The following is a 224,344-nucleotide window of genomic DNA, read 5'->3' as shown; positions in this document are numbered from 1 at the left end:
TGTTTTGTTTGTTTGTTTGTTTTTTACATTTCTTTTTGTTTTTGTGTTTGTTTTTTGTTTTTGTTCGTTTTTTACATTTCGTTTTGTCGTTTTTTTTTTATTTCCTTTTTAATTACTTTTTTTATTTTATTTTTTCATATGCTACCCTTCAGATACGGCGAAACTCGTAGAAGATCTGACAAGAAAGCCTAACATTGAATATTCATACCACACGCTACACACGGGTCTTTGAAAAATTTCCATAACAAATCACGTACACAGCAGACTAATGAGTAACTACACAAAGCGTTCTTATTGCAGTATGTGACGTATTTTGGTTTGGTTGGCTGAAATCTCGATTGCATATTCATAGTGTAAGGAACAGATCAAAGAAAATAAACGTCAGTCATTAAACTTCGTCGCTACCTCCGGAACTGCGCCGCTCCCTTTTTCTCGAGGAGTAGTTTCTTCCTGAGAATACTAGATGGCCTTCGTTTTAAAAAAGCTCCGTTCGAACTTGTAGTTCATGGTAAGTATCAAGTTACTTTTCAGTTTACTTTAAGTTAGCTAAGAAGCAATACGGTATTGCGGGTAAATTGTACGGCAACTCTGCACGTGTGATTTAATTTTAGGCTCCGAGTTGTCATTCAAACCCTGTTCACGGCTTCAACAAATTTTTTAAAAAAACGTGGAGCACAAGGCTACGAATGACTCACAAAACCGTGTTACAACGTGGAGTTTAAAAATCCTTTCTCTCACCGAGTTAGCCAATATTCCAGACAAACTAACGTTAAGTCTTGTTGCATCAAATACTGCAGATTATATTTTGAGATAACTTGCGGTTAGCCCGCAAATTTTAGTACAAAACAATAAAGCCATGGTATATGGAGAATTTGCAAAGGACGCAGCCACTTGCGTTGCTTTTGTAAACGCGCAGAGGAATTTGGCAAATGCCGTTGAAAATAAACTTAGCGTTTCACTGAGAACGTGATTTTCGCACGTATAACTCCATTACACTGCAAGCTCGCGACAGTTCGCCCTCCCCTCCCCTAGTCAGTTTTTATATTAATCCTTTGAAAAATTTAAAGTCAGCTGAATCAACTGGACAATTGTTTTCCTTATTTCCGTTAAAGGAAGACCATGGAGAAAAATGGAGAAGAGAGAAAGTCAAAGAGAAGGAAGAGAATACAAAAGGACAAAGTGGAATCAATAAATAAAGAAACTCCACGAAGATAAGATCTCTAAATCTCAATTTTATATTATGCTAGTGTAGATGGTGGCTGCCAAAATTTCTAAGTTTGCTAGTAACTATGCCTACATGTATTTTACACTGGATAAATGGATTGTCAAGAGAGACCCTTGTCAAAGACGATTTGGAGTCGAGGATAAAAGGATGAAGTTGGTGAGTAGAAATTCTGCGGGGAGATTTAGCGACTATGGCAGCCACTAGCAGATGTGGAATTTTCTAAGTGGCACTGTTTGTTTGATAATGTTTTGAGGTAAAATATCTGAAGACTGGAACAAGGATAGGTCGTCCTGTTACAGCACTAAAAGAGAAAGGAAAACAATCCAAATCTTTCTAAATCGAAAAAAAAATGTATCTCGTCTGTTATCCAAGCACCATTAAGCCACGAAACGTAGTATTTTTTGGGCAAAATATGCAGAGATTTTTAAACAGGCGATCAATTAAAAACGTTGTCGATGCAACTGTCGGTGCCACTTTAAAAGATCCTCATATTTGCATCAGTAATTTTTCTTGTAATGGACAAGAGAACCCTGGCAACCAAAACATATTTCTCCATTTATTTTTCTCGACGTAAAAGAATGGCAATTTATTCACTACTCGCTAAGAGAAAAGACCGCTACATTACCCACCGTACACTAAGGCAAATTGACATACAGAGCGCTGCTGACATGTAATTAACCAAAGAAAATATTTTTTTTTTAGGCTGTTGACAAAGACAAACGTATATCAATAGATTACTAAAGTTACCCCTTACGACCACTAGAGCACAACAAATTTACAACCCGCTAGGAGAAAAAAAAATACTCAAAACTGACGTGATTTTAACAAAAGGAAAACACGTCGACGTTATTGGACGAAACACGCGCCCGCTCAACAGCCATGACTACAAAGAGTAGAATTAACGAACAGAATCATTGCACCAAACCTACAAGTTCTACATAACCTGATCAACATTTAAGACAAGTTAAAATTCAAGATGAATTGCTCCACCTGCCAAGCTTCTTTAACAGGAGAAGCTATAGCAGAAGACTGAAAAAAGACTGACCACAAACGTGATGACGTCATCAATGACATCACTGAACAACTTAAAAATGAAGCTGGGAGTCTACCAAACGTAAATCCTAGAGCTTTGACTCTTTTCAGCGACTGACGCAAAACAACATGTTAACTAACTTAAAAGAGACCACTCCCAACGAATGTTGACAAAGACTTGCTTGAACCGTCACCACAAATGAACCTGGGAGTCTACCAAACGTAAATCCTAGAGCTTTGACTCTTTTCAGCGACTGACGCAAAACATGTTAACTAACTTAAAACAGACCACTCCCAGCGAATGTTGACAAAGACTAGCTTGAACCGACACCCTACAAATGAAGTTGAACAAGACATTTACGATAACGAACGCAACTTGTAGAACCTACACTAACCAATCATAGCTAACAAACGCTCCTCCACCAACAAATATTTGCAAAACCAGTTGCCAAAGTTCTCTTGTCGTTTGAAAGTTAATAAAGTAAAATTTAATGTCTGGTTCTGATGACTGCAAGAAAGTCTTGTGTAAATGGTTCCGATTTACAGTTATACAGACCATAACACCTCCTGCAATTTTAGATATTTTAAGCATCAAAGAATTGTCAATTTCATGAACAAAGTTAACGAATTGAAAAACGAATAGAAACTTTTTTATAGCTCGGAAACACTGTCACACTATACACATTTTTTTATGTAACTGACGGAAAATTTGAAAGCAGTTTGAATCGATCTTTTAGATCACAGTGCAGTCAGTTATCATGGTAATTATACGAAAACAAAATTGTCTGTTAAACTCAAGTTAAAGAGAAAAAATGAAGCCGCGTTCAATTTAATTTGTCTTGGACAAGTTTCAGGTAAATAAAAGATAATTCACAAATTCAGCTTTGACCGGTCTGTGATTTACAGCGAACTCGAGAGTTACGAGGACCCTAACTGTCTTTGTTTTAAAGAGCACAGTTTCCAAAGTATCCATAAATTGTTCTCCTGCTTGGAAAAAACTCTCTAAGAGGACAAATTAAACGAAAGTTTCCAAAATAAGATTTGAAATTGACTCTTAAGCAAGACAGTGTCGTTTTGAGGATTGGACACTTCCTTTTTCCATGGTATAGGTCTGTATAGCTGATAGCATTTTATAGTCCAAAAAAAGTTTACTTTAAATGTACCCTTTGAACCAGCCATTTGGTTATGTTGTATTATGTTTAATATACAAAGACCTTTTTCCGCCAAAGATTGTTGCACAGGACTTAAGGATAGTTTGGAAAATGAAATCTATATAAAATAAAACAAAAATAAAAAAAAAAAAATCTCGTCGCAATAACATAGCAGGAATCATGAAAATATTATGACATTCTGATGCAGTGTGACTGAAATAAAATCAAGGCGAACTTGAAAAAAGAGAAAAAATAACAGTTGAAGATTATTTTGGTTCTGCTATAAGTCGAACTGTTTACAAATGTTTATTTGTTTCAAAATTGTCCTGTGCAAGAAAAAAAATAGACGGCTGAAAGAGGTCTTGTTAGTAGCAACATGACAAGCTTTAAAAAATTTAGAAAAATGGAAATAGGAACTAATTGGCAAGGAACAAGCAGATTAAATTTAGTTTGCCATGTTGCTAAAGATATTTTTACATCACCTTGTGCATAAAAAGCTTAAGAGACCACAAAAGCATCTTTGCTTGAAAAATTTGTCTATTTGAAGAGTAGAATTCGAAAAGAAATTTGAACGAAGGACTGTTCATAGATTTTGTTATTAAAATTTTTGCACAAGGTGATGTTCACATATTTTTTGGCGGAAAACTAAGGGAAGCCATTTTTAATCTTTTGTTGAACATCTTGTCAGGGGAAACTCTGTGCAAATTGATCCAAATTTTCCCGCCAAAAGTCTTAGTATATATTTGAACGAATTTTTTTTGTCACCTTTTCGATTATTTGATGGCAAATCACTCAACTAATTAAATTTATTGGAAGAGAATACTTGTAACATTTATTAACTGAAATATTTTACAACGTAAATAAAGCAGTGAACAATACAAAGAGTTTGTTGACTTTTATCAATAACAATTATGAACAAAAAAAAAAAAACGGCGCATGCGTATTTTGGGCGCCCGTATTTTTCTAAGTTTTTTGGCGGGAAAACTGTCTCGTTTTAAACAGCTGTTACTTACAGAGCTTCGAAGTTTTTTGGCGGAAAAATTTTAATTTGACAGAAAAATTTACAAGTTTGCGATCTATCTAGTAGAGTATTTATTACGAAAATCGCTGAAAGTAATTCTGTCCACTACTGAAGTAGATGAAAATTTGACTTAGTGACGCAATTAAATGATCAAAAAAATAAGCGAAGGTGCAAAATAAACGCTAGCACTGCTCGTTTTTGAACAAATAAATGAAAAAGTTTTTTTAACAAGGTAAGATTTACTTTATTGAATCTGCTGTTCCATGCTAATTCCAAACAATTTTGATTGTACAATTTCCTTCAATTGGCCCACTGAAATGATGTGTTGTGGCAGATAATTGTAATCCTCACCTTAACTTTTTTCTTAAAAAATGTGAACATTCGTAGAAATCATCTCATTCTTACTGATCTTGTGTTTAACGTTTATCAAAGCAATTTTCAATGAAAAAATTTCTTGATTTTCTCTGAATACTTTCCTACATTGATCAAGCCAAAGGCGCACAGTTCACACAACTAATCGTGAGCTTGTGTCTAAAAATCGAGTCTGCATGGTCAAACTTCGTCTGCAAATGTTTCTTCAAAATCTCTTTGCCTCGATACTTACGAAAAATAATAGGCAAGTCTCATTTACCATCTTGAAATTAAAATTTGATAGAAAATTTATATTATTGATCGTCAGATTGGTTCCCAAAATTCGGTGATTGATATCGTTGCAAATTTTCAACTGCAAATTTTTTAAACAAATCGTCCAAATCGTTCTGAAATCTTTCAAAATTGGTTGTAACTGAGCGGAATAATTGCGTTTAAAATGCACCCTCGCGGCTTAATTTTTTATGTTTGAGCTGATCTAGTTTACGATTCTACCTTTGAAACATGAACGCTTGATTTTATTCTATATACTTGTCCATATCCACTTTAACTCCACTCCAGTCACATGTCCATTTTCCAATTTGTTTTCAGTTCATCTGCCAGTTCGATTTCAATCCATTCGCTTGCCCATTGATTCAATCCAACCACTTTTTAACTTGAAGTGACAATCGAAGGAACTTTATGTATAGAATCCTAGCAATAAAGGATATAGAAAAGCTTGTTGGATTCACGTTGCAAGGCGAGAAATAATGTCACAACTAGTTTTTATCATAATGGTACGATAGAGACCTTGATTAGTCCCTGAAATTTCAACGAATAAACCATGCATTTCCCAAAGTTTACAACTTTTGATATTTAAACGCCCAACACTTTTGAAAATGAATACGCTGGAGCAATCCTACCATTCAGAACATCTGTGTTTGCTGGATGTGTTTGCTGGAAGTCTTTTACTTCGACATAACTTGTACGCGTGGGTACAGTAGGAAACTATTGAAGGAAATTAAAGCAGACAATGTCTTGGTTTAGGAAACCCGAAGCAAAAATTTATTTTAGCCGAGTTATTCTAAAGTCGGAATATTTATCTCAATAATCAACCTTGAAAAAAACTCGGTACTTATGTAGTTTATGTCAGAGATAATTCCAACGGAGTGAACTCCTAATCACGGTAAGAACATATTCCTTGGGTAAAGTACGAAAACAGGAGTATAAATCTAACCCATGAGGTCATTCACGAACTCTCTATGGAAAGGAGAAATATCTGTTTACTTAACAAAATTTGGCATATTCCACCATATAGTCGTAACAATTCTTATTATGTTCTATACAATATAAAACACAATTCGACGACATACCAAAACGAAGAAGCCATGCCACTTTCGTCCTCACTTTAAGTCGTTAAAGCGTTTGCAGCCTTTCCCAAATTCACGTGTTGACGACTTTTCTTCCGAACGAAGAGACTCAAAGCTGCATGGAAACGGTTCTCTGTCTGCTTCATGTTCAGCCACAACCAAGCGGTCGGCGTATTTTCAACGAACAACGCCATATTTTTTAACTCTTCGCAAACGTAATGGTGCAACTGCATACTAAATGAGCTCAACGAGAAAACCATTTGCAATGCAGATAAAATAGCTAATTATGCACAGGGTCGATTCAATAGGTGAGACATACAGGGGAAGGGGGGAGAGGGGAGGGTGGGGCTTTCATTTGAAACCCGACAAACAGAAAAAAAGAAACAAAAATACACCAGAAGAAATTGAAGCAAAGACGAAATAAATGAGACCAATCAACGAAAAGTGATGGTTATGAAACACGGGGCATCGTACACAAAGCGAAGCGCATACTTAAATTGTAATTACTGTCGACTTTCACTCTAAAGAAAGAGACTCTGTGAGAGAGAGATTATTTAATATTTCACATAAAAAGAATATCAAAATTATAATGACTTGTACTCTTCAATTGTAAAGCTTTTTCGGTTCACTCCTCATGAACAACTTCTACAAAGCACTTTATCTTAAGCATCACGTCAGGGTATGTTATGCTTGCAATACTGTTGTATTGAAAATCGGTTTCAATTTTTTCAAAAACATGTGAAGGCCTTCTTTAGAGGCGAAATAATAAAACAAGTTAGGAGTACATACCGCGCACAAGTAGATTTCCTGTAACGTGGCTTCTCTTTCAGATGAAGACGAAAACCTTTGACAGTCGACTGTTTTCGTCTGGGTCAAGTGAAATGATGATTTTCCAAATATATAATAAGACTGACTTAGTATTAAGCCAAAGAGTACGAATTTTTTACTCCTAACTCAAAGGGACGGAAAATTAGAAGGGCAATAAAGGGCGTGACCCATCTGAGGTAGCTGAATGAACTAGGTGTTCATACTCACAATTTTGCTGCTGCCTTTTGTAATCAAAAAGCGGAAAATGTCAGGACATCACACTTTCAAGGTTGAATTGTATAATTTTTTGCTTACGAGAAATTGTAAAAAATTGAATTTTTAGACATTTTTATCATCTGGACAGAATTCAAATACTTTGAACCAGTGACGTAGAACTTGCACCTCTCTTAAATTGTCTGATCATGAAAATTAAGCAAATAAGTAAACTTTTTTGTCGTTAGGAATTACATTATGGTAAGAACCAATATTCCCATCACTTTCTCCTCTATGTTCTCAGCTTTCCTTTCTTTCCACTCTGATGTTCACATACTATAATTACATACTTGAAACACTTCTCAAATACTAAGTCAAGGTTGGCAAAATATCAGAAAGCCCTACAGTTCCACATATGCATGGCTTTTTCTTCCTCAAGTATATAACCTATGCTCATCTCACATGAGAGTTTACACAGTCCAAGCAAGAAGAAACGTTTTTTACACAAATTAATGATATTGCCATTTTAAATTTAATTTACATTGTTGCCTGGCAACATGTCTACTCCTTGAGACACAGCTGATATCCCTTGGCGTCATTTAACCGGATAATGTACCTGTTCATTTAATCCTGGACTTCAATTAGATTCACAGAGGCACTTGAGCTGTTTGATTCCCAGTTCCAATCCATTGCAAAGTTAACACCTGAATAACCTCTTGTTTTCCACCCACAATCTATTCCTTAGATCACTTTAACCAAGGTGACAAACGATCTGCAAACCCTGCTTCACATTTCAGTGATGTCACCTAAAACGCTTTTAATCATTTTTACAGTGACTAATAAGGGTCATCATTTTTGTCCAGGTTCTCCATTTCATGCTCAAGTTCTTGAAGCAAAAGCTCAGCATGTTGGTTGCTTTTTGCTGCCTCCCTGTAAAGCTGTCTTGATTTCTCCCAGTTTTTCTCCACACCATATCCAAAGTAATACATGTTTCCAAGATTGATCTACAACAGAAAACAAAGAGGGAACAAATCGGTGCACTGTCAATCTAGAAATCCATGGATATTGTAAGGAAGAATTGAATTATGATCTCAACAGCAAGTTGCAACTTAACAATAAAGTTTTTAACTTCTTTAATTTTAACTTCCTTATGTCAGACCCTTCACTCAGTACTTCTCCCAAATCAAGAGAAAAGTTTATCTGGGTTTACACTGGGTGATTATTGGTGCATCAATATACCTGAGCAAACACGTGTCCTTGTTGAGCAGCAAGGTTAAAGTAATAAGCTGCTTTCTTCATGTCATTCTCAACTCCTTTTCCAGCAAAATAGTTGACTCCAACATTGTACTGGGCTGTTAGGTGGCCTGGTGAGCAGACATCATCAGCATTATTATAGTTACTATCATTGTTCCTTCTTCTTCTTGTGGAGAATAAAGCCTCATCAGACAAAGAAGAGTACATAGAAGCCCCATTCAAGAGGTGAAAAAACTTGGTAAATACCTTAATTAATCAATCGTTAATTGACAGACCAGCTAATAGATGGATGGATGGTGGAATTGTAAAATAATCATGCAGACTTCTGAACTGCTAGTCAACTGACTCACAGACTGGTTGATAGATGATGACTGACTGACTAACTGACTGACTGACTGACTCCCTGATCTAGACTGACTTACTGTTGCACTGACAGACTGATTGACTATCATAATTGTAAATAACTGATTGACAGACTGACAAACAGACAGACTACGAGTTAACACACAAACCAAAAATAACACGGTTATGTTACACTAAGTATGTTTTTGCCCTTACCACATTGCAGAATTTAAGCTTATGACATATGTACCTTGGTCAGCTGCTGCTTTGTAGCACTTGAATGACTTTTGAAAATTCTTTTCTACACCAGTGCCTTGACTGTAAAATGCACCAAGTGACATGAGAGCTGGCACATCACCTTAATGAAAGTGGACCACTTTATAGTTTCAAAATCAGGGAAGCTTTTCACCTCATGATAACTCCAATACCAAAACACTGAAGATACAATCCAGCCCACACTCTCTCCCAGGCCACACTCTCTCTCTCTCTCTTTCTCAAACAGACTTACACATTTCTTAGTAATAAAATTACCGGAAAGGGTTTCACAAGGTCTTTCCTGCCTTGCAAGGCTAACTTGCATCTTCCCCTATTTTGGCCTTATTCAATACTCCTCCTTGAATGACAAACAAGTAAATCCTTAACCCTTTACACCCTAATATCTGTATGCATAATCTCCACACAATTCTCTATACATTTCCTAAGATGCTGAAAACTCAAGGGGAGTTTGTTTAACAATCAAGAATTTCTCTAGTTGGTGATTGTTCCCATTGTTATAGTGACCTTAATACTTGATTCAGGGCTATTACTATACCACTAAATCAATGATTCCACATGACATGTGTGCACACCAGTCATGTGCCTTTCATATGATACACCATCCTTTTATATCATAAATTGTCCAATAAGAAAATTCATTAGTCAGTTTTTCATCTCTCTGCAAAAAGTTTAACATGTAATTCATAATTCATATAAAAACAAACCTTTTTCAGCAGCTTTTGTAAAATACTTGGCTGCCTTTGTTAGATCTACCTTTCCTATCTCTCCAGTAGTATACATGTTTCCTTAAAAAAAAACAAAAGAAATGATGTACATTAAATGTAGATCATGTTTTTTAATAAATTTAATGAATGAATATCAAATGCACATCATGTTTTTTATTAAATTTAATAAATGTTATTCTTGTGTAGAATTAGAGTGAACTACTTATGTCATCAAAATCAGAGACCTCATGAGCTTATTTCCCAGGTTCTTGGGGTTGGGGGTTTCAATAACCTTTAACATAAGCAGCTGCTGATGGTTTAATAGGTGGCAGCAAAACCTGAACAGGAGAGCCTGCTAACAGGCTAATCAGTGGGTGGTGCTAAGTCTTACAGACAGCGATACACCCCCAGTAACTAGCAGTATATTGCTGCCTGGGGTGCACACTGGTGGGGTGAAGGAGGGAAAGAGGAGAAAAGATCAGTGGCTGAAAAGGAGGAAAGGAAAAGACCCAGGGAACAACACTGAAATCTGGCCTATAATCATGAGTACAAAGGACTTAACCCTTTAACTTCCAAGATCTGATTGCTAATTCTCCTCTCTAGCTACTACACATTTCCTTGCAAAAAAGTCAGAGAATTTGACATTAGATCAATATAACAACTCCTACTTGATAATTTTGAGTATTCTCATTATCTGTTTGCTGGATAATGTATAGACACCATAGGGAGAAAATACTTGCTAATCACTTCTGGAAGATGAAGGGTTAAATGCAAAATCCAGCTTGATACACAATAAGCCCAGAGCCCTATCGAGTTCAGCAAATAATTTAAGTTTTGCTCTAACATGTAACAGTGGTCATTTATGTACATACCTATCATAGTGTTAGCTTCTCTCACACCCTTCTTTGCACTGGCCTGAAATTAAGAAGAGGATTAACACATCACATGTGTCAACTTAACTTGTTCTCAATAAAAACAAAATTAAAAAAAAAAACCAACATATTCCTATACAGAGAATTTCAATACTGTCTTATATATATATCCTAAAAACAGGCCACATCATGTTAATTTTAGACAAAACAAGGGTGCCATTAAAAGGAACAACCTGTTAACTGAAGATCTGAGGGTTAAAAATACTTATTAATTTAAAATCGAAAATGTTTCCATTTCAAATTTTTCTTTGTAAAACTTTTTCAATTTCTAAATTTGAGATCTGACCAGAATATTTAAAATGATGAGCACAAACTATCACTTTACACAATGACATTATATCAATGCAACATTGAAATGGTAGAACAAGCACAGTAGAATGGTACCTCATAAAGCTCAAGGGCCATCTGTAAATCTTTTTTCATTCCAATTCCATTGTGATAAAAATGTGCTAAAGTAAACTGAAAAGAAAAGAAAAGTAATTTCATGTTTTGTCAGAACTGGGCACCTGTGATCATGACTTTAAAAAAATGTGTGTGGGATGAATACATCTCCAAATGTGTGAGAAAGGGAAGGAAAAAAAGCAAGGAAAGCAGCAAAGCTGAAAAAGCATGAGCACTTGCTAATGTACTCTAGAAACCTCCCTAATTCCTCATACACTCCATTAATGTTTTAAACTTAAACTGGATTAAATTATGCCATAATCTATATAAAGCCTTTAACCTGAGCAAATGGATGACCTTGGTCTGCAAGCTCTGAGAAAAGCTTTCCAGCCTCAATGGGGTCTCTTTCTACTCCACCCTCTCCTGAGAAAATGCAGATAAAAGAAATATAAAGCACAAATAAAACAAACTGAAATGAGAAAAGATACGGTGAAAGGAAATGAGATGAGGTCAGATGAGATAAGATGGGACAAGATGGGATAGAATGAAATAAAAAGAAAGAGAAAATGAATGATATAAAATCAAAGAAAGAAAAAAGGGACAACCACTCTATGCTAGGAAGACCTCTCTTAACATCATACTTAATTATGTCACAAGCATAGTGAATACAAATATTATTATCCAGATAAGAGTAATCAACCTGTTTCCAGGAGTTTTGCATAGCTATACATTCCATCTGGATTTCCAGCCATTGCAGAAAATCTGAACAGTGGAGCAGCCAATTCAACTGCATCCTTTCCAACTATAAACAGGGTAATATCAGACATTTAGTATTTGTATGGCTTGTTAGTACAACTTGCTAACATTGCTTTAAGCCTCTGGGGAATAGGTAGATAGTGGCACTAAGACCCCCAACTTGTTACACTGATGAAGTACATTGGATTTTCTAGAGTTTCCTATGGGACGATGCAATTGTGATAGCAAATATTTAAAGTTCACAAATTTCTCTATCACACCTGATTCTTGGGTTTCAAAGATAAGTGATGCCAGTCTATAAACATCCTCTGAAGATACTGAAATAATAAAAATTTCAAGGTAATTCAATATTATAAAATTCATACAAAGTCCACGTCACACAATTCCATTTTCAACATTTCAACATTTTCAACCCTCCCTCATAGCAAGTTGTGGAATATGATATAAGTGTCTTGCAAATTGACTTCTGGTATGATGTGTCGACTTTTAAGGGCATTAATCATCCAATTTGAGTCAAATCTAGTTGATTCGAGAACATTTTCAACCCTTCCTTGCAGCTACTTGCAGAATATAGCATCCATGGATTGCTAGTTCATGGTACATAAAACCACTTGCTGTTATTTGTTATTATGATCATAGCTTAACGCTTCAACTCTCTAGAGTGACCAGGACAGAATTTCTCCTTACAATATCAGTACCATGTCAACCAGCAAAGTGATGAGAACTAAGAAAAATATCAATTTGGAGATAATTCTAGTTGATCCAATACTAATAAAATTCTCTGGATTAACATTATAAGAATTGTATGGTTGACAGTAAGGAGAATTACAAATTTGATCTGGGAGTTAAAGGGTTTATTAACAAATAGATTCCATGTTGCCAAGCAGTGTTCAGTAATAGATAACAGAAGATGTCAAAATGTGGTAAGAACAAAAACTTCACTCAAGGCACACTCAAATACATCACTGATGTCCTTCCCACACTTTCACATCTTCTGTGATCTATTACTGTACAGACTCACAGCAACATGGAAACTCTTTGTTTTACATGATAAAAAAGCAAAATTTTGTTAAAAGTGAAGTCATCTATGCATCTGCCCGTCAATATCTTATCAGCAAGAACCAATCAAGATTTGTGCATAATTTATCATATAATACTATCATGATAGAAAGTCATGGTTCATATCGAATATAATATTATAATATGATTTTTTTTCAATAAACAAGGTCTTACAATCTAACAATGATGAAGACTTACATTCTGCTGCTGTTCTTGTGACAGACACAGATAGCACTTCCCCTTTCCAATGCTTGATCAAAGCTTCAAGAACTTTCAAGTGTGTTGCCAAGGAATCATGATTAAGGGATTCTTGTAGTTTGTCTTTTATCAGATCGGAAAGGCTTTCAAATGCTGCAAGAGACCAAAGAAGTAATTAGGTAACCTAAAACCTTCTAAATACAAAATTAATTAAAAATAGTCATCACAAGCTCCTGAAAGTTTTTACATTTTTTTATTACAGTAATTCTCCTTCCTGTCATACAATTCTTATGATATTAGTTTGGAGAATTTGGTAATGAATCAGCTAGTAATCCCCTAATTGACATTTTCCTTTATCATCGTCACTGATATCATTGATTTTGTATTGATATTGTAAGGAGAAATTCTGTCTTGGTCACTCATGGGAGTTGAGGGGTTAGGGGTTTTTCTAGAGGCTCATAGGGCTCATCTGATAGGTTAATTTTTTTCATACACATCCAGGGATGCAGACAAGAATAAATTTAAAAGCCTTCTAATTATCAGGTACTCTAAACAACTGATGCCAGTTGTAGGAAATACAAGTGAAAATCAGGTTGGCCAAGACTGCAGATATGAAAAAAATAGGACAATCATTCTCACGCATGCAGAACCATTTTAAGCCAAGTATACAGCACTTAAAATATACTGGTCTATGTACACTTAGCTTCAAAGCTACTGGGCACAAAAATTAATTCTCTGATTCTGGAATTCAGAATAAGTAAATAAAACAGTAAAGTCTTCACTCAGTTTATTCCTGGTTTTAATACTTAAAGGGACCAAGACTATTTCTCTCCACTGCATGGGATGCTGGTACACCACAAGGCTTCCCTTAGCACTTTATCAGGCCTCCCTTACACTCCACCAATATCCATTTATACTCCTGGGTGGGGAGAGGTAGAATGAGAGTGAAGTGTTTTGCCCAAGAACACAACACAATTACCCAGCCAGGTCTTGAGACCTCTCAACCCAGAGTCCAGCACACTAATCATTAGGCAAACACGTCTCTCACATTCCTACCGAGTGCTTTGGGGAAAGATTGTACCTGCACTCCCCCCACCCTCTGCAAACTGGGGTTTGGGTGCTTATTTTAGATTTTGTTTTACTTAGAAGCAAGCAAGTGAAAGCAGTATTAAGGCTAAATCAAAGCATCATTAAATTAATTTTTCATGAACCCAATTGTTGTCCACTGCACTAGACCCTAACCCACTTGAACACGCCTCCCCAACACCCACTAGGGTCGTGTGGAATGAGAAGCGATTAAGCATGGCTTTTGGGAGGAAATGGTAACTTACCTTCTCTTAATATTAATATTAATATTAAAAACAGCCACGTTTATGACTTACTTATTTGTGGGTTATCATTAGGGGTGACGGAGGAAGATGTAAAAAATCTCTTCTCCTGCAATCCCACAAGTGAGGTCTGTTGGTATCCAAATGTATTTTTCGATATGGGTGAAATGCCATTTTCTGTCGCTAAGCAACTTAAATCACATCTGCGTGAGAATGATACACATTGTCTCCGCATTAAAAAATTAATTTCGTCCGTAACTACAGGCCGACAAGCCAAAGAAACTCTATAACAACGAAATAAGGCCGCCATCTTTGCGGCCATGTTGGATGTCTCACGAGCCCGCAGTTACACAGAGGAAATCTTTTGACTTCTTCGTGTAGGGGATCCCTATAGGGAGAATTAAGACAAGTGGAATTTCTGAAGTAAAACTCCGAGTATGAATTATAGTGCATAAATCAAATTGTTTTTTTCTATTTGATAAACAAGTTGAAATTATATTTTTTCATCCTCTATGAGAGATAATTTACGTTTAGTGGAGATCAAAAGTGCTCCTTTCACCCTCCCCTCCCTAACAAAATCGATTTATTTTGCGTGCGACTATTTGAAATTTCTTACACGACCTGGATATGAAGCACAATGGAGGATTTACCTTTCCAAATTAATAAGTAGATTTAGCTTCGGTGATGAGTCAAGCAAGTTTGGAGGACAACATCTCTTTCCCTGGATATTAATTAGGCCAGCTTTTTAATGAACAAGGGGTTTTTAAACGACTGGCTTTCATCCTCCTCTTGACAATCATCGGACATGGATAACAACAACAATATACCCTACGGATCGATATCTTGGGACAACGAAGATTCCTTTGGCCCGACGAATCAGCGAAGGGAGACTATAAGAAACCCTTCATTAAGACCTCAGAATGCAACGGCCAACAATGGCCTGAGATTTTCTCTACGAGGTCCGCATTTTCCTCCACCACAACAAAGAGTTCATGGCGTTGGAATTTCCAGAAATTCAGAATTAGCTAATCGGTTACCTAGAGGCGATACGACACAATCAAACTTCCAGCAATCAAGCAACTCAAATTCACCGCCGTTTGAAAGATACTTCTCATTGCGACCTTCACAGAACACATCGCATATACAAATGCACACTCCATTACAAGAATCACAGACTTCAAACAATCAAAACATAAGTACAAGCTTTCAAGGCCAAGCTTTTCCTTCATTATACTCGAATCCTACACCAGGGTCAAGTTCTGGTAACCCTGCAATAACATCAATGTTACTGCAGGGTCATCATTCTCGCAATAATAATGTAGAGATGTCCCGAGGACTTAATGGTAGGGGGTAAGTGTATAATATGTTGTTGTTGTCACACTTAGAATGTCAAAAAGTTAGTATAAATGACCTCTAAGAAATAAAAGTAAATACCACTTTAACCCTTTTACCTGTAAGAGTGACAAGGACATAATTTATCCTTACAATATCACCATCAAACCTGAATTAAAGGTTATGAGAATGGAAGAAATGATCACAAACTAAAGAAGTTCTAGATTGTTCAATCAATTCTCCTTTTCAGAACCTTAGGAAATTTTAGGGAACAGTATGGGGAATATGCATACTGATGTTAGGGCATATGGTACAATTGGCACAATTTAATCCTTACAGTTTTCTTTACTGTGGCAGGAGAAATGAAAGCTTGCATGCACACAAAGCAAAACGGAAAAGTAGTTTATCAGAAGGTGATGATGGGTAAGCAGTGGTTTGTTTTAATTTTCTTTAATAATGTTTAAGTAGGTATAGTCAACTCAATTAAGTTCTACTTATCTCTTTTATTGAAGACAAGAGGGACCATCAAGTAAACGGTATCTGTCAGAAAGAATGGCAGCAAGAATGCACAATCTAAGGATAAGTAACAATCATAATAATCCTGTAAATATCATGCAAAGTTTAATGGCAAATCAGGCAGTTGGCACCTCTGACAGTCAAATATCTGAAGGCAATGATAATAACAGTGATGATGATGAAGTGAAAAATACAGATGCAATGCAAAAGTGAGTTAAAGTTATTTTTATCTCTCTGTTTTAATCCTTTGTTACCCTAAGGGAGACTAGTATCTAAATTGAACCCGTAATCAAACACTAGGGTCATGAGAAAAAAATGAAATTATTGCTAACTAGAGAAGTTCTTGATTGTTAAACAAATTCTCCCTATCAGCTTCTTAGGTAATGTATAGAGAACAGTGTGGAGAATATGCATACTGATGTTAGGGTGTAGAGGGTTAAAGACCTTTGGCAAAGTAAGCAATTACCTTGACTGCGTGACATGTCCAAGTTTTTCCTTTATCATTTTTCTGCAGAAAAATTATTTGTCTAAGGACACCCATCACATTTAACATCTGTGGTACATGGCCTCTAATACCAAGCCCTTAAATAAATACCATTGCTACTCTTTGAAAGTTGTGGATATTTTGCAGAACTTTACAATATTATTACTTAGTGGTTTGTTTTATTTTTCAGCCGGCAAGACAATTTGCCAAGGTTTGTTTTGTCGACACATGTGAAGGAAGCTATCACCAAACAAGAGTCAATCATTCCAGAAGCTATCTACAATCAGATGTAAGTTCAATATCTCTATTTCAGTTTCAATGCAACTAATTTGGTTTTAGGCATATTTTTTAAGGAAAAACTATAACAATCGCTTGTTAATACCTTTTAAGTTACTCCACATGTTTATACTAGGCTTAGTGTATGTCTGACATCATGAAATCAAAAGTTTATTTCTTTTTTATTTATTTTGCAGAAGTAAGCCTTGTTTGGCAGTTGTTCCTTGGAAGAGTCCTGATGATGGGTTTTCTTTATCAACAGATAGCAAGGAGGTTTGCCAGGTAATCAGAGATCTGATGCATACTTCCCCCTTCTCAGCTGCTATACATTTTGTTGTAAATTAGTTTAGAGAACTTATCATATATTTAAGTAACTCACTTCACTGTTACCAAGCTTTCTCAATCAGTTTGCTGGATAATACTGTGAGAAGTTTCATGTAAATCACTTCCTTGAGTGAAAATTAAGCACACAGTTGAAATTTGTAGTTCAACAGTGAAAAACTTGTTTTTGATTGTTTCTCGTGTGGTGTGACAAAGATGTCATATCAAATGTGAATGCAGAAAGGTGTGGTGGACTGGGGTGGATGAGTTACATAATTTTTATGAAATACCTGTTATCAGTTGTTGCAAATAAGTATGTTTCCTAAGCATGTGTGTTCTCATATTCTTCATGTTAGGAAAACAATGTAGACCTGCCAAATAGTAATAGTAGCAGCACATGCAGCAGTCTGATCATGGAAAGTCTACCTGAGACGGACCAGCTTCAAGACAAAGGGTGAGTTTACAGAGACAGTGTGAGTATGCTACCCATCTTTCTCTTCCTGACTTTCTGTGCAGTTGTTTCATGATTTTGAAATAGAACAAATTAACTACTACCTGATTACAAAATTTGAGAGTTTGAAAACCAGAGATACACAGTTGAGGTAAAGAATTTTACCAGTGTTGCCATTACTTGTTTTACTGAGAGGTAAGTATTGAATGTGAACTCTGTTATTTAATATGTAATATTTCTGATTATTCCTCACAGGGTTCATCATGTTGAGATTGTTGGTGAATGTAGCACTTTCAGTTTTGAAGATGATGATGATATGGACCCATAAATAAAGACTATATTTATTTATATTATCAATAATTTGTAAGCTTACTTTAGACAATGTTTGTTGAGAGTAACAGATTGTGAATTTCAGTTGATTAGTTGTTATATGATAGGAAAATATTTTCTTGGACTGTTATATACTTATTTACACTTTGAAACAGCTTCAAATTACAATAAAACAGGTGTTATATAAAAAAGCCTGAATGGTTTCTCTTTTGAGCAAATTGTTGTATGCAATTTGGAAATCAAATACATGCAATTAACATTGATTACTAGAAATATATACAGATATCTCACATTTCACTCTAACCCGTTTTTAGGTATATTGGAGAACTTAAAATGGCTGTAGAGGGTATGTTAGGTGTAACCCATTCACATATATTCATATTTGCTATTATATTTGCATTCGCAAAATTCAATTAGAATCCCATCTTCTGCAAAATCATGCCAAGCTGAAGTTACAACCTCCAGCTGAAAAATTGATCTATTTTCATTACAGCCCCCACCCCCATTCCCCTCAGTAATGCAAAGAGAAATTATAGCTTAATTCCCTCTCGGAGTGAGGAGCTACTACAGTGAATGGGTTCACTTTACTAAAGCCTAACATCGTAATTCTCCAGACTGTTCTCTATACATTTCTTATAGTACCCACAAGGTAGATTTGGTTAACAGTCAAGGGCTCCTTCAGCTGGTGGTCATTTCCTTAATTCTTCTGACCCTAGTGTCTGTTTGATTCAGGGGTAATATTACAGGGAATTCTTAGCTGTTAGTCACTGTTAGGGGTTCAAGATGAAGCAAAGTTGATCGAGCATGTTGCAGGAAACAATGATTCCAAGTAAAATCTAGTTTATGTCAGTCATTGCATAGGACCAATGCAAGCTAATATAACAGAGGTTGTAAAAGAATTGTCGCTTTTTCTTTGAAGTCATACAATTTTCTGTGAGTGACTACACTGACAGTAAGCATGTTTGTACCCACTTGCTTGAGGACTGCTACTATCGAAGGTAGTGGAACAAAGATATCTTGAAAACATCAGGGTCTGACTGTAGTCACACTTTGTGAGATTAACATACACTCAGGATAATTAAACCAAACCTTGCATGCAGTGACACATTTACAATTAATTTTGCATTTAAAAAGTTTTAAAATCTGAAAAAAAAATAAGCAAGGATTACAAAATCTTTGTTTAGTGTCTGCAATGAAAAGTACGCCAGGCATTGGTTTGTCTCTATACGAAGATAAAGTCAGACTATTGCGGCATAGCGTTGGCTTTCATTTCCCTCAGACGGCTAGAAATTGGAATTCTCTCAAGTCTCGGGCTTTGAGTCGATCCCAAACTACTTCCAGAAGCAATGGTACTTTGTGAAGATTGTAAAGACTCATAACTTGAAGCGCTTCCTGCCGAACTAGTGGAACCGGTACTCGACTTTGCTGACAAAGCGGGATGACCTTCGTTTCGATAGCCCTTAGTAGAAGCGACTTGCTTAAGAACTGTGACTAACGAAGGCGGTGGAACATTAAGCTTTATCAAATCCAGCAATATCTTGAAGACATCAGGATCTAAAGTGACTCCGCTCAAATTACACAGTTCGAGAAGTTCTTCGTCCAAGCTCTTGGAGCTCGTCCGAGTTACAGACACCTTGTAAATATCCGGTGAGGACTGCGATCTCGACATGTCTTTAAAAACAGTGAAGAGCTGGTTATATATTTATTAATGTACTTTTTCCCGTTTGATGGTCCAATATTGGCTCGAGCTCAAAGGAAAAAAACACCAACCACCTCAGCCCAACACAACTTCACTTGGGAGCCATTTTGGATATAGTTACTCGTTTCCAGTCTACGCTCATCATTTAAGAGTGGGATTGAGGTGCAATGAAATGTCCCGATACGACAATTCCAGTTTTTAAAGGAAACTTTTAATGGAAATGACCGATCATCAACACCTCCAATAAAAAGAAGCTAAAACTTTGAGCAAATTAGTGGCTCAAAACGGCACAAGGATTTTAACATTCAATGGTTTTAAAGTGCGCTTTAAATTAACTCTCTTGACTTTTAGAAAAATTCTTAATAAAATTTGATGCATAGTAATGTTTTATTTTTGTATCTGTTACTTGAATATCCAAAAACATTTAAAAATTAAACCTAGTGACCCCGTAACTATGTTACGTCATCAGGAGGGCTCCAAATGGGTGTGAAATATAATATCTGAGTTGGGCTAAAAAAAGCTACAACAACTTACAGCAACAGGAAGAAGGAAATAGGAAATTAATAAGAGATATTTTCGCTTCGATTCAATTACCTTGGATATCGCAAACGAATCCCATATAAAATCAGGTAGGTGCCGCTACACAAAACTTAACAAATTGGTTCTTATAAGACATTAGTAATGGATATCCCAGAAAAAATATTCTCATTTGAAGTAATATCCCCGAGTTTCAGTTGCGATTAACTCTATCGCTAAACCGTGGGAGACCTCAGACAATCAGACAAGGAACTATTAAGATTTTATGATCACAACACTTTCAGTCCGCTGCTTTATAACTCTTAAATAAGTCTGCAACAAAGCATATAAAGTTGTCTTCCAAAATTTCGTACGTCGTAGGAGACTATAATACTTTTTCTTTTTTTTTTTTTTTAATTAATAATTTTTTTGTTCTCTTCTTATCTAAGGATGCTCCAAGGGTAACCATGAATGGAGCAGATGACTTGATAACGTTTTTGTGACAGTGAAAAGTATTATAACAAACGTAAATGCTGCTCTTATATTTTGTTTCAGGACTGCCCCCTATATTTCATCTCATGAATGACGCAGTTGCTCAGCCATGGAGAGAAAAAACAACAAAACGTCACACAACATAGACAGCGATATTGTAAGACGTTTGAGACCAAAATTTAAAAAAAATGATAATTTCGACGAAAGTAACCATATTCTTAGTTACCATTCGAACGTATGGGACCTTAATTGAGAGTTTTATAGATCAACACAATTTTCGCACAGAGGATAATGAGATTCATTGCTCAAAATTTTGAGAGTGCTCGCTTATTGTCAGATACAGGCTGTCTGTTATTTTTAACAATTTAATGATATGCTAACCTGCAAATAGGCTTAGAGATAAACAAATTCCTTTGATGGTCCGCGGGTCAGACAATATATTATGATATTATTTGATAGCTTTTACGCAACTCGGCGCCCAGGGAGTCACATGGACCGTTAATGAATCGGTTTTTAAACTGAGAGTTCTACTCGTAAGGGAGGAGTTTTTCCGTTGTTTCCCGACAAAAAGTTAGGGTGCTAACACCACCGTTGATCTTGCATCAGTTTTCCTCTGTTATACTTGTTTCTGCCAACAGTTCCGCCTTGTAGACGAAAATCAACCCGGTAAAATGGCGAAGAGCACTATTTTGTATCTTCGCATTGGCGAGGGAAAGAATTTACCTCGGAAGGACATGTGAGTTGGAGCGGACGATTTCATTCTTAAATAATATATTTGTTTTTCGCACGTTATTAACGCTTTTGAAAGAAAGGAATTTTGTCCCGGTCAATGTTCAGTTAGTTCACTCGGGAATTATTTGATTTTGTTTTATTTTATTTTGTAAATAGCTCTGGAAAGAGTGATCCATACTGCATCGTGAAAGTGGACAACGAGCCTGTAGCGAGGTAAGTAAATACCTTTGGGCTTTTTCTGTTGCTAATTGACTTATACTGTACTAACAACGAGTGTCAAGTCTTTTGATGAAAGTAAATCATTGCTAAAAGGTGTTACAATCTATGAAAATCGCAAGTAACTTTGTATGATTTTAAGTTAAAATTGCTTAGTTGCCACATACTTTACGGGGTTTTCCGCTTCCAATGTTTAAATATCTGACGGGAATAAACAAGAAAGTGTAGAGTCCAAAATTTAACAAAGTAAACAGTAAGTGAACAACGCCATGACAGCTGATTTAATCTCGCGACAAATCTTTGAATAAAACTTACTTCCTTGTAAAAATGCACAGACGAAATCAGGCACCTAGCGGACGTGGTTACATTACAAATTGCTTTTCGGCCCCTTAGTTACGATTCTTTCGCTTACGATCCGAAAGCAGGCGACATCTATGATCTGTTCAAGCAGTGTATATCGAATAAACCCGATCACATTCGTAAAAGTGATTTGACCAAAATCTACATACTGACTCAAATATAAACAAAGCTTGGTATATAAAAAAAAAAAAAAAAACGGGAAAAAAGGTCATCGATCCACTTTTTTTTTCATTCTTCCAAGTCGAAGATCATAGTAGAAAAATTATACCCTAATTAGATGTTTATTGCTCAGAGACCATCTGGTGTAATTGACTCTTGCGAGGTGTAAAAAAGCAGTTAATTAAAGGTGATAATTAACTGAACCATTTTAACTTTGAGTTGAGGTCAATTTAAGACAACGTTTAGTTTGATCGAGCAAAGCGGAAAATAATTTTAATTTCTAAAATATCAATCTGGTGAAAGAACAAAGGGCTCTTTGTCGTTCACGAGGCTATTATACCTAGTTCAAAACGGATATGAGAAGGGAAAGGGTCTTGAAGATCGCATCAACAGATATAAATCAATTTCCGTCCGTTTTGCCCGCTCGAATCGGTTCAATGAATTCAGTTTTGCGTGGGAGATAAATGCAAATCTTGTGACAAATCCTTCGGCCCAGAATGAATAATTCTTCACGCCAGGTAGTACCAACCGTAATGACTCTATTCAAAACATTTCGGTAAACTTTTGAGTCTCCTTGGGTAATTGAATAACTAAATTGATTATGGTAGCGGCCTGATCTGGAGGAACATGTCAAGGCCTTTTTTAGGCAATAACTTAATGTTGTAATAAAAACAGTTTTGTCGCGAAGATCATAAAGTAAGCACGACACACTGTTGATTCTTTTTTTCTTCTGAACTCCTAGACCACTATTAAAATCAAACTAGAGGGGTTGAAAATCGCTTGTTTTGATTTGCTCGCTCTGTTCACCTTGTCTCAATAAAGGATTTTTGTCAACGCTCTCGATACCCTTTAGGCCAGGTTAAAATTCAATTTCCCTTTTAACATTTTCAAGCACACCTAGACATTTCCTCGGAACCTAAGGAACATTGATATTAACAACATTTGGCTTGTGCATTAATTTTTTTTCTCGTGAAATAACTTATCACCTAAGTTGTGACACTTTTTCCTCTTTTGTAGAACTGCCACAGTTTGGAGAGATTTGGAGCCATTTTGGGGAGAAGAGTATACTATGTTTCTTCCAGTTGGTTTTACGAATTTGTCTGTTTTTGTTTATGATGAGGACACCATTGGGTAATAATAGCTGCACTTTTCTCGTTCGAATGCTTTTCGACCGACAAAACTGACATTATGTAATGAACCATGTTTCAAAAGACCGTTCCGCGCAAACGGCAATTTTCATTTGACTGTCGATAGAAATATAAAATTGTATTGGTGTTTCTTTTTTTGTGATTGGTCTAGAAAGCTCGTGCCGCCCTCTGAACCAATCAAAAGCAAACAGTTACCCTCTGCGTCTTGACACTTGCGTTTTCCCGCGCTTCAAACGGTCAAAATGTATTGAGTTCTCATTGGCAGTTAGGTTAACTAAGGTTCATCTGCTGCCACACACAATTTTGAATCATCACAAATGTTACCCAGTTTTAGTTGGTAACTTCGAAAGTGCTTTTCTTTTTTTCGCTAGGGTCGATGATCTTATTGGTCGAGTGACATTTGACCGCGAGACATTGGCGCAAAGTTCCAAGGGACTGGACAAATGGTTTCCCGTGTCTTTAGCCGATATGCACAACTACTCAGACATTCAAGGTGATATCAGAATTGAAACAACACTTTTCGAAAAGGTAAGGGAAAAGTCGCACAACACGACTAAATTTCACGAGTACCTAAAGCCACAAAGTTAAGTTTTTACCAAATGTCCCGAAGAAATCACGACCACTAACTATTTTACGACGAAGACTAACGAGGAACAACACAATAGCAGTAACTAATTTTTAATTAAAAATGTTACGAGAGCACTGAAGCAAGTGAAGGTGGAGATCTTACTCCTCTTCACCTCCGGGACGGAATAGTATACTTGTTACCGTCTTCCCATTTCAGGGTCTAACGTAGCGTTTTTACTGTGCTCCTGGATGGGTGGAATTCAAAGAGAATAATTTGTAACAGGATGCTTTTTTCCCCTTCTTTACAACCAGGGAGATGTTAAGAAAATCAGAGCAAAAGTTGTAGAAGTCAGGTAATTGGACCTCAGATCATGTACCTAATTTTAATCAATAAAGTGTCCTAGATCTGACTAGAAATTCTCACTTCTGACCTTCACATATTTCTTTGTAAACTAGTCAAGAGAATTTGGTGTTTTCTCAACAGAATATCCTCAAACTAAGATCGTTGTCTATTCTCGTCACCTGTTTGCTGGATAATGTATTAAAATTGCTGAGGAGAAGTTACATGTTCATCTATCTCCTCTAGGGACCTTCCCGAGACAGGCCGTAGCATTTTAGAGCCATCTGTAAAGCTCACCCTCAGGGAATCAAGTACAGGCGGTGGTCAGATGCGATTATCATTACGAGAAACAGTCGTCAAACTCGCAGAGGTAAAAATTTACAGCAGAGTGTAGGAAATGGTTAGTCAATCCAGGGGTGGCGGCAATTAATGGAATAAAATCCACGGCCTTTAAGGTGAAGAGTAAAGTGTCCCATCCAAAAACAGCGTTCGTGTTCCACTGGTATCTTACATGAAGGCTTCACCTGAGTTCCGCTGACAAAGAAGTATTTTATTTGTGGTTGAGAGGGGAAATAAGGGGGGGGGGGCACCTCTTTCCTTGCTCCCGGTTCTTTCCCCCCCCCCCCCACCCATCATTCCAACATTCTCATGGTCATAAAAACTTCCATAACTACCATAACTTGTAAAACTTACGGATAATCCACCAGTATTAATATATTAAAAGCTTCAAATTTCGAGCAAACTTGGACAGGAACATGACTTATGGGAACCTTAATTACGGTGGCCTCATAAATTTGTCTGAGGGAGATGAAATGATCCCTTAAAATCTTTTTTTTATCTCTCCAGGGGCACAAAAAGATGTGGATTCCTGCAAAACAGAAGTGCTTAGAGGTGGACGTGAAAGAACCGCTACAGGAACTAAAGATGACTGCTGAAGTGAAGATTGAATCTGATGCACTCTGCTGTTTTGGGCAGGTAATCAATGAAACTGTGGGGTTTATATAATGATGGTGATTTTCATTCGTAATATGTCCACCATTCCTTTCAGAAGTAACAAAAATATTTGGTTTAATTTTCAAACAGTTACAGGGGTTACAGGCATTTATAATTTTGTGATAACGTGAAAGATTTTTCTAAATGGCTCCAAGCGACAGATTTGAAAAAATTCAGCATTTACATGTTCTCAGCCGATAAAACGCGAAACAAAAACGTTCATCGAAGCAGTATTCTGCGCTTGATGGAGTTGATGGAGTTCTCTATGAGCCCTATGATTACGTGTTTCAATTCTCTTGGTTTTGACTAAGTGCTACAACTGAAAACAAGTAAAAAAGTCAAAATCATTGAATCTACAATGACTAATACAACGATGAAAACTTAAAATAAACAAGACGAGTTCCTGTTGCTATGAGCAACGTTGATCATTTCATGCAAAATGCCATAGTGCACTCGTAAATAGCCATCCGTTCCTTCTGCCACAGCCCAAGGATACAGAACTTTAACTTCCTGAGCAATCACTCCGCAGTCCTCCCCAGTCAGTCCGTAGGTCTTCTGAGCGTTTTCATTCCATTTCCAGCAGACCCCCCTCAAGCCGATATCGTTGAAATCGGAGCAGGAAAGCGTTGTTACATTGTCTTTCAGATCTTCGTCGCTGAAAAAGTATGCACCCGCGAGGAATGGGGCAAAATACTTAGCAGCGCTCTTAGCATATTCCCACCAGCTTTCTTCCTCTTGTTTTCTCTTCACTTCTTCTCGTCTTTTGTTTTCTTCCTCCTCTCTTCTTTTTTCTTCCTTCTGTCTTCTTTTTTCTTCCTCCTGTCTTCTTTTTTCTTCCTCCTGTCTTCTTTTTTCGTTTTCCTCGCGCTTTCTTTTCTCTTCCAGCGTACCCATAAGTTCTTCTTCCGCCTTTGTTATCTCGCTTTGTAGATTGCATTCCTGTTCAAACTTACGTAAAGCTTTAAACATATTTTCTTCCATTTCTCTCGAGGTCTGCTGCAGTAAGACGGGCTTGATATACTTTTCGTATTTTCTTGTACAAATATATGTTTCCATGGCGGCATATACATCTCCGAAATCTTTCCAAGAATCATTAGGACTATTCATTGCTTCAACAAGCTTTGTGGTGAGGACAAGAAGTGCTTCACCGTCAATTGGAGGGCCTCCTGATGAATGTTTCACAGGGCTGTCCTTCATCTTCTGCACCAACTTTTCGAACGATTTCCAAGCAGAACTTTCTTGCAAGCGCTTTATGTCTCTGAATAATTCAGAGGAATTATCCACCGAAGGGATACGACTCACTGAAATACGATCTTCTGGAAAGTATTTCTTGATAATTTCCTCCTTTCCCATACTCTGCCCGTCAGGATGAAAGATTGTTTGACGGATATAATCTTCAAGGCTGTCATCATCGGGGACGTTCAGATTTGTTCGTAACACGATTCGAAGTTTGGGGAAATTATTTGGAATTTCTTTACCTTCGAAGACAAGCTCGCTCAAGCGTACTATGCGATAAAGGAAGTTGATGTCTCCATTTTTCACGACATGTAGTGCAAAAATATTCAGTCCGGAAGACAACATGGCTGTAAACATACTAAGGCGATCAGTTACACTATCATTTCCTAAATCTGTACCTTCCACATCAAGCAAAAGTATGCTTCCATTTTTATCGGGATGTCGTATTATGTGCGCCCACACTCCACGAGTGACAGGATTCAACGAGGCACCAGATTTAAAAACCTCTTCAATTGCGTTAGACTTTCTCTCTAGACTGAAAATAGAACTGAATACGTTTAGGAAGGTTGATTTTCCAACTCGAGCATTTCCAACAGCGGCGATAACTCGGATCGGTCGCTCCATCTGTGATATCTCTTCCAAAACATCAGGGTTCAGCTCAAATGCATTCGGCGAACTTTTGTTATTCACTGAGTGCAGAAGGATCTTGGCTTGTTGTACTTCGGCTACTATAACGAAGCTCGAGTCAGAGAGAAGCGCTCCAAAGGCGATAAGCAGTGAACAAATCATGGTCCACTCACTGCTGTTCAAAGAAAGGGTTTGATACACTATTTCGATAACCTAAATTATTTATTCGGTGAGACTACGAGGGAAAAACACCTCTTTAAAATTCATGAAATACACATCCGGTCTAGGAGGAAGCCATAAGGTAATTTGCATTTTACCAATGAAGTATGACACTGCATTTTCCTAATCTCTATGGTCTCCTTTTAAAGACTCAGAAATTAACTGTTCTGAAGTATGGAAAAGTCTGCTTCATTTTACCTTCGATAGTTTTTCTTTCTTTCCGGGGCGTTTCAAGCCTTGCAAACGTTGCAAAACACATTCCTTGTCAAAGATGCAGTTTAAGCAGTTTCACTTTCCTTATGAATCCGAAGGGACGAACTATGAAGGAACTTGAATCACCAGTGGGCCATGGATGGTTGGGGAACCAGGGGGGTTCTCGTGTCACCGCTCATCACAAAAGTTTCATTGTAGAGATGTTATTTTACGAATTCTCGCACCTCACTTTATCGCATTAAGATACATATTAAGACTAAAAGACGCAATATCATCACTAATTTTGACCTGTTGAGCATGAAAGTAACTTATCTCGTACGTTACTCGACAAAAAGCGAACATTTTAAACATGGACGTCTTAAAAGCCAACTATTGTAAAGTTTCTCTTCAATACTCTATCCTCATTACTTTCTTCTGAGTCACTGACACAGGTCAGAGCGTGGGGGTTCTTAAATGTTTCATCGTCTGTCATGCAGAACCACCCTTTTGTGCAAGCAAGTCCTGTGTTGTTACAGGAGCAGTTTCGCTGACAGGCGGACGTTTTCCACTAGCTCGTCTTCGGCTCGACAAGGCATGCTGCTGCCGGTGCTTATCGTGAAAAGCTTCATTTCAAAAGAATTTTAGAGCGGATAAGTGATTAAGTAACTTAATGAAGAAAAATATCAATAATAATAATAATAAGGCATTTTTCAGTCCTAGTATACATCTCACTGAGTTAGAATGTTGTTAAAAAAAAAAATTTCGAAGGATAACACAGGTACACGTATAACGCAAAAGCGATCGAGGCCTCCTCAGAGGTCACGTGCCTGTTCACGTGGCCATATTTTGCATTGGCTGAGCATGGCTGGCCTTATGTCATTAAGAGCTTACGATATGTTAGAAACATAAGAAATGGCCGTAAACATTGTTAACCTGACTGAGCCTTGTTTCATGTCCAACCGTAAATGGGACGAAAATAGTGCAGTCGAACCTGTGTTAAGCAGTCACCCGCGAGGAATGGCGGTATGACTGTTTAATACAGGTTCCACAGAGGTATGTAAAAAAAAGGACAAAAACGCTATTTTATGCGATAATTATCCATGATGGAAGAAAAAGTTACAGCAGTTGAAGGGAAAAAATTGATAACCGACCGTTTATTCCAGGGTGACCGTTTAATACGGTGCCGCGTAATACAGGTCTAAATAACCTAAAATTTGGTCAGAACTGTAGATTGTACGACCCTTTCATATAAAATAGCAGAACACAAATACACATTTATGCCACAGAGGCCGTATAAATGTGCTCATGACAGCACTAAAAGGCTATTTTAGTCGGTGCTCGGTCACGTGACCTCGATTTACACAACCTGGGCACGTTTGAAATTCATGTTGTAAATATGTAACTATAATTGAAGATTTTTATAATAAGCGATAAGTGTAAGCAATATCAATGGTTTAATGACTGTGTCTCGTTTCCATGAATTAAAGGAGTGGCGTATAGATACAGTCCCTTTACAGAGAGCCTATACAACAATACAACTCCAAACTACTTAACATTAATCAGCCTGCATTTTTCTATCAAAATCCACCATCAAATCTTTCCTCACTCGGTCATTTTACGAAACCCTTTTTTGGGGGGTCCTGGCCTCCGATCTACATCCGTCATGATTAGGTGTTTCAATTCTCTTGGTTTTGAATAAGTGCTACAACTGAAAACAAGTTAAAAAGTCAAGATAATGGATTCTAGATTGACTAATACAACAATGAAAACTCAATATGAACGCTACAAGTTCATGTTGCTGTGGGCAACGTTAATCATTTCATACAAAATGCCATAGTGCACTCGTAGATAGCCATCCGTTCCTGCTGTCACAGCCCAAGGATACAGAACTTTAACTTCCTGAGCAATCACTCCGCAGTCCTCCCCAGTCAGTCCGAAGGTCTTCTGAGCGTTTTCATTCCATTCCCAGCAGACCCCCCTCAGGCCGATATTGTTGAACTCGGAGCTGGAAAGGGTTGTTAAGTTGTCTTTCAGATCTTTATCACTGAAAATGTATGCACCTGCGATAAATGTACCTAAATAACTACTAGCGGTCTTTCCATATTCCCACCAACTTTCTTCATCTCTTTTTCTCTTCTCTTCTTGTATTCTTCTTTCTTCTTTCCTTTGGTGTTCCTGTTCTTCAAACTCTCTTTTATCCCTTGCTGTACGCTTGAGCTCTTCCTTCGCATGGTCTATTTCTCCTTGTAGGTTACACACAAGTTTAAATTTGTCTAAGGCCTCTATCATCTCGTCTTGTATTTTGATTGAGGTTCTCCGCTTTAAAACCGGCTCAATGTGCTCTTTGTAACTCTTTCTACAAATATCTCTTTCCCAGGTTTCGTACACGTTTCCAAAATATTCCCATGAATTATTGTTCATTATTTGAACCAGCCGCTCGGCGAGGTCGCTAAGCGCTTCACCGTCGATAGAACTTCCTTCAAAAGTTTTTTTTTTTGGACTTTCCTTAATTTTCTCGATCGCGGTTTTGAACGCTTTCCAAGCAGAGCTGTTTTCTAACACATTTTGATCTCTGAATAGTTGAGCGGCATTGTGAACATACGGAATCCGGGTGACTGCGATGGAATCCTTCGGAAAAAATTTATAGATCGTTTCCATTTTATCTTCCTTCCCTTTATAAGTTTCACCTCTGATAATTTCTTCGAAGTTATAATCGCCATCACTACCGAGATTAGTCCGCAACACGATTTGCAGTTTTGGGAAATGATCTAAAATGTTTTTATCTTTGAACACAAGGTTGCTCAAGCGTGCCATTCGATAAAGGAAATCAGTGTCAGCGTTTCCCACAAAGTCTACTGCAAAAACATTCAATCTGGAAGACATCATGGCTGTAAACATGCTTAGGCGATCAGTGACAGTGTCGTCTCCTAAATCCGTACCTTCCACGTCAAGCAACAGCATGCTTCCCTCTTTTTGGCGAATAACGTATGCCCATACATCGCGAGTGACTGCCTTCATTGAAGCGCCGGTTTTAAAAACTTCTTCAATTACAGAAGATGTTCTCTTTTCATCCAAAATATGGCCAACTAAGTTTAAGAAAGTTGATTTCCCAACTCGAGCATTTCCAACGGCGGCGATAACTCGGATCGGTGGCTCCATCTCTGATATCTCTTTCAAAACATCAGGGTTCAGCAGAAATGCATTCGGCGAACTTTTGTCATTCACTGAGCGCAGTAGGATCTTAGCTTGCTGTGCTTCGGTTACTATAACGAAGCCCGAATCAGAGAGAAGCGTTCCAAAAGCGATAAGGAGAAGGCAAATCATGATTCACTCCCTGCTATTCAAAGAAAGGAGTTTAATTAACAAATTCGTTACCCCAAATCATTTATTCGGTGAGACCACGTGGGTGAAACACCTGTTTAAAATTCATGAAATCACTTTCGGTCAAGCAGGAAGCCATAGAGTAATTTGCATTTTACTAATGCTAAATGATACTAGATTTTCCTTATCTCTATGGTCTCTATGGTCTCCATTTAAAGACCTACACGTTAACTGTTGTTAAGTATGGAAAAGTCTGCTTCATTTTACCTTCGTTGGTTTTCATTCTTTCCGGGGCGTTTCAAGCCTTGCAAACGTTGCAAAACACATTAATTCCTGATCAAAGATGCAGTATAAGCGGTTTCACTTTCGTTATGAAACCGAAGGGGCGAAGTATGTAGGGAGGGTCATGGATAGCTGGGGGACAGGGGGCTTCCCGTGCCACTGCTCATCACAAAAGCACCGGCAGCAGCATGCCAGCATGCCAACACAGGACTTGCTTGCACAGAAGGGTACTTCTGCATGGCAGACGATGAAGCCTTCAAGAACCCCGCGCTCTGACCTGTGTCAGTGACTCAGAAGGAAGTGATGAGGATAGAGAGTTACAGAAGTACTTTAAAATAGTTGGCGTTTAAGGCGTCCATGTTTGAAAGGTTCGCTTTCTGTCGAGTAACGTCAAGATAAGCCACTTTCATGCTCAACAGGTCAAAATCAGTGATGATTTCGCGTCTTCTAGTCTTAAAATGTACCTTACTGAACTATAGTGAGGTGCGAGAATTCGTAAAATATCATCCCTACAATAAATCGGATAAATGATTAAGAACAAGAACAAAATAACAATAACATCGTGTTTTTCGTCCCAGTACGCAACTCACTGAGTTAGAATGTGGTAAAAACTAGATATTTCGAAGGATAACACAGATACACGTACAATTTCACTCGTTTGTTACGCAAAAGCGATTGAGGCCTCTTCGGAGTTCACATGCCTAATCACGTGGCCATATTTTGCATTGGTTTAGCATGGCTGGCCCTGTCATAAACAGCTTACGATATATCAGTAGCTGTTCTGCATGAATGCATAAAGAATGGATGTAAACAGTGATTACCTTAGTGAGCCTCGTTTAATATCCAACCGTAAATGGGACGAAAATGGTGCAGTCGAACCTGTGTTCAGCAGTCATTAACGAAGAATGGCGGTATGATCGCTTAATACAGGTGCCACAGAGGTAAGTCATAAAAAAAAAGGTCAAAAACGCTATTTCATCTGATCATTATCCATGATAGAGGCAAAAGTTACAGCATTTGAGGGAAAAAAATTCTGGACCTGTCGAAATCGACCGTTTGTTACAGGGTACCCGCTTAATACGGTGTCGCGTAATACAGAGCTAAATAACCTGAAATTTGGTTAGAACTGTAGATTGTATGGCCCTTTCATATAAAATAACAGAATAAACACCTTTCACCCATTTATGCTACAAAGGCCGAATAAATGGCGCTCAGTTACGTGACCTCAATTTGCACAACCATGTTTGAGATTCATGTTGTAAAGATGTAACTTTAATTGAAGATTTCCGTGTAGGCAATAATAAGTGTAGGCAATATCAGTGGTTTAATGGCTGCGCCTCGTTTCCACGATTTAAAGGAGTGGCGTATAGATACAGTCCCTTGATATAAAACCTATACAACAAAACAACTTCAAACTACTTGACATTAATCAGCCAGCATTTTTCTATCAAAATCCACTATCATATTTTTTCTCACTCGATCAGTCTACGGAACTCTTTTTGGGGGTCCTGGCTTCCGTCCTACATCCATTATGATAAGATGTTTCCATTCTCTTGGTTTTGACTATGCGCTACAACTGAAACAAGTAAACAAGTCTAGGTTAGGGATTCCAGATTGACTGATACAACTATAAAAACTTAAAAGAAACGAGATGACTGCCTTTTGCTGTGGGCAACGTTGATCATTTCATGCAGAATGCCATAGTGCACTCGTAGATAGCCATCCGTTCTTTCTGTCACAGCCCAAGGATATAGAACTTTAACTTCCTGAGCAATCACTCCGCAGTCCTCCCAAGTCAGTCCGAAGGTCTTCTGAGCGTTTTCATTCCATTTCCAGCAGACCCCCCTCAGGCCGATATCGTTGAACTCGGAGCAGGAAAGAGTTGTTACATTGTCTTTCAGATCTTCGTCGCTGAAAAAGTAGGCACCTGCGAGGAGTGGGGTTAAATACTTAGCAGCGCTCTTAGCATATTCCCACCAATTTTCTTTTTCTTCTCGTCTTTTTTTTCCTTCCTCTAGTCTCCTTTTTATTCCATTATTGTCCTTATTACTTCTTCATATCTTGTTCTCTGTTTTTCCAATCTTCTCCATTCTTCTTGTCTTCTTTTTTTCTTCCTCCTCGCGCTTTCTTTTCTCTTTCAGCGTACTCGTAAGTGCTTCCTCCGCCTTTTCTATCTCGCTTAGTAGACTGCATTCCTGTTCAAATTTACGTAAAGCTTTCAACATATTGTCTTCCATTTCTCTCGAGGTCTGCTGCAGTAAGACAGACTTGATATACTTTTCGTATCTTCTTGTACAAATATACCTTTCTATGACGGCATATACATCTCCGAAATCTTTCCAAGAAACATTAGCACTATTCATTGCTTCAACGAGCTTTTTAGTGAGGACACGAAGTGCTTCACCGTCAATCGGAAGGCCTTTAGAAGTATTTTTTACAGGGCTGTCCTTCATCTTCTGCACCAACTTTTCGAACAAATTCCAAGCAGAACTCTTTTTGCAATTGCTTTAGGTCTCTGAATAATTCGGAGGGATTATCCACCGAAGGGATGTGACTCACTGAAATACGATCTTTTGTAAAGTATTTCTTGATCGTTTTCTCCTTTCCCATGCTCTGCCCGTCAGGATGAAAGATTTTCTGAAGGATATAATCTTCAAGGGGACGTCTAGATTTTTCCGTAAAACGATTCGAAGTTTGGGGAAATTATTTGGAATATCTCTTCCTTCGAAGACAAGCTCGCTCAAGCGTACTATGCGGTAAACGAAGTCGATATCTCCGTTTTTCACGACTTGTAGCGCAAATCTATTCAGTCCGGAAGACAACATGGCTGTAAACATACTAAGGCGATCAGTTACACTATCATTTCCTAGATCTGTACCTTCCACATCAAGCAAAAGTATGCTTCCATTTTTATCGGGATGTCGTATTATGTGCGCCCACACACCACGAGTGACAGGATCCAACGAGGCACCAGATTTAAAAACCTCTTTAATTGCGTTAGATTTTCCCTCTCGACTGATAATAGAACTGAATACGTTTAGGAAGGTTGATTTTCCAACTCGAGCATTTTCAACGGCGGCGATAACTCGGATCGGTCGCTCCATCTGTGATATCTCTTTCAAAACATCAAGGTTCAGCTCAAATGCATTCGGCGAACTTTTGTTATTCACTGAGTGCAGTAGGATCTTGGCTTGTTGTGCTTCGGTTACTATAACGAAGCCCGAATCAGAGAGAAGCGTCCCAAAGGCGATAAGCAGTAAACAAATCATGGTCCACTCCCTGCTGAGTTTGATACACAACTTCGATACCCTGAATTACTTATTCAGGAACACGAAAATCCTTGCGAGCATTCCGAGGAAGGTGAAAATGTTGATCCACCACGTTTTCATTTATACATCAATTTTTTTGATTGAAGTTTGCCATCCTTGTTAAACAGGACCAAGGATCAGTTGAAGTTTCCTGCCCGCGGAGAGGAGCTTGCGCGCGAAAGAGTGAATGAGGTTGTTGTCCATGCAAAGCAGCAAATAAGAATTGTAACGCAAGCTGTCAGTGTCGCCGACGTTTCTGAAATGAAGTGACTAAACGTCCGGCAGCCGGACACGGTCTTAAAATAACTAAACGTCCGGAAGTCCGATATTTTTCCATATTTCTCTTCGAAATCCAAAAAATATTTATACGAAAATGTTCTGCCTTTATTTACAATTCTCAAGCACTTCCAGGCAGCCAAAAATTTCGAACTTAATGTTTTCTCTGTATACAGAGTACAAAACCGTCCAAGCGCTTTACACTCAGAAACTTTTCAATGACACCAATCATCAGTTGATATTCTTTCGTCAAGTTGTAATTAGTTTATTCAGGAGCCCATTATATGGGCTCCTGATTTATTTCCACATCTTTTCTGATTGGTGTATATGATGTCATGAGTTTTTTGGACCAATCACAGGGCGATGTAAGGCAAACTAAATGTAATCCCAGATAACTTTCGGCAACCATTAAAAAAGAATTGCTCCAATTTGCTGTAGCAGTTTTTACAAACGAGAGTCGAAGACCGCACAATCTTACAATGTTTGGCTTTATTTACCTTTGTTTTTTATCAGGTCACGACTTTCCTGTCGAAGCTTAAGCCAGGACAAACCCGAGACTGTTGGTACAAGCTGCTCCCGATGCCTCAGTTGAAAGAAATTAAGACGTAAGTCATGCATCATACCAATTAGGGTCTATTTATGTTTTTTTGGACGCGGACCTGGGTCTAAGTGCATGAAATCGAGGTTCTCTGGTAACTTACTATCGGAGGGAGCTTGTGAGAAGTAAGGAAAACGAAAAAACGAAATAATCAAAACTACGACAGAGAACTTTGTATCCATAAATTTTCAGTAATAAGCATTATCTCTCAGGATTTATTAGTAAATCTCGCCTTTATATTCCGAAACCAGCTTTCCAGTCTTCCCTCCATGCATATAGAAATTGTGCCAATCGCTTGAGAAGATTTATTTGAGTCAACTGTTCGGTCAAGAAATACACACAAATCATGTTCATCACTTTCTAACTCAGTGTTAAGGATTCACTTTTGCGTCTTTCGACAGAGAGAATCTCGGTAGTATCCGAATGAAGGTCCGTCTGACTCAAGAACGCGTCTTACCGCAGAAATGTTACCAGTCTTTAATAGAGATTCTTGTCAACTCCGCTAAGGACCCGGAGAGCCTGGATCCCACAGCGTTGAGCTTAATAGAACAGCTGACTGCCGCTGACCAAGCAATTCTGGCTCACCAGCTTGTTCGTCTGTTTATTGGCCAAGATCTCGTTATACCGTTTCTCGACTATCTGACTCTTCGCGAAATAAGGAATACAAGTATAAGTAATGGCTTTGTACTTTAATTTCTTTATGTGATAAAGACTTTGATAAGAGCGTAGGTTATCAAATAGCTGAGAAGGAGTTACTACGAACCCATCGCAACTTCGGCTTTGCCTTCATGCTAAGCATTCAATAGAAATATCCAAAAGCCAGTCCATCGTATAATCCTGCTTCAGGACCAGAGGGGGAAGCTAAGGAAAAAGGGGGGAGGGGTCATTGCCTCTATTTGCCTTACTCTTTTCATGAATCAACTTTTCACGCCCTCAAGTGCTAATAGACAGTAGAGCTCGACTCTCCACCCCCCCCCCCCACCCCTTTGAGGATATAAACAAAAATGAAAAATCTGGAATGTGAATTTCGCGCAAATAGAAGATCTTGAAGAAGTGGGATTCTCTCTCAAGAAACTTTCCTCAGAAGAGTTCACTTGTTTACCAACCACACAACGTTTTTGTTGTTGCTGTTTTCTTGTTTATAGGTTGTCCTAGGACTCTGTTTAGAGGCAACAGTCTGGCAGCCAAGTGTATGGAACAATTCATGAAGGTAATGTAAACAGTGCTCAACTAAACATGAGATGATCAACGAGGAAATATCATCTTAATTTAACAAGCAATCCAGGTGACTAACATCGAAAAACGTATGGTGCTCGGACACGAAATAAATGCATGTTTTAGATGCGAGGTCTCCACAGAGGTTCAGCCACAACTTTACCGTCTATGGCTTTATGGCCTGGATACCTTGCTATCGTTCCTCTTTTCAGTAAAATTTTCTGACTACTGAGGTCGTTTTTCCACTGTAAGATTGTAGGTATGCCATACCTTTCGGAAACATTGAAACCAGTTCTCGACAAGATATTTGAAGAACGCAAATACTGCGAACTCGATCCATGCAAAGCTGCGGAACGGAAACAAAGCGCTCTCAGGTGAGGTATACTAGTCGGTCATTTGAACCAATCATCACTGACAAATAAAAGCCTTTGAAAACTTAGGCCCCACAAACAAACCATATCGGAAGGAATAGTAGAGACACGAGATTAGCAGAACATGTGATTAAAAGGACGCATTTACCTTCCCAGATCAAGATATCAATTATTTGCATTGTCTGCGATACAAGTATTACTATTAGAATAACAGAGATGGCAAGTTTTGAGCTCGGTAAAGACATAGAGAAAAATGTTTTTCGTCTTGTCACGAGCGCGGGATAAAGAAAAAGTTCTGAGTCCTCGTTAAGAATCGTACATCAGACCATCGGATACCGCAGATTTTTTTTTTTCGATTTTTTTTTCTCCAAGTATTACTATAATGGCTCAGAGAAGTTGGTGTTTGATTGAGCAGTATTTCTTAACTGACTTGACTTCTCGGTTTACCTACAATTTTATTTGGGAACGTTTGTTTAAGGGGCGAGATTGAAGGAACAGTGGGTGGGGAAGGAGAAGGGGAAGGGGGAGATGGATTATTACAAATTTGAAGCTCTAGTGGGGAGGTTCAGAGTTCATTTAAGAAGGAACAGGGGTTAATGGAACGCTCATATTCGTTTATGGTAGCCTAAAAAGGATCGAGGATGGTACCAGATGCAGACGATAAACTAGGTACCGTTTCTGAGAAACACTCACGGAGACGTTGCTTTTCGTAAAACCCCCTATGAAAATTATAACACCTATGAATTCAGTTTCCTGACCTGTTTGCAGACGCCTAAGCTTGAGGCCAGTTGACGAGCAAGACAAGAGCCTGTCAGTGTTGACCACTTACTTAGAAACAGTCATGATGTCAATCCTGAACTCAGTCAAAGAATGTCCAAGCTACATGCGCGCGGCCTTCAGGAATCTCGCTCGGAGAGTCTCGGATCGCTTTGGTGATATACCTGATTACGAGGTGAATCACCAGAAATGCTTATTTGTAGCTTGATTTCCAGTTTTCACCATTAACCCTTTAAACTTGAACATCAGCATACATATTTTCCATACTATTCACAATACATTTCCATTTCCTTAATTTCCATGACCTCAGTGTTTGCTTCAGCGGTGAAACTTTAAGAAATTGGATGCCAGTCCCTCTAAGAAGCTTGTGGTTTTAAAACAATCTCCTAGTAAAGAGATTGGATGGTATGCATTGGTCGTAAAACCAAAATAACCAAAGTAATCATAGCGGCCAATAAGATCATAGAAAATATCACAAGGAGTCAATCAGAGCTCAAAGTTAAGTTCAAGCAACCTGCCGGATGCGCGGGAAAATACAAGTGGACAAGTCACTGTTGGTTGTAGTTTTGCTTTTTATTGGTTAGGAGGGTGAATTGGAAATTCCTCTATGTGATATAACCAATTCCTAAAATCGCCATCTTTCATCCTGTTAGCCGAAGCCCAAATCTTTCGGGAGAACTAATGAAAATAAAGCGCAAAGTGAAGATGTCAAAGTCCGCAAAACTGAAGATATTTCAGATAGCGTATATTGACACAGTGTAGCCTGGAAACTAAAGAGGCACGCAAAGACTGCTCCTCAGTCCACCACAGCCTTGATTTAATCGTAGCTAATACAATCTCAAATGTTAGAAATGACTAAATCATTCCTTTCTCAGGACTCTAAGTACACAGCCGTGAGTGGTTTCCTGTTTCTACGATTCTATGTGCCAGCAATACTTGGACCCAAGCTCTTCGGTCTGCGTGAAAACCACGCCGACAAAAATGTATCACGCACCCTAACCATCCTAGCAAAGGTCTGTATTTAAGAAGAGAAGGACGATGACGACAAATAAGAATGTGTGCCTGTCAAACTTAAGAAGGAGAAGGGGAAAGGGTTGGTTTCATTGATTTGCGAATTTAAGACTTTCCCAATCAGAATTAATTCACGACGATGCAATTTTCTTTAAACGTTCCCGGACAACGTGAAATCTCTTTTGTCGTCAAACCGCAAGAAATATTTCTGATTGTTCTTTTTTGTTTGTTGCCTTTGTTGTTAGACTGTCCAGAAGATTGGCAACATAGAACTCCCTCTTCAAAACGGAAAGGAGGAATGGATGGGACCACTGTACAAATGGATCGCATTGTACACTGATGAAGTAAAGGACTTCCTGGATCAGCTTGCAGACGTGGAAGATACAGAAGGTAACTATCTTTTGATAGCAGGGCATTCGCCATATCCTAACTTTAGTCAGAAAAACAGTCTTGACTCGAAGAATGAAACAGTGAAAAAATAACGAATTTTCGATTGGAGGTGGTATGTGAATGACGGCTTAGGCACACTTTGGGCGTATTCCATTGGTCAAAAAATGTAGTCTCCTCTTCACCACCACTCGAAAGGGGAGCAAATCTTCGCGGATGATTCTCTACCTTTAAGGCTCTCCTGGTGTTTCTTTGATTGCTAAATTAAAAATACTTTTGTTTCCTTCTTTTATTCTCTGTCTCCTATAATTTTCAGTTCCAGGTTGTGACCACAGGAGGACCGTATTCAGTCACTCACTGATCATCAAGGAAGGCTCTCTCAAGAAAAGTCGCTACAGGGACACCAGGCTGCCAAAGCCGTTCAAGTTCAAAAAGCGCCATTGTTGGCTCAGCACTGAGAATTTCCTTTACGCCAAAACAAACGATTCACAGGTAACACATTATCAAAGCAAGGCGTTGCATAAGATTACAATAGACCTGTGGTGAGATTTATTTCCAAATATCGGTAAATGGCATCGGAGACACCGCACTCTTATGGCTGACCCAAAAGATGCAGGTGCAATCCCTATCCTCGGTCATGATGTTGTGTTATTATAAAAGACATGTAACCATCGCATTGCCCCCCTCCCCCTCCTACCCCCAAGACTTACACGGGTACCGTCTAATAGTCGAAAAAAACCACGACAAGCCTGGAAAGGAGCGAATTGGGGGAGGGGGGAGGCAACTTGACATATAAACCGAGATGCGCTTCAGCAGCTGGTCCGGAATTAGTTTTGTATTAAGACGAAATGTATACGGAAACCAATCAGATGGTATAACTTAGTTCGACGTGATCTCTGCGTTCAACCATTAGCTTCTATCGTAATGGTAATAAATGTATGATGTAACAAAATAAGGGGGTGTGCCACTCCCATATTCTGTCTAATTGACCTTTCCACTTTACAGACAAGGCAGTTTCTTCCAACCAGAAAAATTCTTGCCGTGGAACGAGTTGACGAGTCAGCTTTTCAAAAACCCAACGTGTTTCAAGTGGTCAGTAAGGGTTATGATGAAGCTCTGCAAATTCTCTACCTCGCCGCTCAGGTAAATTATACTATCGTCACGTCAGAAACTCATGCAATAATGCAAACTGTGCGCATTCTTCGTGGAAAAATAAACCACGCCTGCCCCGACAGCTTGTATGCTACACAAAGGTTGTTGCTGAGCCCGCAAGCAAGAGCCTCGCTGCAGGCAACAAAAAAATTGATAACTTTTTACTTTGTCTTCAGGATGTGAACGAAATGAATCAGTGGCTTTCAGCGATAAGGAAGACCACCATTTCTAATACTAATCTGCTCAATTACTTCCATCCGGGAGTCTTTCACAAAAACAAATGGACATGCTGCAAGCGAGTTATTCAATCAGGTCAGTGGATTCAATCACGTGTTTTGTAAAAGGGTTATAAAAACCAATCCAACCTTAGGAAGAGCTCTAGCGGTGAAGCAGGTCGATTATAACCCACCCACATGCCTCACTCGTGCCTTGCAATAAGAAAGTGGGAAAGGCTCGGTTGATTGCGCCTTAATACTTTAAACCCCAGCTTGTGAAGACTAACAAAAAATTTCTACGCCCTGTTTCAGCTGGAGGTTGTCAGCGGACACATACACACGTGACCTTGAGCGACTGGCGAGATCCATTGGACCCAGACTCCGAAGCGCAGATGATTTTTACACAGCTTCTTCAAAGTCGAGACGAGATTCGAAAGAAATTTCTTGGAATTAATGAGCAGCGGAAACATTCTCAAGAATCCTACGACACAGCGAAAGATGAAGAGATATCAGTAAAGGACTCACATACGTCTTCAACAGCCGAAAGAGCTATGGCTACGAAGCTGTTGGAGGTAATAGATGAACTCGAAAAGACTCACCAAACATTCGAGGAGAAAGCTATTAGAAAATAAGAGGATTAGATCAAGAGAAAAAGGACTGATTGATAACACTTCGATACATGAAGGAAATTTTCATATGTAAACATACAAGTTATATTTTTTTCAACAAGACTGGTCCAATTCAAAGATTGTTCTTAAGTTGACATGGGTGGTTCTCTATCAGGAAAAGGGAAAAAGAGTCATAGCTCATTGATACATGTATACAAAAACAGGATCTTAAAGTTGCTTGCACCCTTGACCACAGGACACTATCTCATTTTGTGGTTGACCACAGGACGATGTGGAATACATTTATGCCGTTAGAAACCCCTTATTTCAGTAAAAAGAACATCTTGTATAGCCCTATTATCAATCTGAAATTCACTAAATAGTTATTTAGTATTAAAATCTTTATTCATAAAACTTTTTCACAGCAATATATCCAACAACAAAAGATGCAAACACACAAACAAGTCCAATGAACACCGAAAAGCCTTCTTCACTAAATCTGAACAATTTTCTTTTCTTTCAATACCCAAACTAGTCCTTGTTTTCCTCTACATTAAGTTAAGTTATTTACAAAGAACAAGGAACGTAACTATTGTATAATAAATCCTAAATGCAATGTTTCTGCAAAGACAGAGCCACTCTCTAATAGACAGGAGCTGTGTTGGCAAGACGCCTCATTCGTCTGTAAGAGAATTACAGATACAACTCTTACTAAACCATTTCTCTAACAATATCCCCAAAATACGTCAAGAAATTACAAATTGCATTGAATAAAGTACATTTTGTTGATTGCTGTCAAGCTAAAACTAAGGTAATCAAAACTGCCATTCAAAGAGAAAACATGACAAAGAGCCAATGGAAGGCAAATGGATTACTTTTGTCCAACAAATAGGATAGGTTTTCTTTAATGTTTTGGAATAAGCTGCCAAAATTCTTATAAAAAAAAAGTTTTTCTTCAACATCTTGAGAGCAGCTGCCGAAATTGTAAGAAAATAAGCATACTTATCAATTCAATCCATTGATACATAATTGGTGATGAAACTGTCAGAAAAAAAACAAATACAATACAATACAAACCTAGTGTTTCTGTCTTGGTCTCGAAGCTTCTTCTCCATTTCTGCATCAGTCAGAGTCTCCAAGTAAGGACCCCAATTATCAACATCTGTCCCTGATCTTATGGCAGTTTCGACACTTGGGAGGGGTGCCTCACTGAAGGCATATGTTTTTGAATGCCAATTAAGTTGACCACGAATACTGTATGCAATGGCTGTGGCAAACTCACCACCCAGGCCCAGGTCTGAGCAGAGGCTTAATGCAAATTCTTCAGGTGAGTTAAGAGGTTCTGACAAGTCCCACTCAAACTGGTCCATTAGGGAAATGTTACCAACATGGATATTAAGCTGTTTGGATGAAATTAACAAAGGAACATGGTCACTCAAAATTGAGACCAGAGGCATAGTTCAGGAGCTGAAGGCTTTCAAATAAGCTGACTGACATCCAATTTCTCCCTGATAAAGAGCTCAGAAGATCTTTGAAGGACCCAGAGAGTGTCTCAATGTCTGAACCAATACCAGAAAAGGGACATGCATGTACTCCTACCAAATTCAACTTTAAAAATCAACCCATCACTAAGCTGTTACCTTCATTTGCAAGAGAATTCTTTAAATCAGCAAACTTTCAACTTTAGTTGTGTGTGTGGTTATCATTGCTACAGCTGTTTTTGTAGCTGTTTGGTGCTGAAATTGTAGACACGTGCTGTTCTACTCTTTCACTGTCAATTCTTTGAAACACTTCAACTGAATACAGTTGAACCTCGATTATCCAGACTTATTGGGACTTGATAAAATGGTCTGGATAATCAAGGGTCCGGATAATCAAGAATATGAATGTTAACGAGGAACAAACATTTGTGACGCTGTGTAGCTTGTTTATCTCGCATAACATTCTGAACAAGCTAAGAGAGTGCAAAGCTTCACATAGCAACAAAGCAACTCTAAGCCAATTGGACCCCGGATGTTCTTCATAGGTTACAATGCATATGAGTGCTGCTTTTGCTTTTTGAAAGTGAAACAAACTCGCCTTTACTTCACTTTTCAACGCTATAGTTTTAAAAAGAATATGGCTATGGATCTTGATCAAGACTAATAAATATTCATGACAAAAATGGGACCAGAGAAAAAGTAAAGATAACCAAAAAATTCAGATAATCAAGGTTTGACTGTACCCAGATTTGACATCACCAACTTCAACTCAGTTGGCAAAAATTCTACTGAAACTGAGAAGTGCAAGGCTGAATAACCCTCTAGTTTTCACACCCTCTGCTTTCCTCTCCATAGGGAAAGAACTTAAGACAAGAAGAGACTGAACAGAGGAATGTCTTGATGAAACACACCAATTCTACATCTCCTATCCCCTCCACACCTGAAGACACACTACAGCTATTCTTGCCTTGATCATCAATTGAATGTTTCATAGAAGGTACATGAACTGTCATATATTTTATCACACTATGACACCTCCTTAAAAAGCTATTGAAATCACTAATTAAGTACACAGAGCTAAGAGATTATACTTTTGACTGCTTTGGTTTAAGACATTACATACAAAGGAATACTGCCTGCACTTGAAAATGAAACAAGCGCTAAGTTGGTGATGCAAGTTTTGTCACATACTAAGGGACAATGAGACAAAAAATGACTTTTTCCTGAGGTCTGTGATTTAATGCTACCCTGAGAAATACATTCCCTATAGAAAAAAACTTCTGCTTTTCAACTGCAGTTCTTCCTATAACTCACAGATCTCAAAACTGAGTGCAAAGGGAATTTCCATGACTTAATAGCAGCTGTGATGGTTAAAAAGAACACAAATGGCATATAACAACAATTAGGCCATTTTCATTTATTCTCCAAGCACAAATACATGTATAATAAGTTTTAAGAGCAAAGAATTATCTAAAACTTCCAAGCACCCTACCTTGATAATAACTCTCTGATCTGTTTGTTTGTCCAGGCTTATTTCAGAATCTGAGTCAAACTGTTTGATCTGCTGCCTAATGGCCTGGACAACAGCAGGCACAAAAGCTGCTGCAGGCAAATCAAGATCATCACATAACACTTCTGCAAACACCTCTGGTGAAATTAGTGTCTCTATAGAATGAAAAAAACAACAAAGGGCCACCTGAGTGAACAAAAATCAAAAAGTAAAACAGCACAGTCATAAATAAAAGAGTGTGTGTAACATCAAAGATTTTAACATGACCTTTGGAGGGAAGCTTGAATAATAATTTTAAAAAAAACAGCAAACAAACTGAGTTATCAAAATGCATCAGATGTATTTTTTTTCTTGTGACATAATCAACTTGAAGCAAAGTGACAGACATGGTTGTATGAGTGCTGAAAGCACTTTGCCAACTTCATTCAATAAGTGTTTGTACCTTTGCTCACTTCACACAGAAAACCACATAGACTATGCAACTTGTTACTCTACACTATCCTCACTTCTACAAAAAGGTAATTTTTTCCTTTTTGCCATTGAAATGTTCATACAAAAACAATGTACTAAAAAAAATTTAGGCATCTAAGAAGGACTAAAACTGAACAACCAATGGCACAATCTTTTGTGACAGTGCATGTGTCACATCAACAACTTCAACATGCAGTTAGATGGGAAGATTTAATACTTGTATCAACTTGCATTTGTCTCGCCATGACTTTGCATGCAACTCCATCAAGTGGGTCTCCATGAAACAGTTGAGAAGGGTTTTCTCCCTACTGATTACCAATTTCAGAAAAGAAATTGCAGGTAGTTGTTTGTAAGGCTAGGCCACAACTAAAAATCCTTCTCAAAGTGGGTATTAATTTTTTTGTTCTGAGGACAATTTTTTGTTGTCCTAAGAGATCAGTCAGGAATACCTTATGAACTCTTCTTGATTTTAAAAACTGTAAGCCTCGGTTCCCTCTGTCATTTTGATCACCCTTACGCAAAGATTATCATGCACTTACCACTCTTGTTCCATGTAAATGTATCCCGAAGTTTTTGTCCATCAATGTCTATGTCCAGCCTGATAGGCACCAACACTTCAGGTTGACTTGCAGCCTCATGGATGGCAGCCATGTCATGGTCGTCATAACTTAAATGCAACAACAAAGCATTACTTGGCATAACATTAAACTGGAATACTCATGAGAAAGAACTTTTCTACTAAGTGGGTGAAAGGTAACCAATGTTATCAAGAGGCACCCAAAATACAACACTATCTTGTAATCAGCTGTTGTTTGTTTATCAACAGTGGTGTTAGTTTCTCATTTATCTGAAACCATATTAACAACAAATGCCAAGTTCCACTGAAAACAAAATAAAACTAGAAAAAAAAATCGACCTCTTTGCTACTATCATCGATTAACCTTGAATAGGTTAAAATTTCGCGACAGAGTTTTCAAACATTTAGTCATTTACCAAGTGGGAAATGTTTTTATCCTTTTGGGTCCTATTCGATTCCTGTTCACTGTAGACGAGCATGGTACAGCATCGAGATGGAAGGAATTACTCGAAAACAATGTTTGTGGTGCCCAAGTCGGCTGATTGCTCCGTTTTGATTTACCACCCGCATTCCTTGACGCTGCATCGGGTGCTTCCGTGGAAACTTTATACTTTTCGTCTTTTCCCTCTAAGATTTCATTCACTTCAGTAGCTTTTAACAAAGTGACATTTGTAGCTATGCTACTGTGTCCTAATCCTAACTGTACAATTTGTTTTCGCTCCTCAAGTGTTGCAAGTCTTCGCCACAAAGAAGGGTATTTTTTGTATAAGGATCCTCTAAACATTCGCAGAAAGTTTCCCACTTCGGATCCGATCATATATTGCTCTCCATCTCCAAGCTGAAAAGAGCTCGGTTTTTGACCATATGTGCGAACCGCCATCTTTCTTTTCTCTCTATCACGTTTACCCACAGTGCTTCGAGAGATTCAAGTCATACTCAGTATCTCACGGTTGAAACGGCGTTGAACTTCTTCTGATGTTTTTCGTTTCCATTCGTATCACCTTCAACACTTTTACGGTTTGAATTCATTTCGAGTGCCACATATTAATCATTAAAACTCTATTCAATGAGAAAACTCCACAGCGTTAGAGTGTGGCTAACGATTTACGATTTTCCCTTTTTTTGTCAAACGTTTAAATTCCGAAAACAACCTAGATGGTGCAGTAAAATTTTCAGTGGCTCTTTCACTTAAACAAAACACAAGTTATCGAAGAACTTGGAAAGTGTGTAATTACTGCCAAATATTCAAATATTAGGGCACAGGAATAAATTTTTTTATAGAGCGAAGAATCAATGGGCAAGGCTGTCAAAAATGTACGTGAGCTATACCGTTCATGTGGTTTTCAATTCAAGGAACCATTTAACAAAGAAAAACGTACTTGAAATTAAAATTCACAGCGTTTAAACTTTTTAAAAAATGTTTATGTAATGAAAGTTTGGTATTACAATAATTTTTTGTAAAGAAAGAGTTTCTTTAATTGAAACTGACCGGATTATACCCGGCCAAGTATATTTCACTTTTAAACAGACGTATTTCATTTCATGATGACATAAATTTTATGGAAAAATGATGAAGAGGAAATGTATCTGTAATGTCTGGGTTTTAGTTTTTTTGGAGAATTGTGAAGTTAAATTACCCCAAATATTGTTTGCTAGTTTCAGGAAGACCGCAATCTCTAATTTGTGTCTCAAATTTACACATCAACTAGCTATCTTTGCTCTCCATATAGCGGTTTCTCGCTAAAATATTTATTATAGAAATCAGTCTGGTAAGCTTAAATACAACAAGGTTTTCTGAGATTAAAAGTCATACAAGATGGATGATTGGAACTATGTCCACTTTAACCTACCTTAGACTTGGCAAGATCTTTTTCCGTAGTTCTTCACGAGCCTTCCAACTAAACCTGCTGCAAGACTTGCTGTTGTTTCTTGTTTGGTAAGAAACTGCACTAAGATGTTGAACTGAAGAATTAAGCGCTTCTCGAGAAATATTTCCTGGAAAATGAAGTGGTCCAGGAAAATTTGGTCGTCTAAAACGCTGAGCAATGTCTTTCATCTTTCGGTCAGTTGGCGAGTTGGGTAACTTTTCCATATACTGCTCTCCACTACCTCTGATTACTTTTTCAATCTCAGATGCCTTTACCAGCATAATATTCGAATTTGACATACTGTTGTAGCCAACATTTAAAGAAAGCAAAATTTTCCTTTCTTCGATCGTCGGAGCTCTGCGCCATAGTGAAGGGAATTTCTTGTAGAGAGCTCCTTTCATGAAACCCATTCGATGGCCAACTTCGCTTCCAATCATATAGAACTCGCCGCCTTCTTGTAATTGAAAAATCGCCGGATTCCTACTTTTCACTTGAAGAGTTTCGTTCGCCATATGGATAAAAGAAGGTGTTATTTGTAGAGCGAACAATTTTAGACCTTCATCTGCTAACAGAACTAGCTCACCACAGTACTGTTACATGGCAGCTCTTTTGACTACGTAGTAGGGAGTAAGCCATTCTAGTGCACCGTGGGAAAACGTCAAAAATCAGTAGCCAGATTAATATTGCCCAATCACAAGACACCAAACTACTTTTAAATGGCTCCAAACTCCAGAGAGGAAAAGACAGTAAAGGACAAAAAAAAAACAACAACAACAACACTAAAAAATCAAAATAAAACACAAAAACAGAAGAAAAACAAGCACTGTTACATCGTTTTTACTGGGAATCTTTTAATATGGCAGAATTTATAGGAAAATTTATCTAACAAAATCCAAATTCAACCGGCTCCAAAGAGCTAAGGAAAAATCTAGTCCAATACGTCAAGAGCCAGATATAGGATAGAAGATAGAATGGTTTATGAGTTTATGTGCGTTTATGAACTTTTCCTCTTCTGTTATTCTCATAAATTTTTTGTCTCTAACCTTGTATTTCAGCTGTCTTTTTAGAGTTAGCCCAGCAACTTACGACCAGGATCTAAGCAAAGAGCGCGCGCTGGAATACATTACCTTTGTATGCCTACACGTCATAAAAGCGAAGCGTTCCACGAATGTGTTTTCAGTGTGCGAGCGTCTCTTTAAATGCAAAGATCGATCGAATTTAGCAGCTCTACAAATGGTATTTGAGGCTCTAATTTTCAAAATTTAGCTTTTAATGACATTGCGAGGCTCGAAATGAAGATTTCAGCCATGAGTACTAGAGCCAAACGACCTTTGAACGGTGTCCAAGATTCAGGTTTTGTGGGACTTCGTTCGTCTATGACTTTGGATGAGGTAGATTGCGAAAGAAGAGGATATAAGCTTACAAAAACAGTTCTAGGCACAGGAGCTTACGCCAAAGTGAAGCTTGCCTATGTGATGGAAAGTAAAGTGGAGAGGGACAAAAGACTGGCCAGTGATCTCGAAGAAAAAGGACACAATATGGTAGGAAAAGTAGCCTTTAGTTATTCAAACGCAGGAGTCTAGTCTAACTTGACCGACGTTGATGTAGTTTTGAAGCTTTTTAATTTTGCTTTCGTCGCGCTGCGCCACTTCATAATATCGTAACTTTAGTGGACCAACGCGATTCCTCGGGGGAGTAAAACACGACAGCACTGGGTAGTTTTTGGCCTTAACTGGAGGTTTCGTCCTGTTGCAAGTTCGCCCCTCTTCTTTGTGAGTTCGCGTCCCTAAGTAAAACAAGTTCAGCCCTACCTTTGCCCACTCGCCCCCAAATCTTTCAACTCGTTTCCTTACGGCAGAAAATGTTCCTTTTCTATTTCCTAATGGTTTTTGTCACTTTGGTAGGTTGCGATTAAAGTTGTTTGTAAGAAAAAGGCGCCTCCAGAATATCTGTCCAAGTTCATGCCTCGAGAAATCGACTCCCTAAACTCAACCTGCAGACATCACAATGTGGTAAGGGGAATTATCTACTTCAACAAAGTAACTGACCGAGACACTTCTCTGTTATTTTCTTTAACTCCTAAAAGTGATTAACACGTAACTTCTCCCTATGACATCCATACACTATCCAGCGAGAATACTCAAATTTCTCAGGTATGATTTTCTATCTTGATGTAACATCAAATTCTCATAACTAATTTGAGAGGAAATGTGTAGCAGCTACAGGGGAGATTTAACAATCAGATCTTGGGAGTTAAAGGGTTGAAAAACCTCAAGTAACAAACTAATAGGGATGTGCCGCTGGATAGGGTGGAATTTTCACGACTGGATTGATTATCATTGGATTGCATTTTCAATAGAGTTACCACAATGGGGTCGCACATTTTCTGGGTAAGAAAATTATGTCAAGTAGGGATTTAAAAATGGGAAGATTCGCGGTTAAAAAGTTTTAACTGTATTACCAAAAGTGGTCTACATAATTGGACAAAACCTAGACCATAAAAAGGTGAGAGTTTTGAGAGGCCAGCAACAATTGACCCTAGCAAACCCCTGCCCCCGCCCTCTCAAAGGAAGATGGGATAATCGCAGGATCTCATTTACCTCGTCCAATGAATTTTGATCCCAAGATTCAACTTTACGAAACGTTCCACACGGAATCAAAGATTTATCTCGTCATGGAGTATGCTTCAAGAGGAGACTTGCTGGATTTTATTAACTCGCGATCCAGAAGAGGGGTAGGAATTGGAGAGGAACTGGCAAAAAATCTGTTTAGACAGATTGTTGAAGGAGTTGCACACTGTCATCGGAGAAACGTTGTACACAGGTTAGATGAAGAATTGTTTTAAAGAACACCGAGTCTCCATTTGTTGTTGTTTTTATTATTACTTTCATGAAGTTATTAGTTGTAGCATTCTGTATTTATTTCTCATACCGCATGAAATAAACACTTGTGTAACGTCATTGTATATTCCGTTCCTAGCATTCGGGTTGCGCCGGATTGGGTTGTTTTATAAAAGTTTGAAGATACGAGTGACAGCGAGAAGGCCTTGTTTTTACGCAATGAAAAAAGAAGTTGTGATTAATTGATTGTAATACTTCGCTGTTGCAGGGATCTCAAATGCGAGAACATTTTACTTGATCAAGATAACATTGTTAAAGTATCAGGTACGCGTAATGACGTAATGAACGTTAAAGAATGCAGATTACAATTGCACCGTCACATGAGCCTGCGTTGTGTTCTAAGAGGAGATTGCGCTCCTTTATCCTAGAGGGCATCCGATAAAACCACGCTTAGCTTGATATAAAAATAGATGGATCATGCAGGGTCGAACATGAAAATGATATTACATTGCGGGTTGTAACTCCTATGCAATTTACGTGTTGTCTACTGAGACTGGGAGCGTCGTTCTAAGCAGTCCAAAGTTCCCTGGTGTATATTTGGTTACATCGTGTCAACGCCAAACACGGCGAAACGACATTGAGCCCACTAGTTTTGCTATACTTCGCTCGCGCAGTGCATCCTCTCAACTCTATCAAATGCAAAACTAAAACCAATTATCACCACTTGTTTTAACTTGGAGTTCTCATTCGCTCCTCTTAAAAGTTACCTTTGCTCTGATTGGCTTTGGTGATTGTTTTGGCTTTCATTTCACGCCACTCAATCGCTGCGCACTCCAAGCTAATGGGTGCGTGCTGGTGGTCAAAAGCCTCCCTGTGGTAACTTGTGTATGAATCAGCTACAATTTGTTTTAAAATTTCGTGGAATTTGGTGCAAGTGTCGTGTAACTTGATCGTTTTTTAACAGATTTTGGATTTGCCACTCGCTATCCCACGAACAAGTGCAAACTGCTTTCTACTTTCTGTGGATCATATGCATATGCTGCCCCAGAAATACTGCAGGCGCAGAAATACGACGGAAAATGTGCAGATGTGTGGAGCATGTAAGTGTAGCAAGGAAAACTATTATGGTTAGGAAAGTAAGAAGGAGATGGAGGAGAACGAAACTAGGTGAAGTGAGACCTCCTCACTGTTCCATTGCTTTCATCGACCTCTAACATACATTTGTAGTCTACAGTCAGCTGACTGACAGCTTACTTTCGAGGCGATTTCTTTCGTCATATCGTTTGCTCAAGGTCATGTAAGAGAGGGTCTGACGGTAAAGTCAGTGCCCTTAATGGGGTTCAGGCCCCAATTTTTCGAAGGGTGGATAATGGCATCTCTATCCACTTATTTGCTGGATAGCGATTTATCGCGTAGGATAGCGTCATTTGCCCTTCAACAACGGGGACGAGGTTGACTGGTATGGTAAGTTTTACATGTTAACTCTCGGTGTCATAGCATTTGTGTATGCCACCAGGAACAATTATTTTAAGGACTACCGTTATCCAGACGATTTGATAAGATAAATACCGCACAAAGTCAACTCTTCTTTGCTTAGGTCACTTCAATCTATCCTTATTATATTGTATTGTATTGTATTTCTTTACAGGGGTGTTATTTTGTTTGCCATGGCATGCGGTCGGTTGCCATTTAATGACAAGAGCCTTCACTCACTGATCGTTCAGACGAAAATGAAATTAGCATTTCCTAGCAGAGCCACGTGTTCAGCAGGTAAAGAATACATGCATATCTAACAAAAATCAAATAAACTCATACTTTGACTGACGCAGACGAGGTAGCAAGAACGATTGCTGCATGTGTGCTAAAACCGCCCGTTGAAAGGAGGCGCGCTTAAGAGTGGTGCTTGCTCGCGTTTCAAACTTGTTTCCAAGTAGGATAACTTTAAAGTCAAAGTTATTCTTTTTTCTTCCAGAATGTCAGCATATTATTCGCAGCATTCTTGCGTGGGACCCTCGAAAGAGGATCACCATTCCTCAGCTTTTAACCCACGTTTGGCTTTCTGGTGAAATAACCAAGGTGAGTGGGAAGGACGGATGACGTTGAGAGCTCTTACCACACCACACAAAGAAAAAAAACTGAACATTAATCGATGTTCAGTTAGACCCATGTGGATTGTAAAATGACTGGAAATCAGGCGTTCGTTTTCATTACCTCTTTCTACTTTGTTGTTTTTGTTGAATGACAGAAATGAAGAGGTTTGACAACAGGGAGGGTGTCATCCCACACGTCCGCCACGAGCACCCCTTGTATTCACCGCGTACCTCTCGCTTCCAATATTTGCGCTGATTACCTTAGATTGGCGCGAACGACAGATAGGAGACAGACTGGTCGTCTTATTTTGCTTGTACGGTAACTAACTGCCATTGAGCTGCAATGTCAACTCGATACCTCATCTTGCAAAGATGAAACTTAGAATCAAAGTTCTAGCACCTTTAAAAGTCAACTCTCTTCCTCGATTGCCCACGCTATAGCCAGTTTCAGGCCCTCAGTTTTTTTGTAAGGACGAGCGAAAAAACGAGGCGAACTTCCGTAAAAAAGATAGAAATTGAGGACCTAGGAGGACCTCGGAGAGGAAAGAAAGGAGTCCTCACCCTTCCTCAGATTCAGCCCTTTTAACCCTTTAACTGACTGACTTATAATTTCTCCTTAGAGTATCACCCTTGAATAAAATGTACGGGTCATGAGAATAAAGGAAGTGATCATCAAGCTCCTGATTGCCAAACAAATTCTCCTTGTTAGTACTAAAGGAAATGTTAAGAGGCCAGTGTGGGGAAATGACTACCAATGTTAAAGTGTAGTTACTAAACTGTCTCCACTTATCGATAATCTGGCACAGAAAAGTTACACCAGAAAAAATCTCTCGAACCTATTGTGAACAAAATGATTGTTGTTGTACTTTATCTGCTCAAAAGGTATCATCTGTCAACGCTCAAAGCACAAAAGAAAAAAACCCCCTTACTTTGACCTCCATTCAAAGGGAGATCGAACGCGTTCTTGAGAAACAAAAAGGATCTCAACCAGAGAGGCTGACTCCTGCGAAGCAGACAGAGGTGTTCAGCGCACCAAAAACACCAGGTAAATAATATCAGGGGGTGTGAATTAAAACAACTCTTTGGCAAATAAAAAGCAAAGGCATCGTCATACAGAAGGAGTGCCGGGTAAGCCGTAAGAGAGATGGTTGAAATATTTTAATGATAGGATATTCTATCAGAGACAAAAACGACGTCTGTCTGTGATGAGGATCATTCGAAGATTTCCGAACATTTCCGATAATGACACGAACTGATTGGCCGTTGTCATCACTTAGATTTTTTTTCTCCTCTCCTGCAACGCTCAATCGAAATTGCATCTACGTAATTCTCAGTGCTCTCTACACAAGCTTTCCATATCTGTCACCTTTACCTTTCAGTTCCAAAACATGGATGGTCTTCCTCACGTAACACACCTGAGCCCTACACTGCCACAAAGCTCCTGCACAAAAGGGACTACAGACTCCCCACAAAGTCCCCTGCGCCAGAGGCCATTATAATAGACAGCCCTGGAAGAGAAACGCCGAGTATGGACCCGCCCAGAAGCTCCACGCCTTGTCCTCGAAGCTTCACACCATCGCCTCAACCAAAAATGCCCAAAAAGCCAGAACTAGCTGTAAAAGTAGCTCAATTACTCACGGAGTCTGGATACCAGACCAGATCAACCAACCTCAGCCGTGAAACGTACGCGATTATGAATAAGGCGCTGCATGCTTCTCAACGGAGCGCGCAGACCAGGAACGAGACCCGGAGCAACACACAACGAGTATGGAAGTACGTTACAAATTCATCTTCTAACAAAAGAAGGGGTGTCACTCCACTTGAAGGTAGGGTAGTATTGTTTAAGGATATGATCACATCAAAGATTTCTTTTCTTAAATTCGTTTTTGTGCCTTCAAGTTCAATCAGTCAGCCCCTAAAATTGACCAGCTAGTTAACTAGTCAGTAAGTCCTTCTGTTAGTCAGAAATTCAGTCAGTCAGCCGTTCAGTCGACCAGCCAGTCAGTCGATGATCAGTCAGTAAGTCAGTCAGCTAAGCTGTCAGTGAGTCAGTCAGTCAGTGATTCAGTCAGTCAGTGAGCCAGTCAGTTAGTGAGCTGGTCAGTCAGTCAGTCAGTCAGTCAGTGAGCCGGTCAGTCAGTGAGCCAATGAGTGAGTGAGAGAGTCAGTCAGCGAGTCAGTGAGTTAGTCAGTGAGCCTGTCAGTCAGTGAGCCTGTCAGTCAGTGAGCCTGTCAGTCAGTGAGCCAGTCAGTCAATGAGCCAGTCAGTCAGTGGTTAAGTCAGTTAGTGAGTCAGTCAGTCAGTCAGTGAGCCAGTCAGTCAGTGGGCCAGTTAGTCAGTCAGTTAGTGAGCCAACCAGTCAGTCAGTGGGTCAGTCAGTCAGTCAGCCAGTGAGTCAGTGAGTCAGTCAATCAGTCAGTCAGTTAGCGAGCCAGCCAGTTAGTCAGTAAGTCAGTCAGTCGATTAGTCAGTCCGTCGATCAGCCAATCATTAAGTCATTCAGTTAGACAGTCAGTCATTCCGTCAGTGTTACTTTGTGATATAGTGTATGTTGCATTTCTTGTATAGTCTCGGATGTAACTCCGTCACCTAAGTCCAAGAACCAAACCGCAGCAAATACAAACTTAACTTCTGTGTGTCTGAACACTGTCGCTCCTGACCCACCCGCGAAGGAAAGGCGAACTAAAACCGTGTTGCCCTGGCGCCAAATGAACCTCTTTCAGAGAGACCCAACGCGCAGTCCTCTGATGGAGTCTAACCAAACCAGGGGGATGTCTTCCACGCAAGCGCAAACGACCACTAGACAAGAAAGTGCAAGAACATCCAGGAGCAAAGAGGCACAAGTAACTAAAACCTGCAAACCTTATTTGATGAACCTTGCTATTCCAAACCACTCTAATGCGAGTGCAAGAGTTTTACGCATTCCTGCTTCAACAAAGGACTCCGTAAGACATCCAAAGACAAAACAGAAAAACTCCAGAAATGGCTCAGTTCTGAACCGGTTTAATGACCAAAACGGCAAGGAAAGAGTGAACAGTGGTTCACTTAGAAACGTATGTTCAAGGAGAGGCTCGCAACATGGCTGCACCCCAGATAGCACGAACAAAAAACGCGTGAGATTTCTACAAGACTCGCGCCAAAACTAAGACACAATCGTAGTTAGGTGTGGCTCTTATTCCGAGAGGACGAAACACGACCCTCTGTGCAGTTTGCTCGTGTCTGTTGCGTCCTAAGCATTCAGGTTGAAATTACCGAATTTATATAGTTATCATTTGTAATTAGTACTTGTAAGATTGCATGAAGATTTACTCAATAAATAAATGTATTTGGTGCGTCTATTAACATCGTAATATTTGTAACCCTAATCTTATACCTAAAAGTCTTCAACCCAAATAGACATTACAGAAAAAGTGCACGATTCTGCATACAGTCGATCAAGAGATCAAAGTGACCTCTTTTGGTAGCTCGAGTAAAATCAAAAACTTAAACAATCAATCCAGATTATTCGTTTCAAAAACTGACTCAAATAAACAAAGGGAGGCCAATTATAACAAAAACTTAATATGGAAATTTTTCCACTCGATGATCAGAGCTGTCAATTTGAGAATTATCAGAAGAAATTAACATCCCGCTTTTCAATTGCACAATATTCACAACCGCATTAGGTGAGCGAAAAACAGCAGAGGTTGGCATCAACACCAGAGATCATTTATCGACAGGGGAAGCGGGTCGGAGGATTTTATGGGGGGGGGGGGGGGAAGGGGGGTAGGGGGGTAGGGTCACACGGTTTCAGGGGGAACTCGAGGGGATCTGTCGTTTCCAACTAAGTATAAAGGGGGGGAAAACTATAGAAAATCGGCTAGTAATTGGTTCCCAGCATAAAAAGAGGGGTTTGGAGATAAATCGAATACGGAAGAGCACAATAATGACAACAGAGCGGTTCACTGTCAAAATACTCCTTTATTCTTTACTTCTATTGATAAAACTAAGTTGTACGAGACCATAAATCTTTCAACGATTTCATTTACACTCTTCGGAACGAACGATCAACTGACTGTATTTTAACGTGCATTGTAAGATTTGAAACGTTGCATCACAGGTTCTAAAATAATTAAAAACTTAACAACAACAAAAACAAAAACAAAAAAAAACAAAAAAGCAAATTAAGTCCGCCACCTCAGTTGAAACATTTTACTACAAAAATGAGGTAATTAAATAAAGCAAATTTTTACAACAAATTCAAAATTAAGTGACAATAATCGATTGATCCCTACGCCACAGTCACTTCCCACGAAATAATACCAAGAATCTGGTCAGACTTTAAAATTACTCTGTTTCCAACCTTCCTGGTCTATCTCATGCACGCAGCATGTCTAAAGGTTACTACTGTGGGGAAGAGATCTCGACTAAACACTCATTATTGGCAACAAAACAACAACAAAAATTACCATAGTAAAGAAACCACACCAAAACCGGATTTAAAAATCTTCGTGTCCTCCTACAAAGAGATATTTACATTCCCCGAAAGTTAAGTAGGATTCCTGGAGATTAATTAAATCTGTCAATGAACCTACACGCATATACAGCCAAACATTTTGAGTGTATACTCGTGGAACAAGATCGTTTGGCCAATAAATATGTTGAACTTCTAAAATTTACTCTTGAATGTATGAATAGGGAACGTAGAATTTCCGTAGAATGTAATTTAATTCCACGTAATGATGTTACCAATTCATCTTAATCATCTTAATAATATTACTATTACTTTAATGACGTTCTGTCAATTAAATTACACATTCTAATGTACAAGTGACATGACACAGAAAAAATAAGGGGAGGAATCTGATTGGATAGTTGACCTGTCATTCATCCTCGTAATGTCCAATCTGTAGAAGCCACACGGAGGAAACCCATTTTCACTCGCAACATGGCAGATTTCCTATCATCACATTTTGATGAAAATGAACATATCTTAAAATGATACATTACCTGTTTAGAATGTCGGTAAGAAAAAAAACCATAAAGAGGAATTTATCGTTAACACGAAAGAGCACATTTCAGAAGCGAAATCTCGGACGGTCTCAATAACGTACTCCCTCACCCGGCAAACCACCTTAGAGTCCAGCCCTTCAGCAACTCACGCGGGAACGAGGCTACGAGACAGTCCGTTTTGAAGATGTGAATAGCGATCTTAAGTTAAATCTTCTTTTGGAAGTACGATCGACTGCTACGAGGGAAAGTAATGATATAACTAAGTTATCAAGTACTTTCTGGAGTACCATCATAACAAACTAGGTCGTCTACTGTTGCCACTGTTCCAATACCACCGTTTTGGTTGGGGAAAAGCCGTCATTCTTCGCCTCCTGGCGTTAACCTCGTGTTCCTTTGCAGCTGATTTCATTTGCCTCTGCACTTGGTCATCTATTAGCGATGCCATGTCAAACTGAGGAAAAGAAGATGAATATTTGATTATTTTCCTCTCTGTGGGGAGCCCATGGTTTATCCAATAAGTATCATATCGCATTTCTATTCAAATAGCGGAAAATGTTAGAACGAACCAATGAGACTGCAAAGTATAATTCGAGCTCAGGAAGAGACCGCGGTGACAGGGGAAGGGGAGGGAGGTGACCAAGTCACGATTGGTTTATGTTTTAAATACGATTGGTTAAAAAGACAGGCGCAAATATTCTGAACCAATCAGAAAACGAAGTAAAGCAAAACCACAGAATTCCCGGATTAGTTTTGCCACTCAATTGAAAATTTTTCCATTATCTTTCCCCCTCATATTAAATTGTTAATATTATTTTGTAAATCTAGAGAGCACACAATTAAGATTCTTGAGGTCGTTGTTGTTGTCTCATTTCGAGGGACATAACTCTCTGATGAGCTGGTCATGTTCTAATTTCATATTTGACAATCGTCCTTCAAACTGCTTGATTTCAGTTACACATGTTTTTCGTTCACTTAGTCGCTCACGTTGAGTGCATACAGTTTTAGACATTTTATTGTCCTCCACCAAAAATCTAGGCTATTTGATCTTATGAAGTTCAAGGAGTATCATAAGTTCTTTCCTTTCTGTCTACATTAACGAAAATAAAACGTCTGCACTTGCCTGCCACTCTTCAAGTTGTTTCGAAAGACTAATCTTCTGCTCAATTGCCTCTTTGAGCTGTTTGTCAAGTTCTTCTCGATCTTCTTTGGACCGCATTAATTCCGAAGCCAGTCTCTTCGCCCTAGAGCAGATACAAGAAAGTCATAAGAGTCTTAATTTTCATATGTATTAAAAGAAGAGACCATAAAGATACGTTTCATCATCATGCAATGCCTACTGGATGTATGTTTTAGTCTGCTTTCCAGCTCTAAAAATTGCTTGTACGTTTTCCCATCTCAGGCACACCTGGAGCATGCTTGTCTCGCCTTCTGATTGGCTCGTTTATGCCAATGGGTAACGTTCCGTGATCGGTCTGGAGAACTCGCGCCACACCTTCTCAACCAATCAGATGCAAAACTAAAGCCAATCGGTCAAGTGTTTATTACTCGAGACCTCATTGGCTTCTTGTTATGTTGACCCTTGTTCCGATAGGCCATTGTGACTTCTCTAGTTTTGGTTTTAAGACACCGAACACAAATAGCTTTGTTGTTACGAAGTAGAAGACAATAACTTGGTGCTAGGATGTAACAACGTTCAGATGGAAGTTTTACCTTTCCTCTGCGTTTATCTTCTCTAGAACAGCTTCGTTATACATGATATCATGCGCCAACTGTTCTTCGCATTCCCCTCTGGCTAATTTGTTCCGTTGTTCTTTAACATTAGCAATTTCCTGGTCTTTTTCATTCAATGTCTCCTTCAAGCTAACAATTTCTTCTTCTCTCTTCTTCAATTCAGATTTCGCCACCTCGAGATCTTGTTCCAGGCTGTTGATGCTTTCATGGGCTTTACATAGCTGTTGTCTGAAATCCTAAAAAAGTATCAAGAAATTATAAGACATCGACTTTGAACTTAAAGAACTCCTGATTAATGCCTTGAACTAGAGAATTATGCACTTATGATCAAGCTTGAATTTTTCCCAACATAATTCACCTGCCCTGATAACGGCTTTAGTTCTACCTTCATAAATAGAACGATTTTGTAACCACTGCAGCTAGTGCCAGTCCTGCTCCCTATCTGGCCATACTTTTAAATTTGTGCCTTCTGCTAGACAGGTCCACAAACCCTTGCCGAAAAAAGGAGCTTACCGTAGTTTTCGTACTGTTATCGCTGACCATTTCTTCTAAAACCTCTCTAAAACTCTTCACGAAAGTCGTGAGGCAACCAGGTTTAAAACCTGAATTGGGCTCCAAACCATCCACCTCAATCGTATCCAAGCTCTCGTGGGAACTTCGGAGCTCTTCGTAGAGGGCTCGCAATTCCTCGTGCGCTTCGCAAATCTCCCTTTTTAGCTGAAAAGGAAAATGAGAACAGAAACGTTAATGACACAAGTAACTAATGACAAATCATAAAAAGAGGAGCTAACGAATCCTTCTTTCTTTGTTTCGCAAAATTCCACCACATGTGAGTAATAATTAATTCCCACAACGACTTTTCAAGGCAATGAACGCAACTCAGAGGGGAGACTTAACATCTCGATCCTCACATAAGTGTTACCTGAGAGTTGGCTTTCTCTTCTTCTTCGAGCTGAGCATAAAAATCTCTATTTCTTGTCACTACGTCACCCTCGATTTCCTCCTCATCATATTCCAGATCACTGTCATCTGACTCGCTACTGCTGACACTGCTGTATGGCCGATGGCGCTTCTTAGAGCTCTGTCCCAGGCCTACTGACGAAGACGCTTGTAACGGCTTCGGAATACCATGAAGACTGGAAACGGGTCTTGGCTCGGTTCCCATCTAAGAAAAGAATATCGATATCAGACGAAAACTTCAAGCTTTCTCGCTCGTCGAATCACGAATCACGTGAATCACGCTTGAACTGCTTAGCACATTTTTGACTAATTAATAATTTTGCAGAGCTTGCGTGACATTTTAACCGGAAGTTCTTAATGCGCAGATGACCTGGTAAGTCGTTTGAGGGGTGGGGTGTGGTGTGGTGTGGTGGGGTGGGTTGAGGAAGAAATCTTTATGGTGTCGGCAGTATCCGGTTTGGCTTCCCGCGAGGACCTTGTTTGATCTGGTCATGCAACGCGATCACTCTCTCCGTTGTGTGACGAGACCATTCAACAGTTGATTATGAACTTCAACAGCGTTTCATAGAGCGCAATCCCCTTAGGTGACACAACAGACAAGAGAAGCGATAACGTGACAAAGATTATCATGAAAGCGTTGTGTGACGACCCGATAGACAACTGCTACTGAGGGGACTGGGCTTTGGGTCCTAACTCACCGTTCTTGGCCCGGTCGCTTCAATAACTTTGTGGTGATCACCGTCATCTATATCTGTCACGGACAGATCGGAAAGCTCGGAAAATAGCGACGTCCTGGACAAATGATCCACTGATGCCTGCGGATAAGAGTCAGAAAGAAGAAGTTGAGGATAAAGAAATACTAATGATAATTGAAAAATCTCTCTGATTCACGAAATGCCCGTGCCCACCACGCAACATTCTTCCTCTGAGGACAAATTGCACAGCCTGCACTCAGACGACTGGGCTCTGTCCATCTGGATAAACTTTACCTTTATTCAAAATACCATTGGTAATGGATGGAAAATTTTTACTCCGCTTTGCATTCCCTCTCCAGCTGGGAGAGCGTATACCCTATTCCCACCTCCCACAATGAAGTTTTTTCAGTAGAAATATTTGTATTACCTGCATCTTAATTTCCTCAATCTGCTCCTGAAGGAATGCATTGAGGTCTTTGGACTCATTGAGTTCTTCTTCACAATTTGCAAGCTGAGAAGAGTAAAAATAAATAAATTCAGAATATAGACAAAACTTCCGGTTGACACGATACACCCACACGGGTCTCCCTTGAGGTCTTACTGAGTCCCACAGAGTCGGAATTCCTATTTCCAAGCAGGTAAGGACAGAACGTTTCCCATCAAAGAAAGCAACTGGAGCCTTGACCTTTACAACCTCAGAGAAATTTGCCTAAATATCTTTCCAAAATTTTTTAAAAACATTCTCTAAATATAAGAATTTCCTCAAAAATTCCCTTTTTATTATAAAATAAACCAATCATGAATAACTTTTGGTGTCAAAATAAGGGTTTCACAATACATTATCTTCTATGTTGAATATTTATGTACAATGTTTTGCAAAATGAACTCAGTTCAAACATAATTCTAACCTGACTCTTGCTTGAAGTCAGTTTCTTCTCTAAAGAAAGATTCCTCGCAGTCAGCTCCTCCACTTCTTTGGTGAGATTTTCTTTACTTGCTTCAAGATCAGCCATGGTTTTTGTTAGGCTTGCATTCTCCTCTTCTAGCCTGGTGAGCTGCAGAGAACAAATAAAGGATACAAACTGTTATTAAACACTCATCCCTTCATTGCTGGTGCACTGAGTAAATCGTAAATTTCCTGTACTACTGCCTCACAAAACCACCCAAGGTCAACTATACTTAAGTCTTAAAATCACCCAACAATACGCATATTCTCTATACTGTTCTCTATGCATTTTCTATGGTGCCGACAAGGAGAATTTGTTGAATAATCAAATAGCTTCTTTAACTGGTGATCATTTCCTTTATTCTCCTAACCTTGATGTGTGGTTCGGGGGTAAATATCATAGGGAGAAATGAGATGCTGGTTACTCTTTGGGTTCAAAGGGGTAAAGAGGTTCTATCTGGTAAGAGAACTGTAAAACATCAGTTACCTTCTCCCAGAGTTCACCAATTTCGTCTTCCTGATCATCATCAAAGCTGATTTTTCTGCTGACTTGTTTTCTGAGAAGGACAACATCTCTTCGAAGCTGTTCATTCTCCCCCTTTGCCTGAAAATAATAAATATTAATATCAAGCTGTACAAAAGTCGTAAAATTTTCAATCTAAAGTAGTAGTAGAATCAACAAAAATTGAAATTGGAGGCTTTTTTATCATCATCAGCCACATCCATTTGGATGTGGATGATAATATTCCTTTTGTTTGTAAATATTTTGGGTTATAAAGTAGCCAACATTGTGAAATCTGAAAACAAAAAAATGAAGCCACAAAATATAAAACCAGAAATCTGAAGACAAAAGGTTGTAACCATGAAGTGCATTACCAAAAAAATTGGCAGGGGAAATTAATTTTCACCTTTGTCAGCTTAGTTTTAACATGGCTAATTAAAAATTTGACATCAATATTGCTCATTCAAACTTTGGGTAACTTTAAGGTACCAATACAATATATACCAAAGTTTATGTGGTTTTAAGATGTGAAATTGTCAATTTTTTGGTAACTTTTAGGTACCAATATATCCTCTATGAAGTTTATGTGTTGTTAAGATCTGAAATTGTCAATAAGATAACCTGCCATTAACAAAGGAAAAGCCAAACCACAAAACCTAGCCGAGATTCAAATGAAATTTAGTTCAAGGGGCTTGATTCACTGTTTTTCTTACATATAAATACATTTTTCACCTAGATACTTTAGTTAAGTTTAACTCAGTTTTTTGTTTCTGAGTCATCTGTGTCTGATTCCTTCCTTCAACTCTCAACTCCCACTAACATGCCTACTTCGTTAATGACTACAACTTCCCCAATGATTCTCATGAATGATTTAACACTGTTGAAGACATTTCTTTTTCTTCAAAATAAAACGTCTTTAAACAAAACCTTAACTACACAAATAGATTTCTCGGTTTTCTGGATTTAATTTTTCAAAGCTGACATCACAATTCTTAGGAAGTACTAATTTACCTTTATAAACTACAAATGGGAACGTGGTTTTACATCCATGAATATTCAATGATTTAATGAGTGGTTTTTGAGGTAAATACAAATATTTCCCTTTGGCAAGCTTACTAGTACATCACATGTTTTGAACATCTTCGAGAAAGGTGGATGCAGATTTTAAGAAATTTTTTCAAGAGACAAAAGTTGACTCATTTCGAATTTGAATATCATGTGGTCTGCATCATTTATATTTGACACAAATAGTGCTCCTTGTTTTGTTTCCATTCATATATCAGTAATGTTTCTCTCTGCACTTGTAAAACTTAGATAGGGACAATTAAGAAAGCTTAAAGTGGGTCAAAGTTTGATCAGTATGCTATTATAACTGTACATTTTCTGGTACGTCATATTGATTATAGCAAAAATACAATCATTTGCCTTTAAAATGTTATAACTTTTCCTGATAAAAAATATTTACTCTAGTAGACAACAGGTATTGAATGATTTGCATCACAAGTGAGATTTTACATCAAATTTCTCTCTGCTGATTTCTCGCACTGATTAAATGACAGAGAAAGTAAGTTAGGGTTGTTATTTTAGAACATCTTGGACCGGTAGCTATGTGAATTGGATTTTTCTATCCTAAAAAATATCATAATCATTACTAAACACTGTATCACCAAAATTGTGAATTTCAAATTTGATCAATAGAATAATGCCCAAAGCTGAGGGATGATTAACGCTTCGCTGAACAAACAACTTTAAATCCCTTTCTATACACTTCAGAGGACAGCTGTGAAGGATTAAAATTTTAAATGATCTCACACCTGGGTCAGCTTGGAGGCTTAAAATAAAGCAGGTTATGAGATTAAAAGGATATGACTGAATTCATTCACCATGTGACATTTCAGACTAATTTTTTTTGGGACTAGGATAAGGTACTGAGGATAAGTGAGAAATTAATGCTTTCTGATTCACTGGAGTTGGACTTTGATGCCAGATAAGCTGGCACTTCTCTTGATATCCACTCCTCTATGACCATGTGATGCAGAAAACAGAAGCAAAGACTGACATATTGACTACAGTCTGACTTGGAACTTGCTCACTAACTTGGTCATCAAAGATAAACAAGGTGTGGTAATCAGACTATTGGTTGCTTGAATTGCGTTGAGTAATTCCAACTTGCTATTCTATTCAAACAATTATCTCAACAAGATATTGAACAAACTGAAGTTTCAATTACAATGAATAGAAACCCAAAACTGTCTCATTTTCTGCGCGACCGAAAAAAATGGAGAGATGACTAAGTTTTCTTCCCATTGACCTTGAGATGGAGACATCATTAGGTTCAGAATTAATAGCTCAGAAACCCATTTCCTGAAGAGACAGATCATTACATAATGAAGTTGAGTACTCTCGTTCGCCTCTTCACGTCAAAAAATTGTATTAGGTTGAAACCTGATATAGAACATAACCTTACAGTTAGCCCTAACCAAGATATGCTCCAATCCAGAGTTGAGTAAAACAGCAAAGACAAGGAGAACCCACAAACACTTGTTATTTAGAGATATTATATCAGCTCTTCTTTATCACTTCGTCATATCGTTTTGGAACTATTTTTACCTTAACTTTCTGAGAATATGGCAAAATTGAAAGCATTAATTATCCCAATGCAATTTATTTGTGTAATAGTTTTTTCCTTAAAATTCTGTCAACCTGTGTCATTCAAAATGCCTTAAAACCACAGAGACAACATGTTGTCACTAAAATATGTCAGGCGGTTTATTTGGTGACAAAATATCAAAATTATCTACATCATGATTGCGGAGACTGTTCAGACTGAAACAGTATAGTTAGAATTACAATCTGATGTAAGTTGATAAAAATACTCATTTGGCCCATGGCACCCAGGTATTTAATAACTTCAAGAAATTCAAAGTACTTTGTAACTCAGTCTACATTCAAGGCAGCTGAAACCTTCAATTTATGGCCATGGTTATGCAACCCATTCTAGAAAACAATCAGGTCAATATCATTTCTCCCGGCAACTGAAATAATGACAACAATTTTAAAATAATTCATGGAAAGTTCCATTGCTTTGATGTACATTTTCTAGAAATCTTTGTCCAAGTTATTGAAATTTTTCTTGCGTGACCTATTTAGCCTAAACTTACAAAACACAAGGGCACCCCATGGTCAATTTTTCTTTGATAGACGCTTAATTTTGAAAAAAACTTAATTTGCATTTATCCCAAATTCTGTCCATTTAATAAAATTTGCACTTTTCTCTCGCAGTTTTTCAATCTGGGGTATAAAATGAAATGACTAGAAAGTCTATTCTTGGTCATTACACAGTGGAAAAAAACAAATATTTGCACACTTTCTGACGACAGTTTTGAAGCGTATTGACCTAAGGCTAGTCAAGTACTTACCTACAGGGAGACAGTATTGTGAAGCATTATAATAAAAGATCTTTAGGCACATGGTTTATAAAAGTCTCTCAGCAGTATACACATCTTTTGTTTATGAAATAGACTTATTCAATTTTCTTTGTTGACAACGGCAAGAAGAGAGATTTCGCAATGAAAGATAGGCTGTTTTTTAGAAAACCCGACTATATTAGAAAAACACGTATTGGCTCACGAACCTTCCATTCTGAAGCCAATATTCAGTTTTCTTTACCACAAAACTAAGAATATATCGATGGTCGATCACTTCAAACTAAATAAAGCATAGTACAAAAGATCTGTTTTGGTACAAGTCCGTGTATAATTCATGCGCTTGTGCAGACATTCACACCTAGATAATTTAGCGGAGTGAATTTTCGTGAATTCCCGCCTGTTAGTTGAAGTACCACTTCCATTCCTTAGATGTCATTTCCATTGTGATTCGCAATAACACATTTGACTGACACGCTGAAGACCTCGCTTCAGTAATTGTTCCCTAAGTTTTTTTGCCATTAGCTTGATTGTAACGTCGAAAAGACACGTTGCCCTGTTTTTTCGTTCACTCTATAATGTCGATGAGGAAATGTTCCCCGTGACATCAACGATCAAACGTAACAGCAAGGTTGCTTCCACCAGCTAAAGGCATGACGAATAAGCGGCTATATTGTAGTTACCACGAATTTTTCGCTGAAGGTGTCAAATCAGCATTGACATGAAGCGAAATGACTCCGTCTCATAGTCTCAGTCAGACACCACTAGCGTGTAAGATAGTGTAAACGATTTCGACAAGGTGCAAATAGGATTTGCTGACAGTTAAATGTCCAAAATAATTTAGCCCGTAACGAAAACTTTCCCAGAAATTTCACGATGTACTCCACCGAAACCGAAAACAATTTAGTCCTAAAAATATTTTAAAGGCATTTTAAATTGTCTGGACAATCAAATGCGATCGGAGCTATCTTTTACGTGCACGTAGCTCGTCTTGTTTGAAACACGTTATTCAGTTAACGCTTCAGCCATTACCACTTCCCTGTGGACTGATTCCTTCTCGGATTACCTAAGCTGATCGGGTTTCAGTGGGCTAAAAGTAGTTTAAAACGTGAAATTTCCGGTATAAAATAAAACATTTGTTATGTACATGGATTTCGGAACTAAATTTCATACAAGTTTCAATTCATTATGGAAATTCTAATCTTGGATGCATTCCTGTTTCAAAATTAAAAATAAACATAACTAACAAGGCAATCAGTTCACCTCCAACTCTCTTTCAGCCGAAGAAAAAAAAATCTCGTCACGTAAAAAACAAGGAAATACTTACCTTTTGTAGATCCAGATGAAGTTGTTCATTCTCTTCCGTGAGACCAGCGAACGTTTCTCTCTTGTTTTGTTTGTCGTTGTTCGTGTCGGACTGGAGTGTTTTCAATTCATTTCGCAGCGTTCTCAAATCTGCTTGTAGTTCATGAACTCTCGAATCGCTCCCGTTTTGCAAACGTTCCACTTTGAGTTTAAGCTCGTATTTATCTTGTTCCAGTGCCTAAGAAAAAAAACTCAGAGGTTAAAATTCCGTGATGACAAAAATCGAACGCGAACTTACCGCAACCTGCTCTCAACAAATTCATTCGCGCGTGTAAAACTAAAAGCGGATCTAGCAACAAAAAAACAACAAAAACGTACTTCGACTGCTTGAGAATATTCCTCCTGTAATAATTCATACTTCTGGCTGAGCTCTTCGTTCTTCTCCAACAAAGCTTTCCCAAGCTCTGCAGCCAAGAGAAGGTCCTTTTCCTTTTGCGCTAACTGCCGATAGACATCATCCGCTCCGTCATCGTCTCCGGCGAAAATCTCTCCATCTTCGTCTGACGCATTACAATGGAAATCCCGCTCAAATCCGTCACAATCCTCTCCATTCACATCTTTATCACCGTGAAAATTTCCTTCACCAATTTCATATCCATTCATATCCAAAGAGTAAACGATTTCTGGTGGGATCTTCATTTGCTTCAATGCCAGCCGACCGCCATAATTTTCACGCATCAATAAGACCTCGCACATGACAAGAGAAGAACAGACGTAATGTTTTGCGTAAACGAACTGAACCGAATTTGCATGAACGTTCAATTGTTTTCCGCTGCCAGGAGGAACGTCAAAGTGACTTGGCAAACTGTTTTGTACTATAATGCAAATCCGCTCGATTTATATTCAGCTTGTCGGCCAATCGCACGTTTTTTCCTCCCCGCGGGCCAATCAAAAAAACTTTGCGGAAGTAATGCATTAGACAGCCGAACGCGCCAACGTCATAGCAGGTTTTTAGCGCATACAAATTAATTGTTACAACTTCGATTTTTTCACGCTTGTCTCTTCTTACACTAACACTTTTGATAGAGGAAAATCTTAAAGTAGTAATCTTGATCCGCTTCTCGATAATCAAACAGTAAACAAAAAAATATCACTTCGTTCAAGCGGCAACTTTCAATATAGACGTACAACCGACAGCATGAATATCTTCACTTCATTTCAACCACAATGTATGAGTAAATGATAATATAGAACTGACAATTACAAAATACTTAGAAGAAAGGTTACACGATTCAACGCTTTCATAATTTTTTTTCGCAATCGGTCAAAAGAAAAATGCATAAATTGAAAAAAATTAAAGAATGACGTCATATGATTGACGGAACTACTCAATTTACCCGAGGGTCTAAAGCGAGTCAGAAGCGAGTCACGATCCATTTAGACAGGGGCAAATAAACGATATTTTTATGAATATTACTTACACATTTCAGGAAAGAGACTAAGCGATACTCTGAGAGTGCAAAATGTGAATTATCTGTTCAAAAAATATTGAAAACTTAGTTGATACTGTGTAATGAACTTAAGCAGCTACAACTTAAAAAAAAGAACAGGTCATGAACGTCGAAAATTATTAACTTTTAAAATCAGGGGATCAAACTTGCTTGAAAATAACTTTTGCTGTTGCTTTGAAACTTCCCGTTTCCCGACCATACCATTCCTCAGCAGTTCCTGTCAGTAATCAAGTAGAAAGTACAAATACAATTTTTCTGCCCGGATTAACCCAGAGGGTCTTTTTCTTTTCTTTCCTTTTTTTTTTTTTTTTTTTTTTTTTTGCAAGAAATTAATTTCTATTGAAAATTAATTATCAGTAAGCCCGCCTCTCTCGCACCGCGTAAATTTAAGAACTCCTCAGGAATCCTGCTGACTTCACTTATTACGCCTGTCAACGGTAAAGAGTCATTATTTAAGAGAATAGAACATCAAACCTAAATTAAGGGCCATGTTTCATCGAGTAATAGCGATCTTATCAGTTTAACACTTCCACGCCAGAACGCAACTGACAAAAATAGCTGCAATGTAAATATCATGACTTCATGGAATTTTTGATAAGAAACTCTAAGTAAATAATACTTAGTCACTTATAGACCTGTGACGGAATCGGATGTTCAAGTCTGTTCATTTGATAACCGATGTAAGTGATGTGAATCATCAATGACTGCGTATATTTTTATCGAAATCATATCGAACATATCTCGGTGTAGCTGGGAAAAAGGACAGCTTAAGATTGTCGCGTCTTCTTTCTGGATATTTACAAAAGGAGTTGTTGTACTTGCAATGGAAACCAGATCATTGATAGTCACTGACCTTCGTGACATGGTAATCTCGGAAATTCCCATTTAGCTGACTTATTCCCACAACAAACAGGCCATAACGTATTAATTCAAGAGCAACTCTAACTCGAAAGCACGATCAAAAGTTCGAGAGCGCGAGGGAACTTTTTCTTTAATTATAGACGGGGATGATCAGTGGAAGTAAATATACAGAGAAAATGAGTTGAACAACAAAACGGGATTTCAAGTCAGAGACCTTGAGTAGAAATCAGTTTAAATTACGGTCTAGTTCTCCTATTACAGCAAATCCAAAACGAAGCTTTTAAAACGAAAACGCTCCTTCTGTCCTTGGCAAGTCAGTGCTGGTGTTTTCTCTCTGTGATTACTACTATTTTTTTTAAAGAGTACTCTACTGGCTGAAATTCATTTGTTATTGTTAGTTCTTTTTCCCTTGAATTTTCCAATTGTTGCGGTTTTCTAAAAAATTCAGCTTTAAATGCCTAGAGAATGAGGCCAAGTGAAAAAGAAGAGAACTTAATTTTTCATTTGGTAAATTTTCACCTCTCACCTTCAATCAGTAGAAGCTGTTACATAGCAGTTTCGAATTTGACGCAAATCCAACAATTGCGTCAGATAACAGCTGATTATACCACGATCGTCACAGCAGCTGATCACTCATTACAGTCGCAATAAACCCGACGAGCCAATCACAGAAGCAGTTGAGAACGCGCAAACCATGTGAGAACGAGGGAAACAAGTCTTGCCCACAACGGGGGACAAGATTTTTAGCTGATGTTCAATAGTTTATAAATAAAGAAGCGAGTTTCTATGATCAGTCATCCTTTTAAAAATATACTTCTTACCTTAACCTGCATTCATCAACCTGTTGTTCAATAGTTTATAAATAAAGGAGCGAGTTTCTATCATCAGTCATGCTGTTAAAAATATACTTCTTATCTTAACCTGCACTTATCAACCCGTTGTTTCTTATAAGAAAAGAATTCGGCTGTTTCCTCTATTTCAGTTTAAAGTTTCAAAAGAAGCGTGATCAAGAAATTTATTCAAGCATAGCAGAGGTCAAAGTTATAACAGGAAGATAAGTCGCAAAAAGCGATCCCAGTTCCACCCCCATGGGGCGTAAATGTAAGACATTTGTAGTGATTTTGATTAAGAGGTGTTCTTTCCCCCTCCCTTCCCCTCCCCTCCCGTCTTATGTGCATGACGCCGACCATAAAGAGAGAATGCCACACTTTGAGGGCCTCTCAGTCAAAATTTTTTAAGTTCTCAGAAAAGCGGAACAACGAAGCTAAGGTTGATCCGGAATGGAAGGTCGCATTTCTTTTGTATTGGGTCAATAAAACTGAAAGGGAAAGTGGAATGGAAGGCCGCATTCCGTTCGTATGATTATGTAAAAAAAATGAAAAAGAAAGTGGAAATGCGATACTACTCAGTCAAAATTTTTTAAGGTCTCAGTAAAGCGGAACAACGAAGTTGAGGTTGACCCGAAATGGAAGGTCGCGTTCCTTTTGTATTAAGTAAAGGGAAAGTGGAAGTAGAAGTGCGATAGTATTTCTTGATTTCAACAAAGAAACGAAAGTAAGGTCAAGTAAGCTGACAAGAGATTATACTCTTTTGAGGCCGGGTAAGACCAGGTTTCAACCAGAGCTAAAAGAGACATGGACCACATTAAAATTTTACTTTAGTTCTGATAACTTTCATAACCGAGGTACCATCAACATTAATTGCGTCTTTAAGAGTTTCTCGGCGGTTTCTTCTCAAATAAAACGAAATTAAAATATTTTCGTCCGCCTCATTTTCATCTAATGTCCTCACCAGTATTCTCTTCATTGAATGTTTACATCTTTGTGCATTTTTAACCTACTTTAGTTCAAACTAAAACGCCCTTTAATGATGCTAATATCTACAGAAAGTTTCGTTTGTTATTGTTTGTCACCGAGTTTTCATCAGTCTACACTAAGAAATCTTTTGTTGAGTCTACGTTTTCATCAACGTTTTGGGTATATTTTTGGTCAGTCAAGTAAAAATGTATCAAAAAAGTAATTTCTGTTTCTTATGGAACTATGCGGTTGGCTCTAATGCAGGGAAATTTACTCCATAACAATGAAAACCCAATTCACGAGATGTTTGAAGGGGAAAAATCAAGAGAAAGATTTCAGTGGACTCCATTTTAACTGATGGAGAAGTCACTCTTTATTTGAGAATTGCCTGATGAACCCCTCCATTTGAGCTAATGGTTACTACAGAGACCTATGCCAGATGAGGTGATAAAATAATTAATACTCAAGCATTGTTACAGGAAGTTCCTCAAGGAGCAAACTTATTCTCCATAACCAATATAAGCAATATTTACTCCATACCTCAAAAAGAAATAAACAACAAATATCTGAGTTTAGTAACTTCTCTATATTTAATAAGCACAAAAATATCATTAAGTAATATTACCATTCTAGTGATGTCTAGTGATGCCTTTTCCCTGACAAATGTAAAATTTCTCACACTAAAATAAAAAGTTTCAAAAACTAATCCTAGTAGTGCCTACAACCTCCACTCCCAGCCATCTTCTTTGCCATACCTTTATGTTTTTAGCAAGTCACATACAGTGTATATCAATAGATATTTCCTTAAGTTATAATCATGGAAAAAGGAGTGATTTTCTTAGATGCCAACATCAGCTTGCCATTCAATTTCATCAACCTAACTTCTACCATTCCAACCTTTCATGTCTATAAAGTGAATCCAAGAATTAAGAACTTTAGAAAAGAGTGAATTAGAAGATTGAAAAAATGTACAATTTCATTCATAAACCAACATAAACTTGCATCAAAAAGAGAAACTATAGGCTGGTCAGGAATCTGTTGACTGTTCTAAACAGTGTACAGAAGTAATATTAACATAAAAAAGAAGGAAGGTGTTACTATTTTTCATTGTGAAGAGAGCCAGGAAGAGATGAACAATTCCATATTTACTTAAAATTTCACCCATATCTGACTTCTTTTAAAGATATAAATTTTCTCTGACTCAAAGTGTAATTCTTTGCCTTTCCCGACCTGTAGCAACCATAGTAATCAGGGTGAAGACTTTATCCAGGCCCCTTCTCACTTTCATTGACAAAATGTGTTGCCTTCAACCTTTGCTCAGAACGTTTATCACTCACTGACCAAAAATGCATATAGGAAAGCTATAAGATTGGGGAAAAACCAAAAACCATAAACCTTCAAACTAGATCATTCTACAGGCAAAAAAACTGTCATATAACCCTTAAACATTTGTTTAGGTACTGTTTCCAGCTACAGTCTGTTTTAGCTTTAATTTGCTTAAAATCTACGAACTCATCGGTCATGCTGAACAATTCAGTGTAATAGGAAAGTTAACATTATTGTGAAAATAGAAAGAAGCTCAATTGTCCACTAATGATATTTAACCCTTTGACCCCTAAGAGTGACTAATATCTAATTTCTCCTTACAATATCATGCCTGAATCAAACATAAAGGTTACAAGAATAAAGGAAACGATCACCAAGAGGCTTTTGATTGCTAAACAAATTCTCCTTATCAACGCCTAAGAAAATGTATAGAGAACGGTATGGAGAATAGGAATACTGATCTTAGGCTGAAAGGGGTTAAGGCAAAAGATTTATATCCTAATAACGATACTTGGTGGAATAATCCTTGGGTGAAACAACCAAACCTCGGCCTTTCCGCGCTCCACGATAAACAGTCTCGACAATATCAACCATTTCTTGTTTATCTTCCAAAGCCCAGTTGATCTTATTGTTGTTTCCTGTGCCCAAATCAATCATGATGTGTTTGTTTCGGTAGAAGAACATTGTCGTGCAGGGGTCGTACAATTCATACATTTTGTTAAAATCCGGACACTCTGTAATATCCACTAAGTAGATCACCGCAAAGTTCTTCACTTTATCCGCAATGGTGTACAATACTTCGTCCATTTTCATGCATGTCGGATCCCAATCGTGACCAAATCGAATAACCACAACTCGATCTTCTTCCGACATGATTGCCTGGTCAACTTGCCAACCATTTTTGAGATGCTGAAGCATGTAAGACATTTTGAAAGCTGTTCTTGGACCTTTCTTGAGTACCAAAATCCAAATAACGATGAAGGGAAGATCTCAGCCCACTCTGAAGTAGATTCCCCACTGAATTTTCGTTTTCAACAACGTTGCTTTGACGTTGGTGATCAAAATGGCGGAAGCCGGTCGTCCCATCATGCAACAGCGTTTAACAGTACTTCAGTCGTTCCAGTCTTTCAAAGTGAGAGGTGAAAAATTCAACAGGTTACTGAGGACTCGGGAAGACGGATCAAGTTCTCGGAACTAAAAGTATAGTTTCGTTGGGACCTATAATATTGTTAAAATGTCGCAAATGGTGTATATAAAGAAGAGTTTCGCATTTAGGTGATTTGAGTGATTTCGTACTTAGAGAAATATCTCGTTTCAAAAATTATAGATTGGGATGACAATCTCGGAACAAACGAACAATCTTTAGTTTTTGATACTTAAAGAGATTTCATAACAAGCCAAGAGGGAACTTATTCAGTATTGAGTCCTCTTCCATGGGAAAAAAGTAGCAGCACTTAAGTGGCCCTTTTTTAAAATGAGTGGTACTCATCGTTATGGTTTTGCTAATGTTAAATAAATAGCCTGGGAGGGCAGAGATATTGAATCAGAGACTCACGAAGGTGGAGAGAGGATGAAGCTAATGGGGCAAGGAAAGTGGGGGATACATCAAGACTTCGCACGAGCCTATTTTATGCTTCTTATGTCTCGCATACCCTCAGAGAAAACAAAGAAAAACGTTATTTTTAGGCAGAGCATCATGTAAAGATCTTTGTCAAATTATCTGTATATTTCCTTAGACGTAATTAATAGGTGTCATTGTAGTATCACCGGGTATTTTTTTACTTAATGCGCTGTATTTTGACGAGTCTGGTAGTTAGATCATCAGAGGTAATTATTTTAAGAATGCTTATTGTAAGTCCTAAAAATAACACATCTTAAGTTCCGCAACTCTAAAACCTTTACATTCGGGGTAGGTATCGTTTCCAATACAAACAAAGATTGGTCTGCTTTTTAGAGGCCGTTTGAGACGGTTTTAAGATCGTAAAAATAGCTCAGAAACCGCGATTTACGTGAGGAAATAAATTTTTTCAGGAAGACTAATTTCTTTAAATAGCAAGAGTGATCAGTCACTTGAGCGACATGTTTGCTAATTTCAATGATTCACGATCGCGCCAAGTTTGCGTGTCATTCTCTCGGATTTGAGAAAACCGATAGAAAAACTGACTACATCTCAGATTCCCTGTATATATTGAAAGAATATTTGAGGGCAGAGTTCTTGCCTCAAGTGAAGAATTCAAGATTGATCGTTCTCTTTTAGCGACGGTTCGTTTTAACTTATCGGTTAAATGATAATGAGATCTTACCTGGTTTTATGGTAAAGCAATCAAATTTTTTTTTTCGGTTCGGACTAGGCCTTAGTCAGAACTTAGAGTAGAAGTTCGAAACGTTTACATATTGTATTCCAAACATCTTCCACTCGCTGTTCTTTAACAATACCGAATATTGGCGCGATATAGCTAATACCGTCGATTTTCCAATTAAAACGAGTAGCATCATCGTATATTACGATATGCCGCATTCTGTAAGAGTCCTGAGTGTCTGACCCATGTTGGTGGTCGTATAAATGATGCTAGGACATGCGGTAAAAGAAAACATGTACTTCTTTCGGCTAAAGCTTTGTATCTCATTTCATAATCATGTATTTTGATATGAGAAAAGCTCATTTGCGTTTACCCTCAACACGTATTTAAATACACTTCCACATTGCCATAGTTAAGTTGATAGAGCTTGTCAGTTGATACTCTTAAAATATAATCATTCTAAGAGGATAGTGTTCCTGCGCTTGGAAAGAACCAAAAATGGCAAACAACATAATTAATTACAGTTCCACAAAGATTTTAAAGTACCACTTTTATGTGTAAATATACTCTCCCGCATGGTGACCTTTTCCTGGGTTGAGGCGACTGATTCCCCTCCACAAGAGCAAAAAGGGAAAAAAAAAACCGATGTTGGACTAATTAAGGATATAAATAAAGCAGTAACAACAGTAAGAATACTGTTCACCGATATAAACCTGCTGTTGAACCAATATTGGTTGAGGAGTTTGGAATCGTTACATCCAGGGGTCCTGAATCAGCACATTTAGTCCAGAGGGTCTTAAAACCTGCTCTTTTCCTCCACGGCTATAGGTCATCATCAAGTAATTTCTTCTGTTATGTCTATAGATTTGATTGGCGTGATTTACATTAAGGAATGGTCTTAAATTTTCCATCTGATTTCCCTATATGGGGCTATGCCCAGATGTTGCTAATAATGTTGATAGTGACCCGCATTTAAATGGCGACATGGAAAGCCCTCAAGGGGTGTTTTCCTTTTTTTAAATTTCCCAGCACGATGGGAAATTAGCAATATCAACACGTAACTTTCATGTAAAATTCTTAAATAATATAGTGTATCACACATCAAAATTTCTTTGTTCACCGGCCGAAATAATTAGGACGAAGTTCGCGACATCTGGAATGAAAATCTCTTTTTTCTATCAAGCAATTTTGGTGCCGGATTTATGCTTTTACGTTAAAAAAAAAGCAAAAACAACAACGAAAAACTACTGGAAAGCAACAACAACAAATAAAAGAAGAAACGAAAAACCACAAACTTCGTATCTATTGTTTGTTTTTGTGTCAAATAGTTCATCCATGTGCAATATACATAATCATCTGATCGAAGTTCAAGTTTCCTGTTGACAAATCCAGCCACAAATCTGCCCACACCCCACGAATATAGTCAAGAAACACAACGTGCTTCATATCGTGGCCGAAGCATGACTAGCATCTAACTTCTCCTTACAGTAACACGACTGAATCATTTATTTAGATCATGAGAATAAAGGAAATGATCACCAACATAAGAAGCTTCGATTGTTATGTAAATTCTCCTCATAAGCACCAAAGGAAATGTTTAGAGAAGAGATTGGGGAATATGGATACTGATGTTAGGATGTTGGTTGCGTCTCTCTCTAATTGGGTCGTCGAATGATAGAATCAGAAATTTTACGAAGGCTGAGACAAAGAAAAAAAAGGCCCTGATATCTTTGACAGAATTTGCCTTTCTGCCAACGTCATCAGTTCTGAGACACCAACAATGGTTGATTAAAAAGATAGGACAGCTACATTCCCGTTCGTTGCTGTCCATTTTGACGATGTTATTGTCAAGTAATTCCATTAAATTATGTACTTTTATTAAAGATAAAGTTCCACATCAGTACCTTAGATTTGCCGTATAATATTTATCAGCAAAATGATTTAAAAACCAAGCCCGCTCGCACATCTCGGTGGTAAAATAGTTAACGTTCTACACCGTAGCTAAATGATTTAAGTGCTAAAAACTAAAAAAAATTAACTTAAATTTTTTTTCTTTAAGACAGGTCTATTCCGGCTCCTCCTTGATCTCGATAGACAAAGACGGCCTGTTCTTAAAATTAAACCCGTGTCGCTGTCTACTTTGAAGTTTTGACCGCAAGTCTAAAGTGGGTTTTTCAGTCCGGACTTCCATTTTATTTTCTTTCTTCTCAATTCTTCCTTTCCATTTATCCCTCTTTTCTCTTCTGTCGTCGTCCTCGTCACTTTCGCTGTCGTCATCTTCGATAGCATCAGCGTGCATGCGCATGCGTAGACTTCCCGGTTCATTCCTTTCCGGCTGACCGTCGTTGTTGACGACAATCTTAAGCGGAGGTTCGTCGATATCCATTTTTTCTTCTTTTTCAGTATCAATCTTGTCGAGGAAGACAACTTCTGGACCACCTGAATACATGTGCTTCACTCGCTCCTGTTCTTTCAATAATTTCCTCTTTCTGGAAAAAAGAAAGTGTAAAGAGTGCTGGATTGAGTTTCGAAAGATAAGTAATCCAAAAGTGTTTGTACGGTTTTCATTTCCTGCGTTCAGCGATTGATATGCTACCTCCTCCATCAATCATAGCGGAGCTCGCAGAGCGTAGCCCCATAATTATACAAAATAGTAGTCGCAAATCAAGCCGAAAAAATTTGGATGTACGACCGTACGACCGACCGTACAAGGTGCTACTTTTAGCATGCGCGGCCAACTGTACCATGGGCACTATCTTATAATCAGTCCTCTACACGGACACGAAGAAGTTGCGAATGAAAATCCATTAATATTACCACGCACTTTATCCATAGTAGGGGCTTTAGTTTTGTTGAAGAGACGTGCGGGGAAAAAAAATGCGAGCTCCGCTTTTAGGCTTGCCTAAATCTCTATATCATGTAAAACCGCTTTGGTCGCACTCCTTTTGCCCACCATTTTGCCACAACTGGCGCTTGTCACGTGCATCTGTTTTGAGCTTTGATTGGTTCCCCGAGTTAAAGCTTATTCTGATAGGCTAATGAAGTCGCTTGTAGCTTCTACTAGTAACCTTAAGAAATTAATCACCTTGATGAACTGACGATGCCTTTTCTTCTGCCTGAAAAAAGGAGACGATGAAATGATAATCATGTGTCTTTCAACAAACTTTACCAACAACATAAAAATCAAACAACTTTACGAAAGCAAATCACATAAAAATGATAGTCATTCAAATAACAAGGCAACTGTTTCTAACTCTGTTTAAGCAAAACTCTTAATTAGGGAAGAGGGACGAGAGAACGGAACATAGCGATAGAGTAAGCCTCAGAATAAGAGGATATCCACCTTGTCCAGTGTCGTTTGCTTTACCATTGATTAAGTAATACATGCTTCTTCCGGCTGCCCCTGGTAGTTTCTTGTCCTCTAAAACATTTCAAAACGACATAAAATGAGTATCACGAAACCTTGACCTTTCCACGTGCTGTTAAAAACTGCGCCAGGTTATTCAAAACAGGATTAAGCAAAGCCGAGGTTAGAGAAGGATCTTTAATTTAAGCCAGGTGTGAAGACCAGCGAGTCTGGCGAATGTTAGCTTGAATTGTCGCAAGTATTGCAAAAGTTGTATATGGTCTCGAAATTTTGTCTTCCAAACGCAAATATAACACAAGTGCAAGAAACAATACAGGAAATGGTAAGATTTTCAATGCCTTGCATTAGCGCTTGGGTTTGAATATGCATTAAACGTGTCAACCACACTAGTGTAAGCGTGCGATGAACAACCCGGCTCTGTTAGTCGTTCTAGTTCAATGCCGAAAACAGTTCAGCCAGCCATGGTCTGTGAAAAAAGAGTAAGACTTACTTTAAATTACCAATGCAAGCAACCTACTTTTCGTTGCCAATCGTAAGAGGAGACATTTAGCTTTGGGATGAGGAGGGCCTATCTTCCATCTGACTTCCACAGCGTCACTGATATCCTCATCTACTTAATATCAAACGGTAAATAATGGTTAGGTGGCAAAAAAGAGTAACTTTCAATTGGGTGTCGAAAATAATCCGGAAAAGATGTGGCTTTGCTTTTTGTCATTCTGATTAGTCTTGAAAACTTGCGTTCATCTATCAACCAATCAGACGCAAGACTAAAATCAAACCGGACTTTGACGACTGCGTTTTCCCGCGCTTTTGATTGTTAGCTTGTTTGTTCTGTGAATTCTGATTGGCTGCTAATGATATTCTCTTTTTTTTCTCATTGGCCGGTATAAGAACTATAATCTAGCATTTATAAAACCCAATTGAAAAGCGCTCTAGTTATTAGAACACTATAGAGTTTGGTCTTTTTTGGAAAGATTTGGGTCCTCTAAGAAAAATACCAGCGCACTCTAGACAGTCGCGCATTTTGACTAAACTTTACAAAACAAGTGGGTAAGAAAATTACCCAAGGCCAAAATGACAGTCCAAGATAGTCAGAGTTCAAGAAATATCAGAGAATTCATTGTATTCTGAATCATCCAAAGCAACCTAACAAACAAAAGTGTTTATGTTGAGAACTACCATCAACTTTTTTAAAACCTGCAATTGATCTTCAGAGTATCCCTTGTTTTTATAAAGAGATCAAAGTTTTCTATCACAAGGCATAAAATTTAAGAGGAAAACTGTTTCTTTGAGTAAATGCATTTGAGAATTCACCTGTTGGGTTTTCTAATTGTTTTCCGACTGCCATCAAAACTCTAGAAGCAGTGAATTCATCATCCCAGACTACATTACCTACAAATAAAAGAAAAAAAATTTTGAGGAAAAGGATTTAAAAATAAATATCCTGGTTAAATTTCACAGAACTGCATAGTATCTTAGCTTGTAGGACAACCAAGCTTAAACAACTACTTTTCCAAGCTGGAGAAACTTTGAGGCTGCAGAAAAGGTTGGGAATCAATTTTCTACAGTGATTTTGCAGCAACAGCTTCTGCATTAAGGTTTGTTCATGAAGGAATGGTGCCTCCTTTCACCAAACAATTACACTCAGTGTTCCTACCAGCTATGCAAGCTTGCAATGTTAAGTTGATGTGCACTGCAAGGGCAAATCTAAGAGAGGAGTGTAGGCACCCCCCTTCTCTGCATCAAGGTTAAACAAAATCTGCTGTATCATTAGCTTTGCATTCTCAGCAGTTTGTAATATGTTATTGCTTAGTCATAAGCCTCCTTCTTCATCATTCCCTTTCAAAATTTGTTTACATTACACATCCTCGGTGGTGCACCCCCTACAAAAAAAAACCTGGATCTGTCCCTGCAGTGCACTTGGCTGTCAATATACTTGAAAAAAGAAAGCAGAAAGATATAGTGGGTGGCCAGGTTATCATGGAAGCCACATTGTTTTATCAGATTACACCTTAAGCTAAGAACTGTTCAGCTAAGATGTTCCAAGCATTCCAGGAGTTTTTCACAAACCTTCCAGCAAATTTTGAAGGTGGAACTGACCAACTAAAACTTTTAAAACTGTTTAAAGTAAATCACATCCATATAATTTCACTTAAGAATTGGGAAATGGCTATCCTAAAAATTTCTTCAGTGGTATTTCAAAAATTGTATGGTTTGTTTGCAAAATGAGGTGAAAGTAGCTGGCTAAAGGTAACAGATATGCCGGCAGTTTTGGCTGACTGCTTACTCTTACTAACAGCTCTGACAGTGTAGAGTAGACAACACTTTCCTCTTAGAACAATAGAAAAGCTATGGTTGTGTAATTTGCATCAGTGTCTGGCTTCAGCAAATAATCCAAACCTCAGCCTACATAATTCTCATCCATTAATCACTGTCATTTGTTAGATTACTGAGATCAAGGACTTACACGAAGAATCATCAATCCATTCTACAGACCCAGGGGCAAAGTCTCTGAAATATGCAAACACATCCTCTGTGCTCATCTCGTTCACACCATGAATAAGAATGGCATCTGATCTGGTCTCACCTTCAAACAAACAGCCGGTGTCAAGTGTACAACATGATGTATGATTTGCATAATAAATAGACCCTTAGCAATAAATAAAAGCACCTTTCATATGAATGCTGAAAGGAATATATATTAATTGATTTGCTTTTTTTGTGACCAATGTGAGCAAATGACTCCTGATCCTTCAACCATGCTTTAGTCTCCATGCTTATGGCTGTTTTCATGTAGTCACACAGGTTCCCACCATTTCCTTCATAACTGGACCTTTGTCATGTCTAGACCTTAGGTTAGGATTAAGATACTCAATCAAAAAGCTCTCTATTCAAAAGAATACTACCAAGTACTACTGAGATATCAATACATGTTATTAATTCTGAAAAAAATTCAGACTTTTTTAATGTTAAATACTTCATGGGCAATTGATATGGGGAGAAAGACCCTACTGGTTTGTTGATTAAAAAAAATGGACTATGAAGAAACAGCTTTAACCCTTTATACCCTAACATCAGTATGCATATTCTCCATACTGTTCTCTAAACATTTCCTAAGATGCCAACATGGAGAATTTGCCTAACAATCAAGAGCTTCTTTAGTCCAGGATCAACTCCTTTATTCTCCTGACTTAAAGGTTTGATTCAGGGTGATATAGTAAGGAGAAATTAGAGGCCAGTCACTCTTAAGGGTTAAAGGGTCAATTTACCATCAGTAATGGCAGGCAACTCCTTGGGATCAACAGATGGCAGTCTGAAAAAAAACAAAAAAAAACAGCCAATAACAAATAAGCATAAAACTTTCTAAAAAAAAAACATGAAGTACCGTTAAGTAAGAGGTTACTACATGGAGAACCCAATAAATATAACAAAAAATCTGAAAGTGAAAAGGCACATGAAAGAAGTGGTGCACAGCAGCTGTAATTTATGCTTTTCATACAACTATTTCCCCCTCCCCCCTCTCTCATTCTCTCCCCTCCACTAACCCTACCCCCAAAACAATTGTAAAAGACAGAATGGACAGGTGGAGAAGGGGAGAGTTTAGTGTATAAACAGCCTTAATGACCATAGGAAAGGAGACTTAACTTGTCCACCCCCAAATTTCATCAGAAATTCTCCTCACTGTCTGCCAAACAATTCTTATAATGTTTGTTCTAAGAATTTGATACTGGATAAACTACTAATCCCCTAATTGACATTTTTCTTAATTCTCAGTGCTTGTCTCCTTCAGATACTGTATTGATATTGTAAGGAGAAATCCTGCCTTGGTCACTTATCAGAGTTAAAGGATTAAGAATCATATACTTCTCTGAGTTAATACACCTACACTGTATCTGGGTCATCCTCAGAATGACTGTCATCCTTTTCTGTGTCTTTCTGTTTTGCCTGAAGGCCAAATCTTTTCGCCCTTCTTTCTTTCCTTTCCTGTGCTTCCTGTGAACCAAAGAGAATGACATTTGTATGATGGAAATGAAAAGAATCTTTCTTAAAAACAAAACACAAAAAAAGACCTTGCCAGGGTGCACACCCAGACATTACAATCCTCCATGCAAGCCTACACAATGGCACTGTCTACCACTCAAAGAGGTGGTTGATAACTCCTGAAGTTTTAATGCAAGCAACAGGAGATTTTGCAGCCTATATCCACCACAAATGACATCAGATGTAAGGAACCTTTCCCCTGTATATCACATAACGTTTACTTTCGTATTATAAATTGTGAGGTGTATGTCTGTATTTGAAGGCATGTGATATATAAATAAAATTACCATTGGGCTCGAAAAAAAGGTCCAAGAAAAATAGAAAAATAGCCAATTTTTTAAAGAGAATTTTAAGAAATAGATATTCAGTGGCTGGCTTTCAAATCTAGGGAGATCAGAAATGTCGAATGTTAAATGTCAGATGGATTAAATTTAACGAATTTCGTTGAAGTAACTTGAGGCCATGGTACTGTAGCTAAATTCTTGGTTGATCAAAACTTCTTGGAGTTTAATAGGAATAAATCCAAACACTTCAAGTTACAAGGTAACAGGAAATCAGTTCCATTTCGACTGAAATTATAATTTAAACACTTTACAACGATATGAGTACCTTCGAAGTTACATCAAATCCTGTCACGAAACACCCAGACTTATTTTCATATCTTCTTTCCTATACGTGCAAAATTCATGGAAAAAAATAATTACATGTTTTTATAGATAATAATTATAGTTAAATTACTAAATATCCTTCATACTTACAAAGTAAAATGGTAAATCTTTCTCCTCTTTGTCGCTATCATCAGCAGGAATTTCAACTCTCAACTCCTCAAACTCCATCTTGAATTAAACTTGTACTCAGACTTCCTCTTTAAGTAAAACATGGCATAGGTCCGCTTTGTGTCCAGGAGGAGCTTCTGTGCTTCAGACTTTTTGAGAACTGACTTGAAGTTGAAGAGGGAACAAAGAAGAAAATAGAATAAAGTCTAGAATAAAAGAAGAAGTTGAAAAGGTTTTTTTAAATTATTTAGAAGAGGTCTTAGAAAGGATCACAAGAAAGGCCTCGCAAGAGAAGTCATTAGAATTATCGGGCTCTTACGTAATCAATGCTATCCTTGGTTGCTCAGTCGGGAAGTCAAGCGCTTTTGTCCAGTATGGTTCGGATGGTAAGCTGCATCACGAGAACCTCTCGAGAGGCTACGTATGGCAACGTAATAAAAGCGTGACAGCTCCTTGCTACAATATAAACCATATCCTAGCAAGGAAACCTTCCAATTGGTTTATTTAAAAAGAAAACTTCAAATGCGGCAGAGCTAGTCGTATAAGCCACTTCAGAAGTTCAAAGTATATCAGGTCAGTTTCGAGCCACATCATGATCAACCTAGAGAAGAGCTGCGCATGTTGACAGACGGTTACGGTGTATATAGGGCTGGGGGAGGGGGTCTTAATACAGAAACGTATAAGGTACGTAATAGATCTTTAAACCACTGATGCGCGCTTTGACAAGGTAAAAGACTTTTCTTTCTCGTATTTTCATCAAGATAAGTCGAATTTCAGGATTTATTTTGTAAAAGAGAAATTTATTACAGAAAAACGACGATATTTTGGTTTTTCTCTCCTGGAAATACAGGGATTGAGAAAGATGAGTTAGACTTTTCACAATATCTAAATGTAAATGCTTGATGTAAGGTGTGTAAACTGCGAGGGAATAGTACAGATTCGAAGCCTCAGTACTTTAAGTATTGAGAGTATGGTCGAACCTGCATTAAGCGGCACCGTATTAAGCGTTCACCATGTATTAATCGGTTCGGTTGTAATCGTCCCGAACTTTTCTACTTAATTAACTTTATCATTATGCGGTCGTGGTTACCCTTAACTGAGACCCAACGGCTTATTTGTATTGTTTTCCACCTGAATTGAACGGTCACTTAGAGTGGAACCACACAAATAAAACTAAGAATAATATCTCAGGTCAATATATTCCGTGTTTATCTCCCGAAATTCAATGTTAGTAGTAAGTTTGAGCGAGTGTTTGTACATTAAGTGGTTAATTATGGAATGAAAAGACGTTTCTTTTTTTTCAAACAACCCAATTCTGTGAAACCTGTATTAAGCGTTCAACCTGAATTTAGCGGTCGCCCCATCACTCCTCGCGGGTGAACGCTGAATACATGTTCGACTGTATCACGTGAAGTACCGTTTTTCATTCACTTGCACTGAGTGCTTGAATTACAAAATTCACGTCTTCTTGTCGTTTGATAAGAAGGCTGATCTCTAAACTAATCATAACTTGGTTATACCGGGGCGTTTTCTCACGCACCAGGCAACATTGAGATGGGAGAGAGGGAGAGATAAATGAGAGATATAAAAAGTTAAAAAAAGTACTAGAGCGTGCCAAGAGTTTTGTCACAAATTGAAGTATATAAGTGCTTCACTCGAATTGAGTAATTTTTGTTAATCCTAAGATGAGAACATGGATGCAGAAAACGTGTTTCCTCGGATGTTAGTCTTACATCTCATGGCTAGGTATAGCTAGCGTGGCAGACGTTACCGATGTAGGTCACATCCACACGCCGCCCGTAATCCTTCTTAATCACGAATCTCAATTTAACGCTGCACTCTGGATACTTGCACTCAGCCCCTCCCCTGAAAAACACGGACGAGTGCATCTTACGCGAGTTTTCCGATCTCACGTGATTATTCTTGAAACGCAAACTGCACCATGGGTTGCTTTCCTTCACTTTGTTAAGGAAAATGCGGGTCCAGTCTCCGCTCAGTAGACGGCCACCGCTTGGAAATGACTTAATTGGCATCTTGGCCCAATCTTCCTCTGTCAGCTTGAATCTCGCAGTCGTGCCGTCTATGTTCACTCGAAAGAACGTTTCTTGTAAGTCCTCATCATCTTTGTCTTCTTCAGAAAGATCAGATTCCTAAATGAAAGAAACATAATTTGACATTGGCATTACTCTAATAATTGTGGGAAAAAAAACCTTTAGCAAACTGCACTTACGACCAAGATCTTTCTGCGTTTTCGCTTGTCGACGAGGGATCATGAAATGCAGACCCAAGAGGGGAGGGGAAAATCGTGTCAAAGAAGTTTAAAGACTTGTGTGTAGCTGCACAATAAAGGCTGACCTTCTTATGGGAATTTCACATGAAAACTTTGCCAAAAAGAGCACAACATAGACTTAATTAGTGAGTTGAAAACTAAAGCCAGTGATATTCAGGGTTAAAGAGCGCAATTATAAAATGCACTATTATACAAATACAGTTTGTATTACGTTTTCCAGAGGCCATTTCTGATTTCCTACTGCAAAATGGTTGGATGTTTTCTTTGTCTCCTCGACCTGATTGTGAATTAAAATAAAAAAAAAATTAAAATCTTGCAGCTCGTTATTTTTAATATGGTGGCCGAAGACTATCTTATCACTCTGTAAACTGATTATCAAAGAGGACCGGTGTTACTGAACCACATCCAGCATCTCATCATCCAGTCCCGCACCCACCTGTTTGCTATGGAGACAGCAGAAAGTGTGGCTGAATCTTGCCCTCCCTTAGCTTTGATCGCACCTTGATGCATTTTTGTCTTCCATCATAAATTAATGCGCATTGCTTGAATTGCGAGTAATATTGGTCAACAGTTCAGTTGATTGACAGCATAAGAAGCATGACACAATTTAGCTGATTAAAAGTCAAACTCGATCGCGGGATAACGCTTCAAATTGAAGACGATAAAAACTTGTCAACGCCTTATGCTGAATTTAAAACGTTTTCCAATGAGCGTGTCTACAGTTGATACTTAAATCAATCCTACCTCTCTCTTTTGAGGAAGCATGATGACCGATGTTCGTGTGTTTTGTATGCCAGGGGTTGTTGGAGGAGACGTCGTTTGTGGTTGGCTCGCTACAACGCAGTGACAACGAGGGCAAGTCCTGGTGAATCCTCTCTCATTGACAGTCGTTTGTTGAGAATTAAAGGGAAGATCCTTGGATCGAATCCTTCCATCGGAGCTTGTTTGGTAAATGAAATTGCTCCCTCCTTCACTGCCTTTCTCGTACACCTGGCTGGCTAATTCTCCTTGGAACGTAGCGTGGTAGAATGGCGCCCCTCCTTGCAACCTAATAGTTTTTTGAGACGAAGTACCAGCTTGGCTGCATGTCTGATTAAGTGGATAGCTCAGTATCGGCTGAGTGAACTGCGAGTTTTCTCTGTGTGTCACCTGATGAAAATTTCTTTCCTCAACATCGTAATTTATTCGTTTGAGATCAGCCCTGGTAGTATGTGTCACCTCGGGACTTTCCGTTTCACCAGATTGAATGCCGTTCCGATCCTTTTTCCCTTTTTCATAAGTCGTATGAGAAGACATCATTCCATTTGGATCTTTCTCCCTAGGATTACCCAAATGATAGTAGGGATTTCTATCCCCAGAGAAGTCCATAGCGTTAGTTGGAATACCCTTGGGATTCGTTCCCCTCGGATCGACTGAATGGCGATCGGGAATCATATTGGTAGAGGTTGTTGGATGAGAATGTAAGGAATGGCTAACAGGTGACCGTATGGTGATGTCCACATCGTAAGATGGGATACCCGTAAGATTCGTTTCCCTTGGATCAGCTATGGGGTTGTATGAATTAATTTCCGTAGAATCATTTGGAAGAGACTGAACTAAATTGTTTACTGGTAAACGTAAGTCCACTGCATACGGTTGCATCCCATTTTGAATATCCCTCGGGTTTAACGTGACTTCCCAGGGATTACTATTAGTAGAACTTGAACATGACGTTTGGTTCGTAGCTGTACTTCTGTAAGGCTCTGGTCCACGAAATCTTCTGCCACTTTTGCCACTATCCAAGTAGCTTGGTTCTTCTAACCGACATGATTGTACTGCATTTCCAAAATTGCCTCCAGAAGTTTGCATTTCATCTTGAATTTCCGCTCCATATAAGGAAGAAGACTCGTTTAGGTTACTAATTTGATGAGCCGTTGTTGCATTTGAGTAAAATTCCATTTCAGTGATGATTTAACTCGACAACTATCGGCGGAAACGAGTTGGGTTTAAATGTTCATCTGCTTAGGTAACTAACCGCGTGACCGTCTTCGTCAAACAATTTCGGTAGAATGTCTGCAGTTTGAATTTCCTGTTTTTGTCATTATAACGTAAATGTAGCGTGAAGGAAAGTTTTCAGCTGAACTAATCCTCGATAGTGTCAGCCTTTTTCAAAAAGTAGAGCCAGATGAAGTCTGAAACAGAAACAAAGAGGAAACCCAAGTCAGGGCTGGTTCATGAAAAGCCGCCTAGGTGCAATCAGTGCGCCAGACCTAATTTGATAAAGTTAGACTTTGGAACGACATTGAATTCAAATCAAATTTCCATAAGTTCAAGTTTTCAAGGTCGACTGAGTAAAAATACTTATCAAAATAGAAATAGAAGCAAACAATGCAGTGAAGCATGTAAATGATCAAATATAAATAGACAGTAATGGGCAAACATTCAGTGCCCGGAATGCGGCCAGCCCAGTGTCTTTCTCACAATGGACCTTTGTCTAGCTGTAGCCAACAATCCCTGAACAGAGACGACTTTGTCGTGTTTTTACGTTTAGCCAACTCGAATAATACTTCATTGGAAACTAATTAGATTTACACGTATGGAGCATCGGCGTAAATAGGCTAAAAAGCTTTTTTCAAGATTACAACAACCGTTGATTAATTTTTTAAAGATCTTTTTTAGGTAAATGTGGCATAAATTAATCTCCGAAATTAGCTCTTCACTCTTCACACTTGTGCCGACAATATCAACACGCTCTCCACTAAAAAAGTAGAGGAGGCGTTATTTTGATATGGAACTGAATTCTCAATTTACAAAGGAATATATAACAGCTGAAAAGGAGAATGCCACTTGAGAACTCTGAGGCTATGGCGATTACAGGATTTGCGTTCACATCCCTGAGCTTCCGCTTGGCTTCACTGCGCGGGAAAATGAGTAACCTCTCTACCATACTAACGTTTGATCGCCAGCCGGAAAGCACTCGAAGAAAGTCCGAGGAAGTGTACACCGCCGAAGCCTTGAAACCCCGACCCTGTCTGACACAAGATCTTTTCATTTCTTCACTCAATCTTAAACAAACATATTCAGGGAGAATACTGAAATGCGATCAGCATTATGCATCGCCAAGGCCTGCATCTTTTTCAAGGCTTTCAGTTTGGAAAGGTCCCCTGTTCAAGTGGTTGTATAGCAAAATTGTATACCTTTTTTAACAGTCGAGACCCACAAAATCTTCCACTTTTTGAGAAGTTTGCCTGTTCAGGCCAAATAATAAAAAAGCTAAAAATAGCGAGACTAGAAGATTCTGAGTCAAAACAAAAAATCCAAAAGTTTAAAGAGCGCCGCTGGGATAACTTCCGGTTTTTCAATCCAGGTTATCCAATATCATTGCCGCCAGAAGGTTTCATTGATTACTGAGATACAATTGTAATTCGTACTCTCGAGTTACTAATTTTAGCCCATGTGATTAACCTGAATTAAAATTAGCACCTTCGAATGGAAATTTGCCGCCTTATATTAAATACGAATTTGCATAAAATACCACGAGCTAAGAGAGTGGTTGTTTTGAAGTAGTTTTTGTCTTTTTTCTGTTAAACAACCAGGCTCGTGACTAAACCTGTCACGGCGAACATGTAAAGACTTCGCCATTAGTGGCTATTAAATTGTATTTACCGATAGGTCATGGCATGGTACGAATGGAAGCATGCACGAACCTCGTGATTTCAGCCGATTTTGTTAAATGCTAGAACCGCGTAAATGGTTCAACCTGTTATATTGCTGTGTGAAAACATGTAAACGATTCCTGGTTGCTGTACAGACCATCTGATTCTTAGTATTTATAATCGTGTTCATGAATTTACCTCCGATAAGTGAAGTTTCCACGAGTGTGTAGCGAGCAGTCTGGAACTGCGTCAAAATCATCAAACTGTGCAAAGATAGACTGATCGCATCAGCTGATGACCATGTGCAATCAAATATAAATCCTTCCTTCCCTAACAGCACCCAAAAAAGTTCAACATCCTAGCTTCACCCAGATCTTACCCAAATTAGGTCAGTACTTTTTAGCTGATTCCATATGAGGAGCAGTTATAATGAATGTGGACGCCTGATACGTCTACAAAACAAACTGATAATTTAAATGTAGTCGCCGTAAAGTCTAGGGTCTTGTGAAGGAAGATGGGTCAAGATCTAGAAGGCGACACTTTTTGCACATGCTCACGTGACACTGCTGCACAGCACGAAATTTACACGTGCGCGGCACTCATCGTTCGCGCCCCACTCGTCTAAAAGCTAATCCTAAATCCTCTAACCGTCACACCCCCCCCCCCACCACCAGCACCACCAGCACCACCAGCACCACCTTCTCCCTTGTGTTTATCGACAGTTGCCTGCTTCTCTGTAGTATGGTATATTCCGACGAGGCAGGAGATGGGTCCTCTGGACTTCACCGATTACCTCCTCCCCCTGGTTACTGTCGACCATTGTCTGCGATTAATTGATGTTATCCAGCACTGTAATTTCAGTATATTACGACATCACAATGGTTTTAATTGAGCAGCCGTTTGCATTGTTTCCCATAACGAAACATTGTTGCATGAAATGGAATGAAACAAGCATGACGCCTATGGCTTTATCTGTTGTTGTGAAATGCCCACTATAGCATGAACCTTTCAACTCGTTGTTTTAAAATGTTAAAAAACTCAAACGATTCTCGGTCCAGGTTTAAACCATCTGATTCTGAGTCAATATAATCTAGTTGATGTATCTACCTCTGATCAGTAAAATTTTCAAAATTGTGTGACCAACAGTCTCGTCTAATATTTGCGTCGAAACATTAATCTGTGTCATCAAAGATCGGCTTTAGAGACTTTGTAATATAAATCCTGTGCGTGTTACTAGCACTTACCAACACTTAACCAGTTCTCCTCAGTTGGAGCTGATTCCTCGAGAGGAATAGGGGATGAGGAGTATGAACACTTAACTTATGCCTTTGCAAAACAAAATAGCTTCGAGCCAGTCACCGTAGATGGCTTCTTATGAAAGAAAATGACTCATGATCTTAAGGTCAACTCACACAGGCTCGCACGTGCGCACGTGACGCTGTCATGCTGCTAAAATTTAACACGTGCGCGCGAGACAGCTCTTCGTGTTCGCGCCGCACTCGTTTTAAGGGTAAATCCTCTAGGAGAAGCTCCTTAACTGTTCCCTTCTCCCCTGTTTTTATTGAAAATTGCCTGCGCTTCTTGGTCCAACGTAACCGCTCGAGGCGGATGGGAGGAGGGGAGGGGGGAGGTATTAGCCCTTTGGGCTTCCCAACTGCTCCGTGAGTTGGATCTCTCCCCAAGCTGCACTTTTGTTGAATCCCTTAAACAGATCCTCTTTGAAATCTTTCATTCACACGAGGTTACTCAGATGTTTCTGACTCCTTGCCCCGTCGACAGTCACTCCATTTGACGGAAGGCAAACGCGCCACCTGATTGGCTGCACCGGCATCCTGTAACAGTAAATAAATGGCTTCCCTGAGACGGAGTACTGAACATTGAACACGATGGTTTTTCTACAAGGATCACCATCTCGAAGGGAAAAGGGATTGTGCCGCCTGTAAAACCCGGCTCCAGCTATTTTCATGTAAAGAATTATACCTTGAATACCTCGTCTAAGGATGAAGCCCGCGAAGAACATAAAATCGTGTGGCAATTCGAGCACCTTTAAAACGCTTTTCCTGATAATTTTAGTACTTGACCTTTTCACTCTTACGATCTCACTGGTAATCCGCCTTACTGTCCACCATAGAATTCGTATAACTTTAGTTCGTAGAATTTGGTATCGGATCAGCTAATAATCCCCTGAATTGATATTTTTTCTCGATTCTCGTCTCTTGTCTGTTCAATATTGTATTGATATTGCAAGGAGAAATTCTTTCTTGGTCACTCATGGGAGTCAAAGGGTTAAATTAAACAAAATAACCGCACGCAATACAGGCTCCCGCTCAGAGCAATACAAAAGGTTGTTTGACTGCTGAGCACACTTCACAAAGATAAAAAAGTGAAAAAGGCATAAAAAAATTCTCAACATTTGGCCATCTGGCTAGTTTTTCCATACATGATAATAGAATACTGATATAACAAGATTAAATTAGTAGAGCGGATGACATAACAATTACTTATTTCAATTATTACCACATGATGTGCCAAGTCTGATCTAAATAGCATTCAGGGCCACAAAAAAAAAAACCACAAAAAAAAAAAGATGAAATTCCAGCACGTCTGACCTGACGCTGCATTGATTTTAGCTTGTCTTGGAATTGAGCCTGTTTGAAAATGAGCAACAAAAAGTTGGTTGCTCAGAAGCTAAATGTGTCTTGTTTTCTTTACCTTGAAAACTATCCAAGGAAGCAGGTTACTTAAAACATTTTCTTTGATCAGCTCATATACAATGCAAACTCACATTTAAGAAACCTACTATAGAAAATGCAAATTTTTATCAGCCAATCAAGAACCTTACAGTCTGGTCTCTTACGAGGCATCCAAACTTCATGAACCACTTTAAAAAAAATTGTTTATTACTTTGCAAGCTCTCCCAGTGCATGGGAGTTTAAGTTGAATTTTTGTATAAATTAAAGTAGGTAAACAACAGCTTTTAGCTTACAGCATGCTGCTTCACCAGCAGATAAATGAACAAACCACATATAGCTCACACCAGCATTTACAACAATGTTTAATAGAAAAATTGAAAATAAGTTTTTTTCCAGTCATATCAAAGAACAGTAAAGAATAGGACATACCTAACATGTACTATCAAGTAAATTGGAAGATCAAAAATAAAACAGTGACAGTAACAACAACAAAAAAAAAAAAGAAAAAAGAAAAGAAACAGCAACAAAGAAATAATTGAAAAATCAAGAACTGTAACTTCTTGCTCATTGACCATGGAGTGGTACTGGGAAATATTGGCGCGAGGTCATGGCAGTACAGACCAAACACAGCAATGTCAGTACAAAAAAATACTGAGATCTAATATTCCCCAGTACAGCTTAAGGAAGTGAGGTTAGTGGGTAGTTTATTACATGGCAATCAAACCAAACTTGTTTTTTTTTGGTAATTTAGTGTTAGCAGTTGAGTTGAAAACTTAAATTGGCCACCATAAAGAGTAAAAAAGCTGATGTTGCAAGCATTAGCCCTTTGATTTGCCATCTTTTGTAACCAAAAATACATCGCTAATGACAATTTCCATGGAAACAGTCCCTATAGTAAAAATACTGACCTACTAAGAACCAATCAGAATTAACCTCTGGACTACCTTGCCATATAATAAATCTTGCCACTGCAGAACAAGTGGATGAACTGGATTCCTTGATGGTGCTGACATCTCATATATGATATCACCTTGGGTGAAGTAAATAATAAATAATAATTCCTGCACCAAAAAGCCCTACTTTTTAAAATGCAAGTACTTGGTAAAAAAGTTTTTAATCATGCAACAAGTAAATACTTTTTTAATAACATGTCAACTATATTCTGTAAAAGGAACTCTTGACTGATAAAAGGAACTCTTGATTGATGAAAAAATCATTTCTTTTGGAAAATGTCTTCTGGGCAATTTAACAACTTATTTTCTGGCCACTGTCTTTAAATGGTGCTTACCAGCAGTGTAAAAATTCTCAAATAACAATAAATTTTACTTTTCCTAATGAAAACATCAAAACAAATATTGAAAGCACGATGCTCTCTACCATCGAAAAAAGCTTTCTTCTCAAAGCAAGTTAAAGCAACATTATAAAAAGAACTTCACCAAATTACCATGACAGTTCACAAACAACAGATTATATAACTCAAAGTACTTGCAACCAATGTCTAAATCCCTTTTTATGATCAAGCTACTAGAGGCAAAACAGACTCCATTCTTGTTGACACAATACCACCACAAAAAAAATATCAAACCCAAAACTAAGAAAATTGGATATAATTAAACAAATTTAAAAAATATTACTATTCTTAAAACTGAAAACAATTCTTGCCTATTTTTTCTTACAGCTGAACACAGCACAAGAAAGAAAACAAGAGAACCTGTTTTATGCAACCTAAAATGGCAGCTCACAAAATGAATCGACCATTGACCCACTTGGCTGTGAGTGGGTAACTAACAAGTACAACACAACAGGGAATAAGGATAAAATCACTGTATGCATCTGTCAAAGCACCCCACATGCCCTATCTGTAACCATTGTGGTTCAATTTTATCTCTAGGACACAATAACCTAATGGTTGCCTTGCTGAACTCCAGATCAAAAGTATGGATTCATTTTTCCACCAAAGCCACATTCCCTTATTCTTGGGGAAGATACTTCATCCATAATGATAATGAATAGGTATAAAAAAATATAATGGGAACCGTGTTAAAATGCATAGGGGGGTGGTTAACCTGTGGTAACCATAAAACCCATCCAGGGGAAGTAATAATTTTCCTTGTCACTATACGATGTGAAAACTGGAAACTGCTCCTCATCTTTTCAAGTTTTTCTCTGGTATCAGTGAATATGTGCATTTGTAATGAAGGAAGAATAAACCAAAGATTAAACTGAACCTCCTTACAATCATGCCTCTTTCTTTTTCCTACAAGAACCTCTCACATGCACTATTCTGTAGCCTACAGCACAGCGGGGGATGTTGCTTGCCTACCAAAGCCCATGGACAGATGAATGACTATGTTCATCAATCAAGATTCCAATGAAATTACAGCACAGCTACATTCAGTGATATTCTATCTAAAGATACAAAGGTTAAGCTTTAAACACATGCACAATCCTGGAAATATGTTGTCGACAAATTGGACAGTCTGAGATCTGCTTGCCGCAGTTTGTACAAGTGACCATGTGACCACACTCGAGTAGAACACAATCTATTCCATTATCCATACAAATCTTACACTGATCCTCACTATCATCATCATCAGGTGCCATTGTACCTGAAAAAAAAAAAAAAGAAGGAAACAAAGCAGTTAGGAAAATACATTCTGAAGTTGACATACTTGAATTTACATACATGTGTAGTTATTACATACATTTTATAACTTGGAATTATATTTAAAAGTTTTCATGGGACCACAGTTGGTTTGAGTGCTGTTCTAGCTGGGTCGTAAGTTAGAAGTAAAACTATTCCATGAGCGTTCATAAATTACTTATAATTTAATAATATTGTTGATAGGACAAATTTACTGTAACAGAAGAAATCAATTTGCAATATCCTCAATATAGGGACTAGAACTACAAAATAACCCATGGACTGACATTTAGGGTATAACATTTTGGCCCCTTAAAAAAACTTGCTAAAATTAGTTTGAAAAGTTCATTGAAGCTTGACCTTTTGAATGATTTGTTTAGTGTTAAAAAAAAGAGTCTTCTAAAGTGAGAATGTCAAAGAGTTTTATTTATATTTGACTTTGGAACCACTGTACAGTATTTGCACCTCTAAATTATTTACATTTCTTTTGCAAGCATTTTTTTAGGTCTTAGAACAAAATGACAAAGCTATTCACCAGCCAGGGTTGGTTGGTATTGGGAAAAACTGAGCCTATCTGTGCTCTGCAAGACATCTGGTGCAGTTTTTCCCAATAAAGATCTCCTGGCTTGTGCATAGGAATAACTTATGTTTATCCTGACAGCTGACATGGCAGACTTTGGAACAATTGTAATTGCAAATAAGAACTGACGACTGGCAAACTTTGTTTATGGTAAGGGAACGTTTTTGGCTGTCATTTATAAGGCACTTTAATTTTAGCAACTTTCATGTTTTAATTAAACAATTCTGAAATAAGACAGTGCAATTAATGAGTCTTGTACTGTTTGTTTATCCATATCAACACCTTCAAAAAGTAATCACAAGATGTTTTTAAGAGTGATGAAGATGTAGCTGTACCTGCTGTTTCTATACTTATCAAGTTTTCTCTTCATTCTTTTGAAACATGATTACTTGCAAACCCTCTTTCCACAAAAACAAACAAGAAATGTTGCCCAAAAAAAATCCTTTCAGAGAAATGTACATGATCTTGGTACTTACTTTTCTTTTTGATATATTCTTGTTTAGAATTCCAGAGGGTTCTAACTCGCTCCAAGAGCTCTTCCTTTTCACAGCAGCCCGTGAAGTCCACAAAATTTGCCCTAAGAATACACTTGAGTTCTTTCACAGAAAGCTCTTGCACTTCATCTACATTCTTGATTTCACTCAGACTCTTATTCAGAGAGGCAGGTGGTGCAGAGGGGGGAACCTTGACAATAAAGAAGCACAGTAAATTAAGGGCTCCTCATAATCATCTTGCTTGATGAACATTTAACCCTTTACACCCTAACGTTGATCAGTATCCAAATTCTCCACACTCTCGTCTATACATTTCTTTTGGTACTGACAAGGAGAATTTGTTAAACAATTAAGGGCTTATTTGTGACCTTAATGTTTCTCCCAGGGGTGATATTGCAAACCAGATGCTAATCATCTTTAGGGGTTGATGGGTTAAAGAAGGCTATCAAAGACAAAATTGGAGAAGACATCCTCAGTGTTCTCCTGAAGCAATGGTGTCCAGTAATGTCACTGGCTACTCCTATCTTCAAGAGTTTTTCTTTATTTATGGCTGGCCTATTAAAACTCCCTGCCAGAGAACACTGCATCAAGCCAGTAAATTACTTTGAATAAAAAAAGGAAAAAAACAACACTTTGTGCCATGTCACTTTAAATTATTAGTAATATCCTGGCTATAAATGATGATACAGACCTGAACAGGCCGAGTTCTTTGAGTTGGTTGAGAATGCGAACTCCTTGGCTGACCTAGCCGTGTGTAAATGGCATCTGGTGCATGAGGATGTGAAGGATTTGTCTGTGATGGTTGCCTTCCTTGTTGAGGCTGAGCCGCAGTAGATGAGGGAGCTGTATTTGTTCCTCCCTCTACATGCCGTAATATTAATTCTACAAGGTCACGCTTCTCTCTACAATGATTCATGGAGATTTGTTTAGACCTTAAATATTCTTGGAGGTCTTTGACTTTCAACCTTATCAGGTGATCTCTGTATGCAATTGGGGATTGAAGGGCTCTACAGGTGAGGCAGTGTCTGCTATTCTCTCCTGGAATAAATTTAAGTTCTCTTGAAATGCAGTCATTGCAGTAGTGTCTTTTACAGTTTCGACATAGATTCTGAAATAAAATGATGAACAGTATGAAATAAGAGATGAATCAAGTCTTTCCATGCTTGTTAAAGGACATATCACAATGGTGTCAGCCAGAAATAAACTACAAATCCTTAGAAAGAAAAAGAACAATGTCAGCTAAGATTGGCAATCACATTGGTGATGCTTTGTAACATCTTACTGTTACCCTCTGCAGTCATCAAAGTTAAGGTCCAAAAGACATATTCTGAGTGGTTTACTTATCATCTAACAATGGTAACAAGTTGGGGACAAAATTCCAATAAAAGGGAGTGGCAGGGAAAATTTTGTGACAAGCAGTTTGGGGTAGTTCAGGTATCAGCATGGCTTAATTTTTATTACGATCAAATGCAATGGGTACATTTTTTAGCTTGATTTCCTACCACTTCTATGACTGATAATAAGTGCTTTAAGAAATGTAAGTCAACCAAGGCTAGAATATTATTGGACAAGCAATAGACCTTACCATAGTTGTTTTTTTTACCCCAGTTTTCATCATTTATCCAATACTATGGTAAAAACTTGAAAGTTGAAACACTGAATTAAAATGGCAATTTTACCTTTTATTGAAAGGATTCATGTTGAAAACTCTCAAGAATTCTACCTATATTAGAATTGGGCAAGTGGTATTATTTTTTATATTTTCTGCTTAGACTTAATGAAAGACATGAAATCTATTGGAAAAAAATACACCAAAAAGTGTACAGGATAATTTATAAAAATTTTCACAATGCAAACTATAGTGCAGAGGACCTTAAAAATTTAATAAACAGAATCCTTTCATGGCTATATTGAGTTTATTCAATCATTTGTCTGCTTTTCTTTCCAACTTGATTACCATTAAGATGGCTTTCAAAACTTCAAAACCAAGATAAGTTATATAGTAGGGAATAGCTTAATTTCTTAAGGTATAAAAAATTTAGATTAATCCTAGTTATTGAGAGTACAGACAGATCAAGTCTAGTAATTTCAAAGAGTTGAACTGATGGGAATAATTTTGTTTGAAAATTGCCTCAGCTATTTAATATTTTCTAAATATTTATGAAGATGTAAATCTTTAACTTTCTTTACAATAACTTTAAGAAATGAAGCTTTCATCAAAATATCAAGGCAGGAGCTAATCTGATTAATTTTTTTCTAGAAGACCACAGCATCTTCACATTACATATGTTTCTACTTTAAAGGTGAAACTATATTAACAAGAAAAGGTTTAAATAATTACACATTTTAAACTTAGACAAAACAAATACTATTCACACTAAGTACATCAGCAAAAACAGCAGAAAATGGGAAATATTTAAGGGATCATACCCGAATTAGACTTGGTCAAAAGAAATTCTTGTCGGTATCAACCCTCAAATTGTTAATGTAAATAACCTCTATGTTGCCACAACATTGAAAGAAACATGTTCAAATATTTACTTGGAATGAGAACCGATCAATATCTAAAGGGCACTGTTAAATAATGATGACCGGAAAATAGCTGTTTGTGGATAAATAAAGCTTTGGCTGTAGAATGTAGTCCCTTGTTTATGTCTGATATTTTGAAATTCCTTCCCGTGAAAATCTAAGCAATTACATAATTTGGACTCGAAAACGACAAATTAAAGTAAACAGTCTGAACGATGATTACGGCAACTCACATTAAAAATATCGAAACTGCACAGTACAGAACATAATTTGAACATTCGTTTCTCTTCGATCAGGTGTTCTCTTGGTAATGGCACATCATGTTAACTATATCATTTAATTTTAAAAAATTAGAATTACCACATGAATTTAATAGGGAACAAAATGCTATTTATGGCCACTAGTCTGGAATCGATCAAAATTACCAACGCTTAATAGATTGAAATCCTTTACGTTTGCGCTAAAACGGAAAGTGAAACATTACCTGAAGGTGAAGCATTCAAATCTTTCATAAAAGCCGAGACAGACAGTGCATAAAAGTACCCTTACTATAAACAAACCAGATGCTGAATTAATCCTAAAAAAACTACCAATTCGCTTAACCTAGGCTATTACCTTCCGCTTGAACAAGGTAAAATTGGAGCTGCAGCTAAAACAGGCCATTTCTTCGAAACCGTTCAGAGAAATATTCGAACTGCTACTACCTGAGGATGCAGTTCCTCGAGTCGGACGGGAAGAGGGAGACGATGCAGATGTTGATGGTCTGCCGTTAATTACATTAAAATGCGAGCGAAATATAGCATCAACGTGTTCTGAGTGATCTCTTAGCTCTCCATTAATACCACCAGCGCCCATAACAGGCAACAAAGTAGGTGGAAAGACTAGTATTTCGGTTCAAAAATGAAACTGTAAATTCCTTAAATCGAAAACTCAACAGTGTGTAGAAGGAAACCCAAAGAACGTGCTGAGGAACTAAGACGAGGAAAGTGTTATGACGTATGATTTGAAAACGAGGCAGGATATGACCAAGAAGCGTGGCGTGTCTTGGGTTCTTGCTTTCGGTTTCACACGCTTTCTCTCTGTCATTAAATCGAAGAATTTTACCTTGTTAGGAATTTACAATGGCGGACCAAGGATGTAAGTAGCTTTTGATGCTTTTTAGTCTACTTGATTTCTAAATCTCCATCGAATATTGGCGAGATTACCTATTTCACAAGTTCACATGTCAACTGAAATCACTGAAGCTTTCCATTGTCACGCTCGCGAATTGCTTAAACAGTGTTCTAAAAGTACCGATTCAAACGATCCAAAGCCTATATCATGTAAGAGAAACGTGTAAACTACTTCTTGAGGGAGGTATTTAGTTTGTAGTACTTTTGATCGACATCTAAAGCCAGAAGCTCACACTTATAATGACAAGGTGGTCATTTTGTGTAGGGTATACAACACAATATTTGTCAAACGTCTCGAAGCTTGCTGCTTAAAAATATTGTGGAGGCAGCGGCTTTGTAGCCATCATTTACTGAGGAAGTGGTTGCACACGAGTATCCCAAAAGAGTGTCTGGTCAAAAGCACGGAGAAGTTGATCAGGGTTACCGAATAAAGCGTCGGCTGACAAAAATTTCCTTCTGTGATATTTCAGCAATTCCACGGTAAAATATGAGATAAAAGTAGGATTCATTCTTTCAATTTGGAGGTGACTGAAACATGAATGAGAACTTTTTGCTTGGCTCCAGATTAACAAATCAACAGACTTTTATCCATTGTTTACTTGTCACTGACTACTAGGTTACTGTTGGTTTCAACCCCCCTTCCCAATGTTTGTTCTTTCACTCACGTCTATTATAATAATATATTGATGATTTTTTTCCCTCAGATGGGGGTGGATATGGTCAGAGTGGTGGGGCAGCAATGTATGGTGGAACAGGAGGTGCTAGGTGAGGCAGTTAAAAGGAATGATTCCTCTTATGTTGTGTTTGAGAGATGACCAGTTCTCATTAAAACCCAGCTTGCTGGCAAGCCTTCTGCAGCTATTTTAAACATTTAACTCTTGAGAGTGACCAGCAGTTAATTTCTCCTCACCTTTTCACCCCTAAGTCAAACATAATGGTTATAAGAATAAGGGAATTGATTGCCAACTTAAGAGGTTCTGGACTTTTCACAAATTATCCTTGTTAGTACCATAGGAAACATGTAAAGAACTGGACAGAGAATATGCACACAGATATTAGGAGATGCAGGGTCAAATATTTCATCTTGCTCTAAAATTAAAAGGTCTATGGTCTAAATTCTCCATGTTTGAGTCACATCTCTTTATAGATAGAAACCTTGATCAAGAGAAACTTTTAGAGGAGGACAAGAACTAAGAGGAATAGATATCAATTCTTCTTTGAAGTCCTACCCCTCATTCAGTGCTATGATAACTATAGTAGTACCTGTTGTAATTTGTCTTTAACATTTTTGTCTTAGTTATGGTGGAGCTCAAAGTTACCAATCTTCTGGTTACCAAGCTCCTACCAGCTCTTACCAGTCAACTGGTTACCAGGCCCCAGCTCAAGGAGGAGCTCCAGCATATAGTGCAGCAACTGGATACCAGAGTGCCTCAACAGGTTACACAGGCTACCAGACAGACAGCAGCTCAGGTGGCTACCAGCAAGCATCTTCAACACAGTACCAGGGGTACGAACAGCAACCTCAGAGTGGTGGCTACTCACAAGCGAGTGGAGGATCAAGCTACCAGCAACCACAGGGATACCAGCAGACTGGAGGGTATCAATCTGGTGGTCAAGGTGGTTATGGCAGCAGCCAGAGCAGTGGAGGTGGATACCAAGGTGGTGGGTATCAAGGTGATGGTGGACGCAGTAGTGGTGGATATGGACAGCAGGGCTCTTCCTATGGACAAGGAGGAGGAGGAAGAGGAGGTGGCTATGGAGGAGGAAGAGGGTAGGTTCTGATTTTCATTCTATCACCTAAACTTTACCGATGACTATGGAGATGTGTCCTCTTGATTTTTGGGTTAGATTTAAAAAGATTGTACCTTTTCCTTAGAACTGTGCATGTTAAAGGTTGGGGGGAGACTGGTGTGCATTCTTTTAATTGTTGTTCTGGCTCAAAACTTTCTCAGGAATTTGTTATAGCAATTAAAAATTAATCAGAGCATTTTCTCCGCGATATGGGATATGGATAAATGTTAAATTTCAATAACTTCTGTTACTTCAAATTTGTTGTTGAATTTGTACCCATGTTTAGTAGTCTCAATAATTCAACCAGGTGGTTCAGGTTTTTGAACAAGAACAATTCCCTCTCAATGTATAGTTTAACCATTAGGGAAGGTAAAGAATTGGATTTGGGTGTTGAATACATTTACATCATGTAACTGGTTACTGACTTTCAATTGTGATGATTACAATCACAGGTGCCTCTGCTCTTTGGAGCAAAATGTTTTGTAGCAAACTGTAACATTTTACCCCTAGACATGTATTTGTTGCTAGTGATAGGATTATCTTTCTAGTATCTGAGCTGTGTGTGTATTGTACACTTGTAAGCTGTGTGTGGGTTGTAGGGGAGAGTTTCTAAAACAGCTGTGGTGCTGCGTCCTTGGGGGTTGTTCAAGATAAATTTTGCTTTATCAACTAAGTTCATTAACTAGTTTGGCCACCATCAAGAGTTTCTAAAGCTGATGTTTAAAGGTTTATCCATTTGTTAGAGCAAATGGGCAAGGGGTGAAGGGCTAAGGCTTTATGGTGGTAAATTTACATGATCAACTCAGTTGATAAAGCAAACTTATTTTGTGTGTGGCCATGTTCACTATTTTGCTTTCTGATACAATCTTATGGGAAAGACTTGGAGTTGATTTCAACATGCCTTAAAACAGGGTACCTTTTAATGCACAGTGAAATTTTGCATATCACTTCACAGTTACTGATTTTTACAAAATGTATTTTCAAGAGTGAAATAAAAATTATTCTCCAAAACCTGTAAAAAATTGGAACATCAATTTGGGTCAATGTAGTTCATATTTTTTTGTCAATCTTTCCAGAAATTTGATGATTTTCCTCTATTGTGCAAATTGGTTTATCCTGTCTTGTATCCTGTCTTGTGTGGAATGTTAAAATCATTGCTAAGTTAGAGCTGATGTGCTATTTCCTTGTTGCACTTTTTATTAAACTTGGGTTTTAGGGAACTATTCCTGTGCTGGTGAACAGTGGTCATACTTAGCGTGCACCTTGTAAAAGATTTCACACAATGGGGTGATGAATGTTTTACCTCATTGTGGAGGGTTTTAAGCACTGGTATGTCCATGGCTCATCCTAATGGAACTATTCTGGGTATATGAAATTACAGATCGTTCAGGCATTATAGAATTGTTGTCCACACCCAAAACCACAGCAGGGTTCAGAAAAGAGTGGGTTGAGCTTGGATTTTCCCACCAGGGTAGCAATTGTTCCTAGTGCTGATGACAAAAAATGTCAAGTTTGAAAGATTTAATGAGAGGATTTGTTGTCAGGGTAATATTTTATAAATACTGTAGGGATTTAACTCTATCTTTAATGTACTGGTAAAGATAGGCCTTTGAAAAAAATAAAAATAAAACAATGAGGGGTATGCCAAAAAAAGTGGTACACAAGATATTTCTAGTGTCTTGGTATCTCAGATATTTGTTCCACATAAACAAAGGAACTTCCAGCTGGAAAGACAATTTCAAAAGTGACCAGGGCTCTCAAAATGTTTTGAGTGCATGAACAGCTTTGTTCGGGGTTACATGTACATCACAAGTTCCCTTATGGTTTAGTCAAAGTCCTACGTTGGGCAGTGGTGTCCTTGATTAAGAGATGAATCTTGAAGTAAAAGTTACAGATAAATTTTGGATGAGGGGTCTTGGGAAAAGACTTGGCTTGATCTAAGTAAAAGATTATTAAAAGAAATCGGTCATTAATTTATTTAACATTCATATAAGGAACAGACTCCACACGCCCTGTATATTCCATCTAAAGTGCTTAGGATAGTTGATCAGGAGAAAATTTATGAGGGAAAAGTGGCTAGTATAGCTTTGCCTTCAGTGGGTGGCAGTAAAGTTTAAGCACAGCTTGTAAGAATACTTGGAGTCAAATTGGGGGATGGAATAAAATCCTATTTAGGGGAAAGGTTAAGGAGTACTTTTAAAGCCTACCAGTGAAATATGCTAGGGGGACGATGTAAAATTTCTCTTTACCTTGGAAAAGTATATCATATGAAATAATGATTCTGACTGAGTTAGGAGATTTCAAACAGTAACCCTGAATGATGGAAAATTGTCTTCAAATGTGTTAAAATTTCTACTCTGCATGCAGCCATGTTGAATCGTGCTTATCAACCAGGTTGCTTACCTGTTTCATAACAAAGTCGTAATCTTCATTTTCCATATCTTGGCAATCTATTCGAAAGGTTAGAGCTGCTGAAAAGGGCACTCTTAACTCAAATATAGATTTTTTATCGCAATCAGAGAAGCAGCTGTTGATGTACTGGGTAATTTGGCTTTGCATATGTGGCAAGATTACCAAGTTATTTTCAAAAATTTTTTTAACACATTTGAAGAGAATTTTAGAATGGTAAAGTTACTCTTTGAAATTCCAAACTGAACAGTTATAGGGGAATTTTACTATATATACTTTTTCAATGACATAGAGATAGAAAATTACATGGTTCCTGGAATGCACCCCTCCTGTAACAATGCAAGAATTGCGGTAAACTTCAAAACTTGCAACCTGCTACTGTTATTCTTGACTAAGTTTAAAATGTGTTTAAAACCTATCCCTTCTACTCTCAAGATCTAATTAGTAATTCTCCTTACTGTCTGCTATACAATTCTCATGATGTTAGTTTGGATAATTTGGTATTGAATCAACTAATAATCCCCTAATGGACATTTTTCTTTCCTCTCATCACTTGTCTGGTTGATATTGTATTGAAACTGTAAGGAGAATTTCTGTTTGGGTCACTCATGGGAGTCAAAGGGTTAAATTAATAATAAGCATTGGTGTTTGCTACTAAACTGGTTGATTGAGGTACTGTGGTACAAGGCAGTGTCCTCCCACTCTTGATCATTGAATTCATTTACTGGTACTATACACAGCGGTGGCAGAGGAGGTAGCCGACCGGGTGGATACAATAGTAATATGGGTTATGGTAAGTCACATGATGCAGACAGGCTCTGTCCTGCAGTTTTATAACATGCTGTCTGTGGTGTAATTCAATCACTCCGCCAGCCGGTCGGCTAACAAAGCTGGTGTTATCATTGGTCAAAAGACTGAGTTTAATCTTGTTTGGTATAAGAAAGTGTTAAACATTCCTCAACTTGCTTGGTTATTGCTCATGTCTGAATTTCATCCATGTGGGCATCGTTTACTGTGTAAGCTATTGGGTAATATTCCAATTTTGAATCGGAACATAATGGTTTTGGTATGATCTTAAAATTTATGTCATTCAGGTATATTCAAATTATAAGCTTACAAAAAGTTCTTCTAGGGCCATTGGTCAAAATTATGGGTTTCTAAAATGACCTCTGATATTAGCTTGTGTCTTGATCACTGAGCTCCGGAGTTCTTGTGTACTTTGTGTGTGGTAGTAAACATTTGCTTGGTTGTATTGCACTGTATTTCAAAACTGTTGTCAAGGATTGTAACAAGTCTTGACAATTTATTTTTGTTGTTTACTTCTGAGAAGTGTCTGATCATAGTATTTTTAGTTTGCCTTACATGTAAAACTCTTATAGGATGTAGTAATTAGGGATTTATGCAACTGTTGTTGAACATTGCTCAAGGGGATTTTATGTGGGATTTTTTTTTGTCCCACATAAAGAAACATATGAGAATTGCCACCTTTAAGACTTTTCAACAGTTTTTGTCATGTACCAGGTATTGTTGAATATTTTTGAAATGTTGAACAACATTTTTGAGATAATGTTTTGAGAATCAAAAAGTCTGTCAAGTGAGTCATAAGGAAGTTTGACTTCTCTTCCTTCCTCCAGTGGTGGATTTTGATCCATCCAGTGTACTTAAATGTCAAAAATTATGAAAAGTCTTATTGGTGGGGAAGAGCACATGTTCTCTGGGATTCACTGAATCTAAGGGCTTCTCATAGCACTCTCAAGGTTTTCACTGTAAGTAGTTCTGTGCTTTAGAGGTCCAGCAAAAAATGGCATGATATGTCATTGGTATGATCAAAACTAAAAAATCAAGGCTGAGCTTCTGTTGTTGTGTTGATGTTGTTGGTTTTTTTTTGTGGACTGCATAAATTGCATTTCCTTAATCCAGTTATCCAGAGGGCAGAGAGTATTTCCAATCAGAAAGAAATTTGAATCCCTGTTTACAGTAATGACACTTGTTACCCAGTGGTCTCTTTGTTGTAAACCTTCTTGAGGATCTGTTATTGGAACTTTGTCCTTCTGTTTTTATCAATCACAAAAAGTGGCAATCATATAAAGCTGTAAATGACTGTGGGTCAATGTCTAACTAAAATTGGCACATGATTGACAAAATCTGAACTGCAGCTGTATATAATTTCTGGAGAATTGTTTACCAAACAAAGATTAAAATGGATATGTGGCAACAGGTTTGACAGATAGGGTATTTTCTGGTGACAAAAACATGATTTAGAAAAAAGGGGAAATGTAATAAAATGGTGGATCACATTTCTATTTTGTCCAAACAAAATGGAGACATTGTCTGATATTTGTCCTTTGCAGCCTTATGCCACTACTGTGCTGTTGAATGTTTGGTTGGTATTGAGGGAAGTTATTCTAATATGCTGTTGCATTATTGTGGTAGATTGTATTGGGTCCTCAATTTCACTGGCACAGATTTTGAGGGAACAGGGCATGGTACACAATCATATTTGCTATAATAAATAGCATCTCAATTGTCAGTGTTCTTGTCATGACTAAGTGGTTCTTTTTGTCCTTTTTTTAATCCAGGTAACTCTTCTGGAGGTGGACAGCAAGATCCAGGTGAGACCTTTTACCTATGTGATTGCCAAGATGATTGTGCACCTATTGATTGGGTGTTCTCATTCTGTACAGTGATTGGGTTTAGATCACCCCAAATGGAAATGAGTTTTTTTTTGGTTTTGATTTTGCAGGGAAAGAGTATGAAACAGATCAGGTCTTCATTTCAAATCTTTCCTCTACGGTTACAGAAGCAGACATCAAAGATCTTTTTGGCTCAATTGGTATAATAAAGGTAATGTGTTTAGGATGAGGCACTCAGTTTCTTTATGTTACTTTGCTAAGAAAAGAAAAGAAAGGTGCAACTGACGCTGATCTAGCTATTTGAATAACAAAGCCTTCGCCTCATTAAACAGACAAGATTAGTGAAGGAGACTCATTGGCATGTAATAACAACGCCTAAAAGGAAAAACTGTCACATCAGTAAAATTTAAATATATTTAACAACAAGATTATGAGCTGGAGATTTCTATCATGTATAGTATTTAAGAGGAATTAGCCTTCTAATTTTAGTATAAATCTACTAGTCATTTGAAACTTAAAACAACAAGTCAGACTTGAGTGTGTTTTTATATATTTTGTTTACCATGGCACACTGTTACTCTACCTATTGTCTGTCACAAAATAGACAGGGAGTAGCATAGCCAATCAGATTGAACCATTTGTGATAGACTGCCAGTAGATTTATACTGATAGGATTGTATAAGTTTAGTTTACACTGTCTAGGTTTGCAGTTGAGTTTTCATTATGCTCTTAAACAACCTCCATTTAAAATGTTTGTCTTAGATTGACAAAAAGACAGGCAACCCTAAAATCTGGATTTACAAACTTCCGGACGGGACTTCAAAGGTAAAAACTAAGTCTTCATCACACTTGTGGTCTTGTGTTGTTTTGTGGAGAGTGCATGTAGTGAGTTCAGATTGTTATTGGTTTTAAAATAATATAAAATATTTTTGTTTACCCTAGGGGGAAGCTACTGTTACTTATGATGATCCGCCAACAGCTGATGCTGCTATCACTTGGTTCAATGGTAAATTGAATTACTAATAAAGCTAGTTGTGATATTATGGATGTCATTTTATTGTAATGCAATGAGCATCCTTGCTGTGCATGATATCATGAAAGATTGACTTGCTGTAATTAATCTTTCACACTCTAACATCAGTATCCATATTCTCCAAACTCTTCTCTTCACATTTCCTTTGGCACCAACAAGGAGAATTTATTTCCCAATCAAAGCTTCTTAGTGTGGTGATCATTTTCTTTATTCTCATGATCTTAATGAATTATTAAGCAGTATTACTGCTTACTCTAAGCGTTAATAAATGACAGCTTTCCTTTTTGTGTAGAGCTTGTCTGTGACATGAAGCATAATCTTGTTAACTTATTTTAGTTACCGGTAGCTTTTATTTTCTCTGTCTTTTATTCATCCTCCAGTAGTGAAGTGATTTCTTTAAAGTTATTTTCCTTTCAATATGTAAGGAAAATTAGTTTGTAAAAACTTGCAAAAACATTATCTTGTGGAACAGAATCTTGGTTCATAGAAAAGGGATTCTAAAGATTTAAGAAAATACAGTGATGCAATGAATTGATTCAAAGGAGGTGGCTGTCTGGAGTGTGTTTCAGTGGAAATCAAGATGTTAAGATTAATTTATTGTTCATATTATCTCTTCAGGTAAAGAGTTTTTTGGACAGACAATCAAGGTTGAATTTGCTGAGAAGAGAGTACCCAGAGGAGGCTTTGGTGGAAGAGGTGGTGGAGGACGAGGTGTGACCTTTTTTATTATCATTTTGTCATTTATTTAGTGTGGGGTTGTTGTAATCAAGCTGTGGTTGTTATTTGAAAAGTTTTCAATTGTGTGTAGTAAATGATACTGGATTGGGTTGTATTTCATTACCTTTGCTTTCTGATTGGTCCAGAAAACTTGCACTTCTCTCCCAACCAATCAATCAGTTGCAAACTGATAACTAGTTTTTTCCTGTTTCAAGCAATGACTTATTTATGGTTTGAGTTCTTTGTTCTGATTGATCATGGGATAACTTTGGTTTCTGAAAAAAAAATCAACCCCCCCCTCATGTTAGTGCTGTAGTGAAAACAGATGTTAGTTGTCAACTTGGCACAGATTACATTTACTATTGCTTCTGTTCCTGAAGACCCAAAGCCACTTTTAGAATAATAAAGCAAAATTTTTTAAGTAAGTTGACCCCTTCTCTATGCAGGTCCTCGTGGTGGACGTGGGGGTGGTGGTGACAGAAGGGGTGGTCGAGATGACCATCGTGGTGGTGGTGGTGGTGGCGGAGGAATGGAAGCTCGTGCTGGGGACTGGGACTGCCCATCGTAAGTGGAGTGTTTTACATGAATTGCATTTTCAAGACGAGTGGTCCATGCCTTAATATTATAAAAAGAGTCATTGGTTCATGGTGTTAAGTGTCAGTGGGCACTGGCTAATTAGTAATTTAAATTCAGACATATGTTTAAGTTTTATCTTGCATCTGGTTGGTGTATTAATAGATAAGTGGCTAACCTTGTATCTTGTACAAATTCACAATCATGGAATCTGACCTTTTATACTAGTAAATTCATCTTGGAATGCTATATGTTAGAAAGCTATTTAAGAGGTTATTAATAGATCCTTAGTGGCTTTCTTTTTTTAGTTTTTTAAAATATTTTTGTTTTGTTTTGTTTTTTTGTGGACAGGTGTGGAAACATGAATTTTGCCAGGAGGGACACCTGCAATCGATGCCAAACACCAAGATCTGGCGATGGTGGTGGGGATGGTAATTATTTTTAATGTTTGTCTATTTTTGTGGACCCTTTGCCTATCTTTTTACAGATGATAAATTGTCACAGTAACAGTTCCAGTATTATCTGGTGTTAACTTCCTTGTCTTTTGCTCCAGGTGGTGGTGGATATGGTGGAAGAAGTGGGGGAGGTGGAAGAGGAGGTTGGGGGGGAGGTAGAGGTGGAGGCAGAGGTGGAGGGCGTGGTGACAGGAGAGGTGGAGGTGGAAGAGGTGGTTATGACAGGTAAAATGCTGAGTGTAGTTTGAAAAACAAATTTCACCTTTAATACCCATATTATCCATACTGTTCACTAAACATTTTCCATGCTGCTGATATAAGGAAAAAAATTAAAAGCCTCAGAAATTGTGTTCAATTCCTTTATCCTTGTGACCTTAATGTGTGGTTCAAGGGTGCTATTGTAAGAAGAAATCAGGATGCGAGTTGAAAAATAAAATTTTATGAGTCTTTGTGGAATAGTACTTTAGTGATGTTTTACTTAGAGAGTAAGATAACCATAAACTTTATCAAAGAGTTTTATTATGATAACAACAGCTTGTTTTTGATAGGTTAGGAGCGAATTAAAAATAAGAAATTGCTTGGCAGCTACCAGTAGGCTGTGTTGTGAAATGCAAAAGTGGGGGCCCATTTTTTCCTCACATAGGAATTACTAATGGAAAATCAAGGAATGTTTTTTGGTTGAAGTGTGATTTGGAGATGTTTTCAGTTCCTCATATACTTCATGTCTGATTTAAGAGATAAAAACTACAGATACACAAACACGTTTTCTGTGGAAATTACATTAATTGGGCTTTTTTGTTTTGTCTTTTTGCCATTTGCAGACAAGGGATGAGGCAAGAGCGAAGAGACAGACCATATTGATCAAGTTGCCATAAAACATCTACAAGTGGAGCTTGTAGAAGCTCACATCATGTCATCAAACATGAACTTTCTCATAGAAAACTTAGTGCACTGCCCCTGTTGACGTTGTTTGTAAATTATTTGTTTTAAATGGAGATGTTCTGTAAGATCATGTAGTTGAAATAAAGTTGTTTGCTGAACTGTTCTTAGAGCTATTCATATGTCAGGCTACGTTTAACTGAATACGTTACAGATAATCATACAATTCAAAAGTTGTCTCTTTATTTTTTGGACTGAAATATGCCTCACTAAAAGAGTAACCAAAATTATTCATAAAAACTTCAGCTGAAACTCTAAACTGATAAAAAATAAGATGTAAAATTTCAGTTTGTTCATTTCAAAAGCACCTCGAACCTTCCTGTAATTTTTAGCCCTTACCCTTTTACTGATATTAACCCTTTACACTCCAACATCAGTATGCATATTCTCCATACTGTTCTTATACATTTTGTTAGGTGCTGACAAGGAGAATTTGTTTACCAATTGAAAGCTTCTTTCGTCGGTGATCATTTCCTCTACTCTCATGACTTTAATGTGTGATTCAGGTTTGATACTGTAGGGAGAAATTAGATGCTAATCACCCTTCAGGTTTAAAGGGTTAACTCGTATGTGATGTATGGAATTCAGTATGTTATCCCCAGTATTTAAAACACGGTATAGATGTTTGCAGTTTATTCCACTCTGGTTTGTCTGCACAACTCTACATTGTATAATTTTAACCCTTTAACTTCCAAGATCTCATAAGTAATTCGCTTTTATTTCTCCCATACAGTTCTTGTGATGTTAGTTTGAAGAATTTGGTGTTGGATCAACTTATAATTCCCTCACTGATATTTTTCTATATTCTCATCACTTGTCTACTTGATATTGTATTATTATTGTGAGAAGAAATTGTCTTGGTCACTCATGGGAGTTGAAGGGTTACGTGCTTTTCTTCACTTCAGTGAGGATGAGCCATGCCTGCAGAGAATTTGGGTTTGTATGGAACAGAGATAAACTAAATAATCTTCCACATGTGAATGTTGATTGTACAATGAAAATTTAAATGTCACACAGCTCATTGTAACAATGATTGTTTCAAAGTTTTTAATACATGGTTGAATGTTACTATTTACAGCAATGACATTCTCTGACTGAGTAAATATATATGCATGTTGACCTTGATTATCAGGAAACGAGAGAAATTACACTGGGAGAAAATTATTTTCAACACAGCTGATAGAAGAACCTCTAGAGGTTAATTTTTTCCTTTTGTTCTGTTTGCAATGTTTCCTAAAGTTACAAGGAACCACAAAACTTATACCGAAATGATAGGCAACTGGGTAATGAAATTAGAGAGATTTATGCTAATTCAGAGAATTTACTAGAGCCAAAGAAGGATTGGATATAAAGTGTGATAAACTGACAACTGGGTAATGAACTTAGAGAGATTTACTCTAATTCAGGGAATTTACAAGAGCCAAAGAAGGATTGGATATAAAGTGTGATAAAAACTGAACACTCCCAGCAAGGGTACACACAGTGCGACATCTACAGATTCCAGTGGAGACAATTCCCTCTCTAATCTATATCGACAAAGTTTACAAATAAATATCTGTGACCTTCACAAACAGCACCTCTGTTACCAGGTATAATGTACACAAGTAGATCTCTTATAGACTTTTTTGACTGCAAATTTTTGCCAAAGAAATTGGATTTCTGAAACAAAACTTTTATGACCCCTTGCATGATAAACTCTGAAAATGTTCCCAGTTTTAACATTTTTGGTTAGTTCAATCTTTCTTAGTGCTGCTCCATATGCATGGAAAGTTTATCTGGTGTCACTTTATTAACAAAGAAAACATTACCAATTAAGAGTTATGGACTGGGGCATCAATTATTAAAAGTAATTGTTGATATAAATGACCCTAAATGTCCTCAGAATGAATGTTATGTACTGGAGTGATTCACTGAAGGACCAGAATTCATGCTATTATTGCTGCTGCTGGAATTTTTCTTCTTGAGATGGAATTTCCCTTTCATCAGTGAGGAAATGTAAATTCGCACTTTTGTGTTATCAGTTTTCTTGATCCATATCTAAAATAATGTGAAAAAAAATAAATATTCAATATGTAATTTTGTATGACAAATGTATTAAAGGAGGTAAGACGAGACTTGATATTAGGATTACTTAAGTTGTGCAGGCAATGCTGTATTTCAATCATGATACCTCACATTTTTACACAGGATTTATACTCATGGCGTCACCATAAGCTATGAATTAAAAAAATTAAAGTCCAAAAGAAAGTTTGGAATGAGAAGTGTTGCCTTCAAGATTAGCATTGCATATTAAATTAACTAAATGAGATCTTTCAAATTTGATTAGTGTCAAAAATGTAGGTAATCTCACCTCTGACTGGCCAATAGAATGAAGGGATCCACTGAAAGAAAAGAAAATGTTTCAATGACTAAAATAGAAAAGAAACTTTTTGCAACTTAATAATGATGATAAATTTGTTTTTTTAAAAAGGTAACAACAACAACAATTAATTCTGCAGGTGCCATGGTCAACAACTGTAAGAAATCTCACCTATATCTTCCATTCTCTCTTGTTTCTACAACAATACCACACCCTTTATGGAACCTAATAACGATGGAGAACCAAAGTCAAGAGATCTATTACAATACTCCTTTACAGAAGAGCACTCAAGCTAAAAATACTGCAATAAGCAATCAGCTGCACCATCTACACAAGTTTTTACGCATGGTGCTCAAATTACATTTTTTAAATCCTCCTTGAAGGTAACAAGCCTTCACCAATTAAAATTATCCTAGGGCAGTTCCTTAAGACTTATGCTGAGCTATAACAATAAACTGCACATTGATTTCACAAGACATGCTATTACCATTTTTTGTCATATAAGAGCCTTCCATCCTCAGAGCGGACCTCAACTGGGTATGAGATTTCTGAATGTGAGCCGTTTCCTGAGATATTTTACAAGAAGATTAAGTATATATCACATGAGTTGTAGACACTATAAGGCCTCCCACTATGAGCCTGAGAAGCAGTTTGGTCTAATAAATAATGAAAATTGTGTCTTTTACTAAAAGGATAACTTCTCCTTGGTGAGCAAGCTGTATTATACATGTGCTGCTTGTGAGAAATAATTTCATTAAGATACCTGAGGATGTTTTAAGACGGCTTGATCCTGTTTTATTCTGTGACTGGCCTTGTGATGATGACACCTAAAATACAGCATTAGAGATCATCAAAGTTTGTAAATACCACCATAAATTTCACCTATGTGCAAATAATGATTAAACAGTTTATTCACTACAAGATCACAATTTTTTTTTTCGAATAAAAAAAAGGGTTATTCACAGTTATAAATCATCACTAAACTAAGAATAACTTAACACATCCTTTTGAAACATCCTTTTAAGCAATCACAAATGACCTTTTTTTCCTGTCCTTTTTGGAGGCACAGCAAAAAGGGACATATAATCAATCAATACTTTCATCACACTCAAAAACATTTCATCACCTCTCCTGGAAGAGAGACCAACTTGTTGAGGGCTTTTAAGTCTTCCATGATATCTTCTTCATCAAGCATGTAGTTTATCTGGGGTGAGGTTGGTTAAGATTGCCAAGACAACATAGAACTCAGGTCAAACAGAAACAAACAGAGTTTTTAATGATGGAGAAATGCATAGGCAGGAGAAGAGTGATGAGAAACAGAAAAATATGTTCCCAATCAGAATAGAAAGTAAATCAAGCTTTAACTTTTTACACCCGAACATCAATATGTATATTCTCCATACTATAAAAATAAAAGCTAAGTTTTTTTTTGTTTGTGTCACGATGTAGTCACGTGAGACAAACAAGAAAAACTTTGCTTTTATCGTCATTCACCACAATGAATAACCCAACCTTTTCTATGAAATTCTCCATGCTAGTCACAAAAATTTTCCTATGGCACTGAAGAGGATTTGTACAATCATCAAGACCCTCTTTACTTGGTGACCATTTCCTATATTCTCATAACCTTAATGTTTGATTCAGGGGTAAGATCCTGGGGAGAGACAAGATGCTAATCATTCCAAGGGGTTAGGAGGTTAAGACTACAGAGTTCTACCTAACAACCCCAGAATTCTCCAATTTGAAATGGCTACACATGACCTGGCAAAGTGATCCCTTCTCTCTCACTGTCTGTTCATATCAACAGCACTTATCATATGCTGACAAATTTTTTGTACCTAGTAACAAAATAACAAAATCTTCAATAATTGAATTGTAGGGCAATGAATTCGTAAGGATATGAGAAGTCTTTCTTCTTTTTTCAGGAGCAGGTAATGGGTCATTTGGTCTTCTTCTCAGTTTTCGTGTAACAGCAGGTTTCACTTCCACTGAATCTATCAAAATAGGAGAATTGTCAGTCATTTAGCATTACTCCCCTAAACAATTTGCTTCTAGGCAACATTTAAATCAGAAGAAAAAATTTTTGATAAAATGTACAGGTAGATTATTGCTGGTTGAAATCACCATGAGCCAACTATTATTCGTGGCTGGCAACTGTTTTATCACAGATAACCTTTTTTTTTTTCAATAAAGGATGCTACAAAAACCAGAGATTGACAGCAAAACTAACTACTCATTGAAAACCCTGTAATGTGGAAACTCCAATGAAATGAAAGCTCACGAGCTGTGACTTTTTGGTTACTTTAATTGATGCAGAGCTTCTGGATCAATATCAGTATCTGGACAACTGCCCACCTACCCCTTCTCTAACTCAACAACAGTCAATTGATAACAAGTCAGGGTTAATTTTGGGTTAGGGGAGGGGTAGGTGGGCAGTTGCCCAGATACAGATATTGATCTGAGCTTCTTTCTGTTACTGCAAAATGCTTTGGAATTTTTGTCTACCCCAAATAATGTGTTATTCTGCGTTGATTCCTTTTGAAAAAATACCTTTATTTAACTAACCTCCGGTGAGCTCCATGGATGACCTCTCTGTCTCTATCACCTTTTTCTTCTCTTGTAGTTCATTTAGGAGTGTCTCTTTGAGTTCAACTTTCTTTTGCTAATTAAACAACGGAGAAAAATACAAACAAATGGCTTATCTTTAAACCACAACAGCAAAACCCTTAATCAAAACTCTGTAGCCATGTTAATTTTCGTTACTAAAAGTTAAACACATGTCTTCAACTAGGTTTTGGAGAATTTGGGATTAAATCAGACCAACATACCATAGATGACTATTTTTAAAATTTGCATATACATGTTTGTTGTTAATTGTGGGAAATTGTACCAAATGCTGTAGGAAAGTGCTCAGATTAAATCTGTCTGACGAGTGTGTAAGCACGAAACTCTGAATAACAGAGAATCATGCATGTTTCATTTTAGTTATTTTGAACTGTTTGTTGTTAGATATTTTTATGCATTAAGTTTTATTGTTATATTGTTGCTAAATCTACTGGTAAACATATTTTTACATAGAGTAGTTTAAGTAAGTTATATGAATGATATAGGGTAGTGTTCTAGTTGTGAAAGATCATAATGCTGTACAAAAGATATTTGTGAAAGGAATAAAAAATAAATAGAATTACAAAATAATCACACAAAAACAGAATAAAACATCCCCATAACTGAGAGGCAGCCCTTACCTCATACTCCTCTTGTGCTGCTTTCTGTTCACGGACATATTCCTTCTCAACAAGCTCAATCTTTGTGAAGAATGCAAGAATATCACTGTTACAAACAAATAAGGCTGGGCTTCATTTTATATAGACCAAAAGCAAAGGAAAAAGGCGTTTTATGTAAAATCCTGACAACAATCAAATATATATGTGAAATCAGAAAGCACTGAACAAGTAAATTTTACTTTCTTTACATAGTTTTAAAATGTGGGTATACAAGGTATATCATTTGTGAATTGAATAGAAACTAGTTGATAACTATGGAGTAAATAAATTAAAGCAAGCAGTTCAGAGTTTAAACATGATTTGAAGAAAGCTGATGCCTTACTTGAAGTAAACAATAGTGGCATACAAAGACAAGATGAAGAGAAAAGTTCTTAATTCTGAAGAAGGAAACAATTGATCCCTAGATGCCACCTTTAGTTGATAACCCTAATTGATTTCATACTTACTGACACTTAAATTGTAAAGTTTTATCTCTGATTGAAACAATGTATTTCCACAATAGTTTGCTTTGTGCTTTACTGTGTAAATCTCAGTACATATGAAATAAAAACATCATACTATGGAAAGTGCTTGAAAATTTTTATTCATCAGTTGTGATGTCAAAAAAACGACTGACTGAGTGAAGCAAACAGGTGAATTTTTTGATGCATCAAAACAAATGAATAAAAATCGTTTGCGTATACTTTCCATGGAATAATATCTATATCCAGTACATACCTCATACTTCCTACAGATGTCTGAAAATTCAAGAGAAACAAGAATAGAATCAAACAAAAACATTAATGTTTGTAATAAAATGTAATCCAACCTTGTATTGTAATGCACATGTATAATAATGTTACTAATGACAACTAGTAAACAAAGCTGAAAATTAAAAGAAATTCTTTTAATACTTTACCTGCAATGAGAAGTCTCTCTGTTCTAACTAAATCAAGTTTATTCAGCCTCTTAGTGTAGTCAGAATGTTTACCTGAGAAATAGTGAAAATCGCTCTATCATTTCAAAGACAGTTTCTCACTTCCATAAAGGGTGAAGGGTGAAGGGTTAAGTCAACTACACTTAGCAGTGAAAATCCATTTTAATTTTGAGTTCAAAAGCAAATTTAATAGCAGCACTCATCTTCTTACCACTGTTCAAATTCTGTAGCTGTTGTTTAAAATCCTGTAACTTTTCTTGGTACATTCTGAAATATAAATAAACCCATAAATTAGCATTTTTAAATCTAATGAGCACATCTCGTGAAAAATACTGTGATTGTCTAGATTACATGTCAGCTCTATCTATGGTGGATTAGGTAAGACAAGTTGTCCATAAGCAATTTCTCTAACTTTTTATCAAGTGGGAAGGAATACTTACTGTTCTTTCATTTCTGTAAACTCCTCTTCAAGCTTTGCCATATCAGTTTCACTTGCATCTTCTGTATCTAAAGTTCAATTTAGATAACATTTTTAATCATACATGTACCTTGTAGCATGGGTACAACATACTATTCAACATTACAAAAATGGATTTCTCAGCTTCAAATTTTCAATTCTCTCTAGCATACAGTATATCAGGGATTTATTGCTGAATAAATAAATTCACACTGTCTGGCTTTAAAAAGAATATTATCAAAGTCTTATCAATGATAAAAAAATATCTTGATTGATCAAAGCCCATAAACCAATTGCAAATATTTAATCAAACATTTTTTTGTTAACCATTGCCATAGAACCCAATCTCTCATACAGTCAAAACATAGAGAGGGAACTCCTTTCTTAACTGTATGAATCTTAAGTGTTTTTGGGTTAATTGGCATATCTAAAAAAAAAAAATACCTGGAGCTCACATACATGCACAAGTATCCAAAATTTCATGCAGGCACCTTAGCTAGCCCTGAGAGCAATGAAAAACTGTACCCACTAATACTCAAAATGAATCTACTATCAAACAATGCAAATCAAGAGTCTGTTGACTATAATGTATGAAACATTACACCCTACATATTTTGCAACTTAACATGTAAACATATCCATGCATGCACTGCTGAGTTCCACAAGTAAAACAAACTACCCATTTTTCGACATACAAATTGTCGCACTCTCAATAACTAAATTATACCTTCATCTGATTCGTTCATGTGGAAAAATCCCCTATCTTCATCGTCATCATAAACATCAGAACGATTGTCATCAAAGCTCGCCTCTCGATTGAACACTGCCGCCATTTTTCTGATCCTTCCCGAAGTCCGTGGTGCGCAGGCTTGATTGCTAAATACGCTGTCCTCTGATGAATCGCTCCGAGGGCTCACGCTCCTTCCAGACTGCTACAAAAGAAAAACAATTTTTTTAAAACTCGATACACTAAACTCTGTCTATGTGTCACTGATAGAAAATTTCAGCGATCTTTTGTACGATCCCTTAGAAACTGTTTTATGCAGCTTTTTTCAATTATCTCCTGAGAAACGGGTACCGGCCAGAAGTTTCCTTCAAGATCGATCTTGCGTCCTCCTTCGACGCAACAGCAAACGCGCGCAGATAAGAGAGTCACAGCTGACTTTTGATCGCCAAGAAACGAAAATCGCTCCGAAAAAATTACCCCTGAACAAATATGATCCAAATATTTGACATCTTCGGTTAAGGCTTTGTTCCCCTAATTGAAATCAACTCGAAGTTGTAAGTTCAAAAGCCAACAGAAAGGTCTAGAGAACTATGGATGTCTGAAATCGACATGACAAGTACTGGGCAAAGCCATACAGTACGACTTCTGAATATCTCCAACATAAAATATCAAATACATGTTCATCCTCTGCCTGACGCAACAAGATTTTTCATCGAAAAAAAATTATGTTTTATTTTACATATATATCGAGAAACTGTCTGCACACTATAGTCTCGAGACCCTCCTACCTACACAAAAGATCGACGCGAGTAGTAACACTTCCAAGCAAATTATTTCAACCATTGCGTATTATCCAAAGACAAGTGATACTGCACTTTCTGAGAGCCTTGAAAATTTCAATGTAATTCAAACCGTAAGTAAATATGACAGAAGCACCCTTACTTTCATCGCGCACTACACTGGATTTATGAAGAAGGGAAGAAGGAAGACAACATGAACTATTTCGTCCCACGCAAAGATCTTCAAAAAGAAGAAAATCATGCCGGTCGTTCGGTCAACGCAAACTAAATCTTACGTGAAAACTGCAATAGTTAGTTACCTTTTTACCCTTGCCTCCAAGTTTTCTTTTTCCTTTGACAGTACTCGCAGTGGACCTTTTTCTTCGCATTTTCTTGTGGGATTTTGTGCCTTCGACTCCTTTCAACTTGGGCATCTCGCTGTCTGAGAGCAAAGCCAGATAGACTTTCCTATTTTCAGACCAAGGCAAATTTCATTCAATTTGATCTATGCCGGAGAATCCACCAGGAGACAGGGACTAATATAGGAATAAAGGGAAGAAACCCGTGGGTGAAGATTCACTCCAAGCCAGAGCGCGAGTGAAAATTGTTGGTTACATTTCCTGCAACTATTTTTAGAAGAAAGCCGTTGATTGGCTCTCTGTTTGCGATTTACTTCCGGTTTCTTCCCTATGCTGAGTGACCACGCCAAATTGAAGGTTGGTACTTCCATCGCGACACTCACGGGAGTCAATATGGTAAGTCGTTTGTAATGAGAAATTTTAGCTTAATTATATTCCACATTCGTCATTTTAGAGATGATAAGAAAGCCTTTACCTTTGATCAAAATTATCCAATGGTGTTTTGTGGCTAGTTCACCTTTTATGGAGCTTTTAGTTTCGAGTGTAGCAACATGTAATACTCGGTCACATGTCAGATCAACCCTTTGCCCAGATTTTCAGTTTTACCCTGCAAGGTTGTTTCTTTTTCCGACACAATATGGCATGATAGAAAAGGCTGACCGAAAATATTTTATTTCTTGGTTGGGTACAAAAGGCAATACTAGTATCATAATATCAGGGGTGCATTTAATACCCGTGGGATACGGAACAGAGGAGTAGATGATGGGATCGGGAACCCGGGGTGCTTGATTCCTTGAAATTTTGGTCTTAACTTCTCACGGTAGCGTATACGAATGGCTAGAAGTTACACTATAACAATAAACAGACTATACTTTTTTAAAACCTGATTGAGGTAATCTTACAGAAAAGTGTTATAACATCTTACACAAAAAAGTTAGAATTTGGAAATGGACAGGAAATGCAAGGGAATGTACAGCAGCTACTTTTATTAGAAATCCAATTAGTAATGAAATTTTTACTGTATTTACTTTACTTCACATCTTGTAGCTTGTTCTTGTACTTGGGGACCTTCACATTCCTCATCGGCAACACAGTTTACCAGCAAAGTTTAAAAAATTGTTGGTGAGTCAATCATGTTAGTAGAAATTCTTACTTCCTTGCTACCTTGCACTAAGTCATTCAGTCTCTGCAAACAGAAATAATACATTTAATACACAAACCCTGTGTGAAAATGACCATAGACTTAACAAGCATATTACAAGTTGCCTGGCATTTTTTGCATATCTTTATATCTCAGCATAATTAGTTAAATCTTTACACCCCAAGAGTGACTTGATTGTTCAGCAATTCTCTATGTCAGCACTATGAGAAATATATGGAGAACTGTATGAAGAATATGTATATTGATGCCAGGGTGTAAAGGGTTTAGAAATTGCCCTCCTAATGAAAGTACATCATCCAGCATAAAGTTGATGAGATAAAACAAACTTGTTTGCTGGAGAGTGACATCTTGAAGTAAGAACAAATTCTTTAACTAATTTGGAAAGGAATATACCAGGGTGTAAAAATTGGAGGGTAGAATTTCTTGTAGAATTTGAGAGTTAAAGGGTTATAATTTCATTTGGTTTTGTCTTTTTATTTCTCAGGTACCTGGAAAAATACAGCACATCTTATGCACTGGAAATCTCTGTGCAAAAGATTCATATGACTATCTCAAAACACTGGCCAGTGATGTCCATGTTGTCAGAGGGGATTTTGATGAGGTAGTTTGAAAACCAATTTTCCTCTTTTCCTGTGGTAATGTGATGTAATGTTTGTGTGATAATTTAACTGCAAATTGGAATTCAAGCTCTTCACTTTTTGACAGCTTTTAAAAGGTTATATGTTATTGAGTTTCACAAAGTCCTCTGTTTCTTTGTCGCAAGATGTCAATCTTTAATTCTAGTGTGATGGAAATGGTGAAAATGCTGGCTATTAAATTCAGTTATTACTGTGTGCAAATCTCATACTTAACCACTTAGTTATTAGTCTTAACCCTTTTTAACTCCCATCAGTGACCAAGATAAAATTTCTCCTCACTATATCAATACAATATCCAGCGGACAAGTGACAAGAATAAAGAAAAATGTCAATCAGAGGATTAGTAGTTGATCCAGTACCAAATTATTTGAACTTATGTGATAAGAATTGCATGGCAAATAGTAAAGAGAATTACCAATGAGATCTTAGCAGTAAAAGGGTTGAAAAGAGGGGAAAAAAATGGGTGGATAATATCAGAACAACAACATGAGAAAGTTGTTTAGGAATTTTAGATTAGAGTATTCATAGATTGCTAATCAGAAGTGAGTGATTTTTCATACAGAAATGTATTGAATTTAATATTTCAAGTGGTGTTTCTGAGTTTATAGAATCCACAGATTGACAAGGACACATTTTTCTTTTCAGAATTTATCTTATCCTGAGCAGAAGGTAGTGAATGTGGGACAGTTTAGGATAGGAGTATGTCATGGTCATCAGATCGTTCCATGGGGGGACCCTGAGTCCCTTGCAATGGTGAGTGATGTAACACTAATATTAAATAAAGATCTAATCAGTAAATCTCCTTTTTAGCTGCTTTATCTATCATCATGATAGAAATCAATTGGAGAGTTAGAGGTATATCAAGATACAGCTGATGAATTTGTCAAGTATTGTTTAATGTGTAATAGTTGTATGGAGTGTTGTTATGATAATAGTTTTGTTTTTGTCTTTAACAGCTTCAGCGGCAGCTCGATGTCGACATACTTATTTATGGCCACTCACACAAGTTTGCTGCATATGAACATGAGGGAAGGTTTTATATCAATCCTGGTTCAGCCACTGGAGCATATCATCCACTACAAAGGTAGAAATAAAAGTAAAATATACATCTGGTATCTCCAAGCTACGATCATTTCGATTAATTGTCATAAAGAAAAACAAGTATTTTTAGCCACTAAATTTGCAGCAAATTTTTTTATTTGGTGATCTGTACTTAATGGCCATGCAGTAGTTTTGTAAACATATACATAAAAGAATATGACTTGTATCTATTTCTTTTAGACTACTCTTTTTTCTTGTGAATAATATTTTATTTTTTGCAAGTCACGAAGTGGCAATTTGCAAAAGGTTAAGCTTGGAGCCCCTCTTTAGAAAGGAATTTATGAAAAATAATAAAGAAATAAGGTAAATCTATGAAAATTGAGTGAAATTTAAACAATTCTTTCTTTAAAGAGCATCTTTTGAGCACCCTTAGAGCTTTCCTTGCACTCAACTTGCGCTTCTCTTCCATTTTCTGTAAACACAAAAAAATAACAGTGCTGTGCTCTATGAATACAGTGGTGGCTACCCATGGTGATTTTGTATCAAAACAATTTTTTTCCTCTACTGCAGTGACACTGTACCATCATTTGTGTTGATGGACATTCAAGGAGGTACTATTGTAACATATGTGTACCAGCTCATTCAGGATGATGTGAAGGTGGAGAGGATTGAGTACAAGAAACCAGTGTAATGAAATGGGTTCATCATCGTTTGTAGTCAGTTTTTTTTTAATCCCAGATGCTAATATTGTATATTAGGTATCATTCTGAGTGTAAAAAGACGTTTACAAAAAGAAAACTTGAAAATGTTTGACTTGTAACTGTAAAGAATGTAAAAAAAGGAATAGGAACAGTACAAGAGGAGACACAGTAGCTATGATTACTCACAAATGAGTTGCTTTTACTGAACTGAAAGAAAGCAACATTATCTTAGTCTATATTATCAGTTTGATTTGTTGGGAACTGTTTGAATAAAAAGAGGCATGTGACTTGTTCTTCTTGTGGAAAAGGGTTTAAAGTGGCAGTTTCTAAACAAACTGAATTTCACTTTAGTCTGCACTTCTATTGTGCAGGCAAGACCCCGCTTGATTAGGTGTACTGTTGTATACATTTTGTAAATCTTTCAAATAAAGGTTTGTAGCTTCTAAATGCATCTCATCCACATGCTTTAACTATTTTTATAGTAAGGTGAGACCTATTGAGGTCATAACTTTACTTTGATCATTTATCTGGGATAGGTATACTGAAGGTTTGAAGTGAAAAGATAAACTACCAAGGGTTACCCTACCCTTCAGGAAAAAAAGGAAAGGTCTTAGGCAAGATGGGATGGGTAATAATCTTTGAACCACCACCTCAACTAGTTGCAATGTTGACTCCAAAATGATTCTCCCAGATAACCTTAAAACCTTTACACCCTAACATCAGAATGCATATTCTCCATTCTTTTCTCTTTACATTTCCTAACATTCAGGGATGATATTGTAAGAAGAATTTAGATGCTAGTCACTCTTACTAGACTAACATCTAAATTTCTCTTACATTTTCACTCTGTAACCTAACATTATGGTCACAAGAATAAAGGAAATGATCACCAACCAGAGAAGTTCTTGACTGTTTAATTCTCCTTGTCAGCACCTAAGAATTGTGAAGATAACAGTATGGAGAATATGCATACTGATGTTAAGATGTAAGGGGTTAACTGGAAGCTTTCTTAATCAAGCCAGGTGTCTCTTTTCCAGCCTTTCCTTACAAGTGACAAGGCAGGGAGATTTTTCAGCAAATTTCCTAGCACTTGTTTTGAACCCCCCCCTTTACTATCATGATCAACTCATTTATTAACTCTCCTCTCTAGGTGCAAAACACTTCTTCTTAACCCTTTCACTCCCAAGATCTAATTAGTAATTCTCCTTACTATCTACCATACAATTCTTAAGAAGCTAGTTCAGAGAACTAGGTATTGGAATCCACTAATAATCCCATAATTGATATTCTTCTCTATTCTCAACACCTACCTGCTTTATATTGTATTGATATTGTAAGGAGAAATTCTGTCTTGGTCACTTGTAGTAGTGAAAGGGTATAATTACTTACAGAGTAGGAGAAGTTCCATCTAACTCAGTTGAATTCTTACTCATTGACAGGTTTGTTTAATGTCTCTTCCAGTTTGAGAAATGTATTGATGTGTGGAGAATGCACAGGTTGATTGCTATTACAGAGTTCAACAATTTTAAAATTTTTACAAAATTTAAAAGAATCCAATGCCAACACTGCAGTACATTGCAAGGTTATTAAATCAATTTTATTTTAAATCTTCTTAACAACTATCATTCCCTCTATCTCCCTGCCCTTTTTCTTACAACAATAAAATTAATAAACGGAAACTCCTCTCCCCAAGTAACATATAATAAAATTTCTGTGGAAAGAAGAGAAGCCATATCTTCCTCAATTGAAGAACTAATAGAAAGTATGTTACAGTCTCTAATGATGACCAAAATTAATAAACATTTAATTGGTAACACTTATCTGACCCAAAGCAAAATACTGTGTACTGAAAAAAAGGAAACAACATTTATGCTAGCTGACAGACCTTCCCTAGCACATGCAGAAAATTTGACATGATCAATTATGGTAATCTTAAACTATAGAAATTGCGAAAAAATTTTGATAAATAGTCTATAAAATAAATAACTGTCTACAAATGTGCGTTTCCATGAAAAGGATACTCAGTGCCTTTTAAGAGGTTTTTTGTACAAAATTCAACTTTTAATGAACTTTTTAGGGTTTATATTCATTATTATGGTTCACAGGTGAATTTCTAACAAAATGTTTTCCTGAAATGTTTGGAAAATTTAAGCATCAATTAGAATCAAGCATAAACAAGACTAGCAAAAGGAATAAATGTGCCATTTCTTACTGGTAATTTTATTATTTCCAATATTAATATTAGTGAGATAAACAAAAGGCAATATAATTACAACATCAATCAGTTTAGAAGATTAAATACTGTTACTTCAATCAAATGTTAGGTCTATCTTGCAAGACAAGGACTAAGTTTTGACCCTCTATTTGAACTCAAGGTCCACATATAACTTATCACATCTATTTGGCCAAAACAAAAACAAGAACCATGTTGGAGCAAATTTATCCCTTTTGTATTCATTTTTGTCACTTGTTATCATGTACTTTTTTTTGCTCTTCGGTATTTTGTTAATTACGCTTTTTTGTTATGTGCTGTATGTAAATTTAGTTATATAGCTTGTTGTCTCACCCCTTTATTTTAACCAGTGTTTTTTGTGCCTATCCGTAATCAGTGTTTGTAGAAGTAGATTTTTCCTTTTCTTGGTTTTCCCAACCACCACCCATAGGTATCCTCAGCATTTAGTAAGCAGCTTTATTGTCATCACTTTCTTTAATTTTGTTTTGCAGTGGCTTCTAGGTAGTTTGTCTGTGTAGTAATTATTATTTTTTTGCTTTGTAAGAATTTACTTTTTTCTGACACATTATAGTAAAACATTTGCTGAGGCGTTGTTTTGTTTTTTTTGTCGAATTGGCCCTTGCCTGTTCAGAGGACTTTAGTAAGACTTACGAAGACATTAGTAAGAAAAAATCTTCATAAGCTCTCTTTGATTTTATTTTGTTCACATCTCCATTTATCCTGGAGAAAAAACTATGCCAAGTTAAATGCACAGTACGAAAACATATTCATTAGCTTGCTTTGATTTTGTTTTGTCCACATCTTCATTTATCCTGGAGAAAAAACTATGCCAAGTTAATTTCACTAGAAGTAGGCCCTACAGTCAACCATTTTACTATTAATTTTAAAATCACTTTTAATTAGTCTCAGTAAAAGTATTTTCAACATATAAATTGCTTTCATACATCTTTGTTACTCCTATAGAAATAGTAGGTGACCTTCTGAGAATCTATTAGGAGATCGAAATTGTCACTAGGTTGATTTTCAGTAAACCTAAAAAGCATAGACATTTATTACATGAGTTTGAAGAATATATTAGTCATGTTAATGATGAGGAAATGTGACACATTTAAAAGTTATCCTGCTTGGTAACCAGACATTTCACACAAAAGACTTTTCACACAAGTCTTTTAGCACAAGTTTTGGACCGTTCACACAATTCTTAGTGGTCATTTCACACAATAATTATAAGCAAGAAACATCAATATAAAAGGAATATTGATTGATACTGATAAGACATTTCACCAAGACTTCCACAGGATCGAAATGCTTGTAAACACGATTACTACTCTTACTTGAAGAAAGGAGAATTACGAATTTCTCTCTATGAAAATGTAAAGAACTCCCTATTTGAATGACTACTTCTATAACTTTTCCTTGAAGGTGACAAGTGAAGGTAAAATGTCTTATCAGTATCAATTAGTATATCTTTTAAATTGATGTTTCTCACTTATAGTTATTGTGCAAAATGACCACTAAGAATTGTGTGAACGGTCCAAAACTTGTGCTAAAAGACTTGTGTGAAAAGTCTTTTGTGCAAAATGTCCTGTTTTCATTGCTATAATCACTCCTCTTGCTCAGCAGCAGCACCCACTCGCTGTCCCTCACCCCAGTTGAATCCCCCAGGCCTGTCTTCCTCTGGGAGGGGTTGGTAGTTGGGATCCTCAGGGGGGGCATCAAAAATGGCTTTCCTACATACAATTCAGACACAGAGAACTGATGTTAATGAAAGGTATGGAACAACAAAAGATCCCATTCCTCTGAGAGGATTCAAAACCCCAGCCCCAGTTCTGATTTCACTTTCCTGTGCTTAGAAAAAACTTTGTTAGATATAACTTTCATCTTATTTATATTCCTAGACATATCTGAATTTTTCTCAAGGATATTTTAAAGACCTCACTTCTCCTTTTGACTTAATAATTGTACTTTTCTTGTAGTTTCAATTATCTTAGATCCATACATGAAGTTTTAGAGTCATATTAACTTTGCTTATCCAACCAACATGTTCCAAATGGGGTTAGAGCAAAGGAAATGGAGAGTATCAACCCTTTCACATCCAGGAGCGAGCACTTCTCTGAATTCTCCTTACAATATCAACATGTTATCGAATGGAAGGGTAATTAAAAGAAAGAATTACATCAGCCAAAGAACCCTGTTGGATCTTAAACAAATTTCTCAGAGCTCAAGTTAAAAGAAATGTAAGGCAGACAGTAAGGAGAATTCACTTGGAGATCTTGGGTGTGAAAGGGTAAAGAAAGACCAGTAGATTAAGCAAAGAGTTTGGCAAATAAGGCCCCAAAAGAAGACTGTAGGTTAAAAAACTCAGGCTTGCACCAGAGACGTTCAGAAATCCGTTGTTTTCTTTTTTCTCTACACTCGATGATAAGTGATTAATCAAAATTATGCAAAGGGTGTTTCAGAATATATTTCATACAGGATTCCTGGAGTCCTGAGTATCCTAAATCCTCCTGGCTGCTCTGGAAACACATCCTCCAAGAAATAATACACATGACCTACAGCAATACCTGCAAAGATTTGTGAAATTTGTCAGTTAAAACTTTATTTAATCCCGAAAATATCAGCTAAACAATTAGTGTTTGGGACTCTCACTCAAATGGGGAGAAGGAAGCCAGAAATTTTATAATTTCCAACATCAGGCTAAAATTTAATGAGAGCCTTCAGGTCTCTCTAAATAAGAAAACAGCAATAATATACAGTATTTACTACTAGTAGGTTGTCGCATGGGCAACAAACAAAGTTTGGCGTACAATCTTAATCAATTTAGCTACTTTCTAACAGTCCCAGGTAACTTAATATTAACTGAAACTGACTGAAAAAATAAGGAAATATCACAAAACACCAGTGATTTTCCTATTGACCACTTTGACAAGGATTTCTTTATAAATACAAGCTCTCTTAACCCTTTAACTCCCAGGTGTGATTAACATGTAACTTCTCCCTATAATATCCATGCATTATCCAGCAAACAGGTGATGAGAATATTCAAACTTATCAGGTAGAAGCTGTCATCATGATCTAACAACAAATTCTTGTAACCAATTTACTAAGTGCATCAGCAAGAGAAGAGCATTTAACATCATATCTTGGGAGTTAAAGGGTTTACATATTTAAAACTTAACTAGCACAACATGATAAAATTTCTTGTAGGAAAGATGAGGCAAATCTGAGTGAAATTACCTATAAGGTCCACCATGACAGAATTTCCCAACATGAGGGAAAACCCAAACAGCACCCATGGTAAATAGGGTGCCTTAAAAGTAAGAAGACCAAAAAAGTTCATTCGTATTAAGGGGTTTCTCCTGCTCCAGATGTACACTAACATAATGGTGAAAGCCTGGCCCAGAAAAACTAAATTAACAAACAAAGCAATCACCTGATGACAAGGTGTCAAGGAAATTTTAACTGAAAGAAAAATCTCTAGTATGAAATTTTCTGTTACAAACATTTAATGACATTTAACTATTCAGTCAAACATGTTCAAGTTATCACTCACATTATCAGTGACTATAACTCTTTTCTGAGCAATGTTCCACGCATTTGATGTATGATTCATAAAGGATACAGTCATTATAGCTCCACCAAATATAAACATGAAAACAAAATCCGCTGTTCGTCCTCGGAATGACCCTTCCTCTAACATCCTACAGTAGCGGTAGCTTTCAAGCGTCAAGGAATTTTCATTTTCCATAATCATGGCAAAACATTTTTAATCATGAAAACCATAAGAGTACGTATGATCTTACAATATCACCCCTGAATGAAAAATTATGGTCATGACAGTAAAGGGAATGATCACTAGGTGGAGAGGCATATGATTGAAATTCTCCTTATTGCTAACAAAGGAAATGTACAGAGAAAAGTATGGAGAATACAATTAGCGATCTTAGGGTATAAAGGGTCAATATCCATAGTATCACTTCATAAGCACTTAAGTCAACCATTTAAGCAGTAACTTTGCAAACTTAAAAATTAAAGAGAAGGATACGTGAAAATCATGTTGAAGAAGAAATTGAATCCAATTGTTCCAAAAAACATAAAATTAGTTACCAGTCTCCAAAACTAAAACCAAAGTAGAAAAATTCTTCATTATCTCATCAGAAGAGTAATTTGATTACATTTCTTGTTTTTCTCCATTTCAGGGGCCGGTTGTGCAAAAGAGGGTTAAGTCTTAACCCAGGGTTAAGTCAGCCTAACCTTGGGGTAAAATTTTAGTCAAGTTGTTCGAAGGTTAACACTAACCTCAGGTTAAACAGCGGGTTAAATTTAACCCACTGTGTGAGTAGGGTTAAATAGCTAACCTCTGGTTAAATAAAGAATAAAAATGGCGAACTTGTTGTTTTTCAGAACCAGCACTCAGTTCAAAATCAACGATTTCACAGACGAAGAGCTGCGTGCACATTATCACCACTCCACCAAGTTTTAATTGCCCTCCAGTTTTATGCAAGTGGAGGTTTCCTTCAAGTTGTAGGCAACACCTTCGGTGTGGATAAGTCCACTGTTTCCCATGCCATTACGGATGCATCTGGAGCTCTAGCGGCAAAACAGCCCTGCTTTATCAAGTGGCCTTTGACACATGACGAATGTGCAAAAATTAAAAACAAATTTTATATTCGTGGAGGATTGTTGGATGTGTGGACAGAACTCATGTGAGATTACAAGCACCTACAGAGTGAATGAATGAAAACAACTATGTAAACAGAAAAGGTTTTCATTCAATCAATGTACAAGCTGTCTGCAACCATGAAGGTGAGTAAACTTTTGGCTATAGCAAGACTTCCCAAAGAAAATAAAAATGTAGACATGTAAGATAAAATTCATACACAAATCAAAAGGAGGACCGAGCTTTAACCTCAACAAAAATATTATTTGATTTGAAGGCATGTTTACCAATGTTGTTGCCCACTGGCCAGGAAGTATTCACGATAGCCACATCTTTTGGACAAGTAACATTTGCAGTTATTTGCAAAATAACCATCGCTCCCTAAATGATGGCGTTCTTCTCAGAGACAGTGGGTATGCCTGCAGTCCATCCCTAATGACACCATTCGCAACAAAAACTCCATCCTAAGAAGCCCACAATAGTGCACACACAAAAACGAGAGAGGTGATAGAGCAAACGTTTGGCTGATGGAAAAGGTGATTTCATGTGTTGCATGCAGAAATTAGAATGGCACCTGAAAAGGTTTACATGATTGTGGGTGCTTGTGCAGTGTTGCACAACATTGCTTTGCTGTTATACGAGCCTATGGAGGTTAAAAAGGTAGAAGAGCTGGCAGATGTGGATCCCTACCATGGACCTCAACAGGGTCTGTCAATAAGGGACCACATCTGTCAAACATTTATTGGTTGACACTTTTAACATGTGTGCTGTCTTGACTTTCTGTGATCTTTTGTTATGTAAATTATTAATAGGTGATGAGTTGTAAGTTTGTTTAAAATATTTTTTTTCAAAGACTCCAAATTGCACTTGCCCATTTTGTTGTCTTTAAAAAATTTACTCTGTAACATAATTACAAATGCAATTTGGTGTAAGTAAATCAAATAATTCAAATAAATTGTGGATTCTTAATTTTTATATTTTTACTTCACTGGTATTGTGTATTTGATATTGTACTAATATGCTACTGTAGAATATTGACCAAGGCAATGTGCAATAATGTACTGTATTTCCCCCCCCCCCCCAATGCTGATGGAAATATTTCTAGGCTTGTGCATGTAAATTTTTCCATTTTTCTCTGACCTCAGTGGTCATCCTCCGAGCAACCCCTACAGCGTTGACAGCATCCGCAATTTTACACCATATTTCATTTTTTTTTTGGTTTGTGACGCTGTTCATAAGTTTACTTTGTATAATAGAAAGGTTTTCCTCTACTTTTTCCATTAAGATGGCTATTTCAGACGTGCTGAAATTTTGTTTACAGGCTTTACATGAGACCGCAGGGGGAAGCCATTCTGTAGCTCGCAACTTGCTCACCATAGCAACAATTTATTAAAAGAATATTATGGGTTGCTAACCTCAGGTTAGCTGCGCCTAACACGAGGTTAACTAACCAGCTCTTTAACCGTACTTTGAGAAATGCTATTTTAACCCTGTGTTAACAAACCTGCGGTTAAGAAATTTAACCCTCAGTTAGCCCTAACCTCAGGTTAGTTTAACCCTCTTTTGAACAACCGGGCCCAGGTGTTTAAATTTTTACACTAAAAAGTAAATGAGGAGTAAAATTTTCTAAATAGAAAATGCATGTCATCTTAACAAGCTTACATTAACACATATATATATATATATATATATATATATATATATATATATATATATATATATGCACATTTCCATTGAAAAATGTTATCTATCAATAAGAAAATGTGATTTTTATGGAAATTAAAATGTAGCTAACGTTTATGATGTAGGTACACGGAAGAAACGACAAGAAAGACCAACCTGATATCTTTGAAATATAAGTTCGGGATTGAAATAAAGCTGGAACGGAGTTATCAGCTCAAGTTGCTAAAAACAAACAAAAGCAAGAAGAAAGATTATGACAGATCAGTCCCCTGCACAACGAGAAATTTCTCTATTTTCTTCCCTACATGCGAAGAAAAGCGGCAGAAACTTTAGCTACAGGGTCATATTTACCACTGCAAGTGTTGTTACTACACAGGCAGTTGTATACGTCCGTGTAACCACGGGGATCTGCATGTATTCTTGTTGAAAAGTTTGGTACGCCATCTTGCCTGAGCTTCCTCAAAGACACGTCAGTGATTCCAGACTTCTGCATTCATTATGATCTGCGAAATACTGGAACCAATTCGTCGTCATCCAAAATGGCGGATTCATCGGCGAAAGATAAGCAAGAAAGGTTATTGCCAAACACCGGGCAATTACCGCTGAGTTCGATCATTCCAGCCATTGAAGAGGCGAGAAAGCAAAGGCCTCCGTTTGTACCATCAGTTGGACTTCCAAATGTAATCAGAACTCCACAGGAACTTATGGTGGAAAGGGGCATGGAAAATTGTGCTTTCAAGTCAGTTTTAGCCGGAGTTGTAGGTATGAAGATGTCTTGCAGTTGTAAAATGCATTTAAGTGATATCACGAGCAATCTATTTAGTCAGTACCACTTTCATAGATGATCGTCTTTCTTTGGAGAGTGAAAAAATTTAACTTCCGCGCACACCATACAGACCTAGACATATTTGATTTCAGATCACATTCCATCCCATTCCACCCCCTTTTTCACAGTCTAGACCCTTTCGACCTAGTCTCTCCGCAAGGAATTAAGAAAAGCGCCAAATCCAAATTTGAAACAGTTTAAGTCACAAAAATTCTACAAGACTTACAAATAACACCAATAAAAGGTGGAAATGTGACCTTCTCTAGGAGATTTTGTAAACTGTACACTCAGGAGACTGGGATATTTGTTCTGTGTTCAAGCAATGGGGCATAAATGGGCTCTTGAGTATTTTTGTTCAAAGTAAGTGTCATGTTATTGGGAAGAATAGCTGCCTGTTTTATCAGTTGCACACTTTTTTCATACAGGTTATGGACTTGGTGCTGTGTTTGGTTTGTTTACGGCTGGAATGGACTCTTCTATGCCAAACCCCATGACTGGGGTCCCTGATCAGTCAGCAAAAGCCATTCTACGAGACATGAAGTCACGCGCAGTGTCATATGGTAAAAATTTTGGTGTGGTGGGTCTGATGTTTTCTGGAACAGAATGCCTAGTTGAATCTGTAAGTGTGCTGGATAAGTTTTACTCCACTCAATTGTTTTATCGTTGTGTTTTTTACAAAAGCCTGTGGATAATGTTACAGTAAAAAGAGAAGAATTAACAATCATGTGATTACCTTATACAATGGCATAAGAGAAGCACCAATTCTCTTATTGCAAAATGTGCTGCCCTTTAAAAGGTCGCCTCCCTCCCCATCTGTTTTTTTATTTTTTTTTTCTTTTTCTTTTTTCCTAAATCCATCAATACAGTCTGGAAGGAAAGGAACAGTTAAGTCAAGATGGTTCAAAAACTAAAAACATGTCAATAACATGTTATCTTTGCTATGTTAGCTTTCTCTATAATATTATTTTTCAGTTTCGCGGAAAAAGTGATTGGAAAAATGGAACACTGTCAGGTGGTATCACAGGAGGTCTCATTGGGCTTAGAGGCAAGTTGCATTCCAATGATTCATTCCCATTTGAATAAATATATATCTTGTAAACATTAGAATAGTACATAAAGTACATTTTCCCTCCATCCTGGCCAAAGAGACCTAGAAAATGCACAAGCAAGTTTACATTGAGTAGTTGTAATAGGCAATGGGTTTGCATCAAGGGCCCAAAATGTTCATTTTGATTTGTAATCAATCTTTTGGTGGAAATGTCAATATTTTTCACCAAGGTTTTTGTTTGTTTCACTAATGTTTTGTTTTTGTTTTTGTTATTGTTTTTTTATGTTTATCTGTGTGTAGCTGGTGGTAAAGCAGCTGTTATGGGTGCCCTTGGATTTGCAGCATTTTCTACAGCTATTGATTACTATCTCAGATGACAGCAATTTCAACCCTTTCTTGGTACAAGGAACATAAAGAATGAAGCAGAATTGCTTTTGAGTAGTCTGATTTCCTTCAGACTCTTCTTCAGTAATCATTTGAGAGGATTTTGTGATGAGCTTTACAAAATGTGTGCTGCAGCCTTTTTGAAAATGCTTTTGATTAAGGCACATGATCAAATATGGACTGGAACTGTCAGGCTTTATGTTACTGGAGGTTTCTTGTTATGAGCCTTTCTTACTTTCAGATAGGCTCTGAACTGTTAAGTTTTGTTCATAGAGATATCAGGATCTCTTTTTCAGTAACAGAACTGATGACTATGTGTGACCACTGGAAGAAAACTGAAATGATGATGAAAATAAGTGGGGCTTAAACCATGCACAACAACTGGTTCACAGGATTATTCCTTTTATAAAGACAATCTAAGTAAACAAAACTGAGAAGCCTGATCAATCAATTCTGAACTTGTGTACACTTATTCAGAAAGAGGTCTCTAAAAATAGGCAGCGAATGGCTGCATATGTCTCCTGCTAATATGCATAAAGTAGCTGTAACTAGAATTTATCAGGGTTTATAGTGAGTCATGTTGCAACATTTTTCAGGGGTTTCCCAGTTTCCAATCTCTGTGCTGTGTTAGCATATTAAAATAAGTTTCATGCCAATCAGTCAGATTTTTCTAGAATGTCTTTATATTGTTTCACATCAGTATCCTAACTGTCAGGTATTTGTTCTTTCTTTGTTCAATTTTCATTTACCTTGTTTTTTATCATTGTATACTACTGTTATTAACATCACTTCTTCACGTATTTCAGAAACCAGCGGTTAAGGAATTGAATTTTGAAAATCTACCAGTGCATTCATTACACATTCATTAAGCTCAATAACTGAATTGGTCAGAGAAAGCATTACCACTTTGGAAATTCCATGCAGTGGTCTTCCAGATGTGGTATTGAAGATTTCAAATCCCCACAAATAATTCCCAGTAGAATTTACAAGCTTGAATTGGATAGAAAATTTTGTATGAGGTAAAATAAATGAAAAGTGGTCCAGAAGTTTGTACATTTGGATGGAGAAGGGGGTGGGAGGAAAGGTTGCAAATGCATTGTGAAACCAGACATGAAACAGCAAAGAAGTAAATGATGCCTTTGGACACAAACAGAAACCCTGCTTATGTCAGCTAGTTGTAATAAGCAAATCAAAGGTAATTCCTTCAGTCTTGTAGAGTGGGCTACTATTACCACTTCGAAAGGTCTCACATCCATAGATAAAGCAGAACTTTTATACTATAATAATTGTTTCTGTTTTAAAGTAGTTTAATAGTAGCTGTAAGTCAAGATAAGTAGGTTTTGTTGGGATCTATATTCCATTTGGAACTTCCCTTTTTTTTTACATAGCACTTATAGCATGATTTGCACAATCTTTCAATATCATCCACACTTCATTGCTTTTTTGAGAAAATAATTTTGAATATCAGGATATTTTAGTGTTATATTTGTGGTAGATGAAACAGCAAGTTTATACCAAAACTACATATGTAAAGTGGTCCTTCAGAAACAATAGTATGAAACTTTACTATTCATTCTCACAAAAGCTGTGATTGACTTTGCTTGTGGTACAAACTGTCTTCAGTTTTTCCACCCCTTACAATGCTTATCAGACTTTGAGTTTCATTGGCACTTAAGTATTTCATGTGCCTATGGATTTAAGTAAAAATTTTGGAGAAACCAATAACATAATGTGCAGTTTTTACAAATTACCCTTTCCTGAAAAGTGCTCTAATGAAAGTGGACCATTGAAATAACTTATTTTCAAGGACAAAAACACTAGACACAGATTTACGCAGAAATCAAAAAGATAATGCAAGAGTTATTTTTTTTGGCTGGTTGGGTTGAGATGGAACACTTTGTAACAGAAAAAGAGCATAACTGTCAAAATAACAAAAATATTGCATCACTTCACCTTAAGACAAAGGAAAAAAAACCTAATTTATCTGAACTCACACGGGTATTTTGTGGTCCGTTGTCTCTATTGTCAAAATACTTCTAAGCAAAAATATACTACATTGTTGCCATGCTTACTGTGGTCTCTTCACACAATGCCCTCTATTCCCAGTTAATATGCCACCTGCAAAATTCGCTAGAGGTAAAGCTTTTCTTATCCCTGCTTCGCATTCATCGCTTGACAGAGACAACAAGGGGTCTTTGTTTTCAGGTCTTCATTTTCAGGTTTTTTTTTTTTTTAGGGTCATTTTATTTGTAACTGGTGTTTGATTGCATACTTCGTTGTTCTTAGAAGATTAAAACAGGAGCTGGATATTTCCCGTGAGAAACCATAACAAGATCATGTTAAATAAAGAAAATAAAGAGGTCTTCATTTTCGGGTCCTAGGTAGTAAGTCTTTGTTTCCAGGGGGTCTTCATTTTTGCTATAACCCATTTCTCAGTGAAGGGGTTACCAAGTGTATATTGTTTACTTATGCACTTGGCTTTTTCGATGACTAAAGTGTCTGCTGTTTTCTAAAGCAGTAGACACAAAGAAACCAGTAGACACACCAAAAATAAATTCTCAAAACAGAAAAGCTTTGAAAGAGGATTTGAACTTAAAAGACTCTGTACTGCTCTCTAAAGCAGTAAACACAACAAAAATGAGAAATTCTCAAAACAGACATGCTTTGAATGAGGATTTGAAATTAAAAGAATCTGCTAAGCTTTTTTTGTGAATAGCAAAATAAAGTTAGATAGTCTGTAGGGGAAATTAGATGCTAGTCACTCTTAGGCATTAAAGGGTTTATTGGGAGGAGGTGAATTAACATTGTTTGAGAGAAAGAAAAAGTGAAGTCAGTTTTGGTTTCAAATTGACAAAAGTTTTGAGAAATCAAGGATTTGTAAGATTGAAGTTCTTCTGTAGTTGAAATATTATGCTATTTGTAATGGTTCAGCTTTCAGTAATCTTGATTATAAACTCCCTCATTTGCTATTTGTTACCTAATTTACCAAATAAGTACTAATATTAATACTTAGTAAGTATCAATAGAGAGGGAACCATGGTGGATAGTACATGAGAGAGGGACCCAATAATTTCTGACTGAGAGATGAATAAAACCCAATGTGTGTGAATAAATTAGGTTGTACAATTAAACCCTTCACCTTAAATTTTTTTCTGTAGTCATCCAGCATGGTGTCCTTCCCATAATTTACACCACATGTATGAGTTTTCATGTAATTCACCCAATGACTGGCTTTCTCAGCAACAAAAAGCATTCCAGGAGTACAGCATGATGGTGTGGGGCCAACAGTGAAGAAATACTTTGATAGATACCTTAACTGCATTAGATGTGGCCTATTGATGAGAAATGCAGCTATAGTGAAGTAAAATACCACCCATATCCAGATATTGAAGACATTTTTAGGCTTACATCTTCTATTTTCTTTAGAACACAGTAAATGGTGCATTAAAAAAGTTACAAAAGTTCCACATACACAACCACAGCTAAAAAGTTCAGGAAGGCGTTCTGGTTCCAGACTCCAAAATCCTTGAAGTCTTTCAGGATGATACAGTTTATAAAACAAAACGTTATTGGTTTGTAATCGAGAATCCATTAAGCGTTTTTTCTCCTCAATATGATAATACAAAGTCTGAAACAGCTGTGGATGAGGAAAGGCATCATCTTCAACCAGAAGAGAATACCTTGGTCTGGACTTCATGCTCTCCTCCAGGCAAAATGCATAATCTTGCTTTTCTTTCTCTTTAATATAAACAGCCGGCAAACTTTCTGGTTCCACTGAGTACCGCTGAATATACTGTACCAAAGAAGAGAAGTTTTGTGCTTCTTCATAAGGCTGTGGATCCACATTGCATATTGACAAGCCAAATTTCCATGGTAATTGTCTTGTTTCAGTGCTGTTTAGAATTTGAAAAAACTGCCACAAAACCTGAGTTAAGAACCTCGGACTATTCCCATTTGGAAGAGAAATATACCGAGAAGTTGTGATGATCACGACGTCAATGTCCACATCTTTAACTGTCTTGGTAAAGTTAAATGGTTCACTTTGAAGTGCATTCCAAAACTGTGATGCAACAGCACTTCGCATCTCATTTTGTCTGATATGGTATGCCATTTCAGTTGTTTTGTTGTGGAAAGGGTTCTGGTAGTATAAAGAATACCTCATGTCTTTAAAAAGAAAAGGGAAAATACCAAGAAATGATATGCCATATACCAATAAACTGATCGCAGAAAGCTTGTTGAAGCAACATCTCGACAGAGACAGACACCAGCTTAGCATTGCACGTCTTTGGAAATTTATATACCGTTCGGTTCCGTTGGGCTTAAATCCTACCGGCAAGAGGTACGCCTGAGGAGCACTAGTGACGAGTTTCCGATTCGGGTGATTGTCGTCAGTATTTTCTAAGCTTCCTGAGATCCTATTGGCTAGAGGGTGTCTACAAAACGAAGACCGAAGACCAAAGACCGAAGACCGAAGACCGAAGACCGAAAAACGAAGACCCTAATTTTTTTTGCCCGAATAAGGCACGGACAGTTAAAAAACCAAGCCAAAGCGTTCCTCAGCGCAAACAGATGTGAAAATAACGGGGATTTTCGTTTTGTAGAAAAGACCCCCTGAATCTACAAAACGAAGACCCTTACTAAAACGCTTTGTTAGACCCCAATTGACGCGAAATCAAGGGGGTCTTCGTTTTGTAGAAAAGACCCCCTGAATCTATAAAACAAAGACCCTCACTAAAACGCTTTGTCAGACGCCGATTGACGCGAAATCAATGGGGTCTTCGCTTTGTAGAAAAAGCCCCCTGAATCTATAAAACGAAGATCCTTGCTAAAACGCTTTGTCAGACCCCGGGGAAGGGGGGGGGACTCCTATACATTGCCTATAGGGGTATGTGCTGCCCGACGGGGTCATGATTTCGGAGCTCCTGATTTAGAATTAGAATTTAGAACGAGCTATCCAATTTTATGACGGTGCTTCGCCGGCCCGAAGGGCCAGGGAGCAAAGCCCCATACCTATAAAAATTGGAGAAGCCTTTAAAAAAAAAAAAAACATGCATGGAAATTATGAAACCCCTGTGTTTCTTTTTTCATGGTCAACATGGCCAGCGGTATAGCTCGCGGGCCTCTCCGACGACGAGGACGACAACGACGGTGGCGGTGGGAGCGGTGTCACACCAATATGGCAACCTCAGCCATACAAGCTTAATGACATTGGATATTCGATAAGTGGAATTTCTAGCACCGCAGCGTGACTCCGAAGAAAGGAATAAGGCAAGGAACAGGAGAGGAACTCGGCTGGTGCAATTCTGCGAGTCCGCGGACGTTGAATTTATATATTTTGAATCGTTCGAGAATTCACTGTGGGAAAACGGGAAAGAATATCTGTATGTCGTGAAGTGGGCACAAATAAGACACTTCGAACATTAAAATAAATGTGTAAAAGAAAGAGAGAGAAGAGGGAAAGAAGACAAAAAAAGAAAAATTCATTTTACTAGCCTCACCCGAGAATTGAGGAACCCTAAGCAGTAGTATCTGAATTATGAAATGGCATGATTAACCTCTAGATATTAGGAAATCTACTGTGCAAGAATTGAGAAGCGTAAGTAACGTGTAGAGGATGGAAAACATGAGTTCTCAAAATGTTTAAAATTTCAAAATTGAAGTTTCGTCCAAAGTAGGTAGACTTCGTAAGGCTTATCATCGACATCGTAACCTTCCTCTGAGGCTCAAGCGCACTAAGGAACGCGGGCTCATTTCCCGAAGCAGCGGCTGGTAATTAATCGCTAGTACAAGTAAAGGTCGATGAAGGATGTACACGCAAACGCACCGTGTTTGAATAAGCAGGAACCTGTTGAACAAACTGGCTAACGTGTTGGACAGGTTGGCTAACTTTTGCATTTAGGCAGCCCTTGTACTCTCAACCAGAAGCCTCGTAAAATTTCTTCAATTTCAAAGGGCGTTAATAAGTCCTTTGGCGTTTATAAAGTGATAAAAATCCCGTAGGAAGAACGAGACCAAAGTTAGTACCAGCAAACTTAAACGAACTATATTGGTTACTAGGAAAATTTTGACATGGTCAAGAGTTTATATCAAAGAGTTGCAAAATGAATAATTATATGAAACTATTCCTGGTTCATATAATGTATGTTTTAAATATCCTTCGAGACGCTTTGTTTCTGGGTTTGTGACGATGTTACTATAAATTTTTTTTTTCAAGTGACTTTTCCTAGAATTTACAGACTTTCTAAATAATCTAAATAGGCTAACATCGTTTTTTATGTTTCTTTTGTTTTGTTTCGGATTTAAGTTTCTTTGTTTGTTTTATCACGCGATCAAGACTTAGCTAGCAGTGCAAGATATGACCATTTTACCTGCTCTGCATGGTAACAAAACAAAACAAATATAACTTTTTTTTCATCTTGTGCACTTGCACATATACCAATCATACGAGAAGGGAATTGCTAAATGCGAACGGTTTATTTCACCGACTATTAAAATTAACGACACTGAAAAGGCTTAAAACTAAATGGTATTTCATCTTAACTGAAATGTTCATAAAGTAAACACTTTGCATATTTAATTCACCTCTATTCAATTTCAACAAACTCGATGATAACACCTGCATGTTCCTTTCACGAGATTTTGAATAAATTCATCAAAAATACAAAATAATCCAACTCAAGGAAGCTGTGAAGAAACTCTCAAGTTATTATCACTTAGTAAAATAACACATTCATAATGCCTTTGTTCCTTTCTTTATTCCTTATTATCTTTTAAACGTCGGCGACACACAGAGCTTCTTCTTGGAACGCTCATTCATTAAATGAATATTTCATTAAGCTCTTATCTACAGAGCTCTATCTCTAAATATAGGTGAAAGCATTTTTTCCCTTCGTAAATTTTGTTTGGCTACGAACAACAGAATGTAATTGATAAGGACAAAGAAAAACATTTTATAGTTCAATAGCATCGTTTAATGTAGTGTGTTGTGGTTTAATTTTTTCTAATTTTCATTTTCTGTCTCGTTGTCTTGTATTCATTATTGTAGTAATCTATACCAAAAGAAAATAAATATAAAGCGGTTGGCAACATTTTAAACAAATAAAAACATAACATTAGTTTAAAAGATCGAAAATCGCTCAATTCCAGCGAACTGTATGAATTATGGATTCGTCCGGCAGGCAAACATGATCACACTTTTGGAGTTCTCTTACAATTTCCTCCACTGTGTTATCTTCCATTGTTTTTGATAAAATTTCTGGCGTGTTTTCTCCCCAATTTTGAAGCCTGGCACCCCAGTAATGGTTAAGTCTTATCTTATTTTCATCAGCGTCCACTGAAAAGCCATGTGACAAGTCGTGGTGATGGACATGAGATTGCTTTATATGCGAAGTCTTGTAGATGGGTTTAACCAAATCGTTGGCCGGTCTGTGTGTTCTCCGCTTGAGGCGGTCGATAAGGATCGGGTGTTCCTTATCGCTCAGAGGTTTACCAAGAAACAGGAAATTTTTCATCGTTATCTGAGAAACACGAGGTTGTTCTCTGGAAAAATTAGCTATGAAACGTTGCATAAAATTGGGTTTAGTGTCCTCTGGACAGAAAGGGTACTCATCCATATCGATGCTTGCCTGCCAATACGATTTATTGCCCCAAGTTTTTAAGCAATGTTTATAGGCACTTTCCTGAGTCCCAGTTATTGAGTAGGGAAACGCGTTGTGACTCCAGTCCACATAAGTGACGAAATCTTCCTTTACGAGGAATTCGAGAGCGTTCTTTTGTGATTCATTCTCATAAACATAAGCATCGTACACGTAAACATGTTCAAAACCAGCGTACTTAAGATAATAAAGCCATTGGAGTAGTTCTCTTGTGCTGAGTTTTGCCAAGTCGCTGGAGTAAATTCGTACAAGCAAGACTCCACTGAGAAAATACGTCGAACTGGCTGTGTTTTTTTTGTGACACCAACGTTGACAATCATTTGTATGAGCTGATCCATCTTTTGTAGAATTTTGTATCACAGTCGATTTTTGTTTTATACTGAGACTTGCATTTAAGATCAGCTTTGTATTCGTGGACGAAGAATTCTTTAGAAGCAGCGATATCGCATGTTTGAACTTGCCTCCGACGAAATTCTTTCTATCGAACTCACGTATACCTAGTTCTTCCCCATTTAGGTGATAAGTAATCATCATAATTAAGACTGTTAAAGAACACAACCACATGGCCCTGTAATATTTTCGACTGCAAAGTACTTGTAGGAAGCCAACCTCTTGAATTGGACGATACCTTAGATGAAGCTTCATCATTTGCAATACAAAGCTCAGATGAGGTTATTTGTCAATAACGTCGCGTAGATGATCCGATGGAATCACTGATCTATGCCACTGGAAGGTTCATTGGTTACGTTGATCAAAATAAAACGGCTTTTAATGACGGCGAGAAGGATGCTGGTTGACCGCTAATATATTGAAGTTTCTTTGAACGATTCAGCTGTTTGTATTCCTTGTATCACATTACTTGCCAGTTATGTGGTTCAAGCCTAGCCAGTGAGATTACAGATGGACTATTTTAACTCAGGATCTAACAAACCAAAAGGGTTATCATACTTTAAGATTGCATCCAAATTCAATAGAATCTTCAAATGAAGTTCGGATCGTTTCAAGCTGTCACCAGTTGGATGCAGACTTCTTCCAGCCAAAATATTGACAGTCTCACCACGAGCATGTCTATTATGGTGCTCTGAGGTGACCTTTGGTCAGACGTTTTTGCGAGTTCCTGAATCAGAATAAGAGAAGATAAGGTTAAAAGCATTGAATACAAAGAATTCTCCACAATTATGAATATTGGTCTGGGATTGACGACAACTTAATTGATATAATGTTTCAAAGGTGAGTTGATATTGAATACCGTGTATGTGTCTTCATGACAAATTTATTTGACGGTTGTAATTTGAATTACACTCTAAATTACAGGAATTGTTAATCAAGCTAATGATTGGAAAAAAGTTTTCTTCTTTTGTTATTTTAACAATTGTTTTTCGCTCAAATTTACACGTGAGTTTGATAAATTATTCTGTGTGTGTAACCGTGGAGAGCGTGGACAGAAGTTTCCGAGTTGTACAACGTCGTAAAAATCAATAAAGTTCAACCTGAAACTGTGACCCCAAATTGATCAAAAGTTGCGGATTTGAAAGCCACGTTTGGCGGGCATATTTAAAAACTTCATGACAAAGAATTTTAAATTGTTGTTGTGTTTTTTAATATTGCAATAGGAGAAGTATTTATATGATATAAGCAATATATTTTGGACGGTAGTTCATAATCTTACGGTTTTATTGCGTTCTTACGGTCCGCTAACTTAAGGAAAACCGTTACAAGTCCAGTAAGTCATTCTGGTGACAAAAAATTATAACTGTACTAAACTGAGAAGCGTGACACCATAATCAGAAAATCGATCTTCGAACTCTAAATTAATTACGAACGGAAACTGAGTGATAGTGTTATTTTTTTGTTGAACCGAAGCTTACAAACAAGGTTGCTTACTGCTTACGACTAGGTCGACGAGTTCGTCAAAGAATGAGTAAAAGATTGTTATTTCCGGGTTTACTAAGAAGTAAGGTCTCTCCGTATTTCAGTAAATTTGCTTTTCAAAAAACAATAGAAAGTGGTTTTAAGTAAATGCTGTTCAATTCGAATTCGAATCATAATTATATAACCACTTGAAATTTTTAAAGGCTGACAAACTCAATTCTCAATTCTTGGTCATGCGAAAGGAATAACATAAAAATTAAAAGAAAATTAATTGCTAAAAAAAATTAAGCATCCCAAAAAAAAATGCGTAACGATGTAAAACAGAAAATAATTCATAAATCTTAAATATAAATTGATAAATATATAGAATCAAGTTAAGCCAATGCTTTCTTCAAGACAGGTATATGAATGAAAACATCTTGCGACAAAAAGCTTAGTTATAGATAGATTAGGAAATAGTTTACCAAATTTAATCCTTTTGAAATCAATGTTCTAGTACTGTTGCTCGGTTTTGTAAACACTGCAATTTTCGGTATTTTACGTATTTAACAACCATTTTTCTGTATTCATGAATTAAAGACTGAAACAGCTTTTCGCTTTTTGATGTTGGCTGATCCAATGCTATGGCATATCATAAATTCCCCTCGCTTTAATTTATTTCTTTACTCGCAGTTTAGTGTACAGCGATTCAGTTGAATCTTGTTTTACCCCTCGATAAAATAGTCAGCCTGATTTCTGATCTGATTTCCCCTAATGTCTCCTTGATTTGACGAACAGATTTCCAATGATCGAAACATGTATAGAACACTGGAGTCTAAAAAAATTGACCTACTCTCCAAGAGTAAAGGTATTTTATGAATCATTGAGGAAAATTTTGTGGCCTGAATCTGCTGAGTAAAAAAACTGAAATGTCTGTAACATGAGAGCTCACACAGTAATCACGTTTGTTGAGACCTCTATTAGAACCCTCCACATCAATAAAATTTTGGGGTGAAGTTATTGTTTTCCTGTAGTTATATTCCAGAAGGTATAACACCAACCTGCATTGCATTGGTCATGGTGATTCGCAAGAGATTATAAACAGTTCGTCAGTCTGAAATTTTAACATAACAGCTCTCTTATTGACTGAATACTCCAAACTATCAATGAAAACGTATTCATCAATTGGAAAACCCAACAATGAGCAATTCTTTAGAGTGAAAAAAGTTCATGTCGATGTTAACAGAATCACATTTAGACTTACTCTACATTAGCTAATTATTCACCGACCACACGAGAACCGAAAACGAGTTAATTTCTATAAGTATTCCAAGAAATGGTAGGAAATTACCGCGAGATTTTGAATAGTTCTTACTACTCACTTCTGAGCCAGCCGATCAATGTGCGCCTTTTTTTTTTTTTTGCGTTCAAGACCAATACGAAGTCGAGTTCCATGAAAACACGGAAAAAGAAGAGGTTAATATTCAGCCACCTTGATCGAACAAGTAGAAAAAAAACTCAGCCAATATTCAGCCAATTTAACCTCAAGCTTGGTCAATAAGGCAAATGTATTGGTCAAATATCGATTCAGTAGTTATTCAAACTGATTCTTTGCCCGGTTTATATATTCGGATACTTGCTTACCAGTTGTTTCGTACCCATGGATGTTTCGTACCCATGGATGTTCCCTACCCAGTCGATTCGAACTCATCTAGGACCATTCGTAACCAGTCAGATTAGTCGTTTCGTACCCATACTAATCAAGCGTGGTCTCCATATCAAGTAGGTATAAAGGAAGGTCGGTATGTTAAACGCGTGAAATATTTTGTGAAATCCCCTGGTTGTCGTCACCAAGATAACATTAACTGTATCTTCCCTCGTTGTCACTGAATGTCGAGATGTGTACAAATTGTATGACCAGCAGATCGGGCACGAACCACAAAAACCGTAAAAGGATTCTTTGAAAGAACATCGAGTTCAAATTTAACTATTAAGTACTCTTTAGGGGTTTTATCCTGACCACATGACACGAGATGAGGCTCCTAAAAGATTCCTCTTAAAAATGCGCTGGTTCCGTGCAAGGTTCCGTTTCCCTATTAGTGCACGATGTTTTTTGGGTTATGGCGAAAACCCTTTAAAAAAGGCAGTTTTTTTTTACTTACAAGTTAGCTTTCTGTGTTTTGGTGATATGCTTCTCTCGCAGAATTTAACTTTTAGGGTGTTTTACAACAGTGCTTCCAGGTATAAATATATATTTCACGCACGCTAAGCAAGATGCAAAAGTTTGAAAATAACAGCAACGAATGGAAGACTAATGTACTCTCAAATGTAAGAACACAATCTTGGTCGTATCACGATAGGTCTCAACCGAAAGATTGTAAAACCAAGAGCGTATTAAGAGTATTTCGTAGTTACTTCTATATATATAGTTCTCAGGAGCCCTGAGGCTTCCTCGTCACCAGCGCTTGGTGGGCGACACGAACTGAAATTTATGCATTGAGAGGTCCTAGCTATGGACCTCTTTCATAATGGCATGCGATTAGTTATCTTTCTATGTGTGCAAATTAGCTTTCTTGGCCTTGCTTTTGTGTAAAAACTCTATTTTTAAAATATTTTGTCGAAGCCAGAAAGTATAATTTACATGAATTTAAAGATTGAGAATTAGACCCACCAATAACCCTACCACACTAAAAGTTTCTAATTTCTCTCTGCCGGTTGGAACCGATCTTTTCTGCGCAAAATCTGGGTCCATAACAGGTTTACTTGGTTTGTAGCGGCTCTGATTAAACTGAGTTTCTCCAAGAGCCAGTTTAACCAATAACGTTTCTCCATCGAAACCAGTCTCCGAATTTGTCGTCATCTTTTGGAGAACAAAGATGCATTGAAAAAAAGTAGATGTACAGAGATTTGATAATTTCCCATTCAACTCCCTGAGGGTTTTATTGGACGTCATAGACAGAAATCATAGGGTGAAACTTTTCTTCATTTTCCACTAAATGTATTCATAGTAATGTGCATTTGATGTTGAGGCATAAAAAAAATAATATAACGAAAAATCTTGTAAAAACCGATAATTACGGCACGAGAACACAAATTTAAGTTAGCGTAAAGACAGCCTATGCCTGTTGTTAAGTTCTGGTTGAGGTAACTAAAGGTCTCACGATAATGTTGTTTGTTTCATTAGCATGGAAGGAGGGGAGGAATTTCTGGAATTATTATTGGTATAAGAGAAATTTCAGACAAACTATTTTAAAAAAACTCTTAAAATGGTTATGAAACAGAAATGTTTACATCAGATGTCACAATTTCAGGGTCATCGTCACAGTACACTGGTTCAGCGCAATCCTTCCATAATGTTTCTGGTACTGCTGCCAGCACTTCCCTGGGAAACCAATGGATTCCAGAGTCATTGAAGATATCACTGTGATGAAAAGTGTTAGGAATTGGTGTCTCACTTGTATATGGAAGTATCTGAATGGTTACAGGTAAAGGAACAAAGACAACAAACCAAAGGTTATCCATAATAATTACAACTTCTGTATGAAAAAATTTTAATGTTTGAGTTGTTGTTGGAATAACATTTTACAATAAACTAGCTATTATCACAGAATTATACCTCTTTTCAGTGGCACATTTGAAAAACTGATGAAAAGGTGAGCTAGCAAAAGACTGAAGAAAAAAAGTGACAAAAATGTTCTTATACAGTCACAAATAGCCTTAATTGTGACAAGTTGTTGCCCAAAGATAGTTTATATGAAACAAAAACAACTACATGTTTTTTTCAAGTAGTGCCTAACCACTATCTTGGAATAAAGGGGGTAAGTTTCTAAAGAAACTGTGGTGCTGCATCAGTGGGAGAGTATCACAGGGAAATTTGGTGTTATCAACTGAGTTGATAATGTAAATTGGCCACCATAAAGAGTTTAAAGGCTGACATTTCAAGTGTTAGCCCTTCGTCAGAGTGATTGGAAGCATGGATCAACTTCCCCTTAGAGCATGAAGTTTTTTTAGGCTTCTTTTTCAGTTAACCTGTAAAGACTTTTTTCCTAATTTTTAGGTTATTGTTAAATAGCAAGTAGTAGAATTGGAAAACAAAGTATCTCCTTAAGAAACTTAACTCCCTCTTTGGCAACGCTCTTGGTATGAAGTTTTAAATTCATATTCTAAATGTTATATAGATGGAAATATGATAGACTGAAGAAAAAAAAGATACATTGGAAATATATGATGCTTCTTCTCTTAGCTTTCTGGAGGGTATTCTGTAAAGAACAATATAAAAAAAACATTGATTTTCCTTGATACCTATCATTTAATGCTTAATCAAGGTAAACTTGTATCTCTTTTAACCAAAGTAAGTAAACATCTTTATTCAGGCTTTTCCTGAACTAAGGTTTAATCCAAGAATTATTATTTCTCATGTTCGATTTTCTTCTTTTTTATTTGTTCAACCAACCAACCCACTTTTACAAAAGGGAAAGCCATGGAGCACAAAAACAGTTGATGGTAATGACCTAAATGAAAAAAAATTAAACAGGACCCCTACCTTTCTTGATAGCTTGTAAATCTATTCCCAAGAATGATAACATTGGATAGCCCCAGACCCCAGTTAGCCCAAAGAACACTGTTGTAAAGGGGTTTACCACAATGAAGCATGAAAAAAAGAGTTAAGTTTTCTACCTTTCTCTTTCCCTCCTAAAAAAAAGAAAAAAGAAAACAGTCATTGGAGTAATTAGACTAAAGTGAAGCATTGTTTTGACTCCTTCATGTTTCCAGCGTCCATCACCTTTTATTCATAAATCTGATACTTAAGAAAGAAATCTTACCTCATTGTGATCAATAAGAGAACATCCCAACTCTTCAACAACTGCTTTGTCACCTTGAGAAAAATGAGGTTCATAGACAAAACACAATCCACTAATCTAGTCACAAAAAATCGATAGAAAGGTTATTAATCACAAAACAATTCTATCTAACCATGATGGAAAAGATCACTGTACTGTATTACAGTCAACAAAATATTGCAGATCTGTTGTTCAAAAACATCCTAGAAGTCTCTTTTGGAAATGTACAATAACATGTTACAACCCTATCCCTAAATGAATGTCACCCTCCAAGTAAAAAAGTCTAATGCCAAGTCACAGGTACAACTCATACTTATCCTAGTTTCTACGCCCAAGTTGACTAGGAGTATTGATTATCATCCTGAATGGGAAACTAGGACATAACAGGTTACTGCAAGAGGTTTTTATCATTTCCCAGATAATTTTGGGTACCCAATTTGTACTGCACTTGTAGAAGTGAGTGTGAGACTTAAGTGGTTTGTCTAAGAAAAAGATTAGAGAAATAAATGTCCAGCAGCTTTGCTATTTGGACAGTTAATGATATCAAGAGACATAGGTACCTTTAACAACTCTCTCAATAACAGCAAAAAGGCAAACTGATATCTAGCTATAGGACATGAAGATAGTTTTCCAATTCCATAACAAACAATATCAGTTACAGGTTCTTGTAGGATGACTTTAAATTTGTTATCTGGTCTAACAGAAGACTCAGCTGGACAACAGGATTTCTTCGTATGATGACCATCACAAAGTAGTTCTAAAGAGAAACAAAATTGAGGACTTGTTAGGGAGGGATCCCTTTGTATAGCTCCTCTTTGTACCTCCTCTGAAAAATGATCCTTCCATTGGCCAACTAGTTAATGAGTAATTAATCCTAGCAGGCAGCATGGTTGAGCGGAGAGCACAATGGACTCTCAATGCAGGGTTCCAGTTCTGCTCGGACCACCAGAATGCCTGGGCCATAACAAAAACCACAGGGTCACCAGCAATTGTACCACCCTTACTAGGCCATTTTTTTTTTTTTTTTTTTCATGGTTGAGTGAGACATCCTTGATGAAATATTAAAATTTTTAGGGTATGGAACATGTAATATAAATGAACAATAGTCTCTTCCTGTTTGTCCAGGGTTTAGAAACTGGGCCTCAGGTGGATAAGTGAGGCAGAAGGGGGTGGGGGTGGGGGTGGGGGTGGGGAAGGGCTAAGGAGGGCTGACAAAAGTTGACAGATAATGCTCTAATTATTGTATTTTACCTTGAACATTTAAAAGAAACTCACTCCCGAAAATTTCTTCCCTAACGGATAAAATATCTGGATTCAGTAAAGTAAACATGTAGAACCTTCATCTTCAGTACATCGTCAAGGCGAAATACAAAACTTTCGTAAAAAAGTAAACCTTTGCCTGCCTGCATTTCTCGATTTTCGTCTTTAACTCATTTACATCGCACTTTTCTGAATCATAGGAGGTCGAGATGTTCCGAGATTTCACTAAAGATCCGTTTTTATCCCTGTTATTCCTGTGTTTGCGACCTTTACTTTTCTTTACCACTCGAAATCCATCGTCGTCCGCCATTTTGTTTAAACTCGTCGTTTCCAGAGCCCGCTCACCCGTTTATTAAAATCCTTTGGGGGTGGGGAGAGGTGAAAGAAACAGCCTTTATTCTCATTAAGCGATCTATGTACCTCTCTCTCCAAATGAACATCCCAGTGGTGAGAAGTGTAACACAAATGCAGACAAGCTTGTAAAGCAAAAATGAGGGCTTAGAAACTAGGTTGATGGTTGAACATGGTGAACCCAAACCTTCAAGGGTGAGGCAAGGCAGAGGTGTTGCCCTTTCCAACAACCCTTCACCATCAGTATTGGAAGCAGGAATCCATCCTCTTTCTGGCATGCAACACTGTGTTTTGGGGGCATTAAAATGTTTTTGCTCTCATGGTAGGCAGCTTGTAGCAAAAGAAAGTGTTTTCGCAAGGAAAGAGTACACAAGCCAAAGGATTGACTTTGTACATCAAAATGTTCCCCATTTTATTGTTTTCATACATCAATATGGCTGCCTCGACATCATTTGAAACCCTCTAAAAAAATCCAGCTTTAGCATTCAAACAATAGTTAAAATGTAGCATTAAAAATTTGCTGATGATAAATTAATGTACATTTTATTCCCTCATTACCACTTCACCACTATTTATACTAAGCAAAGGTTTGGAACTGAATTAAAACAAGAATTGGGAAAAGAAGGAATGCAAAGTTCATTTTCACTGAAATGTAATTTTAAATTAAACTTTCCTGTTAACCACATGACTGAAAAGTAGCAATTGCATTAAATTGTAAGAATCAGTAACAAGGCATTTGCAAAAGCTAGTAAAAGTTAACAAAAAAATCACACAAGGTGAAATAGAACATCAAATGCAAAATTAAAAAAAAAACAGTTAATTTAAAAACATCCCCTGATGCAAACAAAACAACAGTGTTATCAGTGTCATCAACAGTAAATATTTCCTAAACTCTGTGTTGTAAAAAGCTGGCTAAGATAAATCAACATGATTTTGCTATCTATAAAGAAATAAAACATTAACTTCAAACATGAATGACCTGGTCTGGCCCAAGCAAAAAGAATAAATAGGCTATTTATAAAATTATATTTACAAATTTACATCAATCATATCCATGAGGAGAATGAGTTTCAACTTGCAGATCTCCTACAATTTTATCAATTAGACTTCTCCATGCCTTTATGAGTGGTACAATATCATTGTCACAAAAGTCGTGTAAACATTTTGGTATTCCAACTGATGAATGTACTAGTAGTATTCCAGTTGTTAATAGTTTCTTGAATACATAACTTACTTTCAAAGTGAAGAACTCTTTCAAGGAGACAGCCTTACTTGTGATCAAACTTTCCCTATTAGTAGATCAGAGTTCAACCAGCTGAACTCTCTGATTGTTGCAACAAAAACCATTGAAACAAGTTAATTCAACTTCATTGTAAAAGCTGTGTCTAAAATTATAGATTGAAAGAATTTTAAGCAAGTATAATTTTAGCACTGTCTCCTGTGCAGAATGACCCACACTCTCAATTTATGAAAAGAAAAAATTATCCTGAGCAGGGAAACAATCTTTCAGTTATTAGATGAATTCATTTCCTTGTATTCTGTATACTTTTTGCTTGATCCCTTCACCAGATCTGCAGGATATTTCTTGGAATTCAATGCTATTTTAGCCACCACCTCCTTGGGAAGATCAACATGGCATTTTTCTGCAAGTCTGACCAGGTAAATAAGTACGTCACTGAGTTCTTGGGCGAGATGATGCTTATCTTTCAGAGACCAATCTGGAAAAGCAATCACAAACAATTTACTGAGATGTTGAGCAAAATCCACCCGTTAGGATGAACAGTTGTGAGTTTTTGCTTTCTCTAAGTTTTGATTACTACCTGATTTTAAAACAAGAACTACTCATACAATAAATTCGAAATCTTTAAATTTTTCAAGTCAAGGCTTAGGATTATTCTGATGCTAGTCCATTTACAGGTCATTCCCCACTTTCCATTATGTTTCTATGATCATTTGCTGGGGTCATTGTTCACTTCTACTCTCAGAGGTGCTACAAGAGTTGAGTGTTTTGCCCAAAAACTCAACATAATGAGTAGCCCTGTGCTCTTGTTCTGACCTCTCCATCTTGTATTTAAGTGAACCAACAAATAGGCCATATTCCTTATAAAGAGATGTGTTAGCCTATCTAACAGTTGTTATACTTGATTCTAGTGTGAGAGGGCCAAGGTCAAGACCTTGCTAGGTTATTGTGTTGTGCTTTTACTCCCCCATGCCTCTCTCGCCAACAAGGACTTGGCTATTATAACTTAATACAAGAGAAAGGAATATTGCTTTGTTTCTTTCAGATATTTTAGTGTGGAGATGTTCATGGAAAGAAAGTAAGGACACTTCTTACACTCACCTGGGAGTCCTTCCTTTACTTCACCTTTCCATTGGCTATGAATAGGAAAAAGGATAGAAGAAATGACAAATAATTAAGCCTACCAGTAGGTACTTGTTCAATATAACCTATCTTGATGTTTGTGGTACAACAGGACAACAAACTTTGAATCAGTAATATTTCACTTACAATAATTCTGCTACTTCTCCAACTTCCCCAACCTACAAAAAAAGCAGGGATAAAAACTTGAACAAAATAGGGGCTTTGCATGAACATTTTGAACAGCTTAATAATTATATAACTATAGAAGATCTGTAACTAGACTTCATGATAAGTTAAAACAATAGAAATGTATATTTCTCCAATTTAGGAAAGAGTTGCACTTAGAGAACACATGGGAAGGGGAAGACAACCTGGGGGGAGGGAGGGGGTGGTGAACTTAGAATATATCAGCTGCATAGAGATAGGCAATAATCTAATATTGAAGTGGGGAGCCTACCTTTGGGTAGCACCTAAACTTAAATTTGATTGTGTCATCCTTTCCACACTGTTTTGAATACGAGAACCAAACAATGTCATGGAGAGCATGTGCAAAAGAAATAATTCAAATTTGGTAAATCCTCCCTTTACATATAAAGTAGCTGAATTTTTACACAACAGTGACCTTGATGATCCTCAGTTTGCAAGAGAAAGAAAAGATCTGGTTTTCTCAGAAACTAAAGCACAAAAAAAGTGTATTAAGTTGAGTGTAAGTCAATTAGTTCAACTCCCAAGACAGGTTAATCAGTAATTAACCCTTTAACTCCCATGAGTGACCAAGACAGAATTTCCCCTTACAGTATCAATACAATATCAAGCAGACAAGTAGTGAGAATAAAGAAATATATCAATTTGAGGATAATTAGTTGATCAAATAATAAATTCTCTGAACTGAAAATAAGAACTGTATAGTTGAAAGTAAGGAGAATTACAAATTTGATCTGGGTGTTAAAGGGTTAATTAGCAAGTTCTCATACCATTGCAAGCACAAGGTTTCTGGGCTGGTGAAATTGGTCCCAGTCTCTTTCTTTAGAAAACTGCGACTGCATCTGTCGACTGAAAGTAAAGAGGGAAACTAAAATTAAAACCTGAAATAATAGATATATTCGTATCAGCCTGCATTCATGTGAAAAAAATCGAAGGGGAGAAGGTTATCATTAGTAGAAAGCGAAGGAATAACATATGTAACGTAAAGTGGCAGAGTTAGCTTACATTTTCTCCAAAGAAGGCTCTTCGCTGAACCTAAAAGCACTTGCTTCTTGAACATCCATGTCCTCAGCGTCCACTTGTGAGCTATCACACAGCATAGTCGACATTCGATCGTTGAAGAAAATTAAAGAACTCTAATAATTAGCAGCGAAATCACTGAACGCTTCACGCCGAAATTCGAACGATGGTAAAGATGGTGAATATTGGCGCCAAAATGACGTAATATCCCATAGGTCTTTTCACACTCCAAACGTCAACCTGACCATCATCCTTTGCAAAATTAAAGTACAACAGCCGCCATCTTCGTATGTGAAAAGCCGGTTCAAACTTTTGACGGTTCAGGATTCAAGAGTGACGATGAGTATTGGTAGAACAGTTTACAATGCTTTATTTCGGCGAACTTCAACCTTTGCTGTAACCATTTTTGTTGGAGCATTTGCATTTGAGAGAATCTTTGATGTTGGAATGGATAACTTATGGGAAACTATGAACCGAGGGGTGAGCTGACTCAATATTTAGTTTTAACAGATAGTCAGTCTGTTTACATACTTAACGCAAATTTGTGAAGTAGAGAGATAAAGCTTGTACTTTACTGCTAGTAATGTGATCGTAATGAGAAATGCATTTAGTTATTAACTATGCGAGTTAGGTTATTTGATATGAAATTACACAAGATCAAACGATACGTGATAAATTAATGCGGGTATCAGCGGCCATCCCGAGGGGTCGACCCCCGGGCACCCAGGGGCATTTGTCACAGCTGCCGTGACAAATACATGCTAAAGCCCCTTGGGTAGGGCAAAAAATTGGGACAAATACCCCCACCCCTGGAGCAACCTGGGCAACATATAGTCGGTGTTGCCTGTTGCATGTTGCCTCAAACTTTTTTGCATATTGTTGCGAAAGGTCTTCTTCTAACCCTGCATTTAAAAAGAACTGTTTCCAATCCATGATCTACAGGGAAAAAACACATTCAAATCCTGTTAAATAATCAAGCAACTAGTTATAAACTTATTGAAGCTGACGAGTTTACATTCTCGAAATTCGCAAAATTTGTAAGAAGATAAACATTTTTGAAGTGTCAGTCCTTAATAGCTTTTATACAAATTCTATCCTCATTCCTTTGTTCTGTCTTCCGACGATGGATGGCTCATTATTTATATCTAATTTGAATGATAATGGTATGACTTACCTTGAGGGCTAGAAGAACATCGAGCGAGCGAGCTTGCTTGTCCTGTGGCGAAAACCGCTGAACGTTGAGACAGCAGATTACGTGCAAATCCCGTGGGTATGGCCCCGGGGTATTTTGCCAAAAACGCAAAAGCGCTCTAATGCCCCGCGTGCGGGGCATGCCTTTGCTACAAATCCCCTGCTAAGCCCGTGGGTTGCCCTTGGGTTGCCCTTGGGTTGCCCGGGGGTCGACCCCTCGGGATGGCTGCTGATACCCGCATAATATCAGAAGGAAATATTAAATGTACTATTTGACAAAATTTTAAGTTGTATGTGAAATAACTTAGTTAGGTTTTAGTGTATCGTTACTACTCAGAATTTGATCACCAGTTCCAGAAATCATTGAAACCAAACCATTAGTTGCAGTGGGTAACTGCATGCGGAGCAACAGCAGAACACTCAGTCACTCATTTACATGTCATTGAATAAGAATAGCATCTATTGCGTTATGTCTTGATCTTCAAAGCCTCCCAACACATGTAAGTGAGGTGGACCAAAGTGGGCAGCATTCTGCAGTTTACCCCTGCATGCAGTATACTCAGATAGTTGACTACATTGCTCAAAAGCATTTGAGTGTACTGGAAGTAATACTACATGGCATACAGAATTCTTAGTTTATGACAACTTGATCTGAGGGGTAAAAAGGTGTTCTAGGTATTATATGGACAAGAAATTCAGGTATTTTATGGTGTCTATATGGCATGTACTTCTTCATATAGAATGGAGTCAGTTTAGTCACTTCATGTCAGATTGTTCTGAAAAGGGATTTGATGGTTCCATAGAAATAGGTCATTCCACAAATATAATGGTCGCAATAAGAAAGAAAGATACACAGACCAAGATTATTATCACACATAAACTATTAGAGAAGAAGTCTATCCTTAATGCCAAACTAACTGCCTTCTTTTGTAGAATATCAGATAAAAAAGTGACCATAAACCATAGGAAATAATTAAGTAAATCACCCTAGAAGCAGCATAGTAATTTGCCTCTTACAAAATCTTATAACATTCCTGTCCATATAGAAAGCTACCTTTCACATTTTCTTTCCAGCTCGATTCTAGGTAAACAAAAATCTTGTGAATGCATCATTGATTTTTATTTATTTGTGCAAAAAAAAAACCCATATCTTTTGCCTTCTTTTATCACCAGAAATTGTGGAATCACATCAAGCACCGATATGTCAAAAATGCTGAAGATGATGATGAATGACAGAGGAATTGTGAATTATGTAATAGACTAAGAATGCCTTATTTCATGTGGCTTTCATGTGAACAACTGGGAATTTTGTCCTGCAAACTTCATGTGCTTCATTTTCTTCATGATGGCTAGTCTTTGGTGAATTGCATGCTGTGAAAACTGATGTCAACAGTTGTAAATGTCCACTGCAACCTTTTTATAAAAGAAATAAATACAATTGTTTGTCATGTAGTATCATTTTGATGAGAATTGCTTTTCAGTTAAGGGGCAAATGAAAACTTCTTTTTCTGCATTGAATGTTTAATTTTAGTAATGAAAATGATGTTTTTCAATCAAGTAAAACTTTAAAGAGATTTTAAAAAATCTGGTTTGAGTTTCTTGTGATGCATTTTTATACAGGCTCTATTTTATTTAGGTTATAACAGCAAGGCAGTTTTGTTTATGACAATTTGTTTATTTGAGACAAAGGGTTCCCATTGTCATGTGGCTTGATGAGTGTTGTCAACATGAGTGCAAGTGATAAGTATGGAAAAGGAAGTCACAGTCTTCCACGCTAATCTCTTCTCATAAATTAAGAGACAGATACTGCCAACAGTTTTTGTCTATGAAAGTAATCCATGCTCACATTGATGTAAGAATGATAAGCTTGGCAATTGGTGTGAATTCCTTATCACTTCCTGTGATGAGGAAGATTGTTAACAAAATATTTGATTATTTTAGTCATATTTACAAGTTATTTTTTGTGCTGATTCTATTGGAAAACTTTGGAAGAAATTGGCATCCAATGGTGTTTCTGTTGTGGTCTGGTGTTTCAAGGATAATTTATGGTTGTCCCATCTCTGTGTGAGAGAAGTGGAAATTGGAAACACTTATTAACTTCCAATCCTTCCTGTGGTGAGAAAGGTGGGAAGGGCTGATTGAAACTTCATGGATGAGAACCAAGTGGTAATTACTTTATTTCTGGCTGTGTTCAGCTTTATTCAATACCACACATCCTTTTACAGAGCTGTGTTTTTCAATTGAAAACTGTGAAAGGCTGACAAGTACTAGTATATTTTTAACTATACTAATTCTTAACCCAAATGAATAATAATGCTAGAGTATTGGTTGAGAGGTAGAGGGAAGGGCCTTATTGCAATCTCAAAGCACTACATGGAGAGCTTATTGTAGAGGGGTGCTATGAAGGTGTATATGGTGTACTTGTATTTGAAGGCTACGAGAAACGTCAGTTAATTTACTGAAAAAAAAAAAGAGAAAAAAAAGAGCCAAAACAGAGAGAATACCATTTAAAAAGTGAATCTCTCATTTTCGAAAGATCCGTGCAAAAATTAAGTTGAGTGATAAGGAATGAACAACCACGTCTGAAAAAGAACGAGAAACGAGGAAGGGACTGGCAACGATGATGGGGACTCGTCCCCAATTCTTCCTTGGTCAGTGACTTCCATGGTGCGAAAGTTTGAAAATAAATGGAGGAATGTGTAAACAACACAGAGGCAGGCTTCTTTGGTGTTTATCTTCTATACTGTCTAAATCCTCGCTATAAGGGACGCACTTATATCGGATTTACTGTTGATCCTAATCGCAGGATCAAACAGCATAATGGAGGGGTGCAGAAAGGAGGTGCTTACAAAACAAGCGGCCGAGGCCCATGGTGAGTGAAAAGCGTACCCCGAGAATAATTAATTTTCTCTTCTTCTTCAGGCACATTGACTTGTAAATTTTACTATACTATGGCATCCTGTATTGACTAACCTAATGATTGATGTAATTTACCGGCAGAATCTAGATCGGTGTGCAGAACCAGTTGGTGTGATGTCTGTACATATTTTACAAACTTAATAAATGTAGATATGGATGTTCCCGTTGATGACGACGATTTTGATATCTGAGTTGTTGGTGGCAAGGAAACTTTAAACCTTTTTGCTTCGAAGGTCCAAATATCAATTCTCTGCACTCTCCTCTGTCCGTTTGTTTTAATTTTAGTCTGAGACTTTTGTGTTAAATCAAACTATTACCCAGTTGAAATATTATTTTCCTTTCTCTTCATAACCAATGTTTGTGATAATTTCCTGATGTGGGTGAAATTCTCTTTTTGTCACCCCTTGTCTTCGAAGACTTCCTGCAAGAGGGGTGGATCTGTCTGGTCCAACATCTGATCTTGAATCTGTCACTTGTGTGAACTGTTTTGTTGAATTTTGATACAGACAATCTTATCTTGTCAACAGGGAGATGATTCTGATTATACATGGGTTTCCCAGCGATATTATTGCCTTACAGGTGAGTGATTCCATCTCTTCTACATGTCCCTTTCATTATCATGGTATTGATTTTAATGATTTATCATAATATTTATTTCTTTGTGACTAAACAGTTTGAGTGGGCTTGGCAAAATCCAGGAAAGTCCAGACGTCTTCGCCACATCTCTAACAAAAAGACTAAAGAAAAAGATGTTGAATTCCGCTTTAGAGTCCTCTCTGAGATGCTTAATGTTGGTCCTTGGAATCGACTTCCTCTCACGATAAGATGGTTGAAGCAAGAGTACAAAATGGAGTTTGAGAAACAACCACCCACTCATATGCCTATAGCATATGGACCTCTAAGTAAAAGAAAACCTGAGAAAAGCAAGAGGCGAGTTAGAGAGGAATTAGAAGATATCAATATTTCCCACTATACTTGTGTGGTTTGCTCTGAAGAGATCAAGGTATGCATGTATGTACTGCATGGAAATTACTGCTTTACCAGCATATATTCTAACTCTGTGTCATTTGCTATGAAAATTTTTGATAGCCTTGTTAACAAATCCATAATCTCTGAATTTGGTATTTGAATATAATTGACAATGCATGTTAAAGCAGTTGTATTAGAGGACTTTCGCTTGCAGGATAGTTAAGCCATCACCAAAAGTGCTTGTTCTGGATGGTAGCCCTTCTTAGATAAAATACCACAAACTGGAAACTGAAAGAAATGTCCATTCCAATGTTAATCATCCATTCTCTATTAATTTGAGAGCATCTGAACCAGGGTGTAACCCAGATATCTGCTATTATAACTAGAGGAAGCTAACAAAAAGTTTTTTATTTCAGGATGCAGATGACCATCTTTCATGTATTTCAGAGAGTTGTCAAATGAAAGCTCATCTCATTTGTTTGGCCACAAGATTCCTGATGGAAAGTGAGGACAGCTCACATCTAATCCCAGTGGAGGGAGATTGTCCAACTTGTTATCACACATTTTTATGGCGAGATTTACTCAAACATCGCAATGGCATGGAACAAACTTCAGATTCAAATGCAAATAGTCCTCACTGGGCAGAGGCACTTCAAAGTCAAGATGATATTTGATAAACATTAACTGTTCAAAATCACTATAACATCAGATGTCCTGTCCTAATTAGCACTTAGCAGCAAAATTCTGATGTAATAACAATTGTTGTTTTGTGATACAAAAACCTTGAAATCACAAAGAATTTAATGTGGCCCACTAATTGGCTGGTGCTGTGATATTTGTACACAGAAAGCTCATATCTAACTTTGTGCTTTGCACGATGAAGAAAAAATGAAATGAAAAGATTTCCTTTTCTGAGAATATTGTAATTAAAGCTTCCAATGGCCAAGCTCAAAAATTATGTTCTCAGATGAAGTTACATGATGTGTTGACATGTTCTAAGGGGCAATTTTTCAATTTAATATTATTATTTACTTTTCAGCAAATCTGCCTCTTTTATAAACAGACAGACTTATGCAAGAAATAAACAATGCAACAAGCACATTAACAAACCCAGATATTTATTTATCTCACACAATCATGGGTATATTCATTACTTAATGGCTGTGCTGACTATATGTGCCCATTAAACAGTCTTTGATGAAGATAATGCAGTTGAGGTCAAAAACAACTTCCAGAAGACCAATCCTCAACATGCACCTCCAGTCTTCAAAAGGGTCTTATTTTGTGCAAGGTAAAGAACAGGACTTTTTTTTTTTTACAAAGTTAGAAATCAAAGGTTTAAATGACAGAATCCCTTCATCTGTAAAGAAAATCTGCCTGAAGATTCCCAGCTATTTCAGCCTCCCATCTGTCACCATTGTTAAGAAGTTTTTCTTTGTTGTAAAGCAGCTCCTGATGAGTTTCAGTAGCAAATTCAAAGTTTGGACCCTTAAAACAAAGAAAAATATTAATAGAAAACAAAGTTATGGTAAAAAAAGGAATTTTCATGTAAAACATGAACACTTAGACTACACCATTTATCAGTTTTGAGGGAGAGGAGCATATCAGTGATAAAAATTCAGCACCCATAGAAATATACTGTATATGGTGTCTATTGGAACAAAGTTTCAGAACCTCAGACAGCAAAATATGCCACACACATTTTCTTAGAAATTTTAAATTTTGTAAAAGTAAATATATTTGTCATGGATAACAGCATCCAAACTAAATTTAAAATAATGAACCTTAACAACCTTTTTAAATGTTGAGAACCAATATCTAAATAAGATGTGGCCATAATTATATTGCCATGAAAAACAGTAATCATTTGAGAATTAATTCCATTTTTCAGTTTCATTCATGCATTAATAATCCCAAAATCGTTATGTGTTGCAATTCTCTATACCTCCACAATTGCATCTACAGGACAAGCTTCCTGACAAAAGCCACAGTAGATGCATTTTGTCATGTCAATATCATAGCGTGTTGTTCGTCGACTTCCATCTGCCCTAGGTTCTGCCTCTATGGTGATTGCCTGTAGATAACAACACATTAAACTTGAGAAACATTATGCAGCTTACTGACTAACACTGGAGATTGTCAAGTTTGTGACGAGAATTTATCTTGTCATAAAGACATTATGCAGTTGTCTACAAAAATGTGACCACCACTTCCTGGGTTTTATAGCTCAGTTGGTAGACAAGACTTAGTTTTGTTTTTCTTTGTTTTGTTGTTGTTTTTATTTCAAGCTTCCCTTTCTAATTGCAAACATTGTAGATTTCAATGTGAACATCTATAAGCTTTTTACTTTTTAAGTCTCATAATGTTCCACACTTCTTTTATCAGCAATGTTAATATCAATTTTTTGTAGGTATACAGCTGACAAGATAACTTAAATTGTCACATCTAATAGGCTCAGTTTCTACCACTCTTTAAAGTTCGGTCTTTGTTTGTTCCTCCCAAAGAGGAGACTCCACAAACTCCTCATAGTAGGGGTGTGGGTTTATTTCTCTCACAAGGGGCGGCTGTCAAGCTTAGATGTTACACTGAGAGGAAAGATGAGGATGTTTTTCAGCTCTGAAAGAAAAACAGCCAACAAAGAACCAGCACAGGAATTTAAATCAACTGTTGTTCTCCCTTACATAAAGGGTGCATCAGAGGTTCTTTGCCGCTGCCTACAACATCAAGGCATATGAACCATTTTCAAGTTGGACACAACACTTAGGTCTCACTTAGTATGACCTAAAGACACCCTGGAACCATCAAAACAAGATGGTGTCGTTTACAAGATCCCATGCAAATGCAGCAAAGTGTATATTGGTGAAACTGGGAGATCAATGCAAGAAAGTATATAAGAATATGACAGAGACATACAGTTTGCTCTTACTCAGACCTCTGTGGTTTCAGAGCTTGCTAACATAATGGGCATATTCCTATTTGGAGCAAGGTTAAGTTTATTGATCGTGACCCCCACTGGTACACATGTAGGGTCAAAGAGGCTATCCATTTAAGACCTTGTCCCAACAACATCAATAGGGATAGCGGAATCGACATTCCTAAAGCTTCAATACCCACAATCAAATAACACAACAGCCGATTCATGAGGACCTGAGAGAACACTATCTAACAACCAGAATTATAATGAAGATCAAAAATGCATCAATAGCAGCATACCAACATGCTACAAATAGCAACACATAAACAATCGACCTCATCACCTGATGAAGACTAGCAGTATTGCAGTCGAAATGTCACAATCTACATTGTAAGTGACTCTATCGTGAGACAAACAAACAAAGTTCATCTCCCAACAAATGTACATATAAAATTTACCTGTGCAGGGCAGATAGCTTCACACAACTTGCAAGCAATGCACCTCTCTTCTCCAGATGGGTATCTCCTCAAGGCATGCTCCCCTCTGAACCGAGGACTTAATGGGCCTTTCTCAAAGGGATAGTTAATTGTTGCTGGCTCCTGGAACATCTTGCTCAATGTCATTTGAAGACCTTGAAATAGAAATATTGTGTGACATTCCCATTGTTATGTAATACACTTTGAAAGGGAAAAAAAAAAAAGATGATTGTTATAAAATCATATGCTAGTTGTAACCATGTTCGGATGACCGTCCATTAACCTTATCCATATGTTCAAGGGGTGTTGTCATTTAAGGCTGCAAATAGCATGTTGGGTAGCTTCATGTCTAACAAAAACTGTTGCCCTGTGTCAGGACCCAATGGAAACTATCTAATGATAATTACCAGTGATTAGAAGTTGATGTGATAGCTAAACCAATGAGGTGTATTTTAAAAAGGGTTTTTTTTTAAGCATGTTGATTTTCCCTTTTTTTCAGAAGGTGCCCTTGTTTCACAATCTGACTAGCAACAAGTTATGCAACATAGGTTAGGGGAAACCCTTGTTTTGTGCATTGACTCATTACAATTGATATCTAACCCATGGTAAATGTCATACTTAAAGTCAAACAACACTGCATTAATCAACTAAGGCAAACTTAACCTATGGCGTAGAGTTGAGGCCACAGTTTAAGGGAAGGAGGGTGCGGGGGGGGGGGGGGGGGGGTACTCATCAAATAAATTGGGTGTGAACGGAGTATCTTGGAGCTTAAGCCCTCTGAACCCATTGGGCCCCTCCTTTGAACGTGCCTCGGAAACAGAACGTTGGGTGCTAAGTTTATATTTAAATCAAACGCTGAAACAGTTCAATTTGTTCACCTCTAAGCAACTCTGTGATGAAAAGCGACTGTGCATTCCTTTCCGTGGCACTATGCCAATCCATAGGTATATCTTGAGATTCCTTTGATATGTATTCTACAAAAACACAAACGTAACACATTAAAACGTTTTTTCAATAACAATTAAAAGAGCATGATATTTCGAAGTTACCTAACGCTCAAAGTTCGTACTTACTATATGCAAGTCTGTTGGACGACACCGAAATAGTTCTGATCGCCAAAGAATTGTGCGTTGTAATCTTTCGTACTAAGGGAGTTTTCAAAAGTAAATATAATTAGTATAGAGTATCAATCGAACGCATAATTGACAATATTCATTTACCAACTCGCCAAAGATGCGCCATCTTGTCTTGACCTCTGCAAGAGCGCAGGGTCGTATGGGACAGGCGAAGCTACTTCGCATACCATTGCATCTTGGGAAGGTTGGAAAACACAAACAAACATGGCAGACGCTCTCAGGGCTGCATTTACCTCAGTAACAGAGACTGTTTTTCCCTCATCACGTTCGATACGAAACCATCCACGACACCATATGGTGAGCTCAGGTTAGCAACTCTCTTTCCCCTATTATTGTTAGTAATTCTTCACGTATTGAAAACCTTTTTGATCCCAGACCTGTCACTTTTTCAACGTAGCAACGTCAAAATAAACTCGTGTGGGACTCAAAATGAATGGCTGACGACAAAACTGTTGAGATGTTATTTCTTATGAAAAGCCTCAGTCCCGCGTTATTAGAAAATCTTCTTAAGGCCATAGAGTTTTGTGACCCAAGTGACACCTTCTTTCCTAGGTGAATTATGATAGGACCTGGCGGTAGGTGGGGGAGGGGGGGGGGAGGGAGCAAAGATTCCGTCGGCTTATCTTTAAACGGGCTGTGAGATTCTTAAATTTTTTTAATCTGACATAATAGGATAAATTGATGAACGATGAACATTCTGGGATCTCACAGTTTGCATACATAGAGGGAGGGAGCTGTACCAATGCTCTACTGACTATCCAACATACTGTCAATCAATATCTTGATATCCCAGAGTGCAAAGCGGTACGCCTATTCGCTATGGATTTCAGCAAGGCTTTTGATAGTGTGAAACACGATCTCCTCTCACACAAATTGAAGCAACTCCCCCTAAATCCTTTTATAGTTAACTGGTATCTAAGCTTTTTGGAAGACAGGCAGCAGAGAGTCATTAGAAATGGGTTTATTGGAAAATGGAAAAGTGTCAACAAAGGTACCACCCAAGGAAGTGTCAGCGGGCCGCACTTGTTCAATGTCTTTCTCAGTGATTTAGAGATACACTTGGACAATAAGAGCGTGCTGGTAAAATATGCAGATGATACAACCATTATCTCGCCTGTGATAGGTGATAATGACAATTCTATCGCACTGATTAATCAGTTTTCCCAGTGGTCTAGAAGTAATGGTATGTGTAGCAATCCATCTAAGTGCAAGGAAATCATTTTCCGCAAGAAAGGTTGTACAATAGAGTTTCCGATGGTGTCTGGAATACCACAGACAAAAGAGCTTACTATTTTAGGGGTAACATTTCAGGAAGACAGTAGGTTCATAACACATATTCGGGAAAAACTAATTAAAGCAAACAAGTGCCTGTTCATTTTAAGATCTTTAAGGAAAGAAGGGTACAATCAGGCCGAAATAGACCATCTGTTTCTAAATCTGGTTCTACCAAATATATTATACGGGCTGTCCGTATTTGGCGCTGTAAATTCCGAATTAACAACAATCCAATGTTTCTTAGATCGATGTTATAAGCGCAAGTATACATCCGATCACATTAATGTTTATGAATTGTTAGTTCAACAGGACACGCGTATCTTCAAGAATGTTTTTAATAATACAATACACCCTTTAAGAGCTATAATGCCAAAAAAGAAATTAACCAAGTACAATCTGAGGAAAGAGACAAGTCACCATCCTAAAATAAACACTGATAGGTTCAAAAACACGTTTGTTAATCGCTTAATTTTTAAACATAATCTAGTCTTATAATTTTTATCTTGATTTTCTCTGTAATTTATATATATGCCTTCTTTTAATGTTGTAACATAGGATATGTGATTATTTATCTTATGACTTAATAAAGATTCAATTCAATTCAATTCAAATGAATTTAAGTGATGTATCAGCAATTTCATCTCACCTTCACTGTCTTTCCTAGGAAATGAAATTGTATCTAACTTGGCCTTGCAGATGTCATTGTACTTCAATGTCTATTTTTCCCCTTGTTGGTACATAACATGCATTGTCATGCTTGTGGCAAAGGTTAGATAACTTGCCTCTACATAATTGTAACTCAACAATTTTTTTTGTTTGTTTGTTTTTTTTAGTTATGTTCGCAAACATTTCTGTAATATATGTAATAACTAAGAAGCAGGTGGATGCAACTTTCAAATTTGTACCTGATCTGCAAGTGTTTTTCTTAAATAAACTGACCAATTATCATCTTGCAAAAATCACCTATTACTCAATGAAAGTAAAGGCTACACTGCAAGTCTTGATTGTCAAATTCTCAGTCACTGAAATGATGGGAAACTAGTTTAGATTAACTACATTTGAATTTGGTAAATATTTAAAAATTAAATGAAGCAGTTTAAGATTCTAAAGAAACTGTATTGTTACATCAGTTGGGGTATTGCAAGATGATTTGCTTTTATCAACTTAGTTAAAAATGTGAGCTGGCCACAGTAAAGATATTCTAAAGCCAACTTTCCAAAAATTAGCCCTTTGTCAGGACAAATTGGCTCTAAAAAATGGCTAATGCTCAAAATGTGAGCTTAAGAATCAGTCTTATTCACATGATCAACTCAGTGGATGAAAAAAAAAAAGATTGAAAAATACCTTTTGGTCTGCAAATAGCCGTGATACTCTCTTTCTGTATCTTTTAGTATCAAAAGCTGGACTCAGTATACAAGTTCATAACAATTGTTATATATGTTGCGATGGCACTGGTGGAGATTGCCAGACTTTACCTGGGATATGCTGGAAATCTTCAGGAAAAGGTAGACTGAGACATCTAATCTTCCTTTTCAAAATATGTTGAATCGATTGTTCTTTAACACGTAAAAATTGGTGATGATGTATGAAAAAAGAGCATAGTACCTTTATTAAGGCTTTGAGATTTGTTGACAAGTGGCATAGGTGTAAGAATTAATGGGCAAGAGCAGCCAGAAGAAGAAGAAAAAAAAGAGATTTAAAACAAATTAACAAACAAAAAAATTATTATTGTATAACTTGTAACTTGTGAACATGCTTTTGGGCATCCTTCTGCAATAGAGGGCCAGTCTGCCAACATTGTTACTTTAGGGGGATGCTCAACAAGTTCTTGAAAATTCCAAGAGGTATCTGACGAGTCTTTTGGCTGAGACAGAAGGCAGGGTCATGTCAGCCACAAAGTATTTTTTCACAATTATTTTACAATTTTTTTTTGTATAATTTAACCAAAGGTTACTAAGATTGAAACAAAATTATTCCAAGGTCACCACTGTCCTTAATCACTCTTTTTCCCTTCATCAGGTTCCTGAGCTTGCTGGTTTCTGGATCTTAACCCTAGTGCTTCAGCTCCCATTGACGTTAATGCTACTGCTCAATGAGAGTATGTTGATAATGCCAATGGAGAGAGCTGTCAACATTATTATGGCAGTCTTTGTTTTGTTTGAGACAGTTCAGGGCTACAGAGTGATAAAAACAATGATAGACCACCAGGTATCAAAGTTTCATGTACAGCAGTTTGACGAGTTAATTGAACTTCAAGAAATGCCTGATGGGGTTGAAGAAGTGGGTTTTAGACCTCAGTAAACTTCAAAAACTACTCTAAATTATTGAGTATGTTAGCCTTTCAGATGAAAGGGTCATCTGTATTAAATGTCCTATTTATTTTTGATGTATGTTGAATGTAGATTTTAATCTAAATTTATGCAAACTGTTAACTTACAGTTGCAGTATTAAAATGAAAGAAGTTACCTTCATATACTTCATGACTTATATACAAGCTGGCAGGATTTCCCTGCTGAGAAAAGCCATAACTGTGCATATGTAAAATTGCAACATTTTGGTATGAGTTAGATGTTGCCAATAAGCTGCTGACACATCACTCACCTTAAGTGCCATGTGGTCTGGTCGATGGATGAATGGCACAGCATTTACCATTCTTACTGATTCTCTCTCATCAATAATGTCATTATATTTCTTTCCCATAGAACAGGAAGCCAAATTGTAAAAATTGTATAAATCACCTTGTTATCCTCTTTTTGTCCTTAATTCCCCATATATCTTAATCAGAAACATTTGACTTCTGTAATCGCTACCCCTTTCCCTTCAGAAATGCTTCATCACTTTTCCAAATTTGTCAGCTGTATTAATAATTTTGAAATACCAACAGGTGCAAGAGGTTTCTTTTATTTGTACAAACACTCTTTGTCAAATTTTACAGTAAGGAAGACTTACAAGACACTAATTCAGACTGTAACCTATTAAATTATGGGCAGAAACTAAACTGCCAAAAGTTTGCACCCCCTGAGGTTTGTCAAAAGCCTATAAAATATTTTACATATAATAAGATTAGAGAGAACACTCAGACATTAAACTGTATCAGTTTGTATCAACCTAGAATACAAGACATGAGCAACACCTGAAACCAGGCTCATATTCACAAGTTCTAATATCACTTGCACAATGCTGTTCATGTCTTGTCCACCATCCCTGCTTCCCATCCAACTCAACAATAAAACCTGCATACACTCAGGGAAAAGTTCTTTGACAAGAATCGATGATGGGGGAAGATTATCAATTGAAGTTATATGCCTTTTTTTGAACTCGGTTACTCTTTCGCTGATTTCAAGCTGGAGTCTATTAAATTCATCACCAAGATATTTGCTAACTGCTACAAGTACCCTTGACAATCCAGTTTGTTTAGGAGTTGTTTGAACTTCATACTCCTTTAAAATTCTAATAATGGTGTCAAGAAGATCTTCAAAGTCGCAATGATCTGCTTCTTTCGAAATTCTCTCGATTTCTTTCATGTATCGCTTCCAGTTGGGTGTTGTAATGCATCCGTGATAAAAAGAACCTGATGCAGGCGAGTGAGAAATGTTGCCATCAGATTCCGTTATTTTAGTGGATGTGATTTCTGATGGGTTAACGTTTTTATCCGAGTAAGGCTGTCCAGTTGAATCTGTGTCACCTGGGCCTGCAGGGATTTCCACCTGTTGTTTGAGAGTATCTTGAAAGCTGAGTTCAATTTCTCTTTGCCTAAATGGCTTGTCTGTAAATCTTAACTTCCACGAGGCGCAGAGCTTTGTTAGGCATTCTAGTTGTTCCTCGCGATTGTAATACTCAAAGCAAACTCTGAAAAGGCCTTGAATTGAGTAGAACCAAACGCCACGAGCAGAGCCATGGATGCCATGCAATCGAAGAGAATTGGGGAAGTTAACTTTAACAGCTAGGCTTTGCTTGGAAAACTTCGCATGCATCCTTGGTAAGTTAGATACAGCGATAGAACACCCAGATAGCACATCAGCCCCAAGAAATAAAGGAATGTTATCTTTTTTCTCTTGTGAATTTGAAATCGTGTCGTCTGTCGTTGCCCATTCCAAAAACCGTAATTTTCTTTCACCAATCTGAACCACACTCATATGGATAGAATCGTCCGCCATCTTAATTTAAGATGTATTACCGCTGACAGTTCTTCTTAGCAACAATCGGCTCAAATTTGTAATGACCCACCTGATCAGCTGTTGCTTAGGAACGTCGGCTTGTTTTCCAGGACTTCCCGCAACAAGAATTACAAATCAAGTTTACTCCATTGAAGACGGACATTTTGAGAAAAGGAAGCAAGATGGCCAGGTTAGTACAGCCTCCACCGAAGTACACTCCCGAAGAATGGCACGCTTCGAACCATCTTCAATATTTCAATGCTGAACGGGAACGCGCTGCAGCAGAAAGGCTTCGAGATGAAAGCTTTCGACTCGCTCATGAAACCGAAGTTCGTACGACACAAACTCAAATGGACGTCAATAAGAAGCTTGAACAGCGAATCACTGATATAGGTTTTTGGAAATCAGAGTTAGATCAGAAGCAGGAAGAAACAGAAGACGAAATCTCCACCTTACTTCAGTTCAAAGCCCGAGTAGAGAAAGCTTTGGCAGATACAGAACTCCCTCTTATGATCGCTCAACAATGTCTGGTCAACCGCGAAAGGCGAATGAAAGTTGATCTCGTCCACGACAATGTGGAAATGCAACTTCAAAAGGTAATAAAGCGATTTTGCGTTTCATATTTAACCAATTTCTCAAAATATTCGATGAATGGTTTTTTAATGCGATCGATTTTTGTAGGAGGTGGAGGTTATTGAAGGAGTGCAAGCCCTGTTACAGAGAACTCTTGAACAAGCAACTGAGCAAATAAGGCAAGTCCGCCAATGGTTATTCTTTGTACATATCTAGATCGTAGATTTTCTGTTGAAATCGCTTATAAAAAAATTACTCTAAAATAGTAATAATATCATCGTGAATTTGCAAGAATGCGGTCTGTCAACAGCAGATGATTAATCTTGTGAATCTCGAGGCTATCACATACCAATATTTTATATCCTTTTATTAGCCGAACATGTTAGCTTAGATGGTCATCTTTTTCTTCCTACATAAATACAAAACTGAAAGACTTTAAGAACTACGTACGGATGTCAACAACCATTAATCATTCCATCAAAAGTACCACTTATTTTAAAATAGTTATTATAATTACCTTCCATGAAATTACAGGCTTTTAAGATCAGCCAAATACTACTTGGACAAAGACAGGAAAGACAAGTTCCAAGCCAATAATATTGACAACAAGTGTGCATCTCTAGAAAATACTTCAGCTGGGCTGCGCTTTGCCAAAGATGCTGTTAAGGTGGAGAAAAAGTAAGTGAGTTGATTTTGTAATAGCTTTCCTCATGCTTTTAAACTCAGAGAAAATTTGTTATCAATCTTAATGAATGAAAATGGACCTTTTCAATTAAATTAATGGCAAACTGCAGACCGATTCCTTGTGAAAACTTTTTTGAGTTTGTAGGGATCAAGGACAATTTACCAAAATTAAAACAAGTGAAATTTTTACTCTGCACATACTCACATGTAGTAGAAAAACAGTGCTTTGATTTCACAGTTTTTGCCAGGACAGGAAAAAAAAAGTTAAGTATTGTAAAGATTGGTGTCTTTCACTACTTCATTTCAACATTCGCCTTAAATCCCTGTCCCTTTCACAAAGAGATCTGCCTTATAAGCTAAACAAATGTGATCAAATTGTAATGTAGAGGTATAAAATCCACATCGTTCATAATAGCTGGTGATCTTAGCTTCTTGTTTTCTTATCGAAGCTTATGCAATCTTGTTTTCAGCTCTGTAACTCCTGATGAATGGGAAGATTTTTCCAACAAGAATGTTCTTAAGGCAGAACGCGAGAAAAATTCTTCCATTAATCTGCGTAGCATCATAGATGGTATACTTATGCAGACCTTAAGTGACCTTCAAGCCCAATGCCAAGCTGTTAACCTGGCATTCCAGAAGCGAATTGAAGAAACTGTGGAAGCAAAAACAAAGTTAGAAAAACATTTAGCCCAGGTGAGTTATAGTGACCTTAACAACTTAAATTCCTTCACAACTGATTACTTCAATGTCTCAAGAGATATAAGAATCTAAATAAAATCAAATCAAACATCAAGTAACAATTATTGCTTGGCAAAGTTCTACCAATTGACAGTAAAATGATGATGATGTATATTTGTTGTTATAAATAATCCTTATTACATCATAATGATTTTTAATAACTAGGCTTTTTGGCAAAATATATCAGTAGAAATTATATCTGATTCATTAACCCCAAATATCTTTAAATTATCCAGAAAACAGGTGATGAGAATAGTCAGACCTATCAGCTAGAAGTTATCTTGATCAAACACCAAATTCTTACCACTAATTTACAAGGAAATATGTAGTGACCAGGGAGGAGAATTAACAATTAGATAGTGGGAGTAAAACAGTTGACTTAACTTTTTTATTTTCTTAGGTGATGGAAGAAATAGCTGCCATGGAGCAAAACATTGAAATGCTCAAAAGAGCTATTGCTGATAAAGAGGCTCCAATGAAGGTTTCTCAGACGCGACTGGAGAACAGAACCTTTAGGCCAAATGTAGAGCTTTGCCGAGACCGTGTACAGTATCGGCTGATAGAGGAAGTATTTGAGATCTCTACCAACGTTGAGCGACTGCGGGAAAAACTGGCTGATGCAGAAGCATCCCTCAAAGGACTGATCAGGAAGCAACTTTCTTTGGAAGAAGATATTGAAGTGAAAGCAAACAGTCTTTTTATTGACAGAGATCAGTGTATGGAGTTACGCAAACAGATCAACCATGTACCTCATTGAAAGGCCTATTTTAGGAGACATGCCTCCACAACTCAAACATTTTGAGATGTATCAATATTACAGATTAGAAAAAGTATCTGTTAGTGTTCTAACAGTTTTTTTTTTATTATTATCTTGAGAATCTTCCAAAAATGGAACTGTCTAAGCCATTTTTTTAAGTTGTTGTTACTTGTAGATTTTTATCACTTTTTTCCACTGGCACCCTGACATCTCTGAGCATTAAACACAAACTTTCAGCTGAAAAAATGGTAATTCTGAAAAGTGATTTTAGTTTTACTTCGTTAAATACTGGTTAATTTCAAATGCTTATTTTAATGTAAATACAATGATGCTATGTTACAGCAGAAGCTGTTTAGCAATCAAACACAACGTTTCATTGTATTGTCCTCAGTCGTTTCTCAGTTCGTCTTACTTAATCGATGAATGTCGATGGTGCGTGAACTTCAATTTCTTTTCTTTTCTTGCTACATTAATTGTTCATGGGAAAAACTATTGGCTTCCTGTTATTTCAGTATAGACTAGTCAAAACTCATCTAGAGATACTGTGGGGTTATATTTGTTGATGCTTGACGAAGGAAGTACACAGCGAAGGTGTATATATCGGATGTTATGGCTACAGCAACTGTAATCGCCAACCTGAAGTCATTAAGTTTCCAAAATGAGCGCAATTCCGCACAATTTATGGGTTTAAGAACGGTAAGCCTCATTGACCAGTCGCCAAAGTATAAAAAAAATCGCATAAATTACCGATTTATCGTATTCTCATCAGAATTTTATTTCTAAAACGATGTCACACCGATTTAGTCACAATAATCTTGGTACCGTCCTTAGTTCCCTCGGTGACCAGCAGCAGGCAGTAGTGATATGAATTTGCACTGATCATTCGTCTGAAAAAGCTCGGACCTGAACATGTTGATGCAGCAACTGAATTTAATAATCTGGGTTCTGTCTATCATTCCCTTGGTGACCTTCAACGCGCATGAGTGTTGTAACGGTACATTGACAGGCCGTCTGAAAAAAGATCAGACCTGATCATGTCCATGTGGTAACAACGTACAATGATATACGCCTTGTACATTGCGACCTGGGTGATTTACAAGAAGCGGTAGAGCCATCATGATCGTGCTTTGACCATTCTAACAAAACAACTCGGACAGGAAAATATTGAAGTGACAACTACCTATCATAACCTGGGTTGTATACACCAAGCGATCGTTGACCTTATACAAGTAAAGGAGTGCAGTGAACGAGCACTCGACATTCGTCTCAAAAGTGAGGGTCTTTCGCAAGTTGATGTCGCAACTATCTACAACAAACTGGGTGATGTTCATCACGACATGGGCGGACTGCAGCAAGCACAGGACTGTTACGATAAGGCTTTGAGGATTTTTTCAACCATGTATTTCTACCTCTTCGCTTTTGTCTCGCGCTGACGCTGCTTGTTTCAACGTTTTCGCTCAAAGAATGCTCGACATTGTCACGCAACAGAACTTTGCGTGTCCACACGAAATCGCGTGAGCCGTTAAATTCTTGATGTCACGCATACTTGGATCACGCAAACTTTGTTTAAAATGTTGTGGTTCACACTTTCAAAACAAGCTTTCACAAGCTTTAGTGGTAATGGCTTCTAATAAGTTTTAATTATAAACGGCCCAACATACATTTAGAACAGGCTTTTAATGAATGAGTTGTCAGTAATCGGATCCTTGCGTTTGCGCAAAAATTTCTGGATCGCTACTAGGCAAACATTGCAAGCTGCTGTTCGACGTCCAAAAAAACCGATTTTGGAGAGGGATCAATGCTTTTTCGCCGTGGTTTTACTATAAATGTATAAAGACAAAGTTAATTCGAGGGAAGTGTAAATTTTGGTTGGTATTTCCACGAAATATGTCATAAAATATACCGATGAACGTCTATCCTTGCCTGAGGCTTATTGTCAAAATCGTCATCGTGTAATGGTAGCAACATTTTACAAAATTAGCCATAAATCGTTAGGAAATTACTCGTTTAATCATTTTCAGTTGTGTTTATGTGTGTACAGCCTATTCTCATACTTGTTGACTTATTAAATAAACAAATTACGACATTTTAAAATATACCTCTTCAAAGGAGAGAAGTCGTTGACAGCGGTGATGGAAATTGTTTTCACCGAGCCGCTGCTCTTCGGAAGGACGAAATGAGCGGTTAAAAACATGAGGAAATTCCCAAGTCAAGTGATAGTTTGTTTTGAGAATAATCCAAAGATTTTTGAGCAGCCACTTTTCTCCTCGACCTCCTTGGACGATCTTGTCAGGAAAAGCAAGATCACGGGAACTCTGAACATATATTCAGTTGCGCATCGCTCCTTAATTAAGCAACTCGTTTGTACCTACTCATTGTCGCAGAAGGAAGGGTTTAGTTTTGAGTCGATTATCAACGCTGGTTCGTTCTCATTGATCACAACAGAGAAGCAAGGTATATGTGGGTGTTTAATCACTTCAATGTATCACGATAATATTTAACAATATATATCTCGAGGTAGCTGTTGTAGCGCTCTTTTTATCACCAAGGCAAGAAAAAAGCTAGAAGTAGACCTAACACATGTCAAAAGGCTGTACTGATTTATTTTCTGGTGATTTATAGCTAATATTTCCGAATTTCGAGACCATTAAGCGAAGTCAATTTCAAAATAAACCTTGTGCATGGAGAAATGTCAATCGGTTTTTCTTACCACATATTTGAAGGTTTTCCTGACAAAAACTTACGCTTTTCTTGTATAAACATTATCCAAATCTATTTCTAATAAAACAGCGGCGAAAAAGTGATAATCTCTCTCCAAAATCGTTTTTTTTTTTGGACGTCGAAACGACCTCTCGCCATACATTTGTTTTTAGCGAGTTGCATGTTTGCCAGGTGGCGATCCCAGAAATCTTTGCGCAAACACAACGCTCTGATTGCCGTCAATTTATTGATAATCATACGTCATATGACTTGACTGTCTCCCGCTTTCATTTTCGACTGTGGATGATTCGAGACAGGAACCTTTACTCTTTACTGTTGTGATAGCATAACAACTTTGCTGTGCATCTCCGAAATATTTCGACACAGTAAGTATGATAAATATCATTGATTCACGTTGTATGACCGAAATAACATTCACATTTCTCTTATTCTATCTTGACAAAACATGACACTATCGACATGGCTGATCCTAACAGTATGCAGAACGCGTGTCGTAATAGACCTCGTCCACCGTAGAGTCACTGTGGCTCAGTGGTAGAGCATCAGAGCGCGGAATCCGAAAGGTCTGTCCATTGTAAAAGTTCATTTCAAGCCAATGACCAATCTGGAACTTCCAAATGCGCTCGCTCACGATGCAAAACTTGTCCTTTCATTCATAACGTAGAGGAAATATCGGGACCCAAGAGATCTATTAAGATCACTGATCACTTTACGTATTCCTCCGCCAATGTCATTTACTGCGTAACTTGCACTTATTGCGATACGTTTTACATTTGTCCATCATTTACATTCCATCGATTAACATTGCCCTTAAAATTTTTTTGGCGCATACCGCCAAATGTGCTTTAGTAGTTCTCATTGTTGAGGAGATTAGGTTGAGTTCTATTAAGTGTCAGTCTAGTAAAGGTCTTATGTATCCTGAGAGTATTGTGAACCATTCCGCATTGCAGTTTTCTCCTATTTATTTCACTGAGAGCGTAAGACCACATAGGCAAAGATTTAGCCATGAGCCGAGGCGAGGAAGAGAGAAACTCAAAGGGGCTTTCTCCCCGCGGCTGTTGCCGTTCTTAGCTTCCTTATTCATTGTTATATTTATAGCGAATAGTTGATGCCTGAATTCAGTCAGATTTCCTGGTAACGAAAGACGCGGGGAGACGAGAGATTCAAAGATAGATGATGGAAACCTACAATGCAGGTTTGAATTTTGAATCAAAGGTTTTGAGTCATAAGTTTACTAAATTGTACAACATTCATCCGATTGGAACATTCTCGAACACGAAATCCGATCCAGGGTGGACTCTATTGTGTAAACTTGATTTACTTGTTTATTTCTTTACCAAAGATTTCCGGTTGAGTCTATGTTTTTGGTTTGATTGTTCTCATTACGTCGTTATCCTAGTCAAAGCGACGTAAAACCCTCCGTATTCCATTACAAAAATAATAAAATCAACAATATATTATTTATCTGCTTATCTACTGATAGCAAACGAGTGTTTATCTTGAGAATTCAACTGTGCCCGTGAATTTCCACTTGTTAAACCTGTGCCATTAATTACCAGTTAAATACGCTTAACTGCTCCAACACTCTTTGTCCTTGTCACAACCACTATTAAAACGTACACGGAACAGCAGAGGCAAGCTTGAACTTCTCCCCTTTAAGCTTTATGCCGGAACTGATAATCGCAAAGCTATATCATATAGATCAGTATGATATTAAAACTAGATAGTATCTTTCGGGAAATTCAAAGGATTTTCACACCTTGTAGGCGGGTATAGGAGGGACTTCAATAGAATTTTTTGAACTGACTTCAAATTGCAACTACGTATTTGCGCTTAGTTATCCCAACACTGCCCTGACTGACATAATCACCGCGCACTCACCGGGCATGACTGTTTGGCGCAAGCCCTATTTTTCCGGTGCCGGGTACCGGGTAGGCCCTTCTCGAATATGCATTTTGACCGGCATAATTTGGCTCAATGAGCAATTTTTTTTTACACTTTTTATAAAATAAAAAAAAATTACAGCATAATTTAGCATATTCTGCCAATTTCACCTACATTTTTTTCCTTTCCAGTGGGCTTTTTTCAAACTTGCTCTTTTACAATCTCGCTACTTACTTTTGCATATCAGCCCATCCATTGTTGATTTTTCTTTTGCTTTGCCTTTAATTGTTTTTTCACAAAGGAACCCTTACAAATCCTAATAAGAAGTTAAGAAACAAACGTTTTATTCAGTGTGATAATTTTTATCAAAGGTTCGAGGTGAAAAAAGGGAAGGGGTGGGTAAGGCAGTTGTTTGGTGTATCTAATCTCCCTATAATCACGAAAAACAACTTGTCATACCTCAAGTACGAGTAAGAAAATAACATTAGCCAAAATTCTGCAAAATCTAGCAATGTGCCTCAATCAAGTGCGCTTACGTTGTGGTAACTCCGAGTTATACCGTATAACAAGTCACCAATCAAGTTTGAGTCAACCTAATTTTTTTCCCTTTTTATAAAATCATATCGATAGAAAACACACTTTTAATGTAGCTTTTAAAAAAAAGAGCTAATCAAAGCAAAAAAAAAACAAAGCCGTGCACTTAGTAGGTTGTTTACTCGGGTGAAATTTTTCTGAATTCCCGCATCATCAATTGTTACTTCAGCGGTGTTACTGTGTTACAAATTGTCGCGAAGGTTACAAAACATTTCAAGGGCCGTTATTGTCCGATAAGACATGTTAGAACCCTTGTGACAACTTCATTTGATGCTCACTACGAAAAAAATGGACTCGTGTTATTTTCAACGTCTTTTTTCGCAGAATATATCATGCCTTATATATTCCGCACATTATGTAACGATGTCTCGACAACTTAACGATGCTTCGAAAATCTTGAAAAGTGAAGCCTGTATTTCACGAGTAAAACAAGAAAAGTAGGACAAGATCATTCTGGTGAAACAAACGTCTTAGAGGAAAACTATATCTGTTCTTCACAATTTCGGCCTGGGTGGGAGAGAATCAATTAATTTGTAGTGCTGTTTTTGAGTGGGAGCCCTGTGAATGCAACAAAATAGCGGTGGAGTGCGAGAAATGTTGCGATTCTTTTTCCTAAGCCGAGTCAGTTTAGAACGTTTGCCGTTGAATTGGGACTTGTGCCTCAGGTTTGTGTAATCATTGAGGAGAACTCGTAGATGCCTGAGAATTTTTACTTCTTTGATTGCAGCTATGAACCAGTGCAGGATCAACCCTCCCAAGCGAATGTAAAAAACCTCAAAACTAGGTGCTCTTGTATCCTTGCTTCATTATTTCGACACAGAAAAAATTGAAACCTAACATCTAAGAAAGAGAAAAAGTTAAGTTGACTCGTGATATGGTTTAACTAGGTAACTCTCATTGTTCGGACGTAAGCCACATATTAGCAGTGAGCATCACTGCTGTAAAATTAAACGGAACACTGACTCTCATTCTATAAAAGGCAAGAGTACTCGACTTGTTTAGCTCAGTTTAAGACAAAACAACTCAAAGGGCATTTTGCGTTTTTTTCAAATTTTGTTTTCTTTTTTCAAAGGACAGTCACTGAACTTAAGAAATTGTTCGAAGTGAGTATGGCCTCTTCAGTGAAATACAGTGAAAAGCAACTAAACTACTTCAGGATTTGTCACGTTACCACTGACATCTTGACCGAAGGACTGCGAGAAATCTTCAAACAAGAATGGGACAATCTCTACAAGACCAAGTTAGGAGAATGGAAAGATGATCCCAAAAATGGATCGGACTTCAGGAATGGCGAATCGCTACGGAACCAAAAGAGGCATGCACGTCTCTTAACGACCATGATTAAAGGCAATAGAGCTGAGTGGGATTGCACCATGCTGTTTTATGCCATTCTTTTTTCCGATTGCATCCATAGTCTCGATCCAGTCGTCTGGTCAAATGTGGATAAACTCAGGCTGTTTCGGAACGAAGAGTTCGCTCATATCGCACAAGGTCACCTCTCAGATGTAGAGTTTCAAAAGGCCATTAGCAAAGTGGAAAATGCATTTTTAGCTCTCGGTCTTTCCACTGTGGAAATTCAAGACGTGAAAACTCAAATATGTTTTCCCACAGAGCAGCTGAGACATGTTTTGAAGAAGGTGGACGACCTCAAGCAGGAAGTTCAGGAAAAAGAAAAAGAAGTTCAGGAAAAAGAGAGAGAAGTTCGGGACAAAGACAAAAATCTTCAAGAAAAAGAGAAAGCAATTCAGGAAAACAACAAGAAATTGCAGGAAAAAGGAAAGGAACTTCAGCAAAAAGAACAACAAAGGAAAACCCTTGAAGAACAGTTAAACAGCGAGGCTTCTTCATTTTGCATTCTTCCTCCTAAGCCTTCTCATGATGTCGCAAATCGAGATTCCGATGTATCTAAGATAATTGAACAGTTAAAAGCGCTGAAAAATTCTACGGGATTAAGTTACTTGTACTTATCTGGAAATCCTGGAAGTGGTAAATCGCAGATTGCCTCACTTGTAGCCAACAATTTCTTTGACGAGGTCAAAGGAAGTACATCGTTTGTAATGACACTAAATGCTGAAAACTCTAAAACACTTATGGAATCGTACGCCACTTTCGCTCGACATCTGAAGTGCCCAGAATACGCTGTTACTAACACACTTATCTCCAAAGATTTGAGTATTGATGAGAAGATCAGAAGTCTAAGGACACTGATCAGCACGAAAATCGAGCTGTACTCATCGTGGCTACTGATAGTTGATAACGTCACCGACATGTCTCATCTGGATGGTAATTTACCTGATCCAGGAAATGGGCAGTGCGCAAAGGGCCAGTTGTTGATAACAACACAGGACACCGCGTCTATCCCGCCGTCAGGCTCATTTATTCAACACATCCCAGTCAGCAAAGGTATGGAGCCTCATGAAGCCGGCTCTCTGTTGGAAATGCTTTCTGGTTTTAATGACCCAGAAATGGAAAAAGAGGTTGCTCGTGTATTAGACTACCAACCACTTGCCCTGGCAAGCGCTGCCACCTATGTGAGAGAAGTAAGAAACAACAAATTAACTCCCAATTTTAGCTGGGATGACTTTCTGAAAAAATTGGACCAAGGTAAGAGAAGTACAACAGAAGCCATGCTCGCTGGAAGTAACCCAAGTTACAAAAACTCCATGACTGTAGCTACAACACTTGCTGTAAAGAAGGCGATCGCTACGGATAAAGTTTTAGAGCACACTTTTCATTTGCTTTCTGTCTGTGCACCACGCCCTTTGGATCTAGAGATTGTTGTAAATTATCTTAAGAAAGTGAAAGAAGAGCGTAGAGATCCTGAGATACTTGCTACGAAAATTTGCAAATGTTCTTTGCTGTTATTTGAAAAAGATGACAGTGACGTCTACATTCGAGTGCATCAGGTTGTTCATGAGGTCATCAATACTGTTATGAAAACCTTGGCCAAAAACAAAGAGCTTGAAGCCGTTGATGGGGCCATTCTGTCGTTTTACCAAGTTATAGGTCATATCCTGGTTGAGGATGACTCGCATACTCTTATCAGAAGCAAGAAGATTGTTCCTCACTTAGTCACATTGAGTGAGATAATCGATGCTCTATTTTCTGAAGAGGGTATATCCGACGCTATCAAAGCCGGATCATCCACTCCCTATGACTACCGAAACTATTTCAAAACTCTTGGTAAAACCTGCAAGAAACACTGTGAATTCCGATCAGCATTAATGTACTTCAACACGATGTTGCGATTAACTCAGTGTGACGAGGTGTTTGGTGACAAAGACGTTATAAACGCATACAGTTTCATAGGTACTGTGCACCATTCCCTTGGTGACCTGCAACAGGCAAAAGAATGTTATGATCGTGCATTGGCCATTCTTCTGAAAAGGCTCGGACCTGAACATGTCGATGTGGCAAGCAGTTACAATAATCTTGGTACTTTGCATCATGATCTTGGTGACCTGCAACAGGCAAAAGAATGTCATGATCGTGCACTGGCCATTCGTCTGAAAAGGCTCGGACCTGAACATGTCGATGTGGCAGTTTGTTACAATAATCTTGGTTCTGTGTACCGTGTCCTTGGTGACCTGCAACAGGCAAAAGAATGTCATGATCTTGCACTGGCCATTCGTCTGAAAAGGCTCGGACCTGAACATGTCGATGTGGCAAACAGTTACAATAATCTTGGTTCTGTGTACCGTGTCCTTGGTGACCTGCAACAGGCAAAAGAATGTTATGATCGTGCATTGGCCATTCGTCTGAAAAGGCTCGGACCTGAACATGTCGATGTGGCACTTTGTTACAATAATCTTGGTACTTTGCATCATGATCTTGGTGACCTGCAACAGGCAAAAGAATGTCATGATCGTGCACTGGCCATTCGTCTGAAAAGGCTCGGACCTGAACATGTCGATGTGGCAGTTTGTTACAATAATCTTGGTACTTTGCATCATGATCTTGGTGACCTGCAACAGGCAAAAGAATGTCATGATCGTGCACTGGCCATTCGTCTGAAAAGGCTCGGACCTGAACATGTCGATGTGGCAGTTTGTTACAATAATCTTGGTACTTTGCATCATGATCTTGGTGACCTGCAACAGGCAAAAGAATGTCATGATCGTGCACTGGCCATTCGTCTGAAAAGGCTCGGACCTGAACATGTCGATGTGGCAGTTTGTTACAATAATCTTGGTTCTGTGTACCGTGTCCTTGGTGACCTGCAACAGGCAAAAGAATGTAATGATCTTGCACTGGCCATTCGTCTGAAAAGGCTCGGACCTGAACATGTCGATGTGGCAGTTTGTTACAATAATCTTGGTTATGTGTACCGTGTCCTTGGTGACCTGCAACAGGCAAAAGAATGTCATGATCTTGCACTGGCCATTCGTCTGAAAAGGCTCGGACCTGAACATGTCGATGTGGCAAACAGTTACAATAATCTTGGTTCTGTGTACCGTGTCCTTGGTGACCTGCAACAGGCAAAAGAATGTTATGATCGTGCATTGGCCATTCGTCTGAAAAGGCTCGGACCTGAACATGTCGATGTGGCACTTTGTTACAATAATCTTGGTACTTTGCATCATGATCTTGGTGACCTGCAACAGGCAAAAGAATGTCATGATCGTGCACTGGCCATTCGTCTGAAAAGGCTCGGACCTGAACATGTCGATGTGGCAAGGAGTTACAATAATCTTGGTACTTTGCATCATGCTCTTGGTGACCTGCAACAGGCAAAAGAATGTCATGATCGTGCACTGGCCATTCGTCTGAAAAGGCTCGGACCTGAACATGTCGATGTGGCAAGCAGTTACAATAATCTTGGTTCTATGTACCGTGTCCTTGGTGACCTGCAACAGGCAAAAGAATGTCATGATCTTGCACTGGCCATTCGTCTGAAAAGGCTCGGACCTGAACATGTCGATGTGGCAGTTTGTTACAATAACCTTGGTACTTTGCATCATGATCTTGGTGACCTGCAACAGGCAAAAGAATGTCATGATCGTGCACTGGCCATTCGTCTGAAAAGGCTCGGACCTGAACATGTCGATGTGGCAAGCAGTTACAATAATCTTGGTACTTTGCATCATGATCTTGGTGACCTGCAACAGGCAAAAGAATGTCATGATCGTGCACTGGCCATTCGTCTGAAAAGGCTCGGACCTGAACATGTCGATGTGGCAGTTTGTTACAATAATCTTGGTACTTTGCATCATGATCTTGGTGACCTGCAACAGGCAAAAGAATGTCATGATCGTGCACTGGCCATTCGTCTGAAAAGGCTCGGACCTGAACATGTCGATGTGGCAAGCAGTTACAATAATCTTGGTACTTTGCATCATGATCTTGGTGACCTGCAACAGGCAAAAGAATGTCATGATCGTGCACTGGCCATTCGTCTGAAAAGGCTCGGACCTGAACATGTCGATGTGGCAGTTTGTTACAATAATCTTGGTACTTTGCATCATGATCTTGGTGACCTGCAACAGGCAAAAGAATGTCATGATCGTGCACTGGCCATTCGTCTGAAAAGGCTCGGACCTCAACATATCGATGTGGGAGCCATGCAGAATAACTTAATGATAGTTCAACGAGAAAGGGAGATTTGACGGACGTCCACCATATCTCACAGAGTCTGTTGTATGATATTCTGAGTTAACTAAGAATTTTGAATATAAACTCAAAAGTGTTGAAAATGATACTTCTATAACATCAATTTTTCCAAGAAAACTTGATTTGTTGGAGAATTAGATACCCTGGAAAAAGGAGAATTCCACAAGTGCCAAAACTAAGAGGAAGTGCTTCAAACTGTTTTACCTCATCCGTCTCGTCAGATATCTTATATTTCGTTAGGACAGTTTTTAAATTTTGCACAATTAATGAAAATAGAAATAGTTGAAATAGTTTGTAAACCCTTTTGAGTATATCGGTCTTCCTTTAAAACACGTGTCCCCTTCTCAGTTATTTTGTAATATACTAAGGCAAGTGTTGAAGGTTTAACTGATCCAAATTTTTCTGAAAGAGGAGAGGGCATTTATCATGAAATTGTCCTAAATCGTTTACTAAAAAAAATGTTTGAAAGTGGTTACAATTACATCGCGAATACCAACGTGAATTTGGAAAAACAAAAGTAATCATTCGTTGCAAGAGAATATTCTCTTGTTCGATTTTCGAAGACAATCCGGTCTGATTGTCGAAGAAAATCCAGTTTTACTATGCTCCTCTCTGCGATTGGCCAAGAAACTAGCGTCACCTCCTCAACCAATCAGATGAAAAAAAGAGTCGCGTTGCTCGTGTTTTCCCGTCACTCAGTCTTCGTGTTTCTTCAAGTTAATTCCCGTTTTTACTGGGATACCTGTGGTAGCCCAGTCATAAAATGCCTTTGTTTTTTTGCCTTTTTTTTCCCCCCGCCACAAAATGGAGAAATGGCGCAATAGTACCCAGTGGTCATTGGGCCCTCAACACCGTGACATCTAATTGTGATCCAATTGGGTGTTCACATGCTGATCACGCGTGTTATCTTGATGATGATTGACGTCGTCATGCACAGACAGGGCCGGGTCACACGACGAATCACGAGATTTTTGCTTATAAAACTCTTTTGTCAGTCGTTTTGTATTTCAACGTATTTGGATTGCGATCTCCTAGAGCATTATGGCGGAAACGCTCAAAATACTTACAGACGCATATACAAGTCGTATTATTCGCGGCTAATCCACACTAAAAGATGTTATTGAGCTGTAATTTTGGAACGGATTGAGACGCGAACGCTTGAAAGCCATGAAAGCCTTGAATGCCTTGTATGCCAAGTATGCCAATGTCTTAGTTGAAAAACGTTCACTTGTTGTAAAAAGCAAAATCTGAAATCTGAAACCAAACTGCATATGCTCTATGTAATCTATTGAACGACACTACTACCGTGAGACTGAAGAACATAACTATAATGGATGCAAACAGCTTGTGAAGAAAGACCCCATGTTGGATTCACTTGATGGCAAGGAACGTAGCTACGATAACAGTACGAATGGTATTAATTTCATGATCAGAAAGGTGAATCTTATGTTTGTTTTCATTGTAGTTGTATGGATATTCTTTTTTAATAAATACGTGATCCAAAACCCCGTGTTTTTTTGTGTATAATGTTATTATGTTAAGAATTGTTTACGCAATTGTCTTGTCACAGGCAGCCCAAGCTCACGTCTCAAGAAAAAGCCAACGATTAATTCATGAACGCGTCACGCGTTGTGTGACTCGGTGTTAAGTTAGGAGAGGAACCGTTGGAAATTTGAACACGTTATAAAGAATAGTATAGGGAACGAAGTACGGTCGATCTAAAACGATAAATATTTCGAAATATGAACATTTTTCTCGTAAAATCAATAAAACTTACTCATACCCTGTGTATCCGTTGTAGTTTCTGGCGATTTCTGCCGTTTTAAGCTCGCTTTACCATCACTACTGTTATTCACGACATCTACTTTTATTACGTTGGTAAAATCTGTACAGACATCACACCAACCAACTCGCGTGCAAAGTAAGAAGACTATATTGAAGGCTTGAAACAATATTGCGATCGATTTTCATCAAGAAATCGGCCAGGAATATTACACAATAGTGCAAATAATCGTGAAGGCTGATCGCAGAAAAGCGATTGCGTGACGCTCGGTAAACTGTAAGATGACATGTTATTATATACCAGACGTAAAAACTCTTCAGATTCTTTGTCTGCATTTTGTACCCACTCTGCAGTCTGCAGTCTATATTTTGTATCCGGTCTGCAGTCTGCTGTCTGAATTTTGTACTAACAGGTATCCGTGGCACCAATACAGTTTATTTTTGGTTACATTTATTCGCAACACAACACACATAATCTACCACAAAATACCTGTGAGTGAGGTAATTCGACATTTTCGTTTTTTCCCGCATTAATATTCTTCTCTCCTTTTGTAAGAATGTAGACATCACTCACAATGTTTCAAGTGATCAACCCACCCTACAAAAAAAATAACTCTTGCATGCATAGCATGCCTATTTTTTGAAATAGGTGTATGCCCTTGGCCAGACTTGAGCGCACTATTTCAGTATACTAGTCCGACACCCGTATTATCACTACACTTGATTCCAAGGATCCAGTACCGTCCAGGTATCCCAGTTACCCTGCTCACAGGGTCTAGTTTGGTTTTTTTTAAGCCCCGATTACAAGCGTAACAAAAATGCAGGAAATGTAAACACGTGAATAAACGTATTAGTTGTAATTGTACATATTAACTTCATATATTTAAAGATCCTGAGTGGAATTGATGAGTGCTGTGAAATTTTTTTGAAATGAGTAGACTGTGCCGATACTTTTTTGTATCTGAGATCAAACTATTTCATGAAAAGTTTTTCTTACTTTTCCTTTAAGAAAATTCAAACTCTTACCGTAAATAGATCAGTCAGCTGGTGAAAATAGAATGTAAACTTTCCAGGTAATATGAAATTAAAATTATTCGTTTTTCCTTCGACAACTAATTGCCAAGGAATGGTGACAACTTATTCCACACTGCAGGATAAAAAGCCGATTATTGCCGGAAAATTAATTAGTATTAGTTATACCAATGCAGCAAATGCAAGGGGCTAGGGGAAACACAAAACCGTGCACTGTATCGGCTGATAGAAGAAGTATTTGAGATCTCTACCAACAATGAGTGACTGCGGGAAAAACTGAAGATGTTGAAGTGAAAGCAAGCAGTGTTTTTATTGACAGAGACCATTGTAAGGAGTTGCGCAAACAGATCAATCATGTACCTCATTGAAAGGGCTATTTTAGGAGATATACTTCCACAATTCCAGGATATTGAGATTGATCATGTTTTGCATATGTTTTCATCTTGAGTGCACTAACTCACTTTACGATTTTTATTCGGGGATTGTCGATCCTTTTATTTTCGTTTATTTTTCTTTACTGACAAGAAAAGTCGACTGTATTAAAATAAAGCCGACTTTTCCTGTCAGTAGAGGGCTATTGTGTTTATATGATAAACAGAATAATACATGGCTGCTTGTTGATATGAAATGTCTCTTCTCGTGTTCAATGCGACATCTCGACATCTCACTCGTTCGACTTAACCCTTTAACCCCTAAGACTGACTAACATCTGATTTCTCCTCACAATATCACCCCTGAATCAAACATTAAGGTCATGAGAATAAAGGAGATGATCACCAACTAAAGGATCTCTTGATTATTGAACAAATTCTCCTTGTCAGAACCTTAGGAAATGTCTAGGGTGAGGTATGGAGAATATGCATACTGATGTTAGGGAGAAAAGGGTTAAACACTCGAAGAGAAATTTCATATCTAAACGCACCCATGTATTATTCTCTATGTATCAAATTGCTAATTAGACAAAGTTTCTGTGAGTGCTCTAACGGTTTTTTAATATAATTATTATTATCATTTCATGAGAATCTTCTAAAAATGGAACTGTCTGAGCCATACTTTTTTAGGTTGTTATTTTTGCGAATTTTTCTTTTTTTTTTTCTGCTGGAAACCTGACGTCATTGACCAGTGAACAGAAATCTCAGCTGAAAAAAATTGTAATTCTGAAAAGTGATTTAGGTTTACCTTGTTAAATACAGGTTGATTTCAAGGGCTAATTTTATTGTAAATTCCGTTCACAATTTTGCATTCTTCCTCCTAAGCCTTCTCATGATGTCACAAATCGGGATGCTGATGTGTGTGAGATTATACAAAAGCTAAAAGAGCTAAAAAAGTCTGCAGGATTAAGCTACTTGTTCATATCTGGAAATCCTGGAAGTTGTAGATTGCAGATGGCCTCTCTCGTAGCCAAGCGTTGCTTTGACGCGGTCAAAGAAAGCACATCTACTGCATCGTTCGTAATGACACTGAATGCTGGAAACTCTAAAACACTTTTGGAATCGTACGCCACTTTCGCTCGACATCTGAAGTGTCCAGAATATGCTGTCACTAACACATTTACCTCCAAAGATTTGAGTACAGATGAGAAGATCAGAAGTCTAAAGACATTGATCAGCACAAAAATCGAGCTGTACTCATCGTGGCTAATTATAGTTGATAACGTCACCAGCATGTCTCATCTGGATGGTAATTTACCTGATTCAGGAAATGGGCAGTGGGCAAAGGGCCAGTTGTTAATAACAACACAGGACACCGCGTCTATCCCGCCGTCAGGTTTATTTATTCAACATATCCCAGTCAGCAGAGGTATAGAGCCTCATGAAGCCGGCTGTCTATTGGAAATGCTTTCTGGTTTTAATGACCCTAAGATGGAAAAAGAAGTTTCTCGGGTATTAGACTACCAACCACTTGCCCTGGCAAGCGCTGCCACCTATGTGAGAGAAGTAAGAAACAACAAATTAACTCCCAATTTTAGTTGGGATGACTTTCTGAAGAAATTGGACAAGGGGAAGAGGCGTACAACAGAAGCCATGCTCTCTGGATGTAACCCAAGTTACAAAAAATCCATGACTGCAACTACAACACTTGCTGTTAAGAAGACGATCGCAACGGATAAAGTTTTAGAGCACATTTTTAACTTTCTTCTGTCTGTGCACCACACCCTTTGAGTCTAGAGATTGTTGTACATTATCTTAAGCAAAAGAATGTCATGATCATGCATATAGCATTCGTCTGAAAAGCCTCGGACCTGAAGATATTGATGTGGTAGACGTGCAGAATAACTGAGTGATAGTACAACGGGAAAGGGAGATTGGACATACGTCTACCATCTCTCACAGAGTCTGTTGTATGATATTCTGAGTTAACTATGAACTTTGAATATAAACTTACTAGTGCTGGAAATGATACTTCTAGGTCATAATATCAACTTTTGCAAGAAATCTAGATTTGTTTGAGAATTAGATACTCTAGAAAAAGTAGAATTCCATTAGTGTCAAAGCTATGAGAAACGTGAAGGCTTTAAACTATTTACCATATCTATCTCGTTAGTTTTCCTATCTGTCATTAGGAAAGTTTTTAAATTTTACACAATGTAATACACAAAAGACAGCCTTATTTGAATTTCAATGACAGAAATAGAAATAGTCGAAATAGTTTGTTAAACCTTTACACCCTAACATCAGTATCTATATTCTCCTTACTCTTCTCCTTACATTTCCTTTGGTACTGACAAGGAGATTTGTTTCATCAATCAAAGCTTCTTAGGTTGGTTACCATTTCCTTCATTCTCGTGATCTTAATGAATGATTCAGCGATATTAATGTAATAAGAAATTAGAAGCTGGTCACTCTTGGGGTATAAAGGGTTACAACTATACTAGAAGTCAGCCTTTCCATTTCTCCACCTCATATAAATATGACTTGAGTGTACATAGGCTCGACTGTAAATAGCATGACGTAGGACTTCATCAAAAAAAAATAAGTACGTGACGTGCAAATTTTACAGTAGAGGAAGTTAAAGCCCCGCCATTGCTTTCGTCTGTTGAACTTCCTGCTCTTTGCTGAGTTTCGAGATTAGGGCAGAAATCTATTCGTAGTATTTTGGTCAAATCATTGTTCCTCTGATTACTGCAGTTGGCTGTTGTAGCGATAAAACGTTTCCATAATTAAAATTTTCCTCAGCAAGGATTAAGGATTTAGTCGGTTTAAATATCAAAACGGAGAGAGAGAAGATTCTCCGGCACTCGTTTTAATTAATCAATGGAACTACAGGTTACAAAATACGCGTAAAAAAGCTCAAATAAATACGTGACGTGCAAAGTTTACAGCAGGACAGGTTAAAGTAAGATTTGAAGTTATTCCTTTTAAATTCGTGACGGGTGAAATAGATAAACTGCTGGATAGTTTAATCATCAATACTTTGCAACCCGAAGGCTGAATTGCGTATTTACAAAACTAAGAACAGTAAATATAAAAGTATATAAAAAAAGTATATAAAAAAGACTAAAAATCTACGCACATATGTTATCAGTATAGGATCTAATAATAAAACTATTCCTAAAACGATTGCTCTTGCATTTAGGGACGATGAAGCGCTTATTGCACCTCAGAGCATAACGCGGCGGTCCACTGCATGGGATTAAACTGTTCAGAGGGTGTTCAGGGACCTTAATAATGGTGTCAAAGGTATCACTACTTAGCCCTGTGATGAAATCTACAACAGGGACAATGTTAACCGGTTCGATAGCCTCCTGGTAATACAGTCCTGGGCATATTATAGACATTGCCTGCTTTTCAACTCGCATCAGCTCGTCTTTTAAGTACTTTGGCAGGGCATAAAAAAGACGGGTATCGCGTACGTAAGAACAGAGCGTATACAAGCAGTGTAAAAAGTGGACATATCCTGCCGAGGAACTCTTGATCTTTTTAACTGCACTAAGAAATAAAGACGCTTTGACACTTTCTTGATTACGTCACTAATATACTCGTTCCATGTAAGGTTGTTCGATATGGTCAGACCTAGTAGTTTAGCACTCAGTAGACACTCTCTCTAGTTCATTACCATCTATTACAATAGGCGCAAATTAAGGTTCATCCTTTGCGAAAGATATTCTGAGCTCCTTACATTTGTCGCTATTGAGTTGGACTCTATTCTGCGTAGACCATTCCGCAACCTTATGTGTGGTCTCCTGGGCACAACCGTTGTGCCCAGGAGACCGCGCATAAGGGCAACCGAAGTGACTTGCGTTCGTATCGTCAACGTACTTACATACATTAGCTAAATTAATAACATCTAAATCATTTATAAGAACAAGAAATAACCATGGGCAATATACTGTTTAGAGTAAACGTGACGCGCGAATTTCCCCCACTCCCCTCACCTCTCGTTTCAAAACATTGAAATGTTCAAAAGAGCTATTACTGATGAAGAGGCCTCAATGAAAATTTCTCAGACACGACTAGAAAACAGAACCTTTTGGCCAAACATAGAGTTTTGCCGAGACCGCGACTGCGGGAAAAACTGGCTGATGCCGAAGCGTTCCTCAAAGGACTGATCAGGAAACAACTGTCTTTGGAAGAAGATATTGAAGTGAAAGCAAAAAGTATTTTTATTTACAGAGATCAGTGCATGGAGTTGCGCAAACAGGTCAACCATTTAATTACCTCATTGAAAGAGCTATTTTAGGAGATATGCCTCCACAACTCCAAGATATTGAGATGCGTCAAAATTGCTAATTAGACAAAGTTTCTGTTCCTGTTTTGACAGCTTTTTTGTATTATTATTATTTCATGAGAATCTTCTAAAAATGGAAATGTCTGAGCCATATATTTTTTCTAAGTTCTTACTTTTGTGGATTTTTCTTTTTTTTTCCGCTGGAAACCTGACATCGCTGGGCATCGAACTGAAGTTTTCAGCTGAAAAACTTGTAATTCTGAAAAGTGATTTTAGTTTTACCTTGTCGAATACTGGTTAATTTCAAAGGCTAATTTCATTATAAATACAATAATGCTATGTTACAGCAGAAGCTGTTAAGCAATCAAACACAACCTTTCATTATATTTTTTTCATTATATTTGTTTCTCAGTTCTTCTTCCTTCAATGAATGGCGATAATACGTGAACTTCAATTTCTTTTTTTTTCTTTTATTACATTAATTGTTCATGTGAAAAACTATTGGCTTCATTTTATTTCAGTATAGACTCCTCAAAACTCATCTAGAGATACTGTGGGGTTATATTTGTTGTGGATGCTCGACGAAGGAAGAACGCAGCGAAGGTGTCTATATCGGTTGTTATGGCTACAGCAGCTGTAATCACCAACCTGAAGTGATTAATTTTCCAAAATAAACGTAATTCCGCACAATCTATGGTGGTGACGAACAGTAAACCTCATGGACCAGTCGCCAAAATGTCGAAAAAAATGCGCATTAATAAGCGAGTTATCGTATTCTCATTAGAATTTGATTTCTAAAACGATGGTGTATTTTACGCTACTGGCGGGCTCGCGGCGGACGGTAGCATGATGACTTGGCAATTAATCACCATGTCTTGGGCACTGCTCACAATAAACTTGCTGACCTACAGCACTCAAATTGCATTCAGCATTTGTCTGAAAAAGTTCGGAGCTGAGCATGTTGATGTGGCAACTACTTACAATATCGTGGGTATCGTGCATCGTCCCCAAGGGGACCCTGATTAGGCAAAAGAGTATTCGTCTTAAAAAGCTCGGAACTAACCATGTCGGTGTGGCAAATAGTTACAATAGTCTGGGTTCTGTGCATCGTGAACTTGGTCGACTGCAACGGGCAAAAGATTTTCATGATTGTACACTGGCCATTCGTCTGAAGGAGCTCAGACTTGAACATGTGGATGTCGCAGTTTGTTACAATGATTTGGGTAGTGTACATTGCGATCTCTTGACCGGATACGGGAAAAATACTGCATTGATCGTGCTTTGATTATTATGAAAAAGCTCGGAACTGAGCATATTGATGTCGCCTATGCGCGGAATGACATGTATAGATAAGCTTCAAATGGAGAAATAGATAGACAGTCGGCGGTCGATCATCACAGGCGTTTACAATCTCAAACGGGAAAGTGTATGATCATGTAAAAAGGTTACAGATTTCCAAATAACCATAAAATAGAAGGACATACGTTTCACAAGCATAAGCACAATGCAAGCGCTATGAGCATCCTTTCACCTATCACTTTTACTTCGCGCCCTCCTCGCGCTCACCCTAGTTACTGCAAAGTTTTCGCTTGAAGAATGCTCGACTTTGTCACGCAACAGAACTGCGTGTCCACAGGAAATCGCGTGAGCCGCTATATTCTTTTTTTGATGTCGCGCATACATGGATCACGCATACTGAAATGTTGTGTTCACTTTCAAAACAAGCTTTCACAAGCGTCACTGGTTTTTCCTTCTGATAAGTGGTGATTGTAAACGGCTCAACGCACATTAAGAATAAGCTTTTGGAAGACATTCATGACTTGAGCGTGTTTGGCTTTCGACATGCGACCCTGGATGATTGGAGACAGAAGCCTTCTTTCTTTTCTGAAGTGATTGTATTTCAACTTTGCTATATAATCCCTGAATAATTCGACGCAGTAAGTATAATACATATCATCGATTCACGTTATATCACTAAAAATAACATTTAACAGTTGTCTGTAAATCTTTTTTTAATTTTTTCGGGGTCGGTGAGTTACAATACTGAGAGTCGTTGCGTGTTGCATGTCAATGTTCCTCAGAGTTTGAAAGAAGTAGTTTTAAGTAATTCCTAGTTAAGAAACTTCAGAAAACTTCAAAGAGCCTATCTCGCCGTGACCGTTGTCATTTTTCTTCCGACATTGTCATCATTGTTCTATTTAAAGAGAGCATTTGATGCCTGAATTTAGTCACTTTCTGTTGTCAAGTGTGTTTCCTGTTGACGAGAAACTCAAAAAGAGAGATCCAAAGATAGAAAAGGGAAGTCTACAATGCCTATTTGAATTCTTATCCATGGGCAAGACTCATAAGTATATAAAACTGCACAAACCTCTATCTATTGGAACATTCTTGAACACGGAACCATCATAGAGCGGCTTCTATTATGTAAATTTAAGCAATTTGTTTATTCCTTCCCTCAAGATATTCGGTTTACGATATATTCTTTTATCTATCCTCGTCGAAACGAAGTAAAACCCTCCATAAACCTTATAAAGAAATTAAAAAAGAACAATATTTTGGATTCCAAACAGTTGTTTTCTTGCAAAGTCTTTATCTATCGAATTCAGCCTTGTTCGTGCATTTTCACTTGTTTAAGCCAGGCCGTGAGTTATTATCAATTATGAGCACTTGACTGCGGGCACTTGTTCTACTTGTGGTAACCACTATTAACTCTTTAACTCCCATGAGTGACCAAGACAGAATTTCTCCTTACAATATCAGCACAATATCAAGCAGACAAGTGATGAGAATAAAGAAAAATATCAATTAGGGGATTAAAAGTTTTTTCAATACCAAATTTTCCAAACCAACATCACAAGAACTGTTTGGCATACAGTGAGGAGAATTACTAATGAGATCTTGGGAGTCAAAGGGTTAACATAACATGGAAGAGCAGAGGCAGACTTGAATTTCTTCCCTTTGTGTCTTATGCTTAATGCCGGAACTGATAACAAAGCTCGAACATTTGTGGTAAGACAACTAAAGAAGTTAATGAGTTGACTGCTGTCGTTTGCGGGTTGCAACTGAAATAATTGCGACTTAAAGCTAATTACCCCGTCCTTTGGTATGACCTGAACTGTTCCCTTAAGCCCTTTTCTTTGGACTGGACGTTTTCCAAACTTACTCGTGTACAGTCTCGCCATTTACAATAGTAAGTCAGTCAAGGGGTTCCTATCTTTCCTCGCCCATCAATCGTTACATTTTCTTTTGCTTTTTCTTGACATTTGATTGTTTTATCATAAAGGAACTCTTAACACTCCTCTTCAGAAGTTAAAGAATCGGGCGTTTTATTCAGAGAGGTAATTATCATCAAAGTTTCAAGGTGAACAAAGGGGAGGGGTGAGTGAGGCAGTCGTTAGGTGTATCTCATCTCCCCATAATAAAGAAAAAAAACGTCACACCTCCAGTACGAGTGAGACACCAATGTGGGCCAAAATTCTACAAAATCCAGCAAGGTGCCTTAGTCAAACGCTTTTACATATCTGGTACCTCCAATTGCTTCGCAATTAGGCAGTTTGTACTGATTCTTATTCCATGAAAGACAACAGGCCTCGACTTATTTAGCTCAGCTTTAAAAAAACCTTCCAAAGGGAAGAAAAGCCATTTTTCAGATCGAAAATTTTTAGAATTTCTTTTTTTTAGATTAAAGGGCAGTCGCTGAACCGTAAGAAATTGTTCAAAGGAATATGGCCTTTTCAATGGAATACGATGAGGAGCAGCTAAACTATTTCAGGATTTGTCACGTTACCACTGACATCTTGACCGAGGGATTGCGAGAAATCTTCAAACAAGAATGGGATAGTCACTACAAGGCCACGTTAGGGGAATGGAAAGATGATCCAAAAAATGGATCGGACTTCTGCAATGGCGAATCGCCACGGAACCAAAACAAGCATGCACGTCTATTAGCAACCATGACTAAGGGAAATAGAGCTGAGTGGGATTGTACCATGCTGTTTTACGCCATTCTTTTCTCTGATTGCATTCATAGTCTTAATCCAGTCGTCCGGTCAAATGTGGATAAACTCAGGTTGTTTCGTAACGAAGAGTTCGCTCATATCGCACGAGGTCACCTCTCAGACGTAGAGTTTCAAAATGCCATTAGCAAAGTAGAAAATGCATTTTTAGCTCTCGGTCTTTCCACCGTTAAAATTCAAGAATTAGAAACCCAAACTTATTTTCCCACAGAGCAGCTGAGACATGTTTTGAAGAAGGTAGACGACTTCAAGCACGAAGTTCAGGAGAAAGAAAAAGAAATTCAGGAAAAAGAGAGAGAAGTTCGGGAGAAAGACAAAAATCTTCAAGAAAAAGAGAAAGTAATTCAGGAAAAAGACAAGAAATTGCAGGAAAAAGGAAAGGAACTTCAGCAAAAAGAAGAACAAAGACAGACCCTTGAAGAACAGTTAAACAGCGAGGCTTCTTCATTTTGCATTCTTCCTCCTAAGCCTTCTCATGATGTCGCAAATCGAGATTCTGATGTATGTAAGATTATTGAACAGTTAAAAGCGCTGAAAAAGTCCACAGGATTAAGTTACTTGTACCTATCTGGAAATCCTGGAAGTGGTAAATCGCAGATGGCCTCACTTGCAGCTGAGCGTTTCTTTTGCGAAGAAAGTATAACTACTGCATCGTTTGTAATGACACTGAATGCTGAAAACCCTAAAACACTTTTGGAATCGTATGCCACTTTCGCTCGACATCTGAAGTGCCCAGAATACGCTGTTACCAACACATTTACCTCCAAAGATTTAAGTACAGACGAGAAGATCAGAAGTCTAAAGACACTGATCAGCACAAAAATCGAGCTGTACTCATCGTGGCTACTGATAGTTGATAACGTCACCAACATGTCTCATCTGGATGGTAATTTACCTGATCCAGGAAATGGGCAGTGTGCAAAGGGCCAGTTGCTGATAACAACACAAGACACCGCGTCTATCCCGCCGTCGGGCTCATTTATTCAACATATTCCAGTCAGCAAAGGTATGGAGTCTCATGAAGCCGGCTCTCTATTGGAAATGCTTTCTGGTTTTTCTGACCCCAAAATGGAAAAAGAAGTTGCTCGGGTATTAGACTACCAGCCACTTGCCCTGGCAAGCGCTGCCACTTATGTGAGAGAAGTTAGAAAGAACAAATTAACTCCCAATTTTAGTTGGGATGACTTTCTAAAGAAATTGGACCAAGGGAAGAGAAGTACAACAGAAGCCATGCTCGCTGGAAGTAACCCAAGTTACAAAAAGTCCATGACTGCAGCCACAACACTTGCTGTTAAGAAGACGATCGCAACGGATAAAGTTTTGGAGCACACTTTTCATTTTCTTTCTGTCTGTGCACCACACCCTTTGAGTCTAGAGATTGTTGTAAATTATCTTAGCAAAGTAAATAAGGAGCCTAAAGACCCTGAGATATTTGCTACGAGAATCTGCAAATGCTCTTTGCTGTTATTTGAAGAAGATGACAGCGGTGTGTACATTCGAGTGCACCAGATTGTCCATGACGTCATCAATAATGTTATGAAAACCTTCGCCGAAAGCAAAGAGCTTGAAGCCGTTGATGGGGCCATTCTGTCATTCTGCCAAGTTATAGGTCATGAGGATGACTCGCATACTCTTATAAGAAGCAAGAACATTGTTCCTCATTTAGTAACAATGAGTGAGATAATCGATGGTCTATTTTCAGAAGAGGGTATATCCGACGCTGTCAAAGCCGGATCATCCACTCCCTATGACTACCGAAACTATTTTAAAACCCTTGGTCACACCTGCCAAAAAAACTGTGAATTCCGATCAGCATTAACGTACTTCAACGTAATGTTGCGATTAACTCAATGTGACGAAGTGTTTGGTGACGAAGACGTTGTAAATGCATATGGTTACATAGGTACTGTGCACCATTCCCTCGGTGGCCTGCAGCAGGCAAAAGAATGTCATGATCGTGCAATAACGATTTTTCTGAAAAAGCTCGCACCTGAACATATCGATGTGGCAAATGCTTACGATAATCTGGGTACTGTGCATCATGATCTTGGTGACCTGCCACAGGCAAAAGAATGTCATGATCGTGCACTGACCATTCGTCTGAAAAAGCTCGGACCTGAACATGTCGATGTGGCAAATGCTTACGATAATCTGGGTACTGTGTATCATGATCTTCGTGACCTGCCGAAGGCAAAAGAATGTCATGATCGTGCACTGGCCATTCGTCTGAAAAAGCTCGGACCTGAACATGTCGATGTGGCAAATGCTTACGATAATCTGGGTACTGTGTACCATGATCTTGGTGACCTGCCGCAGGCAAAAGAATTTCATGATCGTGCACTGACTATTCGTCTGAAAAAGCTCGGACCTGAACATGTCGATGTGGCAAATGCTTACGATAATCTGGGTACCGTGCATCATGATCTTCGTGACCTGCTGCAGGCAAAAGAATGCCATGATCGTGCACTGACCATTCGTCTGAAAAAGATTGGACCTGAACATATATATGTGGCAAATGCTTACGATAATCTGGGTACTGTGTACCATGATCTTGGTGACTTGCCGCAGGCAAAAGAATGTCACGATCGTGCACTGACCATTCGTCTGAAAAAGCTTGGACCTGAACATGTCGATGTGGCAAATGCTTACGATAATCTGGGTACTGTGCATCATGATCTTGGTGACCTGCAGCAGGGAAAAGAATGTCATGATCTTGCACTGGCCATCCGTCTGAAAAAGCTCGGAGCTGACCATGTCGATGTGGCAAATAGTTACAATAATCTGGGCACTGTGCATCGTGCTCTTGGTGACCTGCAGCAGGCAAAAGAATTTCACGATCGTGCTCTTACCATTGGTCTGAAAAAGCTCGGACCTTAACATGTCAATGTAGCAAATAGTTACATTAATATGGGTGCTGTGCACTTTGCCCTTGGTGACCTGCAGCAGGCAAAAGAGTGTCATGGTCGTGCACAGACCATGGGTCTGAAAAAAATCGGACCTGCACATGTCAATGTGGCATATAGTTAGAATAATCTGGGTGCTGTGCATCATAATCATGGTGACCTGCAGCAGGCAAATGAGTGACAAGATCATGCACAGACCATTCGTCTGGAAAAGCTCGGACCTGAATATTATGATGTGGTAGCTGTGACAAATAGTTACAATAATCTGGGTCCTGTGCATCAAGACCTTGGTGACCTGAAGCAGGAAAATGAATGTCATGATCGTGCACTGAACATTTGTTTAAAAGAGCTCGGACCTGAACATGTCGATGTGGCGGAAAGTTACTATAACCTTGGCGCTGTAGACCGTGGCCTTGGTGACCTGCAGCAGGCAAAAGAGTTTCAAGATCATGCATATAGCATTAGTCTGAAAAACCTCGGACTTTAAGATATTTATATGGTAGCCGTACAGAATAACTTAGTGATGATACCTCGAGAAAGGGAGAGGTGACGGACTTCTACCATATCTCAGAGTCGATTGTATGATATTCAGAGTTAACTTTGGATTAAACCCAAAAGTGCCAGACATGATACTTCTGGGACATAAGATCAATTTTTTGACAGAAAACTAAATTTGTTGGAAAATTGGATGCTCTGGAAAAAGGAAAATTCCATTAGGCAATCTAATAAACAAAAGACAGCCTTATTTGAACTCCAATGACCGAAATAGAATTAGTCGAAATAGTTTGTAAACCCTTTACACCCTAACATCAGTATCCATATTCTCCTTACTCTTCTCCATACATCTCCTTTGTTACTGACAGGAGATTTGTTTCATCAATCAAAGCTTCTTAGGTTGGTGATCATTTCTTTATTCTCGTGATGTTAATAAATGATTCAACAGAATTATTGTAAAGAGAAATTAGATGCTGGTCACTCTCCAAGGTATAAAGGCTTAAAACGATATTAGAAGTCAGCCTTTCCATTATTCTACTTCATATAAATATGACTTGAGTGTACATAAGCTCGATTGTAAATAACATAACGAAGGACTTCATCAACTTTTCATCAAAACTTGTCAGTGACCTCTCTGCTTCATTACTAATCTCAGTTTACTCAGGCTAGCTTGGTCGTCCGTGATTGCCCTGCCAAACCCTCATGCTAATGAAGTAAACAGGAGGGATATTGTGTATATTGGTCTTCCTTTAAAACACTTTTCCCCTTCTCAGCTATTTTGTAAACTACCAGGGCAAGTGTTGAAAGTTAAACTGATCCAATTTCTTTTGAAAGAGGAGAGGGCATTTATCATGAAATTGTCCTAAATTATTAACTAAAAAATTAGTTTCAAAGTGGTTACAAAAACTAAGAGAATGCCAAAGTGAATTTGAAAAAACCAAGGGTAATCATTCAGTGCAAGAGATTATTTTCTTGTTCGATTGTCAAAGAAAATCCAGTTTTACTATGCTCCTTTCTGTGATTGGCCAAGAAACTGGGGTTACCTCCTCAACCAGTCAGGTGGAAAAGAAATCGAGTTGCTTATATTTTCCAATGACTCAGTCTTCCTGTTTCTTCAAGTTAATACTCTCTCCTAAGGTTTTTTTTTTTTCAGTCCTTGCGATTACTAACGTAACAAAAATGCAGGAAATATGATCATATTAACTTAATATATTTAAATATCCTGGAATGAACGGACTGTGCTGATTCTTTTTTTGTGTCTGAGATCAAACTAATTCATGAAAAGTTTTTCTTACTTTCCTTTGCTGTAAAATTTAGATGTTGAAAGAGTAAGACCGCAGATTCCGTATCCACCTCTCCCTACCCCGTAACTTTTGCGCATCTCTTAGTTCAATAAGAGAGAATATGGACATGGTAAAGTAGGAGGGTGGTAAAGGGTCTTTACGTGACACATAAAAAGCCCCAAAATAAACACGACGTGCAAATTTTACAGCAGGGCAAGTTCCTTTTAAATTCGTGACAACTGTGATGGTAAAGAAACAAAGGCAACAAACCACAGGTTCTACAAAATAATGACTTTCATAAGATAAATTTTTAATGTTGGGTTGTTATCACAATGTTTTACAAGAAACAAGCTGTCATCACAGAATTGTACCTCTTTTCAGTGGCACATTTGAAAACTGATCAAAAGGTGATTTAGCAAAAGACTGAAGAAAAAAAGTGACAAAAATGTTCTTATACAGTCACAAATAGCCTTAATTGTGACAAGTTGTTGCCCAAAGATAGTTTATATGAAACAAAAACAACTATATGTTTTTCCTTGTAGTCCCTAACTAATATCTTGGAAGCATGGATTAACTTCCCCTTGGAGCATGAAGTTTTTTCAGGCTTCTTTTTCAGTTAACCTGTGAAGATTTCTTCCTCACATTTATATTGTTGTTAAATAGCAATTAGGTTACCTTTTGGAGCTTATTAACTGTCAAAGTAGAATTGGAAAACAAAGTATCTCCTTAAGAAACTTAACTCCTTCTCTAGCAACACTCTTGGCATGAAGTCTTAAATTCAGATTTTAAATGTTGTATAGATGGAAATATGAAGAAGAAAAAAGATACATTGTAAATAAATGATGCTTCTTCTCTTAGCTTTCTGGAGGGTATTCTGTAGAGAACAATATTAAAAAAAAACATTGATGTATTTTGATACCTCCCATTTAAGAGGCGATCTCTGTAAGAGCGGTCCATGGCATTTCGCATCGGAAAAAAGTTTTCCCTCAAACTTTGCCCAATAAACTATTTTTGGTAACAAGTAAATAAAACCACATTATTTTTTGGAAATACCTCAAAATAAAATTTTTAGAGCTCTCAAAAGTCAAAGCTCCAAAAGGCCCTTTTTTGACCTCTTGCGACATCGAAAATTTCAAATGTTGAATAGCCCGGTCCTCGTATCACACCGCATGCAACAAAAAATATTTTGTATTCTTAAAGTGTGTGATATATAAGGTGTATAAAATGAATTTCAATTTTGATATTCGTTTATTCAGAGGCTCGTCATAATTTATTTAAAAACACTCGTTGGACAGCTTTCTGAAATTGGTTAAAAGTACTCTTTCTTTCTCGATTGATATTGCTCAAGTCCAGACCAGACCATTAAAAACTCCGCTTGATTTCTGCTAATAAGATGTTTGGCTGCAGAAAAATATAAAAACATCTTGCACTTATTGATTTTCTTCGCCGAGGTGACTTCGAACTTTTAGCGATATTGCAAGCGTGACAGCCGATTATGCAAATTAGTTCATTGAGCAAACTCCGACCGTTTTATGTGAGTAGCTCAATAAATCTTAGATTTTAACCATTTTAAGTAGAAAATATAGTAGGACAAAACTTTAAACCACACCGATTAATACTTTAAGCATTTTAAAAGGCCAAAATTTGACAAATTTTATTATCTCGTGACGAAAGACGTCAACAACAACGTATCGAATATCAATTTGATTAGCGCTCGCAAACCTCTTTTTTAAAAATTTGGCTTCTGTTATCTCATATTTGAGTTCTGATGGCTTACGCTATTCAAACCTGTATGAACAATTCAAAATTAAACTACAGGATTCTATTTAGTGTAACCGGCGATAACAGCACACACTAAATTCACCGTGACCAGTGACTCTGTCACGTAATTCCATCGTGTAATTGTCCTGAATACTTCTCACGTCTAAATAAAGCAGCGATTTCTCGGATTTCTCGCTGAAAGGGAAAAAATGATATTTGGTCGTCACATCTGTCTGCATAACAGTCTCTGTTTAAAAGTTTGAAGAGTTCTTGTAAAAAAAGATATCGCATTCGCATAACGGGTGGACGTTATAACTAGATTGCATAACAACTGCACTCTGAAATCATTTCCTCCATTTTTGCAAGAGGTGCTGCATTTGTATCTTGCATTTTGAATGCGAGCTCAAAATGTTCGCATATGTCTCTTAGCATCTTGACTTTGAGACTAGACAACCTTGCTTCTCTTGCCAACGAGCACACATCATAGATATCAAACATGATTGGATGTTTCAATCTATCTCATCCATTACTGTGTTCCTCGCCTCTCTCAAACACCCTTCGTCTACATCAGACGCGGATGCTTCTATCAAGTGGTCGTCTGCGTCGGTGGCATCACCCGATTCTTGTTGTATTTTAGATTGCTGTTTAAGGCACAATCTCGAGAAGAAACCCTGAATCTGTATGTTGGATAACCACTCTGTTCTATCGAACATTCTCTCTCCATCTATTGTGCAAGCAGTTCGCATATCCTTTGCTACTTTCACTGGGTTTGGTTTCTGCCAGTGTCTCATCCGATATTAAATTTCTGTTTCAAGTAATGCCTGACGTTTTGCGAAAGCCGTTCATTTGCACCTCTCTTATGAAGAGCCCATCCCATGGGAAGCTTTGATGTACTTGTCAAGGGTTCTGTGGCCACTGCAACCAGTTCAGTCGAACTTTCACCCTCTAATGACAATGACTGAAAGTAATGAACCCACTACCTCTTCACTTTGTCATAAAGACTTTAAGTCATGCTCGCAGGCACAGGACTTACATGATGAACTAGCTAGTTCATATGGAAGTCAAGGTCGGCCTGCGTCTTAAAATCTTCATCGCAACCAGGTTCAGGGCATTGATAGGAACTACCGTCGTTGCCATCATTGCTTTCTCCTGCTGATGCAGTTCGTCGAGCAGTAGTGGGGAAAAATGGAATCTCCTTCACCAGATCCGTCATTTTTTCTGTGGAAAAATTGCAATTTTAATTTTACCGAATAAACTTTCCAGACCCAACATTAAACGCTCTCCAAACGCGCAGGCCCTCTTGTGTAAGTTGCTGAAAGTGGCAATCGTGATGTCCGAGCCCTCGTAGAGTTGATACTAGCTTACTGTTGTGATACCAACCTGCTTCATCCTATCTTATAAAGGGCCTTTTTTATTCCTGAATTTCTTAACTTTATGGTGACAAAGAGATTTTCTAGGACTGACAGCACTGAAAACCAGTCTTTTTTACAGCTGTTAAGGTCTACGTATCAGGTTACTTCCAGGCTTTCCTCCTGTCTTACAACAGCGCTACTCGCATGCCAATTGATTTCCCTCTAGGGAAACCATTCTGCTTGCTTTTCCCGGAACTTCATCGCTATGAACTTCATTGTCCAGTCAACTATTATAAATGCTTCATCTCCCTCCAAAGTATCGAAAATTTGCAGCTCGTACTGATCCTGGTTTCTGCTCTCAGGATATACCCTCTCCATTCAAAGGTCTTAGCGGCAGCAATTTTTTGCTTCATACAGATAGTCTTCCGCTTGAAACCTACCCAATTGCATTGTGTACTCAGAAATAGCGCCTTTTACTTCTTCAAGAACACTCTTCAACATCTCACAATCCTCACACTTCACGTTGTGACTGTGACTGCATACTTTCTGAACTTCAGTGTCACCAGCATAGCTCAGTGCAAAGACCCTACAGTGATCGGCACATTTGCTATCGTCCTCTTCGCAGTGATTACGGTATGTAGTCTTCAAATACAACTTGCTCTCCTGTAGCCTCTTCCGAACTTCTTTACACTAGTCCTTTTCTGCTCCCACGCTTTCCAATTCGTCTATAATTTGGAGAAAATCCTTGAAACCATCCGCTCCCTCAGCTGCAGTATCGTGTAAACCTCTATATAACACCATACATCTTAGAAATGGCCTTTGACTTTTGCAAATTGACAGAATACCGGCTCTTTAGCCCTTTGGAATCGCTACCAGGGTGTGTCGGATACTGGCACGCTGAACTTTGGCGCCAGAACTTCCCATAAGTGTGCCTATGCTTTGCGCAGACCCACATAACTGAGTCTTCTGCATCGAACAGGCCAGCCCTTGCAAAGATAAGCTCTCCTTCTGTGAAACTCTCTTTTGACAAATGGATTAAGCAGAGATGACTCTTTATTGAGTCAGTACTCTGAGGCAAGATAAACAAACCGGAAACTCCTCGTGAGTCTTCTAACGAAGTTTCTGAAGAACGCGACTGAAAACATGACTTCTTTTGGCGAATACCGCTTCAAGAATTTAGTGTTATTAATCCCAAGCAAACCAGTACCGAAAGAGAAATATGAATTACAGCTAATATAATTACGCACTTTACAGTATAGATATAGCTAATTGTTGGAAAAATGAGGTCACACGTAACGTAATAATTTATTTCCTCAAAAATCGCGTGGTCCTTTTCCACAAGAACTCCCTAGAGTTCTGAATAGAAACTTTCATAAAGACAGGTGTGCAGACAAAATTTCTCTTATTCCTGCCGACCAGAATTCGGATCCAAAAGGCGATGTTATCGCTGCTTTATTAAGAAGGGAGAAGCAAATGAGGATAATTACACATGTACAATTGAATTATGTGACAGTGGTCACGGTGTATTTCAGTGTGTGCTGTTATCGCCGGTTACACTAAATAGAATCCTGTAGTTTGGTTTTGAAATGTTCATACAGGTTTGAATAGCGTAAGCCATCAGAACTCAAATATGAAATAACAGAAGCCAAATTTTTAAAAAGGGGTTTGCAAGCGCTAATCAAATTGATATTCGATACGTTGTTGTTGACGTCTTTCGTCACGAGATAATAAAATTTGTCAAATTTTGGCCTTTTAAAATGTTTAAGGTATTAATCGTTGTGGTCTTAAAGCTCTGTCTACTATATTTTCTATTATATTTTCTACTTCTAAGATTTATTGAGCTACTCACATAAAACGGTCGGAGTTTGCTCAATGAACTAATTTGCATAATCGGCTGTCACGCTTGCAATATCGCTAAAAGTTCGAAGTCACCTCGGCGAAGAAAATCAATAAGTGCAAGATGTTTTTATATTTTTCTGCAGCCAAACATCTTATTAGCAGAAATCAAGCGGAGTTTTTAATGGTCTGGTCTGGACTTGAGCAATATCAATCGAGAAAGAAAGAGTACTTTTAACCAATTTCAGAAAGCTGTCCAACGAGTGTTTTTAAATAAATTATGACGAGCCTCTGAATAAACGAATATCAAAATTGAAATGCATTTTATACACCTTATATATCACACACTTTAAGAATACAAAATATTTTTTGTTGCATGCGGTGTGATACGAGGACCGGGCTATTCAACATTTGAAATTTTCGATGTCGCAAGAGGTCAAAAAAGGGCCTTTTGGAGCTTTGACTTTTGAGAGCTCTAAAAATTTTATTTTGAGGTATTTCCAAAAACTAATGTGGTTTTATTTACTTGTTACCAAAGATAGTTTATTGGGCAAAGTTTGAGGGAAAACTTTTTTCCGATGCGAAATGCCCTGGACCGCTCTTACAGAGATCGCCTCTTAATGTTTAATCAAGGTAAACTTGCATCTCTTGACCAAAGTAAGTAAACATCTTTATCCAAGCTTTTCCTGAACAAAGGATTAATTGTAGAATTATTATTTCTTACCTTTTATTTTCTTCTGTTTATTTTGCCCAACCAACCAACCCACTTTCACAAAAGGGAAAGCCATGGAGCACAAAAACAGTTGGTAGTTATGGCCTAAATGAAAAAAAGAAAATCTGATCCCAAGAATGATAACATTGGATAGCCCCACACCCTAGTTAGCCCAAAGAACACTCTTGTAAAGGGGTTTACCACTGACTATGAAGCATGAAAAAAAGATTAAAGTTTTCTACCTTTCTCTTTCCTTACTAAAAAAAGAAGAAAAAAGAAAAGAGTCTTTGGAGTAATTAGTGTAATATTGTTTTGAATCCTTCATGTTTCCAATGTCCATCATCTTTTATTCTTTAATCTGATACTTTAGAGAGACATCTTACCTCATTGTGACCAATAAGAGGACATTCAAACTCTTCAACAACTACTTTATCATCTCATGAAAAATGAGGTTCATAGATAAAAAACAGTCCACCAATCTAGTTAAAAAAAATTGACTTTAAGGTTATTAATCACAGAACAAATTTACCTAACCATGACCAAAAAGTTCACTTTAATTCAATCTGCATCACAGACAACAAAATATTGCAGATCTGTTGTTTAAAAACATCATGGAAACCTCTTTTGACTATGTACAATAACATATCTTGACCCTAACCCTTAGCAAATGTCACCCTTATGCTGAGTGATAAGTACAACCCATACTTATCCCAGTTTCTGCCTAAGTTGACTTAGAGTATTGATTATCCTCCTGAATGGGATATTGGGACATAACAGGTTACCACAAGAGGTTTTTATCATTTCCCAGATAATTTTAGGTACCCAATTTGTACTGCCCTTGTAGAAACACAGTGAGATTTTGGTGTCTTTTTTTTCCAACATGATTAGAGAAATAAATGTCCAGCAGCTTTGCTATTTGGACAGTTAACAATATCCCCTTGCAAACTGAATTCTCAGTTTTCTGGGAATTCCTAGGAATTCCTAGGAATTCTCAAAAATTTCCAACTATGCAAATTAACTCTGATTTAAAAAGCTTGGAATTACTGGGAATTTCTGGGAAAGGAAGACTCCAGTTTTGTGAGGACTTGGAATTCCTAGGAATTCTCAGCTACACAAACTACCAATAATCTAAGAAGGGTGGAATTCTTGGGAATTTCTGGGAATTGAATTTGAGGCAATTTAAATACCCTGAGGTCTACATAAATTCTAAGAAATTCTCAATACCTTGAATGTGAAGGTTTTAAGAAAAGGAGTAATTTCAGAGGCTTAAAACTTTGGCTCAATAAAAGGTATGCTATACAAAACTTACCAAGAGATATACATACATGTATATGTTTATAACTTAAAGATCATGAAATTTATTATTCAAACTAAGTTTTAGTAAATCTCTACATTAATATGGATTTTCTCATGAACCAGCAGTCAATGATCTGAAAATATTTGTCAACAAGACTTCTTAGTAATGAGAAGTAAAAACCAAGTTTCCTTTCATAACTTAATTTCTTAAATGTCCCAATCACTGGATCTCCCAAAATATATTACATCTTTTTATTTTTGGTGCTTGCTACGGTCAAGCTTTGTAGATTTAGGTACTGGTACACTGGGATCATCTATGTGTCTCGTATACTTCCTAATGTGGTATCCTTCTTTTATAAATATGAGGGTAAAAGACGATTTGTAGTCGCATTCAAAACTGTGATTGGCTTGTATTATTTCTCACCTTTGCCATGAACACAACTCAAGTGAGTTTCGAGTCTTTGTTTCCTCGACAACCTTCGGCCACAAATCGTGCATTTGTAGTACGATCGATTCTTGTGTATTATTTCTACATAGAGTGAGCTCACATCATTATTAAAATCACCAAGGTATCCATCGTCTAGAAGCAGAAGACCGGTCGGAGAGGTATATACGCCATGGCTGAATGCCATATAGACGACAAAATGGCTGACAATATATATGCTTTAAGATCATGTAAAACTTACAATATGTCCTAGTTAGCCATATTCTACCACGATAACCCACATCTACCCCAAGTCGGAGAAGTCAGAATAAAGTTGCGCGCTTCTCTTAACACTGCAATCGGCAAGCCAGCGGATTCACTTTGCTAGCCAATGAAAAGTCCTAAAAGATCCACGTGATCATGCCCGTGATCGGAAACAAAGAAGACTCCATTTGGCGCTCATCTTTGAATGTACTTTTCATCGGTTGATCGCTTTTCTCAACTGTTTTGCTTAATACAACATTTCTATAGATAGCTTTTATTGTGATTCAATGGGAAAACGAGAACAGCGTGAGTGTTGTAAAAGAAAAGAAAGTCGTTGGCGCCGTGGAGTTAAAAGAAGGGATAACAGTTGACATACTGACTGGTACAAACAAGGGTCGAGTGGCCATCTGTAAAGCTACGATTTTGAAAGTTTGTGGTGAGTAAAAATTGCGATATTCGTTACGTGATCAAAATCTTATAAAAGAATAGATGTAAAGGGTTGAATAAAGCTTACATAACGCTCGGCGCAACTGAAACTAGAATAATTCTGAGAATCGAATAGGTCACTTGCATGCCGCAGTTTCTTAAGCTTATGCTTTACAATGAAATAAATCTATCAGTAAGGTTTCAAGAATCCTTTAGTCACATTTGGGAACATTCAAGATTTATAATAGGAACTGTTATTAAACAAACCTTATTACATAAAGAAGCCCTCCTTGGTAAAAACAAAATAATGTATTCAACCCTTTTTTAGTAAAATCTATGGGAGAGATGCACTAACTCCAATATAAAAGTCACTCAATATAGCCGAGATTTCTCAATTTGAGAATCCAATGAATGCCCTTTTCCTTATAGCCATCTTAAAGGCCTGGTCTGAGCTTTAAATAATTATATATATTTATATATATATTATTTTTTTCAAATTCAGATGTCATGGAATCCAGATACAAAATGGTCAAGCTTCTTGTAGACAACCTCATTCAAGGCCAACTCATTGTGAGCCTAGGGAAAAAAATACAAACAGCAGCTAAGTTTGCAGTTTAGGATAACTTCATTCTAATTTATTGTTACAGTTACAACAAGATTTTAATTAAAAAATCAATTTTATTTATCTGTAATTAACCCCTTCACTCCCAAGAGTGCTTGGTTTTCAAATATAATTCAAGATATTGTATTTTATGGAAAAGAATCAACAGATTTTATTCACAATTTGTGTCCAACCAAATTTAATGATTGATTAGGACTATTTTATATGAATAGCTGTAATTGAGGATTAATCCGTATGAAGTTTTCAAGAAAAGAAAAATGAATCAAATTCCATCCTAATATTACCACATGTTGATTTTAATAATTAATCAAAAATATTTTACATGCAAGCCTTAATTAAGCTTGTAAATAAATTTCCTCGAATACTTGAATTTTAGCTGGGTTTTTTTAATTTAAAGTATTTATTTCATATCATTAGCCTCAAATTTTTGCTTAAAATTCCCAGTAATTCTTAAACATTCCTAAAAATTCTTAAAATTCCCAGAAATTCCTAGGAATTTTTTAGATTTACAGCTTTTCAGGGAAAGTCATTGGTTCTCTGAGTTGGAATTCCTAGGAATTCCAAGTCCTGTTGGCTATAAACTTGGAATTTCTGGGTTTTTATGGGAATTTCTAGGAATTTCTAGGTTTTTAGAACCAGAGTTGTTATGGTTGGGAATTCCTACGAATTCCTACAAATTCTCAGTCCGAATTTACCGTGAAAATTCACCTTTATTCCTAGGAATTCCTACGAATTCCAAAATCCATTTCACAAGGGTCACCAGACATAGCTACCTTTAACAACTCTCTCAACAACAGAAAAAAGGCAAACTGGTATCTAGCTGTAGGACATGAAGATAGTTTTCTAATTCCATAACAAACAATATCAGTAACAGGTTATCCTGAGATGAAGATAGTTTTTCTAATTCCCAAACAAACAATATCAGTAACAGGTTCTCCTGGGATGATTTTAAATTTGTTATCTGGTCTAACAGCAGACTCAGCTGGACAACAGGACTTCTTCATATGATGACCATCGCAAAGTAGTTCTGAAGAGAAAAAAAATTGAGGCCTTGTTAGGAAAGGATCCCTTTTTATTCCATTTCTTTGTACCTCATCTGAGAAATGATCCTTCTATTGACCAACTAATTAATGAATAATGAATCCCAACAAGCAGCATGGTCGAGCAGAGAGCACATTGGACTCTCAATGCAGGGTTTCAGTTCTGCTTTGACATAACAAAAACCACTGGGTAACCAGCAATTGTGCCATCTTTACAGAGCCATCCTTTTTTTCCCCAATTTTTAGGGTATGGATAAATGTCAGATAAATGAACAATAGTCTCTTCATGTTTGTCCACGGTTTAAAAACTGGTTCTCAGATGGATAAGTGAGGCAGAAAGGGGTGGGGGTGGGGGTGGGGGTGGGGAAGGGCTAAGGAGAGCTGACAAAAGTTGACATATAATGCACTAATTATTGTATTTTACCTTGAACATTTAAAAGAAATTAACTCCCAGAAATTTCTTCCCTAATTAATAACATACATAGATTCAGTAGATTAAACATGTAGAACCTTCATCTTCAGTACATAGTCAAGGCGAAATACAAAACTTTCATAAAAAGTTAACCTTTGCTTACTTGCATTTCTCGATTTTCGTCTTTAACTCATTTACATAGCACTTTTCTGAATCATAGGAGGTTGAAATTTTCCGAGATTTCGCTTAAGATCCATTTCATCAATTTTATTCCTGTGCTTGCAACTTTTACTTTTCTTTACGACTTAAAATCCATGGTTGTCCGCCATTTTGGTTGAGTTCGTCGTTCCCAGGGTCTGCTCACCAGCTTATTAAAATCCCTTAAGGGTGGGGTGAGGTGAAAGCCATCGCTTTTGTTCTTGTTAAGCGATCCATGTCTCTTTCTTCAAATGAACATCCCAGTGGTGAGAAGTCTCCTAAAAATGTAACACATTTGCAGAAAAGCTTGTAAAGCACAGGTGAGGGCTTAGAAACTAGGTTAATTAATACCATCAAAACAAACTATAGTAAATTCAGCATTCGCTTTGCAGCTGTAAAAGTTTGGAATCACCTTGACAAAAGCATTAAACACCTCCCCCTTAAAACATTTAAAAACAAAGTCAAATTAAACATCTTACAGTCTTACTGTTCATGAGTTTTCAACTGGTCTCTTCTTATTATTTTTCCTTTTTCTATATCTTATTTTTATTTATTTTTCTTTGACCAATAATTTGCTTTGCTCAAGCATTAGTGCTATATTTAAACATTTACTTTGCTAGTTGAATATGGTAAACCTAAACCATCAGGGGTGAGGCAAGGTAGAGGTCTTGTCCTTTACAACACCCTTTCACCATTAATGTAGGGAGCAGGAAACCATCCTCTTTCCAGCATGCAAAATGTTCTTTTAGAGGCATCTAAGTGTTTTTGTTCACGTGGAAGGCAGCTTGTAACAAAAGAAAGTGTCAGTGCAAGGAAAGAGTACAAAAGCCAAAGGATTGACTTTGTACATCAAAATGTTCACCATTTTATTGTTTTCATACACCAATATGGCTGAATCACCTTGACGAAAGCATTAAACACCTCCCCCTTAAAACATTTAAAAACAAAGTCAAATTAAACATCTTACAGTCTTACTGTTCACGAGCTTTCAACTGGTCTCTTCTTATTATTTTTCCTTTTTCTATATCTTATTTTTATTTATTTTTCTTTGACCAATAATTTGCTTTGCTCAAGCATTAGTGCTATATTTAAACATTTACTTTGCTAGTTGAATATGGTAAACCTAAACCATCAGGGGTGAGGCAAGGTAGAGGTCTTGCCCTTTACAACACCCTTTCACCATTAATCTAGGGAGCAGGAAACCATCCTCTTTCCAGCATGCAAAATGTTCTTTTAGAGGTATCAAAGTGTTTTTGCTCACGTGGAAGGCAGCTTGTAACAAAGGAAAGTGTCAATGCAAGGAAAGAGTACAAAAGCTGAAGGATTGACTTTGTACATCAAAATGTTCACCGTTTTATTGTTTTCATACACCAATATGGCTGACTTGACATCATTTGAAACCCTCTTTAAAACTCCAGCTTTAGTATTCAATCAATAGTTAAAATGCATCAATAAAAATTTACTGATGATAAGTTAATGTTCATTTCATTCCCTCATTACCAATTCACTACTATTTATACTGAGCAAATGTTCCACAAGGTTTGGAACTGAATGAAAACAAGAATCAAATTGGGAAAAAGGAACACAAAGTTCATTTTAACTAAGATTTATTTCAAAATGAAATTTTCCTGTTAACTACATGACATACAATTAACAATTTCTTTAAATTGTAACAATCATATCGGGGCGTTTGGACAAGCTGGCTAAAAATGAACAAAAAATTAACACAATTAGGTGAAATAGAACATCAAACGCAAAATTAAAAAAAAAAAAAAACAATTAATTTAAAAACATCCCTTGTTGCAAACAAAACAACATTGATATCAGTGTTCATCCACAGTAAATATTGCCTAAACTCTGTGTTGTAAAAAAACTAGCTAAGATAAATCAACATGATTTTGCTATCTATAAAGAAATAGAACATTAACTTCAAACATGAATGACCTGGTCTGGCCCAAGCAAAAGAATTAAGAGGCTATTTATAAAAGTATATTCACAAATTTATATCAATCATATCCATTAAGAGAATGAGTTTTAACTAGTAGATCTCTTACAATTTTATCAATTAAACTTCCCCATGACTTTATGAGTGGTGCTATATCATTTTCACAGTCATGTAAACATTTTGATATTCCAACTGATGCTTGTACTTGTAATACTCTAGTTGTTAAAAGTTTCTTGAAATAATAAATAACTTAACTTTCAAAGTGAAAAACTCTTTCAAGGAGACAGCCTTACTTGTGGACAAACTTTCCTTAAAAGTACATCAGAGTTCAACTAACTGAACTTTCTGATTGTTGCAACAACAACCATTGAAACAAGTAAATTCAACTTCATTGTAAAAACTGTATCTAAATTTTACCATAGATTCAAATAATTTTTAGCAAGTATCATTTTAGCACTGTCTCCTAAGTAGAGTGACCCACTCTCTTGATTTATGTAACATGTAAAAATAATCCCAAGGAGGTAAACAATCTTTCAGTTATTTGAATTTTTCTGATGTTAGTTCATTTAAAGGTCATTCCCCACTTTCCATTATGTTTCTATGATCATTTTCTGGGGTCATTGTCCACTTCTACTCCAAGGACTACAGAGGCACTTGAGGAGTTGAGTGTTTTGCCCAAAAACTCAACCTAATGAGTGGCCCTGTGCTCTTGTTCTGACCTCTCCATCTTGTATTTAAGTGCACCAACAAATAGGCCATATTCCTTATAAAGAGAAGTGTTGGCCTATCTTACAGTTAGTATCCTTGATTCCAGTGTGAGAGGGCAAAGGTCAAGACGCAGCTAGGGTATTGTGTTGTGCTTACTCCCCCCATGCCTCTCTCCACCAAGGAGTCTAAACAGGTACAGCTGAACAGTCAGAGAAGCCTCAAATGCAGGGAGGAAGAGGGGGAGGATGGTATTTTCAATGGACTAGCACCCCATCCAGGGGAGTCTGTAGCAGTATTCCCAGTGGTTCCATGCAAGGTAGAATGAATAAACTCTGGTTCTTTGTCAGCTATCTGGCTCTATGCTGATAATTTATAACAAGAGAAAGGAATATCGTTTTTTTGCTTTCAGTTATTTTAGTGTGGAGATGTTCATGAAAAGAAAGTAGGGACACTTCTTACACTCACCTTGGAGTCCTTCCTTTACTTCACATTTCCATTGGCTATAAATATGAAAAAGGAAGAACTGACAAATGATTACACCTAGGTACTTGATTAATTTAACCTATCTATGTTTGTGGTACAACAGGATAACAATCTTTAAATCAGTAAAACAAAAACAGGAATATAAAACTTTTAAAAAAATATAGGCTTTGCATGAACATTTTCAACAACTAAATACATAACTATAGAAGATCTGTAACTAGAATTCATGATAAATTGAAACAACATAAATATATTTTTCTCCAATTTAGGAAAGACTTGCACTTGGAGAACACATGGGATAGAGAAGACAACCTTGGGGATGAACTTGGAATATATCAGCACCATAGTAATAGGCAATACTTAAATACTGAAGTGGGGAGCCTACCTTTGGGTAGCACCCAAATTCAAATTACATTTTGTCATCCTTTCCACAAACTGTTTTGAATAACAGAACCGAACAGAGGAGAGAATGTCACAGAGAGCATGAACAAAAGAAATCATCCAAATTTGGTAAATCCTCTCTTTACATATTAAGTAGCTGAATTTTTAACAGCAGTGACCTTGATGATCCTCATTTTGTAAGAGAAAGAAAAAGATCTGGTTTTCTCGGAAACTAAAGCACAAAAACGGTGTATACAGTCGAGTGTAAGTCAAATATTTCAATTCTCAAAACAAGTTAATCAGTAATTAATTAGCAAGTTCTCATACCATATTGCAAGCACAAGGTTTCTGGACTGGTGAAATTAAACCCAGTCTATTTCTTTGGCAAACGGCGACTGCATCTGTCGACTGAAAGAGAAGAAGGTAAAAAAAATTGAAACCTGAAATAACAGATATATTCGTATCAGTCAGCATTCATGTGATTAAAAAATCGGAGGAGAAGCTCATTATAAGCAAAGACATAATATAAGTAACTCAAAGTTGCAGGGTCAGCTTAAGTTACTGACAATAATCTGGGTACTGTGTACCCTAACCTTGGTGACTGTGGCCATTTGTCCAGAAAAGCGCGGACTTGAGCATGTGGATGCAGCAACTAATTTCAATAATCTGAGTTCTGTCTATCATTCCCTTGGCGACCTTCAGCGTGCTAGAGAATGTTAAAACGGTGCATTGGCGAGTCGTCTGAAAAAAGCTCGGACCTGGTCATGTTGATGTGGCAACAACCTACAATGATTTAGGTCTTGTATATCGCGACCTAGGTGATTTGCAGGAAGCGGTGGAGCCGTCATGATCGTGCTATCACCATTCTAACGGAACAACTCGGACAGGAGAATGTTTAATTGACAACTACCTATCATAACCTGGGTTGTACTCACCAAGCGATCGGTGACCTTGAACAAGCAAAGAGTGCAATGAACAGGCACTCGACATTCGTCTCAAAAGAGAGAGTCCTCCGCAAGTTGATGTCGCAACTATCGACAAACCGGGTGATTTTCGTCATGACATGGGTGGACTACAACAAGCACAGGACTGTTACGATAAGGCTTTGCACATTCTTTCACTCGTGTCTTTTCACCTCTTCGCTTTTGTCTCGCACTGACTCTAGTTGTTTCAACGTTTTTTCTCGAAGAATGTTCGACATCGTCACGTAACAGAACTTTGCGTGTCCACAGGAAATCGCGTGAGCCTTTAAATTCTTTTTTTGATGTCACGCATACTTGGATCACGCATACTTTGTTTTAAATGTTGTGATTCACTTTGAAAACGAGCTTTCACAAGCTTTTAACAAGTTTTAAATATAAACAATTCAACGCACATTTAGAATAGGCTTTCAATGAATGAGTTGCCAGTAATCGGATCCTTGCGTTTGCCCAAAAATTTCTTGGATCGAAACGGGGCAAACATTGCAAGCTGCGAAAGGTTGTTCGACGTCTAAAAAAACCGATTTTAGAGAGAGATCAATGCTTTTTCGCTGCGGTTCTACCATAAATGGATAAAGATAATGTTAATTCGAGGGAATTGTAAGTTTTTGTTTCTATTTCCATGGAATATGTTACACGAAATATACCGATATGTTACACGAAATATACACGAAATATACCGATGAACGTCTCTTGCCTTAGGTTTATTTTGAAATCGTCATCGTGTAATGGTCGCGACATTTCACAAAATTAGCCATAAATCGTTAGGAAATGACTCATTCATGTCTTTTCAGTTGTAATATGTATGTACAGCCTATTTTCATACTTTCATAATACAAATTACTACATCTGAAAATATACCTCCTAAAAGGAGAAAAGTCGTTATCAACGGCGATGGAAATTGTATTACCGAGCTGTTGCTCTTCGGAAAGATGAAATGAGCGGTGAAAACCATGAGGAAATCCCTAGGTCAAGTGATGCTTTGTTTGAGAATAATCCAAAGGTTTTTGAGCTGCCACTTTTCTCATCGACCTCTTTGGAGGATCTTGTGAGAAAAAGCAAGATCATGGGATGGTTAGTCACATATTACGCCGTTATATATATTCCCAAATGCTCAAGCACACCATTTCAACCTCCTGCTGTCTCGAGGTAGCTGTTGTGGCGCTCTTTTTATTACCAAGCCAAGAAAAAAGCTTGAAGTAGACCTAACACACGTTAGAAAGGCTGAAAGGTTTATTGATTTATTTCTTGGCAATTTATAACTAATATTTCCAAATATCGAGACAATTTAGCGAAGTCAGGTTCACATTAAACTTTGCGCATAGAGAAATGTTGATCGGTTTTTCTTACCACATATTTCAAGGTTGTCTTGACAAAAAGTTACACTTCCCTTGTACCAACATTCCCAAATCCATTTATGATAAAACAGCGTCGAAAAAGGCAATAATCTTTCTCAAAAATCGTTTTTTGGACATGGAAACAACCTTTCGCCATACATTTCTTTTTAGCGAGTTGCAATGTTTGCCCTGTGGCAATCCCAGAAATCTTTGCGCAAACACAGCTATCTGATTACTGGCAGCTCATTCGTAATCATACGTCATATGACTTGAGCATCTTTCGCTTTCGATTGCAATTGTGGATGACTAGAGAAAGGAACATTTATTCTTTACTGTAGTGAAAGCATTACGACTTTGCTGTACATCTCTGGAATATTTCGACAAGTAAGTAAGATAAACATTATTGATTCACGTTATTTTGCTGAAATAACATTCATATCTCTCTTATTCTATTTACAAAATATGACGCCATCGAAATTGCTGATCCTAGCATTATGCAGGAAGTGTGTCATATGAGCTTCGTAACAGTCCTCGCTCACCGTAGAGTCTGTGGTTTAGTGGTAGAGCATGAGAGCGCGGAATCCGAAGGTCTGAGTCGATCCTTATGGGGACTCAGAATTTTTTCTTTGTCCTACGCTCGTGACAAGACGAAAAACATCTTTCTCTAACATTCACAGTTGTTTACACATCTTTTGCAAGCTTTGCGGAAGTGATGAAGTTACAATACCAAGACTTAAACGTTGCACGATGCTTGGTAATTGATGTTCTGTTACTCAATATTCCTGTAATCTCGGTTTACAGCATGTTTCTGTTATTATTCACTTCCACTAGAAGTCAAACTTAGGCACACGAATGCGCTGTAAATGGTGTTCAATGTTAGTTGTAATCATCAGTGAAAAAGTCTGAGCTAGAGACGAAACGCAACGGAAAAATTATACAAAAAGTTACAACAGCAAGAAGTCTTCCTTTGGGCCGCTCACTGGTGTCGGTTAAGAAAAAAATGAAAGGATAAATCTCTAAACATTTCTCGAATGTGGAAGAAGAGTTCCGAGTGAAGACTTGGAATATTCCCGAACACGAAATTCACCCCAGGGTGAATTCTATTATGTAAATTTGATTAACTTGTCTATTTCTTTACCAAATATTCCGGTTGAGTCTATGTTTTTGGTTATTGTTCTCATTACGCCTTTATCCTCCTCAAAGCGACGTAAAACCCTCCATATTCCATTAAAAAAATAACAAAATTAACAATATATATTTCTTATCTACTTATCTACTGACAGTAAACGAGTGTTTATCTTCTGAATTCAACCATGCCCGTGCATTTTCACTCGTTAAACCCGTACCGTAAATTATCAGTTAAATGCACTTAACTACCCCGACACTTTTTGTGCTTGTCGCAACCACTATTAGAACGTACATGTAACGGCAGAGGCTAGCAAAAACTTCTCCCCTTTAAACTTTGTGCCGGAACTGATACTCGCAAAGCTAGATGATAACAGTATGATGTTAAAACTAGATAGTCTCTTTATGGAAATTCAAAGGATTTTAACACATTGTATGCGGGACTTCAATGGATTTTTTAGCTTACTTAAAATCAGAAATACGTATTTGCGCTTATCTATCCCAACACCGCTCTCACTATGGCATAGTAACCGCGCAGCAACTGGGTATGACTGTTTAGCGCAAACCCAATTTCTCCGGTGTCGGGTACCGGGTAGCCCTTCCCGAATATGCATTTTGATCGGCCTTAAAATTAGCCCGTCCTTTGATATGATGTGCACTCTGCCCTGCAGCCCTTTCCTTTAGAATGGGCTTATTTCAAACTCACTCTTGTACAGTCTCGCCACTTATAATTGCATATCAGCCCATCAATTGTTAAGTTTTCTTTTGCTTTGCCTCTGATTGTTTTTTTGCAGAAGAACCCATACAACTCCTAATGAGAAGTTAAAGAAACGAACGTCTTATTCAGAGTGATAATTTTTTTAGGTTCAAGGTGAGCAAAGGGGAGGGGTGGGTGAGGCAGTTCTTAAGAGTATCTGATCTCCCCATAATCACGAAAAACAACCTTTCATACCTCAAGTACGAGTGAGGCAAAAACGTTGGCCTAAATTCTGCAAAATCAAGCAATGAGCCTTCGTCAAATGTGCATATATATGTGGTAACTCCGAGTTATACCGTATAACGAGTCAAGTGCAAGCCCAAGCCAAGTTTGAGTCGACTTAATTTTCTCCCTTTTTATAAAATCGTATCGATAGAAAGCACACTCTTATTGAAGCTTTTAAAAAAGAAGAGCTAAACAAAACAAACAAAAATTAAAGCTGTGCATTTAGTAGGTTGTTTACTCGGGTCAAATTTGTCTGAATTCCCGCATCATCAATTGTTATTTCAGCGGTTTGACCATGTTACAAAATTGTCGCGAAGGTTACAAAATATATCAAAGGCTGTTACTGTCTGATAAGACATGTTAGAACCCTAGTGACAACCACATTTGATACTCACTACGAAAAAAATGGACTCGTGTTATTTTCAACGTCTTTTTTCGCAGAATATATCATGCCTTGTATATTCCGCACATTAAGTTATATGTGTTCTCGATAATTTCGACCTGGGAGGGAGAGAATTTGTAATGCTGTTTTTTAATGGGATCCCTATGGATGAAACAAAATAGCGGTCGAGTGCGAGAAATGTTGAGATTCGTTTTCGTACTCCGAGTCAGTTTAGTCAGTTTAGACAGTTAAGACAGTGTCGTTGAATTGTCGTTATGCCTGAGGTGTATGTAGTTAAAATAGATGGAATCAGTAAGAACAACTCGTAGATGCCAAGGAATTTTTACTTCTTTGATTGCAGCTATGAACCAGTGAAAGATTAACCCTTGCAAACGGCTGTCAAAAAATTACAAGTTTTAAGCTTAAAACTAGGTGTTCTTGTATCCCTGATGCCTCATTTCGACATAGAAGAAAGAAACCTAAAATCAAAAGAAGAAAAGAATCAATTTGATTCGAACTTGACTGGTGATATGGTGTAACTTGGTAACTCCTATTGTTCGGACTTAAGTCACGTACTAAGAGTGAGCATCACTGCTGTAAATTTAACTGTAACACTGACTCTCATACTATAAAAGGCGAGAGTACTCAACTTATTTAGCACAGTCTAAGACAAAATAACTAAAAGGGCTTCTGAGCAATTTTTCTGCTCAGAAATTTTTAAAAATTTCGTTTTCTTTTTTCAAAGGACAGTCACCGAACTTAACTGAGAAATCGTTCGAAGTGAATATGGCCTCTTCGGTAAAATACAGTGAAGAGCAACTAAACTACTTCAGGATTTGTTACGTTACCACTGACATTTTGACCGAGGGACTGCGAGAAATCTTCAAACAAGAATGGGATACTCGCTACAAGGCCACGTTAAGAGAATGGAAAGATGATCCCAAAAATGGATTGGACTTCTGGAATGGCGAATCGTTACGGAACCAAAAGAAGCATGCACGTTTATTAACAACCATGACTAAAGGCAATAGAGCTGAGTGGGATTGTACCATGCTGTTTTATGCCATTCTTTTCTCCGATTGTATCCATAGTCTCAGTACAGTAGTTAAGTCAAATGTGAATAACCTTAGGCTGTTTCGGAATGAAGAATTCGCACATATCGCACGAGGTCACCTCTCAGACGTAGAGTTTCAAAATGCCATTAGCAAAGTGGAAAATGCATTTTTAGCGCTCGGTCTTTCCACTGTGGAAATTCAAGACGTAAAAACTCAAACATGTTTTCCCACAGAGCAGCTGAGACATGTTTTGAAGAAGGTGGACGACCTCAAGAATGAAGTTCAGGAGAATAAGAGAGAAATTCGGGAGAAAGACAAAAATCTTAAAGAAAAAGAAAAAGTGATTCAGGAAAAAGAAAAGAAAGTACATGAGATAGTACAGGAACTTCGGGAAAAAGAGAAAGAAAGAAAGACCCTTGAAGAACAGTTAAACAGCGATGCTTCTTCATTTTGCATTCTTCCCCCTAAGCCTTCTCATAAAGTCGCACCTCGACATTCTCATGTATCTGAGATTATACTAAAGCTAAAAGAGCTAAAAAGGTCCACGGAATTAAGTTACTTGTTCATATCTGGAAATCCTGGAAGTGGTAAGTCGCAGATGGCCTCACTCGTAGCCAAGCGTTTCCTTGACGAGGTCAAGGAAAGTACATCTACTGCATCGTTCGTAATGACACTGGATGCTGAAAACTCTAAAACACTTTTGGAATCGTATGCCACTTTCGCTCGACATCTGAAGTGCCCAGAATACGCTGTTACCAACACCTTTAACGCCAAAGATTTGAGTACAGATGAGAAGATCAGAGGTTTGAAGACATTGATCAGCACGAAAATCGAGCTGTACTCATCTTGGCTACTGATAGTTGATAACGTCACCAACTTGTCTCATCTGGATGGTAATTTACCTGATCCAGGAAATGGGCAGTGGGCGAAGGGCCAGTTGCTGATAACAACACAGGACACCGCGTCTATCCCCTCGTCAGGCTCATTCATTCAACATATCCCTGTCAGCAAAGGTATGGAGCCTCATGAAGCCGGCTCTCTATTAGAAATACTTTCTGGTTTTACTGACCCCATAATGGAAAAAGAAGTTGCTCGGGTATTAGACTACCAACCACTTGCCCTGGCAAGCGCTGCCACCTATGTGAGAGAAGTAAGAAACAACAAATTAACTCCGGATTTTGGCTGGGGTGACTTTCTAAAGAAATTGGACCAAGGTAAGAGAAGTACAACAGAAGCCATGCTCGCTGGAAGTAACCCAAGTTACAAAAACTCCATGACTGTAGCTACAACACTTGCTGTAAAGAAGGCGATCGCAACGGATAAAGTTTTCGAGCACACTTTTCATTTGCTTTCTGTCTGTGCACCACACCCTTTGAGTCTAGACATTGTTGTAAATTATCTTAAGAAAGTGAAAGAAGAGCGTAGAGATCCTGAGATACTTGCTACGAGAATTTGCAAATGTTCTTTGCTGTTATTTGAAGAAGATGACAGTGGCGTCTACATTCGAGTGCATCAGATTGTTCATGACGTCATCAATACTGTTATGAAAACCTTGGCCAAAAACAAAGAGCTTGAAGCCATTGATGGGGCCATTCTGTCGTTCTGCCAAGTTATAGGTCATATCCTGGTTGAGGATGACTCGCATACTCTTATCAGAAGCAAGAAGATTGTTCCTCACTTAGTCACATTGAGTGAGATAATCGATGCTCTATTTTCTGAAGAGGGTATATCCGACGCTATCAAAGCCGGATCATACACTCCCTATGACTACCGAAACTATTTCGAAACCCTTGGTAAAACCTGCAAGAAACACTGTGAATTCAGATCAGCATTAATGTACTTCAACACAATGTTGCGATTAACTCAGTGTGACGAGGTGTTTGGTGACAAAGACGTTATAAACGCATACGGTTTCATAGGTACTGTGCACCATTCCCTTGGTGACTTGCAGCAGGCAAAAGAATATCATAATCGTGCACTGACCATTGGTCTGAAAACGTTCGGACCTGAACATGTCGACATGGCAGAAAGTTACAATAATCTGGGTTCTGTGCATCATGATCTTGGTGACCAGCAGCAGGCAAAGGAATGTCATAATTGTGCACTGACCATTCGTCTGAAAAAGCTCGAACCTGAGCATCTCGACGTGGCAATTAGTTACAAAGATCTGGGTTATGTGCATCTTTACCTCGGTGACCTGCAGCAGGCAAAGGAATGTGAAAATTGTGCACTCACCATTCGTCTAAAAAAACTCGAACCTGAACATGTCGATGTAGCGGAAAGTTACAATGATCTGGGTATTGTACACCATCGTCTTGGTGACCTGCAGCGGGCAAAAGAATGTCTTGATCGTGCGCTGACCATTTATTTGAAAAAGCTCGGACCTGAACATGTCGATGTGGCAGTTTGTTACAATAATCTTGGTACTTTGCATCATGATCTTGGTGACCTGCAACAGGCAAAAGAATGTCATGATCGTGCACTGGCCATTCGTCTGAAAAGGCTCGGACCTGAACATGTCGATGTGGCAAGCAATTACAATAATCTTGGTTCTGTGTACCATGTCCTTGGTGACTTGCAACAGGCAAAAGAATGTCATGATCGTGCACTGGCCATTCGTCTGAAAAAGCTCGAACCTGAACATGTCCATGTGGCAGGCAGCTACAATAATCTTGGTACTTTGCATCATGATTTTGGTGACCAGCAACAGGCAAAAGAATGTCATTATCATGCACTGGCCATTCGACTGAAAAGGCTTGGACCTGAACATGTCCATGTGGCAAGCAGTTACAATAATCTTGGTTTTGTGTACCATGTCCTTGGTGACTTGCAACAGGCAAAAGAATGTCATGATCGTGCACTGGCCATTCGTCTGAAAAGGCTCGGACCTGAACATGTCGATGTGGCAAGCAGTTACAATAATCTTGGTTCTGTGTACCATGTCCTTGGTGACTTGCAACAGGCAAAAGAATGTCATGATCGTGCACTGGCCATTCGTCTGAAAAGGCTCGGACCTGAACATGTCGATGTGGCAAGCAGTTACAATAATCTTGGTTTTGTGTACCATGTCCTTGGTGACTTGCAACAGGCAAAAGAATGTCATGATCGTGCACTGGCCATTCGTCTGAAAAGGCTCGAACCTGAAGATGTCCATGTGGCAAGCAGCTACAATAATCTTGGTACTTTGCATCATGATCTTGGTGACCAGCAACAGGCAAAAGAATGTCATTATCATGCACTGGCCATTCGACTGAAAAGGCTCGGACCTGAACATGTCCATGTGGCAAACAGTTACAATAATCTTGGTTCTGTGTACCATGTCCTTGGTGACTTGCAACAGGCAAAAGAATGTCATGATCGTGCACTGGCCATTCGTCTGCAAAAGCTCGGACCTGAACATGTTCATGTGGCAAGCAGCTACAATAATCTTGGTACTTTGCATCATGATCTTGGTGACTTGCAACAGGCAAAAGAATGTCATGATCGTGCACTGGCCATTCGTCTGAAAAAGCTCGAACCTGAACATGTCGATGTGGCAAGCAGCTACAATAATCTTAGTACTTTGCATCATGATCTTGGTGACCAGCAACAGGCAAAAGAATGTCATGATCATGCACTGGCCATTCGACTGAAAAGGCTCGGACCTGAACATGTCCATGTGGCAGACAGTTACAATAATCTTGGTTCTGTGTACTATGTCCTTGGTGACTTGCAACAGGCAAAAGAATGTCATGATCGTGCACTGGCCATTCGTCTGAAAAGGCTCGGACCTGAACATGTCGATGTGGCAAGCAGTTACAATAATCTTGGTTCTGTGTACCATGTCCTTGGTGACTTGCAACAGGCAAAAGAATGTCATGATCGTGCACTGGCCATTCGTCTGAAAAAGCTCGAACCTGAACATGTCCATGTGGCAGGCAGCTACAATAATCTTGGTACTTTGCATCATGATCTTGGTGACCAGCAACAGGCAAAAGAATGTCATTATCATGCACTGGCCATTCGATTGAAAAGGCTCGGACCTGAACATGTCGATGTGGCAAGCAGTTACAATAATCTTGGTTCTGTGTACCATGTCCTTGGTGACTTGCAACAGGCAAAAGAATGTCATGATCGTGCACTGGCCATTCGTCTGAAAAGGCTCGAACCTGAAGATGTCCATGTGGCAAGCAGCTACAATAATCTTGGTACTTTGCATCATGATCTTGGTGACCAGCAACAGGCAAAAGAATGTCATTATCATGCACTGGCCATTCGATTGAAAAGGCTCGGACCTGAACATGTCCATGTGGCAAGCAGTTACAATAATCTTGGTTTTGTGTACCATGTCCTTGGTGACTTGCAACAGGCAAAAGAATGTCATGATCGTGCACTGGCCATTCGTCTGAAAAGGCTCGGACCTGAACATGTCGATGTGGCAAGCAGTTACAATAATCTTGGTTCTGTGTACCATGTCCTTGGTGACTTGCAACAGGCAAAAGAATGTCATGATCGTGCACTGGCCATTCGTCTGAAAAGGCTCGAACCTGAAGATGTCCATGTGGCAAGCAGCTACAATAATCTTGGTACTTTGCATCATGATCTTGGTGACCAGCAACAGGCAAAAGAATGTCATTATCATGCACTGGCCATTCGATTGAAAAGGCTCGGACCTGAACATGTTCATGTGGCAGACAGTTACAATAATCTTGGTTTTGTGTACCATGTCCTTGGTGACTTGCAACAGGCAAAAGAATGTCATGATCGTGCACTGGCCATTCGTCTGAAAAGGCTCGGACCTGAACATGTCGATGTGGCAAGCAGTCACAATAATCTTGGTTCTGTGTACCATGTCCTTGGTGACTTGCAACAGGCAAAAGAATGTCATGATCGTGCACTGGCCATTCGTCTGAAAAGGCTCGAACCTGAAGATGTCCATGTGGCAAGCAGCTACAATAATCTTGGTACTTTGCATCATGATCTTGGTGACTTGCAGCTGGCAAAAGAATGTCACGATCGTGCCCTCTCTATTCATCTGAAAAAACTCGGGCCTGAACATGTCGATGTGGCAAGTAGTTACAATAATCTTGGTACTTTGCACCTTAAGCTTGGTGACCTGCAGCAGGCAAAGAAATGTCATGATCGTGCACTGGCCATTCGTCTGAAAAGGCTTGGACCTGAACACCTTCGTGTGGCGAGTAGTTACAATAATTTGGGTGCTGTGTACCATGTCCTTGGTGACTTGCAACAGGCAAAAGAATGTCATGATCGTGCACTGGCCATTCGTCTGAAAAGGCTCGGACCTGAACATGTCCATGTGGCAAGCAGCTACAATAATCTTGGTACTTTGCATCATGATCTTGGTGACTTGCAGCTGGCAAAAGAATGTCACGATCGTGCCCTCTCTATTCATCTGAAAAAACTCGGGCCTGAACATGTCGATGTGGCAAGTAGTTACAATAATCTTGGTACTTTGCACCTTAAGCTTGGTGACCTGCAGCAGGCAAAGAAATGTCATGATCGTGCACTGGCCATTCGTCTGAAAAGGCTCGGACCTGAACACCTTCGTGTGGCGAGTAGTTACAATAATTTGGGTGCTGTGCATTATGAGCTTGGTGACCTGCAGCAGGCAAAAATATGTCATGATCGTGCATTTGCCATTCGTCTGAAAAAGCTTGGACCTAAACATATGGATGTGGCAGAAAGTTACAATAATTTGCGTGCTTTGCACGGTGACCTTGGTGACCTGCAGCAGGCAAAAGAATGTCATAATCGGGAACTGACTAAACGTCTGAAAAAAGCTCGGACCTGAACATACTCATTTAGCAAATAGTTACAATAATCTGGGTCCTATGCATCAACACCTTGGTGACCTGCAGCAGGAAAAAGAATGTCATGATCATGCACTGAACATTCGTATAAAAAAGCTCGGACCTGTACATGTCGATGTGGCGGAAAGTTACAATAATCTGGGCGCTGTGCACCGTGGCCTTGGTGACCTGCAGCAGGCAAAAGAATGTCAAGATCATGCATATAACATTCATCTAAGAAACCTCGGACCTAAATATATTGATGTGAGAGCCATGCAGAATAACTTACTGATAGTTCAACGGGAAAGGGAGATTAGACGGACGTCCACCATATCTCACAGAGTCGGTTGTATGATATTCTGAGTTAACTATGAATTTTGAATATAAACTCAAAAGTGTTGGAAATGATACTTCTAAGTCATAATATCAATTTTTGCAAGAAAACTTGATTTATTGGAGAATTAGATACCCTGGAAAAAGGAGAATTCCTAAGAGGAAGTGCTTCAAACTGTTTTACCTCATCCGTTTCGTCAGATATCTTATATTTCGTTCGGACAGTTTTTAAATTTTGCACACTGAATGAAAATAGAAATAGTCGAAATAGTTTGTAAACCCTTTTGTGTACATCGGTCTTCCTTTAAAACACTTGTCCCCTTCTCAGTTATTTTGTAATATACTAGGGCAAGTGTTGAAGGTTAACTGATCCAAATTTTTCTGAAAGAGGAGAGGGCATTTATCATGAAATTTTCCTTAATCATTTAATAAAAAAGTTTGAAAGTGGTTACAATTACATCGGGAATGCCAACGTGAATTTGGAAAAACAAAAGTAATCATTCGTTGCAAGAGAATATTCTCTTGTTCGATTTTCGAAGACAATCCGGTCTGATTGTCGAAGAAAATCCAGTTTTACTATGCTCCTTTCTGTGATTGGCCAAGAAACTAGCGTCACCTCCTCAACCAATCAGATGGAAAAAAAGTCGAGTTGCTCGTGTTTTCCCGTGACTCAGTCTTCGTGTTTCTTCAAGTCAATTCCCGTTTTTACTGGATACCTGTGGTAGCCCAGTTATAAAATGCCTTTGTTTTTTGTCTTTTTTTGTCCTCTGCCACAAAATGGGAAAATGGCGCAATAGTACCCAGTGGTCATTGGGCCCTCAACACCATGACAACTAACTGTGATCCAATGAGGTGTTCACATGCTGATCACGCGTGCTATCTTGATGATGATTGACGTTGTCATGCACAGACAGGGCTGGGTCACATGACGAATCACGAGCTTTTGCTTTTAAAACTCTTTTGTCGGTCGTTTTGTATTTCAACGTATTTGGATTGCGATCTCCTGGAGCATTATGGCGCAAACGCTCAAAATACTTACAGAAGCATATACAAGTCGTATTATTCGCGGCTAATCCACTGTAAAAGATGTTATTGAGCGGTAATTTTGGAACGGATTGAGACGCGAACGCTTGAAAGTCATGAAAGCCTTGAATGCCTTGTATGCCAAGTATGCCAATGTCTTAGTTGAGAAACGTTCACTTGTTGTAAAAAGAAAAATCTGAAATCTGAAACCAAACTGCATATACTCTATGTAATCTATTGAACAACACTACTACCGTGAGACTGAAGAACGTAACTATAATGGATGCAAACTGCTTGTGAAGAAAGACGCCATGTTGGATTCACTTGACGGCAAGAAACGTGAATTTCATTCAAACGTGACAAAAACATAGGCAACGTTTTAGTCAGGAGTTCATTTCAAACCAATGACCAATCTGGAACTTTTAAATGCGCTCGCTCGCGATGCAAAACTTGTCCTTTAATTCATAACGTAGAGAAAATATCGGGACCCAAAAGATCCATTAAGATCATTGATCACTTTACGTGTACCTCCGCCAATGTTATTTACTGCATAACTTGCACTTATTGCAATAAGTTATACATCGGCGAAACAGGAAGACGACTGGGTGATCGATTCCGAGAACACCTTCGCGATGTGCCGGAAAGAAATGACAAGGACGCATCCAAACCAGTCGCTAGACACTTTAATCTTCCTAATCATTCTAAACAGCATATGGCAGTTTGCGGCCTTTCCTTACATCTAGGCAGTTCAGAAAGCCGTAAAACACTAGAACAAAACTTTATATTCCAAATCGGCATCCTTAATCCCCACGGAATC

General features: G+C 37.8%; 29 protein-coding genes, 1 long non-coding RNA gene and 2 pseudogenes across 46 annotated transcripts; 12 read left to right on the top strand and 20 right to left on the bottom strand.

Annotated features, from left to right (window-relative positions):
* Window positions 1–7,676: 7,676 nt before the first annotated feature.
* LOC131781040 (secretory immunoglobulin A-binding protein EsiB) lies at window positions 7,677–14,719 on the bottom strand. Its single transcript, XM_059097684.2, has 11 exons — window positions 14,452–14,719; window positions 13,070–13,222; window positions 12,073–12,129; window positions 11,757–11,858; window positions 11,397–11,479; window positions 11,060–11,134; window positions 10,616–10,658; window positions 9,744–9,824; window positions 9,014–9,121; window positions 8,407–8,531; window positions 7,677–8,171 (listed from the first exon to the last, which is right to left on the bottom strand). Exons 1-11 carry the CDS (start codon window positions 14,717–14,719, stop codon window positions 8,004–8,006), a joined length of 1,263 nt encoding a protein of 420 aa, XP_058953667.2. The 3' UTR covers window positions 7,677–8,003.
* Window positions 14,720–14,999: 280 nt separating this feature from the next.
* On the top strand, window positions 15,000–18,288 carry LOC131781045 (homeobox protein 2-like). The gene is made up of 7 exons (XM_059097689.2): window positions 15,000–15,747; window positions 16,087–16,152; window positions 16,242–16,454; window positions 16,920–17,018; window positions 17,203–17,287; window positions 17,683–17,780; window positions 18,033–18,288. Exons 1-7 carry the CDS (start codon window positions 15,203–15,205, stop codon window positions 18,103–18,105), a joined length of 1,179 nt encoding a protein of 392 aa, XP_058953672.2. The 5' UTR covers window positions 15,000–15,202; the 3' UTR covers window positions 18,106–18,288.
* Window positions 18,289–19,350: 1,062 nt separating this feature from the next.
* LOC131780986 (mitotic-spindle organizing protein 2B-like) lies at window positions 19,351–19,776 on the bottom strand. The gene has a single exon (XM_059097626.1). The coding sequence runs from the start codon at window positions 19,774–19,776 to the stop codon at window positions 19,351–19,353; it is 426 nt and encodes a 141-aa protein (XP_058953609.1).
* Window positions 19,777–20,329: 553 nt separating this feature from the next.
* On the top strand, window positions 20,330–41,553 carry LOC131780958 (rasGAP-activating-like protein 1). 4 transcript variants are annotated; one of them, XM_059097590.2, is made up of 20 exons: window positions 20,330–20,435; window positions 20,878–20,971; window positions 21,453–21,550; window positions 21,703–21,759; window positions 23,299–23,412; window positions 23,801–23,957; window positions 24,309–24,349; window positions 24,583–24,706; window positions 25,183–25,311; window positions 35,304–35,395; window positions 35,790–36,055; window positions 36,534–36,598; window positions 36,856–36,977; window positions 37,743–37,926; window positions 38,627–38,764; window positions 39,008–39,152; window positions 39,466–39,641; window positions 40,155–40,292; window positions 40,478–40,613; window positions 40,829–41,553. In XM_059097590.2, the coding sequence occupies exons 2-20, from the start codon at window positions 20,924–20,926 to the stop codon at window positions 41,146–41,148; spliced, it is 2,550 nt and encodes an 849-aa protein (XP_058953573.2). In that variant the 5' UTR covers window positions 20,330–20,435; window positions 20,878–20,923; the 3' UTR covers window positions 41,149–41,553. The 4 variants fall into 4 exon arrangements, with proteins under 4 accessions (XP_058953573.2, XP_066018143.1, XP_066018144.1 ...); XM_066162046.1 differs by having other exon boundaries at window positions 35,790–36,061; XM_066162047.1 differs by lacking the exons at window positions 20,330–20,435; window positions 20,878–20,971 and adding an exon at window positions 20,830–20,848 and having other exon boundaries at window positions 35,790–36,061.
* LOC131780960 (guanylate-binding protein 3-like) lies at window positions 28,729–31,018 on the bottom strand. Its single transcript, XM_059097591.2, has one exon. The coding sequence runs from the start codon at window positions 30,925–30,927 to the stop codon at window positions 29,386–29,388; it is 1,542 nt and encodes a 513-aa protein (XP_058953574.2). The 5' UTR covers window positions 30,928–31,018; the 3' UTR covers window positions 28,729–29,385.
* Window positions 32,844–34,475, bottom strand: LOC136278977 (guanylate-binding protein 1-like; annotated as a pseudogene).
* A 113-nt stretch (window positions 41,554–41,666) lies between the features above and the next one.
* LOC131780961 (SWI/SNF-related matrix-associated actin-dependent regulator of chromatin subfamily B member 1-like) lies at window positions 41,667–47,652 on the bottom strand. 2 transcript variants are annotated; one of them, XM_066162048.1, is made up of 5 exons: window positions 47,014–47,652; window positions 45,126–45,253; window positions 44,098–44,270; window positions 42,202–42,524; window positions 41,667–41,806 (listed from the first exon to the last, which is right to left on the bottom strand). In XM_066162048.1, exons 1-5 carry the CDS (start codon window positions 47,541–47,543, stop codon window positions 41,767–41,769), a joined length of 1,194 nt encoding a protein of 397 aa, XP_066018145.1. In that variant the 5' UTR covers window positions 47,544–47,652; the 3' UTR covers window positions 41,667–41,766. The 2 variants fall into 2 exon arrangements, with proteins under 2 accessions (XP_066018145.1, XP_058953575.1); XM_059097592.2 differs by lacking the exon at window positions 47,014–47,652 and adding an exon at window positions 45,580–46,053.
* Window positions 47,653–48,338: 686 nt separating this feature from the next.
* LOC131780988 (uncharacterized) lies at window positions 48,339–55,108 on the top strand. The gene is made up of 10 exons (XM_059097628.2): window positions 48,339–48,572; window positions 48,936–49,043; window positions 49,658–49,854; window positions 50,140–50,195; window positions 50,836–50,971; window positions 51,520–51,641; window positions 51,844–51,947; window positions 52,844–53,006; window positions 53,341–53,787; window positions 54,531–55,108. Exons 1-10 carry the CDS (start codon window positions 48,339–48,341, stop codon window positions 55,106–55,108), a joined length of 2,145 nt encoding a protein of 714 aa, XP_058953611.1.
* A 794-nt stretch (window positions 55,109–55,902) lies between these two features.
* LOC131781038 (bicaudal D-related protein homolog) lies at window positions 55,903–67,369 on the bottom strand. The gene is made up of 11 exons (XM_059097681.2): window positions 66,897–67,369; window positions 66,541–66,756; window positions 61,774–61,890; window positions 61,249–61,395; window positions 60,768–60,851; window positions 60,344–60,460; window positions 59,608–59,850; window positions 59,199–59,402; window positions 58,665–58,921; window positions 58,075–58,195; window positions 55,903–57,405 (listed from the first exon to the last, which is right to left on the bottom strand). The coding sequence occupies exons 1-11, from the start codon at window positions 67,272–67,274 to the stop codon at window positions 57,244–57,246; spliced, it is 2,046 nt and encodes a 681-aa protein (XP_058953664.2). The 5' UTR covers window positions 67,275–67,369; the 3' UTR covers window positions 55,903–57,243.
* A 5,141-nt stretch (window positions 67,370–72,510) lies between these two features.
* LOC131781005 (thioredoxin-like protein 4A) lies at window positions 72,511–72,939 on the bottom strand. The gene has a single exon (XM_066162875.1). The coding sequence runs from the start codon at window positions 72,937–72,939 to the stop codon at window positions 72,511–72,513; it is 429 nt and encodes a 142-aa protein (XP_066018972.1).
* Window positions 72,940–76,167: 3,228 nt separating this feature from the next.
* LOC131781025 (nuclear cap-binding protein subunit 3) lies at window positions 76,168–82,596 on the bottom strand. Of its 3 annotated transcripts, none has more exons than XM_066162316.1 (10): window positions 82,479–82,562; window positions 82,330–82,389; window positions 81,566–81,672; window positions 80,949–80,992; window positions 80,147–80,266; window positions 78,994–79,071; window positions 78,197–78,292; window positions 77,656–77,733; window positions 77,398–77,428; window positions 76,168–76,801 (listed from the first exon to the last, which is right to left on the bottom strand). In XM_066162316.1, the coding sequence occupies exons 1-10, from the start codon at window positions 82,554–82,556 to the stop codon at window positions 76,378–76,380; spliced, it is 1,116 nt and encodes a 371-aa protein (XP_066018413.1). In that variant the 5' UTR covers window positions 82,557–82,562; the 3' UTR covers window positions 76,168–76,377. The 3 variants fall into 3 exon arrangements, with proteins under 3 accessions (XP_066018413.1, XP_058953648.2, XP_066018414.1); XM_059097665.2 differs by having other exon boundaries at window positions 78,197–78,289; XM_066162317.1 differs by lacking the exon at window positions 82,330–82,389 and having other exon boundaries at window positions 82,479–82,596.
* A 678-nt stretch (window positions 82,597–83,274) lies between these two features.
* LOC131781034 (uncharacterized) lies at window positions 83,275–89,780 on the bottom strand. 3 transcript variants are annotated; one of them, XM_066162731.1, is made up of 4 exons: window positions 89,666–89,780; window positions 85,531–86,957; window positions 84,998–85,063; window positions 83,275–84,646 (listed from the first exon to the last, which is right to left on the bottom strand). In XM_066162731.1, exons 2-4 carry the CDS (start codon window positions 86,722–86,724, stop codon window positions 84,239–84,241), a joined length of 1,668 nt encoding a protein of 555 aa, XP_066018828.1. In that variant the 5' UTR covers window positions 86,725–86,957; window positions 89,666–89,780; the 3' UTR covers window positions 83,275–84,238. The 3 variants fall into 3 exon arrangements, with proteins under 3 accessions (XP_066018828.1, XP_066018827.1, XP_058953660.2); XM_066162730.1 differs by lacking the exon at window positions 89,666–89,780 and adding an exon at window positions 88,620–88,980; XM_059097677.2 differs by lacking the exon at window positions 89,666–89,780 and having other exon boundaries at window positions 85,531–88,021.
* A 1,526-nt stretch (window positions 89,781–91,306) lies between these two features.
* Window positions 91,307–98,341, bottom strand: LOC131780957 (E3 ubiquitin-protein ligase RNF34). The gene is made up of 4 exons (XM_059097588.2): window positions 97,977–98,341; window positions 95,524–95,940; window positions 94,815–95,022; window positions 91,307–93,723 (listed from the first exon to the last, which is right to left on the bottom strand). The coding sequence occupies exons 1-4, from the start codon at window positions 98,214–98,216 to the stop codon at window positions 93,539–93,541; spliced, it is 1,050 nt and encodes a 349-aa protein (XP_058953571.1). The 5' UTR covers window positions 98,217–98,341; the 3' UTR covers window positions 91,307–93,538.
* LOC131780956 (RNA-binding protein FUS) lies at window positions 98,239–109,189 on the top strand. 2 transcript variants are annotated; one of them, XM_059097586.2, is made up of 13 exons: window positions 98,241–98,498; window positions 99,238–99,298; window positions 99,831–100,304; window positions 103,474–103,526; window positions 105,313–105,345; window positions 105,477–105,577; window positions 106,129–106,191; window positions 106,309–106,372; window positions 107,018–107,110; window positions 107,563–107,680; window positions 108,041–108,120; window positions 108,243–108,369; window positions 108,966–109,189. In XM_059097586.2, the coding sequence occupies exons 1-13, from the start codon at window positions 98,483–98,485 to the stop codon at window positions 109,003–109,005; spliced, it is 1,323 nt and encodes a 440-aa protein (XP_058953569.2). In that variant the 5' UTR covers window positions 98,241–98,482; the 3' UTR covers window positions 109,006–109,189. The 2 variants fall into 2 exon arrangements, with proteins under 2 accessions (XP_058953570.2, XP_058953569.2); XM_059097587.2 differs by lacking the exon at window positions 103,474–103,526 and having other exon boundaries at window positions 98,239–98,498.
* Window positions 109,190–110,115: 926 nt separating this feature from the next.
* Window positions 110,116–118,209, bottom strand: LOC131781000 (sin3 histone deacetylase corepressor complex component SDS3-like). 2 transcript variants are annotated; one of them, XM_066162243.1, is made up of 15 exons: window positions 117,926–118,209; window positions 116,827–117,031; window positions 116,083–116,149; window positions 115,854–115,909; window positions 115,625–115,696; window positions 115,444–115,463; window positions 114,688–114,747; window positions 114,008–114,104; window positions 113,345–113,436; window positions 112,569–112,652; window positions 112,206–112,269; window positions 111,930–112,008; window positions 111,614–111,667; window positions 111,434–111,464; window positions 110,116–111,120 (listed from the first exon to the last, which is right to left on the bottom strand). In XM_066162243.1, the coding sequence occupies exons 1-15, from the start codon at window positions 118,037–118,039 to the stop codon at window positions 110,974–110,976; spliced, it is 1,242 nt and encodes a 413-aa protein (XP_066018340.1). In that variant the 5' UTR covers window positions 118,040–118,209; the 3' UTR covers window positions 110,116–110,973. The 2 variants fall into 2 exon arrangements, with proteins under 2 accessions (XP_066018340.1, XP_066018341.1); XM_066162244.1 differs by having other exon boundaries at window positions 116,827–117,028.
* Window positions 118,210–118,279: 70 nt separating this feature from the next.
* Window positions 118,280–121,953, top strand: LOC131780999 (vacuolar protein sorting-associated protein 29). Its single transcript, XM_059097638.2, has 6 exons — window positions 118,280–118,360; window positions 119,012–119,086; window positions 119,611–119,727; window positions 120,410–120,517; window positions 120,721–120,848; window positions 121,376–121,953. The coding sequence occupies exons 1-6, from the start codon at window positions 118,295–118,297 to the stop codon at window positions 121,494–121,496; spliced, it is 615 nt and encodes a 204-aa protein (XP_058953621.2). The 5' UTR covers window positions 118,280–118,294; the 3' UTR covers window positions 121,497–121,953.
* A 1,124-nt stretch (window positions 121,954–123,077) lies between these two features.
* On the bottom strand, window positions 123,078–130,551 carry LOC131781012 (derlin-2). Its single transcript, XM_059097654.2, has 7 exons — window positions 130,434–130,551; window positions 130,239–130,304; window positions 127,785–127,858; window positions 127,362–127,455; window positions 126,977–127,172; window positions 126,213–126,303; window positions 123,078–125,469 (listed from the first exon to the last, which is right to left on the bottom strand). The coding sequence occupies exons 1-7, from the start codon at window positions 130,524–130,526 to the stop codon at window positions 125,343–125,345; spliced, it is 741 nt and encodes a 246-aa protein (XP_058953637.1). The 5' UTR covers window positions 130,527–130,551; the 3' UTR covers window positions 123,078–125,342.
* A 45-nt stretch (window positions 130,552–130,596) lies between these two features.
* LOC131781014 (mitochondrial import inner membrane translocase subunit Tim22) lies at window positions 130,597–133,623 on the top strand. Its single transcript, XM_059097655.2, has 4 exons — window positions 130,597–130,844; window positions 131,334–131,527; window positions 131,881–131,953; window positions 132,257–133,623. Exons 1-4 carry the CDS (start codon window positions 130,622–130,624, stop codon window positions 132,331–132,333), a joined length of 567 nt encoding a protein of 188 aa, XP_058953638.1. The 5' UTR covers window positions 130,597–130,621; the 3' UTR covers window positions 132,334–133,623.
* A 1,221-nt stretch (window positions 133,624–134,844) lies between these two features.
* Window positions 134,845–136,677, bottom strand: LOC131781028 (post-GPI attachment to proteins factor 4). The gene has a single exon (XM_059097669.2). It carries the CDS (start codon window positions 136,614–136,616, stop codon window positions 135,360–135,362), a length of 1,257 nt encoding a protein of 418 aa, XP_058953652.1. The 5' UTR covers window positions 136,617–136,677; the 3' UTR covers window positions 134,845–135,359.
* Window positions 136,678–139,476: 2,799 nt separating this feature from the next.
* On the bottom strand, window positions 139,477–140,640 carry LOC131781048 (uncharacterized). Its single transcript, XM_059097692.2, has one exon. The coding sequence runs from the start codon at window positions 140,638–140,640 to the stop codon at window positions 139,477–139,479; it is 1,164 nt and encodes a 387-aa protein (XP_058953675.2).
* A 340-nt stretch (window positions 140,641–140,980) lies between these two features.
* On the bottom strand, window positions 140,981–148,257 carry LOC131781033 (SRR1-like protein). The gene is made up of 8 exons (XM_059097675.2): window positions 148,091–148,257; window positions 147,939–147,979; window positions 147,248–147,444; window positions 146,670–146,765; window positions 146,390–146,538; window positions 146,060–146,105; window positions 145,138–145,317; window positions 140,981–141,112 (listed from the first exon to the last, which is right to left on the bottom strand). Exons 1-8 carry the CDS (start codon window positions 148,255–148,257, stop codon window positions 140,996–140,998), a joined length of 993 nt encoding a protein of 330 aa, XP_058953658.2. The 3' UTR covers window positions 140,981–140,995.
* A 300-nt stretch (window positions 148,258–148,557) lies between these two features.
* On the bottom strand, window positions 148,558–152,090 carry LOC131781029 (dCTP pyrophosphatase 1). The gene is made up of 5 exons (XM_059097670.2): window positions 151,870–152,090; window positions 151,635–151,713; window positions 150,808–150,839; window positions 150,640–150,674; window positions 148,558–150,016 (listed from the first exon to the last, which is right to left on the bottom strand). The coding sequence occupies exons 1-5, from the start codon at window positions 151,971–151,973 to the stop codon at window positions 149,805–149,807; spliced, it is 462 nt and encodes a 153-aa protein (XP_058953653.2). The 5' UTR covers window positions 151,974–152,090; the 3' UTR covers window positions 148,558–149,804.
* A 3,550-nt stretch (window positions 152,091–155,640) lies between these two features.
* Window positions 155,641–158,072, top strand: LOC131781026 (structure-specific endonuclease subunit slx1). The gene is made up of 4 exons (XM_059097666.2): window positions 155,641–155,947; window positions 156,522–156,573; window positions 156,668–156,997; window positions 157,380–158,072. The coding sequence occupies exons 1-4, from the start codon at window positions 155,763–155,765 to the stop codon at window positions 157,635–157,637; spliced, it is 825 nt and encodes a 274-aa protein (XP_058953649.2). The 5' UTR covers window positions 155,641–155,762; the 3' UTR covers window positions 157,638–158,072.
* Window positions 158,073–158,209: 137 nt separating this feature from the next.
* Window positions 158,210–161,619, bottom strand: LOC131781027 (NADH-ubiquinone oxidoreductase subunit 8-like). The gene is made up of 6 exons (XM_059097667.2): window positions 161,574–161,619; window positions 161,427–161,498; window positions 161,232–161,327; window positions 160,336–160,508; window positions 158,909–159,037; window positions 158,210–158,451 (listed from the first exon to the last, which is right to left on the bottom strand). Exons 1-6 carry the CDS (start codon window positions 161,593–161,595, stop codon window positions 158,320–158,322), a joined length of 624 nt encoding a protein of 207 aa, XP_058953650.1. The 5' UTR covers window positions 161,596–161,619; the 3' UTR covers window positions 158,210–158,319.
* A 60-nt stretch (window positions 161,620–161,679) lies between these two features.
* LOC131781017 (transmembrane protein 17) lies at window positions 161,680–165,472 on the top strand. The gene is made up of 4 exons (XM_059097659.2): window positions 161,680–161,796; window positions 163,429–163,532; window positions 164,156–164,269; window positions 164,784–165,472. The coding sequence occupies exons 1-4, from the start codon at window positions 161,694–161,696 to the stop codon at window positions 165,063–165,065; spliced, it is 603 nt and encodes a 200-aa protein (XP_058953642.1). The 5' UTR covers window positions 161,680–161,693; the 3' UTR covers window positions 165,066–165,472.
* A 227-nt stretch (window positions 165,473–165,699) lies between these two features.
* On the bottom strand, window positions 165,700–167,271 carry LOC131781016 (uncharacterized). The gene has a single exon (XM_059097657.2). It carries the CDS (start codon window positions 166,919–166,921, stop codon window positions 165,848–165,850), a length of 1,074 nt encoding a protein of 357 aa, XP_058953640.2. The 5' UTR covers window positions 166,922–167,271; the 3' UTR covers window positions 165,700–165,847.
* Window positions 167,040–170,042, top strand: LOC131781015 (tektin-1-like). Its single transcript, XM_059097656.2, has 5 exons — window positions 167,040–167,517; window positions 167,603–167,673; window positions 168,029–168,172; window positions 168,649–168,871; window positions 169,317–170,042. The coding sequence occupies exons 1-5, from the start codon at window positions 167,104–167,106 to the stop codon at window positions 169,671–169,673; spliced, it is 1,209 nt and encodes a 402-aa protein (XP_058953639.2). The 5' UTR covers window positions 167,040–167,103; the 3' UTR covers window positions 169,674–170,042.
* A 3,316-nt stretch (window positions 170,043–173,358) lies between these two features.
* Window positions 173,359–181,372, top strand: LOC131780989 (uncharacterized). The gene is made up of 3 exons (XM_066162312.1): window positions 173,359–173,589; window positions 175,945–178,890; window positions 179,269–181,372. The coding sequence occupies exons 2-3, from the start codon at window positions 175,982–175,984 to the stop codon at window positions 180,476–180,478; spliced, it is 4,119 nt and encodes a 1,372-aa protein (XP_066018409.1). The 5' UTR covers window positions 173,359–173,589; window positions 175,945–175,981; the 3' UTR covers window positions 180,479–181,372.
* An 8,394-nt stretch (window positions 181,373–189,766) lies between these two features.
* Window positions 189,767–195,370, top strand: LOC131795047 (uncharacterized; annotated as a pseudogene).
* A 1,580-nt stretch (window positions 195,371–196,950) lies between these two features.
* On the bottom strand, window positions 196,951–204,371 carry LOC131795050 (uncharacterized). Of its 4 annotated transcripts, XR_010716650.1 has the most exons (5): window positions 204,305–204,371; window positions 204,043–204,147; window positions 202,706–202,801; window positions 202,335–202,427; window positions 196,951–197,535 (listed from the first exon to the last, which is right to left on the bottom strand). XR_010716650.1 is itself a non-coding variant. In XM_066162239.1 (3 exons), exons 1-3 carry the CDS (start codon window positions 204,248–204,250, stop codon window positions 197,516–197,518), a joined length of 321 nt encoding a protein of 106 aa, XP_066018336.1. In that variant the 5' UTR covers window positions 204,251–204,363; the 3' UTR covers window positions 196,951–197,515. The 4 variants fall into 4 exon arrangements, 1 of the variants encoding a protein (XP_066018336.1); XR_010716649.1 differs by having other exon boundaries at window positions 204,043–204,363; XR_010716651.1 differs by lacking the exon at window positions 202,335–202,427 and having other exon boundaries at window positions 204,043–204,363.
* A 2,936-nt stretch (window positions 204,372–207,307) lies between these two features.
* LOC131795049 (uncharacterized) lies at window positions 207,308–213,004 on the bottom strand. Of its 4 annotated transcripts, none has more exons than XR_010716654.1 (5): window positions 211,457–213,004; window positions 211,115–211,227; window positions 210,849–210,929; window positions 210,123–210,157; window positions 207,308–210,019 (listed from the first exon to the last, which is right to left on the bottom strand). It is a non-coding gene; the product is annotated as an uncharacterized lncRNA (long non-coding RNA). The 4 variants fall into 4 exon arrangements; XR_010716655.1 differs by lacking the exon at window positions 211,115–211,227 and having other exon boundaries at window positions 207,310–210,019; window positions 211,457–212,546; window positions 212,852–213,004; XR_010716653.1 differs by having other exon boundaries at window positions 211,115–213,004.
* A 114-nt stretch (window positions 213,005–213,118) lies between these two features.
* LOC131780128 (uncharacterized) lies at window positions 213,119–222,892 on the top strand. Its single transcript, XM_066162708.1, has 3 exons — window positions 213,119–213,222; window positions 216,073–218,336; window positions 219,723–222,892. The coding sequence occupies exons 2-3, from the start codon at window positions 216,114–216,116 to the stop codon at window positions 222,171–222,173; spliced, it is 4,674 nt and encodes a 1,557-aa protein (XP_066018805.1). The 5' UTR covers window positions 213,119–213,222; window positions 216,073–216,113; the 3' UTR covers window positions 222,174–222,892.
* Window positions 222,893–224,344: the final 1,452 nt, after the last annotated feature.

This window comes from Pocillopora verrucosa, chromosome 2, assembly GCF_036669915.1.
Source record: "Pocillopora verrucosa isolate sample1 chromosome 2, ASM3666991v2, whole genome shotgun sequence".
In the NCBI taxonomy this organism is placed as follows: Eukaryota; Metazoa; Cnidaria; class Anthozoa; order Scleractinia; family Pocilloporidae; genus Pocillopora; species Pocillopora verrucosa.
This window is presented reverse-complemented; position numbering and strand designations above follow the sequence as displayed.

Coding starts and splice junctions, on each gene's coding strand:
- LOC131781040 (XM_059097684.2), bottom strand. CDS start 14,719: ATGGCCGCAAAGATGGCGGCCTTATTTCGTTGTTATAGAGTTTCTTTG. Junction 11,859..12,072: donor CTTTGAAACCCAAGAATCAG/GTGTGATAGAGA, acceptor CCCTGTTTATAG/TTGGAAAGGATGCAGTTGAA. Junction 8,172..8,406: donor AAGGACACGTGTTTGCTCAG/GTATATTGATGC, acceptor TTTCTGTTGTAG/ATCAATCTTGGAAACATGTA.
- LOC131781045 (XM_059097689.2), top strand. CDS start 15,203: ATGGATAACAACAACAATATACCCTACGGATCGATATCTTGGGACAAC. Junction 16,153..16,241: donor TTATCAGAAGGTGATGATGG/GTAAGCAGTGGT, acceptor CTTTTATTGAAG/ACAAGAGGGACCATCAAGTA. Junction 17,288..17,682: donor ATAGCAAGGAGGTTTGCCAG/GTAATCAGAGAT, acceptor TCTTCATGTTAG/GAAAACAATGTAGACCTGCC.
- LOC131780986 (XM_059097626.1), bottom strand. CDS start 19,776: ATGTCGAGATCGCAGTCCTCACCGGATATTTACAAGGTGTCTGTAACT.
- LOC131780958 (XM_066162046.1), top strand. CDS start 20,924: ATGGAGAGAAAAAACAACAAAACGTCACACAACATAGACAGCGATATT. Junction 37,927..38,626: donor GTGATATACCTGATTACGAG/GTGAATCACCAG, acceptor TTCCTTTCTCAG/GACTCTAAGTACACAGCCGT. Junction 40,614..40,828: donor CAAGCGAGTTATTCAATCAG/GTCAGTGGATTC, acceptor GCCCTGTTTCAG/CTGGAGGTTGTCAGCGGACA.
- LOC131780960 (XM_059097591.2), bottom strand. CDS start 30,927: ATGATTTGCCTTCTCCTTATCGCTTTTGGAACGCTTCTCTCTGATTCG.
- LOC131780961 (XM_066162048.1), bottom strand. CDS start 47,543: ATGGCGAACGAAACTCTTCAAGTGAAAAGTAGGAATCCGGCGATTTTT. Junction 42,525..44,097: donor ATCAGAGAGTTATTATCAAG/GTAGGGTGCTTG, acceptor TCATCCAAACAG/CTTAATATCCATGTTGGTAA. Junction 41,807..42,201: donor GACCAAGACAGAAACACTAG/GTTTGTATTGTA, acceptor ATTCTCTTACAG/ACGAATGAGGCGTCTTGCCA.
- LOC131780988 (XM_059097628.2), top strand. CDS start 48,339: ATGAGTACTAGAGCCAAACGACCTTTGAACGGTGTCCAAGATTCAGGT. Junction 50,196..50,835: donor TAACATTGTTAAAGTATCAG/GTACGCGTAATG, acceptor GTTTTTTAACAG/ATTTTGGATTTGCCACTCGC. Junction 53,007..53,340: donor CAGCGCACCAAAAACACCAG/GTAAATAATATC, acceptor TTTACCTTTCAG/TTCCAAAACATGGATGGTCT.
- LOC131781038 (XM_059097681.2), bottom strand. CDS start 67,274: ATGTGCGAGGTCTTATTGATGCGTGAAAATTATGGCGGTCGGCTGGCA. Junction 60,852..61,248: donor TGACTTCAAGCAAGAGTCAG/GTTAGAATTATG, acceptor TACTCTTCTCAG/CTTGCAAATTGTGAAGAAGA. Junction 59,851..60,343: donor AAGCGACCGGGCCAAGAACG/GTGAGTTAGGAC, acceptor TTCTTTTCTTAG/ATGGGAACCGAGCCAAGACC.
- LOC131781005 (XM_066162875.1), bottom strand. CDS start 72,939: ATGTCTTACATGCTTCAGCATCTCAAAAATGGTTGGCAAGTTGACCAG.
- LOC131781025 (XM_066162316.1), bottom strand. CDS start 82,556: ATGGAGTTTGAGGAGTTGAGAGTTGAAATTCCTGCTGATGATAGCGAC. Junction 81,673..82,329: donor GATTTGATGTAACTTCGAAG/GTACTCATATCG, acceptor TTTGGTTCACAG/GAAGCACAGGAAAGGAAAGA. Junction 77,429..77,655: donor AGCAAACGACACTGGACAAG/GTGGATATCCTC, acceptor TCCTTTTTTCAG/GCAGAAGAAAAGGCATCGTC.
- LOC131781034 (XM_066162731.1), bottom strand. CDS start 86,724: ATGGAATTTTACTCAAATGCAACAACGGCTCATCAAATTAGTAACCTA. Junction 85,064..85,530: donor TGCTTCCTCAAAAGAGAGAG/GTAGGATTGATT, acceptor ATTCACAATCAG/GTCGAGGAGACAAAGAAAAC. Junction 84,647..84,997: donor AGAAATGGCCTCTGGAAAAC/GTAATACAAACT, acceptor TCTTTCATTTAG/GAATCTGATCTTTCTGAAGA.
- LOC131780957 (XM_059097588.2), bottom strand. CDS start 98,216: ATGGGCGCTGGTGGTATTAATGGAGAGCTAAGAGATCACTCAGAACAC. Junction 95,941..97,976: donor TTACCTTGTTCAAGCGGAAG/GTAATAGCCTAG, acceptor ATTTTATTTCAG/AATCTATGTCGAAACTGTAA. Junction 93,724..94,814: donor AGAATATATCAAAAAGAAAA/GTAAGTACCAAG, acceptor TTTTTTTTTCAG/GTACAATGGCACCTGATGAT.
- LOC131780956 (XM_059097586.2), top strand. Junction 105,346..105,476: donor AGGTGGACAGCAAGATCCAG/GTGAGACCTTTT, acceptor TTGATTTTGCAG/GGAAAGAGTATGAAACAGAT. Junction 105,578..106,128: donor GCTCAATTGGTATAATAAAG/GTAATGTGTTTA, acceptor TGTTTGTCTTAG/ATTGACAAAAAGACAGGCAA.
- LOC131781000 (XM_066162243.1), bottom strand. CDS start 118,039: ATGCCCAAGTTGAAAGGAGTCGAAGGCACAAAATCCCACAAGAAAATG. Junction 115,910..116,082: donor TTTACAGAAATGAAAGAACA/GTAAGTATTCCT, acceptor TTTATATTTCAG/AATGTACCAAGAAAAGTTAC. Junction 111,465..111,613: donor AGAGAGAATGGAAGATATAG/GTGAGATTTCTT, acceptor CTTTTCTTTCAG/TGGATCCCTTCATTCTATTG.
- LOC131780999 (XM_059097638.2), top strand. CDS start 118,295: ATGCTGAGTGACCACGCCAAATTGAAGGTTGGTACTTCCATCGCGACA. Junction 119,728..120,409: donor TCAGAGGGGATTTTGATGAG/GTAGTTTGAAAA, acceptor TTTTCTTTTCAG/AATTTATCTTATCCTGAGCA. Junction 120,849..121,375: donor GCATATCATCCACTACAAAG/GTAGAAATAAAA, acceptor CCTCTACTGCAG/TGACACTGTACCATCATTTG.
- LOC131781012 (XM_059097654.2), bottom strand. CDS start 130,526: ATGGCGTACCAAACTTTTCAACAAGAATACATGCAGATCCCCGTGGTT. Junction 127,456..127,784: donor TTCTTCAACATGATTTTCAC/GTATCCTTCTCT, acceptor GACGCTTGAAAG/CTACCGCTACTGTAGGATGT. Junction 125,470..126,212: donor CTCAGGACTCCAGGAATCCT/GTATGAAATATA, acceptor AATTGTATGTAG/GAAAGCCATTTTTGATGCCC.
- LOC131781014 (XM_059097655.2), top strand. CDS start 130,622: ATGGCGGATTCATCGGCGAAAGATAAGCAAGAAAGGTTATTGCCAAAC. Junction 130,845..131,333: donor AGTTTTAGCCGGAGTTGTAG/GTATGAAGATGT, acceptor TTTTTCATACAG/GTTATGGACTTGGTGCTGTG. Junction 131,528..131,880: donor CAGAATGCCTAGTTGAATCT/GTAAGTGTGCTG, acceptor ATTATTTTTCAG/TTTCGCGGAAAAAGTGATTG.
- LOC131781028 (XM_059097669.2), bottom strand. CDS start 136,616: ATGCTAAGCTGGTGTCTGTCTCTGTCGAGATGTTGCTTCAACAAGCTT.
- LOC131781048 (XM_059097692.2), bottom strand. CDS start 140,640: ATGAAGCTTCATCTAAGGTATCGTCCAATTCAAGAGGTTGGCTTCCTA.
- LOC131781033 (XM_059097675.2), bottom strand. CDS start 148,257: ATGGCGGACGACGATGGATTTCGAGTGGTAAAGAAAAGTAAAGGTCGC. Junction 146,766..147,247: donor TATTGAGAGAGTTGTTAAAG/GTACCTATGTCT, acceptor TTTTGTGACTAG/ATTAGTGGATTGTGTTTTGT. Junction 145,318..146,059: donor AAGCATCATATATTTCCAAT/GTATCTTTTTTT, acceptor GTAACCATTCAG/ATACTTCCATATACAAGTGA.
- LOC131781029 (XM_059097670.2), bottom strand. CDS start 151,973: ATGTCGACTATGCTGTGTGATAGCTCACAAGTGGACGCTGAGGACATG. Junction 150,675..150,807: donor GGAGAAGTAGCAGAATTATT/GTAAGTGAAATA, acceptor TCCTATTCATAG/CCAATGGAAAGGTGAAGTAA. Junction 150,017..150,639: donor AGTAAAGGAAGGACTCCCAG/GTGAGTGTAAGA, acceptor TTGCTTTTCCAG/ATTGGTCTCTGAAAGATAAG.
- LOC131781026 (XM_059097666.2), top strand. CDS start 155,763: ATGGAGGAATGTGTAAACAACACAGAGGCAGGCTTCTTTGGTGTTTAT. Junction 155,948..156,521: donor ACAAGCGGCCGAGGCCCATG/GTGAGTGAAAAG, acceptor TCTTGTCAACAG/GGAGATGATTCTGATTATAC. Junction 156,998..157,379: donor TTTGCTCTGAAGAGATCAAG/GTATGCATGTAT, acceptor TTTTTATTTCAG/GATGCAGATGACCATCTTTC.
- LOC131781027 (XM_059097667.2), bottom strand. CDS start 161,595: ATGGCGCATCTTTGGCGAGTTG. Junction 160,509..161,231: donor CATCACAGAGTTGCTTAGAG/GTGAACAAATTG, acceptor TTCTATTTCAAG/GTCTTCAAATGACATTGAGC. Junction 159,038..160,335: donor AAGCTATCTGCCCTGCACAG/GTAAATTTTATA, acceptor TGTTATCTACAG/GCAATCACCATAGAGGCAGA.
- LOC131781017 (XM_059097659.2), top strand. CDS start 161,694: ATGGCAGACGCTCTCAGGGCTGCATTTACCTCAGTAACAGAGACTGTT. Junction 161,797..163,428: donor ACACCATATGGTGAGCTCAG/GTTAGCAACTCT, acceptor TGTCTTTCCTAG/GAAATGAAATTGTATCTAAC. Junction 164,270..164,783: donor CTGGAAATCTTCAGGAAAAG/GTAGACTGAGAC, acceptor TCCCTTCATCAG/GTTCCTGAGCTTGCTGGTTT.
- LOC131781016 (XM_059097657.2), bottom strand. CDS start 166,921: ATGGCGGACGATTCTATCCATATGAGTGTGGTTCAGATTGGTGAAAGA.
- LOC131781015 (XM_059097656.2), top strand. CDS start 167,104: ATGGCCAGGTTAGTACAGCCTCCACCGAAGTACACTCCCGAAGAATGG. Junction 167,674..168,028: donor CAAGCAACTGAGCAAATAAG/GCAAGTCCGCCA, acceptor ATGAAATTACAG/GCTTTTAAGATCAGCCAAAT. Junction 168,872..169,316: donor TAGAAAAACATTTAGCCCAG/GTGAGTTATAGT, acceptor TTATTTTCTTAG/GTGATGGAAGAAATAGCTGC.
- LOC131780989 (XM_066162312.1), top strand. CDS start 175,982: ATGGCCTCTTCAGTGAAATACAGTGAAAAGCAACTAAACTACTTCAGG. Junction 178,891..179,268: donor CTGGCCATTCGTCTGAAAAG/GCTCGGACCTGA, acceptor TCGTCTGAAAAG/GCTCGGACCTGAACATGTCG.
- LOC131795050 (XM_066162239.1), bottom strand. CDS start 204,250: ATGGCATTCAGCCATGGCGTATATACCTCTCCGACCGGTCTTCTGCTT. Junction 202,428..204,042: donor GAGTTGTGTTCATGGCAAAG/GTGAGAAATAAT, acceptor TTTTTCATTTAG/GCCATAACTACCAACTGTTT. Junction 197,536..202,334: donor TAAACAGAAGAAAATAAAAG/GTAAGAAATAAT, acceptor TGTTCTCTACAG/AATACCCTCCAGAAAGCTAA.
- LOC131780128 (XM_066162708.1), top strand. CDS start 216,114: ATGGCCTCTTCGGTAAAATACAGTGAAGAGCAACTAAACTACTTCAGG. Junction 218,337..219,722: donor CCCTTGGTGACTTGCAGCAG/GCAAAAGAATAT, acceptor GACTTGCAACAG/GCAAAAGAATGTCATGATCG.